This window comes from Hyperolius riggenbachi, chromosome 4 (assembly GCF_040937935.1).
Source record: "Hyperolius riggenbachi isolate aHypRig1 chromosome 4, aHypRig1.pri, whole genome shotgun sequence".
Classification (NCBI taxonomy): Eukaryota; Metazoa; Chordata; class Amphibia; order Anura; family Hyperoliidae; genus Hyperolius; species Hyperolius riggenbachi.
The window spans coordinates 395,444,796-395,733,153 of record NC_090649.1 but is presented as its reverse complement, the minus strand read 5'-3'; the positions used below and the strand labels follow the sequence as shown (position 1 = coordinate 395,733,153).

Here is a 288,358-nt window from a genome sequence, read left to right as displayed (position 1 = left end):
GCCCACTGCGTTATTTTCTGCTGACATGTTGCCCACTGCGTTATTTTCTGCTGAAATGTTGCCCACTGCGTTATTTTCTGCTGACATGTTGCCCACTGCGTTATTTTCTGCTGAAATGTTGCCCACTGCGTTATTTTCTGGTGAAAGGTTGCCCACTGCGTTATTTTCTGCTGACATGTTGCCCACATTGCGTTATTTTCTGGTGAAAGGTTGCCCACTGCGTTATTTTCTGCTGAAATGCTGCTCACATTGCATTATTTTCTGGTGAAATGCTGCCCACATTGCGTTTATTTTCTGGTGTCCGGGGGTAACTGTTGCTGCATTTATTATTTAATGGTCATAGCTGGCTATATTTGCTGCTTTAGGTTACGGCGGGTATACTAATAAATAGCATCACGCAGTTTCTGCACACCCATGATGCGAATCTTCGTTTCACTACATCATGGCAGAAACACTGATTTCGTATGCCTTGCGGTTACATCATTCTGTTAGCTCCGCCCATACAATGTCCTGGCCACGCCCATTTTCCCGGCTCCTGCCCTGTCCAAGGTTGAACCCAGAAATATCTGGTCACTGTAGGTTTGAGGGCCTGGTATTTGTCATCTCTTATGTTCTGAGGAGGGGGGGGGGGTCATTTTGTTCAAATTGGTGTGTTGGCACTTTGAGAGACGATTCTTTTGAGTTTAAGTTTGGGCACTCGGCCTCGAAAAGGTTTACCACCACTGGCTTTGGCTGTATGAAGACTGCAAAAACCCAGAAACTGAGCTGCATTATGTTGGCCAAGACCATAAGCGGTTTAACAGAACTGGGTACAATCAGAACAGGCCTCGCCATGGTCGACCACAGGTGTTGGGTGCACATGCTTAGCGTCCTATTAAGAGGCTGTATTTTGCAAATAGATGTATGTTGCAGAGGTTGAAGGGGTGGTGGTCAGCCTGTTAGTGCTCAGACCATATGCCACACACTGCATCAAATTGGTCTGCATGGATGTGGCCCTAGAAGCAAGCCTGTTCTAAAGATGATGCACAAGAAAGCCAGCAAACAGTTTGCTGAAGACAAGTGAACTAAGGACAAAGATTACTGGAACCATGTGCTGTGGTCTGATGAGGCCAAAATAAATAATTATTTGGTGAACTTAAGTTGTGGATGGCTCATGAAGGGTTAAAAAAAAACCACACTTTTTATTAACAGCATTAAAAATGCCAACAATATCTGTGGGCTTCAAATACAAAGTGCAAGATACTGTATACCCCAATAAAAGCACACAATCTAAGGACTGACCTGCAATAATCAGGTTGCCCCCACACAACAATGACCAAAGACCAAACACAGGCAGACTTGTAGCAGATTGTGGGTAGGAACACACTAGGCAGAATCGCATATGCGTTTTCCACTATGTGCTATAGAAACCGCATATGCAATTTTGCCTAGTGTTTTACTACCCTGTAGGTCTGTGGATCTAGGAGATTGCTCATTATTGTCGGGCCTGACACTAAACAGATCACGATTTGCACGGAAGCATTCACACGCTGTTTCAAGAGGGAAAAAAGCAGAGCTTGACGCATATAAAGATAGGGTGGATCTCAACGCTTGTGACTTTTATCCGGTGCGGTTGGGCAAAATTGCCTCCAGTCAGACTGAAGCAGGGCATGATCCCCGCCTGAGGAGCGAGGGAGACGCTGGACAAGCCCAGGGAAAAACTTTTATATGCGCATAAATATTGGAACATTGTAAGTGCACAACCTTTTTAATATTTTAAAATAAAAGTGGTTTTACACTATGCCAAACCTGTTTGAGTCTTAGGCCCGGTTCACATTAGCGTTCCCTGTCCGGATTCGCCGGGCCAGATCCGGACCGTATACTGTACAAACGGAACGTATGTTCCGCATAGCAATGCAAAGGCTATGCGGACGTTCACACGCGTCCGTTCCGTACAGTACGGAGCCGGACCGGATCCGGACACTTTTCCAACATGCGCTATTTTTCGGTCTGGATCATCCGGCCCACGCACCCGGACCGGAGCCTGACTGCACCATCCGGAAATAGAAACCAATGGGAAACGGAAGCACAGAACACACTGGCTACAAACACCTGACGTTCTACCCCACTTCCTATGCGTATTCTAGCGGCGATTTTGGATGGGGACACATGGGAAGTATTTTGGAGTTGAGCAGCAGTGACTTTAATGTGCTGGAGCTGTTTGGCAGTATGTCGGAGGTGGAGGTGAGGCCTAAACAGCGGAGGACCTGATTCCACAGGTGCACCTTCTGCTGACCTCCCAGACCCCAAAATTTTTATTTTTTTGTACTCTCTTTTGCCAAACGGATCCGGATCGCAGCCTGATGTACACCTGATGCAACCTGACCGGATCCGGATCAGATCCGGATCAGAACCGTACGGTTCCGATCCGGATCCGATCCGGTCAGGTCATCCGGTCCGTTTGGCAGAGAAACACAAGTGTGAACGGGGCCTTAGGACTGCTGCTGCTGGAAAAAAAGATGCTGGTGCTGCCTGTTGAGCGCTGTTTGCTGGTCTGTGCTGGGTCAGCCATAGTATTTGGTGAGAGGCTTTATTGATTGCTCGGTGGTGGTGCACTGGGTGCCAGCATACAAACCGGGGAGCACTGGTGGCATTTTATACATTTATGCTATACAGTATCACACTATTGCAGTGTCATTTTATTTTACATGCCTGGCGTCTTGAAGATCGAGAGAGGAATATACGCAAGAAATTTGTGAACTAGCAGGGCTAGAGGCGCAGTTTGCTGATCCTGATTCGGTCAGCGTATACTTGTACTATTAATGCATGAAGACTTTGAAGTATTACTACTAATATATTTAAGGACATTTATAGGCTGTCCATGTGGACGTAAGTGCTCCATAGCGAGGCTTGCAACGCCTCCATTAGGACGCTTGTGAGCTCGTTGAAACACAGGGCGGAGAGAGGCATTGGCGGTAATTAATCCCGCCGCATCTACCCGCTTAGGTGGTGCAATTAGAGCTAATTTGAATCACGAGTAACCACTGTGGTTACTTGTGATTATTCCGTGATGAGCATCCCTGCAGTTTGCTGTCTGTAAACCTTATTTCCCATTGTGGGAAATAAGTTTTTTTTTTTTGTTTTTTTTTTGTGTGCCAAGCAAGCAATATATCTCTCTGTGCATAGAACTCTCAGTATATTAACATTACGTATAGATAACCCGCCAGCACTAAAGAAAGGGTAGGACGCAAAGTTAATGTTCAGGTAGGCAAGGGTCCAATGCTAGGTACACACCATACAATTTTCTGTTACATTAGCCTGCCAGGTAGATTTTTTTTTTCCAACATGTTGGAAAAAATCTGTCAGGTAAATCTAACAGAAAATGTTATGGTGTGGCATCAATTCATCAAAGGCTGCTAGTTGCACACAAATCGGCACCACAGTTCAGATTTGAGTTACTGATATCCAATGCTGGGAATCTGGAACCAAACATATATTAGGCTAGCATCACTGCGTGTTCAGCTGACCACCAGTCCTTGCATGGGTAAAAATCAAATAATATTTATGGCAGTGTACATAAAATGACTAAAAGGGGGACTACAGAAAATGTAAACATTACATTTATTAAAAAGGCACCAGCACCCATTCTATATATAAAAACATAAAAGAATGTTATATATAAAAAACAAGAGGAACTTTGTAGCATACAAAGTAAATAGAAATCTTTTTACAAAAGCAGTTACAGAGGAGCGTCTCCCATGTGTACACAGTACAGTCTCTGGACCTGTTGCAAAATATTGTATTAAATTCTTAGTCTGTTCAGTTAAAGGATAAGCGTACTTTGCTGAAATATAGTTCAAATCTTCCCCAGATCAAGAATGAAAGCTTTATAATTTTCGCATTTCTGAGATTCAGTCATTCCTTGACTGCCTATTGTTTAGAATTAGAGATACTTAAAAACATCATATACAGCAGCGTGGTGGTTTGTCAGTTTCACTTGCCTTTCCCTCTGCCCTCCATACCGCTCCACCACTGTGTGTCTCAGCATTACTCAACTATCCACCTCAATCCCTTATCTGTGGTCAGGTATTTTCCTGTCAGTAGAAACTTCACACACACAGGCCTGATAATACAGACACTTGATCACACAAGTGCGATACGACAACACGATGGTAGAAGAGTGTAGAGTCCACAGAGAAGCAATGGAACCTTTCAGAAAATCAGCAGTGGATTAGAATGGTGTGATTTAGTGTTAATTCGGGGTTGCTTTAGCGTAATTTATAAGTACGCTTTTCCTTTAAAAAGCTCAAAATCAGTAGTTTTCAGCCTCCAATCCATCCCTGTGATGTATAAATCCATCTGCATTTGTCAATATAATAAAATAAGCAATATAGAAAATATAGAAAAGTTCATCCACCATGTAAACATTTCTGTACAGCACATCAGTTGTATCCTCACTGCATTTCTTCTTCTTCTTCCTCTTCTTCTTCTTCATCATCATCATCGTCATCATCATCTTCATTTTTAGGGCTGACCTGCAGCACTGATGCGATTTTGTTTTGTAGAAGTGCTGCCAGTTTTTTGGTAGTTTTCTTGAGAAAGGCGCTGCCTGGATGGCTGTTGTAAACATGCAGGTATAGATCCTCCTGGGACGGCCCAGTGTAGCCACATTCCTCACACACAAACAGTTTGTCCCTCCTCTGCTTGTAGGCATAGCCTTGCTGCACACCATGGATCTTCTTCAGATGGGACTCTAGAGAACAGCGCTGAGTGAAGGCCTTGTTGCAGATTTCACACTTGTAGGGGCGGATTCCTGGAAAAAAATGAAAGCATGGTAAAAATACGAGAAGTAGGTTTGATGATACAGTAGGACACAGAAAAGGGAACCATTCATTGTGATTGAGATGAGAAGTATTGCAATACAATAAGCCCCATACACCACACGATTGGCCTAAAAATCATGTCAAATGATGTGACCTATCAATAAGCCGGCCCCCCCAATGTTACATCCTAGCTCCCCACGCAGAGGGCAAGCTGGAGTGTGCTGGTGGAAGCACAGCTACCTCCTTATTCCAGTTTGCATCCTCATGTCTCCCCAGCAGCTTCTGAACACAGTATGCCTCTCCATCTCTGCTATCAGTGTAAGGCGCAGCACCACAGAGCACACCTCTCCATCTATGCTATCAGTGTAAGGCGCAGCACCACACAGCACACCTTTCCATCTCTGCTATCAGTGTTAGGATCAGCACCACACAGTACACCTCTCCATCTATGCTATCAGTGTTAGGATCAGCACCACACAGTACACCTCTCCATCTCTGCTATCAGTGTTAGGATCAGCACCACACAGTACACCTCTCCATCTCTGCTATCAGTGTTAGGAACAGTACCACACCGCACACCTCTCCATCTCTGCTATCAGTGTAAGACGCAGCACCACACAGCACACTTCTCCATCTATGCTATCAGTGTAAGGCGCAGCACCACACAGTAGAGGCCTGCAGCGGGTCAGGTACCCGCAGGTAACCCGAAATGCGGGTCGGGTGCGGGTAGCGAGTTGCGGGTAGTGAGGAGGGGAAGAAGCGCTAGAGAGAACCCCCCTCCCTCCCTCACCTGGGTCCACTCCTCCAGCTCTCTCCCCCTCCTGAATAGCGGCAGTGCTGCGGGTGGGCGGGCGATTACTCACCTTCCAACTACCTCGCTCCAAGCGTTGGAGCGCAGCGTCCTTTCGTCACAGGTCTCCGCCTTCAATGCCGCCCACTGTGCTTCCTGATTAGCGGAAGCACAGTGGGCGCCATTGAAGACTGAGACCTGTGACGACGAGGACGCAGAGTTCCAGGGCTTGTAACACGTTAGTTAGAAGGTGAGTAATCGCCCGCCCACCAGCAGCGCTGCCGCTATTCTGGAGGGGGATAGAGCTGGAGGAGAAGACCCAGGTGAGGGAGGGAGTAATCCTCCGCCCGCCATCAGCGCCACCGCTATTCTGGAGGAGGGGACCCAGGTGAAGGAGCGGTGGGGGGTGCTGGCTGCACTGGGGACATCTATGCTGGCTGCACTGGGGACATCTATGCTGGCTGCACTGGGGACAACTATGCTGGCTGCGCTGGGGCGCTGGGGACAACTATGCTGGCTGCGCTGGGGACAACTATGCTGGCTGCGCTGGGGACAACTATGCTGGCTGCGCTGGGGACAACTATGCTGGCTGCGCTGGGGACAACTATGCTGGCTGTGCTGGGGACAACTATGCTGGCTGCGCTGGGGACAACTATGCTGGCTGCGCTGGGCACAACTATGCTGGCTGCGCTGGGCACAACTATGCTGGCTGCGCTGGGCACAACTATGCTGGCTGCGCTGGGCACAACTATGCTGGCTGCGCTGGGCACAACTATGCTGGCTGCGCTGGGGACAACTATGCTGGCTGCGCTGGGGACAACTATGCTGGCTGCGCTGGGGACAACTATGCTGGCTGCGCTGGGGACAACTATGCTGGCTGCGCTGGGGGCAACTATGCTGGCTGCGCTGGGGGCAACTATGCTGGCTGCGCTGGGGGCAACTATGCTGGCTGCGCTGGGGGCAACTATGCTGGCTGCGCTGGGGGCAACTATGCTGGCTGCTCTGGGGGCAACTATGCTGGCTGCTCTGGGGGCAACTATGCTGGCTGCTCTGGGGGCAACTATGCTGGCTGCTCTGGGGGCAACTATGCTGGCTGCTCTGAGGGCAACTATGCTGGCTGCACTGAGGGCAACTACGCTGGCTGCACTGGGGGCAACTACGCTGGCTGCACTGGGGGCAACTACGCTGGCTGCACTGGGGGCAACTACGCTGGCTGCACTGGGGGCAACTACGCTGGCTGCACTGGGGGCAACTACGCTGGCTGCACTGGGGGCAACTACGCTGGCTGCACTGGGGGCAACTACGCTGGCTGCACTGGGGGCAACTACGCTGGCTGCTCTAGGGGAAACTACGCTGGCTGCACTGGGGGCAACTACGCTGGCTGCACTGGGGACAACTACGCTGGCTACACTGGGGACTACACTGGGGACAACTATGCAAATGTGCATTTTAGAAGAAAATTTTACAAAGCGGGTCGCGGCTCGGGTAGCGGGCCTGCGGGTCGGGTGCGGGTAGCGGTTCTGCGGGTGCGGGTCGGGCTGCGGGTATCAAAAAGTGGACCCGCGCAGGCCTCTACCACACAGTACACCTCTCCATCTATGCTATCTGTCTTAGGAGCAGCACCACTGGCGTAACAATAGGCCCTGCAGCCCCTGCTCATGCGGGGGGGGGGGGGGCCCGTTCAGGGCCGTTTTGTGGGGGCTGGAGGGGTGGCAGCATGAGGGGAAAGCCTTGGCCACAGTCGGCGGGGAGAGGGGAAGTTCCCCCCCTCTCCCTCACCTCGGGGCTCTCCCCTCTGTGCTCCCCTCCAGCTAGTTACAGTGTGGGCAGCGGCGGGCAGATACATACCTTCCGTGCGTTCCACAGCATACTCCTCGCTCTAGCGACTGACGTCACTTCCGGAAGTGACGTCAGCCGCTAGAGCGAGGAGTATGCGGTGGAACGCATGGAAGAAGGTATGTATCTGCCCGCTGCCCACACTGTAACTAGCTGGAGGGGAGAGCCCCAAGGTGAGGGAGAGGGGGGGGGGGGGTCGTCGCCGACTGTGGCCAAGGCTTTCCCCACAAAATGGCCACGAGCGGGCCCGAGGGAGTGGGGGGGCCCGCTCTGAAATTCTGCAGGGGGGCCCGGTGGGGCCTAGTTACGCCCCTGAGCAGCACCCCACAGTACACCTCTCCATCTCTGTTATCAGTGCTAGGAGCAGCACCACACAGTACACCTCTCCATCTCTGCTATCAGTGCTAGGAGCAGCACCACATAGTACACCTCTCCATCTAGGCTATCAGTGCTAGGAGCAGCACCACACAGTATGCCTCTCCATCTGTGCCATCAGTGTTAGGAGCAGCAGCACCACACAGTACACCTCTCCATCTATGCTTTCAGTGCTAGGAGCAGCACCGCACAGTACACCTCTCCATCTCTGCTATCAGTGCTAGGAGCAGCACCACACAGTACACCTCTCCATCTATGCCATCAGTGCTAGGAGCAGCACCACATAGTACACCTCTCCAGCTATGCTATCAGTGCTAGGAGCAGCACCACACAGTATGCCTCTCCATCTGTGCCATCAGTGTTAGGAGCAGCAGCACCACACAGTACACCTCTCCATCTCTGCTATCAGTGTTAGGATCAGCACCACACAGTACACCTCTCCAGCTCTGCTATCAGTGCTAGGAGCAGCACCACACAGTACACCTCTCCAGCTCTGCTATCAGTGCTAGGAGCAGCACCACACAGTACACCTCTCCATCTCTGCTATCAGTGTTAGGATCAGCACCACACAGTATGCCTCTCCATCTATGCTATCAGTGCTAGGAGCAGCACCACACAGTACACCTCTCCATCTCTGCTATCAGTGTTAGGAGCAGCACCACACAGTACACCTCTCCATCTATGCTATCAGTGCTAGGAGCAGCACCACACAGTACACCTCTCCATCTCTGCTATCAGTGTTAGGAACAGCTCCGCACAGTACACCCAAGTGTCGCAGCCTGAGCGTGTTGTTCACACCTCCATGTGTAAAGGGCAGCAGATAAGACAGGGCAAGGGTTGCTTTCTCTTACATTTCAGTAAGTTCTTATAGATTGATCACGTCATCCTTATACAGTCAGTCACCGTGTGCCCATTGGTAATTGTTTATTTATTATGGTTAAAGTCTATACATAGTCTCCAAGAATATTCACATACCTGCTTTCCTGTCATTTGCATGTGGTATACACATGAAGTTTAAGCTTAGATACTTATCCTCCAGAGGCTTCTCTAATCCTTCCTGAGCCAACCGCTGGTTGCCAGGACCTTCTTCTTCGTGGGCACGCTCCCGACTATGAATGAGCGCAGGCCGACTGACAATCAACACCTGTGCAGTAGCACAGAGCCATTCATGCACAAGTAGCTCCGTGCTACTAGCAGGCCATCTTGCACCTGCACAGTGCAGCCGCACTTTTACAGATGGGGGGCGTGGCCGTGCCAACCTATTTGACAAGCCATTGTCAAATAGGTTCCGAGAGTTCAAGCGCAGGAACGGCAAGTTCAGGGGTGGTGGGGGACTATCTGGACTATCCAGTAAAAATTGTATTTACAGAAGATACCTGAAGGGTTCAGAGAGGTCTTATCCTAATTTGCATGAACAAGCCTTTTCCTTCTGCCATAGCTTATAACACCACATGAAATAGATAGTGGGTGAACAAGGACACCGGGAGGAGAATGGGAAGGCTCTATAGGACCCAAAACCTTCCCTCTCCTTAGGCAAGTATTTATTTTAAATCAGCGTCAGACTCTTTATAGTATTCTCTCTTTAAAGTATTATTTAAGTATTATCCAAACAGAGGCACCAGTGTGGATTAAAATCTATTAAAGACAGTTTAAAATGGGAAGCAGTGGTGGACTTGTCTCCCCATTGAAGACTTAATGTCAGATAAGAACGAATCTTTATTGATAACTCAAAAAATCTTGCAACACGTTTTATGGGACTATAGCCCGCTTCATCAGGAAAGTAAAAAAAAGAAGTAACTGTAATAAGCTGAGCCCATGCCAAGCGCCTCTGTAGTGGAGGCCACCAGGTTTATTTTCATTTAAAAAAAAAGGGCCCTTTTCCACTAGGAAACGTGATCACATTGAAAAGCGATGCAATTGCATTTCCTGCAATTTCCACTACCACTATTGCGTTGCAATCTGTTGGGTGCACGGGGCCATTGCAGTGGATGTTCATGTTATTTCCAATGGGAGAAAAAACAAATCTCAGGCAGCACGGTGGCGTAGTGGTTAGCTCTCTCGCCTTGCAGCGCTGGGTCCCTGGTTCGAATCCCAGCCAGGGCACTATCTGCAAAGAGTTTGTATGTTCTCTCCGTGTCTGCGTGAATTTCCTCCGGGCACTCTGGTTTCCCCCCACATTCAAAAAAAACATACAGATAAGTTAATTGGCTCCTCCCCCCCCCCCCCCCCCCATAAAAAAAAAAAAATTGGCCCTAGACTACAGTACTTACACTACATAATATAGACATATGGCAATGGTAGGGATTAGATTGTGAGCTCCTTTGAGGGACAGTTAGTGACAAGACAATATACATATATACTGTACAGCGCTGCGTAATATGTCGGCGCTATATAAATACTAAATAATAATAATAATAATCTCTGGGAAAATTGCCATATCATGTGAAAAAAATAAATAAATCGCATTGCTATGCTACGGCATTGTTATTGATATGCCATTTTCCTGCGCTCCTATAAAATGCATAGAACCACAAATGCACCAAAAATCATGCAGGCCAGCGATTGCGATTCATTTAAAATGAATAGCACTGGTTGAACAGTACCGCAATTTACATGTTAATTTGCGGTGCTGTTGTGATCAGCAAAATTGGAGCAATCCAATTTTCAGATCAAATCGCACCTAGTGGAAAAGGGCCCTAACATCCTGGCATCCTGCTGATCTCTCTGGATCACACGTCTGAAACAACCTAGTCAGATATCATTCATGGTGACCATACACCGTACAATAAAAAAAATTTGATTTTTCCGTTTAGTTGACCAAAACTATCAAAACTAATGAAAGTCTAAAATCTTTTTTTCAATCAAGAAAAACAAACGACTATACTGTTTTTTTCAATAAAAATCTGATCGACATGTTGGAAAAAATGTTATATTCGATCTAACGGAATAATCGAACAACATTATCTAATAAAAAAATAAAAATGAAAAAAATTGTACCATGTATGGGCAGTATTAGAAACACCTGATCTGCAAGATCTATGGCTAAATATAGAGGCAGAGGCTCAGCAGGACTGACAGGCTAATGGTATTGATTAGGAGGAAATAAAGATGTCATATCCCTCTCAGTTCAGGTGAAGATTTACAATAGACAGAAGTAACATGAAGGAAATTAATATTTCAACCTGCAGAGGGCAGCCAAAGAACAAAAAGAAGTGCAGAGGTGCGTAGCATACCTGTGTGAGTCCTCACATGTCTCTTCAGATCAAACGTATCATTGAAGCCTTTGCCACAGAAAGTGCAGAGGTGTCTTTTCACCTGGTTATGGCATTTGAGATGACGATTGAGCATGCGCTGCAAGCGGAACGTCTTACCACAGATGTCACAGCTATAAAGCTCCTCGCCGAGTGTTCCACTGGTGACCTAGAACAATGCACATTGTCTCAGCGTTAGAGCAAATAAATACAATCCTAAAAACACACTGTGTGCTCCTGAGAGCCAACTCAGACAACCAGGCATACGTGTGTATACCGATATGAGAGTAAAGGAACTTGTATGATATATGAATGCAAGGATGGAGTCTTTTCATTTATTACAAGGCACCAAAATATTACAGAATACTGCATATTAATTCTGGCCAGACTATTAAGGTGGCCGCACACATTACAATTGTTCTGTTCAATCTTACCACAATATGAAAACAATTGGTTGTACAGACCAAACAAAAGGGTTTTGTTTTTTTTATGCAACTGAGAAATCTGATAGAATTTCCATTTTTTTTTTTCAGATTTTCAGACCAACTTCAAAAAGAATTGTATGGCGTGTAATAGGTTGTCATTTTTATTCAGTCTTCCAATGAGTCAGCACCGACTTCAGTAAAAATAGCTCTTTATTAGTTTCCAAAAAGGATTAAAAACATGATGCAGTAGCAAGCAGCGACAGCTCCACTGTTTTGGGCAATCAGCCCATCCTCAAGCTGAAAAGCTTAACATCATATATCATCATCATCATCATCATCATAGGTTGTCATTTTTATTCAGTACATATTATGAAAGAGTGTGTGAATATGTATATTTAAAAAATGGAAATAGTACCGTATGACGTGTAATAGATATGGAAAAGTGATTGTTAGGTAGAATTATAATAAATTATAATAAAATGTAACTATTGTAGTTGGTTTATTTATTGATATTAGTGAATCAATAGAAATGTGGTTTTCAGTGGTGATTGTAATACATGATTAATGATAATGGCATGAGACATATCTGATAGATGTACATAGATGTTACAATTGAAAAATGCATATTAAAAAAAAAGTGTTGATATTAAAAAAAAATATTAAAAAGTTTTGTTTGTTTTTTTACTTTTTCAGAACTTACAATAATTTTTCCCAAAATTTCTGCAATCTCTTACACATGTACACCTCGAACGAGTTCCTCTAAGCTTCCAATCAACCGAAAAATTGGATCAGATCGGTTGAATCGGAAAGGAAAAGATCTAAAAAAATAAAATAAAATTGTAATGCATGTGGCCACCTTTAACTTTGTTTTTTTCCCCCTTAACTCACTTCCGGTTTACTGTGATTGGCTCACAGTGATCAGGGGCTCAGTAGCCAATGAAAACAGCTCCTGACTGAGGGTACTGTTCTGTGCTGGCGGCGATGCGCCTGATGCAGGCCTAGGTAGCCACAAGTGCGGTGTAGTTTTAACTAGCGACAGTCCGGATACGGTTAGAGAACATCTGAAGTGAGAGGGAAATGGAGGCTGACATATGTATTTCCTTTTAAACAATGCAGATTGCCTGGCTATTCTTCTGAGCCTCTGTTTTTCTTGATGTTTTGAGATTAGTCGTTTTAGAAAAAAAAATCAGAACAACTTAACCAAGAATTATATGGCGTGTGATGGATTGTCAAATTGTATTCAGCCAGAATAAATTCATTGTTAATATTCATTACATATAAAATATTGTTTATTATTTCCAGAAACAACAAAAAGGATGGAATATTGATAGTGTGTGTGAATATGTATATTAAAAAAATAGAAATAATATGGCATGTATTGTGAAAAAAATATAAATATATATATAAAATTGAGGTAGAATTGGAATAATGTAACTGTATTGTACTTGGTTAATTTATTTAATCAATAAACCAAAATCAATGAGTGGTTGCAAGAAAAAAAAGTGTGTTAAATGAAGTTTTAAGTAGCAATGTGGTGTTCAGTGGTAACTGTAATGCCAAACAGAGAATGATGATGGCATGAGATATTGATGGATGTAGAGAATTGTAAAATGGTAAAAATTTCACAGTGGAAAAGGTAGTTTAACCACTTGACCACTACAGGCTGTGTTCCCCTTATGGATCAGAGCAATTTTCACATTCCAATGCTCCTCCCATTCGCTCGCCAATAACTTTATCACTACTTTTCACACTTAAATGATCTATACTTTTTTTTTTTCTACCACAAATTGGGATTTCTTTGGGTGGTACTTTTTTGCTTAGAATAATTTTATTCCATATGCTTTTTAGCAGGAATAATAAAAAGGAAAAAAAATTCTCAGTTTTTAGCCATTATAGTTTTAAAATAAAACATGGTACTGTAAATAAAAACATACATTTTACTTGCCCATTTGTCCCGGTTATTGCAACGTTTATAATTTTCCCCTAGTACAATTTATGGCGCCAATATTTTATTTGGAAATAAGGTGCATTTTTTTCAGTTTTGCATCCATCCCTAATTACAAGCCCATAATTAAAAAATTAACAGTGATATACCCTCTTTTTTTTCCATTTTGTTTTCGTTTATACTATATCACTAATTACAAGCCCTTTCTTATTTGCAAAAATAACTAATATACCCTCATGACTTTTTTTTAAAATGGGGGTGGGGGTTAATAACTAATGAGGGATTTATTTTTTTACTGTGTACTGTGAACAATACACAGGAAGTGTTATGCAGGTGTTTTTACTTTCATTTTCAGAATGACCACCGCATCTTACTGATGCCTGGGATCATTCATTACAGGCACTTTGATTAGCTTTGGGAACACATGTTCCCCATTCACCGATCAGTGTACTAATGGACAGCGCCAGGAACGCGCACGGGAGCACAATTGCAGCACAGCATGTATATTTGCACCTCTGGAGCTAAGATGAAGTCTCAAGGGGCATAGATATACTGCTGCCAAATGCAGAGCTTGTTAACCATCTTACAGTTTACGATTTTTTTTCCCCAAAAAATTGCATCAATCTAGAACACGTGTGTGGTACCTCAAAAAAATATGTATTCAGAACTTCCAATCAATTGAAAAAAATTGAATGCCTGGTCAAATCTAAACAAAATGAAAAACATGTGTACATGTGTGGGCACCTTTAGCCATAGGCGCTGAACAAGCATGCAGATCAGATGTTTCTGCCTAGATTAGCCTTGTTTCAGGTGTGCGATTCAGACTCTACTGCAGCCAAAGAGATCAGCAGGACTGCCAGGCAACTGGTGTTGCTTTAAAAGAAAATAAACATGGAAGCCACCATATGCCTCTCAGTTCAGATGTATTTAAAGAAGCTCATAAACTATAGAACAAACTAGTTAACAATGCAGTCCTCATTAGACATTATTTCTGCTAGGCAGTATTTTGCCTATACTCTTATTAAAGCGGTGGATGGATTTTAGTCATTTGGATGTTCTGTGAATCAAACAACTAACAAAGTAACACTTGGCTAAATCAGCTAGCAATTAAAAAGAGAAAAATGAGCTGTCACAGTGATCAAAGCTGTGAAGTGAGAGCCATATTCATGTACCAGCTACAAATGCCCTGAAGAGATGGACTAGCTGCTGTGCAACACGTTACAACAATACTTTTGTTTACATAACATTTTATCTATTCTTCACCTAAATAACAGCACCGCAACACCTCTGGCTGTTACTTCAAAACCATACCAGCTCCAGTTTTGTACAGCCTAGTATTTATATTGCCATTAACTTTGTAACTGCTTGATTCTGATCTCTGCAGTGTGAGTACAGTCCATTTATATACGGACTGGCTGCCTCTGATATAACAGGCTGTAGTGAATGGGTTATGTATCAGTGTGAATGACCCTCGGAAGCTAACTGTTGTACAATGCTGAGATTAGAGACATATGGAATGTGTGTGCACACTCCATTCCCAGCCAGCCCGGGCACCTCACCCTTAAGATGTTACTACAATAATTTGCTTTTATAAATAAGCGTGTTTAATGTCAGATGTAAATTTTTGTTGGTATTAAAAAAAAGAAAAATGAAAAACAAAAAACAACAACATAGCAAAGGCAGAGCATTACCGCAGATCATGTGAACAGGTACAGTGAAGCATACTTTTGACTGCATGCTTTACCGTATGCGACAAAACACTTTTTCGTACCTTGCGTTGCCTTCCTGTTATACGGGGACCACAACACAACGCCCCACTGTGAACGTGGCCTTACCATATGAGGTGTAGAGCAGAATGCAACAGTTTTCATGCAGTGCATTACGCTCTACTCATTGGGCTTGATTCACTAAACCGTGATAACTGATATCATGGTCACGCTAGCGAAACGTTTTTTGTGCACAATCGCAAATTTTTGCACAAAAACGGCCAGTTTTCATGCAAAAATTCGCGATTGCGCGTGAAAATTCCCGTTGCATTCGAAAATGCGAGCAAAACGCTGGCGCGACCGTGATATTAGTTATCACGGTTTAGTGAATCAAGCCCATTGTGCGTAAGACAAAGAGACTCAAAGACGAAATAAGATAATCCTCCAGCCCCATGCGCATGGATCGCTGCCACCCTCAGCTTTCTCTGTCGCCGATACCGGGTCCTGTAACGTCGGCCAGTTTTATGCATGCACAGTGCACTCCATCTCTCTGGTGCCTGCCTTACGCTTGCGCAGTATGGAGGGAGCGCACTGCGCTTGCGTCGACTGGCCGAAGTTTTGGGACCCGGTATCGGCGACAGAGAAGGCTGAGGATGCCAGTGTGGGAGCGATCCATGCGGATGGGGCTGGAGGAGGCCCCAGGTATTTATACATCTATTATCTTATTTTATCTCATAACTTGACATGATAATGAACAATACGTATGTAAAAAAAAAAAAATTACCTTAATTTTGGATCTGACTGATGATCGCTTGAGGTCCAGAGCTTGTTCCTCTGCATTCTCTTGGCTGCTGCCTTTAGCCTCAGGGGACAAGGCATCACCACACTGGTCAGTGCTGCTGTTAGGGGTGGTAGTGATGCTGCCATTACAGAGGCTAGAATCACTGCTTGCCCTCTCTGGGCTGTCAGTTATGGGGTCCCCAGCACTGCTGCTGTTACTCAAGCTGTCCTCTGTTACATACTTCAAGAAGCAATCAATACTGTCTGCAGATAAATACAGAGGAAAAAAATTAGGTGAGCAGATAAGCTGCGCAAACACACTCCATCACTGTTGTAAACCGATTGATCCCTGGCAGTTTGCAACTAACAAACGATGACGGTACACATTAGAATGCAACAACGGTTTACCAATCAGACCGTTAACAGAAGCGGTAAGCTGTGGACGCAGAAGTGCGTAACTACCCACTCGTTAGTTTTTTGAATGGAATGATCGTTTGGGGTCTTTCGATATGAACGACTAGCAACAGTTAAGGGGGCCATACACTAGCTGACCAACCAACCAATCAACCATCCAATTGGATTATTATAATCGAATTGGATGAAAATTGGTGCTGCCAAGTGCATGCCCGACCGACAAAGCGACCAATTTCAGGACAGAAATTGGCCGCAGTCGATCGCGCATGGTGGAAAATGTCAAGCCGAAATTGGTTGGTCAGGTGCGCGGCAGTACGGCATCCAAATTGCGAACGAGCGACAAGACGATAAAACCCCCGCCGCAATGTATAAATGTATGTAGTGTAGTGCATTTATACATTACCTGTCCGGTGTCAGCCTCCACCTCGCTGGGTTCTGCATACACGCCGGCGGCGCTATGTGGCTTACCGGCGAAATGGACGGATGAGCCTGGCGAGCTGCTACAGGACCGGTAATGTATAAATGCACACACTACATACATTTATACATTTTGGGGGCAGCGGCGGGTCAGACGTGGCGGCTCAGCCAATTCCCTGATGATTTCATGCTGAAATCGGACAGGAATCAGCCTGCAGTGTATGGGCATATCGACTAGAGACAAATTTATCTCTAATCAGATTCGATTAGAGATAAATTTGTCTCTTGGTCGAATCTGCCCATATTCGTTCTAATGGCACCTTTAACGTCCGAACCTCTAAATGGGCGATGGCGGTTGAGAGTGTATACGGAGCTTTAGTCAAAGTGTGCTTTTTTTTCTTCTCCAATGAAAGACAGATATGTGAAGCTGATCCCTTTTCCCCAGAAGCAACAATTACCAGAGGAAAGGAGGGGTGGAGGGGGGAGGAGGAGGCAGGTGAGGCTTTCTTTCCCTCCCATCGCCGTGTTTGAACTGAGGGTGTAGCCTCGCTGTACAAGTCTCTCATTAACAAGTCAATAGCATAAAGCAAACAGATTGGACGTGCTGTGCAGCTCAAGTGATGGCGTGGAGCTTTCCGTTAGATCAGCCTGGTGTGCAAATAGCGCCCAGATAACGCTGCCCACTAGCCGAATACCTGCCAGGGTCACCCCTTCCCTCCCTCCCGGGCACCGCTATACACAAAGCAGCAGCTCCGGGCTAAATGGGAGCCATTGTTTCCTCGGCAAACACAGGAGCAGCCAGCGCGGCACCTGCACCCCTCAGTGCACAACTCCGAGAACTTTCTGCGCCGCACTGTCACATGGCCCTTAGGGAAGAGATAGGAAACTAATGAGTTACTAAACACGACGCACATTCCAAAAAGTAATAAAATGACATTTTCTCGTTTCAGATATAATGTCCTAGGGAATAAAAGTTTTACTGTTTGATTTAGTTTTCCGCTTAGTATTTTTGTCTTCCTTATACATATTCACTATATATATATATATATATATATATATATATATATATATATATATATATATTTGCATATAGAAGAGTCAGTGAAATAATGATCCATATGCAATTCACATTTTCTCCTGGACAGTGGCCACACTAGCAAGCAAGGGAATACTCTAAATTATGTTGACAGAACTATTTCACCTACTACTTTTATTATATTTTTCAATTGCAAAGTTTTGTAAAGTTATTTAAATCATAAAAACTCAAGAGAAACGGTTACATAAGGGACAGTGCGATCACTTCACTATAGAACTGCCAAGTGTGAACTGCAAATACTCCATCCGCAAATAGTGTATATGTATATATATATATATATATATATATATATATATATATATATATATATATATATATATATATATATATATATATATATATATATATATATATATATATATATATAATTTTTTTCCCAGAGCAAATGATCTGGCATACCACTAACATGCCCATTAGTCCCCCCTCTAGCAGATGGGGCAGGCTGGGACCTGTAGTCCCCCCGGTGCTGGCAGAGGAGGGGGTGGCAGACACGTGCACTCACCTGGTATGTAGGTGTCGGCTCTCTCCTCGTCGGGCAGCTCATGCCAGCTGCGGACTATGGGTGGTGGGGTCCTCCTCTTCACCAGGAAAGCTCTGGGCATGACGATCACACGATCCAATTATAAACTCCTGGAAACTTTTTCACCTGGCAGATCCCCCCTCCTGAGCCAGGGGTCGCCCTCCGCAGTGCTTCCTTCCCCCGGGAGCCGATGCCCAGGTAGATGGGCAGAAAATAACAGACCAGGTATCTCGGATCCGCACAGCAGCCTTTACCAAAAACTTCCGAGAAAAGGTGGAATAGAGACATGTAGCAGGAACTGGCGCTGTGAGCATGCGTGCTGCAAATATAACGGTGTCAACAAGCCCTCCTTACCTGTCTGACCGGTTGGAGCAGCTCAGTCCCTGCCCTGCCTCATATAGAGCTGAGTGTTTGCAGAAGAATGCAATGTCTGAGACAAAGCCAGCCACCAATAGCCCATTCACTGGCCTGGGGCATAGGAGCTTCACCCTGCCCACCCCACTGCAGCAGCATGAAATAGCACTGAGCACCAGGTGATGGGATCAATGAATGGGGGATACACACTGCTACTGTATATACTGTATAGAACTAGTGCTGCTTCTCCTAGCTTTGTCCCAGCATGTAACTCCAGGCAGGGGAAAAAAACTTGTTTCTACAGTTTGCATTAATGTATGTATAAGTGCTAGGAAGATAGATCACTGTAATGATTTAAAGCAAACCTGCACTGAAAATTAAAAGTAAAACAAGCAAACACACATCATACTTACCACTGTGTATTCTACTCATCAATCTCTTTCTATTCTCCCTTGTCCTGTTTGTCCACTTTGATCAATGGAATTCTTCATCCTCCATTTTAAAAATAGCCACTACCCCAAAAGGGCTCAATCACATTGCGTTCCGTTTGCGTTAGCGTATGGCTATTTTTTACGCAATTTTTTTTTCGAATCCCGGCGCTTGGGTGGATAGTGCTTTTTTGTGAAAAAGCGCTTTTATAAGTGCTTTTCCCAGGCATTTTTTTAATTCACTCCCTGACGCAAGTTAGGAAGTGAACTCTTTGACCTGGAAAAGAATAAATACAATGTATTTATTCTTAAAAACGCGTTTTTCCTATACCTTCCATTGAGGTCCGGGCACCGCTTTGCCGACCGCAAAGCAGGCGCAAAGAGCTGATATGAACCTTCTCATAGAGATTCATTGCACAAGCGTTTTGGGGCGACTTTAGAAATCGCCTGCGCTTGAAAAAAGGCAGAAAACGCCTCTAATGTAAATGAGCCCTAACAGTTTCCAGGTCAACACGCTGTTAAACTGTAATATCGCCCACTATAGCAATGGGGAAACATGGACATTACCTTGTTCATCAGTTGTCCTTTCATTTATAACTGACAGCAACTGATATATAACTGAAAGAAACTGATATATTTTAGTTTTGACAAAATCTTGTCAGAAATGTAAGCAGTCGTAAGAAGAAAGTGGTGAGCTTCTGAGAGCAACTGACGGCAAGGAAAGTATGTAATATTTATTTGTAGGTACATCATGTGTTCATTTTAAATCATTTTACTCAGCTCAGGTTCACTTAAGGCTGGTTTCACAGTGGGACGTTACAGGCGCACGTTAGAGCAGCCTGTAACGCACCCCACTGCACAGCAATGAAAAATCAATGGGCCGTTCACAGTGCCCACGTTGCGTTACACAGTAACGCTGCGCCATTACACAACGTACTGCATGCAGTACTTTGTAAGCGGCAGAGCCGCGTTAGACTGCTTGGACGCCAGAGTGAGCTGCACAACGCGGCTCACTCTGACGTCCACCTAAGAGAGCACCAGGCGTTGCGTTAGGGGCACGTTATGCGACCATAACCTCCCCTAAAACGCAACGTCGTGGTGTGAAACCAGCCTTAAAGGACCACTACGGCAGAACATTTTAAAATTAACAGTAAATTACTTTTTTATCATGTCACTGTCGCAGTAGGTAGTAAAAATATGACAGATTTTAGAACGGTACATCTCCTCATGAGGGATTCTTAGGGTTTTCATTTTCAAAACTCCTTACTGAACGCCAGTTGCTCATTCCAGCTGCCAAAATGCAGTGAGTAGTCAGGCTGAGTGACATCTTTGTATAGATCATTTCCAGGGAGTGCTTTTGCAAAGAAGAAGGGTCCTTTCGCATAGTGCACGTTGCAAGCGATACCATCGCAAAACAATGGTGCAGAAAAGTCACACTGCACGTTAGACATGCAGTATGACTATACAGTGAAGCACACACTACAATGAAAGTATGCTTTACTACCACTGTGACGGTTAACATACTGTATGCTGAGCGTTACTCTGCTGGAACCAGCCGCAACTCATTTAATCTGAAAGTCCTATAGGAATATCATTGCATTGTGATTCAATAACATTGTCCATTGCAACGGAACGCAAGAGATGCAGTGTGAAAGGAGCAAAAAGGAAATACTGAGAACCCCCTATGATGAGATAGACTAATCCGAAACCTGTCAGATCTGTCAAATTAATGCTATCTACTGTAAGTGACAGTGACATGGGAAGAAAGTAATTTATAGTGCATCTTACTCCTAAAATGTACAGTATATATATATATTTAAAATGTTACAATTTTTCATGATCCTTTAAATAGAAAGGAGGATGGAAGAATGTTATGAAAATAACCGGCCTGAATGTATTGTTACAACTTTTAGGGCTAGTTCACAGTTGTCAGTTGTTTTGCAGAATAATTCTGGATGTCAACTTTCACTGCCCATTCAATTCTGCGGGCCTGTTTACAGTACTGCATTGTAACTGAACACTTTATTCTAACCTGCTTCATGCAGGCTTTATATTAAAGTCTATGTCCAGTCTCCATTACATTTCACACTCATTATAATGCGTGCATTATGCAACTGACCACTGTGGACCTTGACTCATACTCTAGCAGGTTGCTTTGATAATGTATACTTGTATGGTAGATTAAAAAAATGTACGAATTCTACTAATGCTGGAAAAACATGATGAGATTTTTCAGCAAATTTACCGTCCGATCAATTTTCCGATCATTTTTCTGATCGATTTCCATTCACTTCTATGAGAAATTGATCAGAAAAATCAGAAAATCAGATCGGACATGTCAGAAATTATCTATCCAACCATCTATCTGTCAAAATATCTCATGGTGTATTCCCAGCATAAGGTAGTTATTTGGTTGCCAAGCAAATTTATTAGTAGAATTATGGTAAAATTAACGATATTCTAATATTGATCGGTGGGTAATATGGTAGTAAATTATTGGTATTTTGTTGATATTTTACTATTGCTAAACCTATTTGCTAACCCTACTTTCATTTGAACCCTCTCTCCATCGCTGCCTAACCCTAACCGATCTCCCCCACAATGTCCACCGATATGAGCGCTGCATTCACTGCAGAAACCCCCTCTGCTGATATCTGCGCCATTTAAAGATGATATGTATCGGGGGCTGCCAGCACCCAAATCACCCCTTTGACACTGCTATAGCCAAAAATAACATTGCGTTCTGTGCAGAGCCCATTTTACTGAAGCGCTGTCAGTGCCCAAACTACCTGCTTCAACATCAGGTGATACTTTGTTCTGTACATTGCAGAATATTCCATCCTGGTGCTTTTGTGTCTCTATGTCTAGATAAACCGTTACCTCACTGAGTGGTAATTATCACATGAATACCGTTTGTATTGAGGAATGACAATGAAGTCTGAGGAGCGGACCTGTTGCTGTTGGTAATATTATCACATGGGAAGCAAGAGGTGCCATTATTGTTAATCAGGTCACCTGTGCTGTGTGTGGAGAATGTGTATTAGCATGCTGGGACAGGCACAGCAGGGGATCCTCTCTGCTATTGTCTGGAGACTGGCCCTGATCAGCTCTGTGTTTGGGGTAAGATAACACTGAATATCCCCCCAACCACCTCCAGCAGCTGGGGACAAAGGGACAGGTACAACACACAAAGCTTTTATTTTCCTCATAAAGAGGAACTTTACTGAATATAACCTAATGAGTCAAATTGTGTATTTTTTTAATATTCATTTATAAATTATTTAGTCAGTGTTTGCCAACTGAAAATTCTTTCTCCACCCTGATTTACATTCTGAAATGTATCACAGGTGGTGACAACTTTAACCCCATCAGTTGCAGCTTTGCGAAATATTTGTTGATTGTGTGTTCTGAACCAGCAGAAATAACACATGGTCTCCCAGAATACTCTGGGAAAAGAATTCTGCATTATAAACAGCCTAGGCCAGTGATCTGCAAACTTGGCTCTCCAGCTAAACTAAAAGTCCCACAATGCATTGCAGGAGTCTGACAGCCACATTCATGATTCATGAAGGCAAATGCATTGTTGGACTTGTAGTTCCTTAACAGCTGGAGAGCCAGGTTTGAAGATCACTGGCCTAGGCGTACCATCACTGGGAGGGTTGGGTTACATACTAATATAAAGCAACACATAGATACAAGTGGATATCCTGAATAATTTACTACATTCTTCTATATGTCACTGGATTTCCTCTTTAATTTCATTTGCTGAAATTAGTAAACATAGTAAAAAGATATAATACCGTATATGCCAGCGTATAAGACAACTGGGCGTATAAAACGACCCCCCAACTTTTCCAATTAAAATATAGAGTTTGGGATATACTCGCCGTATAAGACTACCCCTCTCCCAATGCACACCAAATAAAAATATAAATATAATTTAAAAAATCATATACTGGTGCTATGTATGAACAGATACAGTTTCTGTACTGTATGTGGTACCCAGTATATAACAGTATGCAGGCGACTGACTGGTTGGATTGGTAAACTCTCCCTCTCCCTAAGTGGATTGGTTAGCTATCCATATACCTGTTTATCAGAGCGGTGGGGAAGAATAGATTGGCTGTGCCCATAAAACACGCCTCTTTCACCCTTCTGGCCCACCCTTGTATCCTATTTACCTCCTTCTCTGACTCTCAGATCTCGCACATGTGCGCCTGCACCGCTTCACTAAAGTCCTCAGCAGCGAGATCTGAGAGGCGGTAACAGGATAGGGCGTATCAACTGGTATCAATGAGACCCGGCGTATAAGAAAACCCCTGACTCTTCAAAAGATTTTTAAAGAGACACTGAAGCGATAAAAAAAAAACATGATATAATGAATTGGTTGTGTACTATGAATACTTTCTAGAAGATTAGCAGTAAAGAAAATATTCTCATACTTTTATTTTCAGGTATATAGTGTTTTTTCTAACATTGCATCATTCTCTAATATGTGCAGATTACACAACACTCAGCATTCAAAATGATTCTTTCAGAGCAGTCTGTGAAGTAATGACCTCTCCTCTAGCAGAGAAAAAGTAAACAATTCACTTACAGTTGAGATAATAAAAGTCAGATAACAGCCCTCTCCACGACTAACTTAGTCGGAGAGCTTAATGGCTTGTTTGCATAGAGATAACAACTGGAGTTTCTCAACTCTTCCTGTACTGGAAACAATTAGACTGATGTATCTGATCTTAATGTTTTATTTCTTAGCTGTACTACACATACAAATCATAATATCATATTTTTTTTTTCGCTTCAGTGTCTCTTTAAGGGTTAAAAATAGTCTTAAGGCTCGTACACACGCCGTACTAAAGGCAACGACGGGTCCGTTGTCACCTCTCGCTGGGCGGGTTTTCAGCAGACAGTACAGCATGTGTACAGTCTGTCGGCAGACTGATAAGGCTGTTTCTGAACGATCCGCCCGGCGGTCATTGCCTTTAGTACGGCGTGTGTACGAGCCATTATACGCCAGAATATACAGTAAATGCTAAAATAAATGATGTTTAAAAATAAATCAGATACAATGGGCTTGATTCACTAAGACAAATAGCACGCCTTATCAAAGTTAGCAAGCCTTATCAAAGTTAACACACCTTATCAGAGTAGCATGGCAAGCGCTACGAACCCGCAGGGGCTCAGGGCAGAACGAGTGGAGCTCTCGTCATTGCCAATTAGTAGGCATAAGTTCACTATGCTACTCTGATAAGGCATGCTAACTTTGATAAGGTGTACTAACTTTGATAAGGCGTGCTATTTGTCTTAGTGAATAAAGCCTATAGTGTCTAAAATAAAATACAATGTTTCCTTAAATGATTAATTGAAAATGCCTGTTACTTTCCAGATGACCCTCTTACGTACTGAGCAGGGTGAGACCAGAGTGGAACTAATGAAGGGAATCTTGGGTCGTCATGCTCCATCAGGTGCGCAGCAGTAACGGCATGCAATAATTGTGAACAACGAATGCTATGGAAACCTCTGGCCGCGTCCCCCCCATACAGCCAGGTGCGTAAATATTGGGACATGGACACAATTCTTAAATTTTTGGCTTTATACACAACCACAATGGATTTGAAATGAAACAAACAAACATAATGTGCTTTAACTGCAGGCTGTCAGCTTTAATTTGAGGGTATTTACATCCAAATCAGGTGAACGGTGTGGGAATTACAACAGTTTGCATATGTGCCTCCCACTTGTTAAGGGAGCAAAAGTAATGGGACAGAATAATAACCATAAATCAACCTTTAATTTTTTTTAATACTTAATAATAATAATAATCGGAACATTTGTATAGCGCTTTTCTCCTGTCGGACTCAAAGCGCTCAAGAGCTGCAGCCACTGGGACGCGCTCAAGAGGCCACCCTGCAGTGTTAGGGAGTATTGCCTTGAACTCCTTACTGAATAGGTATTTGACCTAGCCAGGATTCGAACCCTGGTCTCCCATGTCAAAGGCAGAGCCCTTAACCAGTACACTATCCAGCCACTTGGTTGCAAATCCTTTGCAGTCAATTACAGCCTGAAGTCTGGAACACATAGACATCACCAGACGCTGGGTTTCATCCCTGATGATGCTCTGCCAAGCCTCTACTGCAACTGTCTTCAGTTCCTGCTTGTTCTTGGGGCATTTTCCTTTCAGTTTTATCTTCAGCAAGTGAAATGCATGCTCAATCGGATTCAGGTCAAGTGATTGACTTGGCCATTCCATAACATTCCACTTCTTTCCCTTCAAAAACTCTTTGGTTGTTTTTGCAGTATGCTTTGGGTCAGTGTTCATATGTACTGTTAAGTGCCTTCCAATGAGTTCTAAAACATTTGGCTGAATATGAGCAGATAATATTGCCCGAAACACTTCTGAATTCATCCTGCTGCTTTTGTCAGCAGCCACATCATCAATAAATACAAGATAACCACTTCCAATGGCAGCCATACATGCCCACGCAATGAAACTACCACCACCATGTTTCACTGATGAGCTGGTATGCTTAAGATCATGAGCAGTTCCTTTCCTTCTTCATACTCTTCTCTTCCCATCACTCTGGTACAAGTTGATCTTGGTCTCATCTGTCCATAGGATGTTGCTCCAGAACTGTGAAGGCTTTTTTAAATGTTGTTTGGCAAACTTTAATCTGGCCTTCCTGTTTTTGAGGCTCACCAATGGTTTACATCTTGTGGTGAACCTCCTGTATTCATTCTGGTGAAGTCTTCTCTTGATTGTTGACTTTGACACACATACACCTACCTCCTGGGAAGTGTTCTTGATCTGGCAAACTGTTGTGAAGGACGTTTTCTTCACCAGGGAAAGAATTCTTCAGTCATCCACCACAGTTGTTTTCCGTGGTCTTCCGGGTCTTTTGGTGTTGCTGAGCTCACCGATGTGTTCCTTCTTTTTAAGAATGTTCCAAACACTTGTTTTGTCCACGCCTAATGTTTTTGCTATCTCTCTGATGGGTTTGTTTAGATTTTCTCAGCCTAATGATGGCTTGCTTCACTGATAGGGCAGCTCTTTGGATCTCATCATGAGAGTTGACAGCAACAGATTACAAATGCAAATAGCACGCTTGAAATGAACTCTAGGCTTTTTATCTGTTCGTTGTAATTGTGATAATGAGGGAATAAAGCCCCATACACATGCTCAACCAAGGCACTCAGTACAAACAAGAAGACAAATGTAAGCTATAAAAAGATACGCCTTAACGTGCACACGATAATAATACACACAGCACGACAAAACGAGCGACTTCCTTAAAAGACGTGTGTTTACCATATCGTTAAAGCTCCACAGTGACGTCTCTTCACCATAGTCGATAATAATACATAATGTGTACACAAATCTAGACGATTATGCTATTAACAGTTTGCAGACGTCTTCTCACCATCTTTTCCAAAATCAATCCGACAGCCGGGATGATTCAACCTCTTCTTATCTGTCGTTTGCTGTTTCTTTTCTGTCGTTTTTCGCTCAGTCGTCCGCACGTCTACACGTGAAGACTGTCGTTCAATTTTCCCAAAACGTTTGACTTTCGCTCACTGTAAAAGACGGCGGTTGAGCGTGTGTATGGGAATTAACACACACCTGGCCATGGAACAGCTGAGAAGCCAATTGTGCCATTACTTTTGCTCCCTTAACAAGTGGGAGGCACATATGCAAACTGTTGTAATTCCTACACCGTTCACCTAATTTGGATGTAAATACCCTCAAATTAAAGCTGACAGTCTGCAGTTTAAGCACATCATGTTTGTTTCATTTTAAATCCATTGTAGTTGTATATAGAGCACATGTGTCGAACTCCAGGCCTGGAGGGCCAGATCCATGCCAGTGTTTAGGATGGACTGAGAAAGAAAGGAATGTGTTCTACCTGATGGACCACACCTTTCCTGATTCAGACCCATCAATTCATTTGAGCTGTATCAAAAATGTGTGAGGATCTCGGCCCTCGTAGGACCGGTTTGACATACCTGATTTTAGAGCCAAAAATGTTACAATTGTGTCGATGTCTCAGTATTTATAGACCTGACTGCATGTAATTGTACCTCGTTGTTGCCCCGGCATTAATACTTTACTTGCCCGGTGTCTGCACTCCTCTTCTGGATTCGTGCTCTACATGGTTGCCGCCGGTGCATTGCACCTGTGTGCTGAAATTGATTGGGAATCGGCCTGCGTTTAATGGCGGACAACAGATCTCTCTCTGATCAGATTCGATCAGAGAGAGATCTGTCTATTGGTCAATCGGCCTTCAAAATTGCTAGATGTGTGGGTACCTTAACCCTAAACTCAGCTAGAAGAGCCGGCTAATGATGCACCTGGAGTCCACAGGGTGATCAATCAGGCTCTTCTGGACTAATCAGACTGCTTGACAAGGAAAGTTTCCTATTGGTGTACATTAGGAAACTAATGTATGAAACCCTGGCATAGAGAGAGAGCTGCAGTCTTCAATAAGCTTGTTACTATATTAGCATGCGCGTAACAATAGGGGATGCAGGCCATGCGCCCACGGGGGGGCCCGGGCCCCCCTAGGGCCCACTCGTGGACGATTTGGGGGGCTGGAGGGGTCGCACCATGAGGGGAAAGCTATGGCCACACTCGGCGGGGAGGGGGGAAGGTCCCCCCCCCCTCCCTCACCTCGGGCTTTCCCCTCTGTGCTCCCCTCCAGCTTCTAGCTATAGAAATGCAGCGAGCGGAGCGGCGGGCAGCGGCAGGCAAACATACCTTTCGTGCGTTCCAGCACGGACACTTCTCGCTCTAGTGACTGACGCGACTTCCTGTATAAAACAGGAAGTTGCGTCAGTCACTAGAGCGAGAAGCGTCCGGACGCACGGAAGGTATGCTTGCTTGCCTGCCACTGCCAGCCGCTCCGCTCGCTGCATTTCTATAGCTAGAAGCTGGAGGGGAGCACAGAGGGGAAAGCCCGAGGTGAGGGAGGGGAGGGACCTTCCCCCCTCCCCGCCGAGTGTGGCCATAGCTTTCCCCTCATGGTGCGACCCCTCCAGCCCCCCAAAACAGCCACGAGCGGCCACCAGGGGGGGGGGCCCGCTCACATTTTCTGCAGGGGGGCCTGGGGGCTCTTAGTTACGCCCCTGTATATTAGGATTTTGGATGGGGTGTAGCAATAGACATAAAGGCAATAAGCAGTTGCTATGGGGCCCTGGAGCAGAGGGGGCCCAGGTGGTACTTGATGTGTTCACTATTAAGTTTCCTTTGTTTCTCCACCCTCTGACTTTGTCTTTTAAGGTACTGGTCCCCAACCCTCTCCTCAAGGCCCACCAACAATACATGTTTTGCAGAAAACCACAAACATTCACAGGTGGAATAATTAGTTTTTGCAGCAGAGCTGATTAACTACCGTAAGGGGCCAGAGACTGCTGGTACTTAAGTGGTTAACTAGCCCTCCTTGCTGAATAGTTTCAGAGGGTCTCAGCGCTAGAGTGGTGAGCACTAGAGATGGCCCGAACTATTCGCCGGCGAACGGGAACCGTCAAATTTCCATGGTTCACAATCGCGGAGAACCACAAACTTTTGCGGAAGTTCGATTCGCCCCCCATAGTGCATCATTAGGGTCAACTTTGACCCTCTACATCATAGTCAGCAGGCACATTGTAGCCAATCATGCTACACTCCCTCCTGGAGCCCCCCCCCCCCCTTATAAAAAGCAGGCAGCATCAGGCATTGGACTCACTCGTGTGCCTGCAGTAATTAGAGAAGGGAGAGCTGCTGCAGAGAGAGCTATAGGGAAAGCCTAGTTAGGCTCTTGTAGGCTTGTTAGCTTGCTCCTTGCTGATTCTTATTGCTAAAAAAGCACCCCTCAACAGCTCTTTTGAGAGCTAATGTTGTTCTTGTGATCTATTTTTTTTTTTTTGTGCGGTCCACTTGCATTATATACAGCCCTGTCAGTCAGTCGCAGCTGGCCTTTGGCACCTTAATTCCTACTGTGCCACTGCCAGGCCCAGCACATTCAGTGACTACCTGTGTGTGTGACAGGCAGCTGCACATTTGTAATCCCAATCACTGCACCTGTTCACTGTTCAGTGCACCTACCTACCTACCTACGTGAGCGCAAGCAGTGTAATATACCACCAGTCATTGCAACTGTTCACTGTACCTGTGTGTGACAGGTGCACATTTGTAATACCAATCCCTGCATACCTGTTCACTGCACCTGTGTGACCGCACACTGTTTAGTATACCAGTCTGTGAATACCTGTTAACTGCACCTGTGTGTCTGCACATTGTATTAGTCAAGTCAGTGCATACCTTTCACTTCATCCCCACCGATATGGACAAAACAGGTAGAGGCAGAGGCAGGGGCAGACCCAGAGGCAGGCCCCCCAGCAGGTCTGTTCGAGGTTGTGCTGATGTGATTTTATGCGGCCCTGGCCCACAGTACAGTGCTCAGAAGAAGGCACGTGCACTCAACTCCTAAGATTGTCAGGACTTGGTTGACTAACACAGAACACCTCATCTTCCACAGCCACCAGCGCTACTTCAAGTACCACATCTGCTACATTTGACACTTTGCAGGAGTTATTTGGTGGGGAAATCACTGATTCACAGCCATTATTGTTACAACAAGATGAAGCCGCTAAGCAAGTTACACTACCTGAGTTAGGCGACACTATGGACTTAAGGTGTGAGGAGGAGGATGATGAAGTACCTGCTGTTGGTGCAGTTTATGAGGTGTCTGAGGCAAGCGAAGCTGGGCAAGATGATTATGATGATGGGCGCAATATTATCCCCTTTACTTTTCACCATATACATGCTGCCACTTGGAGAAATCATACAAAAACATGGCCTGACATATCATTGCTATGCTCATGACACCCATCTATATTTGTCATTCAAACCTGGCATCACAGACCCTACTCCACAAATAAATTCATGCTTAGCTGAGCTTCAGGAGTGGATGAATATGAATTGGCTAAAACTTAATGCTGACAAAACTGAGGTACTTGTTATCGAGGGTCAGGGCTCAACAGCAAAGCAGCCCCAGTCTCAACCAACACCGCTAAGGATAGGGAGCTCAGACCTGAAAAACTCAGACTGTGTGCGCAGCCTGGGAGTACGGATTGATAGGAAATTAAGCTTCAAGAATCAAATCTCAGCTGTTGTGAAACATTCCTTCTTTCATCTAAGGAATATTGCAAAGATTAAACACCTAATTAATTCAGAGGATCTTCCAACCCTAGTCCATGCCTTCGTCACATCAAGGTTAGACTACTGCAACGCCCTCTACACAGGCCTGCATAAGAAAGACTTACGCCGCCTGCAATTAGTACTACAGAATGCCGCCGCAAGGCTGTTAACGAGCCAACCCCGCCATTGCCACATAACACCAATCCTGAGCTCACTCCACTGGCTACCGATAAAATGGAGAATTCTGTTTAAGATTGGCTTACTGACATTCAAATCCTTGCACAATCTGGGCCCTGGATACCTGAAGGACTTGTTGCAACTGCATCACCCCCCCCCCCCACAATCTTAGATCAAAAGGACGCAACACCATGGTCACCCCCAGAGTCCACCTCAAAACCTTTGTAGACAGAGCCTTTTGTCATGCTGCCCCTACACTTTGAAACTCCCTGCCACACCCAATCAGGACAGCTCCATCCCTGGAAGCATTTAAGTCTAAACTGAAAACCTACCTCTTTAGTCTGGCATTCATGAACATCTGACTATCTCCTCTGTAACACAACCCAGCCTGCAACCCTGTATTAATCTGAGACACAACTATGCGCTTTGAGTCCTATGGGAGAAAAGCGCTTTACAAATGTTATTGTATTGTATTGTATTGTATGACGGTGATACGGATATCACTTGGGATCCTAAGAGACAAGATGACCAAGGGGACAGTTCAGAGGGGGAATCAGAGAGGAGTAGGAGGAGACGAGTTCCTGAAAGAAGCAGGGGGAGCTCATCGTCAGAAACAGCTGTTGGCAGTGTCCGGCGCCATGTATCGCCACCTATGGACAGCCAGCCAACATGCCCTTCAACGTCAGCTGCTGACACCACCATAGTGCCAACACCCCAGGGTGGCTCAGCGGTGTGGACATTTTTTAGTGTGTATGCCAAAGATCAGAGCAATGCCATCTGTACTCTCTGCCACCAAAAATTGAGCCGTGGAAAGGCCAACACCTACGTAGGGCCAAATGCCTTACGAAGGCACATGCTGAAAAGGCACAAACTGCAATGGGAGGACCACCTGAGCAAAAGCAGCACACAAAAGCAAAGCCACCCTCCTTCTCCTCTTCCTCCTTCAGGTGCATCATCTTCTTCAGCCGCTTTCTCCCTTGCATCTTCACAATCACAGTCAACCTCTGTCACGATTGTGGAACTTTCCCCGTGCTCAGCGCACAACGCGTGCGCTGACACGGCGGAGATCCTCCACAAGCGTATAATTTGCAGGAACCCAGCAAAAGGTGCTACGCACCTGTAGAGGGAAATTCCTGTCGGCAGATGGCGCTGGGGAGTGCAGAGGAACCAATCCTCTGTACCTCCACAAGTGCCAGACAGGAATTGTACGAAACGCAGAACGCAATCGCAAGAGAGGCGATTGCGAATGAGATTGAGCAAAAGGGATAGGTTGTATGTGTGTGCGCCAATCCAGTCGCCACTCCGCGACCGCGCACACACAACAGCAGATACGAAATAGGAACGCGATAGCGAGAGGTGCGATCGCGAGACGTGACACAAGGCAGAACAGAATAGAATACGAGGGTAGCAAAGGCACAGCAAATACAATAAGGAGATATGGAAAATAACAACGCTAGCTAACCGCGAACACCGCACTCATTCGCAACAGTGCACGCGGTTATGCGCGATCTCCACGTGATAAGCACAATAGAGACAAGCACGCCTAACTAACCATAAACAGACAAACATGAAACAGGGGACGCGAGCGCTTGCTTAACGGTTACCTCACCAAGCCTGTAGCTAGCGCAGCGGACAAGACAGACACACGAAAAACAAGAACTAGGCAGGAAGGATCCACCGCTCTTCCGCCAGAGCAAGTGTGATCCAAGCAGGAACACAGATCAGAAAGATCCACAGCCGCTAACGCTAGCGGCTAGTGCGATCTCAGCAAGACAGAACGATTCGCTATCAACCGCCGCTGGTGACAGCGCAATCGCGACCGACAAGACAGAACAGAAGGATCCCCAGCGCTCGCACAAAGTAGCTAGCGCGATCCCAGGAGACAGAACAGAAGGATCCCCAGCGCTAGCACAAAGTAGCTAGCGCGATCCCAGAAGACAGAACAGAAGAGATAGCTGGTAGCAACCGCTGCACCAGCTATACTCCAAGAACATAGATCAGAACCATTTCCTGTCAACCACCATAGGGACAGGACAATGGCAAACAGGCAAGACAAGACAGAACAGGCAATACAGATAATACAACCTGACTGGGCTAGAAGGGGAGCCTAAAGCAACCCCCAGGAATTAACTATACTAGATAGCAATGGCTGACACTCCAGCAGTGTCCATCAGGAACTAAGCATGGAAGGGAAATGACCAGCAAAGCATTCTGGGAAAGATAAAGCTCTTATAGTGCCAGTCATCAAAGAAGGCAGGTAGGGGATTTGCATAACGAATGTATGCAAATTCCCCAGCAAGAGAACAGAACAGAAACTTGCAATGAAAAGACAGGTCTCTGTTCCAGAGACCTGCAGCCCACAGACTAGAGGAATGGACAAACAGCTGTCTGCCTGTGCAGCCAGCTGAGCGGATCATCACAACCTCCTCCACTCCGCCTCTCACCTTGAGCAGTTCCTTCTCCTCAGCCCACAGCAGCAGCCAGGTGTCCGTGAGGGCAATCTTTGAGCGGAAGAAGCCAATGTCTGCCAGTCACCCCCTTGCCCGGCGTCTGACAGCTGGCTTGGCGGAACTGTTATCCCGCCAGCTGTTACTATACCAGCTGGTGGACTCTGAGGCCTTCCAAAAATGTGTGGCCGTTGGGACACCGCAGTGGAAGATACCAGGCCGCAATTATTTCTCAAAAAAGGCGATACCCAAACTGTACCGTGAAGTTGAGAGGCAAGTGGTGTCATCTCTGGCACACAGCGTTGGGTCAAGGGTAGAGATGGCCCGAACGATTCGCCCGCGAATGGTTCCAGGCCAACTTCCGGGGGTTCGCGATCACGGAGAAGTTCGATTTACCCCCATAGTGCACCATTAGGGTCAACTTTGACCCTCTACATCACAGTCAGCACGCACATAGTAGCCAATCAGGCTACACTCCCTCCTGGAGCCACTCCCCCCCACCCCTTATAAAAGGCAGGCAGTGCCGGCTATTTTACTCACTCGTGTACCTGCAGTAAATAGAGAAGGGACAGCTGCTGCAGACTCTCATAGGGAAAGATTTGTTAGGCTTTTGTAGGCTTCTTAACTTGCTCCTTGCTGATTCTTATTGCTAAAATAGCACCCCACAACAGCTCTTTTGAGAGCTAATCTTGTTCTTGTGATCTATTTTATTTTCTGTGTGTCCCACTGACACTTGTGTTGCATAGACAGCCTTGATAATTCATACTGTGTGTGCCACTGCCAGGCCCAGCACATTCAGTGACTACCTGTGTGTGACAGGTGCACATTGTAATACCCATTACTGCATATACCTACCTACCTGTTGTCAAAGTGCACCCACCTACCTACGCAAGTTTGTGTCTAAGTATCCAGGTTTACAGGACGTCCTAAAGCAGTCCAGGAAGGTGTGTGGGCATTTCAGGTGGTCTTACACGGCCATGGCACGCTTTGTCGATATTCAGCGGAGAAACAACTTGCCGGTGAGACGCTTGATTTGCGATAGCCTGACTCGCTAGAATTATTTATGTCCGACCGCGTTGCTACAACAGGAGAAAGGCGTCAAACAATATCTCTACAACTACAGTCAAAGGACACAGTCTGGGGAGATGGGGATGTTCTGGCCGAAGTACTTGACACTCATGCGAAATGCCTGCAGGCTCATGCGGTGAGGAGGTGAGAAACCTGGTGAGTCGCAGTGAAGCGACTTGATCCCGTATGCTTTCTTCCTGGATCGTGCCGTGCATAGAGTGGTGGATCAAGCTGTGGAGGAGCGTGAACAGGAACAGAAGAGTTGTGGGATCAATTCTCAGCAGAAGCAGATGATTCCTCAACACCTGCGGCAGCACAGAGGGGGAGGAGGAGGAGAAGGAAGAGTCATTTGGGGAAGAGGAGTCAGATGAAGGTGTTGTTTTGGAGGAGGAGGATGAGGCGGAAGAACAACCGCAGCAGGTGTCGCAGGGGGCTTGTGCTGCTCACCTTTCCCGTGGTATTGTTCATGGCTGGGGGGAGGAGGAGAACTTAGCTGACATCACTGAGGAAGAGCAAGAGGAGATGGATAGTACGTCTACATCCAACTTTGTGCAGATGTCGTCTTTCGGCCTCTTGCACACTGCAAGTGATTCCGATTCAGATTCCGCTTTTTAATCAGTTTTTACATCCGATTCAGATTCCGGCTTGCAGTTTGCTCCCTGCACACTGCAAAACGGAATCTGAATCGGATGTAAAAACTGATTAAAAAGCGGAATCGGAATCACTTGCAGTGTGCAAGAGGCCTTCATGCTGTCCAGCCTGTTGAGGGACCCCCATATAAAAAACTCACTGGGAATGAGCTGTACTGGGTGGCAACTCTACTAGACCCTCGGTATAGGCACAAAGTGGCGGAGATGTTTCCAAATCACCAGAAGGCAGAGAGGATGCAGCACTTGCAGAACAAGCTGGCAACGAAGCTTTACTATGTATTTAAAGAGAAACTCCGACCAAGAATTGAACTTTATCCCAATCAGTAGCTGATACTCCCTTTTACATGAGAAATCTATTCCTTTTCACAAACAGACCATCAGGGGGCGCTGTATGACTGATATTGTGGTGAAACTCCTCCCACAAGAAGCTCTGAGTACCAAGGTACTTCTGGCATTTTCCTGTCTGTGAACCTTGTTACATTGTGGGAAATAGCTGTTTACAGCTGTTTCCAACTGCCAAAACAGCAAGCAGCAGCTACATTACTTGCCAGCAGTAAAAATGGCACCATGTAATAAATGTCAGAATATAAATCAGGGATTTAAAATATTTTACAATGGGCAAACACTGGCTAAATCATTTATACATAATTATTGTAAAAAATGAAGCACTTTTTTTATTACATTATTTTCACTGGAGTTCCTCTTTAAGGGTGATGTCACAGCACAATGCAATAAAGGTACCACTGCCAGTAATCCTTCTCCCATGTCCACGCAGGCAAAGACAGGACGCTCCAGCGATCTCACGGTGATGTCGGACATGTGGACATTCTTTAGTCCAATGCCTCGCCTTAGCGCTTTCGGATCCACCCTCCACCAACGCCTCGACCGGCAGGTAGCCGACTACCTGGCCTTAAGTGTGGATGTAGACACTGTGAGCAGCGATGAACCCTTGGACTACTGGGTGCGCAGGCTTGACCTGTGGCCAGAGCTGTCCCAATTTGTCATCCAACTTCTGCCTTGCCCTGCCTCAAGCGTCCAGTCAGAAAGGACCTTCAGCGCAGCTGGAGGCATTGTCACTGAGAAGAGAAGTCAAAAAAGTGTTCAGTACAACACCTTTATCAAAATGAATGAGGCATGGATCCCAGAGGGCTCCTGCCCGCCCGAAGACTAAGTCAGTCCCTGCACACAGCATCTCTGCCTGCACACTGTGTGACTGCCTGCCCCATGACTAAGTCTCTCCCAGTCCCCACACAGCATCTCTGCCTGCAGGCCTCTTGACTGCCTTCACTGCCACCACCAACAGGGTCCAGGACTCTATAATAATTTTTCTGGTGCGTGTACATGCCTGCCTATTTTTTCTGGCTGCACTGCAGCTGCAACAACAACAAAAAAGGCATGTACATGTGTCAATTCCCCTTCGTGATCGTTACCTTGCCGCGGTGAAGGAGCATGCATATCACAATGAAGCAATGACCGACAGCTATATGAGTGTCTCGGGGGGTGGCACACCAAAGATAATAAGGTCGTTGCTTCATTGTGGACAGAATAAATTCGATCAGCTGGACAGTCACTGTTGTTCTTTCATTGAGCTACCTCAGCCTGGCGACCATATGGGCTTGAAAACCGCTATCACCTGCACTCTCGCCATGGTGCGCACCAGTCCAGCACGGCCGTCACTACACAAACAGCTGTTTGCGGTGCGTTACACAGTGAGTTTGGTGTGTTAGTGTGAAGCAGTACTCTAATTACACTCCCTGATTGATGTATACACATGCAAGATGTTTTAAAGCACTTTAGGCCTGCAATTTAGCATGCAATGTGATTTCTGCCCTTAAAACGCTGCTTTGCGTCAAATCCAGATTTTTCCCCGAGACTTGGTGTCTATCCCACTCATCCATGCAAAAACTCAGATGTTAGACCCCTTGAAACATCTTTTCCATCACTTTTGTGGCCAGCATAAATGTTTCTAGTTTTCAAAGTTCGCCTCCCCATTGAAGTCTATTGCGGTTCGCAAAAGTTTGCAAGTTCGCGAATGTTTGCGGAGGTTCGCGAACCTAAAATCTGAGGTTCGGGCCATTTCTAGTGAGCACAAGGGGATGGGGAAGCCTCTGCATTAAGTATCTAAACTTTTCCCCTAAATGTTATTTCAGGTACACTTTACATTTGATGTGCTCTGCAATTAGAGATTCTGGCAGGGTATGAACAAGCCAGCTTACCTGGAAAAAACGCTAGAATGTAGTAATACAAGCTCTTAAAAATACCTCAAACTGTATGCAGGAGAACAGAACCCTAAGGCAGATGAGTCTTGTGCACCACTGCAAAGTACAATAACCAGACTAAACAGTTATGAGCACAGTACTCTGCAGTGTTATATGGAGCGTGCCAAGTTTGTGTGTTTTGGTGGTGTGATCATTGAAGCTGGCTACAGACTTTAGATAAATGTTGGGGATGCAAAGCGGAATCCCGGCCAGTCCAGTATTCTGTTTTGCTCTTCCCCGTGATCCCAGTACACGAGCGCATAGCCTTCCTATGAAGAGAGGAGGTTGGATAAGAGCAGGAGATTACTCCCTGTAGGGAATACAGTATTGATTGCAAAACAACACACCGCCAAGCATTTTACCATGGGCAGCGCAACACTGGGGTACGCTGGGGCACTGCCCCCCTATACCCTTGCTGAGTGCCCCCCTGCTCACTGCTCAGTAACATACAGTTAAAGGGGCACTATGGCGAAAAATTTTAAAATTTAAAATATGTGAAAACATATACAAATAATAAGTACATTTTTTTCCAGAGTAAAATGAGCCATAAATTACTTTTCTCCTATGTTGCTGTCACTTACAGTTGGTAGTAGAAATCTGACAGAAGCGACAGATTTTGGGCTAGTCCATCTCTTCATAGGGGATTCTCAGGGATTGATTTATTTTCAAAAGCACTTAATGAATGGCAGTTGCTCTGTCCAACTGCCAAAAAACTGTGTAGGGAGCAGGGAAACTGACCAGCATCATTGTTTAAATCCTTTTAGGCCCGGTTCACATTAGCGGTGGCTATCCGGAATCGCCGTGCCGGAGCCGCACCGCATGCGGAACGGACGAAACGGACGCACGGCATAGCAATGTAAGTCTATGCCACCGTTCACATGCGTCCGTTTCGTCCGGACCGGAGCCGGACCGGATCCGGACTCCGGCGTCCGTTCCAACATGCGCTATTTTTTGGTCCGGCTCCTCCGGCAGCCGTATCCGGGGCGGAGCCGGACTGCACCATCCGGCCAATACAAATCAATGAGAACCGGATAGCGCACAACACACTGGCTAAAAATCCGGATGTTCTACCCCACTTCCTATGAGGATTGTTGCGGCGATATTGGATCGGGGACACATGGGCAAGCATTTTGGAGTGGAGCAGCACGAGCTGGAGATGTTGGCAGCATGTTGGAGGTGGAGGTGAGTGCTAAACAGCGGAGGGCCTGATTCCACAGGTCCCCCTTCTGCTGACCTCCCAGACCCCAACATTTTTTTTGTTTTTTACGTAACTTTTGCCAAACGGATCCGGATCGCATCCTGATGAACACCTGATGCAACCTGTCCGGATCCGGATCGGATCCGGATCAGAACCGTACGGATCCGATCCGGATCCGGTCCGGATCCGGTCAGGTCATCCGGTCCGTTTGGCAGACAACCGCAAGTGTGAACGGGGCCTTAGGGAATATCTTTATAAAAAAAATAAAAGCTTTTCTGAGAATCCCCTATGAAGAGATGGACTAGTCTAAAACCTGTTACTTCTGTCAGATTTCTACTACCTACTGTAAGTGACAGCAACATAGGAGAAAAGTAATTTATGGCTCATTTTACTATGGAAAAAAAACATAATTCTTATTTGTTTGTTTGCACATATTTAAAATTTTACAATTTTTCGCCATAGTGCCCTTTTAACTGTTTCCAGGCTGCAGCAGCTTACGGTGAACAGGATAGGGTCTGTAAAAAGCTTTCCATGTTGGCTTCAATGACAGGAGAGCAGCGCGAACGGCGAGAGAGACAGGTCCGTGCGAGTGTAAAGTCTGTGAACCCTGTTTTTGTACCAAAAAAAAAGTCTCTAGGTCCTTAAAGAGGAAAACCAGAGGTGTTAAGTTCTAAAGATTTGATACTTCCTGGGGCTTCCTCCGGCCCCATAAGCTCATTTGCCGTGGTCTGCCATTCAGCTGCGATCAATCCCAGTAATTGGCTCAGTCGTGTCAGTCTGGGTCTACTGCGCAAGTGAGGGAGGTCCGCACATGCGCAGAAGACCCAGACTGGACCTAGACTGAGCCTGTTCCTGGGGCTGATCACGGCTAAACGTCAGACCGCAGGAGGGACTGGAGGAAGCCCCAGGTAAGTATCAAATCTCTAGAACTCAACATCTCTGGTACACTTTAAGAGGCCAGAGACTGCTCGTACTTAAGTGGTTAACTAGCCCTTGTTGAATAGTTTCAGAGGGTCTCAGCGCTAGAGTGGCGAGTGCAAGGGGAGCGGAGAAGCCTCTGCATTATGTATCTAACTTTTTCCCTAAATGTTATTTCAGGTACACATTACATTTGATGTGCTCTGCAATGAGAGATTCTGGCAGGGTATGCACAAGCCAGCTTACCTGGAAAAAACGCTAGAATGTAGTAATACAACCTCTTAAAAATACCTCAAACTGTTTGCAGGAGAACAGAACCCTAAGGCAGATGAGTCTTGTGCACCACTGCAAAGTACAATAACCAGACTAAACAGTTATGTGCACAGCACTCTGCAGTGTTATTACTGTACCTTCATTCCTGTGCAGTCATGTGTTTTTCGTTTGCTGGTGAACTACAAGTTTTAGGATGTTAAGGTGCGTGTGCACAAGGCTTTATTTGTGAAATCACACGATGGAGCGTGCCAGGTTTGTGTGCTGTGGTGGTGTGATCATTGAAGCTGGCTACAGACTTTAGATAAATGTTGGGGATGCAAAGCAGAATCCCGGCCAGTCCAGTATTCGGTTTTTCTGTTCCCCGTGATCCCTGTACACGAGCGCATAGCCTTTCTATGAAGAGAGGAGGTTGGATAGGAGCAGGAGATTACTCCCTGTGTAGGAAATACAGTATTAATTGAAAAAAAAACACACAGCCAAGCATCTTACCATGGGAAGCGCAAAACTGGGGCACTGCCCCACCCCTTCCTCCCCCCCCCCCCAATTCCGGTACATTTTATTCATGTTTTACTGCATGCGGTAAATTATGTGGTAATTTGTGCAGTAATTTGCATTAAGTTTACCAAAAATCACTATTCTCATGAAAATTATGGGGCATGTTAGCACATAGTTTACCGATCAGTTTAAGTCCTGCCTGTACCTGGCGGTAAAGTCAATTTGTGTGCATTTTGCAGTTTTTAGTGGAGTTCCTACTCCGGCTGTGTAATAGGAAAGAATAGTAGAAATAAAACTCCTAATATTTACTGGATTTTTTTATAGGGGATGCCTATGAATATGCTTTTAATAGGTTGCTACATATGGTAATCAAATATACCTCCCTCCCCTCCCCCCCCCCCCCCCCAGAAAAAAACATCTTTCAAAGACTATTTTAACTTATGGAAGACAATTAAAGACTAGTAAGATGAAGATTGGATAGGGTTGGCACCAGACACCGACTGACGACGGGCTCCACGTGTATGCTTTCCCAGAAATCGTGCTCACCTTATCAGCTATATATTCCACAGTGAAGAAAAGAAGGGTGATGGAGCACCGATTCTGCTATTAGGGTTTTTATTGCATCACGTAGGCATAACAGGCATACCAGAAGTACAGGGTGTAGATACCGGCCTGACAGCCGTTTCGCAGCAACTGCTGCTTTCTCAAAGGCACAATAGGTAACAGGGCCGGGCCGAGGCATAGGCTGGAGAGGCTCCAGCCTCAGGGCGCAGTGTAGGAGGGGGCGCAGAATTCATTCAGCTGTCATTCCTAATTGTGTTTGAAACAGAAAGAAATAAGAAAAGGGGATACATGGCAGTGACTGCAAGCCAGATAACTAGATATTAAGGTGTTGGGGAGGTTGTGGGCCCCGTGGCGCCTCTTAGTCTAATAGCAATCAGTGTGTGACGGCTGGGGAGGCAGGGATGGAGGGGCGCACTTTGGTGTCTCAGCCTTGGGTGCTGGAGGACCTTGTCCCGGCTCTGATAGGTAATGACCTTACCTATTGTGCCTTTGAGAAAGCAGCAGTTGCTGCGAAACGGCTGTCAGGCCGGTATCTACACCCTGTACTTCTGGTATGCCTGTTATGCCTACGTGATGCAATAAAAACCCTAATAGCAGAATCGGTGCTCCATCACCCTTCTTTTCTTCACTGTGGAACAATTAAAGACTACTATTATTTGTCACATGCTTACAGCTGAAATACCGCACTTTATGCATTTTCCGCACATTTTACCGCATGATCGGAAATGCAGAAAAAACGTTGAGTTCCTGAGCTGATCGTTAAGCTTCATATTTTTCTGAGGCACAGATCTGGAATGAAGTCAGACTTCAGTCAGGTCACCTTATCCACGGGCAAACCCAGGATTTTCAAGGGGGGATTCCTGAAAGGTCTCCCTCAGCCATGCACAATACAGTATAATAATATGGTAGGACACCCTGCTGGGTACACATAATGCAATTTCCCGTCCGACCGACCGACCAACGAAAACGGGATCGATCCGGAGCAGTTTGGACACAAATAATAATGAGGACAGCCGACATTGCTAATGAAGGGGAAAGTGAAGCATTCACACAGCAGGGCACAGGGCTGTGCTCATACCTGACACTGTTAAGTTCCCTAGAGCTGCTTCATGCTTTGTACACACGCTGCTGCACCATGCTCTGTATGCACGCTGCTGCTCCATGCTCTGTATGCACGCTGCTGCTCAATGCTCTGTACACACACTGCTGCTCCATGCTCTGTACATACACTGCTGCTCCATGCTCTGTACACACTGCTGCACTATGCTCTGTACACACACTGCTTCTCCATGATTTGTACACACACTGCTGCCTTATGCTTTGTACTAGGGCTACTGAGAGCTACTGCTCCATGCTCTGTACATACACTGCTGCTCCATGCTCTGTACACACACTGCTGCTCCATGCTCTGTACACACGCTGCTGCTCCATGCTCTGTACACACCACTGCTGCTCCATGCTCTGTACAAACGCTGCTGCTCCATGCTCTGTACACATACTGCTGCTCCATGCTCTGTACACACGCTGCTGCTCCATGCTCTGTACACACCCTGCTGTTCCATGCTCTGTACACACGCTGCTGCTCCATGCTCTGTACACACTCTGCTGCACCTTGCTCTGTACAAACGCTGCTGTTCCATGCTCTGTACACATACTGCTGCTACATGCTCTGTATACATGCTGCTCCATGCTCTGTACGCATGCTGCTGCTCCATGCTCTGTACACATACTGCTGTTCCATGCTCTGTACACACACTGCTGCTCCATTGTCTGTACACATTTTGCTGCTCCATGCTCTGTACACACCACTGCTGCTCCATGCTCTTTACACACACTGCTGCTCCATGCTCTGTACACACTCTGCTGCTCCATGCTCTGTACACACTCTGCTGCTCCATGCTCTGTACAAACGCTGCTGCTCCATGCTCTGTACACATACTGCTGCTCCATGCTCTGTATACATGCTGCTCCATGCTCTGTACACATACTGCTGCTCCATGCTCTGTACACACACTGTTGCTCCATTGTCTGTGCACATTTTGCTGCTCCATGCTCTGTACACACCACTGCTGCTCCATGCCCTGTACACACTCTGATGCTCCATGCTCTGTACACACGCTGCTGCTCCATGCTCTGTACACACTCTGCTGCACCTTGCTCTGTACAAACGCTGCTGTTCCATGCTCTGTACACACACTGCTGCTCCATTGTCTGTACACATTTTGCTGCTCCATGCTCTGTACACACTCTGCTGCTTTATGCTCTGTACACACACTGCTGCTCCATGCTCTGTACACGCTGCTGATCCATGCTCTGTACACACCACTGCTGCTACATGCTCTGTACACACCACTGCTGCTTCATGCTCTGTACACACGCTGCTGCTCCATGCTCTGTACACACTCTGCTGCTCCATGCTCTGTACAAACACTGCTGCTCCATGCTCTGTACACAAACAGCTGCTCCATGCTCTTTATACATGCTGCTGCTCCATGCTCTGTACGCATGCTGCTGTTCCATGCTCTGTACACATACTGCTGCTCCATTCTTTGTACACACGCTGCTGCTCCATGCTCTGTACACACACTGCTGCTCCATGCTCTGTATGCACACTGCTGCTCCATGCTCTGTATGCACGCTGCTGCTATTCCATGCTCTGTACACACTCTGCTGCTGCTCCATGCTCTGTACACATGCTGCTGCTCCATGCTCTGTACACACACTACTGCTCCATGCTCTGTATGCATGCTGCTGCTCCATGCTCTGTATGCACGCTGCTGCTATTTCATGCTCTGTACACACACTCTGCTGCTCCATGCTCTGTACAAACGCTGCTGCTCCATGCTCTGTACAAACGCTGCTGCTCCATGCTCTGTACACACACTGCTGCTCTATGCTCTTTATACATGCTGCTGCTCCATGCTCTGTACGCATGCTGCTGCTCCATGCTCTGTACGCATGCTGCTGCTCCATGCTCTGTACACATACTGCTGCTTCATGCTCTGTATGCACACTGCTGCTCCTTGCTCTGTACACACACTGCTGCTCTATGCTCTGTACACACACTGCTGCTCCATGCTTTGTACACACACTGCTGCTCCATGCTTTGTACTATGGCTACTGAGAGCTACTGATCCATGCTCTGTACACACACTGCTGCTCCATGCTCTGTACAAATGCTACTGCTCCATGCTCAGTACACACACTGCTGCTCCATGCTCTGTACACACGCTGCTGCTCCATGCTCTGTATACACGTTGCTGCTCCATGCTCTGTACACACACGGCTGCTCCATGCTCTGTACACACACGGCTGCTCCATGCTCTGTACTTACACTGCTGTTCCATGCTATGTACACACGCTGCTGCTTCATACTCTGTACACACGCTGCTGTTCCATGCTCTGTACACATGCTGCTGCTCCATGCTCTGTACACACCACTGCTGCTCCATGCTCTGTACACACATGGCTGCTCCATGCTCTGTACACACGCTGCTGCTCCATGCTCTGTACACACACACTGCTATTCCATGCTCTGTACACACTCTGCTGCTCCATGCTCTGTACAAACGCTGCTGCTCCATGCTCTGTACACATACTGCTGATCCATGCTCTGTATACATGCTGCTCCATACTCTGTACACACGCTGCTGCTCCATTGTCTGTAAACATTTTGCTGCTCCATGCTCTGTACACACCACTGCTGCTCCATGCCCTGTACACACTCTGCTGCTCCATGCTATGCACACACACTGCTACTCCATGCTCTGTACACACACTGCTGCTCCATGCTCTGTACACAAACTGCTGCTCCATGCTCTGTACACACACTGTTGTTCCATGCTCTGTACACACTCTGCTGCTTTATGCTCTGTACACACGCTGCTGCTCCATGCTCTGTACACACACTGCTTCTCCATGCTCTGTACACACTACTGCTGCTTCATGCTCTGTACACACCACTGCTGCTTCATGCTCTGTACACATGCTGCTGCTCCATGCTCTGTACACACACTGCTGCTCCATGCTCTTTATACATGCTGCTGTTCCATGCTCTGTACGCATGCTGTTGCTCCATGCTCTGTACACATACTGCTGCTCCATGCTCTGTACACACTCTGCTGCCCCATGCTCTGTACACACTCTGCTGCCCCATGCTCTGTACAAACACTGCTACTTCATGCTCTGTACACATACTGCTGCTCCATGCTCTGTACACACACTGTTGCTCCATTGTCTGTACACATTTTGCTGCTCCATGCTCTGTACACACCACTGCTGCTCTATGCTCTGTACACACTCTGATGCTCCATGCTCTGTACACACACTGCTGCTCCATGCTCTGTACACACACTGCTGCTCCATGCTCTGTACACACTGCTGCTCCATGCTCTGTACACACTCTGCTGCTTTATGCTCTGTACACACGCTGCTGCTCCATGCTCTGTACACACACTGCTTCTCCATGCTCTGTACACACTACTGCTGCTTCATGCTCTGTACACACCACTGCTGCTTCATGCTCTGTACACATGCTGCTGCTCCATGCTCTGTACACACACTGCTGCTCCATGCTCTTTATACATGCTGCTGTTCCATGCTCTGTACGCATGCTGTTGCTCCATGCTCTGTACACATACTGCTGCTCCATGCTCTGTACACACACTGCTGCTCCATTCTCTGTACACATGCTGCTGCTCCATGCTCTGTACACACACTGCTGCTCCATGCTCTGTATGCACGCTGCTGCTCCATGCTCTGTATGCACGCTGCTGCTCCATGCTCTGTACGCACGCTGCTCCTTGCTCTGTACACACACTGCTGCTCCATGCTCTGTACACACTGCTGCTCCATGCTCTGTACACACCACTGCTGCTTCATGCTCTGTACACACCACTGCTACTTCATGCTCTGTACACATGCTGCTGCTCCATGCTCTGTACACACTCTGCTGCTCTATGCTCTGTACAAACGCTGCTGCTCCATGCTCTGAACACACACTGCTGCTCCATGCTCTGTATGCACGCTGCTGCTCCATGCTCTGTACGCACGCTGCTGCTCCATGCTCTGTACACACGCTGCTGCACCATGCTCTGTATGCACGCTGCTGCTCCATGCTCTGTATGCACGTTGCTGCTCCTTGCTCTGTACACACACTGCTGCTCCTTGCTCTGTACACACACTGCTGCTCTATGCTCTGTACACACACTGCTTCTCCATGCTCTGTACACACACACTGCTATTCCATGCTCTGTACACACTCTGCTGCTCCATGCTCTGTACAAACGCTGCTGCTCCATGCTCTGTACACATACTGCTGATCCATGCTCTGTATACACGCTGCTCCATACTCTGTACGCATGCTGCTGCTCCATGTTTTGTACACATACTGCTGCTCCATGCTCTCTACACATACTGCTGCTCCATTGTCTGTAAACATTTTGCTGCTCCATGCTATGTACACACCACTGCTGCTTCATGCCCTGCACACACACTGCTGCTCCATGCTCTGTACACACACTGCTGCTCCATGCTCTGTACACAAACTGCTGCTCCATGCTTTGTACACACTCTGCTGCTCCATGCTCTGTACACACGCTGCTGCTCCACGCTCTGTACACACACTGCTGCTCCATGCTCTGTACACACGCTGCTGCTCCATGCTCTGTACACACTCTGCTGCTTCATGCTCTTTACAAACACTGCTGCTCCATGCTCTGAACACACACTGCTGCTCCATGCTCTGTATACATGCTGCTGCTCCATGCTCTGTACGCATGCGGCTGCTCCATGCTCTGTACACATACTGCTGCTCCATGCTCTGTACACACACTGCTGCTCCACTCTCTGTACACACACTGCTGCTCCATGCTCTGTACACATGCTACTGCTCCATGCTCTGTACACACGCTGCTGCTACAGCCAACATCAACTATTGCTGGGAAAGAAAGGGGGCAGTGCTGTTAGCTGCAGGGTGCCTGCAGAGCCCCTGATGAGTCATGTGACGAAACGCAGATGGTGTGGTTAAAGGGCTGGAAGTGCTGCAGTGCATGGAGGCAGAGGCATATCTAGAGGGGTGCAGGCATGGCTCATGCCATGGGCGCCACAGCACCATGGGCGCCATGTCTGCCACTGTGCTACGCCCCATGCCTCCCTGTCATTTAGAACTCAGATCAATTCTGTTATCTGGAAAACATGGCTACATCATTTATGTACACAGGGCTCACTGGTCTTAGTGTTAGAAAAGAGGACAGAGAGGAAATAAGAGATATTTCTAAAAAAAATAACTTCAGCAATATCCTGAGCCGAAAAAACACAGGCAACTATAACACATGGACATGAGAGAGGATGCAGTTTTTAGAGGGAAAAGGGGCTCCGACCAGGGGTGGGGGCGCAATTTCAGTGTTTGCCATAGGCTCTATATTACCCAGATACGCCCCTGATTGGGGAGAACAATGTGATTGGGCGGTGCTCTAGTGTCAGGGATCGATAAAGATTCAACATGCTGGCGTGTACATACGCTGTTTTCTTTCAAGATTCTCGGCCAAGGGGGTCTTTATCCTCTACCGTGGCTGTGTGTCTGTAGCTTAACAGTCAACAAGAAGACACCTTTTAGAAGCGAGAAGGTTGTGTTTCTCAAAGTGTGGTGTGGTACAGCTTCACCTACTGTGTATACTCCACCACCACTAGGAATCACCCTCACCTTTTGATATGGCTTCCCAGACCCATAGACTTGATAATCACAACAATGGCTTCCTGGCATAGACTGTTTTCAAAGTCCTATGGGGGACACCGCTGCCAAATATATCACCGTGTAATATTATTGGGCGAGTCACCTTTTCAGTTCATTGTGCACCCAGCACCATCAGGAACTGTGCTCACCTTGTTTGTATGCTGCCCACACCACAGACAGCTTCAACAGCATGTGTGCACAGTCCTCTTATGAATGATGGTTCCCCTCTCGGCTTCCCGTAGTTAGTCACCCCAGCAAATATCTGACCAACTGCAACTAGATAAGCTTCTATAGTGTAAAACCCTTTAATAAGATCAAGTATAAAAGTAGCGCTACTCACAAACATCAAAAGTGTTCAGGCATATAAAACAAATCCAAGGACGTCTCCTCCAATACCCCGCCCACACCAAACTGCTCCATCGTACACTGCTGTCGCTTCGCCCTCTTCATAGCAACAGATGCGTCACCAGCCTGGAGGCTATTGATCAGAGCAGGTTCATCCACCAGGCAACCTAGACAGGTGCCTTGAGCCTTGTGGCTGTCAAGGGGCCCACCAGCCACCTTCTTTGACCTCTCTCTACTTCAGATTACCAAAAAGACTACAAGGGGCCCCAAATCTACTAACTTGCCTAGAGCCCCATTACATTTTAATCCATCTCTGCTAGTGACACATCTATACAGCGTCGGCACTGCACTGTCGCCCAAGGGATCGATTACCGATCTCTGCCGAGCGACAGAAGTACCTTGGTGAGTTTGAGAATTCAAAGAGATTGTAAGTATTCGTTATTTTTAAAGCACCGACCTAGTTTTACATTTACTCTGTTTACAAGTTTACAAGCTTGAGGTGAACAAAAAGGTGATCAAAATATGAAAGAAATTTCCCGAGCTTCCTGTTCATGGTGACTCAGCCACTGGCACAAGAAGTGACGAGAAATCTCCCCAACTGGAAGCCAACCAGCACTAAGGCTTTATTTACACAGACAGTTAGCAAATGCCTGGAGTTTGCAGGTCGGTTGTCAGTGATTATGAGGAGCTTAAACCAGGCATTTGGCCACTCTCATAACCGCACCTTTGCAATATCACTATGGCCCATACACACATACAGAGTAGCCCATGAGAGGGCTGGAGGGGGTGAGGCGGGGGGGGGGGGGGGGGGGGTTGTAGCAGTCCTGTGGCAAGGTGGCAAGGACAGCAGAGCAGCATTATACATTACCTTCATGCAGAGGAGCGGAATGTCCTCTCTCCCTTGTAGCCGCTGTACACTATATGTCTATACATCTCACATGCTGCCAGGGGTGTACTGGGACTACAGCGAAGCGAGGACACGTTGATCCGCTGGATGTAGGTAACGTATCATGCTTCTCCTCTCTCTTTACCACAGGTCCTGCTCCTTTCAGCCCACTGCTCAATGGGGGAGAAATTATTGCACTGAGATCTAAGGGGGGGTGGGGGGGGAGAGATTGGGTTGTAGGAGGGGGGTTAAGCAGGGGGACCCAGCCACTGGAGTTTTGCTGGTGGCCCTGCTCAGATCGTGGTACACTCCTGCCCATACTGTACACATTAGAAGCTGGCCTGATGACCCAGATGATACAAGTCAAGATATATTAAGCACCCTCAAAAACACCACCTCTTAACTGCGTACCTGTATAAAGGCCCATAAGTTGACAAATTGGTGGTCGAAATTATCTTTGTAAATGAGACCACTTCACATTCCTTGGTTTCACGCCATAAGATTCCTGACAATGTTGGCCTTTCAGCTGTGTCACTATTGATACAGCAATAACTTGCTTATTACTTATGCTATCAAAGTGATACATATATTGTTTTACTCGGGACAATCGTCTTTCTTTAGGTAATACTGTTTTTAAGAATATTTTAATTTTATAGGCATTTTACAGGGGAAAATAGGGCATAAATGTGGGAAATATACATTTTTCATGTTTCACCCTTTAATTTTTTAATCACCCACTAATTTTTACATGACAAGTGCCACATTTAGTATATTATTTGGCTCGTTCCAATTAAATTGATACCATATATGCCATATTTCATCACTAGTTGGGCATGTAGTGTACCATTATCCCCAGCCTATGGGTCTGTAGTGATTGGATGTAATCCCTAGGATGCAGAGTTTGGGGGCCTTGGTGCTGTACATTGCTGATACATTGGGGACCTTAGTGCTGATACATTGCTAGGCAACAGTATAGGGGTGCATCTATACAGCATTGTGTCCCCGCACTGCTACACTAGCGATCGCATCTGATCGCTATGGGCAGCAGCCATTACAGATGTCCACAAATCTTAAAGGGAACTAAGAACCCTTTATTTCCCTGGAATTTCTCCTGGTTTGTAATAGCTATGGGAGCTGCCATGTTCCCCCCTTCTCCCTGTCCTTACTTACAGAAGTCACAGATGGTATCTTCACTCATTCCCTCTTGCAAAAGCTCATTGAAGAAGTTCCATTCCAAAAAGAAAATCATGTATGAAGCTGGATTGCCCACAGTGTCTCCTATGATCCTCACAGATGCTGTTTTGACTTGGAACGGAGCTGGATACTAAGGAAAAATAGAGCACTCCATAGTGTAAAATCAAGGGGGTCTTTACTGCACAACATAGAAAGCGGTGGGTGGATCCTATGTCCAGCGTGACCTCAGCATTGTTACGGTGTAATGACGCTAAACAAGGCACGCTGGATGTAGGATCCAACCACCACTCTGCCGCTGATATTCCCAGGAACAGCCCAGGAACAGGCTGGCCACAGCCTGGCTACATCTGCTGCACTGATGAGAAGGGATCCAGTCCCCACTATTGTTACATGCGATAATCAAGCTTTCATCTTGAAATTAATTTTCTATTTTGTGCAGTAAAGTACCCCTTGATTTTACATTATGGAGTGCTCTATTTTTCCTTAGTATCTTTGAAGAAGTTGTCCTAATTACCCACCCTCCTCCGTTGATAAAAAGGTATTGTTTACTTTTGCTAACGCGTGCAATAAAACAATTACTTAAAGCGGAATATAACCCTGCATTTCAACTTTGCTCTAAAACATTATTTACAGTATATTATATGCAACCAGCATTTTTTTTTTTTACTAGACCAGCATTGGAAGGGTTACACAGGGCTTTAAAGTCCCTGGAGATTTCTGCAGACGCATCCGAACTTGAGTTAGATACTTTTTGTTTACATAAATGTATCTAAGTGTTGAATGTGACTCATCTCTCTCACTGAGAAGGAGTTGGAGGACAGCCAAAGAGTGTGTAACATTTCTAAATATATACATATAACTAAATAGAATGTAACTATCTGAACGGAACTTAAAACCTCTGTGTTTAACCCTTCCAATGCTGGTCTAGTAAAAAAAAATGCTTTTTGCATATAATATGCTGTAAATAATGTTTTAGAGCAAAGTTGAAATGCAGGGTTATATTCCGCTTTAAGTCATTAGCTGCTCGAAACCTCTGCGGTCAGACTGTGCTAAACTTTAAACGTAAAAATTAAAGGTAAAATTGAAGTTTTTTTTTAATGAGACACATTGTTGGAATGCATTTTTAATGTGCTATTGAGATGCCCTGGGTGCTAAAAATAGTGCTTGGTTCATTTTAAAGTGTACCAGAGATGGCACTATACAAAGATTTTTTACCTAACCGGGGCTTCCTCCAGCCCCATAAGCATAATAAAACATTTTTTTGTGTGACACTGTCCCTTTTAACCAACTTTTTTATTTTTATCTTTTAATGAACTATTTCTGCTATTTGCTACAGCAGCAATCGTTTCCTTTTTTTTTTTTTTTTTTTTTTTCAATATGATTTTAAATGAAAACGTGTATATTATACAATAACACTCTCTAAAGTATACAATGAAACATTGGTTGCTAAATGCAAAACGTTAAACAAAGAAAATACCATATTGCAGTAGAACAACAATAACTATGTACCGTACCTCATATATATTCAAGAAGTAAAATATAATATACCTTAAATGCATGACATATCTATATTATCTAAATTGAACCTGTACTCCATTTCTCAATAAATTATCAATGTCCCATAGGGAACTAAGAATCTTCATGGTGCGTAGCGTTAAAGGTCAATTTCATATGAATTTCTACTATCCATTAAAAAGAATGTTAATATCTAACGGAATTACCTATTTACTATAGACAATAACAATATTAGTTCTGTTTCAAGTAATCTTCCTATTGAAGCATGTAGTACCAGGTTTAAGCCTATTAATGATGAATTTTTCCATTTAAATCAAAATTTGCTAGAGAATATTACTTGTTTCCCAATATATGTATACAAGATGCCAAGCTATAAATAATATATAGTAGATAAGCATTCTAACACTGATATCATACTTTTCTAGATCAATATGCAAGAGTGCAATACAGTAAAGTCCCAGTTATCTGGAACTCAACTAACCAAAAGTTTCAACCACCCAGCACAAATTGCAGGCAGTACTTACAGTGGCCAACCTCTTGGGCTTTTTGTAGGCTCTGCCGTGCTTAAATACTGGGTCCCCCGCCAAGTTAATATGCTTTCGATTATTGTATTTTAATATTTAATACAGAGTTCATGGTATGTGTATAGAGTGTATATTTAGTCTCAAGTAAACAGTAAGCTTACAGTAGAGATGGCTCGAACCTCCTATTTTTGGTTCGCAAACCTCGAACGCGAACCTCCACAAAAAGTTTGATTCGCGCAAACTTTCGAACCACAATAGACTTCATTTATTGCTGGCCACAAAAGTGATGGAAAAGATGTTTCAAGAGTTCTAACATCTGAGTTTTTGCATGGCGGAGTGGGATACACGCCAAAAGTCCCGGGGAAAAAAATCTGGATTTGACGCACAGCAGCATTTTAAGGGCAGAAATCACATTGCATGCTAAATTGGAGGCCTAAAGTGCTTTAAAACATCTTGCATGTGTATACATCAATCAGGGAGTGTAATTAGTGTACTGCTTCACACTGACAGACCAAACTCACTGTGTAACGTACCGCACACAGCTGTTTGTGTAGTGACAGCCATGCTGGACTGGTGCGCACCATGGTGAGAGTGCAGGCCGGGGCGGTTTTCCAGCCCATATGGTCGCCGGGCTGAGGTAGCTCAATGACAGAACAGAGACTGTCCAGCTGATTGAATTTGGTCTGTCCACAATGAAGCAACAACCTTATTATCTTGGGTGTGCCCCCCGAGACACTCATATAGCCATCGGTCATTTCTTCATTGTGATACGCAAGCCCCTTCACCGCGGCAAGGTAACGATCACGAAGGGAAATTGACACGTGTACATGCCTTTTGTTTTGTTGTTGCAGCTGTAGTGCAGCAAGAAAAATTAGGCAGGCATGTACACGCACCAGAAAAATTATTATAGCGGTCGCTGCTAGCAGCGGCCTTACAAATTCAGGAAACCGCCTGGAGTCCTGGACCCTGTAGGTGGTGGCGGAGAAGGCAGTCAAGCGGCCTGCAGGCAGAGATGCTGTGTGGGGAGCGACTTAGTCATGGGGCAGGCAGTCACACAGCGTGAAGGCAGAGATGCTGTGTGTGGGGACTGACTTAGTCTTCGGGCGGGCAGTTGCCCTCCGGGATCCGTGCCTCATTCATTTTGATAAAGGTGAGGTACTGAACACTTTTGTGACTTAGGCGACTTCTCTTCTCAGTGACAATGCCTCCAGCTGCGCTGAAGTTCCTTTCTGACAGGACGCTTGAGGCAGGGCAAGACGGAAGTTGGATGGCAAATTGTGACAGCTCTGGCCACAGGTCAAGCCTGCGCACCCAGTAGTCCAGGGGTTCATCGCTGCTCACAATGTCTACATCCACACTTAAGGGCAGGTAGTCGGCTACCTGCCAGTCCAGGCGTTGGTGGAGGGTGGATCCGGAAGGGCTAAGGCGAGACGTTGGACTAAAGAATGTCTGCATGTCCGACATTACCATGAGATCGCTAGAGCGTCCTGTCCTTGCCTGCGTGGACATGGGAGGAGGAGGATTACTGGCAGTGGCACCTTTATTCCATTGCGCTGTGACATCACCGTTAAAAGCACTGTAAAGCATAGTTGTCAGCTACTGATTGGGATAAAGTTCAATTCTTGGTCGGAGTTTCTCTTTAAATGCATAGTAAAGCATCGTTGCCAGCTTGTCCTGCAAGTGCTGCATCCTTTCTGCCTTCTGGTGATTTGGAAACATCTCCGCCACTTTGTGCCTATACCGAGGGTCTAATAGTGTGGCCACCCAGTACAGCTCATTCCCCTTGAGGTTTTTTATACGGGGGTTCCCTCAACAGGCTGGACAGCATGAAAGATGCCATCTGCACAAAGTGTGATTGCAACGTACTATCCATTTCCTTTTACTCTTCCTCAGTGATGTCAGGTAAGTTCTCCTCCTTCCCCCAGCCACGAACAATACCACGGGAAAGGTGAGCAGCACAAGCCACCTGCGACGCCTGCTGCAGGTTTTTTTCCGCCTCCTCCTCCAAAAAAAAACCCCCACCTTCCTCATCATCTGACTCCTCTTCCCCACACGACTCTTCCTCCTTCTCTTCCCCCCTCTGTGCTGCTGCAGGTATTGAGGAATCATCTGCTTCTGCTGAGAATTGATCCCATAACTCTTCCTCCTGTTCCTGTTCACGCTCCTCCACAGCTTTATCCACCACTCTACGCATGGCACGATCCAGGAAGAAAGCATACGGGATCAAGTCGCTTCACTGCGACTCACCAGGTTTGTCACCTCCTCAAACGGACCGCATGAGCCTGCAGGCATTTCGCATGAGTGTCAAGTACTTCGGCCAGAACATCCCCATCTCCCCAGACTGTGTCCTTTGACTGTAGTTGTAGAGATACTGTTTGACGGCTTTCTCCTGTTGTAGCAGGCAGTCGAACATAAGGAGGGTCGAATTCCAGCAAATCAGGCTATCGCAAATCAAGCGTCTCACCGGCAAGTTGTTTCTCCGCTGAATATCGGCAAAGCGTGCCATGGCCGTGTAAGACCACCTGAAATGCCAACACACCTTCCTGGACTGCTTTAGGACGTCCTGTAAACCTGGATACTTAGACACAAACTTGCGTAGGTAGGTGGGTGCACTTTGACAACAGGTAGGTAGGTATATGCAGTAATGGGTATTATGGCCCATACTCACGGGCTACAATTGTCGCCGCGACACGCAGCGCGTGTTGCGGCGACAGATCGCACGTGAGTATGCGCCGTCGCACGGGCGTGCACCCCGAACTGTCGCCCGTCGCTGATGTCACCAGGCGATTGGCGCGGTCAATCACCTGGCGGCAGTCACTGCCGCAACTCCGCCGCAACTGTCGCTAGTCCGCGTGAGTACGCGGACTAGCGACAGCAACCTCCATTGAGGTATGCGGAGCGTCCGGCGGGGGGAGGAGGAACGTCGGCGACAGCTTCCATCGCTCCGCTGGTCCCTCTTCCGCGTGTGTACGCGGAGGGACCTGGCGAGGAGCTGTCGCCGGCCTGTCGCCCACACGCTCTCGTGTGCTGGCGACAGGCCACTTTTGCAGCCCGTGAGTACGGGCCATTACAATGTTGATCCCACAACTCTTCCTCCTGTTCCTGTTCACGCTCCTCCACAGCTTTATCCACCACTCTACGCATGGCACGCTCCAGGAAGAAAGCATATGGGATTAAGTCCCTGATGGTGCCTTCACTGCGACTCACCAGGTTTTTCACCTCCTCAAACGGCTGTATGAGCCTGCAGGCATGTCGCATGAGTGTCCAGTACTTCGGCCAGAACATCCCCATCTCCCCACAGCATGTCCTTTGACAGTAGTTGTAGAGATACTGTTTGATGGCTTTCTCCTTTTGTAGCAGGTGGTTGAACATCAGGAGCGTTGAATTCAAGCAAGTCGATTGTCGCAAATCAAGCGTCTCATTGGCAATGTATTTCTCCGCTGAATATCGGCAAAGCGTGCCATGGCCGTGTAAGACCACTTGAAATGCCCACACACCTTCCTGGACTGCTTCAGGACGTCCTGTAAGCCTGGGTACTTAGATACAAATCTCTGAATTATTAGATTCAGCACATGTGCCATTCAGGGTACATGTGTCAACTTTCCCAAATTCAAAGCCGAAATGAGATTGCTGCCACTGATCCACCTGTTTGTTCAGAGCAGCCAGGAGAGCTGCTCCAGTGTGACTCTCCGCTTTGAGGCAAGACATGTCTAAGATGGCGTGACACCGTCGTACCTGGCATGCAGCATAGGCCCTGGGGAGCTGGGGCTTTGTAGCTGGAGAGGAGATTGCAGCACTAGTAGAGTTGAACTGCCATTCAGCCAAGGAGGAGGAGGACAACAGCGAAGAGGATGTAGCAGGAGGAGAGGAGGTGGCAGCAGGCCTGCCTGCAAGCCGTGGAGGTGTCACAACTAGGTCTGCTGCACAGCCACCTACTCCCTGCTTGCCAGCGGTCACCAGGTTGACCCAATGGACTGTGTAAGTAATGTGCCTGCCCTGACCGTGCTTGGTAGACCAGGGTATTGACCCAACGCTGTGTGCCAGAGACGACACCACTTGCCATTCAACTTCACGGTACAGTTTGGGTATCGCCTTTTTGAAGAAATAATTGCGGCCTGGTATCTTCCACTGCGGTGTCCCAACGGCCACACATTTTCGGAAGGCCTCAGAGTCCACCAGCTGGTATGGTAACAGCTGGCGAGATAACAGTTCCGCCAAGCCAGCTGTCAGACGCCGGGCAAGGGGGTGACTGGCAGACATTGGCTTCTTCCACTCAAAGATTTCCCTTAACGGACACCTGGCTGCTGCTGTGTGCAGAGGAGCAGGAACTGCTCAAGTTGAGAGGCAGAGTGGAGGAAGGTGGCTGTGATTTTGAAGGTGCAAGGGAGAAAGCAGCTGAAGATGATGCACCTAAAGGAGGAAGAGGAGAAGGAGGGTGGCTTTGCTTTTGTGTGCTGCTTTTCCTCAGGTGGTTTTGCCATTGCAGTTTTTGCCTTTTTTCCCATGTGCCTTCGCAAGGCAGTTGTCCCTACGCGGCTGTTGGCCTTTCCACGGCTCCATTTTTGGCGGCAGAGAGAACAGATGGCATTGCTCTGATCTAAGGCAGGCACACAAAAATTTCCACACCGCTGAGCCCAGGGGTGTGGGTACTGTGGTGGCATCAGCAGCTGATGTTGAAGGGCATATTGGCTGGCTGTCCATACGTGGCGATACATGGCGCCGGACACTGCCACCAGCTGTTTCTGATGACGAGCTCCCCCTGAGGGTGTAGCATGAGTACAGCTGTTCCAGGTTATGGATGTAGCATGAGTACAGCTGTCTCGGGATGGGTCTAATATGTGTACAGCTGTCCCAGGTGATGGGTGTAGCATGAGTACAGCTGTCTCAGGTGAGGGGTGTAGCATGAGTACAGCTGTTCCATGTGATGGGTGTAGCATGAGTACAGCTGTTCCATGTGATGGGTGTAGCATGAGTACAGCTGTTCCATGTGATGGGTGTAGCATGAGTACAGCTGTTCCAGGTTATAGGTGTAGCATGAGTACAGTTGTCTCAGGACTCAGGTGATGGATCTAGCATGAGTACAGCTGTCTCAGGTGAGGGGTGTAGCATGAGTACAGCTGTTCCATGTGATGGGTGTAGCATGAGTACAGCTGTTCCATGTGATGGGTGTAGCATGAGTACAGCTGTTCCATGTGATGGGTGTAGCATGAGTACAGCTGTTCCAGGTTATAGGTGTAGCATGAGTACAGTTGTCTCAGGACTCAGGTGATGGGTCTAGCATGAGTACAGCTGTCTCAGGAGATGAGTCTAGTATGTGTATAGGTGTCCCAAGGAAATGGGTCTAGAAAGGGTACCAATATACCATGATGTTGCACACCAGAACTCTAAATAACAACATTGACAAACTAGGGATGGAGAAGTGCATCGCCAAATTGTCCCTTCTACACCAAACAGTACACACCACTTCGCTCTAGCCAAGTGACATATTTTTAAAGCACACGTTCAACATAGTGTCGCCATAGTAATGGAGCCACAATCGTTTCAAGCACCATGGATTTTGCATGTGTACTTACCTTTTCCCTTCCTCACTCTATCCAAAATGAATTAAAAAAAAGTTTTCACAAGAAACCTTTCAAGTAAGGGAGTTTAATGGGCACAAGGAAAACTTCAAGACCGTGTATAAGGTTTTTTTTTTTAAAAAAAAATGTTATATATAGCATTTACGATGACGATTGTTCTACTTTGCTTACTGATAATATCAGTTTGAACAAAAGAATGTTTAAAGGGTGTGACTTGCATTCAGAGGAACTTGCCAGAATAGGAATGTCTCCAGATCTGATTGGCCATTTGGAGCGGACACAGATTATCCGTGCTAGAATAAAGAAATGTAGTTTTGTAAAGTACTATACATTAGTGTTTCACACACTGCTAATGTAACCTGCATCGCAGAAGACACACAGAGTCAATATTTAACAGGACGAGTCCGAGCTCTGATACTTCTATCACTTTACCTGACCTCTGAGCTCTTTTGTGATGATTCATTAGTGGAACTTACTTTTCATAGCATCTCCTATCTGCTCTGCATTTGGAGAATGCCTCTTCCGGTTTTCTTTACAATGTTTGAAGTACTGAGCTACATATTTGCTTTATGTCATATAGTACGTTGTCTTTATGTGAATAGAAATTGTATCCAGCATGTTGTGTTGGGGTTTGCGACTCCATAACTCCTGAAAAGCAGAGGCCTGAGACATGTGATTTGCATCTGAATGCATTATGTGAGGCTTCTTTCACAGTGATACATAGCGCTGAAGGATGTGTATGTTGAGATCAATGTACGCAGGTCTCCACACACAGTACAGAGCTCTATCCTCTGTGGCCAGATACTCGCGGGAATGATTCCTCATGCAAGTTTCAGAAGTACAGTACTTGCATCATCCAAAGATGAGCAGATCTGTACTGCGCATGCGTGGGTCCAGGCTTGCACATGCGCAGTATGGATGTGCCCCTCTATGGAAGCCTTTGGGGATGCGAAGGAATTGATACATCCAGGGGCACCTCTAACTATTTTCTCACTCTAGGCGAGAAAACCTGTGGCTTGAAAACCATTCTCTACTGTGGAAAGGCATAATGCAGCAGACACAATGTGAGAGCATCCCAAAACGTACATATTAGGTATTCAAGGATACTCAAGGTGACTTGTGACATGATGAGATAGACATGTATATGTACAGTGCCATGTACACAAATAACTTTGCTGTGATCCTTTTTGTCTTTCTCTGCCTGAAAGAGTTAAACATCAGGTATGCAAGTAACAGTTTCTGTCTGCATCAGACTATAGCATAAACCTCACTGATAAGGAATTACAACTATAAAACACTTTCCTAGCAGAAAATGACTTCTAAGAGCAGGAAATAGATAAAAAGGGTCAATACTTTATAGAGTGTAGCGCTGGCAAACTTTAATGAACGTGTCATTGAGCAGAGACAAAGAAACAGTAAAAACTTAAAAAGTAATGGCGCTTCATACTAATTAACCCCATTCATTAGCCTCTTCCTACACCCTCTTACAAAGTGGTTGTCCTTGAAGAGATTATGTTAATCATCTTTATCACATGATCACATACAGTGCTGGGGACACCGTGCCAGTATTAAACTTGCACTGGGGACCATGGCTCTATATAGCTTTGCTACTGGGCGAGCAGCAGGAGGAGAACCACAAACACACACCTGAAGGGGGAGAGCACATGCAGTAGCAGGAGAATGGGGACATACACATATCTTCAGCTCAAACCCACATCTATAAATTGGTTCAAAGCTGTGGACAAAGGCTTGAACAAGGACAACATTTTTTTATATTGGTATGAGGTTGATGATATTTAATGCCACAACTCTTTCTCAGCCTAGACAAATATTGCATCCACTCTGCTCCTAGCTAAAACTTGTGAACACGGAATTTACAATGCCTCTGAGAAGAGTAAACAAGGGGTCTTATCTATTAGTCATAAATCAGCTAACATCCTCTCACCCCATTAAAGGTAGCCATACACTGGTCGATTTGCCATAAGATCGACCAACAGATAGATCCCTCTCTGATCGAATCTGATCAGAGAGGGATCGTATGGCTGCCTTTACTGCAAACAGATTGTGAATCGATTTCAGCATGAAACCGATCACAATCTGTGAAGCTGTCACTGCCCCCCCCCCCCCCCCCCCGCATACATTACCTAATCTGGCCGGCGCGACTCCCCCGGACTCCGCTGTCTTCTTCTCCGCGCTGGTCTCCGGGTCCGGCTGGTGGCTTCACTAAACTTCCTGCCGGGGGAAGTTTAAACAGTAGAGGGCACTCTACGGTTTAAACTTCCTGCCAGGACAGGAAGTTCAGTGAAGCCACCAGCCGGACCCGGAGACCAGCGCGGAGAAGAAGACAGCGGAGATCGGGGGAGTCGCGCCGGCCGGATCAGGTAATGTATTGCCGCTAGTGTCGGTCGTCGGGCATTCGAACGCCGATATCAATGCACTCCCGACCCGCCGGCGATCGAGCAAAATCTTCTGCACGGACGGATCGACGGGAACGATTGATTTCGGATGGAAATCGATCATTCTGTCAGGGTTTGCACAACGATTTCACAGCCGATTCGATCACAGTGATCGAATCGGCTGTATATCGGTGGGAAAATCGGTAAGTGTATGGGCCCCTTAAGACGTTTTGTTTCATTTAACCTCTTCAGGACCACAGGCTTTATGGCTCATACACACGGGTTACAACTGTTGCCGCAACCACATGGCATGCGCTTGTTGCGGCGACAGGTCCCCCGTGTGTATAAAGCGCGCGCCACGAACCGTCGCTAGTTAGAGCTGTCGCCAGGCGATTGGCGTGGCCAATAGCCGGCAACAACTGTCGCCGCAACTGTAGCTAGTCCGCTGTGTGTAACCCACTTACCATGGACGGAGCTTCCGGCGGGGGGAGGAACTTCAGCGTCAGCTTCCGACGCATCTCTGTCCCTCTGTGCGCCGTGTGTACGGCTGCTGCACAGAGAGACCTGGCGACGAGCTGTTGCTGCTTTTTTTTGGGGGGGGGGGGGGGGGTCTCTTGCTACATTTGCGCCTCGTGTGTACGAGGCTTTACCCCCCTAAAGACCAGGCCTTTTTGTGTTAAATAGGCCACTGCAGCTTTAAGGCCAAGCTGCAGGGCCGTACGACACAGGGCACAAGTGATTCCCCCCCCCCCCTTTTCTCCCCACCAACAGAGCTCTCTGTTGGTGGGGTCTAATCGCCCCCAGGTTTGTTTGTTTTTTTTTTAAATAAATATTTATTGTATTTCTTTTGTATTAAATTTCTGTTTTTTTTAATTATTTAAATTACCATTCCTCCCCCGTCTGCCTATCACAACGGATTGCTTCTGAGTCCCCAAGGGGGACAGCCGTGTTACATGGCTGTCCCCAGTACAGCGCTGCTGTAGATCGCAGTGCTGTACATGTTAACAGTCTCCCGAGTAGCGATTGCCGCTCGGAGACTGAAGGCAGAGCAGGAGATGCGCGCGGAACCTTTGTGCGATCTCCTGCAAAACAGAGCCCCAGGACTTTACGCCGATCGGCGTTAGGCGGTCGTGGGGCTGCCGCCGCGGCCACACCCGTCGGTGTGACACGGTCGGCAACTAGTTAAGGAATCTTAATGAGATATTTATTCTTGCAAAAAATCTATGTATCCCCTTTTGATGCTGCATGAACTGTATATAGCTGTCTGTTCCAACAGCCTGTAAACAAACAGGATTAAAGTCTGAACAAGGCTGCACAGCTGAAAGCTTACTCTTATTATTCTTTTAAGTTAGCCAATAAGGTATCACCCTGATTCAAAACTTCTTGCTTTTACTGATGGCACACAATACAATACTCTACTGCTACCACACATCTGGAATCATCAAGTAAGCATCCAATTAACACAACTGGTAAACTCTGTATTGGTCTAATTAAAGTGAAAAAGCCCACAGCCATATAATTGGCAAGTCACCCGAATTATACTCACTTGCAAAATAGTGTATCCAATAGCCAAGACTTGGCCATAGCCTGCATCCAAATGATATACCTGCCCAGCAGCTAAAATACACTGGTTCTATGCTGTAGGAATCGCGAAGCACTCGCAAATTGGTAAATCACGGAAGTGCTGTGATTTCCGGGAGCGATCGTGATTTGGCTACTGTAGCCACTGATGGGTTCACTCTAGGAATGTACGAGTGAACAGCGGCGCCAAAAGAATAAAATGTCATAACATTTTTAAAAACATGGAAGTGGAAGAGCTGGACTCTTACCTACTCCAAAGGACACATCAGAATAAACGTGTAACAGAAACATTTATTTATACACTCCACGATGAGAGAGGCGCTTGGCACAGGCCTGGACTGCATTTGCTATATACTCCTATCTAACTGCCTGATGAAGCGTTGTTACCCTGCAAAATGCGTTGAAAAGAAAAATCGTGGAGTGTATAAATACATTTTTCTGTTAAACATTAACACGTTTGTTCTGTCATGTCCTTTGGAGTGTGTAAGAATCCACCACTTCCAAAAATGTTATGACATTTTATTCTTTTGGCGCCTTGGGGCACTCGTATATTGCACAAGTCCACCCCTGGTGGAGGGGCCAAAACACTTATTTTCATCCTATCTACAGAGAGCGACTTCTTAATCTTGAGTGGAAACAGGCTTAATCTTTCCACCTGCATTTCCATGGTTGCCTAAGCGGTAACCCTGGTTTGTGAGTATTACCATACTTACTCTAACATATTCCTGAGATACCAATACATATTACACTATATTGGGCTCTCGGTATCCGTGTCTTTTCTGTCTTTACAATATCACTCTAGGAATAGTTCACAAAATGACTCTACAAAGGCTCTCCCATCTTTTGTCCCTTGGAAGTCTCTTCGGGCTCACAGGAAAATCAGGATGCCAGGTAAATAGGGTTAAAGTAGGGAGGGTAAAGGAACTCAGACTTACCATCGCCACTCTCCACACTACAGCATGACTTAAAATGAACCTGAACTAAAAAAAATTATTTTAAATAAACATGATGTACCTGTAAATAAATATTTCACACTTACCTTTCTATCACTTCCTCTCAGAAGCTCACAATTTATTCTTATAACGATTTCTTCCAGTTTTGACAAGATTTTGTCAGAACGGAAATATATCAGTTGCTGTCAGTTATAACAGAAAGAACAACTGATGAGCAAGGTAATGTCCATGTTTCCCTATGACTCAAGTGGGTGATATTTCAATTTAACAGTGTGCTGACCAGAAAGCTGTTATGGGGTAATGGCCGTTTTCAAAATGGATTCCATTGATCACAGGGGACAAACAGAGGAAAAGATTGATGAGTAGACTACACAGGAGGTAAGTATGACGTGTGTATATTTATTTTGACTTTTAATTTTTAATTCAGGTTTGCAGTGTCCCAGACCAGCACCAGAAGCTTGCTTCCCATGTCTTTAGTTATAGGTCCACCACAAACATACACCATGATCTGTGCAGGATTGTTATTATTATTATTATTATACAATTTTGACCAGATCGTTTATCGATGGAGAGTGAACATTGCTTCATGTGTACAAGGCCTTTTTATGAACGATTATTTCTTTCAAACAGATAAATCTGGTAAAATCTTGAATAAAGAGCACCAGCAGTTGATGCTCACTACAGATGAAAATCAATCATATAGTCGATCGTAAAATAGTGGGTTTATTGATTGTCTGGTGGATGTGAATGATCGCATTTTATCTTATGAGTTTGTTACATTAGGCATCAGTTTTTAATCCTATTTTCCATTCTCACGTCACCCCTGCTCGGTACTTGTCACCTCATTCCTCCACCGCCACAATCCATTTGGTTCCCTGCAGGCTACTAATGCTGCTATACCAATCCTATAGCCCTATCAGAAGCATCAGGCTCCCATTGGTTTGCGAAAGACTGAACAATGAGGATTTTCATTGGTGCACTACTCAGTGTGCCAATGAGAATCCTTTCTGGGGAGGGATGATTCCCATTGGTCATTGATCTATTGCAAACCAATTGTAGCCTGATGCTTCTGGGATTGATATACCGGTATCTCTAGAGTGCAGAGAACTTAACTACTTGAAGACTGTCTCACGCCAATGGGCGTGACCGTAGCAGCAGCCCCAGGACCGCCTAACGCCAATTGGCGTCAAGTCCTGGGGCTGCAGTTTCACAGGGAACGGCCGCACACATGCGCGATCGTTCCCTGCCACTTCACGGAACGGGTTAGCAGGCTGTTTGTAAACGAAAGAGGAAAGAAATCCCCTTTGTTTACAACTGTACAGCGCTGCAGTCCCCAGCAGCGCTGTACGAGATCGGCGATCCCCGGCCTCTGAATGGCTGGGGAGCGCCGTCCTCTTATAGGCTGATGCCTATGAGAGGTGGAACAGGACGGATCGCCGTCCTGTTCCAATCCTGCTGACGGAGGGGAGGAGGGAAGGGGAGGGAGGGAGAGAGAGCCTCATAGAGGCTGGGGAAAAAATAAATAAACGGCCGCAGCGATCGGACCCCTCCGGCGGCATGTCCCCTTAGGGACAAAAAAAGGAGGTGAGTCTGATTGCTGGGCTCCATAGCTGGGCTGTGCAGGAGGCTGAAAAGCCTGCACAGCCAAGCTGAGCAAAAAATGGCCTGGTCTTTAGGGGAGGTTAGCACTGTGGTCATCAAGTGGTGAATGGATGGCAGGAGCAGCGATGGATGATCCGAATGAACGGCGGCAGGTGAGTATTTTGTGAAACGTACGTGGCAAGCAACCCAGTGAGAAAAAAAGCCTTTTTTTCTCATAGGCTAGCATTGATTCAGGCGACCTTAGTAGCCATCACCTTCGTCTGGCGGATTTGGAATTATCGCAGACTACACATACTTGCGCTCCGCTTGACGGAATGGGGCAGATGATCCATTCCAAAGGGATCCATTCCAAACGGACTTATGTGGACAGATCCTATTGCTTTGCATAAGATCTGTTTGCATCCGTTCAGATGCGTTCCATTTCATTCCACTAAACGGAACATTTTTATTGCCAGTGTGAACATGGCCTGTGTTCCCACTCCAAATGTGAATCAGCTCTATATACTTATGATCTGTTTGCTTTTTCACTTTGCAAGCAGTGAGTGAAGCATTTTTTTTTAATCACCAGACATAGGTGCTCCGATCTTCTAACGTTCACTTCTGGAGAGGTGTACAGCCAGTTACAAGTTATTTGCCACATACAGTTATCTCAGCCTCTGCTCATGTATTTGTCTGTCTGCAAACATGCCTCCAGCACTGGGTGGTAACTACTCACTAACCTGACACCTCACCTGTGTGCTACTGAAATGTGAGCAGCCACAGACATCTAGAGGCCCAGAAAACTCGCAGAGCAATAGCTACCCACGTCCAGGGTGACCTTTGGAGGCTGAGCTCTCAACCGATCATTCTTTCTCCACTTAGGAAATACTACTGATTTTCTTGTGATAATGAAGCCACTCACACAATGCAGTCATTCTTCCTGGCTCTGACTGCACATACGACCTAGATTTCTCTCTGCAAGTTATTTTACATTCCAAGGTCTTGACCTTTATCTGTGTATTTTAATACTATGTCTTGCTTTCAGCTATGTTGACCTCACCTGTGACAAAAAATGTATTGTGCCAATTACATCTGCATTTTTTCACACAGGTAAGCAGTTCTGAGAGCGGATGGACGTGCAGCCAGTGACTATCCTATAAGCATGTATGGCTGTACACAGGGCCGAGGCAGAGGCGAGAGAGGCTACAGCCTCAGAGCGCAGTGTAGGAGGGGGCGCACAACTCAGCTATCATTCCCCATTTGTGTTTGACTCAGAGAGAAATAAGAAAAGGGAATACATGGCAGTGACTGCAAGCCAGATAACCAGAGACTAAGGTGTTGGAGGCCCTGGGGCGCCTTTTAGTCTAATAGCAATCAGTGTATGACGGCTGGGGTGGGAGGGGCGCACTTTGGTGATTCAGCCTTGGGTGCTGGAGGACCTTGTCCCGACTCTGGCTATATATAGCTTTACCATATGTGTAAGTTTATGTCTATAGGGGATTGAGAGTGGAACGTTACGTGAGACAGAAAAAAAAAACCAAGACATTGCAAAGTGAGCAAAGTGAGCAGACAGCACAAACTGATTGATAGATAGATAGATAGATAGATAGATAGATAGATAGATAGATAGATAGATAGATAGATAGATAGATAGATAGATAGATAGATAGATAGTACAGAGGGAGATACTGCTTTCTTCCCAGTCGGCAACAGCCATTATTTATCTTTTTCAAAAAATGTTTATTTAAATTTTCAACATAGTACATGATAACACATGTATTAAACATATGAGCAAAAGGAGTACAAGGTATATTTACCCCCACATAAGGTGAGGGGATTGTCATAGACAATACAAATCGATACTAGCAGCACACAGGCTTCATAATCCGATATCCAACAGAAAGTAAGCCCATTACTTTTGTTGATCATCATAAGAAATATACAGTATTCAGAGCTCACCTCCTGAAATAGGTGGCCTCTACAAACAGGGCCAGGGCCGGTTTAAGCAACAATGGGGCCCCAGGGCAAAATAAACCTGGGGGGCCCCCCCCAACATATACCCTGGAACAAAAATCGGCATTAGGGGACCTTTTTTGCAGCTAGTATAGTCAGGGTGTGAAGCCCCAATCGGTCGGAGCTCCACATTCTGGCTATTCCAGCCTGCATGGGGGACAAGGGGTTAAAAAGTTTCAGGAGGGGGGACCCCACAATTTTTTTTTTAAATTCCCACACTCTAAACATAAAAAAAAAAAATTGGGAAAATAGGAAAACATGCCAGGGATCTTCATACAGCCATATTGCGGCTGTATAACGATCCCTGGCCAAAGCGCTGCGGCTGCGTATAGACCCCCTGGAAACCCCGTCAGGAAATTTATTGCGCTTTCGTTTGATGCAAGTAAAATTACACTACCGTTAGGTTTGCTACTAAAAGTGACATTTACCGCATTTAAAAGTATACTTTTTTTCCTTCAAAACTTTAAAATCGATTTTCTCAAAAACTATAAGGTCTTTTTGAAAAATTGTTTTTTCCTCTTAGTCCTAATAATCTCCTTAACATATCCTGCAAATTGCAAGGGTTTCTAGCATTTAAGGTGGATTTGCTATTAACCATTAAAGTCGGCAGGTTTTTAAATGTGTTTTTTTTTCCTTTGAAACTTTAAAATCGATTTTCTCAAAAACTATAAGGCCGATTTTGAAATTTTTTTTTTCCTCTTGTAGCCACTGGGGGCCCCTACAAGCTCTGGGGCCCTGGGGCAGCTGCCTCCTTTGCCTTAATGGTAGCGCCGGCCCTGAACAGGGCAATATATACCAAAGACACCTAACGCTCAATAACTAAAGGTGTAGAGAGATATCATACTACAAATAAGACAGTTATGCTAGGTACACATGATACGCTTTTGCATTCGATAGATGCGTTCCACATATAATTTCCGACATGTCCGATATTACTCTCGATCGTTTTACCGCTCGATTTCTCATAGAAGTGAATGGAAATTGATAAGAAAAGATAAGAGAATCGAGTGGAAAATCAAGCGGAATAACGAATCGAAAATCGTTTGAACGTAAAATTGACTGAAAAAATGCATCGGGGGTACCTAGCATAAGGCATCAATTCACCACCCATTACCGCATCCGGTAATGCTGAAAACAGCTGATTTTACTCGGCATTTAGGTAAGTGTCAATTCATCAAGGCTGTTACCGCATGGAAAGCTGAAAGTACCGAGCAGTGAGGTAAATTACCAGCTTGTGCGGTAAACACCTCAACAAATGTCAGTAAATGTCAATTCATCAAGGTTACAGCATGCGGTAAAGCCCTGGATGAATACCGGCAGTTCTCCTCTGTCAAAATCAGTGCAGGACTCACAAAACAGAAACAGAGGGGATTTCCTATGACTGACAGGAGCAGAAGCCAATAGGAACAGCCCGTCTCCTGCAAGTGATTTTGATTGGACCCGAAGCCTTCTACAACAGGTCCTGCTTTCCTGCCCCCAGGCAGTGAGCAGAGAGAGAGAGAACAAAAGACACTCCCGTGCCTCCCTTCGGCAGTTTAACCTCTTCCATTCCTGTTTGAAAATGCAGAGTAGCTAGTGGGGAAATCCCCTAAGCAGGGCATGTTTAAAGTTTCTTGGAAGTTCATCTAAGCTGTGGCAAAGACATGGGCGTTTCTAGGTTCCTGGGAGATACGGGGCGCCCCTGGACACCAAGAGGGAATGATTGTGCGGTGCGCGTAGCCAAATCAGTGGTGTAATTTAAATATATTCAATAGGCAGTATTTCACATAAATAAGCCCCTCACCTGGCTTCTGTCTTTTCTTCGGCTGGCTGGCCTGTGTGCTGTACTCAACTGGCGGTTATGCTTGGCTTCCTGGCTGGTGGTTATGCTGTGCTGGCATTGCTGGCAGTGATGTTGAGCCGGCCTGGCTTTGCTAGGTGACTTGCTGGGGGCTTTGGTGGGCTGGGCAATTTGCTGAGGGCATTTTGGGGGGGCTTTGCTGGGCTGGGGGCTTTACTAGGCTTTGCTTGGCTGTACGCTTTGCTGCGCTTGGATCAGGAGGCTAGGCTGGGGGATTTGCTTTGCTGGGGGCTGTGCTTTGCTGGACTGGGGCCCTGGGGCTTTGCTTGGCTGTAAATAGGTAGGTGCCCCTAGTATAGGTTAGATAGGTAGGTTCCCCCACTGTATGTTAGATAGGTAGGTCCCGCCAGTGTAGATTAAATAGGTAGGTTCCCCCAGTGTAGGTTAGATAGATAGATGCCCCCAGTGTAGGTTAGATAGATAGATTCACCCAGTGTAGGTTAGATAGATGCCCCCAGCATAGTTTAGATAGGAAGGTGCCCCGAGGAGACTGAGTGGGGGGTACTTCTGATAGTTCCGGGGGGTACTCGGGTTTGATGTACTTAAGCAAGAATAACAAATTTAGAGTTTTAGAAAATGATAAATCTTATTTACACAACACCAAATTAATATTTTAACTAATTAAAAGCTATTAATAGTAAATGCTTGTAAATTGTTTAGAACCAATTATTATGTAGTGCGATTAAATATATATTTGTCAAGGGGTACTTGTGATAATGTTTACTATGCTAGGGGGTACTTGGTGAGTACAGGGTTTTAAAAAGGGTACATACAAATAACATTTTGAGAAACACTGGGTTAGATAAGTAGGTTCCCCCAGTGTAGATTAGATAGGTAGGTTCCCTCAGTGTAGGTTAGATAGATATATTCCCCCAGTGTAGGTTAGACAGATAGATTCCCCCAGTGTAGGTTAGATGTATGCCCCCAGCATAGTTTAGATAGGAAGGTGCCCCAAGGAGACTGAGTAGGGGGTTGCTGGGCGGAGCGAGATAAGCGTAGTTAAAAACTCACCTTCCGATCTGTGCAGGCAGAGCCTCCAGCTTCTTCCAACTTCCTCCCCCGGCGTCCGTTGCATTAATAACAGCGCCCCCTGTGATGACATCACAGGGGGCGCTGTAACCAAGACGACGGACGCCAGGGGAGGAAGTAGGAAGACGACGGAGGCTGCATGCAGAGATCGGAAGGTGAGTTTTTAACTGCGTTTTGCCCTCTCCGCCTCTGCTCCGCCCAGTGCCCCCTCCTGCCACTCACTGTGATCCGGGGCTCCATGGCAACAGGCTCGGGGTCGGTGCCCTGGATCAAAGGCCCTAGCGACGCCCCTGCAAAGACATAAAATGTTAAGAAAGACTTAAGGTCCCTCCCTAAACACTCACCTGTTATACATTTATGCAATAAATTGAACCTTGTCCTGGAAGCTGCAAAAAAAAAATTGAAAACCACAAACACTGGATCACACAACAGTTTGTGGTTGTGATGCTGGTTCACACAACAGTTTGTGGTTTTAAATTCTTTTTTTTGCAGCTTCCAGGATCCGGGTGACAGGTGAGTGGTTAGGGAAGGACCCCTGTGGGATCGATGCCTACACGGGGTGGTCCTGCTAGTGGCATAATCTGCATACACGGCTCGTTTTATGCGCCGAATCGAGCAAGCGGCTCGTTGCCGGCGCATCCCCGCTCGTCCGCGCGGATCGATTGCCGCTCGTCCCCGCCGCCGCTTCCTTATCACCGCTCGATTCCCTGCCATTGTCCGCCGGCGGGAATCGAGCGGGCGCGGGTCGAGCGGCATGATCGGGCCAGCTGAATATTATCAGCTGGCCGGATCAGCTGGTCGATACACGGTACAGAAACGTACCGTGTATCCCCAGCATTAGCCTCCCACCTGAATGCTGCCCAAGTTATGCAATTCCTGCTAGTTTTGGTACGGCAGGCAAAGGGTGTATAACTGTGCACCTGATTGGCTAATAGGCGCCTGCTGACCAGATAAAGGTAGAAAATTGCTAGAGCTGGGAGTGAGCAATTGTAGGTGTTGCAGTCAGCATTCAGTATAAAGGCAGTGGGGGTGAATTCCCTGGTGGTGAGAATTCCGGGGCCCACCCGCACTTCCTTCTAGGTATCACATGGTGGTTTGGGGGCCCCGGCCAGTGAGAGAGTCCAGGACCTCCAGCTGTTGTGTGAACCAGTGTTGGTGGCTTTCTTTATTTTCAAAAGCACTTTGTAAATGTCTGTTGCTCCATCCAGGTACCAAAATAGTGTACAGAGAGCAGGGAGGCTGGCCAGCATCTTTATAAAGACACTCCCTGAAAAGGATCTATACAAAGACTAAAGGCCATACTGAGAATCCTTCATGAAGAGACTAGCCCAAAACCTGTCAGATTTCTATTACCTACTGCAAGTGTAGGGAATCCTTACTAATAATCACAGATGTAGGGAATCTATCCTTTGGGGGGGGGGGCAGCATGCGTGATACTCCCCCCGGACATGGCCGGTACCTGTGGGGAGTATCGTCCATGTTCTCTCACCCCCCCCCCCCTTCCCGAGGGGCAGTTGCAGCGCTCCCGGGCAATGGATGCCCTGGGGGGTGACTGCGCTGCCCCCCATTTCTTGGGGGTATGAGGAGGCCTACACGCGGCACCCCTGTTGAGATGCAATGTATTTTGCGTGGGCCAACTCCTGCAGGAATAGCAGGGAGGTAGCTTTAGATCCTGTATATTCTGGTAGGCGAATGCAATATGCAAACGCTTTGCCATTTTAATTAGTCAATAGACTTGAGGCATCCAGTATGTATGTCAAGTGATGAATGCTCAGAGCACACTTGTCTTTTTCTCCTGTGCAACATACATTTACCTGTCTTTCTTCTTGGGGGTTGTTGTGGGGGAGGGGGGGGGGTGCGGATGGGTTCCCCCAGCGGTGGCAGCATCTTGAGGGCTTGTCTGCACAGTGGCGGACACAGCCAGCAGTGGGCCCCTGTGCAAAATATCAATTGTGGGCCCCCCTGACCTGCGCCGCGTCAAAAAATGGGCGTGGCTATAACCTGCGGCAAAAAATGGGTGTGGCTATAACCTGCGGCAAAAAATGGGTGTGGATAGAACCTGCGGCACGTAGCGCCGCGGCAAAAAATGGGCGTGGCTATAACCTGCGGCAAAAAATGGGTGTGGCTATAACCTGCGGCAAAAAATGGGTGTGGATAGAACCTGCGGCACGTAGCGCCGCGGCAAAAAATGGGCGTGGCAATGACCGGATAAGGGCGGAGCTAACTGTAATTTAAAGTGATCCCGGGGTGAGAGTGATATGGAGGCTGCCATATTTATTTCCTTATGCCCAGAAAATACGTGCAATGATGTCGGCAGATATGCCCAGAAAATACGTGCAATGATGTCGGCAGATATGCCCAGAAAATACGTGCAATCATGTCGGCAGATATGCCCAGAAAATACGTGCAATCATGTCGGCAGATATGCCCAGAAAATACGTGCAATCATGTCGGCAGATATGCCCAGAAAATACGTGCAATCATGTCGGCAGATATGCCCAGAAAATACGTGCAATCATGTCGGCAGATATGCCCAGAAAATACGTGCAATCATGTCGGCAGATATGCCCAGAAAATACGTGCAATCATGTCGGCAGATATGCCCAGAAAATACGTGCAATCTTGTCGGCAGATATGCCCAGAAAATACGTGCAATCAAGTCGGCAGATATGCCCAGAAAATACGTGCAATCAAGTCGGCAGATATGCCCAGAAAATACGTGCAAGCAAGTCGGCAGATATGCCCAGAAAATACGTGCAATCGTACGTGCGATGACGGGTACATGAACTTAGCAGCAGTTAATTCAGCAGTTGACATCAACAGGGAACTTTGAGTAAAGCCCTGTCTCCTAATAAAAAATTATGCGCTATTTACTATACATATAGAAGATATTAGATAGTGAGCTCCTCTGAGCACAGTCAGTGTGACTCGTGACTATGTACTCTGTAAAACGCTGCAGAAAATGTCAGAGCTATATAAATACATAATAATATGATAAGACATTCAACTATGACTATGGTAGGAGTAGTGTGAGCTCCTCTAAAGGACAGTGAGCGACATAACGATGTACTCTGTAAAGTGCTGCAGGTGGGTGGGTGGGCTAAACGATTACCTGGTCGGGAGGGTGGGTGAGCTAAAAGATTATCTGGTCGGGAGGGTAGGTGGGTGTGTGGGCTAATAAAATTACCTGTGAGGGTGGGATGGAGGATTACCTGGGTCTGGGTGGGTGGAGGATTACCTGGGTCTGAGTGGGTGGGTGGGCTATAGGATTACCTAGGTCTGGGTGGGTGGGCTATAGAATTACCTGGGTCTGGGTGGGTGGGTGGGCTATAGAATTACCTGGGTCTGGGTGGGTGGGTGGGCTATAGAATTACCTGGGTCTGGGTGGGTGGGTGGGCTATAGGATTACCTGGGTCTGGGTGGGTGGGTGGGCTATAGGATTACCTGGGTCTGGGTGGGTGGGCTATAGGATTACCTGGGTCTGGGTGGGTGGGTGGGCTATCGGAATACCTGGGTCTGGGTGGGTGGGTGGGCTATCGGAATACCTGGGTCCTTTGGGCTATAGGAATACCTGGGTCCTTTGGGCTATAGGAATACCTGGGTCTGGGTGGGTGGGCTATAGGAATACCTGGGTCTGGGTGGGTGGGCTATAGGATTACCTGGGTGTGGGTGGGCTATAGGATTACCTGGGGGTGGGTGGGTGGGCTATAGGATTGTCTGGGTGGGTGGGTGGGCTATAGGATTACCTGGGTCTGGGTGGGTGGGCTATAGGATTACCTGGGTCTGGGTGGGTGGGCTGTAGGAATACCTGGGTCTGGGTGGTTGGGTGGGCTGTAGGATTACCTGGGGGGGCTGTAGAATTACCTGGGGGTGGGCTGTAGGATTACCGGGGGGGGGCTGTAGAATTACCTGGGGGGGCCTTTAGGATTACCTGGGGGTGGGCTGTAGGATTACCTGGGGGGCGGGCTGTAGGATTACCTGGGGGGGGGGAAGCTGTAGGATTACCTGGGGGGCGGGCTGTAGGATTACCTGGGGGGGGGGCTGTAGGATTACCTGGGGGGCGGGCTGGTCGGTCTGGGAGGGTGAAAGATAAGATTACCTGGTGGGTGGACTATTTGCCGAGGCTGGGAGGAGGGCCCGATCACTCCCTCACCTCGGCGGGCCCCCCTCCTGTTATGCGCGGCGCCGAGCGGGAGATACAGCCAGCTATTAGTCTCCGGGCTGCAGCAGACACTAGAGCACCAGCCGCCTGTCCACTCCTGTCTCCTCCTCAGCAATACCGCTCTGCACGCACTAAATCAGGAAGTAGTGCAGAGCGGTATTGCTGAGGAGGAGACAGGAGTGGACAGGCGGCTGGTGCTCTAGTGTCTGCTGCAGCCCGGAGACAATAGCTGTATCTCCCGCTAGGCGCCGAGCATAACAGGAGGGGGGCCCGCCGAGGTGAGGGAGTGATAAGAGTCGGGCCCCCCGGGGATAAAAAAAAACAAAAAAAAAAACGCCTGCAATACATAATGGGCCCCTCAAAAACGGAGCTTGAGGGGCCCCTGTGCGCTTGCACGGCCTGCACGGCCGTATGTCCGCCACTGCTGCACACATCTCTTTTTCTCCTGTGCAACATACATAAATGTACTTCTTATTTGTATGTGTTAACGATACATGTATTTTAAAAAAATTTGCGATAGTGCTCCTATAAGAATCCAATCTGAATCCTAGTTGCACAAACGATCATCAGCTGATGCGGTCGTTATTGGCCATTTTGGCTGACAATTATCACGATTCTGTGTTCCTGCTGAGGACATTTCTCTATATTTCTTTTTTAGAATATGCAAATGACATCAGCAGGAAGTAAGGGAACTTTTTTCTGGACACATGTAGCTGTACCATATTGCCGTAGGCTATATACATTTATGCAATAAATTGAACTTTTTGCTGGAAACAAAAAAAAATTGCTTTGAAAGAACATTTTTTTTAAAGCAGAACTATAAGGAAGCTGCAGCAGCAACAAGGTTCTAAATCTGAGATGTACCGGTACCATTTAAAATAACTCAGTTTGGCAAATATGACCTTTGTAGGGAATGTACAGGGTTGAGTCACCCTTTCCTGCTTCGTTCTTATTGCTTTTGACTAACGTTACAGACTTACCTCCCTGATATACTCTTTGTTTATGTGTAATGCCAACCTGCCTAGGGAAAACCCAGGATTTTCAAGGGGGGAATCCTGAAAGGTCTCTCTCAGCCATGCACAATATTATGGTAGGACATTCAGTATGACTATATTAAGGATTAGATTGTGAGCTCCTCTGAGGACCGTCAGTGAAATAACTATGTACTTTGTAATGTGCTGCAGAAGATGTCAATGCTATATAAATACATAATAATAATAATATGGGAGGACATTACAGGGCGTAACTATAAATCACTGGGCCCCCCTGCAAAACTTTGGATGGGGCCCCCCTCCCCTGCACACTGAGTAGACACAGTCTGCAAATGTGTATCTACAAACTTTGTATGATTCGTTATCAGTGGCTGAGCAGATCCAGTCATTAGAACAATTGTGCAGAGAGCAGAACATTTTTTTCTCCCCTTGCCCTTAGTTGTCAGTCTCTCAGGACAGGGCTCTCTATGGCTTCTTGGCCCCCCTGCAGCTGCACCCCTTGCAGGGTCTATTGTTACGCCCCTGCACTATGACAATGGTAGGATTATATTGTGAAGTCCTCTGAGGATATTAAGCTGCATGACTATGTACTCTGTTAGGCGCTGCGAAAGATGTCAAATAAAAAATTCTAATTGTCTAATGACTATTATGTATTTATATAGCACTATTTGTTTTTATTAGGGGGGAGAAGGGTGGGAGAGAGATGACGAGACAGAGACAGGAGAGTGGGAGAAAGCGAGAGAAGAGAGTGGGGGACGGGTAGAGAGAGGAAAGCGAGAGGCAGTAAGGGGAAGAGACATGAGTCAGTGTGTCTGTGGGGAAGAAGATAGTGGGGGAAAGAGAGAGAGGAGAGCGGAAGAATGAGAGACAGGGATGGGGGAGTGACACACACAAGACAGACTGAGGGGGGTTCTGAGCACCAGTTATCCCCCCCTAAACTTGCTTATGCTGTGCTTCTTACCTTGTTCTATTCAAGAGATGAACAGGATGTTAGGCAGTCCTATGAGGAGGAGTTCTACTGCTCAACGGAGTAAAACACTTTTATTGCCTGCCTAATAGAGCCATAACTACAGATTGGGCTGCTACCATGGTAGTAATACCTATGCTATACGCTATTACTCAGTATAGCAGAGGCTTCATGCCTTTTGTAATTTGTATAAGGATTGAAGAAAATCAAATGCGCTTGTTGGAGTGGATATGGAGTGGTCCAGTTTCAATCCACAGACAAAGAAACAAAATTGTAATTAACCACTGTAACGAGCGACAGGGATACGATCTCTGCCGGCCCCGCCGCTCAGCCCGGTCCGCCACGCACTGGCCTCTCGCTGACGCATAGCGTCTGGGCTATGCGCGCGTGCGGCCAGCGGCGAGACCTTTACGCGTCTCGGAGACGCATCAGGTGACCTACGGGTCGGCTGACGTCACGAGGAGCGCTCCTCGCTCCCGATTGGTCTGGCTGGCGGGGGAGTGCTTGGGAGTCCCCTGCCAGCATAAAGGAATTACTCAAAAACAAAAAACTTACTACTAATACAGGGGCATCCCTGTTTGCAGAATTAGTGTTAATTAATATGCTTATTAGTAGGTGCAGACACTGGCAAACTACAACAACTGCGAACAACCACCTACTCCCAAGCCAGTATATGTCGCACACTATAATTTAAAAAGATCAACAGTATAGACCACACTATAATTTGCAAAAATACAAAAATTCTTTATTGAATATATAAAAATTGGCTATTATAGAACCTTCCATAAATATGCATTGGTGAAAGTCAATCCACACGTGGGAACCGCCCCCATCACCCGTCCCAAAATCCGAGCCCCGGGTGCAGTACACATCGGTATCCCAAACGACCTCTAGCAATTCATGTGAGGTATATCTGGTCCACCTAAGTAGGTGTAAAACCCAGCAAAATATAGAAAAAACTCTCACAGAGGTCAAAAAAAAGAGGAAACCAATATGGTCATACACCCAGAGCCGCCAGGCAAACCATAACCATACCGCATGCTACTCAAATCATTCACGCATCAGGGCCCATACAGCAAACAGTAGGCAGTGAGCTGTCAGTAGCTCGCTATCTGCTGTTGTGAATACTATGTGCTAGCGCTTAGACCTTAGATAGTATCCGGTGTGCTTTGATCTGGGAGGAAACCAGGGATTTCACACAAGACTAGGATTATTGTATTATTGTATATTTGATATTCTGTGTATGACTCTGCCTATCCTCTGACCCTGCTCTTGCTTGTCGATTCTGTACTTCTGCCCATCTGACTCTGTTGCTGAACTTTGCCTAATACCTCACTACTCTCTTGCCTGTCGATTTTGTACTGTATCTGCCCGCCTGTTACTGATCCTGATCAGTCTGACCACTCTACTCTCACCAGAGGGCCCTGACTCTGGTGAGGGGCTCTGTACTGTTAGTACCCACCAGCTCCTCTGGTGAGGTATTGCTATCTGTCAATACTACTGTTGCACCAAGCACTACATTTGCTAACAGCTACCACTTCTGATTGCCTGGTATACTTGCATTATTGGTGATTCTGCAGATCACCATATAATGGTGTATATATTTGCATTATAGGCGATACTGCAGATCAACTCATAATCAGAACTCTGGTTTTGCGGACACATATCGTTACAACCACGTTGTGTTTCTGAATAACGTGTACAATAACGAGTACATTACTATAGCAATTCCTGGAAAAATATTTTATTGGCACAATAACCATACAAATATCACAACAGTTGGTCCTATAAAGGCAGTACAACCAGTTGCATGCCATTTTGTCTATAGCAATTCTATAAATTATGAAATAATGTGCACATTATAAAACTTTTTACTGCATGCATTACACAGCGCACATAACATTAGTGAAAGTATCATGTGCAGAGAGTGTACGTTACCTAGGTGCGTGTATCAAAAAAGGGCACCTGGAAAAAAGGGCGCGGGGTATAGCCGAAATTTTAAGTTTTAATGCAAAACCATATTTTTCTTTTAAGGGGTTGTAAACGAAAAGTTAGTGCTAAATAGGTTAAATAAACGGAAATGAAATGGCAAAAAACCGTCTATAACAACAAACGAATTCTGAAAAGAAACGTCAAATATCGTCTATAACAAAAACGATATTTACACTTGTATTAAGCATAGCAATGCAATGGTAGGTTTTACAGATATTTTACTGTAATCATACCAAACTGTAGGCTCACACAGATCTCTCCCTATCCCTATCCCTAACCCCTAGACCCCTCTGTGTTTAAATATATATAATTTAATAAATTGTATATATTACATATATTGTGCTGTAACTATACCTAACCTTCACACAGAGCCCTCCCTGTACCTATCCCTAACCCCTAGACCCCCCCTGGTGGTGCCTAACCCTAAGACCCCCCTGGTGGTGTCTAACCCTAAGACCCCCCTGGTGGTGCCTAACCCTAACCACCCCCCTGGTGGTGCCTAACCCTAACCACCCCCCTGGTGGTGCCTAACCCTAACCACCCTCTGATTGCATATATTATACTGTAACTATACCTAACCCTCCCTGTACCTATCCCTAACCCCTAGACCCCCTGGTAATGCCTAAACCTAACCATCCCCACCACACAAACACCCTAAACACATATAAACAATAATATATTTAATCCTTAAAATTACTTCTCTACAAATAACATGAATAAAATAATGTATATATTTGTAATAGAATAAATAGCCTTAAAATAGCCTTAAAATCACGTATACATTAATATTATAAATAGAGAAAAGTATATATAAATATATACAATACAATAGATAGCCTTACAAGTATTAGAAATCTTAAAATAACAGTAACATTAAAAGCGATATTTTAGTAACTATAATCAACGCATTATAAGTGTAAAAACAAAGTTAATACCAAAAGCGATGTATTTCTAATACAATAATGTTGAAAACGGTATTTAAGCATTATACATATGAAAACGAATTTTTAAATGATCAAAGAAGTATAAACGAAAATTTTGTTATTATACTTTTGTAAGCGAAATTTTTAAACTAAATAATAAGTAAAAACTGATATAAGCGAAATTTAAAAACGAAAAATAAGTATAACACAAAGTCAAAACGAACTTGTAAACGATATCTGTTATAAACCTTATTCTGTAAACGAAATCTTTTGTTACCACGATCCCTGTAACCGCTATTTCTCGGGCGCCCTTTTTTCCTGTCGGGAGCCGAATAGCCGATATTTTTCATTGCAGTCTATGGCGGTGCCCTTTTTGTCCACTATCCCTGTACGCCCTTTTTTACTAGCACCTACCTAGGTAACGCGTATGTCACCAGGGTACCAAGCACTTACTAACTGCACAATGCGCACTATCTGTGAATAGTACCTGTAAAATTGCCGATGTGAAGTTGGCCTAAACTAAAACCATATTGTTCCAGAACTATGGCTAGAAAGTTTTGCTTTCACCAAAACAGTGATCATTACAGTGAAATTCTGTAAGCATAACAGTACTGCTATGTGAGATATAATTAGTAAATGTGTTAACAAAGAAACAGGCCGATTCAAAAGGATGCTTTCACTCAGTGTAAAAAAGGTTTTACAGGACCCCCACCCTAAAATGGGGAATTTCAGGCACACCCCTCTCTGAATCACTCATGTAGTGGCTTAGGCAGAATTAGGACACATCCCTATCTGCTATAAAACTAATTCTACCTTTATGTTACTAATATGAAACAAGACACAGAATGGGCCCTCCCTTATCTATCCTGAAAAGATCCTGCATTTTCTATACATGTGCTGTCAGTAGAATGGGTTGTGTTTTAGTGCTTCTCTTTGCTGTTGATGAGTAAGAGCAGCTTATTTTATGACATCAAATCCATAGCCCCCTGGCACTGAAACTATTCTGCTCACAACCAGTTGCAGAATCTGGCAAGAAGATATTCTGCATATCATCTAGGCATGTACAACTACGGATTTCCAGAATGGAGTCTGAATATAAAGGTGTAGGTAATCACATAGAGCAGGGGTGTCAAACTCAATCGTGAAAGGGGCCAAAATCTAAAACGTACTCTAGGTGGCCATACACTGGCCCGATTCGCGGCTGTTTCGACAGCAGATTCGATCCTGGGATCGAATCTGCTGCCAGTCGTTCGCGGTAAACGCACCCGCCGATCCGATTTCCTCCCGAAATCGGATCGGTCCGTCGATCGCGCCGTGCGGGAAATTACCCTCGATCGCCTGCGGGTAGGGAGCGCGTCGCTAGCGGCGGCCGATTCGATCAGCTATACATTACCTGATGCTGGCTCCCGGGCATCTTCTCCGCGCTGCACCGCTCTGTTCCGGCTCCATCCCAGCGCTTCCTGTGTCACTGCAGTGACCAGGAAGTTCAAATAGAGGGCGCTCTATTTGAACTTCCCGGTCACGGAGTGACACAGGAAGCGCCGGGATGGAGCCGGAACAGAGCCGTGCAGCGCGGAGAAGATGCCCGGGAGCCAGCGTCAGGTAATGTATACCGGGGGGGGGGGGGGGGGGGAGGGGGGACAGGCAGCAGGAGTAGCTAAACAGATTGTGAATCGATTTCAGCCTGAAACCGATCACAATCTGTTTGCCGTAAAGGCAGCCATACGATCCCTCTCTGATCAGATTCGATCAGATAGGGATCTGTCAGCTGGTCGATCTAATGGCAAATCGACCAGTGTATGGCTACCTTTAGTCACAGGACAAATTGTTGATTACGATTTATTGAACAGCCTCAAGCTAAGTGGTATAACTATAGCAGCAGCGGGGGACCTGCTCCTCCCCCTTCTGCAGAGTAGTGCAGCGGAACAGTTTAATATTTACTTACTTCGCATCTCTTCTGATCATTTGACAGCCACACACTCTATGCTGCATACCTCTGGCTCCTGAGGCAGGTCACATGATCGGAAGCTGGAGGCAAGGAAGTATAGAATGTGCAGCTTTCAGGAAGCACAGAAGAGACACAGAGCTGGAGCAGGTAAATATTACACTGCTCTGCTGTGCTAATCTGCAAGGTGAGGAGAGGTTGTTGAGAGGGAGAGGTGTGTAGGTGTGTGTGTGTTTTACCAGCCACAAGGGGAGTTTGGGTTCGAGGAGGGGTCCCTGTTGTAAATTTGCTGGAGGGCCCTCTGGGTGGTTTCTGCACCCCAGCTGAAACCGACAATGTTTCAGCCAAGAGCACTGTCACAGTTGTACCCCTCGGGGTGGAAAGGCATTGTGCTGTCATTATTTCACTGTTTACAATGATGCACATTTGAAACTCTTGAGGACACAATAAAATGGCAAGGAGGGCCGCATTCGGTTTGATACCTATAACATAGAGAAAGAGACACATACTGTGTACATATTCTTTTTCTAAAGGGTAGAAACCCCAAAGCAGATTATACCACACCCTAATGCTGGATGTTACAATGTTACATAACCTACCTCACCATTTGCCAAGATAACTCCATATGAGTATCAGAGCTTAGGGCCTGTACACACTGAAAAACGCAAGCAAAATTGCAAGCGCATGCGTTTTTTAAAATCGCAAGTGCATGTAGTTTTAAAAACGCATCGTATGTGTTTTTAAAAACGCATGCGCTTTTGCCTGCGTTTTTGATGCGTTTGCGTTTTTCTTGTAATTTCTGATTGGCTAAAGAATCCCTTGTTTTTTTTCTAGTTTGCAATTCCCTGATTCCTGTTGAAATGTAGAGTCTTCTGGGATACTGACTTCTGAAAAATGCAATGGAATCGCATTCCATTGCGTTTTTTTATTCATTTTTCAAGCGCAGCAGGCACTGCAATTGCGTTTTTCTAAAAACGCATCGCACCAGTGTGTAAAGGTCATCACGATTTTCATTATTTTTCAAAAGACCTTGAGATTTTAAAAACGCATCTGTTTTTAAAAACGCAGCGCAAGCGCAGCAGTGTGTACAGGCCCTAAGTGAGTGAAGACCCTGGAAGCCATGTCTTTTCGGACAAGTTAGAATATGGCTGCAGTCCAGATGGAAAGCTTACTAATGGATACCAGCTTCAAGCAGGCTCCCAAGATTTTCAAAATGGACTTCCAGCAGGCACTGAAAATTGGAAGGAGCTGCACTGTAAGGAAGATGGAGGAAGAAACATGATGTCCAAACAAAATGGATGTTCAGAGGAAGAACAGAAAAATCATCTATGAAGTATTGTGTATAGGAAACATTACAACATTTGGTGTGGTTTATGGAATATTTTAGGGTTATGGCAAATGTCTGTGTTAATTAGCTGCAACAGGTGGTATTATATGATTGCAGACTGTCTGACAGTTACATTAATGAAGTAAAGTTCTACATCTCATTTCTAGACCCTCCAATAGACCAAGAGATGTTTGAGAAACTCCTCTCACCATATGCAATATGTAAGGTGCTAGATATAGGGGATAATGTAGGGACCAGAAAAAAAAGAGGGAAACAGAGAACTCCAGGAGTGCCAATATGGTGTAGTATTTCTGGATGTAGGAGTATAGCTATTCAAACAAATACTACCGTACTTACAAACGTGGGTTGCTAATCGGCAACCACTGTAACAAACATGGAAAATTCCGTCTCCACGCGGATCTGATGTCTTCCTTCAGGTCTGGTGGGTCACTCCCCTCCCCAAATAAAATGGATGTGTTATCACAGGGGGTACCCCTGGTAGGAGGGGGTTGGACTTTAAGTCCAAAGAAGTGGGAAGAGGTGTCCCAAAGGACAGGATGTATACAGAATAATACAAGAGTTTGAACATATATTTATAGGACACCAAAAAAAGACGCTGTGTTTTGTGGCACTCGCCCGCTTCCTCAGGTCAATATATCAGGGTCTTAGGGGATAGCAGCTCAGACTTGGAGTGCCAAGAGACTTATTTCAAATACATACTGTCATTTGCATTTTGGGCTGGGCGCTTCCTCCCACTTTGTTTATTGGAGGTTAGGATAATTTACTATCTTCCTCTTTCTTGCCCAAGCACCCCCCTGATCCCACTTCTGTCAGGCCTAGATTCCTGGTAACTAGTGCTGGGTGGAACTGCATGTTGACTAGGCCTCGCTCTGCTTGTCACCAGTTCCTATGTCTGGGCTGGGTGCCAGTACACCTGTGGCAGGGAACTAGTTTTTTTTCTTCAGTTACTCACTGTAAACACAAGAAACAAACAATTCTGCAGTGTTGAAATGTTTATTTTACAACAAATGTCCAACTTGCCTGTATGTTGGTTAACACTTACCACAAGTAGGTCTAAAGGTGAGTGCAGTACAGACACACTGCAAGGCTACAGCCATGCAATGTATTCTGTTGCTGTGGAGGGGAAGGAGGGACAACAGCACAGCACACAACAAAATGGCTTCCAGTGGGAGACATAAGAAGGATAAAATTGTGCTTGGCTGAGATCAGGGCCGGATTTACTATAAGGCACTGTAGGCACATGCCTACAGGCGCCTGATGATGGAAAGGTGGATGAATCCCCTCCCCTAGTGCCTCCCTCCATCCTTCCCTATGAAGAGTCCTCAGCAGAGCATAAATGGGAGGTTACTCACCCAGCTCTCAACATTCCACTGATGAGCTCTCCCTTCATTTGGGGGCACCACTAGCTACTTAATACTGAGGTTACCTCTGGATACCTAATGCTAAAGGACACCAGTAGTTACCTATGTCAGGCAAGGGAAGTGAGGGAGAAGTGACAGCTAGGCCAGCACACTTGCGGTGCGTTTCAGAGGGGGTTTGTAGGTTAATGGAGGGTGAAGTCTAGCGTGCCAAGACATCTGTGCCTATAGGCTCCTCCTGTGATGTAAATCTGTGCCTGGTTGAGATTATACGGCACTCTCAATTACTCAGCAACGCAACAGGGCCACTGTATACACATTCGATTCTTAGCTGAGATAGTCCCACACAGTTGCCTTAGCGTAGAACCATCTGGAGTGGGTACGGTACTGTAACTTAATGATTAAAGGGAACCACAGAGGAACGGGGGGGTGAAAAAAATGTTATACATACCTGGGGCTTCTTCCAGCCCCATAAGCCTGAATCGCTCCCACGCCGCCGTCCTCAGCTTCCTGGATCCGCCGGTACTGGGCCCGTCACTTCCGGCGGACGCGGCCAATTGTCCGCATCACAGGGGCTCCCTCCATACATGTACGCATGCGGCTGCGCAGTTAGCAGCCACATGCGTATCTGTATGGGGAGAGCACCCTGTGATGCGGAGAATTGGCCGCGTCCGCCGGCCGACTTGCGGCAATGACGGGACCCGGTGGCGGCGGATCCAGGCAGCGGAGGACGGCGGTGTGGGAGCGATCCGTGCGTATGGGGCTGGAGGAAGCCCCAGGTATGTATATTGCATCCTCTCTGGTTCCCTTTAAGTCATGCTTTAGAGGCAACTGAAAAGCTGTCATGAAACTTACATTAATACAGTGACAGAATTTATGCTCGAATTTGTACATTTGTTAATTTACGCTGGTAATTAAGTGAAAAATGAATGCAAGCTTGATGTTCAGTGTTAGTGAAGAAAAACCTAAACATCTAAGAGAAGGCGTTTAACCACTTCACAGCTCCAGTACAGTATATCTACTCCCCTGCAGACTTCATCTAACCGCCCAGGGGAGTAAATATACGTACTCCCGCTGCTACCACTGCTGAAAGCGCTCCCGCTTATTTGTGCGCTCGTTCATGTTGCCATCTGCCCGCCAGGAGATCAATGAATGAGAAAGCAATTCCTAATCATTGATCTAAGTCCCCGTAGCAATTATCGGCGCCTTTTATGAGAAGCTGCGCGATCATTCTAAAAAATAAAAGTTTCCCATCTTCAGTACACTTCCTGTAAGCATACATATTTCGCTTACAGGACATATAACAAAAAAAAGACTGAGGCCATCTTTTGGCCAAATAGTAAAACTACATCTAAAAGTACTTTTTTTAAATGCAAAGACCTGTTTTTACATTTTAAATTAACCCCTTACCTCCCACACTCCCCAATAGTTACCAACATTTATTTTTTTTGTAAAAAAATACAATGAAATAAATTTACAATTATAAAAAATGCATTAATAGTTTTCTTAGGGACTGAACTTTTTCAATATGTATGTCAAGACGGTATAATACAGTTACTTTATAAATTATGGGCTTTTTATTAATGATGGATGCAAAACTGAAAAAAAATGCATCTTTATTTCCTAATAAAATATTGGCACCAGACATTGTGATAGGGACATCATTTAAATGGTGTAATAACCGGTACAAATGGGCACATTAATTACGTGGATTTTAATTACGGTAGCATGCATTATTTAAAAATTATAATGGCCGAAAACTGAAAAATAAGGATTTTTTTCCAATTTTTTTCTTATTTTTCCATTAAAAAACATTTATAATAAAAAAATTCTTGGCATAATGTACCACCCAAAGTAAGCCTAATTAGTGATAAAAAAAAACACATTTAACACATTTCATTCTGATAAGTAGAGATAAAGTTATTGGCAAATGAATGGAAGGAGCTGAAAGGTGAAAATTGCTTGGATGCTGAAGGGGTAAAACCCCTCAGTTGTGAAGTGGTTAAGTCACTAAACTAGTTCAACACATGAGTCGCTTGGGCTTATTGCTACGCTGGTACTACCCTGAAATCTAGTACTTACAAGACACCTTACCCTAGGTCAACCTTTTCACTCACACCTAACCCTTTCCATTATAATGTATAAGTCATCCACATCTCCCCAGCTCTTCTTTCATCATCCGCTATGAGGGTGGGGGGACATGGAATACCGATGTGGACTTGGAGGTGGGGGGCTGGTGGGGTCACCACCTCCTTGTACTTGTAGGAGGAGGAGCTGCCTATCAACCAGAGGGGTGGGCGGGGCTGGTGCATGCTCTAGCGCTGCCCCACTATGCACGTGCACCCACGTAAAATGTTATTAGGTTGTACACATAGTGTTATTGGAGGAGGTCCAAAGTGTTGGACTTAGGCCAGGTTTACACTATACCGTAAAAGCAGCATATGCATAAACAGCGTGGTACGCACTTGTATCCTGAGTGGATGTGCTGGCGTCGTTCACATTGGCCACTGCATTTGCATCGCCACCCGTCTTCTGGTACTTTCACCACTTTTCTTATTGTCCGCGCCGTCTCTGCTCATCTGGCGACCAAGAAGAATGGGGCTTCCTGTTGGTTTGTAAAAACAAAAAACAAAATGTGAATTCTACCTAGCAACAGATAGGATTCTTATTGGTCCACATGAACCAATGAGATTTTCTCATTTGCAGTAGGATTCCCACTGATTCTTTGCCAATCAACAGGAAGCCCCATGCCTCCTGGTCTCTGTGACGAGTGGGGACGGGACAAGTGGGAACGGTGCCATTGAATTTCCACTGGACAGGTATGTCCAGAGGCTCCCAAATGCATCCTATTTATGGCATTCCATGCGTAAAAAATGCAGCACGTCATAACTTTTCGTTTGTGTTCTGGCGACTACTTCCTGCATTTGCGTTATATTTTACCGTGTGCACGTATCCTATTTATAACATTGAATGTCCTTTTTTATGTTTACTTGCGTTCTGGTAAAAGCCTTGTTCTTCTCTTTTCAGTGAACAAGCCTTTGCGTGCAACGCTTGGATCAGAGGGGGAACAGACGCTCTCTGTTCCCCCTGCGCCCCACTAGTCCCCCTGGAATCTGGCAATATTAACATGTCGACAGACTTTTGGGAAAGGGGCATCCCACTGCAGGCTAAGGAATGCCTGTAAAACGCCCCTTCCCTGCCTATCTGAGCCTTCAATAGGCTCTCCGCTGCCTGCTCCCCATCTCTCCCCGCCCCTTCACATCAATCAGTGCTGTGCAGAGAACAGGTGCTTCCTCTGCAGCGTCATGACCCTAAGGTCACGAAACTGAAAGTTATGGATTGCTGCAGATAGGAGCGGCGGGGAGAGAAGGTAATGAGCACTGCCTGGTCCAGCAACCCCTACAGACCAGGTATCATGTTTTTTTTTAAATTCTTAGACCCGGCTCGTGTTCTCTTTAAGATTTTACTGCATAAAATGTCAAAGGGTCATTAGCTCTGCTCTGTTTCATAGTTTAAAATACAGAGTGTAGTTTGTAAACTGCAAATATTTGAGAATGATGCAATGTTATAAAAATAAAGCTATATATAAAAATAAAAATATGAGACTCTTTTCTTTGCTACTAATGTTTCTATTCATTTTCCGTATTACACATACAATTCATTATAGCAAGTTTCTTTTCACTTCAGTGTCACTTTAAATAAAAGAAGAGGAGATCCAGGGGCCATATAGACTCATAAGGGATAGGTGGTTGTTAGGGATGATCAATGAGATGCAAATATTTCTGAGTTCATGCAGAATTATGTTAATTTTTATGCAAATATATGCAGCTTGAAAATGGACCAATCACTTTAAACCTTGGTGGGGCTTGATTGGTCCATTTTCAAGCTGCACAGGTTTGCATACAAATTTGCATGATCTTGCATGAATTGGGAAATATTTGCATCTCATTGATCATCACTAGTGGCTACGGTATATTGTTTTCTTCCTACAGAGTAAATATCTTATGTAATACCTCGGATTCAACTTTACAGCTCACCCTAAATTGTAGCCAGTAAAAAGGAGATGTGTGGGCTGATTCCATGCCCCAAAATGCCCAATTGTCAACTAAAATCTGCAAAACTAATGCTCCTTGTGTCTGCATCACAGCAAGAAAAAGGGGGCAAGGGAACCTAACATCAGCACTGAATGTGTCATAAAAGCAGAGCGAAAAAATCCTAGCTGGATGCTGCAAACATGCTCGATAAATTCCACCTATTGTATGCCAGTTATACTGTTAATGATCTGATGGAAGGTGCTCAGTAACCAGGTCACCAAGTTCTCTGCAAAGTGCATAATTTGTAAGTTCATTCATTGTTCTCTTGGGCGCTCTTTTTGTTCTGAACAGAGTAAACAACTATATATTGCTAGGTGTAAAGAGACTTGGCACTTATTTCATTTCTATTATGAAGTAAATACCTTGAAAGAGGCGTAAGAAAATGTTTATATGTACAGCACGGCAATTGCGGTAAAACACTGCATTTCATTTCAACTGAATTTTTAAATGGCCTCTTTCACAATGCACTGCTATGGAACAACTGATCAAATAAAACACATCAGTTTTTCAGCGTATAAAAGAAACCTTTCCATTGTGTCCAGAACTTTAAATTTATTTTTTACAGAATTGGGGTATAAAGTCCAAACCCCCAAACTATTTATTTACTTATTGGTTTTGAATCCAAGTCAAATGAAGGATACCCCAAAGCCTCCTCAAAAATGTTGAGCAAAATTGTCCCATTTACCAAGTTAGTCTATTTTACGTTTACTACACTTAAACTAGCAAAATATTTTAACATATGATGCTTAATATACAAAAAGCAGCAAAATATTTAGAAGGCCAGCCACAGGATGGGGTGTCTATACCTGATTGAGCTACTGACAGGAGTCTCAGAGTATAAGCCAAATGCATGGGGGATTCTGAGGGTTTTCCTTATTTTAAAAAGCACTTAGTGAATGGAAGTTGGTCCATCCAACTGCCAAAAAAGTGTGCAGAGAGCAGGGAGGCTGGCCGGCATCTTTATACAAATATTTTTGATGGAGTATCTTTATAAAGAATTCAGTGCGTGCTGAGAATCCCCTATGGAGAGATGGACTAGTCCAAAACCAGTTGGTAATGTTAGATTTCTACTACCTACTTTAAAGAGAATCTGTATTGTTAAAATCGCACAAAAGTAAACACACCAGTGCGTTAGGGGACATCTCCTATTACCCTCTGTCACAATTTCACCGCTCCCCGCCGCATTAAAAGTAGTCAAAAACTGTTTTAAAAAGTTTGTTTATAAACAAACAAAATGGCCACCAAAACAGGAAGTAGGTTGATCTACAGCATGTCCACACATAGAAAATACATTCATACACAAGCAGGCTGTATACAGCCTTACTTCTGAATCTCAAGAGATCACTTGTGTGTGTTTACCTTCTGTCCCCAGCTTCTCTCATGCACTGAACATTACAGGCTTCCTGCAGACAGCTCTGCCTATGTCGTTAATTCCTTAGTATGTGACAGACCAGCTCCTTTCACAGCCTCCAGAGGAGGATTTTTATCCAGCTCTCTTCTATCACTGATAAGATAGCAGAGAAGCTGCTGGCTTATGTAAATAAAACACACACTGGAGTGTGCATAGAGGAACAGTTCAACACTGAAGAACTTGGCAGCCTTCCAGACACAGGCCGACAAGTCTGACAGGGGAAAGATACATTGATTTATTACAGAGATGGTTATAGTAGAAAGAGCTGCAGCAAGCCAGATCACATTAGAATAGGTTTAGGAACTTGTAGGATGGTAGAAAAAACGTTGTAATTTTTGTTACAGAGTCACTTTAAGTGACAGTAACATAGGAGAAAATTAATTTACAGCTCATTTTAATCTGGATGAAACATGCTTCTTATTTGTATGTGTTTACATGTACTGTATTTAAAATTTCAGGATTTTCGCTGCAATGGTCCTTTAACGCGTTTTAACTGAAATCTTTATCACAATGCACTGCTATGGAGAAGAAGAAAAAAACGCATACCAACTGATTAAGTGAAAAAGGGGCCTAATTAAGCAATAAATACATTCCCTACCAATGTACTGTACATTTTAGTATAGTATGATTTCACTCAAAATTATAGTATAGTATGATTTCACTCAAATACAAATACTGCAATTATTATTAAAATTAAAAAACTGATATTGTGCACTGTGCTATGCAGTAACTTTCTGCCTATGAGTAATCTGCTTTATGAATGTAGATACAAGTTCAACAACCCCATTATTTTGCTTGCTGTGAAGCAATTACAATAATCAATAACTACATTTATTTATCTGTTAGAGAACATTGAACCTTGCTATCTGTTTGCTCTAATTCTTACCTCCTAGATTGCCCATAACCATCTGCCTGCTATGTCTGTTGTAAAACTCCTTTGTTTATTGCTTTGTCTGAGAACCAGTGACGGAGCAGGATTTGATTTAAAGCCTTTCTCCGAGTACAGTTCTGAACCTGGCGGCTGGAACTCCAGTAAGCAGTGCGCAAATGTCACCACCAGTGGCGTAGCTAAGGAGTTGTGGGCCCCGATGCAAGTTTTACTTGGGGCCCCCCAAGCACTCTATACATAGCAATTGATACGGCGCACCAAAACCTGCCATGGGCAACTACAGTGTCAGAGGTGCAAGAAGGGGTTGGGGAACAGTTTGTTAATTATTACCACTATTCAAAGTAGCTATAGAAGTTATTATTATGAGCACAGGACCAATAGAGAGCTAATATTTTAGTTGAGGTAGGGCCCTTCCGGGCCTCTCTGGCCCAAGGGCCCAGATGCGGTCGCAACCTCTGCAACCCCTATTGCTACGCCCATGAATGTCACCTTTATCTCAAACAACCTCACGTGACCTGAAATGCACAACAGTACGTCCTAGTCTGACGTTAGAATTACACTGCTACAGCGAGAATGGTTTGAGAATTTTACAGAGCTCCACTTGTGGGTTGCAAGTTGTAAACATGAAATATTGCTATAGAATTTTTTTTATATTTATTGATGATCACTTTAGGGACAGGTCACATATCTGCCTTCCAGTAACATATACAATGTAACTATGTCTCATTGGTAAACATTCCGTTGTGACTGCATTGCACAGATTTGCTGCATTACATTGCAACGCACCCAAATCAGTCTGAACTAAACCTTATGTTAGGTACACACGATACTTTTTTGCGTTTTACCGCTCAATTTCTCATAGAAGTGAATGGAAATTGATAAGAAAAGAGAATCGAGCGGAAAATCTAATCAAAAATCAATAGAACGAAAAAACGCATCGTATGTACCTAGCATTAGGCCCGATTCCCACGGGCGTCAGGGAGCAGTAGCGGCCGCAGCTTGTCTAGTTGATTCCAAACACAAGAGGGGGGGGGGGGGAGGTTGCACAGAACCGCCAAATGTAGCCAATCCTGGACACTTCAGTTATGCCCGGTTCACATTAGAAAATATGAGCCAAGCAGATCCGGTCTCCGCTTCACCGGATCCGGATGGCTCTGTGCACATTGGCAAACGGATTGTGAAAACTGATCTGATCGCCGATGGATTGGATTGGTTTTCACTCCGTTTGCCAGCAAAAATACATACCTAATGGCAGCAGCAGAGGCTTCTCTCTTCTTGCGCTGTGATTACACAGTGCGTCATGTGACTAGTCACATGATGCATCATCTAGTCACATGACGCGGAAGAAGACGGAAGCCTCTACCGCCGGCCTTTAGGTATGTATTTAAGGCCCGATTACCCTCGCTCACCCACCCGCCCAGCTGCTGCACCCTCTCTCACCCTCTCGCCGCTCAGGTTCACGTCGCCACATCCCCCCATCCCCCGTGGAATGGTCCGTTTCTTCACTAGAGTGAAGAAACGTTCCGTTTCCATTGCCCCAATGCGGCAGCATTTTTTGTCAGTTGTCCGGTTCAGTTGTCCGGCAGAAAGGTCCGGAAAATCAGGGCCTGCTGCATTTTTTTGGACCTGGGAGCAGAACGTATGGAACGTATCTGTACCAACGGACGCATGTGAACAGTCCAATAGGTTAACATTCTGAATCCTTTCACATTTGTTCCGTTTGTACAGTATGCGTTACGATTATGTTCCGTACAAGATGTGAACCGGGCCTTAGCATCCAGGATGAGACAATGCAATATACAGTGGCATTTACGCGAATGAAAGGCGCTTTTTGTCACCCACCAAGCATACATCTGAACAGCCCTCAGTGATCTATGATTCATTTGCTTTCAAAGGGATCCTGTAGTGGGGTGCTGTATTTATAATAGATGGTAAGCCTGCATTTTATGCATCCTTACTAGCTCAGTAACAATGCTTGTCATCTCGCTGATGAGCTCCAGTTCGGCCCTAAAGTCAGATGAAAATCCAAAAGCAGACCCACTTACCTGACCCATCCTTTCCCCATCCCATGTCACATGGTATAAACACCTATACAGAAGCCCATCTAATTCACTTGTGAGTGGGAGAAAATGTAGTGGGTACTGAGTGTATCATGGGTAGCAAGGGGCAGGTGGTGGATTTCCATACCAGTAAATCCAGCTGAATTCAGGGACCAGCCAGAGTTTAAAAAGGTTCAGACAAAGGCAGCATGTAGTGCGACTCATAATCAGAATACTGCACAGAGAACAGCCTTACCAGGGATTGTCGGAACTGCTGAATTCTGAGGGCCCGTTTCCACTAGCCACCGCACGCAGCTGCGAGACGCTCGGGGGCACTTCTGGGTCTGCGGGAACGCAGGTGAATCCCAGAAGCCGTGCCATGGGATTCGCAGCCTCCCGTGCTAAAACTGTGGGCAGTGTCGGCTGAATCGCTAGGGCAAGTAATTTGGCCGGTGGCGCCATAGTTTCCTATGGAAGAGTTTCCCCGCGCGATTTGCCTGCAGGGAAACTCTGCCCAGTGGAAACGGGCCCTAAAGCTTTTTTTTTAACAAGTTTTATTGGTATTTTCAATTTTCAATGAGAAACAAGAAAGGAAAATATAAAACATTTTTCCATAACAAGGGCTATATAGTCAAAGGTCTTTTAGGCACAGTACTAGAACTTTGAGTTGACCAAATTTAGCACGACAATTTAAAACGACTGGGAATACTTACAAAATGACCTTTAACAGTACTTAAGCAATAACCCCCCCCCCCCTCCCCTCCTCCCCTCCCCCTGTCATCCCTGGTCTACCAAAAACTAATGGAGCTTACGATATATCGAACTTACCCAGTGTACCTTGAAGATGTTCCATAATATACCACTTAGTATACGCAAAATGTTCCATCAAGCTTTTGATCTCCTGCTGAGTCGCAAGTATAAAAAGTTTCAATTTTTTGAATAAAGACTTTGTTCTTTTGTCTTTGTGGCTGATTGCATCAAGCTTGTGAAAGTGAAATAAATGGGTGAGTTCCTCCTTTACATCCCAAATTGAGGGAGGGCTAGGATATATCCATTTGTTGAAGAGCTGCTACCAATACTAAGTGGGCTAATTTCTCATGGAATCGGCAGCTGTTGAAGAGACCCTATCAGGTTCTGGAGTGGGTTTAACATAATTAAATAACAGTAACAATGGAGAAAGTTCCAACTGGATTTTACATATCTGCTTGACATATTGTATCACCTTACGCCAAAACTCTGATATCACAGAACACTCCCAAACATAGTGAAACAAGCCTGCTTCTGTAACTGAACACTTGGGGCATTTGGGGGTATAGTTATACTTAAAGGACAACCAAGGTGACGTGTGACATGATGAGATGGACTTGAATATGTACAGTGCCAAGCACACAAATGCCTATGCTGTGCTCCTTTTTTTCGTTCTATGCCTGAAAAAGTAAAAAATCAGGTATGCAAGAAAGTTTCTGTCTGGGTCGGACAGCGTTGGGCTATAGCATAACCCTCACTGATAAGTTATTGCAGCCATAAAACACTTTCCTGTTAGTAAATGGCTTCTGTGAGCAGGAAAAACATACAAAAAGTCAATAGTTCATAGATTTGAGCTCTGGCATAATTCAAGGACGGTATCATTGAGCAGAGACAATGAAACAGTAAAAACTCAAAAACTAGATTTAAATGTAAAATAAAACTGTGGGATATCTAAAAAAACCCTCAATTTTAGGAGGAGGATAGATACTATCATTTATCTCATCGGTTTATTTTCACCTCAGATGTCCTTTAATGTTCAAGGCATATTTCGCATTGTGAATAAACTGTAATTGCGACTCGTGCAAGCTCTCCCCTATTACCAACTTATGGAATACCCTATACTCTTCCAGAATCTTATTAGGAATGTCTTCACCTGCAATATGTTTAGACCACTTGGATAAGTTACCTAATGCTTTTTTAGCAACCGACAGTTGTTGGAGATCAGCCTGAATTGTAGATAGTGACATTTTGGGAACATGAGGGGCTAGAAACTTGTCTAAGCTATTTAGGGTAGCTATTTTTTTTTTTAACTGGTCACCCCTGCTCCCAACAAAGGAATGTAACTGACTATAGTATAAAAAGTGGTATCATGGAAAATAAAACTTGGTTCTTAGTTCTGAATTTGAATTAGTTCAGGGGTAAAAAAAAAAAAGTTAGACTCACCTCTATCATGGGAAGCCCGAAGATGATTCAGAGGCTCTTCACTATACTATAGAGGTATCTAACTTTTTTTTTTACTCACTTCAGGTACCCTTCAACTAACTTTGCATACACATGTGGCATTCCCCAGGCCTCTCTGAAGCCATGTACACACGGTCGTCTGAACTAGGACAATAACTAACGCCACGGCCGAGAACCGGGAGTCAGACCAGTGTGTGTACAGCAGCACAACGTACAACGTCTGCTAAAGATACAGCATAGTGGATCTTTAGCAATCCCCAATGCCCGAGCACCACACAATCGCAATGCTCCATCGCACCCCACTCACTCATCCCCCCCCTGCGCATAGCAACAGATGCATTGCAAGCCAGGAGGCTGATGATGATGCTTCTGTATAGCATCGGCAATGCTCTGTCACCAGGCAGGAATTGGGCTCTTGGGCAACAGAGATCCCCACAAGATGCGCCCCCCCTCGTCCCATGTGTACAGGGCTTAATAGTGTAGAAACTCATTAAATCTGCCTTACCCATCAACTACAATACACTCCATAGAAATTCTACAATTTTGCAGAAAGTGTGGAAATTTCAGCACTGTCTTTCTTCCCCACTATTTACTAAAGAAATGATGTACATGAATAAGATGTTATATGGAAAACAACCAAAAGTTTTCTCCTGGGTGATATTTTTACACCTTATCAATGAAATGCCTTTTAAGCCACCAGCAAGCAAGAAGAAGAATTGGGACAAGGCTGTTTCACCTACTTTTTGGTACTTTTTCAAGTGCTGAGAAGTTATTTTAAAGTGGACTTGAACTCAGAATTTCCTCTCTGCTCTACAAAATACACAACAGCATAGTAACCTTTAAAGAAAAACAATTCTTTGTTACAGTTGATACAAATCCTACAATAAATCTGCGCTGTTTCTACTTCCTGCTTCCATGGAAGCAGACATATTGTTAACACTGTGTGCTTTCAAATGAGCTTATCTGCCATCTTTGCCATGGCCGTCAGGTGACACAGAGAAGAGATCAAATTACAACCTGTGCTTAGCCACAGATTGGGGGGGGGGGGGGGGGGAATTAGACAGGCTAAACGCTCTAAATACATACAGGGTGCATTTCTCTATGTTTTCCTTCTGCCCTGTGCAAGAGTTCAGGTCCACTTTAAAGTGAATATTAAAGGAGAACTATAGCGAGAGGTATATGGAGGCAGCCATATTTCTTTCCTTTTAAGCAATACCAGTTGCCTGGCAGCCTTGCTGGTCTATTTGGCTGAAGAAGTGTCTGAATCACACCAGAAACAAGCATGCAGCTAATCTTGTCATATCTGTCAAAATTGTCAGAAACACCTGATCTGCTGTATGCTTGTTCAGGGCTTATGGCTGAAAGTATTAGAGGCAGAGGATCAGCAGGATAGCCAGGCAACTGGTATTGCTTAAATGGAAACAAATATGGCAGCCTCCATGTACCTCTCGCTACAGTTTTCCTTTAAGCAGTGTAAGACTGGGAGGTGGTAAAGCTGAGGAAATCCACTTGCTGGCCAAGCAGCAGTAACCCTGTGTTATCACTCCCAATATAAACCTGTAGAACGTCTTCACTGTGAGCAGCAACACAAGATTACTGCTGCTTGGCCAGCAAGTGGATTTCCTCAGCTTTACCACCTCCCAGTCCGACACTGATGTTAAGCAGGATTGTTTCTGTAATGATCTGCGCTGCTGTCTGCACAGGCAGACAGCTGTTTGACCGTTTTTTAGGTCTAAGTGCTGCAGGTCTCTGGAAAAGAGACCTGTCTTCACTCTGCAAGTTTCAGAGCTGCTGTTCTGGGGAGGAATTTGCATCCACTTGTCATGCAAATTGCTTAGCTGCTTCCTTTGATGGCTTGCAGTATAAATACCATTTCCTCACAGAATTCCCTGCTGGTCATGATGGTTTGTTCCTGCTAACTTACCTGGAGTCTCAGCCCTTTGCTTATTGTTTGCTATTATTGCTATCTTAGTGTAGTTAATTCTTGGGGAGTGCTCCTTGCATTCCTATTTAGTGCAGTCAGCTTGTGTATATTTGTACTGCCTATTCTGTCTTGTCTGTGCGATTGCACTGACGCCAGCGGTTGGCGATAGTGAATCGTTCTGTCTTGTACTTAGATCGCATTTGCCCTAGCGTTAGAGGCGGTGGATCTTTCTGGTCTGTATCTTGGAGTATAACCTCGGCGGCGGTTGCTGCTGGTTGCTCCTTCCGTCTGTCTTATTGTGCGGATCGCACTTGCTCTTGCGGAAGAGCAGTGGATCCTATCTGTCTTGTTCCTGTTGTCTTTTTGTCCAGAGTAAACGCTTGTTGTTGCCTGAGGTAAGGCAACCGATTAGCAAGCATTTCTGTTATTTGTTTGTTTGTGTTTCTGGGTTCAGTTGTTAGTTAGGGTTGGCGCGTTTTGTCGCTGTTGCCCTTCTCGTGCGGCGACTGCGCTTAGCGAGTGCGTTTGTTATTTTCTTTGGCATTCTGATCATTATTGTTTGCTGTGTCTTTCTTTCTACACTTATGCTCTGTCTTTACTCGGTCTTGTGTCGCTGTTAGCAATCGCCATTCTTGCGATTGCTTTCCCACTTGGTTTTTCGCTGTTGTGTGTTCACCGTCGCCAGGTGGCGACTAGATTGGTGGACAAAAATACATTCTGTCTCTGTGCTCACTCTCTTTCACTTGGGGCCTATCTTGGCCTGTATTGCTTCCCTTCGTACAATTCCTACCTGACATCTGTGGCAGTGCAGAGGCTGTATTCCCTCTGCACTCCACAGCTCCACCTGTCGGTGGGAATTCCCCTCTACAGATGCATTGCACCACAGCTGGGTTCTGTTATTCAGACATTTGTGGGGGATTTCCGCAGTGTCAGCGCACATCTTGTGCGCTGACCACGGAGATAATTCCACAATCATTACAGTTTCTAGGGCCGTACGGGCGCCCCGAGCGCTGAGGGTGGGGGGGCGCCGTGACGGAGGGGGAGCCGCAGCTGTGGGGAGGGCGGCCTGACCTGTCCCTCCTTTCCTCTCCCGGGCCGCCCTCCATGCTCCCACCTCCGCTGCAGAGTGAGTGCAGCAGGAAGCGCTGTATACAGCAACTCACCTCCCTGCGTTCGACGATCACTTGCCGCTGGTCTGCTCCTCTGCATAGACACTTATACACACTGCTTAGCAGGAAGTAGAGTGTGTATAAGCTTCTATGCAGAGGAGGAGACCAGCGGCAAGTGATCGGCGATTGGAACGCAGGGAGGTGAGTTGCTGTATACAGTGCTTCCTCCTGCGCTCTCTGCAGCGGAGGGGGGGGGGGCACAGAGGGCGGCCCCAGGGAGAAGGTGGGCCGCCCTCCCCGCGGCTGACTCCCCCCTCCATTATGGGATGGGGGGACACCTTTATATCTATCTAACCTATATTGCGGGTATTTACCTATCTAGCCTATACTGGGGCACCTACCCATCTAACCTATACTGGGGGCACCTACCTATTTAACCTATACTGAGGGCACCTACCCATCTAACCTATACTGGGGGCACCTACCTATCTAACCTACATTGCGAGCACCTACCTATCTAACCTATACTGGGGGCACCTACCTATTTAACCTATACTGGGGGAACCTACCCATCTATCCTATACTGCGGGCACCTACCTAGCTAACCTATACTGGGGGCGCCTAACTATCTAACCTATGCTGGGGGCAACTATTCTGGCTACCTATATTGGAGGCACCTACCTGGCTAACCTATACTGGGGGCAATTATACTGGGGCACCTATACCTGGCTACCTATACTGGGGGGACCTATAGCTGGCTACCTATACTGGGGCACCTATGCCTGGCTACCTATACTGGGGGGACCTATAGCTGGCTAGCCTATACTGTGAGCACCTATACCTGGCTCCACGGGAAAGGGGGGCGCAATTTTTACACCCTTGCCCTGGGTGCATTTTAGACTAGAAACTGCCTGGTGTCACCCCCGGGAGCTGCACTGCTCTGCCACCACGGGAGGCATCAAAAATCTCCGGGAGACCTAGTCCTCCTGAAGACTGGCCATTCTGTACTGCACATGCGTGAGCGGGCTGTCTCGTGTACTCACGCTTGCGCAGCACGGAGTCACCCTTCTTTGGGAGCACTGGGGCTTCCGAAGCCTCCCATGGCGGCACAGAGCAGTACTGCTCCCGGTAGTGACAGCGCTGGAAGGAGGGGAAAGTAAGAGGAGCAGGAAGGCTCTATAGGACCGAGTGCCTTCCCTCTCCATTGGTAAGTATATATTTTGTTTGTTTATTTATTTTTATGCTTAACATTAGCTTTAACAGAAGAAAAATGATTACCCAGGAGAAAACTTAGGAGAAAAAAATGAATAAGATCAGGGCCCTTTAGCTTTGTTCTTCACTAAGAATGGGATGAAAAGAACTGGAGGTGTTCTGGCATCTCCTCGTGTGCTGTACATTTCCTGCAGCCACTTTATCATGTAACCGATAACACGGATGAACAAACATTTCCCTTTATGCCAGGAGATACATATTTCCTGCATTATCAAAATTCTGAAGCATATTTATAGAGCACAAACAACCACACCTGCCTGATGAAATGTGTGGGGTAAAATAACTTAGAGCTGCCTGTAAACATTGTGTATTGGATGTGGTTGCCCTCCTCGGTTTCTGAAGGGCCCTTCATAGTACAAATTAGGGGCTGTGCATTAAACACAGGATAACTCCACTTCCTCTCAACCACCTTTATTTCTTTTTGTTTTCCCGTTAGATGCGATCGCGTTTCTTCTAAATTTGGTTACTGTGATTCTGCCGTGTTCAGGCTGCAATCCGTAAGGTGTACAGGCAATTGTGGTGCATTCACCTTTTTTACTGGGAAAAAAAGCAGCAGGAAAAATATTTAAAATTGTGGGGAAAATCGCATACGATTGCTATGTGATTCTCCTGCCTATACAAAATATAGAAACTAAATCGTACAGAAAACGCAGCAGAATGACGATTGCACTTAAGAGAACTGCATGGCTAGCAGATGGCACTTTGGGAAACATTCGCCACGGTTTCTATTGGTTAGCGTACCTAGCGTTTTGTGATCGACATGAGATCGGAATCGGATCAAAAAACGCTGGTAGCCAAAAAAGGCCCAAATACCGTATATACTTGCATATAAGCCGACTCGCATATAAGCGGACCCCCCAACGTTTACCCCAGAAAGTAGAACAAAATGATTGACTTGCATATAAGCCGAGGGTAGGAGATGCAGCGCCTCCTAACAACAGGGGTTTCGTGTTGCATTTCATATGGGGGATAATTGTATACTCTGCACCTTGTTTCTGCACCCTGCGCACAGAATTCCATCCACATAGCCTCTGTCAGAAGATGCATGTGTACAGTTAATGTGCCTGGGCTGACATATCATTTATCTTATAAAGTTATACTGCTACATAGAAAGTGAAGTGAAATTAAGCTCAAGTCAAATTTCAAATTCAGAAAAATTTACATGGGAGTAATAAGGTATTGCAAATTAAAATCTGTACAATTATATGACAGAACACATCCTAATTAAAATGAATATGAGAGGATTATGAGTAGTGATATTGCTGAATTTCTGTGACGGTAAATACTGCTTACCTGCATTGTGGGTGGCCGAAGGAGAGCGCAACAGCTAATCTGCATGCAGATGCCCGGGTTACCGTATGGCAGGAGGAGTCCGATGGAGAATGCTGCTGGAGTCATCAGAAACCTGGGGGAGAGCAGAGCTGGATGGATGGCTGGCACAATCATAGCAGAAACCCAGACTTTCCCACTTATGAACCAGAGCAATTTTTACATTTTAGCTATGCCACTATTTAATCAGCAATAACTTTATCCATACTTATGACACCTAAATGAAATATATATTGTTTTTTTCACGACAAACTAGGCTTCATTGTATGGCATTTTTTTTCTCTCAATCAACTCTGTTTTCTATGCATTTTCATTGGAAAAAGAGGAAAGAAATAGAAAAAACACAATATTTCTCAGCTTTAAAAATTCCGGGTTTAAAAATAGAAAGCACTACTGTAGATAAAAAACACAAATTTTGTACGGCTATTTCTACCTTTTAACACAAAACTCAGATTATGTTCCTGTCACAATTTATGGTGAAGATATTTGATTCTGAAATAAAGCTACAGTGTGTATTTTTCACTATGAACTGAGGAAATAAAAGTATTTTTAAAAGGTAAAAATCAGTCTTATTGGTTCAGGGAACATATATTCCCTTTCACCAATTAGTGCTGCATCAGATAGTGCCAAAGGTGTGCACAGGAACAAGCCCATTCCTGCACAGCACTGCTTCAGCTACAATACGTATATCTTCGTCTGTGTTGTTTAGATGAAGTCATAGAGGACGTAGATATACTGTAGTGGTGGATAAAGTGGTTAATATGTAAATCAGGGTGCTGTTTTTTCACAAATTGCAATTGCCTGCCTGCACAACTTTTTGTTTGATCACACTCCTTCACCCAACGGTTCACGGCACAATTGCAGCAAAATCGCTGTAGTGGAAATTGAAGGAAGCGCAGGCGCATTGCAGCATGATTTTAAATTTGATCATGCTTCCTAGTGGAAAAGGTCCCTAAACAGAAAGATCAATCATTTATTGAATCATGCTATACAGTTTATGTACTGTAATGATCCGCTCAGCTGTCTGAGGGCTGCAGGTCTCTGAAAAAGAGACCTGTCAGACTTGCTCTGTCACTGAGGAATTTGCATACACTTGTCATGCAAATTGCCTAGCCGCCTTCTTTGAAGGCTTGCAGTATAAATACCATGTTCTCCCATGATCCTTTGCTGGTCATGATGGTTTGTTACTGCTAAAACACTCCTGGAGTGTTAGCCTTGCTATTGCTCCTCCTATGCTAAAGATTATCTTAGAGAATTCCTGAGGACTGCACTAGGCGTTCCTTCTAGTGCAGTCAGGTTGTATTATTTGTATTGCCTTGTTCTCCCTCTCTGTCTCGATTGCCTTGTCGCCAGCGGCGGTTGACAGGGAATCGTTCTGTCTGTCTGGGAGTGTAGGCCAGAGCTGCGGTTGCTACTGGCTGCTCCTTCTGTCTGTCTTGCCGTGTGGATCACACTTGCTCTGGTGGAAAAGAGCAGTGGATCCTGCTAGTTCTGTTCCTGTACTCGGATCACACTTGCTCTGGTGGAAAAGAGCAGTGGATCCTGCTAGTTCTGTTTCTGTACTTGGATCACACTTGTTCTGGTGGAAAAGAGCAGTGGATCCGGCTAGCTCTGTTTCTGCACTTGGATCACACTTGCTCTGGTGGAAAAGAGCAATGGATCCTGCTAGCTCTGTTTCTCTACTTGGTTCACACTTGCTCTGGTGCAAAAGAGCAGTGGATCCTGCTAGCTCTGTTTCTGTACTAGGTTTACACTCGCTCTGGCGGAAAGAGCAGTGGATCCTTCCTGTCCTGTCCCTGAACCCGAATCGCACTCGCCCTGGCGGAAGAGCGGTGGATCTTATCTGACCTATTCCTGTTTTCCTTTCGTCTGTCTGTCTGCAGCAGACGCTTGCGGTTGTCTGAGGTAAGGCAGCCATTTAGCAAGCGTTACTGTTATTTGTTCATTTGTGTTCATTCGTTAGTCAGGGTGGCATGCTTGTCTCTGTTGTGCTTATCGTGCGGAGACCGCGCTGTAAACGCGCTTGTCGCTGTTGCGCCTAACGCGCGGCGACCGCGTTTAGGTATTGTGTTTGTTATTTCCGGTGACATTCTCATTGTATGATATGCTGTGCCTTTCGCTCTGCTCTTGTGTTTAACCTTTACTCTGTCTTGTGTCACTGTTGGCAATCGCCACTCTTGCGATTGCGTTCACACTTTGGTTTTCGCTGTTGTATGTTGACCGTCGCCGGCCGGCGACTAGATTGGTAGACATACATACATTCTGTCTCTGTGCTCTCTCCCTCAAGAGAAACTATCCTGCTCCGTTTTGCCCCATTACGTACAATCCTTATCTGGCGTCTGTGGCTGTTCCTCTGCACTCCACAGCTCCATCTGCCGGTTGGAATTCCTCTCTACGGGTGCATCCGCACCTTAGCTGGGTTCTCTTATCCAAACGTTTGTGGAGGATTTCCGAGGTGTCGGCGCGCAGGTTTGCGCTGATCACGGAGATAATTCCTGAGCTGAGCTGCTCCTGCTGCTGGAAACCCTGACATAAAAATCTGGTCAAGTGACCTAAAGCAGCTCAGCAGAAAGAGTGACCAGCAGGCTCTGTAGGGGTGGTTGCTGCTTGGCTTGCATCATTTCACTGTGTAGAGTGCAGGGTAATGGGGGCTCAAACTGAAGTAAATTGATTGCATTTGGACGGTATGTAGGACATGGTTGGTGATGGGGCTCCCAGCCAGGTACTTTAAGGTGATTTATTTGACATCAGCTAATCAAGGAAATTATACACAGATGACAACAAGCTCTGCCAATGAATTTCTGCATAGTGTAATGCTGGGAATACACGGGTCGATTCTAGCGCTCGATTCTGCGCCCGATCATTTTGCCCGCTCTATACTCTTATCTTTTTTCAATTCACTTCAATGAGAAATCGAGCGGCAAAACGATCAAATGGTGATTGGACATGTCGTAAATTATCTATCTAAGCATCAGCTCAGAATTGAGCCGTGTATTCCCAGCATTAGGGGAATATTTATGCCTGGAGTTGGGCACTAACAGAAGGGGGCATTGCCCAACTGCCACTCTCCCTCTCCATATGCATAGACCTGTGCCATAAATTGTGGCTCAGACAACCAGAATTGTGCAGGGTGCAGCACCTTGCCTTGCAGTCAGAGCAAATGGCAGTCACCTCAAAGACTGGGAGTGAGAGTCCATGTATGCAGTATACACATTTGATTCCCTTATCTGTTTTCTTTTAAAGTACCCCTGAACTAGTGCAACATCTATCACATGAAGCCCATGGTGGGTTAGATTACCATTTAAAGAGACACTGAACCGGAATTTTTTTTTATGATATAATGATTTGTATGTGTGGTACAGCTAAGAAATAAAACATTAGGAGCAGAGACATAAGTATAATGTTGTTTCCAGTATAGGAAGAGTTAAGAAACTCCAGTCGTTATCTATGCAAAAGAGCCATTGAGCTCCATGACTTTCAAAGTCGCAGAGAGCTCTGTCTTCTGAAGCTTATTATCTCAAGTGTCTGTCAATGTATTTTCTTTTTTTCTGCACAGAAAGGTTCAAAAGTTCAGTAGCCTGCTCTGTAAAATCATTTAGAATGCTGAGTAGTGTGTAAACTGTAAGGGCCCTTTTTCACCAGCGCAAACCGCTGGCGATTTTACAATCGCTACGGTTTGCTTTTTAACATAGTAATCGCGGTAGGTCATTTCCACTACCGCGATTTGTTTTTGCCGGGAACGCGAACGCGCGGCGGAGCGATATTTGCCGCGATTTTGCTATGCAGTGCATAGCATAGCAAAATCGCGGCCGCAAAACGTCGGGGAATCGCCGGTTTTGCGATTCAGCAATCGCTAGCGTTCAGCGTGAACGCTAGCGACTGCAGGTGGAAAAGGGCCCTTAACAATATAATTGAAAATAGAAATATAAGAAAATATTCTCTTTGCTACTAATGTTCTAGTAATTATCCATACTACACAACCAATTTATTATATCATGTTTTTTTTTTTTTTTTGGCTCAGTGTCTCTTCAAGAAGTAACCTGGCAGTGCTTGTTGTTGTCAGGGATCCCCCCTGTCCCCATAATTCCTGTGTCTCACAGAAGTTCCTCTGAGCAGCACAGAGTTATTCTGAAGTGTGTTGTGCAGGCGCGACTTTTCAGCTGCCCCTGTGCAGTGAAAGAAAGCGCTTGTGTACTTCATTTCTCTGTGCTCATCAGTAGAGGGAGCTTCCTTGGTTTCATATTCGAGTGGAGTATTCCTTTGACTCCGAAGACCACAAGGGCCAGGGAATGGGGGAGACCTTGATGACACCGGCACCGCCAGGATACTTCTTAACTAGGCCACTAACAATACAATTTGCTGAATGATCATTTACGAATTATTCTTCATGTGAAACGATCAGACATGATTGTTTGACACAATGAATGGACAAAAATCTCCTAACTGATCCGATTTTCTAATCAATTCTGTCAATCCTATTGGATTGGTTAGGAGATTCTTGTCTATCAGTGGTCCCAAATTATCATTTTCGTTCACTCATATAAAGACTTGTTTGTAAACAATTGTTTAGCAAATTGTACCATTGATGGTCACCTTTAAACCGTAATCTAGCTCACCATGAGTTTTGGTCATTTTTTTTAACCCGCGTTCAGAAATACTTTAAAAGGTGGCAATTTATATGGATCTTCCTTGAATGTGTTTTTTGCCTTTTCTGCCAGGTGTCACAATGGTGGAGAGTATTGCTCCCACACCCCATTTGCAGCTGAGATAAATAACATTCTTACAATGTGTCTACTGAGAAGGAATTTTACATTTTTAGCCTCCTTTCTGAGACGGAACATTAGGCTGATTGACACACCTTTTCCAAGTAGCTGTTTATACCTGCTCTGTCCTTAACCATAGGTCACAATCTAGTAAAACTATTTCACTTTAATGTACCAGCCCCTCAGGAGACCTGATAGAGATAAAACAGCATCTTACAGATCTACAGCACCCACAACTGTGTGTCAAGTTTGCATTATTTCCTTTTTGAAGAACCATTTTTCATTCTTAACTTAATTAAAGTCCAAGTTCAGGCTCATGTTTTTTAAACATGTGATAGTGTGGAATTTACATTGCATGGTTCTGTATACTGTTCATAAACCATTCTTGCATTATTATTTTTTGTATTACTTGGCTCGCTTTGCAAAAGTCTTCCTGTGCCAATAACAGGTTCTGCTTGCTTGCAAACTCAATAGCAGTCTGTGAGCCACCTAAACTCCTCCCTCATCTCTAATCACCCATATGAGGTAGTCAGGGGGAGCTGGGAGAGGGCACCAGCCACTCTTTCACTCTTAACACAGAGTTGATCACCTTACCTGCCCATCTCCTCCCCATGCTGCTAAAAGGTAAACTCTTTGTGATCAGCACCGCAGCTACATCTCTGCTCAGTGCTGGCCACAAAGAGTTAATCATTACACAGCACAGGAAGGAGGTGGGCTGAGTCTGGTGAAATGCTCTGTGCTTGAAGAAACAAAATTTACTTTACTGGCAGCAAGAGGCTACTGGATGCAGCCAGACAGGCAGTGGCATAGCTAAGCAGCTGTGGGCCCTGATGCAAGTCTTACATTGGGGCCCTCCAAACACTCTATACGTAACAATTGATAAGGCGCACCAAAACCTGCCAATGGCAACTACAGTGTCAGAGGGGGAAAAGTTTGTTAATGATTACCACTATTCAAAGTATCTATAGAAGTGATTATTATGAACACAGGACCAATAGAAAGCTAATACTGTAGTTGAGGGAGGGCCTTTCGGGGCCCCTCTGGCCCAAGGGCCCCCTGATGCGGTCGCAACCTCTGCAACCCTCATTGCTACGCCCCTGCAGACAGGTACTCTCAGAATGTTTATGTAAAGTATATATTTGTGCATTGATGGGTTTGCACTGCACTAAAAGACATTTAGTTTAGTGGAACTAAATGGAACGGATTGGCACTGATGCGAGTGGATCCTATGCAAAGCAATAGGAACCGTTTGCATTTGTCCGGTGCAATTTGTGTGTGGCATAAGAGCTTACAGCAGTGCATTTACACCGCACCATTACATGCACTTTGTTCCTTGTGTCAGATTGCACTGACAGAGAAATTGGAGTGACCCCACGTCTAGAACATCTTACCCAATCACGCCAGAAACATCTTACCCCTTAGTCACGTGCATACTGCTGGACAGGAGGAGTGTCACCTTATTTTGCATATGCATTGCACCGCAAATTTGTTTGCATTGCCATTAGCTTCAACTGTGTTCGTTACTGCGCACAGCGTGTGGCTATGCGCTGCAGCCTCTGCATTGGTTGGAGCACTTCCATTGCGTCGCACCGTAAGTACTGTTGCATGTCTCATGTCTCTGTGGCATGTCTGATACGAGCTGCAGCGGGAGAGAGTACTGTGACGCGACTCTGTAAGTTATTTTATGGGTTAAAAAAATCTGACAGGATGCATAAAATATGACAATAATGGCATTTGTAACTCCCGGCGGGGGGCCCTGATGCATGCTGGGACATTTCCTGGCATGCAACGCATGTGATCCCTGCTAGGAATTACAGATGTTGGCATAAGCTGTATTTGGCTTGACAAAATGCTGAATCCCATCCCGAATGGACTAAGGACTGAAGGAGCAGCATCCGTAAGTAATGATGTTCCTCCACCCCTCACAGCACACACCATTACAAACCTCACAAGGAGGTTTGTTTTTTTAAAAAGTAAAAAAACACAGCTGAGTCCACTTTAAATCGGAAGTGAAGATAATCTAAAAATAAAGAGTTTCACTTACCTGGGGTTCTGTTCTCCTGCCGCCAGCTACTTTAGTTTTCGCCCTCGGGCCACTGTGCTTGCGCGTCTCTGGCCATGTGTATCCTTCTTTGTATTCCAGTCCGCAATAGCGCTATTGCAGACGGGAATACGTAAAAAGGATACGCCTGGCAGCCCTTCGACTTACAAGTCAAGTAACAAAGCTAGCCAGTGGCGGGGAACGGAGGATCATTGAAGAGCGCCGTGGGACAGGACTAGGGTGACCATATTTTGATTTCCAAAAAAGGAGGACGATCACAACAGCATGTGGGCGTGGTCATGGCTGGGGCCAAATATACAAGACCTTAGCAGTGTGCTGTCCAACTTCGCGGGCATGGAGGGGTTTTTTTTTTTCCAGACCACATGGTGGAGGGCCAGCCGATTACAAAATGCAATCAGATTCGCAGAAGATTTCCCTACAAAATGCAATGAGATTGGCAGCATATTTTCCCACAAATGCAATCAGATTGGCAGCATATTTCCCCACAAATGCAATCAGATTGGCAGCATATTTCTCCACATATGCAATCAGATTGGCATCTTATTTCCCTACAAATGCAATCAGATTGGCAGCAGATTTCCCCACAAATGCAATGAGATTGGCAGCAGATTTCCCCACAAATGCAATGAGATTGGCAGCAGATTTCCCCACAAATGCTATGAGATTGGCAACACATTTCCCCACAAATGCTATGAGATTGGCAACACATTTCCCCACAAATGCAATGAGATTGGCAGCACATTTCCCTACAAATGCAATCTTATTGGCAGCACATTTCCCCACAAATGCAATCTTATTGGCAGCACATTTCTCCACAAATGACAATCTTATTGGCAGCAGATTTCCCCACAAATGCAATCTTATTGGCAACAGATTTCCGCACAAATGCAATGAGATTGGCAGCATATTCCCTACAAATGCAATGAGATTGGCAGCACATTTCCCCACAAAATGCTCTTTCCCCCATGCTGCGTGCGACTGCCTAAATATACCACTCTCGTTCTCCCCTGCGGTGCAGCTGCCACCGTTAACACACCTCAGATCGATGGTGAGCAGGAGATAGGAGTTAGCCACATCAGCCGTGCGCCAGTGAATTAAAATGCAGGAAGTGACTTCATCATCCACGTCCAGCATTTAAAGTCCACCGTACAGCTGCTATGCGCTGGTCTGGCTGGTTCCCATCTCCTGCTCACCGCTGATCTGATGTGTGTTAGCGGTGATGAAGAGCCATTTGGGAGCCGAACAAGCCGGCTCTTTGGGAACCGAGCGGCCGAGCCAGAAGAGCCGATGCTTAAAGAGACGGAATTCCCATCACTAGACTGAGTCTAGTAGACTCAGTCTAGTGATGGGAATTCTGGCTCTTTAGAAAGCATCGGCTCTTCTGGCTTGGCTGCTCGGCTCCCTTTAAAGAGCCGGCTTGTTCGGCTCCCAAATGGCTCTTCACTACCCAGACATTTCTAAAACCCACCAGGACAGGTCGGAAAAAGTGGACATGTCCGGGCAAAAGAGGACACCTGGTCACCCTAGACAGGACGCATACCTCCTAACTTTTTGAGATGAGAAAGAGGGACACTTAATCCATGCCCCTGCCACAACCCCACCACACCAGCATAGCTCCCAACTGTCCCTCTTTTGGAGGGACAGTCCCTCTTTTGGAGCCCTGTCCCTCTTTCCTCCTCATTTGTCCCTCTTTCAAGACCTTGTCCCTCTTTCTATGTAAATATATATATTTCTCTACTAAAAAATGTGTTTGATTGACTCAAAACTTTATTACCATCCTTTAAATGTACATATTACTCATTTTAAATTGTTAATATGAAGGACAATGAACCAGGATAGAAAGGACCAGTGTGGTTTGAATGATGAATCAACATATTTTTCTTATGTAATCTTCATGGTATGTGTGACAAGGGGTGTGTCAGGGGCGTGATTAGGGGTGTGGCAGAGGTGGGGGTTAAAAAGGGAAACTTCAGCCTGAACAAACATACTGTCATTAAGTTACATTAGTTATTTTAATTAGAATAGATTGGTAATATAATCTCTTACTCACCCTGTTTTAAAAGAACAGGCAAATGTTTGTGATTCATGGTGGCTGCCATCTTTGTCATGGGGCACCCATCTTTTTGGTTGAAAGGAGGTGACGGAGCAGGAGACACAGTTCCAACTGTCCTGATCACCCCTCCCAGCTGCGCACCCTAGGCTTCAAATGTCAAATTCAAAATGTAAGAAAAAAAATTGGGTACTTATCCGTTAGCCGGGCGCATCCTCTAGGTGGCGACAAAACTCCACCAGAGTTACATCTTTCCCTACTATCCATGTCGGCCTGGAGGGGGAATAGTAATTAGCGCCACCTGCCGGATGCGCCCGGCTAACGGATAAGTACCAAAAATTGCACCAAAACAGCGGAACGAGAGCAACATCATCAGAAATCCCATCATGCTTTGCACAGCATCAGGGGGAAAATGCCCGGGCAGTTTTCTTCTGTGCATCTAAAAACGAGGCTTGTATAAGAGAAACAAAGTTCTGATGCTGTGAAACTGTTAAGAAACACCAGGCCTTTTCAGTGCTGCTGAGCCGATTTTTAGTCTGGAGGTTAACTTAAGTGTCCCTCTTTATCATCTCAAAAAGTTGGGAGGTATGCACCAGTTGGGAGCTATGCAGGACGGCTGCAAGGGGCTTCCAGAGGCCCCAGGTAAGTGAAGCTCTTTATTTTTAGGTTATCTTCAGACAGTTCCACTTTAAGTCTGTTGTACAGATCTGCATTAATTTTATTGACTGGGGAAAAAAAGCTTTTTTTTCTGAAATAATGCATTTCTTCTTATCTTACTTCTTTCAATCATTATCAAAGTCAACCCCTTTTTAGAAGATAAGTAATAATGTTCAAGTAAATACATTTAATCATTCAGAAATGCATAACAGCCTTTAAAAGGGGACGTAATAAAGGGAATAGGGAATAGTAGTAACCAAGTGCTTGTTACTACTGTAATACGTAATGTAACAAGCATGCCAATAAGGTACATGGCTGCTTTTGAACCGCGCAGTGGTGACGTATTATTTTACAGCCTGCCTAACTCTCCTTACGTTGCGTTCCATCGTAGCTCCGCCTCATCCGACCCTGCAAGCAGGCATGTCTACCCGATCCAAGGTGATTCTGGGCATCACGTTGGTGCTGTCGGCGGGTACGGTGATCGGTGTTCACGTGACGCAGAACCTGGAGAGACAGGTGGGTGGTCCGGCTGCCCCATACATGCTCTGCTGATACTAATGAGCTGAGGGAAGGTCATACAGGGGGGTGTGACTGTGCTCTGCTCACGTGAAGGGACAATAAACACAGGGCCAACTCACTTACCAGCTCTGCATATATTTCCCGCAACCTGTAAGCACTCAACGCAAATCAAATATTAATATGTTCCAGGATTAGTTGCTCGTGCTGTGGAACTGTCTTGACTTTTTTTTGTTTGTGAGTGCACAGGATGTTTAAGATGTTATGTTGGTGCTGAAACTGATTAGTGACATACCTCCCAACTTTTTGAGATGAGAAAGAGGGACACTTAAGTCACACCCCTGATCACACCCCTAGTCACGCATGCTATAAAGATTTAATTGGAAAAATATGTTGTTCTGTAATTCAAACCACACTGGGCCTTTCTATCCTGGTTCATTTTTCTTCATATTAACATTTTACAATTAGTAATATATTAATTTAAAGGATGGGAATAAAGTTTAGCGTCAATCAAACACATTTTAGTAGATACATATATATTTACATAGAATGAGGGACAAAGTCCTGAAGGAGGGACAAATGAGGAGGAAAGAGGGACTGTCCCTCCAAAAGAGGGACAGTTAGGAGTTATGCAGTGATACGGGTTGTTTTGAGTACATTTGAAATCGGCGCCGAAAGACTTGGGTGCAGGATACAGCGGTATATAGCTGATCCTGCTTCTGCACAAGTCCGGGCCGATTTAATTACTATTCCCCCTCCAGGCCGACATGGATAGTGGGGGAATGAAATAATTCGGCTTCCAGCGATTGCTGGAGGCCGAATTATTATGTTTTTAAACAACTTTGGCTCCGTCTTCTGACGGAGCCGACGTTACTCACTGAGCGCTTCAATAGGAATGATTCCTATTGAAGTCTATGGAGGTGCCGGCTGCGCCCAAATCTAGCAGCGCTGAAAAGCACTGCTCCGGTTTTTTGGATCTAGATGAGTTCTGCTATGAGAAACTTTGCTGCGTTTGTAATCTGACGCTGCTAGAAGACATTTTGCAAAATTGAAGCATAGCTCTCAAATGTCCCTCTTTTGTAGGGACATTCCCTCTTTGGTAACCAAATCCCTTTGTCACTCAACCCCCTTTGGTAACCAAATCCCTTTGACACTTTTTTCCTTATTTGTCCCTTTTTCAAGACTGATGTACAGGTCTGTTTTAACTACACTCACCTAAAGGATTATTAGGAACACCATACTAATATGGAGTTTGACCCCCTTTCGCCTTCAGAGCTGCCTTAATTCTATGTGGCATTGATTCAACAAGGTACTGAAAGCATTCTTTAGAAATGTTGGCCCATATTGATAGGATAGCATCTTGCAGTTGATGGAGATTTGTGGGATGCACATCTAGGGCACGAAGCTCCCGTTCCATCACATCCCAAAGATGTCCTATTTGGTTGAGATCTGGTGACTGTGGGGGCCGGTTTAGTACAGCGAACTCATTGTCATGTTCAAGAAACCAATTTGAAATGGTTCAAGCTTTGTGACGTGGTGCATTATCCTGCTGGAGGTAGCCATCAAAGGATGGGTACATGGTGGTCATGAAGGGATGGACATGGTCACAAACAATGCTCAGGTAGCCCGTGGCATTTAAACGATGCCCAATTGGCACTAAGGGGCCTAAAGTGTGCCAAGAAAACATCTTCCACACCATTACACCACCACCAGCCTGCACAGTGTTAACATGGCATGATGGATCCATGTTCTCATTCTGTTTACGCCAAATTCTAACTCTATCGAGACTCATCAGACCAGGCAACATTTTTCCAGTCGTCAACTGTCCAATTTTGGTTAGCTCGTGCAAATTTTAGCCTCTTTTTCCTATTTGGAGCGGAGATGAGTGGTACCGGTGGGGTGTTCTGCTGTTGTAGCTCATCCGCCTCAAGGTTGTGCGTGTTGTGGCTTCACAAATGCTTTGCTGCATACCTCGGTTGTAACGAGTGGTTATTTCAGTTAATGTTGCTCTTCTATCAGCTTGAATAAGTCGGCCTATTCTCCTCTGACCTCTAGCATCAACAAGGCATTTTCGCCCACAGGACTGCTGCATACTGGATGTTTTTCCCTTTTCACACTTTTGTTTGTAAACCCTAGAAATGGTTGTGCGTGAAAATCCCAGTAACTGAGCAGAGTGTGAAATACTCAAACTGGTCCGTCTGGCATCAACAACCATGCCACGCTCAAAATTGCTTAAATCACCTTTCTTTCCCATTCTGACAATCAGTTTGGAGTTCAGGAGATTGTCTGTCTGTCTTGACCAGGACCACACCCCTAAATGCATTGAAGCAACTCCTATGCGATTGGTTGATTAGCAAACTGCATTAATGAGAAATTGAAACACAATAGGATGTCCGCAGTCCTCAGGTCTTGTTTTATGTATTATGGAGAGTCAGACCACAATAGGGGTTCATCAAGCCTCCAATGAAAATCCATGTTCATACACAAACGATCAGATCCGGACTCATCCCTTAGGCTCCCTGCACACTGCAAATCCGTTTTCCGATTTTCAATTCCGATTTTTCCTGAATATATTCAACAGAAAAACTGATCAAAAAATGCAGCATGCAGTAAAGATTAAAAATCGGAATCGGATGTAAAATTTGATTAAAAATCGGAATCGCATGCCGTGTGCAGGGAGCCTTAAGGAGGAAATCTTCAGAATTTATTTTCATATTTATGCGGTTATACAGCAAACAGAAAGCACCTCAAGTGCTTAACCATCTGAACAAACTGACAACTCACATATAGACAGACAAACATAGGCACACCCCTCCAAGGAATTGGGGTGCGGGCACAAAACTTTTCCAAAATATTAACCCTTAATGTCGAAAGGACAAACACCAGATATAAGAAACACTTTAAAATAAAGATTATCCTCATTTAGGCCGCCGGGGGCCTGCGTCCCCAGCCTGTCCATCCACCAAGCCTCACGCCTAAGCAACTCCTTTCTGAATTCTCTGCCCTCATGATGTTGGACCACCTCAAGTACCTGCCACCAAAGCTGGCTCTCATTGTGATTGCACGCTGCGAAATGTCGTGCAAGGGGATATTCCCTCTTTTTTTTTTTTTCTTCATTCTTTTCCCCTTTCTATTTTAATGATTCAGGGTGGTGTATGTTGCTCTTATGCACATTGAGCCTGGTTTTAATGTCTCTTGAGGTCTGGCCCACATAGGACAGACCGCAAGGACACTTGATTAGGTACACAACACCTCTAGAATCACATGTGGCAAAGTCTCTGATGGGAATGGGCTTAACCGATCTAATACTCTTGGGGCCCCTAATAATGCTATTGCAATGCTGACAGTTAAGACATGGGAAAGTGCCTTCTCTAGGGGTACCCAAAAATTGTTGGCGGGGTAATTTTGACCTCCCAATATCGTCCCTTACCAATTGGTCTTTGATGGACTTACCCTGTCGATAAACAAATCAAGGTAGTACTCGGCAGATCTGGGCAAGCTGGGGATCCGCCTCCACCAACGGCCAAAACTGCAGGACTCCATGCAAAATGTAGTAATGAAATTTACATCAATGTCACTATCATCATCAGCATGTACACTTGTACACTATAAGTTCTCAGTGCTTCTCTATCCATTGCTCCCACCTCTTTAGCTAGCTCCTCACATCTTCTCTGATTATAACCTCTTTTCACAAAATCTTGAGTGAGGAGTTTGGCCTGCTTCCAATATAAGGTATCATCAGATGTGATACATTTTAATCGAATATATTGACTCTTAGGGAGTCCATTAATCAATGGTTTTGGATGGCAACTGGTGGCCAATAGGAAACCATTCTTGTCTGTATTTTTACGATACAAATCCGTCTCAAAACCGTCGTCTTTCAACCTGATTTCTATGTGGAGAAAGTGAAGCGACTCCGCGCTATACTCCATTTTAAATGTAAGAGTGGGATGTTTCACAATGATTTCTTGGAAAAACTGGCAAAGCTCCTCCTCAGACCCTGTCCAACCAAAGAACGGGTCATCTATGAATCTGCAGTATCCTTGGATGCTCTGTTTGCTGCATAACCGCATAAATATGAAAATAAATTCAGAAGATTTCCTATTTAAGGGTTGAGTCCGGATCTGATCGTTAATGAGAAATTGAACAGGTGTTCCTAATAATCCTTTAGGGGAATATATATGTACAGTAGTTTTCTATAGAAAGATGTTTGACTCTAAACTTTATTCCCATCAATTAAATTGATATATTTCTTATTTTCAAATGTTAACTTAAAGAATAAACCAATGATAATAGAAAGGACTAGTGTGGTCTGAATGATAACAGTACATCTTTTGATTCTGAATTCTTTTGTGATCTGCATGGTGAGGGGTGTGGCTGGCATGGTTAGGGGAGTGTCTTAAATTATCCCTCTTTCTTACCTCAATAAGTTGGAAAGTATGAGTTTGAGAATGCATATAATTGGGTGTGAGTTTAAGCTGAGTGGTGCTGTGTGTGGCATCGGATTCATCCTCCATGCGCCTTAAAATTAACCACTTCCTAATATTCAACCTTAATTTAGGGGACCCAGCAGGAAACCTCATGGGGAGAGGAACAATTCTCCAATCACAGCACCCTCTACAGCCAGCAAGTGTTGTGATTGGCCAAATAATGTGGGCGTATTTACTACAACCTCTCTGAAACCTAGTAGTTCGAGAGAGTGCTGTCCACCCAATCATGTTAGTGGAATTTTCTTATGAGGTTTTCTGCTGGTTCCTCTAAACTATACTAGTGCCATCATAATCTCCCTTCATAATATTAGCCATATCTGAATTCTTTTTAAAATGAACCTACTTTCCTCCCCTATCCTTTTTATCTGTTTTTAGCTCCACCTAACCTTGATACTCATATTTTTTTTTCTTTGTAAATAATTTAAAGAGAACCCGAGTTGGGGCCTTAAAGTGAACCAGAGACGAAGCACCCTACTGTATTTTACCATGTATATCAGTGGGAACATTAGAGAAAACACCCTGCTCTCTGTTTCATTTTTAACTGTTCAGCTTGCTTCTAATCAGCCCAGATAACATCCCTGACTGAGCATTCAGTCTGGCTTTGCTATAATGACTTAGCTATAATGATTCCTGAGCAGAGCCACAAGGGGGCAGGTTTGGGCTTGAAAAGACACCAGAGAACACAGACTCCGCTATAAAGATTCCTAAACAAAGCCAGACTGAATGCTCAGTCTGGGATTTTATCAGGGCTGCTTAGAAGCAAGCTGAACAGTTAAAAATGAAACAGAGAGCAGGGTAGGTGTTTTCTCTAATGTTCTCACTGATATACATGGTAAAATACATACAGGTGCTTCGTCTCTGGTTCACTTTAAAAAGAAAGTATCTGGGGGTTCCTTTAGCCCCTTTTGACCTAATCACTCCCTTGCATCCTCCTCCGCTTCCTCGTTCTTCAGCAATTGGCCCTAGAAAGTCTTCTGGTCTGGGGTCAACTGCGCATGCGCATCCTGCCCTCCCATTGCCTGTAGCATTCTGCGCCGACTGGCCCCAACTGGATGACTTAACAGGCCAGTTATGGACGAACCAGGTAGTGACTGGAGGAAGCTCCAGGTATGTATATTTTATTTTTAAGGCACCATCTCAGGTACATTTTATACATTTTATTACTAAAAGAAATCCGGGGTTCCCCACGCAGGCTGTTATTGCTAAGCAGGTCAGAATAGGCTGCTGCCTCAACAGTGACTGCCCATTTGGTCCTGAACATGGTGGGGTGCTTTGAAAACATGCTTGTCTATGTTGTTGAGAAGGATATCATTCTTCACCAATCAGAATCCTTCCTGCTGAATCCCTTCATCCTCCCATGTGGTAGTAGTTACCCCCACTTCCTTCTGTCCTGGGAGTTAGAGGTGGAGGTATAGCGAGGTCTCCTTCCTCTTGTAAAGGTAGCCATACATCAGGCAACTTGGTGGCCTTCATGCTGATAACGATGTATGGGCGTGTTGTAAGACCTCTGATGGCGCATGTGTGTGTAAATAACCACTAAACGGCTGTAAGGTAATTGTGCGTAACTCGCACGGTTTCATCCTCTGCGCTCTTAATACAAGAATAAAAGAACACTATGCTTTTGGCGCTAGTGTGGTAGGGCACCCAGCAGGAAACCCTTATAGGAAAATTCTGGTAACGTGATTGGGTGGACAGCACCCTCTCGAACTGCTAGGTTTCTGATAGGTTGTAGCCAACTACACCCACACTATTCAGCCAATCACAATGCTTTGTGCTGTAAAGGGTGCTGTGATTTGAGAACTGTTCCCTATTAAGTTTCCTGCTGGGTCCCCTAAACTAGACTAGTACCATTCTTTTGCCTGTGCCTGCCAGCTTTGTCTATTGCATATATTTTACTCTAATTGGGCAGTTGCACGGTTATACTGCTGATGAATTGCCCCATCTGTGTTCATCTTCGCGTGCTGATCCATTGTCTCCTTTAGGTAATATAACCCTGAACAGACAGTCCTTGGATTTATCATATTGTGTAACCAGGCTGGGGACAATCCAGTTTCATTCCACCTTGCTGAGACAGACCTTGTGAATCTTATTAGGAAATGGTGGTGCCACCCTCCCCCTCCATGTGGTGCAGCAGAGGTGCTCCAATTCCATGACTGCATAAATACAAAACTGCTGGGATATTAAACTATTCACAGAAATGTATTTCAGCTGCACATTTATCTATTGGCCAGGCATTCTTCTTTATTTCCATTGTACATATTTCTTTAGATTAGTTCTATTGTACGTGTAAAGTTTGTATCATATTGTGGAAGGCAGTAGTTGCTGCTAACATCTGTGTATTCAAGCCTACACTGTAATAATTCCCTTCTCTCCATTTCATAAAAGCTACATGGAACTGTTAATCTTGATTATAAAGTGACCATTCCTTGTTTTTGTTTTTTAGAGACTACGGGAAGGTGTGGTTCATGACTTGGAACGTCAGAGACGGAAAGAAGAAAACTTGCGTCTTTTGGATGAACAGATTGAATTAACTAAGCAGCTAGAGTTTGAACGGGAAGAATCTGTGAAGTCAAAGATCTAACATATTATAACGTCAAACTCATGCTGGCAACAAGGACAGACTTTTTAACAAAGATCATACACTGTGACCTGTATGTAGATTTTCAGCTTGGTCCAGTTATGAATTATGATCAGGCTTGTAATAAAACTATTTAAACTATACAAGCATGTCTATAGTGTGATCTCTGCCTCATGATTTTCTTGTATAGTGAATAGCTAGACAACTGTTATTGTACATACTGAAGAGACTGTTTCAATTAACTTTAGCGTACACAGATTAGTTGTTGCCGAGTCCCGTTGTCTGCAGTGTGTAGACCATGGATACCTCAGGCTGCTTGAGTCCTGTTGATGATGACGCTACTAGGACATCTGCCTCTGAAGGCCTGGAGGAAGGGGAAGTGGAAGGGGAGACTCTTTTATTGGTGGAGTCTGAAGATCAAGCGTCTATTGATTTGTCTCACGACCAGAGTGGAGATTCCTTAAACAGTGATGTTGGTGATGAAGTGGACCCACCTTGGATGGAAGAGATGCCTTTCCATTGTGACAAATGTCAGAAGTGGATTCCAGCAAGTATGTATTGCTTGCATGCTTGTCTCTTATTTGTAGTGCTTGACAGTTGCTTGCTTGTGTTATTTTCTATACATGGTTTCTTAAAGGGCATCTAAACTGAGAGAGATATGTAGGTTGCCATATTTAACTTCTTTTAAACAATACCAGTTGCCTGGATCACACACCTGAAACAAGCATGTGGCTAATCCAGTCAGATACATCTGATCAGCTTGGTTGTTCACAGTCTATGGCAGGCCTCGGCAAACTGGGCTAGCCAAGTTTGCCTATCCCTGGTTTATGGCTAGAGGTTTTGGTGACACAGGATCAGCAAGATACGGTAGCCAATTTGCATTTTTTAAAAGGGAATACATATGACAGCTTCCATATCCCTCTCAGGCCAGAGGTCCATTATTTTTTAGTGATAGACTATATACTGTAGATGAATGCCTTGTAAATTATGTAATGCCTCTAAATTATATAGAAGACATGGGCCACAAAAGTGCTGTATGATACTTTCCATGCACATATAGTGGGTTGCAAAAGTATTCGGCCCCCTTGAAGTTTTCCACATTTTGTCACATTACTGCCACAAACGTGCATCAATTTTATTGGAATTCCACGTGAAAGACCAATACAAAGTGGTGTACACGTGAGAAGTGGAACAAAAACCGTACATGATTCCAAACATTTTTTACAAATCAATAACTGCAAAGTGGGGTGTGCGTAATTATTCGGCCCCCTGAGTCAATACTTTGTAGAACCACCTTTTGCTGCAATTACAGCTGCCAGTCTTTTAGGGTATGTCTCTACCAGCTTTGCACATCTACAGACTGAAATCCTTGCCCATTCTTCTTTGCAAAACAGCTCCAGCTCAGTCAGATTAGATGGACAGCGTTTGTGAACAGCAGTTTTCAGATCTTGCCACATATTCTCGATTGGATTTAGATCTGGACTTTGACTGGGCCATTCTAACACATAGATATGTTTTGTTTTAAACCATTCCATTGTTGCCCTGGCTTTATGTTTAGGGACATTGTCCTGCTGGAAGGTGAACCTCCGCCCCAGTCTCAAGTCTTTTGCAGTCTCCAAGAGGTTTTCTTCCAAGTTTGCCCTGTATTTGGCTCCATCCATCTTCCCATCAACTCTGACCAGCTTCCCTGTCCCTGCTGAAGAGATGCACCCCCCGAGCATGATGCTGCCACCACCATATTTGACAGTGGGGATGGTGTGTTCAGAGTGATGTGCAGTGTTAGTTTTCTGCCACACATAGCGTTTTGCATTTTGGCCAAAAACTTTCATTTTGGTCTCATCTGACCAGAGCACCTTCTTCCACATGGTTGCTTGTGGCAAACTGCAAACGGGACCTCTTATGCTTTCTGTTAACAGTGCCTTTCTTCTTGCCACTCTTCCATAAAGGCCAACTTTGTACAGTGCATGACTAATAGTTGTCCTATGGACAGAGTCTCCCACCTGAGCTGTAGATCTCTGCAGCTCGTCCAGAGTCACCATGGGCCTCTTGACTGCATTTCTGATCAGCGCTCTCCTTGTTCGGCCTGTGAGTTTAGGTGGATGGCCTTGTCTTGGTAGGTTTACAGTTGTGCCATACTCCTTCCATTTCTGAATTATCACTTGAACAGTGCTCCGTGGGATGTTCAAGGCTTTGGAAATCTTTTTGTAACCTAAGCCTGCATTACATTTCTCAATAACTTGATCCCTGACCTGTCTTGTGTGTTCTTTGGACTTCACGGTGTTGTTGCTCCCAATATTCTTAGACAACCTTTGAGGCCCTCACAGAGCAACTGTATTTGTACTGACATTAGATTACACACAGGTGCACTCTATTTAGTCATTAGCACTCATCAGGCAATGTCTATAGGCAACTGACTGCACTCAGATCAAAGGAGGCCCAATAATTATGCACACACCACTTTGCAGTTATTTATTTGTAAAAAAATGTTTGGAATCCTGTATGATTTTCGTTCCACTTCTCATGTGTACACCACTTTGTGTTGGTCTTTCATGTGGATTTCTAATAAAATTGATTCATATTTGTGGCAGTAAAATGACAAAATGTGGAAAACTTCAAGAGGGCCGAATACTTTTGCAACCCACTGTAGCTCACAGATTCTGCTTTATGTGTATGGTGGAGCCCAATAGTGATGGTCATGTCTAGGGGAACTCGTGGAGAAGCATGTGATTTGTTTGATCAGCTAATAGATTTGCTAAGCTCTGATTTGCTGTGATCACATCCTGCTTTAGCACTACTGACAAATCAGACTTGCATATCTATCACCTGACCAATGCGATCACATACTTCTCCTTGAGTTCGCCTAGACATGACCATCCCTAGAGCCCAAAGATTTATGAATCAGTTAGTATTTTCAGCATTTTTGCATAAGTATGACCTAATATAAGACCCTCGACTGTTTTTCACGCAGGTCCTAAAACTAGATAATGGAAACCCAACTGAACAAATAAGTGCTTAGCATTTTACTTTTTTGTTTGAGTAAAGTGGTCCAAACTTGTGAGTGGTGCATGTAGGCTTGCCAGCTGGGTTGAGTAAAGGCGCCCACTAATGATACAATTTTGATTGAACAATCTTACTACTTCTATGCAATATTAGGGTCTACCTAAAGTGTCCATTGAATGTATATTCATTTACAGTATTTTTTTGGATCATAAGACGCACATCTCTCCCTCCAAAAGTGTGGGGAAAAAGCTTGCATCTTATGGGCCAAATACAACAATTTTAGCCCGGCATCATGTACATTTTCGGGTGCTGTGTTAGTTCGTGTCCTCCATCTGTTCCCTGTCCTGTTTCCACTGTCCTCGGTCCCCTCCTCTTTGTCTCTCCAGGTTTCCCTATGGCATTGGTGGGCAGTGTGCAAGCTGTGGCTTACCACTGGATGCCACAGTGTGGAGATGTGAAGCGGTAATCCTCCGTAGGAAAGCTGCTGTGAAGTCCATACTCGCCGCCGAAATCTCTCTCTTCACTTCCTCATTAGTGACGTGTGAGGAAGTGAAGGGAGAGAGACTTCAGCTGCAAGCGCGGACCATCCAGCGGCTTTCCCATGGAGGAGTACTGCTTTATTTTTTTGACTCCCTAGTCTAAAACTGAACTTCTGAAGGCACTCCATTTGACCGGAGGAAGCAGTGAAACGCGTTGTCTGTTTTAAATGTGCTTGAATAAATCTGACCTGATCTAAAATCCTTTTTTTGTCTAGGTTGTTGCATCTGGAGAGGTAGGATACCTCATTTGTATAGATTTTCAGGCAGATTTACTGCCAGATAATTATTTCCAACATGTCTGATCTGATTTCTGATCGATCTTTCCAAGTGAACGGAATATCGATGGGAAATTAGATCAGACATGTTGGAAATAATGGATCTGGCAGGAAATCGGCCATAAAAATGTGTGTACCTAGTATAATACCTTAAAGGTCGCCATACATTGGTCGATATGGCCAGCAGATAGATCCCTCTCTGATCATTATCGGATTAGAGAGAGGATCTATCTGCTTGATTGCCTTCACCCACTACACACAGCTTTTCAATCGATTTCAGCATAAAATATTTAAAAAACTTTGCCTGCTGTGTTTCATTGTTTTGACCGCCTGTCATACTTGTCCACCATTAAACTGACAAATGCATGCAGCCAGTGAAGTTAAAGAGAAGTGAGAACATAAGTTCCCCCCCCCCCCCCCCCATTTATAACGTTTATTTAAACTCAGGTTTGGGCTTCTGTAATCAAATGAACAGCAATTCTACATTTAAAGGACAACTGAAATAGGAGGGATACAGAGGATGTCATTTTTATTTCCTTTTAAACAATACCAGTTGCCTGGCAGCCCTGCTGATATATTTGGATGCAGTAGTATTAGAATTACACCAGAATAATCTTGTCAGATCTGACATGGCATGCTGCAGTTTACCGCAGCCCTCATCCAAATCCTTATAACCATGCATGACACAGCTGAAGCGTTTCAATTCCGGCTTTGCAACAACACAAGTGCTGCATTCGATTTGGAAACGGACGCAGCATCCCAGTGGAAATAGGCCCTAAAGCCCCATCTACACCATATAATTTTTTTTGTCCAAATCGATTCAATCCGACATGTCCAATCAGGATTCAATTCAATTTGCCATTGCAAAACAATGGCAAATTGAATCGAATCCCGATCGGACATGTCAGATTGAATCAAATCATTGAATCGAATCGGAACAAAAAATTGTATGGTGTAGATGGGCCTTTAGACCTTTCACTGTCTGAATATTCCATCTGATAGCAAAGCAATGTGCAGAGATGAGCTCAGTCTGTGTTTCTTGTGCACATTGGCATAGTCATGAGAATAGTCCAAACTATTTGATACAGCTCACAATTCTTATATTATCGGTATGTTATTGTTATTCCAAGGGCTGTGGAGTCGGTACAGAAATCTTCTAACTCTGACTCCTCAGTTTATGAAACCTCTGACTCTGGGTACCCAAAATGGCTCCGACTCCTCGACTTCCACTCCTTAGTCTAATACTTACCATGGCTCTTGATTTTGTACACAAATAACCCGACTCCGGCTCCTCAGTTTATGAAATTTCCAACTCCAACTCCGGGTACCCAAAATTGCTCCGACTCCGAAGACTAGGTTCCCACTTGAGCCAGACCTGGAACGGCCAGCGGGAGCAGACCGTGAAGTGTCCACCTTGATGGTCCAGTTTGTGCCCAGAGCAGATGCATTTTTCAACCATAGACTTTATGGGAAATGCATCTGCACTGGGGGAAAAATCGCTGACCGCACAAAAGGGAGGTTTGCTCACCGCAATGCATCCAGCAGAGACTGACTAGTGTGAACGGACCCTATTTATAGTATTTTTACCGCACCCCACTGCCAGGCAATGAAAGTCTATGGAGACTTTCATACTTCCGCGGTACGCTGCAACGAAAGTGACATTTTCGCCACATCCCCGACGCAGGTCCAAAACTACATTAACGCTATGGTGATCTGTGTCATCCTGGAAGTCATGTTAGTCTATGACGATGTGTGGATTTTGAAAACGTTCCCGTCACGGCACGCATGCAAGGAAGTGTATTTTGACAATACACTTAAAGCGGACCCAAACCAAACATTTTTTTAATTAAAAATATTTAGTTGCACCACTCTGACACCTACAAAGATAAATAAACACTCCTTCAAGCCTATGAGCATTTCAGTGCATGCTTTTCACCCTTCTCTTTTCATAGCTAGGGTTACACTGGGGGCAGCCATTAGTAATTCCTCCATTGCCAGACACCATCTACTCCACCAGTTTGCCGGAAAAATCCCGGCAATTTGAAAGGAAGGGAGGGGTTCCTCCAATAAATGTAAAATATTGTATATTTGTCATCATGCAGCTGAAAAAAGGCTGCTATTTATTATTATACTTTAGAAAATAGATTTTATTTCTGAAATCTTGTATTTTTAATTTGGGTCCACTTTAAGCATACCCGAAGCAGGAGGTGACAGCAAGCGCGTGTCACACGCACGTCACTTCCTGCTTGTCCGGTGGCCAGACGGAACATGGCGCAATAGCCTGTTTTGGCGGTGCGTTGAGTGCGACACTGCATTGCTATCGCTGGTTTTCATTCTGAAACCAGCCTTAAGGGGTCTATACGTCTAGTGATGTATGGGCAGATTTGACTAAGAGACAGATCTCTTAGCTAATCGAATCTGATTGGAGAGATCTATTGGCTGCCCATACCAGGGCTGTGTAGTCAGATACGAGGAGTGGGAGTCGGAGCAATTTTGCGTAGTTGGAGTCGGAGATTTTATAAACTTCAGAGTCAGATGATTTTTGTACAAAATCCACAGCCTTGGTAAGTATTAGACTAATGAGTTGGAGTCAGAGCCATTTTGGGTACCCGGAGTCGGTGGTTTCATAAACGTCGGAGTCGGAAGATTTTTGTACCGACTCCACAGCCCTGGCCCATACACCAAAGGCTGACTTCCGATAGATTTCAGTATAAAATATTTGGGAATTGGCATTGTGACGCTGCTCCCGGCCATGTTCCCTCAAATGTTTTATGTGTTTGTGCATTTATACTTGTCGCTGTTCCTGAATATCTGCACTGTATTTCCACATTGGCGCCCCACGTGGCTGCTGGCGTTATAGCACGTGCCATATGCTGGTAGTCATATGGGACCCAAATGCGGAAATAAAGCGCATATACATTCGGGGGAATGGCGTGACTGGTAAAATATAAATGCATGGGCTCTGAGGGCGCGTAAAACATTTGTGGTGACAGTGGCTGGCGGCTTCTGTATCATACGCCGTTACCGCTGCACACACGATTGGCCGCGTCGGCCCGAGATTTCCTAGCATGTCCGATTTGACCAATTTCTGCTCAAAAGCAGTTGACCAATCGGCCACCAATTCGATAAATGTATGGCTGCCTTTAGGCCCGGTTCACATCTGCGTTTTGGGCCAAAACGGATCCGGTGAGCGGATCCGGTGTCCGCTTCACCGGATCCGGATGGCTCAGTCCGTGGCCCGTTCACATAGCGAAAACGGATCTGATCAATGATTGATCGGATCCGTTTTCACTCAGTAAATACATACCTAATCTTGTGCAGCAGCCGGCGGTAGAGGCTTCTTCTTATTCCGCTGTGATTACACAGCGCGTCATGTGACTAGTCACATGAGGCGTCGTGTAGTCACATGACACAGAAGACGGAAGCCTCTACCGCCGGCTGCTGCACAAGATTAGGTATGTTTTTAGCCTTTCTAGCCCACCCGCCCGGCTGCTGCACCCTCACCCTCCCATCGCTCAGGTTTGCGTCGGCACATGCCCCCATCCCCCGTGGAACGGTCCATTTCTTCACTAGTGTGAAGAACCGTTCCATTTCCCATTGCCTCCCAATGCTGCAGTATTTTTGTCCGGATCTGTTCCGCTAAGCAGAACGGTCTGGAAAATTAGGGCCTGCAGCAATTTTTAGGTCCGGGGACCGGAACATATCCATACCAACGGACTCATGTGAATGGATCCATAGGTTAACATTGGATCCTTTCACATCCGTTCCGTTTGTACAGTATACATTCCGGTTACGTTCCGGAAAAAAACGCTGATGTGAACCGGGCCTAACTGTTGGGGAGAAGCAATCAAATCACTAGTAATGTAAAAGAAATAATATAGTGCCTAGCTGAAATACAAGCATGGTTACTCCCCACACAGCTGCACAGATCTCATCCACGCCAGATGTAATCTTATGTGAAAATGACTGAATTCTATTTTCTAAATAATGGATGAAAAAACTTCAAAACCATTTCAAATTGATGCATTGGGTTTTGCATAACTTCGACTCATATCTATGTAAAATGAGAATAGGAAAAGTATAATGAAATGTCAAAAGTCCCATGACTTGAATTTGAATCACATGAATTTAATACTAGTACAGTCCTGGCCAAAAGTTTCGAGACTGTCAAAAATATTAGTTTTCACAAAGTTTGCTGCTAAACTGCTTTTAGATCTTTGTTTCAGTTTTTTATGTGATATACTGAAATATAATTATAAGTACTTCATACGCTTCAAAGGCTTTTATTGACAATTACATGAGATTTATGCTAAGAGTCAGTATTTGCAGTGTTGGTCCTTCTTTTTCAGGACCTCTGCAGTTCGACTGGGCATGCTCTCAATCAACTTCTGGGCCAAATCCTGACTGATAGCAACCCATTCTTTCATGATCACTTTGAGTTTATCAGAATTGGTTTTTGTTTGTCCACCCGCCTCTTGAGGAATGACCACAAGTTCTCAATGGGATTAAGATCTGGCGGAGTTTCCAGGCCGTTGACCCAAAATGTCAACGTTTTGGTCTCCGAGCCACTTAGTTATCTCTTTTGCCTTATGACACGGTTCTCCATCGGGCTAGAAAATGCATTGTTCTTCACCAAACTGTTGTTGGATTGTTGGAAGAAGTTGCTATTGGAGGGTGTTTTTGTACCATTCTTTATTCATGGCTGTGTTTTTTGGCAAAATTGTGAGTGAGCCCACTCCCTTGGATGAGAAACAACCCCACACATGAATGGCCTCAGGATGCTTTACTGTTGGCATGACACAGGACTGATGGTAGCGCTCACCTTTTCTTCTCCTGACAAGCCTTTTTCCAGATGCCCCAAACAATCAGAAATGGGCTTCATCGGAGAATATGACTTTGCCCCAGTCCTCAGCAGTCCACTCACCATACTTTCTGCAGAAGATTAATTTGTCCCTGGTGTTTTTTTGGGAGAGAAGTGGCTTCTTTGCTGCCCTTCTTGACACCAGGCAGTCTTCCAAAAGTCTTCGCCTCACTGTGCGTGCAGATGCGCTCACACCTGCCACCATTCATGTGTGGGGTTGCTTCTCATCCAAGGGAGTGGGCTCACTCACAATTTTGCCAAAAAACACAGCCATGAATAAAGAATGGTACCAAAACACCCTCCAACAGCAACTTCTTCCAACAATCCAGCAACAGTTTGGTGAAGAACAATGGATTTTCTAGCACGATGGAGCACCGTGTCCTAAGACAAGAGATAACTAAGTGGCTCGGGGACCAAAACGTTGAAATTTTGGGTCCATGGCCTGGAAACTCCCCAGATTTTAATCCCATGGAGAACTTGTAGTCATTCCTCAAGAGGTGGGTGGACAAACAAAAAATGATAATTCTGAGAAATAAACAAATACTAACTAATTCAGAGAAACTCAAAGAAGTGTTTATGAAAGAATGGGTTGCTATCAGTCAGGATTTGGCCCAGAAGTTGATTGAGAACATGCCCAGTCGAATTGCAGAGGTCCTGAAAATGAAAGGCCAACACTGCAATTACTGACTTTTAGCATAAATCTCATGTAATTGTCAATAAAAGCCTTTAAAACGCATGAAGTGCTTTTAATTATATTTCAGTATATCATATAAACAACTAAAACAAATATCTAAAAGCAGTTTAGCTGCAAACTTTGTGAAAACGAATATTTTTGACAGTCTCAAAACTTTTGGCCAGGACTGTATGTTAAGTATCTGTTCATCATTCTTTCCTTTTTTTTTTTTTCTTTTTTTAATTGTATTTTTTTTAATACTCATTGTAAGACTATAAGGGCCTGTTTCCACTACACGCGGATTTTGGATGCAGAAAAACTGACTGCAATGAATGTCTTTGGGCCTGTTCCCACTAAAAGCGATTTTTCTGATGCAGATTTCCCATAGACATTCATTGGAGTCAGTTCTCTGCATCCAGAATCCGCGTGTAGTGGAAATAGGCCATTAGTTGATGTGCACAGATTCCCCCCTTTTTTTAGCTACTTTAAAAAATTATTGTTGTGTTTTTGTTTTTTCAGGTCAGCTAGGAAGTGACCCACCAAGTCATCTTAAAGGTGACAACTTCTTCAAATTCACATGTAGTGACTGTTCAGATGATGGCAAAGAGCAGTTTGAGCGTTTAAGGCTTACTTGGCAGCAGGTAAGTTTGAGGTGAGGTAGCGGAATGACAGGTAGTCGGCTATTTTCCTTTGTGGGAAAAGCTACTGGTGAGGGGAGATCACCAAGTTGTAAACTTTGAGGTACGATGAGTGGCATGATGACTTTAATGTTCTCTGTGACATGGTGTAGAAATATTCTATAAATCTTTCTTACACTGTAGTACACTATGCATTTGATGTCTTTATGCCTCCACTTGGCTGCCCCATCCTTGTTTCCCTGCGTTCTTCCATCTTACCAGAGTCCTGAGAAAACCGCCATAGCTCCCATCCCCTTACCGCCTCTCTCCTCCCCCCTCCTCTGCCACATGTGCTGCCAGTCCTGGCTGCTGCTTATTGCCCCTGCAACCACTGGATGCTGCAGTGTGGCTGCTGGAAGCAGAAAGGTGCAGGATGTGATTGACAATTCAGCTGCAGTTCTGGCAGGGATTGGTTTAAGATTAACAGCAGAGCAGGCAGTGATCTTGGACTCAGTAAGGCATATAGAGACAAAGGAACAGCATGTCCCTGATTTATATAGGGCTATCATCTTTAATGGCAACTTATCTTTCCCCAACACTCTCTTCCACCATTTACCAGAATGCAGTACCACTTGGTATAAGGGTCTTTTTCTTCCTGCACCAGTTGTAGCAGGACACACCTGCTGCAGCAGCTATCAGTAAACACCTATCGCTCTTCCCCTCATTTTGCAACAGCTGCCTGCCTCTCAGTGCTTTCGCCTCCTGCAGCAGCCTGTCCCTAACACTCTACCTTACATGATCTGTTTTCCCAACAGGCACTGCACCTATCTATCACCTTCTCCCCACTACTTGCATTACTCAGTTTACTTGACACTCTATCTCCTGACTCGTTACCTTCCTTCCTTCTGTCATCATCTATCCTTCTGCTTCCTCTGAAATCCAGACATTTGCCTTTCCATCCACTCCTCAAGTATCCTTATGTGTCTCTTTTGACCCACCTCACCCTCATTTTACCCACTCCTCATCATAGCTCACTGTTTCATTTTTCCACTAATTCAAGCCTTATTTAACCTTCCCCTTCAAAATCACCTCCTTAGTTTTACCTACCCACTTAGGCAACATTATGATGTTACTATATTTATGCCCTTGTGCATTCCCCACTATGCATTTCAGAGTATATAAAAAAATGTATTTTATTTTTTCCTTATCGAATTCAGTGTACCCTCCCTGAAACCATAGGTATGATAGTGCTTACTACTACATCCTTCATGTTGTATCTCAATCCAGAATCCACTGTGTGCTGCCTCCCTATTCTCTCCATCTCCAGTATCACCTCTCCTGACCATCCACTGTATTCATCCACAGTGAGGCAGAGGTATCCATCTAGTAAGTTCATAGGCGATAGAGGTTGCAGAGGTCTCGACCGCAACAAGGCCCTTAGGCTGGAGGGGCCCCCGTAGGGCCCTTCCTCAACTGCAATATTCACTCTTTATTGGTCCTGTGCTTGTACTGATCACTTCTATAGATGCTCTGAATAGTGGCAGTCATTAAGCTGTTTCTCATCCCCTTCTTGCCCCTCTGATACTGTGGTTGTCCTTGGAAGGGTTTTTGTGCGCCGTATCAATTGTTTTCTAAAAAGTTCTTGGGGGGCGCCATGTAAAACTAGCTCCTTAGCAACACCACTGTTCATGGCTAATATTTGTCAGAGGAACAAAAGGTTCCCTGGTTCCTACAGTATAATGTAATCGCATGATGGCTCCTATAATGTAGCTTTAAAAAAAATGTAATCTTTCCCACCTCATGGTGAATAGTTTTTTTTTTTTTAGATTGATATGGCCCCACATCATACAAAAATATTTTGGTAGCATCACAGTAACTGAGCAGACACTTGTGCAACCCTATATTGTGTATTGGGAAACACTAGTGGTAAGTTAGAACATAAAATCATAATAAAGACATGTCGGTCTAAATAACAACATGTGTATATTGCAGGTGGTGATGCTAGCCATGTACAACCTGTCACTGGAAGGATCTGGCCGGCAGGGCTACTTCAGGTGGAAAGAGGACATCTGTTCATTCATTGAGAAGCACTGGATCTTCTTGCTGGGGAGCAGGTGAGGATATGGCAGTGTGAGAGATCCGGCTACTCTGCTTTCTTCCCTTCTATGCATTTTCATTCTCCTTCATTGCATTAAAGTTCTTCTCAAGGCAAAATTATTCTTATTGTTTTTCCCCTCTACTACTGTAGTTAAAAACATGGTGAAATCCCTTAATTTTTTCTTTAACATGGTCACTACAAATGAACTTAAAACTCATTTTACGGAATTAGCAGGGGATGACCTGAAACTTTCCACAGGGCTAATCACATGGCACTAGTCTAGTTTAGGAGGCCCAGCAGGAAACCCCATAGGGAACAGTTCTCCAATCACAGTACTCTCTACAGCACAAAGCGTTATGATTTGGCTGCATAGGGTGGGCATTGTTTACCACAATCTGAAACCTAGAGGTTCTAGAGGGTGCTGTCTGCCCAATTACGTTAGTACAATTTCCATATGAGGTTTCCTGCTGGGGCCCCTAATGACTACCGCCATTTGGATTAGAAAGATACTGTACTAGTGGCAATTATGAGCAATTTTTTTTTTTAATCATTGAGTACGTTGATCATGAACATTTTATTCAGCCAGGTACATGAATGCCTATGGAGTAGTTAATGTCAGCATTTTGTTTGCTATAGGGACTTTAAGATGGCCTTGGGCATGAGATAGAAGTCATTTGGTCAGCCATTTTGTGATCAGATTGGGGAAGTACTTTGACTATATATTAACAGATACTCAACAGTCCTGAAGGCTTTAATTGAACGGGCAACTCAGAAACCATCTATCCTAATAGCGGTTGCTGCATCTGAAATAAGGAACTTATTATTATTTTTTTGATGGAACTTTTTGACATCCTGAATTGCTTTTGCTATTGGCTTGCAATCTCCCAATCTTCAACTTCGAAGCAGGAGTTAATGGCATACAGGCGCTTGTTGTAATTCAGTGCCTCCATAGACCAATAGCAACTTTGCAGCTAATAAATTGTGCAGATATTACCGATATTGCATTTATCGGTATTACTCCATGTCAAATTTGAGAGAAACTATTCCACACATATGTCAGCAACTTATTTGCAAGCTGCACATTAGTAAAATATGGTGAGGCTCTGGTAGTATGCATACTGATGAAATGTTCATGCTTGTGTTTTAGGAAGAAGACATCTACGTGGTGGAGCACTGTTGCTGGATGCCTTTCTGTAGGCAGCCCCGTGTTCTTCAGATCTGGAGCTCAGGAGTTTGGAGAGCCAGGATGGTGGAAACTTGTTAACAACAAACCACCAGTCTTAAAACCAGAAGGTGAGAATTGTTTTTCTACTTCCTAGAAGTTACAAATGATGGAGACTGAGAGTATGCATGACGTTCAGATAAAGTGGAGGCAGTCCTGAACCAACAGTCAGCTTGGTAGATCACAAGCAGCCATTGACAGAGTGGCATAGGAAGATATTGGGCACGAGAGCGTGACCAGCCCTGTCTTTAGTGTGGGTCATGCAATGTCCTACACCTTATCTGATCTTCACAGGCAGCGCTAGAATGTGTCTCGTGGATACCATTACTAGCTTGTGGTAGAGAAGAAAGATCAGATGGCTCATATTAGACCATAGCGGTCCTATTTTGGTAGGGCATATGTTTTGCCACTAGAGGCCTCTCTACATCCTGTTGCCAGTTCAGTCTACTATAGCCATGTAGTGTATTTCTGTAGTGACAGCTGCAGCCCTAGTGTATTATGTTTAATGCGTTGTAGATTACTTTGCATTATCGTATTGCTTTGTTTCTTCAGTCACTGGTAAGTCTAACCTGGACCCAGTGATCACAGTGGAAGGTCTGAGAAAGAGATCTAGAGGAAACCCTGTGGAGTCTGCCATAGAGCTGAAAGAGAAGAGATCACGCACACAAGAAGCTAAGGACATCAGGAAAGCTCAAAAAGAAGCCACCAGCTTTGGTGATCGGAGCACTACCTCCACTCCTGTGAAATTTTCCAGTGGCCGGAACCGCAGGCCAGATATTGTGCTTGAGAAAGGGGAAGTGATAGACTTCTCATCTATGAGTTCCTCAGACCGCACACCCATGACCAGTCCCTCTCCTTCCCCATCACTGGATTTTTCTGCTCCTGGCACACCAGCTTCTCATTCAGCTACTCCCAGCCTGCTATCAGAGGCTGATCTAATTCCTGATGTCATGCCTCCCCAAGCATTGTTTCATGGTTAGTACTCCTGATTTGTTTGACATCAGTTTTTATGTGCGCTTGTATGCCAGCCGTGTCTCTTCTCCACACAGTGAGTATCCCCCACTGGTTATGTGTTGGCTATTTCCCTCGGTGACCACTTCTGTGGTTGTTAGCAATCTGGTGATGTAGATTAAACCCCATCTCAACCTTGGCAGCCAATTCGCTGTTAGGGTTTGCCCCTAGTAGTTGTGGTAAGTAAAGCATGCCTGAACTTCTAGAAATATATTGTTTTTAAAATCATTACTTTTCAGAGATGGCAGCAGGACAGAAGTGACTGGAAGCAGCATTGGGCACAGCCATTTCTATCTAGCTCAGTGGTCTGACTTAGTGTTCTCCCCAGTTTTTTTTTTCCAGCCTGGTGGCATGAAAAAGCTGGGTGGGGCAACGGGGGAATGCAGGGCTGGCGCAACGCTGCTTACAGCATAGGACAGGCATGGGCAAACTTGGCCCTCCAGCTGTTAAGGAACTACAAGTCCCACAATGCATTTGCCTTGCTGGAGGGCCAAGTTTGCCCATGCCTGGCATAGGAGGAGCCAAGCTGGTGACAGCCAGGTACACAAGACTAAAAGAGCCTGGGGAGAACACTGGTCCTACTCCAATTTATTATCATTATGCTTGTGTGTGCAGTGATGCTGCATTTCTTTTTTCCGTCAGTTGCTCCTAGAAAGCAAGGCCTACTTTACATCTTGCAAACACTGGGGGCAAAACCAAGGTTTTCTGTCACTTGCCTAATATTTATGAGATGAAAATGCCAGATGAGGTCACCCATCACTGCTATCCAGTCTTTGTGTACAGTATTCATTGTGTTTCCTCTACTTGCACGGAACTTTCTTTGCTGGTTCAAAATGGCTTTACTGGCAGGACTAGAGTTGTGGACTGGCCACTCACACTGTGGCAATAATTGTAGGCATGACGAATGTCTTGTTTCTTTATATTGACAGAAGATGCTCATTTGTAAACTGACCGTTTGTTAAATTTTATTTTTATTTGTGCTACTGGCAGGTAGTTGCACATAATGTTTATAATTTCTGCTGAAGATGTAGCTCAACTTTATATACCGCTTTGTGCACAAGGTGATGCTTTCTTCATTTCAGTTGTTGACCTGACATTTCATGTTGTATTTACAGATGATGAGGAGATGGATGCAGATGGTGTCATTGATCCTGGGATCGAATACATTCCTTCTCCAAATGCTTCTCACTCTACGCCGATTAGCCGAAAAAACTACAGATCAGCATTCCACGTGAAACAGGAAATAGAGAGCGAAGAGGAGAAAATGGAGCGGATAGAGGCGGAATTACACGGAGGGCCGTCCACTGAGAGAATGCGGGACAAGAGGAGACCTCAGCTAATTGAAAAGGACAGAAGTAAAGGCAGCCAGTACCATGCTATGAGCTTGTATGAGGAAAAACTGCTATTGAAACGCCTTGAGGCTTGTGCCAATGCTGTGGCTGTGACTCCAGAAGCCAGGAGACTTAGACAGAAGCTTCTAGTGCGGAAGGCTAAGCGGGAAAGGGGTCTGCCTCTATTTGACTTGGATCAAGCAGTGAATGCCGCACTGTCACTGGTTGGAGGAGTATATGGAGCTAGGGAGGGGACTGTTTCTAGACCATCAGCCTCTGGCCTACAGTACACAGGAACGGGCAAAGACACCAGGATATTGGATAGATACCAAGTAAGTGCCCTTCAGGTGTAATGTTCATTCACCCCTTTTTTCACCCCTTTTCACAGCTATATTTTTTGTTAGAACAGCATAAAGTGTTTTTTTCCTGAGCTTCAAACCCAGAACTCAAAGTCACCGATGGTGAACAGAATTCCTGGGTTCCCAGTGTGCACTAAGTGCACAAGTGCCTCTGTTCATCTCAATTAGCCCTGATAACTGACTCAATTGGGGGTCTTCTGCGCATGCGTGGACCTCCTGCGCATGCGTGGACCTCCTGCACATGCGCAGAACACTCCGACTGACACGACTGAGCCAGTTACCGGGGCTGATTGGGGATGAACGGAGGCACTCGGGAGGGCAGCGAGGGAATCTGTGCTGCTTATGGGCTTGAGGAAGCCCCGGGTAAGTATCAATTCTTTCTTTATTACCGTCTCTGGTTCACTTTAAATGCCTGAGAACTACAAGTCTACCGCAGACTGTGCCAGCATAGTGACTGACATAAGCTCCCACCCATAAAACTGGATATGGGTGAGGTGGGTGGTGAACTATGTGGAGTTAGACAATCATTAACCCTCTCTACGCCTGACACGCACATCAAGCTGGAAGACTAGCAGCATTAGCAACAACTAGATTGCAAAGTTATGTGGTTAAAGGGAATGTCCAAGCAAAATAAAAAAATGAGTTTCACTTACATGGGGCTTCTACCAGCCCCAGGCAGCCATCCTGTGCCCTCATAGTCACTCACTGCTGCTCCAGTCCCCTGCTGGCAGCTTGCCGACCTCGGAGGTCGGCGGGACACATTGCATACATTTTTACGCATTCCCGCTAGTGCAAGAACATTAACAAATACATTTTTACGCATTACTGGTTCAATGCGTAAAAATTTACGCATTGAACCAGTAACGGGTAAAAACGTATGTGTTACTGTTCCTGCACTAGCGGGAATGCGTAAAAATGTATGCAATGCGTCCCGCCGACCTCCGAGGTCGGCAAGCTGCCAGCAGGGGACTGGAGCAGCAGTGAGTGACACGAGGGCACAGGATGGCTGCCTGGGGCTGGTAGAAGCCCCAGGTAAGTGAAACTCATTTTTTTATTTTGCTTGGACATTCCCTTTAAAGAAAGGGGACATTAGCTTCTAAAATGGATTGCATGCAATAGCATTGTGAATTAGACCCTTACACCAGCGATGAGGTTTCCCTGTTTATGGTAAGGGTCCCTACTCTACCTATACCAGTCAGCAAGCAAGCAAACATTTCATGATCCTAACCTGGGATTCTGTCTGAAGAACTGTCAGGGTCAATCATTCTAGGGAGCACACGCATGCACATAAATCAGTCTGAGATTCCCCTCAGCAACAAACTGCACTACTCACACCGTCCAATAAATGGGCTGTACTAGCACTCTGGAGTTAAAGGACACAGGGAAGTGAGAGGGATATGGAGGCTGTCATATTTATTACCTTTCAAACAATGCACATTGCCTGGCTGTCCTGTTGCTCCTATTCCTCTGATACTATTAGCTTTAAAGAGACTCTGAAGTCTCATAAGATTCACGGTTTTATTTTAAAAATGTGTTTAACATCATAGCCCTACCTAAAACACCGCATCCCTGCGGCTGTAATCTCACTAAATCCACCCTAACTCCCCCCTCCCTCTCCACAACTTTTTTGGTCGTGGACTTTGCTGCTGGAGGAGGCAGAGCTATGCCCTGTAGCTCTACCTCCATGCACGTCAATCAGCCGCGTATCTCTGCCTCTCCCCGCCCCTCTCAGTGAAGGAAGACTGAGAGGGGTGGGTGGAGGCGGCGATCCGGGCTGATAGACGCGTGGAGAGGCAGAGCTGTAGCTGAAAGCTCTGCCTCTCATGGAAGTGCTGCCCGGATTGCCCGCCGGGGAGTTTGGGGGGATTTAGTGAGATTACAGCCACGGGGATGCAGCGTTTTAGGTAGGGCTATAATGTTAAACACATTTTTTAAATAAAAACATGAATTTTCTGAGACTTCAGTCTCTCTTTAAACCAGCCGCTGATTCTGGGTGAGCTGCCCTGATACATGGTCAGTCATGATTAACCCACTTGCTAGCTGGCTGTACAGACTGCTGGAAGCAAGTATTTGGCTTGCCACTTTTCTTCTATACATTCACTTATCAACTTTGATTGCTGTTAGACTTTGTTTTGTTAAATTTTGAGTTTAGTTAGGCCTTAATTCATTCTGTCTTCCCTGGCAGTGTGCTGTTCCATTCAGAAAGGGATTACGACACACCACTACAAACTTCCTTTATCGCCTTGGTGCCTCTGAGGACAAGGATGCAGATCTCAGCATAGTGAGTCCCTACACTGCTCGGATCCTGAAGCCATATATAAGGTAAGCTGCCTACACTGAATCTTAGTGTCGTCATTTCAAAGCTAAGAATAGCTGCATAAAGCTGTGTTACAGGGTCAATTAAAAATGGTCACTGAGATGCAGAAATTCTGACTTATACACTTGGAAATGGACCAGACAAAGTTGGTAGGAAGTGTATTTAACCACTTCACTCCACAGGCTGTTTTACCCTTCCTGCCAACAACGATTTTTACATTCCAGTGCTTCTCTCATTCGGCAATAACTTTATCATTGCTCATCACACCTAAATGATCTATATATCTGTGTGTTTTTTTCCGCCACAAGTAACGACTGACTTGTATTCAGTAACGACTTTATTTTCTATGCATTTTGAAGAGAAAAACAAGGGGAAAAATACACTATTAAATTTTGTCCACTATAGTTTTAGAATTAACAATGCTACAGTAGATAAAACCCCAACATTTTATTTGGCCATTTGTCCCGGGTATCGCAACATTTAAATGAAGTTCCAAATACAATGTATGGCGACAATATAGATATATTTTGGAAATAAAGGTATATTTTGTTTTATTTGGTGTTTTTGTTTTCTCACTGTAACCTATCAATAATTATAAGCCCTTATTTTCTAAAATAACAGTAATATGCCTTTAACCTTCCTGGAGGGGGTAAGCCGCACAGGTGGATTTCTCAGGCCCTGCTGTGCCGATTTGCATAATTTTTTTTTGCTACACGCAGCTAGCACTTTGCTAACTGCGTGTGCACACCGATCGCTGCCACTCCACGCCGATTCGCCGCTACCCACCGCGCCGCCGCCCCCAGACCCCTGCGCAGCCTGGCCTATTAGCGCCAGGCAGCGCTGAGGATCGTCACGACGGGGTAAGCCCTCCAGGAAATCCCGTTCTTTGAACAGGATTTCCTGATCGCAGATCGCCGGAGGCAATCGAAGCGGGTGGGGGGGGGGGGGGGGGTCCCACTGCACAGGGGCTATCATGTAGCGAGCCCTAGGCTCGCTACATGATTTAAAAAAAACAAAACTGCTGCGCTGCCCTCTGGCGGTTTTTAATAGACCGACAGGAGGGTTAACCACTTGAGGACCGCAGGCTTACATCCCCCTAGTGGCCAGGCTATTTTTTTTCCAACTTAGGCCACTGCAGCTTTAAGGCCTCGCTGCAGGGCCTTACAACTCGGCACACAAGTGATTTCCCCCCCCCCCCCCCCCCTTTTCTGCCCACCATCAGAGCTTTTTGTTGGTGGGCTCTGATTGCTGATCCTGAATTTATTTTTTAATTAGTGTTGTTTTATTTATTTTTTTCTTTAAATGAATATTACCATTTTCTATTTATATTTTTTAAAACCCCTCCCTCTCCTCCCCCCCCCCCCCCCGCCAGCCAATCCTAGCGATCGGCTCCCATAGACATCAGCCTACCACCGCCGATCACTCTCTGAGTCTCTCAACGATCATTGCTGGGAGACTGATGACGGAGATGTGCGTGCAATCTCCTGCAAGGACTTGACGCCAAATGGCGTTAGACAGTCCTGGGGCTGCAGTCGTTAGCTTTTAATATGTATGCCATTAACTACCCGAGTCCCTAACATAACTATTTATGTTTTGTTTTTTTTAAATGCTGTCACTTTGGCTTTTTTGTGTGTACTTACACGGCAGCGGAAAAATAAACTGGCGCATTAAAACGTCCTGTTAGCAGTTAAGAGAGTAAAACGGGACGTTGGTAGTGCAGGCCACATTGCAACAACTGGATAATAGGCCCAATTGCAAGCTGTGTCTAGTTTTCAACCAAAACAAAATTATTTGCATATCACTGACCATATCTGTTAAAGGAAACATCCAAGGACGAAAAAAAAAAACAAAATCCACTTACCTGGGGCTTCCTCCAGCCCCTGGCTGCCATCCTGTGCCCTCGCCGCAGCTCAAGTGGCTCCTGGTGTCCTCCGCTGCAAAAGCCGACCTCGCCAGGTCGGCTTCCTGTGCGCTCCACGGCGCGGGTCACGTGGTCCGGCTGACGTCATCAGGTCTGTACTGCGCAGGTGCAGTAGGTCTGTACTGCACAGGCGCAGTAGGTCTGTACTGCGCAAGCGCAGTAGTTCTGCGCCTGCGTAGTACAGACCTAATGACGTCAGCTGGACCATGTGACCCGCGAGTGGAGTGCACAGGAAGCCGGCCAGGAAGCCAACCTGGCGAGGTCGGCTTCTGCAGCGCAGGACACCGGGAGCCACTTGAGCTGCAGCGTGTGCACGGGACGGCAGCCAGGGCTGGGGGAAGCCCCAGGTAAGTGGATTTTGTTTTCTTTTGTGCTCGGACTTTCCCTTTAAAGGTCAACTGAAGCAAGAGTGTATACAATGAACAGAGGCGCCAAAAGTATAAGATTAGATTAAATGAGCTTAAAAACCAACTTAAATGGCAAAATTGAAGGAGGAAGTGGTGGTCTTACCTCCCTCAAGCAGACACGACGACGACTGCGATTCAGACAGTCAAACACATCTATTAGGAACTCCAAAAAGAAATGCAATGCGTTTCGCAGGTTCAACCCCGCTTCATCAGGCAATATAGGGAGGAGTATCAAACAATCTGCACAAGGATTCAAATTAAGAGGCGCTTCCTCCTTCAATTTTGCCATTTAAGTTGGTTTTTAAGATCATTTAATCTAATTTTATACTTTTGGCGCCTCTGTTCATTGTATACAATTTTGAGTCCACCCTTGGTGGAGGGTTGCTGCCCTTTCTTCCTGTCTACAGAGAGCGACTTCTTAATCCTGAGTGGGGTCAGGACAATCTCCCCACCTGCCTTTACAGTGGTTGCCTACTGGTGACCCTGACTTGTGTTGTGAGTATTTAGCAATACAAACTTATTGCCACCTTGTCCAGTACGAATTACACTATTGGGGCTCTTGGTGTTCCCTGTTTTTAACTGAAGCAAGAGGGATATGAAGGCTGCTATATTTATTTCATTTTAAGCAATACTAGTTGCCTGACATCCTGCTGATGCTCTGCCTTTAATATGTTTAGCCACAGACCCTGAACAAGCATGCAGCAGATCAGGTGTTTCTGACATTGTCAGATCTGCCAAGATTATCTACATGCTTTTTTTTCTGCTGTGATTCAGACACTGCTGTAGCCAAAGAGATCAGCAGGACTGCCAGGCAACTAGTATTGTTTAAAAGGAAATAAATATGGCAGCTTCCATATTCTTCTTATTGCAGTTGTCCTTTAAAGCAAACATGAAGTGGAGAAACTCACTTTAATGTTGTATCCTTACTTGGAGAGAAGGCTCTGGATAGTATGAAGCCTTCCCGCTCCTTTTTCCGGTTGGGCTGGTCGCACTTTCACTTATGCAGTTCTAGGTGACATTGTCACACCTTGGTCCCTATTCAATTCACTTTTTCTCCTAAGTTTTTTTTTTTTTTTTTTATCTGGGAAACAATTACTCATATTCTGCTTGAAATAAATTTTCAGCACTCTGCAAATGAAGAAGTAGGTAAAAAAGTACTGACAAAAATATTCTTGCTTGCTGGTGGCTTAAAAGGTATTTTATTAACAAAGTGTCAAAATATCATCACCTAGGAGAGAAAAAATAATAATAAAATATCATCTAGGTCCTAGGAGAAAACTCATAATTGCATATGGGCCCTTGTCAATAAAATGCCTTTTTTTAAGCCGCTAGCAAGCTAATACTAATTTTGATGGTGCTTTTTCACCTATGTTTGGTTCTTCAATTGCAAACTGCTGAATAGTTATTTTAAAGAGAAGATGAAATAGGATCTCCTAGGAGAAAATTCAGGAGAAAATGTGAGTTGAACTATTGATGATCTTTTTATTTATTCTCAGCCCGCAGAAATGTTTCACTACCATACTACAGTTTTATGGCTTGTAATTAGTTATAGGGGAGTGTTACGCTACAGTGTGACTCAAGTCTGACTGAAAAGAAAATGTCATTGGCTTGCCTGAATTCTTTGCCCTTCCTGAAAGGAACACAGCTTAATTCTGTGTAGTATGTGGCCCGTACACACAGGTTTATCTCCAGGGCCGGATTTGTACTTTTTACCGGCCTAGGCCTGCTTTCATCAGCTACACTGACGCGCTTAGATTTTTTTTCTCCATGGACAAGTACTTAATTTTACTGGGCATGCCAATAACAGATACAGCCACGCTTACGCACTGAATAAACCTATTTGACCAGAAAGTTATACAGTACTGAATCGGTGGGGTATAGGTAGATATGCGAAGCCTCTAGACTAGCCAGAGGTTCCCTACTACTAAGGTAAGTATCCATTATTTTTTACATTTCAGGATTGCTAGGTCGGCGCTGTGTGTGTGAAAGGAAGCAGGCTGTTAAAACTGTTGGAGGTCAACTAGAGCTTTATAAATGCAAAGGGGCATTTAAAATTGAGGGTTCAGATGTCAACTCAAGTAAGGAATTGGGGGGGGGGGCTGTGGGTGGAGAGGAGCAATAACTGAAGAAGTGGTTGGGGCAAGAAGAGATCAGTGAGGTTGGGGTGAGGAAAGAAAAGATAAATGGGGGCAGTCAGATCTGAGGTAAGGTAAGAAATAGAAATCGGGAATATCGAGGACCAGCGTTTCCATAGCAGCACACTGAAAACCGCTCCCTGCATGCCCCCCCTCCCCCCCCCCATAGAGACGCTACAGATGCTAGCATGCCAATACCCCTCCACAGAGGCACCACAGCCCTGAGGATGCTCCTCCCCTTCCAGAGGCACTGCAGTTTCCAGTATCCTTCTCCATCTCCATATAGCACTGGGTTGACCCCCCAGGGCCCCACAGCTGGCTGTCGGGTCCCCCATTGTGAACAGTGGTTCCCTGAGGCCCCTGTAGAGTATTTGCAGTGGAGCATCTGTGAGGGTAAAGCACAGAGGAACAATCCGGGCAGGTAAGTGTGCACTGCTGTTAATACTCTGTAGAAGCTCTTGGGGGGGAGGGGGCACTAATCACTTTGGGGAAGACCAGGGGGGTTTGTCAGCCAGCCCTAGGGGACAATCCAATACTACATAATACTACATAGAGGAGGAGGGCATGCTTGAAACTGTAGTGCCTCTATAGAGCGTGGTGGGCTTGCTGGGAGCTATGTTGCCAATAAAGAGGGGGAGGAACATGCTGGGAGCAGTAGTACCTCTATGGTGGTGGGGGGTTTCTTGCTGGGAGCTATGTAGTGCCTTTATGGAGGGGTATGTTGAGAGCAGTGGTGCCTCTATGCAGTGGAGGAACATGCTGAGAGCTGTGGTGTCTCTACAGAGGGGGCTGTTGCAAGGATCTGTGGAGAGCTCTGTATTTACGTGCATGGAGAGCTCTGTATCTGGCTGCTCCCTAAGGGTCTTTGTTAGTCCCAGCAGCATAACAGAGCTCCATGCACGTTGCAGATGCTGTTGCTTTCTTCTTCCTGAGTTCCCCTCACCTGATTGGCTACTTTCTTTCTTTCCTCCGGACTCCTCCGTAGCCACCCGTTGGCTGTCTACACACACAGCACACAAGTACATGCATGGAGAGCTCTGTATCTGGCTGCTCCCTAAGGGTCTTTGTTAGTCCCAGCAGCATAACAGAGCTCCATGCACGTTGCAGAATGCTGTTGCTTCCTTCTTCCTGAGTTCCCCTCACCTGATTGGCTACTTTCTTCCTTTCCTCCGGACTCCTCCGTAGCCACCCGTTGGCTGCCTACACACACAGCACACAAGTACATGCATGGAGAGCTCTGTATCTGGCTACTCCCTAAGGGTCTTTGTTAGTCCCAGCAGCATAACAGAGCTCCATGCATGTTGCAGATGCTGTTGCTTCCTTCTTCCTGAGTTCCCCTCACCTGATTGGCTACTTTCTACCCATAAATCCGGCCCTGTTTATCTCCTTGTGTTTTATGTCAGATCTGGTATCCTTTAACTTGATTTTGGACAAATTTTTCCTAAAGGACTTTTGGCCATCATTTAAAAGTTACTGGTTTACACCACTGCGGTGTGAAGCAGCATTCCATAAAATCTTAGTGGCTACATTTCCCAGTGGTGCCACTCAGAGCCACATTTGGTGAAAGTGTCAAAGCCTGCATTTCCATGCACAGCAGCATATGTCACTAAAGGGGCCCATACACTGGTCGATTTCAGCGATTGATCGATCGATTGATTCTATAGAATCGATTGATCAGAAATAGATTCTAGCAAATTCACCATTCCATCAATTTGCGGCTGATTTCGATCGATTTTGATGGATTTGATCTATCTGACAGGATGGAAAATCTAGGTTGTTCTGCTGCTGGCAGCAGATTGATGGCCCATGGAGTTGCATTGGATCTAATGGTCCAATAATGCATTTAGATCGATTTCCAATAGATTTAATTGTGAAATCTTTTGGAAATCTGTTCCTAGTGTGGGGCACACATCAGATTCCTGTCAGATTGGACTTGACAGGCATCTGCCAGAAATCTATCTGATGGTCGAATCTGCTGCAAATCTATAAGTGTATGGCCACCTTTAGTCAGTTCACTGCAGTATGAATAGGCCCTCAGGGCCTGAGCCCATACACTATAAGCACATTTATTACCCTGATTGGGCAAGATACCAGGCATAATGTGCATTACTGAGATGCAAAAATAGCTATCGAGCTTAATGGAAGCAGGTTTATATGGAAGACATTACTGTAATATGCTAGAACATCACTTTATATGAACATAAGGTCAGGTGTTTGACAAGTACTGTACTTTGTGCTGCCTCACAAGCTTGCTTATGACTGATTAAAGATAAGGATGTGTAAACACACACCCACAGACCTCACATGAACGCTACCCCAATGTGGCTAATTTCACACATACAGCATACCTCCAACATTATGAGATAACTTGTGAGGGACTTGTAAGCCACACCCCTACCACACCTCTTACCACGCCCCAGCACAACCCTAGTCCTGCATACCATAAAGATTTCATAAGAAAAATATGTTGTTTTATCATTCAAATCACACTGGTCCTTCCTATCCTGGTTTATTTTCCTTCATATTAACATTTGAAATGAAATATGTCAATTTTAAAGGATGGGAATAAAGTTTAGTCAATTAACACATTTTTCAGTAGAAAAATACATCTAGTTACACAGATCTGTACATCAGTCCTGAAAGAGGGATAAATGAGGAAGAAAGAGGGACAGAGGGACTGGGTTCCCGGACCAGGTTAGTTCTAGCCGTGTGAGCTACCTCCAAGAACTACCAGTTGTGGTTATCCTAGCTGCGGTTTTATACTGTGCGATACGCCTGGAGGCTGCAACTTCCTTGGAGAGGGGAGGAACTAGGCCTACTTCCCACTGTTAATGTGCAATCGCATGCCATCTGCGTCGATGTGCTGGTGATCCCAACGTGTATAGTGTAAACAAGGCCTAACAACGCAGTTGTGAAGTAGTGAGGGTGTCTTGACAGCCTAGAGAAAAATTACAGGAAACAAAACGGGAGCCCAGTAGTGAAATATGTTTGAGTACAGTATTTGTAATGAAAGAGGAAATCGATGCTCTACTCAAAAAGGCGGGTTGCAGACAGGGCAACCAACCAAAGAAAGCAGGTGGAGACAATCAACCCGACGCTACTCGGGGTGGTCCGAATGGACCTGGATGCGGTCGCTTTCCTAGATAAGTGACAGGTTTCCACTGTGCTGGGGACCACTGGTGGTCTGTCTCAACCCCACCTACAGACTCTGTTGGGGGATGTTTAAGAAGCACAATATGGGGAAAGAGGCGCCCTGGTGTATGTATAAAACTATTTAAAAACTGAATAAAATGGAAAAAGGTTGAGGTGGCTTACCTCAGTGATGAAAACTTTTGTATAAACAAAAAGTCTTTGTTTATACAAACGTTTTCGTCATTGAGGTAAGCCGCCTTTACCTTTCTCCATTTTATTCTGTCTTTAACCATTTATGCCGCACGGACGTGAGCTTCACGTCTGCAGCGGCAGCTGCTAGAGCGCAGGGACGCGCTAGTCACGTCCCTGCAGTTTTGGGGTTTGCAGGCGATCGTGTGGGCAGATGCCCGCGATCGCGCTGTTTCTGCTAGCAGGGGCGATTGGCTGCAGGGGACAAAAGTCCCTGTGCCAATCCGAGCATGTCCGCCGAGAATAAACACTGTTTTTCCCGCCGTGGTTTCCGTCGCCAGATCATTAAATTTATGAATGGGTCCAATGTTCCCATTCATAATCTCTCCGCCGACACTGTGATCGCAGGTTTCCAATAAACCTGCGTCACTTCCTTAGTTACAATGTAACACATTGTATCACTAATAGGATTTTTGCTCAGTGGGGGCATCTTGTGGCCAAATAATAAAATACACCTACTGACTTAGTGGATCCAAGGTGAACTGTTGCATAATTGTGTTCCTTTCCTATTGTTTATAGGGCATTCCTCAAGCCAAATATTTTTTGTTTTTGTTTTAATACTCTACTTCCCTATAAACTAAATAAACCACGCCCACAGGTTTTCAGAGAGCCTTGGCAGTAGCAAGGGCTCATGAGAGCTCAGTCTGGGCAGGAGGAGGGGGAGGTATTACTAGCCAGAGATTTCAGAGGCAGAGGGGAGGAGGGGATTAGGTTTTTTTTGCTCAAGATACAGATAAGCCTGCCTCTGTGTAATGTTTACAAACAACATGGCTGCTGTCATTGTATCACAGGAAGAAATAATCATTTTCTATTAAAGCTGTTTGCAGCTAGATTTGCTGTGTAAACTATCTAAACTTTAGATAAGATATATAGACAAGTTACTTGTTATAGTTAGTTTTTCATCTCGGATCCGCTTTAAGGGGAAAAATATTATGACAAGAGGGCATATAATTATTAAATAATTGGCTAAAAATTAGTGATGGATGTAAAACTGAAACAATGCACCTTTATTTACAAATAAAATATTGTCATTGTACTAGAGATATAATTTTAATGTTGCAATAACCGGGCCAAATGGCCAAATAAAATGTGTGTTTTTTTATTATGGTAACATGAATTATTTTAAAACTATAATGGCTGAAAACTGAAAAATGAATTTTTTCAATTTTTTTTCTAATTATTCCCATTATAATGCATTTAGCATAAAATAATTCTTAGCATAATGTACCACCCAAAGAAAGCCCAATTGGTGGGGGAAAAAACAAGGTATAGATCATTTTGTTGTGATGAGTAGCGATAAAGTTATTGGGGAATGAATGGGAAGAGCGCTGACAGATGAAAATTCCTCTCGTCCAAAAGGTGAAAAATACCCGCAGGCTGAAATGGTTAAATAGTTTTATACATACACCAGGGCGCCTTTTTCCCCATATTGTAACAACGCAGTTGTTTCTGTTCATATAAAGTGATGATATACCATATTATGGTGTGTCTTCCATATAAACCTGCTTTCATTAACCTTCATAGCTATTTTTGAGTCTCAGTAATGCACATTATGTCTGGTATCTTTCCCAACCAGGGCAATAAAGCATGCTTATGGCGTACGTTCTGCTGTATACACTTCCTTTCCTGGTGTAACACGTGTGTTTATTGCAGCTTCGTTGTGTCTGTATAAAGGAACGGTTATGTGTTTTATGGTTGTGGTCTCCTCATCCAGTGTTTCCTGTCTTGTGCTAGTTTGTATGTCTGCCTGCCAAATATAACTTTGCAATTTGTTAAATACTGCCTACTCATTTTCAGACTTTTTTTTTTCCTTCTTTTTCAAGACCTTTACCTTTCACTCCAGTTTACAGTTTCATATCTTAAATATTTTATGATACATATACAAAATCCTATATAATAATCTCCCTATTGCTGTGTTATCAGAAGTCATCTTCTAATAGTGTAATCATCCTTCTTTAGGGGTATTACGTATTTATGTTTACAGATTTATAAATGTTTTAGGTGCTTTTAATTGGAGATACCAGCACTAACTGCATCCTTTCAATGTAGGCTGTTCACAACAGAAAAAGACAGATAGGTCCTCTTGCATTTTATGCCAGCTGAGACATTCATTCTGATTGGCCTTGGTCCAAAATCTAGCATGTGTGTAGAGCTGCTCCACGTTTGTTCAGATGTGTAGAACAGAAACCAGTGCATTGTATTGTGTGTATACCCCTTGCTGTAGGGTGCTGCTCACTTGTTTGCTGCCTTAGGTCCCTCTTCCGCTCTCCATTACACAGCACACACTGATTGTGTGTGTGTGTGTGTGTGTGTGTGTGTGCCTGTGTGTGTGCCTGTGTGTGTTGTGCCTGTGTGTTGTGCCTGTGTGTGTGTCTGTGTGTGTGCCTGTGTGTGTGTGCCTGTGTGTGTGCCTGTGCGTGTGTGTATGCGTGTGTGTGTGTGTGTGCGTGCGTGCGCAACATAAATATACACACGTCATACTTACCTCCCACCATACTTCTGCTCAATATCTTTCACCTCTCCTGCGTCCTGTTTGTCCCCTGTGGTCAATGGAATTCTCCGTTCTCCATTTTGTAAATCTGTAAAAGCTTTTGGGTCAGCACACTGCTAAACTCTGTCATCCACTTGAGCCATAGAGAAACATGGACATTACTTTGTTCATGAGTTGTCCTTTCAGTTATAACTGACAGCAACTGATATATAACTGACAGCAACTGATATATTTCAGTTCTGACAAAATCTTGTCAGAAATAAAATAAATAATTTGTTAGAAGAAAGTAGGGGGCGTCTGAGAGGAACTGATGGCGAAGTGAGTATGGTAAGTATGTGATACTCTTCAGCAGCTTCATCGTGTGCTTATTTCAAACTAGACCTAAGGCCCGTTAACATAACAGGCGCTAGGCCTCCTTCACAACCCCTCTCCCCTCCCGCCACTGTCACCACCGACGCATGTCAGCGTGCATGCACACGCACAGCCCGCGTGCGCATCACGCATGCACATGCCCGCCCCCCGGCGCCCTCATCCTGTCCCAATGGCCGGCAAGAGCACGGACACAAGAGGAGGACACAGGGACACTGGTTTTATTAGGTAGGATAATTTTACTCGGTTCAGGTTCACTGTAAGGATATGTGTGCAGTGTGTAGAATATCAAGTCCCTGCTGTTCTGGGGAACTCGGCTGCTAATTTTCCTGTATATATTCACACTTAATAATGCGTTCTCAGGAAACTGAGCTCTGAATCATATTACTGGACTTTGCATGTACCTGTTACTTTGTATCGTGGTATTGAATAACCATGAGTGTATGTATATATGTGTGTATGTATCTTATTCATGACACAACGGATGTTTCGGTCCATAGGAAACAAGTATCTTGTTTATCAGAGCAGCTATACAGAAGATCTGGCACTGGACCAGCCACACGTACATATAAAAAGGACCCTGCAGTAATTTAGGCGCTGGTAAAATTACTGATATACTACTAAAGTCAGTGGCTAAATTTGTTAGTAAAATATGCGTAATTTCAACAGATATTTTATTAACACCAAACCCTGTTCACACACGTGCCCTCCCTTTACCGATGCCTAACCCTAACTATTCCCCCACCACTGCAAAATCCGTCAATATTTAACACTACGATGCCAAACCCTAACCGTGCTGTTACCGCGCCTGATGTCCTGCACCTAAATTACTTAGTTGGCCCCGACAATCAGGGCTGTGGAGTCAGAGTCGAGGAGTCGGAGCTATGTTTGGGTACTGGAGTAGGATGGTTTTTGTACCGACTCCACAGCCGTGCCGACAATAGCCACAATTTAGTGCCCTCTGGCGCCCAAAGTCACTATTGCACCTGATGTCTGGCGACCAAAACGCTTCACAGAAAAAAGAGGTCCCAGAGCTCAACTGTGTAGTAGGGTTTCAACACCAGGGAGTCAACCAGTCTGCACCTGGATCCAACAAGGTGCACATAAATCAGACCAGCAAGGAAGGAAGACTGGGCCTCCACCTGGATTTATGCAGTTATAGCAGAAAACTTTTTATTCCATAGCAGCAAAAAGCACACAACGTTTTGGCACTAGGCCTTTGTCAAGTGGAATGGAATAAAAAGTTTTCTGCTATAACTGCATAAATCCAGGTGGAGACCCAGTCTTCCTTTCTTGCTGACCAAAATTCTTCACCAGTGCTGGCTGATGTCAAGGGTCGATAATAGCTGCAAATTCGCTCTTACCATCAGTAATCCGGAACCCCAAATTACCTGATGGGAGGCGACATATAAGGTCTATGTGGCGCCCATCTTACCAGGCAGCTGCTGGCAACCAAATTACCTGCTTCAAGCTGCCCAGAGTCAATATAGTGATATTTTGATCCTTACCATCTTTTCCCTATCCATCGCACTCATAGTGTTATGGCTCATAAACGCACCCAGCTACTGTTTCCCAAAACGATCATCGGTGATTATTCCAGGATGCAGGTTCACAAACGACCACTGCTCAGACATGCTGCTCAGCCGCAGCAGTCTGTGTTCTGTTTTATGGAGAGTGGAGGGGGGGGGGGATAAACGGGCTGCAGTTGTGTGGGTGGCACCGAACAATAGCTGTTCTATATGACAGGCGTTTAGTGATCCTGTGCAGTTCACTGATGCTATATTTCCACCAAAGACGATCATCTTGGGAGATGAAAATCTAGCATCTGTATTAACTTAAAGTTTCACCAAAACTCTAAAAGTCGCACTCTACATAGTGAAATGTAGCCTGTAAGATTTTTTTGGAACCCTGCTTCACACCGCATTGGTGTAAACCAGTAATTTTTAAATGATAGGCAAAAAACTGGGCTAATTTTTATCAGATTTACTGCAAGTTTTGGTAAAATTAAGGGCCTGTTCACACTATATGCGTTCCTAGCCGTTTTCAGGGAACGCGTACTGGTACCAAAAACGCATAGAAACGGCTCCTAATGCTTTTGAATGGGCTAGTTCACATGTATGCGTATGAGACGCATACGTTTCTCATCCGCATTGCTGCACGCAGTTCTGTGCGATACGCATAGAAACGGACGCAATGAAAGTCTATGGACGCGTATCAAAAACGCATACTATTGCGTTTTTAGCGTCAGTTTTCCTCTGCGGTTCCCATAATTCTTTTTTTTTCCCTGGGTCACGTGTTTGTGCAAAACGCAATAGAAAACGCATTCAAACGCAAGAAAAACGCATGCGTTTTTCAACTTGCGTTTCTTTGAATTTATACGCGTTCTACAAACGCAGCAAGTATGAACAGGCCCTAAGATTTTTATTATTATTTTAAAAGAGATATTTAAAGATTTTATCCTGTGTAATTCCCCCTTATCTGTGACTAATCACAACTGTAATTTAATCTCTCAGCTGTGTCAGCTGGCTGCCTCGGAAGAGCAGCTAGTGAACACCGGATGTTAACCCATGTCTGCTTCCATTAAGGCAGGAAGTAGAAACACTGAAGATGAATTGCAGGATTTGTATCAGCTGTAACAAAATATGGCTTTCTTTAAAGGTTAATTTGCTGTTGTGTATCTTTTAGAGCAGAGAGGAGTTCTGAGTTCAGGTCCGCTTGAAGTAACCATGAACGGTGGATTTCTGTTTTAAGACTTTATGAAGAATGCACATTACTGTTCTTCCTGAATCCTCCATATATATACCCACTCGGGCAACATACAAAGCTTCCTATACATTGATGAGCACTTGTGTTTGTATTGCAGGCGTGACTATGAGACCAGGCCCTGCAGGCTGCAGCTGCTGGCTGAGATCCGGGCACATGCACATCAGAGTGACCCTTCCTGGGAAGCAGAGCCAGACTCTCCCATAGACTATTGCTATGTGCGTCCGGGCCACATCCCCACCATAAACGCCGTGTGCCAGGAATTCTTCTGGCCAGGTAAGGATTATAGTTTAGTAGATCTATTTTGACGCTTTTGCAACACACCAAAATGACTTGCATATTTCTTTCACTATAATAAAGCATTATGTGATGGCTCAACGTTGACATTTAACACATTGACACATTACACATAATAAACCAGCAGCCGTTAATGTTTCTGCTTATCGGTGACCTAACTCTTGTAAACATCCACTCTCCCATTCCAGAGCTGGAGAGCTCATTGTAACAGCTGCAGTTATTGATCAACAAGAATACTTGTAACGTACAAATCTCCCCAGACACAGCATTCTAAATGTAAGGCGGTAAGACTACCTGGGGGAAATAGACAATACAACTAATGTAAACCTCATTCTAAAGGTGGCCGTACATAGAGCGATTTGGCAGCAGATCAACCAAGAGAGACAGATCTCTCTCTGATCGATGGAGTCTGATCAAAGAGAAACCTGTTGGCTGCCCATACATACACTGCAGGCCTATTTACAATTGATTTCAGCAAGTCTTTCAGGAATCGACCTCCTGATGCCACCCCCTGCCACATCCTCCCAAATGTTATATGTGCCCCCCCCTCCCCCCCCGCCCCAGGTGCATTTTACCTGTCCGGTGTACTTCAGCTTTGGCGCCTCACGAGGCTGCCAGTGCTACAGCTGATTAGATCTCCAAGTGTGACAGCACCAGTGGAACTCGACGTGCAGCGATCAACCCTGCAGTATACAGGGTATTATGTCAAATAGGATGGCAGGATCCGCGCCGTCTAAAATCCAATGATTTGTTAGAACATATTAAAATTTAAAACAGGCAACAATGAGTGCGAGCCGGGTCACCATGACGCACGGCGTTTCAGAATTTAGCTCTTTCCTCAGATAGCTCTGGCACACACTCTCAGTGCTACAGCTGATGTCAAGATAGGACCTTCCCAGTTGTGTACATTTTTGGGATTTTTTTTTCCTCGATAGCTATAGAAGATTCATCAGATTTCTTAATTTTTCTTAAAATTCTTTATTCTAATTTTAGGAATTAAATGGATGTGTATGGACTACAGATAGTCCCCTGAATTATAAACACACCTGGCTTGCGTTAAAAAAAAGAAAAAAAGAGTTCAAAGAAAAAACGATTTTTAAACTGGTAAAATTATATTTTGCTGCTGTACACTGAGGGCACAGAGTGACAGAGGTTACACAGTAGGGAGCAGCAATGACACAGAGGGGGACACTGGAGGCACAGGGGGGCCATAGAGGAGATACAGGGGACAGAGATGGCACAGTGTTTTGACTTAAGAATGGATTCAGGTTAAGAAGGAACCTACAGTCCCTATTTTGTTCCTTAACCGGGGACTACCTGTATGTATTTCAGTTTGACATCCGTGCAATGGCCTGACACCTTGTTATATTTGCAGGCATTGATGTGTCCGAGTGTCTTCAGTATCCAGATTTCAGCGTGGTCGTTCTGTACAAGAAGGTCATCATTGCCTTTGGCTTCATGGTACCGGATGTGAAATATAACGAGGCTTACATTTCATTTCTGTTCGTCCATCCCGAATGGAGGCGAGCTGGCATTGCAACATTTATGATCTACCATCTCATTCAGGTAACCAGCTGTGATTTGTTTCATATAAATATAGTGTGGTCCATTGTTATAAGGTTATAGGGATAACCTTGAAATATACGCCCTGGCAGCGATAACCTTGAAATATACGCCCTGGCAGCGATAACCTTGAAATATACGCCCTGGCAGGGATAACCTTGAAATATACGCCCTGGCAGCGATAACCTTGAAATATACGCCCTGGCAGCGATAACCTTGAAATATACGCCCTGGCAGGGATAACCTTGAAATATATGCCCTGGCAGCGATAACCTTGAAATATACGCCCTGGCAGGGATAACCTTGAAATATACGCCCTGGCAGGGATAACCTTGAAATATATGCCCTGGCAGGGATAACCTTGAAATGTACGCACTGGCAGCTATAACCTCTGCCAATCGGGGTATATATTTCAATCTGCGTGGTGCACAAACTTTGTTGATGCCAGGATAACGCAAAGTTATTTACGGTAATTTAGTGCTCTTTGTGTTTGCCGCTCTGGAAACACTGCAGTCAGCTGTTTTTTGGTTTATTTACTCTAACTCTAGCAAAGGTTTCCATAGGTAGCGTTTTCCACAAATCAGAAATTCCTGTGTGGATGACCCCAAATTTGCCAATTAGCTCATGTTACCCAAAAATATATAGTGGTTTGTTAGTGGCAGGAGAATGTGAGCTGAAGCTTTACGAATTAAGGCCCATACACACGTCGGATTTTTGCGAACGACCCGTCATTTGAACGTTCCGTCGTTCGCACGTCAAATCCGGCGTGTGTACAGACTATCGTTCGGGTGATAAGACTGGTTTTCAGCGATCCGCCCGGCGGTGTATGGGCCTTAAGTCTCCAGCAGATGTGTCTCATCGGGGTGAAGGCTCGCACAAATGGGACACATTTAGAGATGATCAGTAAAATGCTACTTTTTCAAGTTGTTGCAAACTGCAAGCCTTATGGATATTTTGCCAGACAAAGTCCGCAGCTACTGCATTCGATTGCATGATGCAATTTGCAACACATTTGCAATAAACTCAGAAAAGAGCCATCAAATTGATCTCCTCGAATTACAGTATGTTATGTGTAGAGTTTACCTGCGCCCAGAAGTCTGTGCTGTACCGACCACATCCCACTCATTCCAGTCTACTTGTGCCCTGGTAGCCCATGTATGCTGCGGGGTAACTGTGCAAGGCATGGTTACTGCATCACATCCACCAAGCCTTATGTCTGACAGATGGCAAAATGTAAATGTCACATCCCACCTAATCAGAGTCCCTGTAGGGGGGAAGGGTCTTTCATGATGCAGCAAGTCTTGAGGTGGAACTGACATGGTGCCTCATACACGGGCTAGATGAAGTTTCAGCAGAGGCAGCCAAATCTAATGTGTGTACAGCGACCCCAATGCCTTGGCCAGCAATCAGCTTGACAGATTGCTTCTGCCAAAAGCATTGTTCTCCCGAATTGCCCTGATATCTCTCTCCCTGTTATGCTAGGTACACACAATACAATTTTCTGTTACATTTACCTGGCAGATTGATTCTTTCTAACATGCTCGATCTTAATTACAATCAATTTTACAATCGATTTCCATTCACTTTTATGGAAATCGATCGGAAAATCAATCTGAATTAAGATCGGACATGTTGGAAAATATCGATCTGGCAGGTAAATCTAACAGAAAATTGTATCGTGTGTACCTAGCATTAGAAACCACGACAATTGGTGTTAAAGATATTCAGAGTTGTCCTCTCATTGCCTTATTGGTTGATGTGTGGGGAATGGCATGGAGTGGGCTAGGCAGTGACGTTTCTTATCATAAAGCTGCAGAAATCTTTTTTTTTTTTTTTTTTTTTTTTGACAAATTCACAGCCTGCATTGGACAGGTGGCTGTTTTACTTTTGAAAATTCTTTTTAAACTGAGAAAACAGAGGTGATTATTTCGCCCAATACAATAACTGTGTCAATTATGAGAAAGAGTAGTAACAGATTCGGTTTTCCACTTTACTTCGCCTTAATTTTTCCATCTCACAATGTACTTTTCGCTAACTTTTTTTCCTGGCAGACTTGCATGGGGAAGGACGTCACTCTACACGTTTCTGCAAACAATCCGGCAATGCTGCTGTACCAGAAATTTGGATTCAAGACAGAAGAGTACATCCTTGATTTCTACGACAAGTACTACCCCATAGACAGCAAGGAGTGTAAGCACGCCTTCTTCCTGCGTCTGAGAAGGTGATGACACTGGGCTTCGTCTCCACATGAACTGGCCTGGAGCCTCTTTTTTTTATGTCACATGATCATCCAGAAGATGCTGGGGGAATCTTGGTTAATGGCTTTCTGTCAACACGAGGACACTGTAATATGTTTGTGAAAGTACTTTTCCATTGTGGCCATTTGTTTTGCATCAAGGTAAATCATTTTGGTGGGATGGTGGTACCTATTCTGGTAGAAGTGATCTTACTGCTCACAATCCGTGAATGAATTGCTTAATAGAAGCTCCAGGCGAAAGGTCACCTTGCTTTAGCAGAAACCTTTTTATAACATTTCATCACTACACAAGCCGCTTTGCTACTGAATTTTGTGGCGTATCACCCTTCAAAGTCAGACTGCAACTGCTATAATGTTCTTATGCTGGTAAGAATAGTAAGTCTTCAGGAAACCATGGTAGCAGTGCACAGGACTTCCCAGAATTCTGGTCAGTGAAACTTACCGGTACTTCCTAATCATTCTTCTCCTCAATGCATGGCAGTACAACTGCGGAGAGTCTCTACACAGAAGCTCAGAATCTGGAGGGAACAGACTAAATCCTCATTCCCAACTTGCCTGTCCTCTTGAGAAAGCTGCAGGAAGTTGCCTCTCGGAATCTCCTTTACAAATGACAAATTTTTTTAGTTGTTTTGTAGCTTGAAAAAAATTTATTTGTCTTATTCATGCAGTGTCCTAGATCGGAGGCTCATTTTGGAATACCACTTTGCAGGTTTTAACTCTTAAAACTAATACTTGAGGAGATCACCAGTCCTGAATAGATCGAGAGTGACACCGTATTAATGTGAACCTGAAATTAATTAATATTGTACAATGAAAAATGGATATCTCAGTAGAGGGAAGCCTCAGGATCATCCAGAGGCTTCCCAGATTAACCTCGAGGCAAGCGATCCAGCGATGGGTCCCTCTAAGCCAGGGATGTCAAACCGGTCCTTCGAGGGCTGAGGACACAACTCAAATGAATTGATGGGTCTGAATCAGGATAGATGTGGTCCATCAGATAGAACACATTCCTCTCTTTCTTAGTCCATCCTAAACACTGGCATGCATCTGGCCCTCCAGGCCTGGAGTTCCACACCTGTGCTCTAACCTTATCTGCTTGTCAGATATGCTCTCATGGCTGCACTTCCGGCCATGTACGAGTGTGACAGTACTGCACATGTGCAAGTGCGTTCCGTGCATGCCCAGTAACATGAAGCCACCTGTGCATGGCTTTGTTCTTCATGCATGAACGGTTTTGTTCTACTGGTCCTGCATGGACAGTACTGGTGCATGCACAACATGGTCACGCTCGTACATGGACAGGAGCGCAGCCATAAAGAAGAGTATCCCGGGCAGCAGTAGTGGCCTTGAGGATGATATGGGAAGCCAGAGGCTTCCTGCCACTTAGGTATTTTTTTTTTTACTTTTGTTTCCTCATGAGTTTGAATTCAAGTAAATCTGAAGCGACCGTAAAATAAAAAAGTCAGATACTTTCCTATGTAGACGGGGGCTCTGGATCTGGTTTGGAGTCACTATGTTTACTGTTTTTGCTATTATACAAGCTGCAGTTCAAGCAAATAAAATGAAGACGTGGAATCATGCTATTGCCAGACTGTTTATCATCAGCGTTTTGCATTTGTTACCAGGCATATTATCAGTGTGTGACTCTGTATGTGATTAGAATTACTGATACCATCAGATGTAGACAAATCCAAATGTCATTAATGTGTACAAATGTGTGTGTCCAGAGTTAATGCCCCCTTTTTAAGGGTAGAACAAAAGTCCCATTCTTTAATGCCTGGTACACACCATAGAAAATCAATCAGAAAAAAATGATCGGAAAACAGATCGGACGTGTCAGAAATTATCGATTTGATCCGTCTGTCTGACGGGAAATTGCATGATGTGTACTAGGCTTGAAACCGACAACTAACAGCTTCATTTATTTCATTGTTAGGCTGCAGTCAATCATTTTTTGTGTAGGTGTCCTAACTCTGGCCCTGTAACATGCATAGTGCAGACATGCAAACATTCATTTCATCAAACCTATCTAGGGAGCACACATCTTGACGTGCAAAGGGTTACTCATTTTTGCTATTTTTCTGGCCACACCCTCTTTAGCACCTCCCTTTCCTTAAATTACTTATTTAAATGTCCTAACTAGAGGTGATGTGCCTGGATTTATGTGTTTTTTTCTTGTTACGGACCCTTGTGGCCAGGGTTTTAATCTAGTGCACTCCCTACTTCTCCTGTTTGTGTTTTTTGTCAGCATGCACGCAGCTTATGCTGGTGTATGTGCATGGTTCACATGGATACATTACGTTAGCTCCCTTGTGCGATTGGTAAGATGCACTATCTGTCCCAGGAGAGGACGTCAGGATGTGTGCTCCTAATTCCTAGATAGGTTTGATGCAATGAATGTCTGCACGATGCATGTTACAGTGCCAGAGTTAGGACACCTACGTTTACTTCTGCGCAGTGTAGGTGACTAAGCAAAAGAATGCATTCCTTTGTGAGCTAAGACCCCGGCTTTTAATTTAGCTGTAGGGATAACAGTGGTGCCTGGATGAGTGAATCTGTGAATGCATTTGTTTGAACATTTGCATGCGAGCGTGCAAAGGGTTACTAATTTTTGCTATTTTTCTGGCCACACACCCTTTAACACCTCCCTTTCCTTAACCACTTGCCGACCGCACGCTTATACCGTGCGTCGGCAAAGTGGCAGCTGCAGGACCAGCGACGCAGTACTGCGTCGCCAGCTGCAGGCTGATTAATCAGGAAGCAGCCGCTCGCGAGCGGCTGCTTCCTGTCAATTCACGGCGGGGGGCTCCGTGAATAGCCTGCGGGCCGCCGATGGCGGCTCGCAGGCTAAATGTAAACACAAGCGGAAATAATCCGCTTTGTTTACATTGTACGGCGCTGCTGCGCAGCAGCGCCGTAAGGCAGATCGGCGATCCCCGTCCCAGGGGACGTCCTGTCACTGGCTGCACAGGACGGATAGCGTCCTGTGCAGCCCCGATCACCGGGGATGAGCAGGTAGGAGAGGGAAGGGGGAATTTCGCCGCGGAGGGGGGCTTTGAGGTGTCCCCCCCCCCCCCCCGCAACTAGCCTGCCCACCACAGCGATCAGACCCCCCCTGCACACCATCCCCATAGGGGGGAAAAAAGGGGGGCGATCTGATCGCTCTGCATGAAACCTGATCTGTGCTGGGGGCTGCAGAGCCCACCCAGCACAGATCACAAAAAAGAGCGCTGGTCCTTAAGGGGGGGTAAATGGTGGGTCCTCAAGTGGTTAAATTACTTATTTAAATGTCTTAACTAGAGGCGATGTGCCTGGATATGTGTATTTTGTTTGTTTTTTTTACTCATTTTTTGTGTTCATTGTCATGAAACAGTCTGACACCTGTGGGTCTGGTCACACTGTGCCATGTGTTGCATTTTAGTATGTCTGCAGAACAGACATGCGCCATTTCATATAACAAATGACATCTGCAAATACGCAGGCAGCAGTGCACTGGCAGAAGAGGAGATGGTGAGGACAGACCGCTATATATAACAATCTGTTCTGCACTATGTGCAGCGTTATATTGCAGCACGGTGCCCATAGTGTGAAAGGACTCCAAGGGATTGTAGTGAGTGCTGATATGTTCTTTTTTTAATACAAATTTTCTACTGATGTGGAAGGCTAATAAAACTGCATTTGGCCAATCGGATTTCATTGTTCTTGTGTTTTTTTGTACTGTTCTGCTTGCTAATATCCATTCATTTTTCAGTCATTTGTTCCTAAATCGATATGAAAGGGTTTATGAATGAGTCAGAGAGGTTTGTTACAGACGTTAGAAAGTGCAGGTGACACAGGCTTTAACGAGGCCGAATCATTATTGAATCTGATGAAAATTGGTGCTGCCAAGAGCATGCCCGATTAATAATTCGACCAATTTCAGTCCAATCAAACATTGCTGGAAAATCTCAGGCTGCCATTGGGTGCCCGGCGATAATGGCGTGCGACAATAGCGAACGTGACTGAAACCCCAGGCTGCTGTTCCCCCTAATGCTTTCTGTCCCGCTTGGTGCCTTTGCAGCTATCCTTTACCTGTCCTCCGCACACACTGAGTGACCTTGTCCTATTTCCCAATTCGGGCCCCACGTGACTAACTGCATATAGCATGTGGGGCATGTCTGTGACTTCACACACTTGCCCCACATGTTATAGTGCCAGCAACCACGTGGGGACACAAATGCCGAAGTACAATGAGGACACTCAGCACGGACAGGTAAAGGTATAACTGCACGGGCACCAGGGGGACAGCGGCCAGGGAACTGGCCTGTGGTTTATGGCGGCCAACAGGTTCGTTCAGAGAGATCTGTCTCTTGGTCGATCGACTGCCACAATCGCTAGATGTATGGCCATCTTTATACTTTCAGCCATAGACCCTGGACCAGCATGTCAACCAGGTGTTTCTGACTAGCTGCATGCATGTTTCAGGTGTGTGATTCAGACACTAATGCAGCCAAAGTGATCAGGATCCCTGGTGACTGGTATTATTTAAAAGGAAATAAATATGGCAGCCTCCATATCCCTCTCGCCTCTGATGGGCATTCGCTTCCACCCTAAGAGGCAAAGGATTAGGAGGACATCCACCCTCTGCTCATTATGTGGCCACAGAGCAACCAGTTGACACACAAAAAAAATAGAAACCAGCCTTTAGTGGTACAATGGTTTAAAAAAAAAAGTGTATTGCAACAATTTAGCTCTGTGATCCACAATACGTTATTCCTGTTTTACAAAAGGTGAATTACACACGTTTATTAACCTTTTGACGACCAGCTAATGCCGATTGGCGTAAACTGGTCGTCTGCGGGTTTCCATGGAAATTTCCATGTCCGTTCATGGAGGCTGTCTCCGTGAACAGCCGGAGAGCCGCCGATCGCGGCTCGCCGGCGAAATGTAAACACGCGGGGAAGAAATTCCCGCTGTTTATATCATACGCCACTGCTGCGCAGCAGCGCCGTAAGGCAGATCAGCGATCCCCAGCCTCTGATTGGCCGGGGATCGCCGTCATTTGATAGGCTGAAGCCTATCCAACAATGCGCAGGACGGAAATCCATCCTGCGCAGCTCAGAGAGGGAGGGAGACGGAGCGCCGAAAACGCTGCAGAGGGGGGCTTTGAAGAGCCCCCCCGCAAAGCGCAGAGAGCCGGCGGCGATCAGACCCCCCCAGCAGGACATCCCCCTAGTGGGGAAAAAAGGGGGTAAGTCTGATCGCCCTGGCATAATCCTGATCTGTGCTGCGGGCTGTAGAGCCTACGCAGCACAGATCAGACCAAAATCCACTGGTCGGCAAGGGGTTAAAAGTGCAGCCTTCGATTTAGTTTTAGAAGTGACTTGAAGCAAAGCGGAGATGGAAATAACCTGTTCCATGGAATGAGTAGGAAGGGGTTTTGTAGAGGAAATTGGGTGTAATGACAGTCACAGACCTTTGCATTAACAAGAAGATAAAGATGTATTCATTTCACAGGATCAATCACTGAAGGTCTGTGCTGCAACCAGCCCTATACTGACCTTCTGATCAGGAGGAAATGACTGGACATGGCTCAGTGCTTACAAGCTACAATTATTCTTATTTACCAAAAACCTATTCAGCATACTCATTACTTTCTGGAAATAATAGGAAACCATTTAAATTGAAACCAAACTGTTTTAGTTAGATGTAAAAATGAAATCAAAATCATAAAATGTTCTATTTTTGTAATATGAAGTCAAAACTTGTTAATATTGAATAGAAGGTGGAGAGTTGGAACATGACTAGGTTTATATTTCTTTGGGATTTCCAATAACTTCCTGTAGTGTCACAAATGCCTAAAGTACCCAGAGAGCTCAGGGTGACCCAGAAGCACTAGGAAAGTATAAGGGGCCAAAAGAGACTGAAAAGCCACCTTTGAATATAATTTTGCCTTCCTAAAACAGAAGATATTTGCAATAATTCAGATTTAAAGTGTACGGGCGTAATTAGAAATCACTAGTACCCCCCCCCCCCCCCCCCCCCCCCCGCGAAACCCCCTCCACTTTCTGCACAGGTAAACAACTGAGAGCCAGTGTTATTCAGTTGGCTAGTGCACACTTGAATGTGTTTTCCCCATGCAGATAAAAACACAGCAGTAAAGCACTGCACGCATTTTTCTATATCAATTACATTAGCTTCTGTGATAGAACATGCAAGTTTTCACACATTCAGACACACATGGTGTACAGAAAATTGAGACGAATGTGCTTCCAGCCTCAGCTTATTACACTCATCTCTGTGGGAGATGGGCGCTGTACACAAGAGCCTGCTACACACTGAATAGGGACTGTCTACAAAACTTTGTATGATTCCTTATCGGTGGCTGAGCAGATGCAGTCATTAGAACAACTGTGCAGAGAGCTGAAAGCATTTTCTCTGTGTGTCCTTAGTTGTCAGTCTCTCAGGACAGGGAGAAGAAACAACTCCCCCCACGGGGCCCCTGCAGCTTCTGGGCCCCCCTACGGCTGTATCCCTTGCAGGGTCTATTGTTACGCACCTGGTATCTGGGCCAAAAGGGGAATACTTACCTAGGATGAGGGACACCTCTGGATCTGGTAGATGCTTCCCACTGAGTCCTACGGTTCCAGTTGCCGCTAGTGGCTCCCCAAAATTTTCTGACAATAGCTTGTCAGAAATCTGATCACGGCCACACTCCTCTTCAAGCCCGAGCATGACCGTACTGTGCCTGCACAGTAAGCTGGAGCCGGTTCTTTGCGACTGCGCAGGCACAGCTGTGACTGTGCTTATGCTTAAAGAGCATTGTCCAGATCTTCGGGGTCCCAGCCAGTGGCAGCAGGAGCAAGGAAGACCTGGGAAGCCTCTATAGCAGGGATGTCTAACAGTCCCCAAGAGCTGAGATTCCTAACACATTTTTTGCACAGCTCAAAACAATTGATAGGACTAAAACAGGAGGTGCTTAATTAAGCAGAACACATTCCATTTCTCTGTCCATTCTAAACACTGGCATGGATATGGTCCTTGAGGACTGGAGTCCTCAAGTGGATATCCCTGCTCTATAGGATCCGGCGGCTTCCCTTTTCTTAGGCAAGTCTTAACTTTTTTGACCTGAGTTTTGACTTTGGTTCACTTTAAAGGGCAACTGAAGCAAGAGGGATAAGGAGGCTGACATATGTATTTCCTTTTTAACAACGCACATTGCCTGGCTGTCTCGCTGATCCTCTGCCTCTAATACTTTTAGCCATAGACTAAACAAGAATGGAGCAGATCTGATGTTTCTGACATTATTGTCAGATCTGACAAGAATAGCTGCATGCTTGTTTCTGGTGTGATTCAGACATTTCAGAAGCCAAATAGATCAGCAGGGCTTCGGGCAATGTGTATTGTTTAAAAGGAAATAACTATGGCAGCCTCCATATTCTTCCCACTTCAGTTACCCTTTAAGAAAGAAACTGTATTTTCTCACGATGCATCCCTCCTGAATATGCAGATCATCCCTTTATGCCATAGGCTTGCTATACACCAGCGGTTCTGTATGTGTGCCTTGTTTTCAGGGACAGAGATGACTTGCATATTCAGGAGTGATGCATCATGCATTCTGTTTTAAGAAGGAAAAATTATAAAATACAAAAAGTTATAGCATCCTCTTAAACACAGCAATTAAATACTCTGTATCAAGTGTTACATCTCTCTAATAAAACATGGCAACCCCCATCCTTCATCCAATGACGGCTGCAGTTTCACTTAGGATTTGCATTTCCATTTAAAATCAAGGCTAATGATTTCCATGCCAGGAATGTTTGTGGGATCATTTTATTCCTTTCCGGTACAGTGATGACAAACCCGAAGAACATCTATGTGCTCAGAAGACATCCAGGCTGATGTTCTTGGGTTTGGTGAGTTTGTCCAGCATGCCTTGTCCCAGCTTGGATGCGAAGAGGGAGGAGATTTGTTCATTACCACCCTTTAGAGCGAGATCATACGCTGTCATCCCTTTATCATTCTTCTTCTTTATACTTGCATTACATCTGAGCAAAAGGAAGCAGAGTGCACCATCAGATAACTGCATTATCAGCATACAATACACTTCACAATGATTAATATTCCACAGGTGTAAAACAGTATGCTAAATGCAAGTTCTGTTTTCTGATAGATGGACAAGGGTATCTCGTCCTCTTCTGCTGGATGAAGGGTCATGGCAGGGGTACTATTGGCATCTGATTTAAAGTGGACCTGAACTCTTGCACAGGACAGTAGGAAAACCTAGAGAAATGCACCCTGTATGTATTTAGAGAATTTAGTCTGTTTAATTCCCCCTCATTTGTGTAAAAATTGGGGAGTGGAGAAGCACTCAGTAAAAGGAGTGTATTTGTGCAGCTGGACGTTACTATCTGGCTTTGTTTATATTTATGCCTATTGTCATGGCAGCCGGGGGAAGGACTTAGCATGCTGTTGTTAGCATCAGATGCACCCGGATTGGCGCACAGACAGCCTTAGCTTCTATTGGCTGTTTGTATATCATGTGGTGCTTCTCCGCCCTCACCTGACGTCATGACCGGCACTTTCCGCTTTCCCAATGCGGATATACAGATTCTCTCCCCATGCTGCAGTGGGAGATGCCTGATTGGCTTACTATATGGTAGGTGTTTCTTTTGACCTAGTTCCCCATCAGGTCCTCCTCTGCTCTGTGTGATATGATTGGCTAATGCCTTTTTCATTCGATTGGTTGATATGATCAATTGTGACTATATAAGCAGGTGTAATGTTTGATTGCATTTAGGCTGAGTGGCTTGAGAAAGAGCTATCGAAACAGCAGGCCGTCGCCGCCAAAGCCTATTTTTTTTGACTACTATGTCATTTTAATGGCATTTCAATAAAGAGCTTACTTTTATTCTGTGGTGCCAGCCCTTTTTGTATGCCCCTCATTTGTGTCTAATCACAAGTAATAATTTGATCTCTCCCCTTTGTCAGCTGACTGCCATGGCAGATGAGCTCATTTTAAAGCACAGGATGTTTTCAATATGTCTGCGTCCATGAATCAGGAAGTAGAAACAGTTCAGATTTATATTAGGATTTTTATCAGGTCAGCTTTAAGAATCAGGAAACTATAGACCTGTTGGATGTGTGCAGAATGACTGAAGGCATTCTAAAACATACCTATGAAACTGCCGCCGGGAGATTTGGGCACAGGGTAAAGCCATTAAAAGGCTCACCCTGCTCCTGCACAAGTCTTGGCAGTATTAATTACAATTCTTCCTCCACGCCGCCATGGATAGTGGGGGAAAGACATAATTCGTCTGTCAGCTATTGCTGGGTGCCAAATGACATTGTTTTTATAGGAATTTGTGCTCCGTCTTGACAGCGCCCAAATCATTCACTGTACGCCACTATAGCTGTAATTCCTATTACAACCTATGGTGGCGCCGGCTGCGCCCAGATCTCCTGTGCTGATTTTACAGTGCTCAATCCTGTTTTGCAACCAGTTTCTGATCGCTAACAAATTGCAAAAAAACAAGTCAACATGCAAAACAGTGGATCATCTTCTAGTGTATGCATTACCTAGTAATGTTGCCATGTTTGCATATGATACTTTGGCCTCAATTCACTAAGCTTATCTCCTGTCTTTAATAACGTTTCTAGAGTTATCACCATGGTGATGAGGCATGTGGTAATCGGGAAACATTTTACCTCAGGCAAACCTAAAGTTAACTCTTCTGTCTTTAAGTTAACTCTTCAATCCTTAAAATAACTGCAGAATTCTAAAGTTAAAGACAGGCTGTTAATTAACTGTGTGTGAAAATAACTACAGAGGAGGTAACTTAAGTAATGACGAGATAAGATAACACTCTCACTGTGTAGTGGCAAGTTTTCTCTTGCCTTATTATCTCCAGCATGATCTTAGTGAATTGAGGCAATTGGTGGTTGTCTGGTATGTCTCACCTTAATTACATATGTACTTTCTGCCCAGTCAGTTGGGCACAGGGTGAGCTCAATGAAAGTCCGGGCAGTGTTAAATACTATTCCCCCCCCCCCCCCCCCCGAGTCATAGAAACTCGGAGGGAGAAGAAATTTGGCAATCCCACTGCACCTCTATAGACGTATTAACATTACTTCTATGGCGGCGCCCAGGTCAGGCGCAGCAATGAGTACACACCCAAATGTACTGCTTCGCTTTCCTGAGCAAAGAACACCAGGCAAGCCCCCCTACTGCACCCTGTGATACGACATTGGACCCATCTGACAACTCAGACAGAGTCAGAAGTTTCAGGTGAACTTAACCATGTTGGTTTGCCTTTAGGACAACTGAAGTGAGAAGACTATGGAGGCTAACATATTTATTTACTTTTAAACAACACCAGTGTACAGACAGCCCTGCTGTTCTATTTGGCTGCAGAAGTGTCTGAATAACACCAGAAACAAGCATGCAGCTAATGTCGTCAGATCTGACAATAATGTCAGAAACACCTGATCTGCATATGCTTGTTCAGGGTCTCTGTGGCTAAAAGTATTAGAGGCAGAGGATCAGCAGCACAGCCAGGCAACTGGTATTGTTTAAAAGGATATAAGTATGGCAGTCTCCATATCCGTGTCGCTTTAGTTGTCCTTTTAAACGTTCTTACAAATGTGGCACATCTACATGTAAATACTGTTGTATTAATAAGATCTGTAAATCTGTTACTTCTTTTGTCTAATGAGAGGACCCGTTCCTATTAAAGGACCTCTGCCATGAAAATATTAGTAGCAGTAGGGTATTGTACCGTGTTAGCCATCAGTAAAAGCAAGAAGTTTTAAATCAGGATGATACCATTTATTGGCTAACTACAAATGAATAAGAATAAACAAGCTTTCGGCCTTGCAGCCTTCGTCAGGTTTACATTTAGTTAGGTTAGTTTGCAAGCTGGTGGTACAGACAGCTTATATACATGCAACATCAAAAGGGAAAACGGATATTTTTTTCAAGCATAAATACGTCATTAAGATGCCTTAATACAAACAGACCATCTAAATGGGGTAAGATAAGGATCCTTGTTTACTCCATTGCTCACAGACCTGGTATTAGGATTGACCCAGAGGTATCGTAAATTCTTAGTTCACAAGTTCAGCTAGAGTGGCTGAGACAGTTCATATATCATCATATATCATCAGATTGATGATATATGAACTGTCTCAGCCACTCTAGCTGAACTTGTGAACTAAGAATTTACGATACCTCTGGGTCAATCCTAATACCAGGTCTGTGAGCAATGGAGTAAATAAGGATCCTTATCTTACCCCATTTAGATGGTCTGTTTGTATTAAGGCATCTTAATGACGTATTTATGCTTGAAAAAAATATCTGTTTTCCCTTTTGATGTTGCATGTATATAAGCTGTCTGTACCACCAGCTTGCAAACTAACAGGATGTAAACCTGACGAAGGCTGCAAGGCCGAAAGCTTGTTTATTCTTATTCATTTGTAGTTAGCCAATAAATGGTATCATCCTGATTTAAAACTTCATGAAAATATTAAAATTTAAAATACATGTAAACTTATACACATAAGAAGGATGTTTTTTCCAGAGTAAAATGAGCCATAAATTACTTTTCTCCTATCTTGCTTTCACTTACAGTAAGTAGTAGAAATCTGACATTACCAATTTTGGTCTAGCCCATCTTCTTATGGGGGTTTTATTTTCAAAAGCACTTAGTGAATGGCAGTTGCTCCGTCCAACTTCCAAAAAAGTGTGCAGGGAGGCTGGCCAGCATCTTTGTATAAATCTTTTTCAGGGAATGTCTTTATAAAGAATAAAGGCCATGCTGAGAATCCCTCATGAAAAGATGGACTAACCCAAAACCTTTTGGTAATGGCAGATTTCAACTACCTGCTGTAAGTGACCACAACATAGGAGAGAAGTAATTTATGGCTCATTTTACTCTGTAGGAAATGTACTTCTTATTTGTATGTGAATTAAATGTTAAGATTTTCACGACAGATCCTCTTTAAAGGGGAACTGAAGAGAGAGGTATATGGAGGCTGCCATGTTTATTTCCTTTTAATCAATACCAGTTGCCTGGCAGCCCTGCTGATCCTCTGCCTCTAATACTATTAGTCATAGCCCCTGAACAAGCATGCAGCAGATCAGGTGTTAGATCTGACAAGACTAGCTGCATGCTTGTTTCTGGTGTTATTCAGATACTACTGCAGAGATAGACCAGCAGGGCTGCCAGGCAACTTGTATTGATTAAAAGGTAATAAATATGGCAGCCTCCGTATACCTCTTACTTCAGTTCCCCTTTAAGCAGTATTTTAACTGCCACACAGATATGTAATCTATCTGACATAAATTATTATTGACCCAGGAAGCATATTGGATTGTCCAATTGGAGACACGTACGCCTTTTGGATTGAATGCGAGATGGGACCTTAGTCTTCCCACCTAAGGTCTATGATTCTGACCCCCTATGCTGGTATTTCAGTTATTTACTTCTCTTTTTGTTTATTCTGTGCTAATACACACTTTTTTTCTTCATGTGTTTTTGTTTATATCACTCATGCCAGTGGGTTGTTCTTTTATGTACAGACATCCCCTTCGGGTGTGTCTATGATCTCTTTGGAGGTGAGTGTGTGGTATCAATGCTATTTGTGTCACACCTCACACCATGTCCCTGTGCTATGAGTAGGGACAATCGTGCATCTGAAACAGGTTGGAAGGTGGTGCCTGGATTATAACCTTTTATCAATAAAATATTTTTCATGGTACTGGACACTGGGTGGTTGGAGAGTAGTAGATGTGTTGTGGATGTGTTGTGGAAGGGCATTCCACAGGAGCAGTGAAGCACGTGCGAAATCTTGCACACGTGAATGTAAGGAGGTAATTTTAGAGGAGGACAAGAGTAAGTTATGTGCAGATCTGAGATTGTGGTTGGGTTGGTAACGAAATGAGTGAGGCAATGTACAGGGGAGAGAGATTGTGGAGAGCTTTACAGTATAGGTTAGGGTTAAGAGTTTGAACTGGATCCTCTGGTGAATTGGTAGCCAATAAAGAGCTTACAGAGAGGGGCACCAGACGTGGAGCGAGAAGAACGATGAATGAGATGAGCTGCTGAGTTCAGCACAGATTGGAGTGATGCCAGCCTGTTAGTTGGTAGTCCACAAAGTAGTATATTACAATAGTCTAGACAAGATATTATAAGGGCATGTATTAAAATTTTAGTTGTGTCCTGAGTAGGAAAAGGTTTCATAGTGCACTGTAGAGTAATGACTCCTAATAGTGCTGCTCCTCCACACAAACCAATCACCAAGCAAGGGGACTTTTCTCATCTTTTCTGTATCTGAATACAGATCTTTTTATGATCACTGAACAGATAACACACCTGATGATTAATTAAATACGCTACTAAATGCTGTGATTTGCTAACCCCTAATTCTGGCACTAATTACCGTAGTAGAATTATTTTCCATCACTAAAAATAAAACGCCCATTATAGAAAGCTGCAGTTAATTTTCCTACTGCTTATCCACAATATAAAGTGTGAGATCTAGGTCACACTCGGCGCTTGCCCCGCGATCACGTTCATTCCGCGATTGCGGTTCGGCAGCAAAATCTTGCGATTTCAGCGTGATTTACGCTTGTGATTCACGTCAATAGAATGAGAATAACAGCGCAATCACCCCAAAGACGCTGCATGCAGTGCATTTGCGATTGATCGAAATCACAAACGCTGCAGTGTGAATCTATCCATAGGGATACATTAGTAGCAGCGCTTTGCTGATTGCCGGCGATCAGCAAAGCTCTGAAAAAGCGCTAAGTGTGTACCAGCCCCTATATTTATCCATACAACTCTGAATCCAAGAAATGTACGCAGTGTTCTGATTATCCTTACCCAAGTAAAACCTCAGCGCTTTTCTTCCCCTCCATGCCAAGCTGTACAGCCTCATGCAGAGCGGTGTTATTCTGCCTAGGAGACAACAGGAAGCGCAATCATTTTATCAGACATTTGACATCAACAAACTGTTGCTTATGGCAAAGACATTAATGCTCTTTTGCAGGATTGAATTCTGGGTTGGAATCCCACAATGGATGCTATGTGGGCTGTGGGGGACTTGTTAAAGACCTTGGAAAGTTAAATAACTAAATGTTTTAAAGACAATACACATGTTCAGCCAGGTACATCTGCATATAGAGTTTCAACTGGCTAGATGCTAGACTATTAGCGTACCTATGGTGGAATGGACTACCTAAGCATCTGGGTATCTCCTTCACTTTATTCAAACAAAAGTCATTGCTCTGTAAAACTGCCCATCAATTATACAATCTTGCTTGTTCAATCTTACTAAATCTATGTAGTAAAACAGTAAACAGGATTAGGATAAACAGGACGCATGTGGCAGTGGTCCGCCGACTGACCCGTCGGCAGAAACGAAACTAAAGGTGGACATACACTTATAGATTTGCAGCAGATTCGACCATCAGATAGATTTCTGTCAGATGCCTGTCAGGTTGAATCTGACAGGAATCTATCTGATGCGTGCCACACACTAGGAACAGATTTCTAATAGATTTCAGAATTAAATCTATTGGAAATCGATCAAAATGCATTATTGGACCATTAGATCCAATGCGACTTTTTGGGCCATTGATCTGCTGCCAGTAGCAGATCGACCTAGATTTTCCATCCTGTCAGATAGATCAAATCAATTGAAATCGGACGCAAATCGATTGATAGATATGATAGAATCAATTTCTGATCGATTGCATAGAATTCCACAGAATTGACTGATCGATCAATGGCTAAGATCGACCAGTGTATGGGCCCCTTAAGCTGCGGTGGGGGACCGGGGAATCGTTGAGGAGCGGCGCGGGACAGGACGGCTTCAAGGGGCTTGTAGAAGCCAGGTAAGTGAAACTCTTTTTCTTGCCTTTGCTTTAGGTTCCCTTTAGGCTACTTGCACACCAAGACGTTGCGTTAGGTGCCACGTTAAGGTCGCATAACGTGCACCTAACGCGACGCCTGGTGCTCTTCTATGTGGACGTCAGAGTGAGCCACGTTGAGCAGCTCACTCTGGCGTTTGTGATGCCGTGATGCGTACTCTTGTGCGCATGCGGCATCACGTGGTCCCGCCGGCCAATCACCGCACAGAGCGGCCGCTCCAGGAAGTAAACACTGCACGTCACAACGTGCAGTGAATATTAATTAGCCATGTGCCTGGCCGCTCTCCGCTCCACCCCAACATGACTGCGCATGTGCAAACAGTCTAACTCTAACGCCGTAGCATGCTGCACTCTCTTAAGAACGTGCAGCGTTACATGTAACGCAACGTGGGCTGTGTGAACAGCCCACTTGTGTTACATTGCTGTGCGTTGGGGGAGCGTTACGTCCCTGTGTGTAAGCAGCCTTAAGGATGATGACACATCTTCTAGAACCTAGGTTCTCAACGTGCGGTACGCGTACCCCAGGGGGTACTTCTGATGGTTCCAGGGGGTACTCGGGCTTTATATACTTAACCAAGAATAACAAATTTAGAGTTGTAGAAAATGATAAATCCTATTTAAACAACACCAAATTAGTGTTTTAGCTATTTAAAAGCAATAGTAAAGGCTTGGAAATAGTTTAGAACCAATCATCATGTACTATGATTACATATATATTTGTCAAGGGGTACTTGTGATAATGTTTACTATGCTAAGGGGTACTTGGTGAGTACAGATTTTTAAAAGGGGTACATACCAATAAAATGTTGAGAAACACTGAACACAAGATTTTATGTAGTAAATGGCATGTACAGAAAAGGAGAAACAATGTTTGATGTACGTACGGTCCAGACTGCTGGTCTATATCAGCTCCTTTTTGTACTAGGACTGGTACAACCTGGTGATGCCCATTGAGAACTGCTACTGTTAGTACAGGGCGGTCTTCATTGTTACAGCAGTTGGGGTCTGCTCCCTGCAAACCAATAAAACATACAATCCAATCAGCAAAACACAAAGCATGAACTGCAAAACAAGAGCTTGGAGCACTCCTCACCTCCTTGTCACAACCCTGTGCAAGGATCAGTCCACTGGGACACCTAGTGGGCAATCAATCTCAAAAGAAAATCTGTATGAGCAGCACCAGAAGATTCTTTTCAAAAGGTGCTTCACTTCATTTTCAACATTCAGAATCTCAAATTCCACAAATACAGTCAAACCTTGGCTTGAGAATAACTTGATTTAAGAGCGCTTTGCAATACAAAAATGTTTGTAAAATTTTGACTTGATATACAAGTAATGTCTTGATATACAAAAAACTAAACAAACAGTATACATGCGTCACATCACAACTGAGCTGATAGTTCTTCTCCCTTCGGTGCTGCAGGAGTGTACTTAATTGTACTTAATCTGAGTGTAGAGGGCGCAGTCTCTGAGGAAGCGGGTCGTGCCCGCGATACATGCGTAAGGCTGTTCAGGTCAGCTGCGGCAGTGGTAGCCTGGCGGGGAAGCAGGTAATTAGCGGTTGTTGGCTATACACGCACTATTCAATGCTCGGTTCCTGTGGTGTCCATGTAGCATTACATGCTAACGGTGTAAAGGGGTTTCACTTGGAGACACTTTCTAGGCTTTCGGGAATTGCAGGATCATATTGGTACTCCGCATTTTTGCACCCTGTGTTTTGCACATATATATTATTTGTATGCATAATTGTTGGACTCAGGGCCGGATTTACCATAAGGCATCTAGGCACGTGCCTACAGGCGCCTGATGATAGAAAGGCGGCTCACTTTGCTCCTCAAGTGCCTTCCTCCCTACATTCCTATGCAACTTAATACTAAGGGTACCTCTGGCTACCTAATATTAAGGGGCACCTGTAACTACCTTTGACTAGCAAGGGAAGTAAGGGAGAAATGACAGCTGGGACAGCCAGCCCACTTGCGGTGCGGTTTGGCAAGGTTTGGAAGGCTCATGTAGGGTGACGTCTAATGTGCCAGGACATCATCTGTGCCTATAGGCTCCTGTGACGTAAATCCAGGCCTGGTTGGACTTTTTTGACGTTGTATTGTGGCCGATGATTGGTTTATATGAATTTAGCACACAGCACTTTATTGTATTTAACCACATTGTTGTGGCTTATATTGTAGATGCGTTGTTATTGTACATTTTTTTGCATTTAGATTGCCTGCTATATGTTGCTCTATATTTATAATCTTGATAATTATCCCCAGACTTTTGGCCGGCTCCCACCGCCATTCTTTTTGTCTTTTGTGTAACCCTATGCAGTCCACCCTGATTTTAACTCCGTTCTCATGTTATGTGATTGTCTTGTGTCATTTTTGTATGTGATATTTTTAACCACTATTGGTTGTGTATAATAAAGATTATTCAACTATATTATAGCCTACTGGTGCATTGTGAGATCATTTTTCTTTTTGCTGCATATATTGTGTAGTGTATGTATTATAATAAAGCCCAATCTACACGATACGATTCTTTGTACGATTCAATTACGATTCTATTTACGATTCTATTATATCCGACATGTCCGATCGGGATTCGATTCGATTCAGCTCGATTTGCAATTGCAAAACAATGGCAAATCGAATTGCATGGAATCGAATTCCGATCGGACATGCCGGATTTAATCGAATCGTAAATAGAATCGTACTTGAATCGTACAAAGAATTGTATCGTGTAGATTGGGCTTAAGGCCAATTTAGGGGAAGCTAATTAACCAATCTGTATGTTTTGGGGATCTGGGAGGAAACTGAAGTGCCTGAGGGAAACCCACACAGACACGTGGAGCACATACAAACTCCATGCAGATAGTTCTCAGGCTGGGATTCGAACCGTGCTGTGAAATACCAACAAGAATACAAGCCGTGGGTTTGGCATCTCATTTCTAGTTAGATAAATGTGGAACTGAGTCCCTAAATTGGGTCATTACAGAGTGTAGAACAGAAAATCTTCCTTGAATATACCTCATCCAAAAGCTCCTCCACAGCAGCGATCTTCCCTTCACCTTTTGGTCCAACTTCCTTGAAAAGCTTGCGATCCTCAAGCTGCAACCAAATCGTAAAACACACTCAGTAAAACGTATTAGCACAATTATTAATCCTGCCCATTTGCTGAATCAGAGAGAGGATAGTTAGTGCAAATGTCCCAGCCGCTATCAGATGGCTAAAGAGCCACATACGGCTCTAGAGCCAGAGATTCTGACCCCTGAACTGGTGCAAATGCACTGGTGGGAATGGCATCAATGAGTTCCAATGGAGAACTGCGTTCACTTGTGGCCCTCTGCAGATCCGCAATTGCATGTGATTGCGGAAGATGGATGGATACATTTTACCCAGTGAGAAAGAGCCCTTAATTGGAACTAGCTCATTATTATACATCACACCTGGGCATTTTCCTGGCTGCAAAAAAATATCCCTGGCCCAAACACTAAGGGCCTGTTTCCACTAGTGCAGTGCGATTTCTTTGCGGAAAATGCATAAACCAATTTGCATGTGGATGCAAATTTGTATGCGTTTGTATTTTAATTTTCATGCGTTTTCGTGTATCTTTGTAAGTACAGGTAGTCCCTGGTTAACGAACGAGATAGGGACTGTACTTTCGTTCTTAACCTGAATCTGTTCTTAAGTCGGAACACTGTGCCATATCTGTCCGATGTACCTCCTCTGTGCCCCCCCCCCTGTGCCTTCAGTGTCCCCCTCTGTGTCACATCTGCCCTCTGTACCTGTTTATACAAGTTTAAAAGCCATTCTCTCTTTGCTTTTTTAAAATCAATTTTCTCAAAAACTACAAGTCCAATTTGAATTTTTTTTTTTACTTGTTCCCATGGTAACAGAGAAACCATGCCGTTCATATTGGCGGGTCGTTCGTAAGTCGGGCGTTCGTAAGTCGGGAACTACCTGTATGCGAATTTAACCATATCAGTGCATGTGTGCTTTTACATTGATTTTACACAAATGTATGCAAATTCGCATAGCAAAAACGCATGCGAATTTCCTATTAACTACATTACATGCGAATCGTACACTAGCCTTGCAGTGTGCGAATTCTGATGGCTCTGCTGTGCAGATTTTTCCTGCACAGTAAAACGCTCAGTTTTCCTGACAAGTGGAAATAGGCCCATTGACTTTTATTGGCTATGTGAATCTGCATGCAGAAAATGCATGCAGATTCGCTCTAGTGGAAACGGGCCCTAAAGATCATAAGCTCTGGTGGCTGGATAGTGTACTGGTTAAGGGCTCTGCCTTCGACATGGGAGACCAGGGTTTGAATCCTGGCTAGGTCAAGTACCTATCAGTAAGGAGTTCAAGGCAAGACTCTTTAACACTGCAGGGTGGCCTCTTGAGCGCGTCCCAGTGGCTGCAGTTCTTGAGCGCTTTGAGTCCGAAAGGAGAAAAGCGCTATACAAATGTTCAGATTATTATTATTATTATTATTAGCCAACATTTCCCACTTGCCCTAATCAAGGAGTGTAACCACACTGCCCCTACAGGACGAGTGCAGCCTGCATTTTCCCCATACCCAACAGTAGCCATCATTGCCTTTACTCTCCCACACTGTATATTCTGAGTAGTGTATAATCAGTCACCAATTCATTGCCATTATGGTCCTCTGCTGCCAATGATGCAATTCGGTTTTGACTAGCAGAGCGGAGAATATTTGGTGGGATACTTGGTGACAGCAGAGAGCACCCAGGCAATATTGAGTTGGTAATTATACACTATTCTGTTTCCTGAATAGAGTCTGCATTGGGGGCAAGTAGTCGGCAGTAGAGGTGGGTGGCGGCAACCTAAGCAGGTGCCTGGGTCCTGAAGAGAGCCTGGTTGACTCTAGCCCTCATTTATAACCATAAAAAGCAAGATGGCCATCATAGAGGGACAAAGTTGCTATGTTGCCTAAGTCCCCATTTCCCCATCCATCCATCCCCATGTCCTCATTTCCTCAAGTCCATCTCTGGGCAAAGTGAGCTGGTGCTTCAGCAACCGAGATGCCTCTAAAATGATCCCTACCATGCTAGTGGCATATCCAGACCAAATCTTATGTCTATGGCTAGGTTAAATCTTGGTGTACATAATACCATTTACACTGATATGGAATACATACAGGAAGTCTGTCTTCTTTCTGTATTGGCTTTCTATTCCTTTTCTTCTTGGATCTGTTGTGTTTGGAGTTATTGCTCCTGGCGCTCAGCCCGTCCTCACTTGCTGCAGGGGGGACAGAAGTGTTAATGCAGCTGCAATACAGGGAAGGACTCAGTATAAAGTACAAAGATAAACAGAGGTCTCCAAGAATCTATTTCAGCTTCCTGTAATGTTAGGATTCCATTGGAAACTATAAACCACATATAGCAGGATTTTGTACACCTTTACCGCTCAGAAGAAACGGATTCAGAACAATGGTCGTGTCAATATTTGTTCTGAGACACAATACCATTCAAAGGATATAACTCACTACACACATTGTTGAAAAGGTAAAAGTTCATGCGCTTGTTGTGTAGTGTGCTAAAGGTTTTATCCTATTTCTCCAGTTTACACAATGTATAAGCTTAAAGGACAACTAAAGAGAGGATAATATGGAGGCTGCCATATTTATTTCCTTTTAAACAATACCAGTTGCCTGGCAGCCCTGCTGATCTATTTTTCTGCAGTAGAGTCTGAATAACACCAGAAATAAGCATGCAGCTAATCCTGTCAGATCTGACAATAATGTCTGAAACATCTTATCTGCATATGCTTGTTCAGGGTCTATACCAGGCAACTGGTATTGCTTAAAAGGAAATAAATATGGCAGCCTCCATATCCCTCTGGGGTCCACATTCCCCTGGAGGAACAATCACACCTGTCAGAGGTACCTCAGGAGCTGTGAATAGTATGAGAGATGTTGCAACACAAGGGTCACATGGTGAACTGATGAAGTGTCCTTCAGACCCCACACAAGTGCAGTCTCATTAGTAATTGCTATCCCCAAAGGCCCTAATACCCCAGTACCTGCTTACACCCATAATTACCCACAGGTACAGAAGGCCTAGAACTTGCAGTAGCCAGCTTCCAGTTTATTAATTTACTGCATTTCTGCTTCCTCCAGCTGTGCTGGATTCTGTACTGTAGATGGTCGTGAGTCTCTCCATTCAAATGAACACAGAGGCCATTTACCATCTGTAGTACACAGACTGGATATATTGCAGCACATATGGTAAAATGCAGCTGTAAAGGCCCATACCCACTACGCAATCTTTCTGCCAATTTTTCTGACAACCGGTGATTGTTTGAGCAACGAGCGATTGTTTCCGTTATCTTATGACGTGGGTGCAGTTGCGCGATAACGCGAATGCCATTTAGAGACGCACAGTGACAACGGCTGTCACGGCGGATGGGATCTTTAAGATTCCCGACATCTCAGTGCAATGTACCGCCATCACTTGACTTCCCGTTCGCGCCCGTCATGTACCATCGTGTGTACCCGCCAGACGATGGATCGTGGAATGCTGGTCATCAGGGGAACATCGCTGGACCCCTTTTCCTCTGTCGGGTGGTGAATATTTAGCTTAAGACTTACCCACACTGGACTGGGTGTCGCCATGGTCGCCTCGGCCTTCTGTCACGCTGCTCAGGAAGTGATTGGTGGACAGTTTCACCGGCTTTTAAAAAAATTAATAGTTAGTGTTAGAGGACCACTTTTGTGAACTTAAAAAACGCTCAAAATACTATTGAGGAAAACGCCAGAAATATTTGTAGTGTGAACAAAGCCTAACAGATGCTAAACATCGTCTGTTCCAAGGCTGTTCCCCACATGTAGTATGGTAAGTATGGTAGTATGGTAAGTGGTAAACTGATAACAGACAGGAATTTAGCTCTCTGACTGGATGGCTACTCTCTGACTGAAAAAAAAGATGCTGCTTTACATAATGCCTTTAGAAAATTAACCTTAAATTTGCAATAGTGGTTCTTTAAATTCCAATGAATAGTTAAAGAGAATCTGTAACGTCAAAACGTCCCCTGGGGGGTACTCACCTCCGGTAGGGGAAGCCTCAGGATCCTAATGAGGCTTCCCACGCCGTCCTCTGTCCCTCAGGGGTCTCGCTGCAGCCCTCCGTACAGCGGTGACGTCAATATTTACCTTCCCGGCTCCTGCGCAGGCGCTCTGACGGCTGTCGGCTCCAAAGTAGGCGGAAATACCCGATCGCCGTTGGGTCTGCTCTACTGCGCAGGCGCAAGTCTCCGGTGCCTGTGTAGTAGAGCGGATCCGACTGAGATCGGGTATTTCCGTCTACTTCGGAGCCGAAAGCCACAACAGCGCCCACGCTGGAGCCAGCAAAGGTAAATATTGAATTGACAGTCGGGTCTGTCGCCGGCTGTTCGGAGGGCTGCAGCGAGACCCCCGTGGGACAGAGGATGGCGTGGGAAGCCTCATTAGGATCCCGAGGCTTCCCCCACCCGAGGTGAGTACCCCCCAGGGGATGTTTTTGATGTTACAGTGTCTCTTTAAGCCATAGCTCCCAACTGTCCCTCTTTTGGAGGGACAGTCCCTCTTTGGGAACGCAATCTCTTTCTTTCTTATTTGTCCCTCATTTAAGACTGATTACAGATTTATGTAAATATATGTATTTTTCTACTGAAATATGTGTTTACCTGACTCTAAAGTTTCAATTAAATAGATCTATTTCTTGTTTTCAAATCTTAAACAGGAAGAAAAGCGAATGATGATAGAAATTTACCAGTGTGGTCTGAATGATAAAACTACATCTTTTGCTTCCTTCTTCTTTGTGATATGCATGGTAAGGGGTGTGGTGGGGGCGTGGTTAGAGGTGTGACAGAGGCATGTCTTAAAGTGTCCCTCTTTCTTATCTCAAAAAGTTGGGAGGTTTGGTTAAGCATCAAATCCACTATATTTATGTTACATTTTCAAGCCATAGGCACCACAGATACACACGCCTGACCAAACCAGTACAAAATGGTAATTTGTGTCAATTTTGTTAGTGAATCAACCCCAATATTTTCTCATGATGTTGATCTTACATATGTAGATTAACCTTTTATGTAATGTCCATGGCAACTACAGTCCAGGATGTCTGGTATCTACATATTTCTACAACAGGATTTTACTTTGGTCAGTCCTGGTAAGCCTAGGGAAGTAGATGTACTATAATATTTATAAGCTAAGCATATGCATGCAGAGAGTGGCATGGGTGCATTCTGATTCAGCTCTTCAGGATCAGACGGCAAGAGTCACTCACCTGTATGCTCCTTCCCAGAAACCAGAGGCAAGCTATTACACCTGAGATGCGTGGTATTGATTGATGTCATCCAGCTGGGACTCGGTACATGTGATAGAGGAGGCCGGCATCAGTACAAGCCACAGGATCGTCACAGGGACCGAGAGAGGTGGGAGAATACTTACCAGCATCACTTTCTGCTGCTGATCTCTGCAAAGGGAGGTGGGAGGGACCACTAGACTCTCAGTGAAAGCTATAAGGAGAGGGTAGGACCACCAGACTTCCAAGGAAAGCTATAAGGGAAGAGGGATGGACATCTACCAGGGAAAGTTATAAGGAGGCAGGAGGAACCACTGCACTAATAGGTAAGGGGGGTGGAGAAGCCCAGATTATAAAGAAAAGGTATTACTATATACTGAATCGTTACTCTTTGAATCTTTTAGAAGCTAGTAAACAGAATTATTGTAATTCAAATATGTCAACCATGTTTTAAATAATTTAAGCACATGTATATACAGGTATTAGCATGATAACAGTTCATAGCACGGCCATTACTGATCTGTTTCTGAGGACTGCAATGCAGGACTTTGCCTAGATGCCCTGAGCCCAGAACAACTCTGCTTCACAGTGAAAAAATGACACTCACCTTGTCTGTGACCAAAACATAATTTAGCCTTAAACTGACTTCATAACCATCTTCATGCACTGTGGCTGAAATGATCTGTAATAAAAAAAATGTAGCAGTAGGTTTACAATTAATTCTCTAGAGAGAGACTGATTTATGTGTACAGATGTGTTTCCTCTGTATAAAGGTTAAAGAGGAACTCCAGCCTAAACAAACATACTGTCATTAAGTTACATTAGTTATGTTAATTAAAATAGATAGGTAATATAATCTCTTACCCACACTGTTTTAAAAGAACAAGCAAATGTTTGATTTCATGATGGCAGCCATCTTTTTGGTTGAAAGGAGGTGGCAGGGAGCATGAGACACAGTTTCAACTGTCCTGTGACCTGAGCACCTCTCCCAGTTGCTAGGCAACGTGAATAACAACATAGGAAATCCCATCATGCTCTGCACAGCTCAGAGAAAAAAAAGTCTGGGCTTTTTTTCTTTGATGGGTGGAGCTTAGCTAAAAATGCAGCTAAAAATGATGCTTTGGTAAGAAAAACAAAGTTCTGATGCTGTGAAACACCAAACCTTTTCAGTTCTGCTGAGTAGATTTTTAGTCCAGAGGTTCACTTTAAGAACCAGAATAGCCTAGTTCACACTACAAGAGCTTTTTAAGTACTAGTATTTTTAAAAGCTCTTGCTAATGCAATGCTATGGGGGAATTTTACAAAATCGCATTGCGCCAGTGTGAACACTCACATAGAATAACATTAGCAAGAGCTTTTAGAATCACAAGCGCTCAGAAAAACTCTTGTAGTGTGAACACCCTGAAACTCTAAACCATGGGGTGTTTGCTTGCAGGCTGAATGGTGTAGGGACCAATGCTAATGAGGGAACATTATTGTGCTGAATTGTCCTAGTACAAAATATACAGCAGTTCATTTTAGAAACTCCGTTTTGGCAGCCTAATTACTTTTATTACTATCAGAGTTCCAGTTTGTTGGGAACATGTATTTTTAAGTGCAGAAGGCTAAAGATTATTTGCATGTAAATTGACCACATCCCCCAGCATTGACTTTCAATTATTTAAATCCCAGCAGGAGGTGCATAGCTGCCCATGTTTGTGTATTTTAATTAAAAAAAAAAAAAAACACTACAAAACTTAATGTGGATGCGACGTAGCTGTGATCACACAACCCCATATTCAAAAACCTCGCAACAACCCTGACTATGAATTGATATGACCTATGGAAAAGTTGCTAATCCTAACAATTAGAAGAGATTTTTGATTTAATCGGGTCCAGGTATGTATACCATGTATTATTAAAGCTCTCTACCCACGTCAGTCCGCGGTCGTCGGGAAAGGAGCAATCCCCTATGGTTAACGATGAGCGAACAACATCGGCACACATTTGAATTCAGCAACAGCAGAATGATCCGCTGATCAGATTGGTGGTGGAAGCGTGAAAATGAGGACCCGGAAGTGTGATATTCAGCACATGTGAGTTTTTTGAATGGATAGATTATTTGCTATCAATCAGAACGAATGACTAACATCGTTTATAGTCCAAACCAATACACCAGGATAGATCAGTCTACATTGATTAAGATTGATTATTGACGACTCGTCCATTTTCCACAACCAAAGTCTGCCATTGTTTGGTGTCATTCGATAAAGCATCGCTGGCTGGTTCCAAATCTGGCCACAGATCCTCGGTAAGCCAATTCGGGGAGGAATCGCAAAGACTCCTGAAGAAGCCGGAAGAGCCGGCGAAATCGATTGAGGACGCAGTCCTCCGCCATTGGCACGCTGGGTCCACTTCTCCTTGCCGCTCTCATGCATCTCCAGCTCTCCTCTCCTCAGTACCATCTCCCCTTGCTTGCCTGAGCAGCCAACACTCACCACCAACCATCTGGATCCAGCCCTTTCAGGATACAGTAAGAGCCCTACGGGCTTAGACACTGCTTTCTACTGCACCATGACAGCCTGGCTATACAGCGATATATGTGCTGCTTCTGCATGAACTTCATGTCTTGATGTGATCATTTGCTGTGCTTCACTGACATAGGCTGGACTGCTGATTCATGTGCCTTTTAAATGTCTGTCTGCTGACTGCATACATGTGCTTACTGCATACTTGTGCTTATTGCAACTAAATGGCGGTCTATCAAGATTCAAGTCTGACTTTTATGACATGATCTGCTCGACATATGCTGTATTACATTCTTTGAGCCATTGCCTCTGCTCAAACATATCATATTGGCTGTCTTTTACATCCTGCTTGCCATGTGGACATTCACTGTGGTGAGTCGCAAGTATTAGGGGAGATGAAGATGTTTCTTGCTCTGATGGGCTGATGTAATATCTGGACCTTTCTGAATCCACAATCTGCCTGCAGGCAGTGCATGAAAAAGTATCTCAGCGTAATTCTGGATCGGCTCTGTAGATTTGAGTCAATTGTGAATTTGCAAAAAACAACCTATATCTCACGATCAAGTTTTGACCTTAACTGCGCAGTTATACAATTGGTTCAGTACAACATACATGTTGGAGCAATCACTGGGAGATTTTTGGGGGGGATCTGGGTGATTGGGGGGAGCGGGTGGGTTTATGTGGATGGAGGCCTCTGGCGGGAGTTGTCTCATGTTGTATGTTTTAATATTTTTGATAAGCAATGAAGTTTTGTAATTTTTCTTTGAATTGCAGTTGTTTGTACTCAATCAGGTCACACCCCTCCGTTACTCTATCTCACAGTTTATTTCGACTATTAATAAATGTTGCACTTTCTGCTTATGATCTGGGGGCTGCCCCTTTTGCTGGCTGGGGGTAAACACACCTACTTTCCAGGTAAAGCCAGCCCCAAAACTCAGATCCTCCTAGTCTCCAAAATTCCATCAACTAAAGATCTTCACCCACGTGCTCCAGGAGACTCTGATATCAATGTCTGCATTTGAACTGGACTTTATTTCTTTCAATATCCCCACAAGGACTGCTACTGTAAGCTAAGTAAACCTCACCATTATTACCCTTTTATTTTAAGCTTTGTGTTTATATGTTAATTGGTGTAGGTAAATGTGTGTAATGCATTTTTGTTATTAAAACGTTTAAAAAATTGTTTTAACGATTATGACCTGTTCCTGAACATACACAATCATACTTACTTCTCAGAAAACGTTACCTTGTGTTCTATAGTATCTTAAATTTACAACCCGTATGCTTGAATCGGGCACAGATAGACAGATCTGGCGCCGATCCCTGCATACTGCTAAGGGTTAAATCAGTGTACTCAGTTTGTTAAAATATATTTACAGTCATGCGCTGACTCGCATGTGGTGGCAAGCATTTGAATTGTATTTGTGTGGTGAATCCTTTGGAGTCAGGACACTCCTCTTGCCTAGTCGGTTCATAGATTGCGAATCCACATATGGGCATCTATGCGTAAAAGCGACAGCAAGACCAAGTTTCTGACTCTGAGCGATTGACCCAATCAAGGATCGGCGCTTGCGGTTCTTGACAACTTGGAGAGCTCTTGTGAGGCCTTGGTGTAATGAAGCCTATTGTATTTCTCTCAGTCAATCTTTTCTTCTTGCAGGAAGTTCTCTGGGTATTGTTATATTTCATACTGACAGGTTAATATGAAGGACAAATTCTTCTCTTTGATTGCAGCAAGCTGAAGTCCTGCTTTGGAAGCGTCTTTCCACACAGAGCACAATAGAAGACATGAAGCCAACCTGTATTCCTTTGGCACAGGTACAGCATCAATAAATCCTCGTGACAGCATCATGCTACTTGTTTGCTCTGAGCAGCTTATTCTGCAGACACTGTTTGCATGAGTTTAGCTAAAAGTACAAATATGTAACTTCCATACAGCTGAGTAAACATCTTCCTTATACCAATCCCTTGTCAATTATCTATTGCAAGATACAATGCTGCGTATTCATAACTGTTGTTAAAGTTGCTGTGCGCAGTCAGGGCCGGGCCGAGGCATAGGCTGGAGAGGCTCCAGCCTCAGGGCGCAGTGTAGGAGGGGGCGCAGAATTCATTCAGCTGTCATTCCTAATTGTGTTTGAAGCAGAAAGAAATAAGAAAAGGGGATACATGGCAGTGACTGCAAGCCATATAACTAGATATTAAGGTGTTGGGGAGGTTGTGGGCCCGGTGGCGCCTCTTATTCTAATAGCAATCAGTGTGTGACAGCTGGGGTGGCAGGGATGGAGGGGCACACTTTGGTGTCTCAGCCTTGGGTGCTGGAGGACCTTGTCCCGGCTCTGTGCGCAGTGAGTGCACAGCAATTTTACCGTTACTTACACTGAGCAGGTAGTAGGTGTTACGCTAACTACGCAACCAGCGCTACCTACTCAGTGTACGTAACAGTAAAATTACTGGGCAGCCTCTGCGCATGGCAACTTATTATTTATTTATTGTATTTATAAAGTGCCAATATATTACGCAGCGCTGGACACAGACAATGTTTAGGGGTGACATACAGCAAAATGACAATACGTGAATACAAGAAAGACCAGATCATGCAGCACAGTATGAGTGCAAGGTAATGCTTAGTCACTGGAGGGGAGCATGGAGATTAAGCAAGTTAGGTTCACTCAGATGCATAGCATGGGTTCACAGCAATGGAGGCGCATGATCAGGTAGGTACAAAAGGAGGAGGACCCTGCCCAAAGGCTTACAATCTAGAGGGAGAGGTAAGGACACGAAAGGTAGGGGACCAGAGTTCAGCTGTGGGTTTAGAGCACTTGTGAGGGGTAGTAGGCCAGAGTGAAAAGGTGAGTTTTGAGGGCCTTCTTGAAGATGTTGAAGGAGGGGGCTGCCCTAATGGGTGGAGGTAGGGAGTTCCATAGTGTTGGAGCAGCTCTTGAGAAGTCCTGGAGGCGTGCAAGTTATTGACTACACCCCAATAAGAATTCATTAAATAGGGATTCCAGGGAAAGTTAAAACTTACTACAATTAATGTATCAAGGAAAAAGGTTGAGGTAGTTTTAAATGGACATTTTGTGTGCTGCTACATTACATTGTATTCTGGCTTTGAGCACTGACTATACTAGCTGTTAACTTACTAAGGGCTCTTTCACATTAGGAGCTGATCCGCTCCAAGGATACGGTAAGCGGGGAAACATGAAAATCGATTGACTTTCTTATTACCTCTCAAATTAGACAAAGCGCTCCAGAGCGTTACAGTGTAATGCTTCCGGGAGCTTTTAATCGTACGACGCAGGCTGTTCCCCGTTGGGTGAATTAGAACTAGCGCCACTGATATGAACCGTAACTTTCCGACGTCACACCCTGATTCATGACGAGTGCGCGAAATCGGATTTGTGCACGCGTTAGCTCATGTGAAAGAGTTCTTAAGACTAGACCAGGGATTCCCTACCAGGGTTCCTGTGTGAGAAGCCTTCAGAGGTTATGTGTCATGTTGACACTTGCAGGACAAAATAGTCCTATTTCCACCATTGTGAAGGGACACAAGTGTCCAGCTTCTCCTGGCATGACGCGTTACATGATCCTGATCCTGCTCCTCCCAACACAGAACTTGTTCCAATTTAAGGTTTTTAGAACTTTGATGTCCTAAAAGTGAATCAGAGGTGAAAATAAACTGAAGAGAAAAACAACTGTATACACCATATTCCTTTACTTCTAAAAATTAACTTTTTTTAGATATCCCAAGATTTTATTTTATGTTTAAATACTCAATAAGTAGATTAAATGTTTTATTGTCTCTGTTACACAAAACACTGTGTCCCAGAAATAAAATATATGAACTATGGACCTTTTTATCCATTTCCTGCACTCAAAAGCTGTTCTTTGTCAGGAAAGAGTTGTATGGCTGTAATGCCTTATCAGTGAGGGTTATGCAATAGTTTAACTAGGTTCTGACTGGAGTGTTAAAGGGGAACTAAGGTGAGAAGAATATGAAGGCTGCTATATTTATTTCCTCTTAAACAATACACATTGCCTGCCAGCCCTGCTGATCTATCTGGCTGCTGAAGTGTCTGAATCACACCAGAAGCAAGCATACAGCTAATCCTATCAGATCTGACAATAATGTCAGAAACACCAGATCTGTTCCATGCGTGTTCAGGGTCTATGGATAAAAGGATTAGAGGCAGAGGATCAGCAGGACAGACAGGCAATGTGTATTGTTAAAAATGAAATAAATATGTCGGCCTCCATATCCCTCTTGCTTCAGTTGCCTCTTTCAGGCAGAAAAAGACAGAAAGGAACACAGCCTAGTTATTTGTATGATTGGCACTGTACATACAAATGCCTCTCTTATCATGTCACCTTGGGTTGGATGGTTTACCATCTACACAGCACAGAGCAGCATTTCAGTAACAGGTCATACTTACTCTGCCCATCCGGGGTTTTCCAATCAAAGCCTTGAATTCCGAGTCATTCTGTGTGTAGCAGCGCAGGTGAGCACAGATATGATCAAGCTGCTGTCTCCAATAGCCTGAAACAATACATTTATACTGTAAGATAGCAGAAAGCCTGACACACTATCCAGAGTGTGTCCACAGGCTACAAGCAGCAATTCTGCTTCATAATAGTAATGATGCTGTGCAATAGCTTCAGATAAGTGATGCAAATATAAATACTAGCTACAATCTCTGTTAGCATGTACAGGTATATGCTGTATACAGAAATATGTTAAAGGGCAATTGCATGTTTGTATTAAAAATGTTATTAACAAGAATTAGTGGAGCACATATTATTTGGAAATGTAATGCTACTAAATTTAGTTCACAGTCACCTAAGAATTTCCAGTACAGACACTAAGCTAAAAGGGCATTATTTGTATCAATGGTAAGAGTACTTTTGTAATTAGAGTACAGACAATCCAGAAATTGACACCTTTCTACATGAGGCACAAAGCAGGAGCTGTTAATCATTTTAAATACTGTATATGTATACTAATCAATTGACTAGCAGCAAATTTCAACCAATCGTGTAAAAAATTGTCCTGCGATTGGTCATGTTGTGCAGTTGGTGGTGCATTATTTTGGACGTGTGTATGAGCCTTGAGGGATTTCAATAAGCCCACTGTATGCATTAGCCAGAGAAGGGAAACTCATTTGCTCCTATCTCAGTGAGAGTGTATAGTAACAAAAAGCATGGCTATCATTACTAGGCACCCCTCTTACATACATACATACATACAACTTAGATTGTAACATTTTATTTCATACCACCTTTATATTACCCGACATGTCTCACCTCGGCCTGGACTGACTGCTGTGACAAGAGGTTTGCGATCACTCATCTTCTCCTTTGTCTCCTTCTCAGAAATTATCTCCAACTCTTTCTTCTCCATGAGCTTGCTAGATGGGTAGAACAAGCCTACAGTCTGCGTGCCTTTGTCTGTTCTCTCTATATCCAGTCTAGGCTGCGGTAATGAGACTGACAGTGGTTGCCAGGAAGTCCGACCATCTAGACCCTGGAATAGAAAATTCATGATTTAAACACTAAGGTTCCATTGGGGGAAGCAGGACATTTGGGCACACTCTATTTTATTGGGCAATTCTCCACTTCTTTCTCAATCTCCCTCATGTACTGATATTAACATGGATGCTTATGGGATGGTCAAACAACCACAGCACCCAATATTTTTTGTTTTCTGCTGCGCTTAAGGTTAGGCAGTATTGGGGGGTAGGCATCGGTAAGGGGGAATCGATCATGGCTAGGCCTCGGTAGGGTTAGGCATTATTTGGGGGAAATCACTTAAAGTAAGGCATTGTTGCTTCTTCCCCAATTATGAAAAAAATGATGGAAAACTCAGAAAAAAATAACTTTTTTTCAAGTAATTGAAAATTTACCACACACACACCATACAATTTTGATAAAAAATTATCAGAAAAATTCAACACTCCCGATCTATTTTTATCAAATAAAAAAAAGGGAAATTTCATCAGATTTCTCGAACGAATGAAAAAAAAAAGCTTTAGATTTTTTGGGACGAACGATCGTATTTTTCGAATTGGTGTAAAATTGGATCTTTTAATTGTATGGCATGTGGCCACTTTAAAGGTCCGTACACATGCTCAACAAAACTGCCTGATTGTCATATGACTTTAGTCCGTTTTAGACTTTTGGACAACAATCAGGCGTGTGTACGGGTGCAAACGACTTGACGAGCGACTAATAACAGGCGTTGCGCCAGATCCAACTGTCAGATCTATAGTATGTTGTCCTACGGTTGTCTGATATTGTGCAGTTGGTCCGTGTGTACAAGTCATTTGAACGACTGTTAAACGACTTGTACTTGTTTTCAATGTATAGTCCATGGTGCTGCTATCATGCGCAGTATGCAAATGAGTTGGTCATTTATCCGTCCAGACTGTGGACTTACAGGTCGTGCGGTATGTCAGGTCATGCGGTTCGTCGCGTCAAACTGGTGGTCGTTTTCACATTGTGCGCTTGTTGAACGTGTGTATGTAGCTTAAGTCTTTGGACATTTGACAGATCTTATTAACTAGGGTCAGTGAGGTGCAAGTCATTTTGGATGTATAGCAGATGAGTGTGATTTCCACAGCCGACAGTCTGTCTAGAAACCTTACCATGCTGGGACTAGCTGCAGTTTGTTTTGGGGTGGCATATGGGAGTGCCCATTTTGTATTAAATTTTGTCCAGTAAAGTTGATAATTTGTCTTTGAGACACTTGTGGTGTATTCATGGTTATGTTCTCACCACAAGTAGTGCTCCCTTAATTGGTGCCATTCATGTGGGCAAACCACTCCTGTGCATATATGGCCAATATCAGAAACATATGACTGGCCAATAAGGGTCCTTTCGTTCTGTGCATGTTGTGTTAGCCATGCAGTGTGACTATACAGTGAAGCATACAGTATAAATGCAAAAATGCACATGGCAGAAAATTGATGCTTTTCTTTATGGACACGTGTGACCCCAGCCTTAGAAAGCAGGCAAGAAAATTATGCAGATACAGATACAGTATGAAATAAAGAAAGAAAGGGGAAGTACAGAAATCAGCTTACCCCAGATAGTGTCAGGTGTTCCCCACTGCTTAGCATCCTGCTCTGCTGGGCTGAGAATCGACCTGGAGGCTCCAGGTAAACCCCGCAGGTGGCACAGAATTGGGCATAGGGATGGTTGCTGGCACTGCACTTAGAGCAGGTCAAATAACTCACAGAGGGTCCTGGCTGAAAGCAAACATTATTTTTACATATTCTCAAATAAAAGAAGTTGGAATAGTTACATAAAATTGTCCATGATGCTGCATTGCCATAGTTACCTTTGCCCCACACCAGTCACAGAAACGAGCATCTGCCAAATTTACGCGACCACACTTAGAACAAGACTGCATCTTACCAAGCTGGTTGGGTAATGGCGGAGCCGAATCTCCGCTATAAATTGGCTGGGAAACAATATTACATAGTGGTCAGGATCATAATAGGAGCACAACAAGCCACAGCCTGACTAAAGGATAGGACAGGAAAAAACACAAGGACACCGGGAGCCATATATATGGCGTAGTATGTCAAGACAAGTGGATGGAAGTAACTTGCAGAATGGGTATACTCACAAGGCTGAGTTGCTAAGAGAAGCATCACTAAATGTGCATGAGAGGGAGTACCATCCCCTCTCGGCCTTTGGGGTAGTTCGCTACTACAGAAAAAAATTACTAGGAGAAGGAATCCAGTAGCGAGTATCCCTTGGCAAAGGAATGGGTCATGAGGTGCAGTAGATAGGAGGCGCTAATTGTAAAACAAGAGGTATAATTATGTCCTACCTTCAAAAAGGACTCACTTCAAACTTCCAAACTTCCAAACAGAAAGTACTTTATTTCAGCATTAGACAACGCGTTTCACTGCTACAAGCGGCTTCCTCAGGTCAACAGCAGTGCAGTATTCTAGCAAGTGTCTAACTCGGGCACCTGAGATCCACTGCAACACACAGTCTGGCTACAACAGAATGATTGGGCCAACTGATAATATTTGACCATACAGGCAGCAAATTCAGTGTTGGTTTTCTTGTCTGATAAAAAAAAAGATCAATGTATTTATAAGATCCATTAGGTTGAACATTTTATCAGATGGGATGCAATAAAAGAATGTACTCCGCAGAAACAGCAGCCTTCTCAGGGGAATTCAGCCCTATTCATTCATTCATAGCTTTTGTGTGTGCAAGCATTCCAGATTTTAGGTACACTTCACTGGCAGCTCTTGCCAATCGCAGCGATTACTGGCGATAGGCAAAGTGAAATGCCAGTTGATTCCTATAGGGGAGGTCCCACTAGCAGGAATCACAAAAACTACCATTGCGCCTGTGTGTCTGGAGGCAACCCCTCTAACAATAAATGAGCAAGTTGCTTTTACATCCATTTGCCTTGAGGAGGAGCTAAAAGAGTGTCACTCAGCAGTTTGTCTAATCTAATCTTAAAACAGCAAAACTTAAAATTAAGCCCTGTAACTCCACCTAGTGGCAGCAATGTATTAACATGAAATATTCATATGTAATGTTTCATAACTACCTGAATAATTAACTTTTAGTAAAAAAAATTAGCACTAAAAAAAAAGTCAGCGTTTCATCCAACTTTAACAGAAGATTGGTTTCCTCTAATCTTGTCAATGATATCACATGACTAGAGATAGTAACATACAATGGAAGCAGCTTGGTGAGACAGGGAGGGGCAGACAATATGTATATGTATATTGTTTTGCATGTGTTCTCTTCGCAGGCTAAGGACACAGCTTCACTTTCTGCTTCTTTCCTTTAGATTTCCTATGCTTCTGTAACAGTATCACTCACAGACTGCAGATCCAGACATGTCAGTATAATGATTATCTGCGTACACAGAGAAAGCAGAACAAGCTGTACCGTTTGAGTCTGAGGCAGCCTGGCCTCGCAGGTCACACAATGCTTTAAATTGATGGGATTTCCAGTTCCACAGGAGCGGCAGATGGTTTTATCCTGCAATCATTTTCAATATTTGAATCATTTGAATATACGGTACTTAAATATAGGGCAACACCATACAATACAATAACTACACAAACATTTACACAGGCAAAAGGTAATGGGCACTTCACAAACAAAACTATGCAAACCGGGGCAAGGAAATTTGGGCGCACTATGCGCCACCATAGCCGGTAATGTGAATTACGATTATAAGGGCATTCAGACAGTAATGTGGGCACCATCAAAAGACGGAGCCCAAATAACTTTAAAAACCGTAATTCGGCCACCAGCAATAGCTTGGGTCGAATTACGTCTTACCCCGAGTCCATGGCGGCCTGGAGGGGGAATAGTAATTACAGGCGCCAGAACTTATGCAGGAGCAGGGTGAGCAGTTTTTTGGCTTCACCCTGCACCCAAATTTCCCGGTGCCATTTTTGAATGGATGCCTTCACAAATAAACTCCAATTTGTACTTCTCTACAGTACCTGGTGCTCCAGTTTTCCAGTGTCATAAGAAGAGGGTGAGATGAAAAGGTTCTTGTCAGTGAAATTCAATAAACCAATTTTAGAAAATTGAAATGCCGCTTAAAGCCCAATTCTTAGAAAAATATTTTAGATTTCGTGTCCTACTAGGAAGTAGGTAAATCTCTTCAATAGGACAGAAAGTACTGCTGTGACAATAATAACTGTAGTGCTGTGCATAAGGCAAAGGCTGCTGCGCTGGAGTTCCAAATTATACACAAACTGCTGTCAGGAGATCCCTCTTCCCTTCTGAATGTGATCCTCTGTTAGCTCACATCAGGAAGACAAAATCAGATAAACAGGGACTCTCTCAGTTTCAGAAAATCTCAAAACTGAGAGCGGGCAATACCGGTGTGCTGTACTTTGGTCAAGTGCATAAGTACCACTGGAGTGGGATGCGGCGACAGGCAGTGGGTCTTAAAGGAATTAGGACCCACAGAAGTGAGTGCTATTTCTCTGTTTTATTGTACTTATTAAAGAGACTCCGTAACAAAAATTGCATCCTGTTTTTTATCATCCTACAAGTTCCAAAAGCTATTCTAATGTGTTCTGGCTTACTGCAGCACTTTCTACTATGACAGTCTCTGTAATAAATCAATGTATCGCTCTCTTGTCAGACTTGTCAGGCCTGTGTCTGGAAGGCTGCCAAGTTCTTCAGTGTTGTGGTTCTGCTATGAACTCCCCCTTCCAGGCCCCTCTATGCACACTGCCTGTGTATTATTTAGGATTAGAGCAGCTTCTCTCTTATCTTTTACAAGCTGGATAAATCGTCCTCTGAGCTGGCTGGGCTTTCACATACTGAGGAATTACATACAGGCAGAGCTGTCTGCACTCTGCAGGAAGAAACAGCCTGACACTTCAGTGGAAGATAGCTGCAGGGGGAAAGAAACACACAAATGATCTCTTGAGATTCAAAAGGAAGGCTGTATACAGCCTGCTTGTGCATGGATGTATTTTCTATGTGTGGACATACTGTACATCAACCTACTTCCTGTTTTGGTGGCCATTTTGTTTGTTTATAAACAAACTTTTTAAAACAGTTTTTAACCACTTTTAATGCGGCGGGGAGCGGCGAAATTGTGACAGAGGGTTATAGGAGATGTCCCCTAACGCACTGGTATGTTTACTTTTGTGTGATTTTAACAATACAGATTCTCTTTAAAGCTGGATTGAGATTTTCTGAAACTGAGAGTCCCTGTTTATCTGATTTTGTCTCCCTGATGTGAGCTAACAGAGGATCACATTCAGAAGGGAAGAGGGATCTCCTGACAGCAGTTTGTGTATAATATAACTCCAGCGCAGCATCCTTTGCATCCGCTGAGTGGATCGTTCAGAAACAGCCTTATCAGTCTGCAGATAGACTGTACACACGCACTACTGTCGGGAGAACGCCCGCCCAGTGGGAGGGTCTGACGGACCCGTCGTTCTCTGTAGTAGTGCGTGTGTACGCACCTTAAGACAGCATGACAGGCAAGTGGACACTGTATTGATTGGACGCACCTTATTGCATTTGCATTCAATCCCACCGGCTGTTACTGACCTAATGTGTTTACAAGAGCACAATACTGTATATCTCAGCAGGACCTTCAACTGGCATTATTGTATGTGCAGCATACTTGATATAGCTGCATTTAATACATCCATATAGACACAGCAGTACTTTATACCCTGTTGGTTATTTATTACAAGTTTCTCCTCACAACCTCTGCAGCTGCCACAAATAGGAAAGAGAGGCATAATCATGTGACCAGGATCCTAGTGCTTTCAAAAATTAATTTTACAATATGAGGAAATAAATTAAAGTGTCTAATTTACAGTTCTATGTCAGTATTAGTAGATCAGGTTATATAAACGTATTCTATTTACTGCTAATAGATCACTGAAAATGATTCTCTGCTCTGTCCAAATACTTAAAACATATTGGCTAGAGTTCCACTTTAAGAAAATCACAGTAAAGGAAAACAAGAATTACTAACCAGTGTTATGGCACATTTTTTTAATTTGTGATTGGTTTCTATAGAGACAATAGCACCTCTCCTATTATTAGTATTTTTTCTCAGTGTATGAACACAGGTATGGCTATGGAAGACACAAAATACTGAAGTTGACTTACTTTAAGGTGAATACTAGCTTGTGGCTGCATCTGGGCAAGCAAGGGAGCTTCGCACACAATACAGGAAGGGGTGTTCATAGGGACCATTGTTCTGCATTCCACGCACAACCCCATCTGTGAATCAACACATATCGTCCATTATTCAGAAATCAATGCAGTGAGAGAATTCTGCAAAACAGTAACAATCAGCTTTACCCATCATCGGGCTCAATTCACAAAGCATTGCCACATGAGGTAAAGCAGAAAACAACTCATTTTACTCCACATTTTGTCAAATGTCAATTCACAAAGGCTGTTAACACACAGAAAACTAAAATTACTGACTAGTGAGGTAAATAAACTTGTGAGGTAAATGCCTCATAAATGTCAATTTACAAAGATAATTAAGGATTATTTTGCAATTGTTTTATAAATTGATAGCTTAGAAAAACTGCATTAAAATATATGTCTGTGGTCAGAATTACTTCTGTGTTTCTTTTTACCCTAATATGGTGTTTACAGTATATACAGTGGGATGCAAAACTTTAAAGAGAATTTGTACTCTAAAATTCTTACAATAAAAAGCATACCATTCTATTCAATATGTTCTCCTGGGCCCCTCTGTGCTGTTTCTGCCACTCCCTGCTGCAATACTGGCTTGTAATTGCCAGTTTTAGGCAGTGTTTACAAACAAAAGACATGGCATGTGATAGGCTTAGAGGAGCTCAGTCTGTGACTCACACAGAGCCTGCAAGGGGGGGGGGGGGGTGGAGAGGGTGTGTATAGCTTCTGCCTATAACAAGCAGAACAGCACATTCTTGCCTGAGTGCCTGAGCCCGACAAAGCCATCAGTGGAAAGAAGATTAGATTATATAACAAAGATAATACAGCCACTGTGCAACTAGGAAAGGCTGCAGTAAGACAGACCACATTAGAACAGGTATAGGAACTTATAGGATAGAAGAAATAAGGCTGAACATTTTGTTACAGAGTCTCTTTAAGCAACCTTGTTAGTCGTCATGATTTTCTTGTATAAATCGTTGGTTGTTACGATAAAAAATGTCAGTTAAATATATCATATAGAAGACACACACAGTGATATTTGAGAAGTAAAATGAAGTTTATTGGATTTACAGAAAGTGTGCAATAATTGTTTAAATTAAATTAGGCAGGTGCATGAATTTTGGCACTGTTGTCATTTTATTGATTCTAAAACCTTTAAAACTAATTATTGGAACTCAAATTGGCTTGGTAAGCTCAGTGACCCCTAACATACATACACAGGTGAATCCAATTATGAGAAGGAGTATTTAAGGGGGTCAGTTGTATGTTTTACTCCTCTTTTAATTTTCTCTGAAGAGTAGCAACATGGGAGTCTCAAAACCACTTTCAAATGACCTGAAGACAAAGATTGTTCACCATCATGGTTTAGAGGAAGGACACAGAAAGCGGTCTCAGAGATTTAAGCTGTCTGTTTCCACAGTGAGGAACATATTGAGGAAATGGAAGACCACAGGCTCAGTTCAAGTTAAGGCTCGGAGTGGCAGACCAAGAAAAAGTTCGGATAAACCGAAGCGACAAATGGTGAGAACAGTCAGAGTCAACCCACAGACCAGCACCAAAGACCTACAACATCATCTTGCTGCAGATGGAGTCACTGTGCATCATTCAATAATTTGGCGCACTTTACACAAGGAGATGCTGTATGCGAGAGTGATTCAGAGGAAGCCTTTTCTCTGCCCACAGCACAAACAGAGCTGCTTGAGCACATTTGGACAAGCCAGCTTCATTTTGGAATAAGGTGCTGTGGACTGATGAAACTAAAATTGAGTTATTTTGGCATAACAAGAGGCAGTATGCATGGAGGAAAATGAAAACAACATTCCAAGCAAAACACCTGCTACCTACAGTAAAGTATGGTGGTGGTTCCATCATGCTGTGGGGCTGTGTGGCCAGTGCAGGGACTGGGAATCTTGTCAAAGTTGAGGGACGCATGGATTCCACTCAGTATCAGCAGATTCTGGAGACCAATGTCCAGAAATCAGTGACAAAGCTGAATCTGCGCCGGGGCTTGATATTTCAACAAGACAACGACCCTAAACACTGCTCAAAATCCACTAAGGCATACATGCAGAGGAACAAGTATGTTCTGGAATGGCCATCTCAGTCCCCAGACCTGAATATAATTGAAAATCTGTGGTGTGAGTTAAACAGAGCTGTCCATGCTTGGAAGCCATCAAACCTGAATGAACTAGAGAGATTTTGTAAAGAGAAATGGTCCTTCAACTTGTATCCACACTCTCATTGGAACCTATTGGAAGTGTTTAGAGGCTGTAATTTCTGCAAAAGGAGGATCTACTAAATATTGATTTCATTTCTTTTTTGTGGTGCCCAAATTTATGCACCTGCCTAATTTGTTTAAACAATTATTGCACACTTTCTAAAAATCTAATAAACTTCATTTCACTTCTCAAATATCACTGTGTGTCTCCTATATTATATATTTAACTGACATTTTTTATCGTAACAACCAACAATTTATACAGGAAAATCATGACGATTAACAAGGTTGCCCAAACTTTCACACCCCACTGTATAATACACTTCACAACAGAATAATGTTTCCAATGGGATTCTAAAGCAAACCTCTTGAGGCCGGTTTTACACTTGATGTGTGCGTTTGCAGTGCGGTGCGGTGCTCCTGTAGCACCAACTACATCGCACAGCAAAAATCAGCCTTCATATGACCCTGTGCCACAGTGTGCCGATAAGGTCATATGCATAGTGCCCCCCCTCCTTGGTTCTGGGGTCGGGACCCGCCGTGCACAATTGCTGCATCGCCCATTGACTTGCATTGCTGCATAATCCATGTGGTAGGCACATATCATGTGATAACGAGCTGCAGACTTTGCCTCAGATCAGATGCTTCTGGTGCATCGCTTGGCATTAACTGTGCAAGGTTCATTGACTTTTATTGACTCACTGCACCTTGCGGTAAGAAAGGGGAACACAACGCAGGTTTTCAGTGCTAGTGTGAAAGGGGCCTGAATCTTGTCTAGTATATATTTGTTTGGTGCTACAGTCTTCTACCTGCGTAGGCACCGTCTATTGCATGGTTTCCACTCCTGTGACTATCTCACCCTCAGTGTGTGGGGCTATGGTAATGTGTATTTTATAGGTGTACATTTACATGAGCTAAGTTGTTACTGCCTGCTGCAAGACATTAATTTTCTAACACTGATAAAGTATTCTATTCAGATTCAGTACTGTGGCATAGCGGATAGAACTCTTGTCTTGCAGAGCTTCTTAATGGGGCATCCAGCAGCCAGACGGAGTGGAGGCGGGATGCAAAAAGCAGCCCGGAGAGATCTGAAGAGCCTATAGATCATCCAGGTGACTATGGTTCAGTGCCCCACCTCCTCCCCAGGTTTACTTTAAGCGAAGCATTTAAAGAGACACTGAAGCCCCCCAAAAATTATGATATAACGATTTGTATGTGTAGTACAGCTAAGAAATAAAACATTAGGAGCAAAGACATAAGTCTAATATTGTTTCCAGTACACCAAGAGTTAAGAAACTCCAGTTGTTATCTATGCAAAAGAGCCATTGAGCTCCACCACTTTCAAAGTAGCAGAGAGCTCTGTCTTCTGAAGCTTGTTATCTCAACTGTCAGTCACAGTATTGTATTTTCTTCAGCAGAGGACAGGTCAATAGTTCACAAGACTGCTCTGAAAAATCATTTAGAATGCTGAGTAGTATGTAAACTGCAAATATTAGAGAATGATGCAATGTTATAGACAGGCTCGGACTGAGCCGGCAGGAGCTCAGGATTCTTCCCGGTAGGCCCCCTTAATTACAGGGCCCTGAGCACTGTAGGTGGGGTCACAGGCACATCGCAGGAAGAAGGAGCAGCAAGGAGGGGGGCAGTCTCCCCCCCTCACCTGGGGGCCCTACCTTCCATGCCGCCTGTCCCCAAATCCCTTCTGTGACAGACCTCAGATCGCGGTGACAGCAAAGTGACAGGCCGTGCACGGCGCACGCTATCTGCACTGAACATATTCCAAATGTGGAATACTGACGTCACTTCCGCATTTGGAATACATTGAGCGCAGATAGGGTGTGCGGCCTGTGACTCTGCTGTCACCGTGATCTGCACTCCCCTGCACTGCACCCTGCCCCAGGACCCTGTCCCTGCACTGCACCCTGCCCCAGCACCCTGTCCCTGCACCCTGCCCCAGCACCCTGACCCTGCACTGCACCCTGTCCCTGCACTGCACCCTGTCCCTGGCACCCTGCCCCAGCACCCTGTCCCTGCCCCAGCACCCTTTCCCTGCACCCTGCCCCCGCACCCTGTCCCTGCACTGTACCTTGCCCCAACACCCTGTCCATGCACCCTACCCTGTCCTAGCACCCTGTACCTGCACCCTGTCCCTGCCCAAGCACCCTGTCCCTGTACCCTGCCCCAGCACCCTGTCCCTGCACCCTGCCCCTGCACTGCACCCGTTCCCTGCACCCTGCCCCAGCACTGCACCCTGTCCGTGCCCCAGCACTGCACCCTGCCCCAGCACCCTGTCCCTGCACCCTGCCACAGGCACAACTGCCTTAACCAGCATCCTGTCCCTGCACCCATCCTGCACCTCGCCCTAACCTGCACCCCATCCCTGCACCCATCCAGCACACTGCACTAACCAGCACCCAGCAAGCACCATGCACCCAGCCAGCAAATGGGGGTCCACTATGGCTACCTAATATCTAGGGGCACATTTTTCTACCTAATACTGATATCTAATATAGTTATCTAATTCTTTTATTTGGTGAACATGGCTGTTTAATTGATGTATCCAGGGTGGACTTGGCTGCTAAATTGTTTTATCTTGAGGCATCTGTATATGTAATTTGTTTATTGTGAGGCACCTGGCTACTTAATTATTTTATCTGGTTGACTGTTACAACTTTATTTTTATTGGGCAGCATGTGACTACTTGATGAATTATCTGATGGCGTGAGACTGCTTGATCAATTATTTGATGGCATGCAACAACTTGATGAATTATCTGATGGCATGAAAATGCTTGATGAATTATCTGATGGCATGAGACTACTTGATGAATTATCTGATGGCATGCGACGACTTGATGAATTATCTGATGGCATGAAACTGCTTGATGAATTATCTGATGGCATGAGACTGCTTGATGAATTATCTAAATGGCATGTGACTACTTGATGAATTATCTGATGGCATGAGACTGCTTGATGAATTATCTGATGGCATGAGACTGCTTGATGAATTATCTGATGGCATGAGACTACTTGATGAATTATCTGATGGCATGAGACTGCTTGATGAATTATCTGATGGCATGAGACTACTTGATGAATTATCTGATGGCATGTGACTACTTGCTGAATTATCTGATGGCATGAGACTGCTTGATGAATTATCTGATGGCATGCGACGACTTGATGAATTATCTGGTGGCATGAAACTGCTTGATGAATTATCTGATGGCATGAGACGACTTGATGAATTATCTGATGGCATGAAACTGCTTGATGAATTATCTGATGGCATGAGACTACTTGATGAATTACCTGATGGCATGAGACTACTTGATGAATTATCTGATGGCATGCGACGACTTGATGAATTATCTGATGGCATGAGACTACTTGATGAATTATCTGATGGCATGAGACTGCTTGATGAATTATCTGATGGCATGAGACTACTTGATGAATTATCTGATGGCATAAGACTGCTTGATGAATTATCTGATGGCATGCGATGACTTGATGAATTATCTGATGGCATGAAACTGCTTGATGAATTATCTGATGGCATGAGACGACTTGATGAATTATCTGATGGCATGCTACTTAATTTATGTATACAGGGCCCATTTGGATACTGAATTAATTTTTTTTTTGACGCGCCTGGCTATTTATTTTGTTCATTGTAGGCAACATGCTAATTAATTATTTTATCTGGAGCTGTGTGACTACTTAATATTTTTATTTAGCGGCATTTGACTACTTCATGAATTATCATGAGGCATGTAACTACTTGATTATTTTATCTAAAGATTATCTGGTCAGACCCACTCTCTGTCAATAGCACTGCTACTTATTTTGTGTATGCTGCGCGCATGTGTCCGTCTCCCTGTTATGGACTGCCCTCAGAAGTGCTCACAATCTATTACCTTCCATAATCTAATGACTCCTAACAACGGATGTATTTATATAGTGCAAAATTTCTGTAGTACATGCGCAAGTGAGCTCATAATGGTGGGGGGTGATTCCGTGACGTGTGTGTGTGCGTGTGTGTCGGGGGGGGGGGGGGGGGGGGCAGGCTGAAACTTTCCTGTTGGGCCCTTAGTGTCCCAGTCTGACCCTGGTTATAGAAAAAACACTATATAACTGAAAATAAGAATATGAGAATATTTTCTTTGCTACTAATGTTCTAGTAATTATCCATACTACACAACCAATTCATTATATCATAATTTTTTTTTCGTGTCAGTGTCTCTTTAACTATGTCAATTCTAACCTGAGCACCCTCTGGTGGTGGCAAGCGACGCCCAGGCACTGGAGGAACAGGGGTGCCACATTCCTGGCAGAAGCGAGCGAATGGGTCAGATGGTCGAGGAGCTAAGCACTGAGCACACCTGGAATTTACAAGACATAAATAATAATTATACAATAATAATAATCACAAGACAGAACTCAGATTATTAAAGGGAAATGAAAGCCACAAGAATATGGTTGGCACCATGAGTGAGATATTGATCTGAAAAACCTCCAGGCACAAGAATGTCTTCCCCCAGATGGAAGAACTGTTTAATGCAGAGTAGTACTAATCCATCCAGCACAAACAGCAATGCTGGAACTGCAAGAACATGAAAGCATGATCGGCTAATTACGTTTACGCAAGATTTTGCGTACATTTTTGCAATTATGCCTATACAAGTAGTCCCCGACTTACGAACGCCCGACTTACGCCCGCAAAAATTATGCAAAAAATGACGGAAAGTTACAAATCATTACAATTACATACAAATTGAATTAAGATTTCCCCCCAAATGTTGCATTGCGATTACGATGCGTAATTGCGAATTACAATGTGCAATTACGCCTAGGCATAATTTCTGTTCATCACTAAAAGCATTACAGTGCAGAGTTGTAAACTTGGAAAAAAACACTTCTCATCACGTTTCTCATTCTTTTAGCTCCTATGCTGTCTTTGATTTGCAATATCTATACTGTCTGTCTAGGTCTATTAAGCAATTACCAATTTTAAATCCTTGTACTGTAGGTGTAAACATATTTGGCCAAATAATAATGATTCTGATTACTCACTTACTTTCTTTAAAAATACCACTTGCCTGGCTGTTGAGGTAATTCTATGCTTTTCATTCTTTCTGAGTCACATGAGAAGTCAGATCTGGTGTTTTGACGATTCGGTCTGCAGGCTAACTTCAAGTGAACTCAGAAACTATAGAAACCAAATGATCAACGTGACAGCCAGGCAACTGCCATTTTTAAAAAGGGGATAGCATGACGACAGTCATATTCACCTCCTGTCACTCTCGCATCCAGGACTTCTCACGAGTGTCACCTCTCCTGTGGAACTCTCTACCACAGCCTATCCGTCATGCTCCAAACCTGGGAATTTTCAAACGTACCCTCAAGACACACCTTTTCAGACACTACTTAACTAGAAAAAGGAGCCAATCTAGGTCAGAAACCATATATAGAAAAGTTATAGGTACTTCACACGTATATATAGTGCAAAAAATATAAATCCATTTTATTTAATCAGCAAATCCAAATAAAACACAATAAAAACAAATAAAATCTCCCAATTAAACCAAGGGTCCTGGAGGTCAGGAGAGAGGGGCGCCTAACGCGGTCGCAGCTATCTGGCTGCTTCAGAAGGATGCCTCCTATTTTCTTGCGTATAGATACCAATTGATGTTTTCTTTATATGTTAAGGATAGTAGTTACACTCTACCTCACTGAATTTTTGTTGTTGGCATTCTGGTATGACTAATTTTTTCTGCACCTTTTTGCACATTTATGGCGATAGAATAGATTTTTTTTCATATATTTTTTATCATTTATGATACTACAATTAATGTTTGGGCTGAGTTACCAAGAACCCTTGGTTTAATTGGGAGATTTTATTTGTTTTTATTGTGTTTTATTTGGATTTACTGATTAAATAAAATGTATTTATATTTTTTGCACTATATATACACGTGTGAAGTATCTATTACTTTTCTATATATGGTTTCTGACCTAGATTGGCTCCTTTTTCTAGTTAAGTAGTGTTTGATTATTAGCCAATTGGATCAATACTTTGCTAATATATTTATATAAGCCCTAACGGTCTAAATCGCCTTTCTCAGAGTATTTTAACACCTTTTCAGACAAGCTTATAATTTTCTATAGCTAGAATTTAAAGCTCACTGCCTCACTCAGCGCTATGGAATATGTTGGCACTCAATAAATAAAAAATACAAAAATAATAATAATAAAGATAATATGCCTCTCTTTGCATGGTTCCTTTCAAGTGTAAGCCTGACAAAAAAAATCATTCCTCTCTAGATCAGCCTTTCTCAACCTTTTTACGCTGGAGGAACCTTGCTAATACTTTCGGGGTCTCAAGGACCCCCTGCATTTATTTTGCAGGTGGCATGGTCTTTAAAAGCTGACGTGTCCGTTTTGCTCTATCACAATGCCCTTCATTATAATGTCTCATTATTCTAGTTCTTTTTATTAATGTGCTCATTACTATTCTGACCACCAATTTAGTGCTTCTTTTGACAGTACCCCCTATAATAGTGTTCTCTCTATCATACTTCCCCCAACATCAACAATGGGGGAAAATGCCAAGGAACCACTGTAGAGTACTCAAGGAACCCTGGTTGAGAAAGCCTGGATTAGATCTAAGTACTGTATATTGAAAAGATTTTAACAAGCTGTGTTACACTGACATGCCTAAAGATAGGAAGATGCTGGAAATTTTGCTTCCTAATACATACAGACTTCTGGGTAAGCCTGGAGCCAAAGGCGCAAACAGAGAGATGACACTTCTGGGAAGTCAAAAATATGAATACTTTTACTATCCCCAGTAAGTTTAGTGTAGTTTGTCATATATTTTACCTGTTTTCGACAGCTTAAATGGAAAGTCAGTTTACCTGAGACCTGGCAGGCCCTTGAAATCAAACATCTGATTTCAGACTTGCCTGTGGTTCACCCTACAAGACCAATGTATGGCTAAGGCCAGGTATCACATGACAGGAGTAGGCATAGTAGGACTTCTATACCAGGAAGCCACACTGTCTTTGGGGAGAAGAGAGCCCTGATTGAGGAAAGCATTGTGCTAAGGCTACACACAATGCTTTTCTCTTCAAAACTAATTTACACGCACCAAACTGCTTTTTCATATATTTTTGCCTTTTTTTTTTTAAACAATTAATTTTTATTGCATAAAAGATGATTTACAGATAGAGACATTGAATTAGTTATTTAAAGAATATAACTAAATGCATAGGAATATATAAAACTAGCATTGCCAATACATCTATCTCACTAGTAGTACAGGTAATTCCACAGTACTGGTAATCTACTATTTCTGTTACTATATAGTATGCAGAGACAAACAGTTATCTCTAACTGCTACAAGATATATTCTGGAGCATATAAGGTAGTGTTGGGCGAACATCTAGATGTTCGGGTTCGGGCCGAACAGGCCGAACATGGCCGCGATGTTCGGGTGTTCGACCCGAACTTCGAACATAATGGAAGTCAATGGGGACCCGAACTTTCGTGCTTTGTAAAGCTTCCTTACATGCTACATACCCCAAATTAGCAGGGTATGTGCACCTTGGGAGTGGGTACAAGAGGAAAAAAAATATTTGAAAAAGAGCTTATAGTTTTTGAGAAAATTGATTGTAAAGTTTCAAAGGAAAAACTGTCTTTTAAATGTGGAAAATGTCATGTTTCTTTGCACAGGTAACATGCTTTTTGTCGCCATGCAGTCATAAATGTAATACAGAGAAGAGGTTCCAGGAAAAGGGACCGGTAACGGTAACCCAGCAGCAGCAGCACACGTGATGGAACAGGAGCAGGCGCAGGAGGAGAAGGCCATGCTTTTTGAGACACAACAACCCAGGCCTTGCATGAGGACAAGAAGCGTGCGGATAGCATGCTTTTTACCGCCATGCAGTCATAAATGTAATAAAGATAAGAGGTTCAATAAACAGGGACCGGGCGTCAACGCTAACCCAGCAGCAGCAGACGTGATGGAACAGGAGGAGGCGCAGGAGGAGAAGGCCACGCTTTCAGGTGCAACTCAGGCCTTGCATGAGGACAAAAAAATGTGTGCGCAAAGCAATGCAATGAGTAGTTTTCAGGACACAATGGGCTATTCGGAGGAGCTATTCCCACCCCCACAATCTTCTACCTGTGAAAGGTCAATGGAACAGCCACAAATGTTGTGCCCGGATTCACAACCTTTTTCTGTGGAAAATGCACCTCGCACTGAAATGCAAGGCGAGGCCGAGGATGAACATGACGTCAACAACTCAACATGACGCAAAATTGGGGCGGAACAGAAAGCTGCTTTCAATGTTTTGAAGGCCTTAATTGCCTCCGGTGGCCAGTTAGATGCATCATTCATCACACCCAAATCCCAGAGCAATGTGTGCAGGAATTTGAATCTCAGGAGGTGTACCGAGATCATCTGGACAAGTGACCAAGTGACAAAGTGACTAGTGACAAAGTGACAAAATGACAAAGTGACAAAATGACAAAGTGACAAAATGACAAAGTGACAAGTGACAAAATGACAAAGTGACAAGTGACAAAGTGAGAAGTGACAAGTGACAAAATGACAAAGTGACAAGTGACAAAATGACAAAGTGACAAAGTGACAAGTGACAAGTGACAAAGTGACAAGTGACAAAGTGACAAGTGACAAAGTGACCAGTGACAAAGTGACAACTGACAAAGTAACAAAATGACAAAGTGACCAGTGACAAAGTGACAACTGAGAGGTTGTTCTGGGGAGCTCCACTGCACTCAGTCGCATATGAGGAGAGGTCTCGTCGGGACTGCTGATCCTCCTCAGCTTGCTCAAAGCCTTGAGGGTTCCTGAAGATCCTCTGCTTGGAGTTCGCCGGGGTTCAGCTTGGTGTCGGGGTCGGCGGCGTCCTCCTCACTCCAACGTGGCAGATCTTCTGTTGAAGGAAAAAAAAAAAAACATTGTTAAAAGTCCAGTACCGCTTCTGAAGGACTCACCAAGAGATGCAGGAGCGCTTCAATCTAGCGCACCATCGCTCGCTGGGTGATGTCCCTGCCTACGCGCTGGAATTCTACGCTGCACATGCTAGCACGCTTTTGCGCAGTGCCGAGGCGCATTCCAGCAGCTAGTAGCTACCAAGCTTCTGTGGATCTGATTGGGCCACCATGTTGGATCTCTGCCAAGTCCTCCAAAATTTTGAGCAATCCACGTTGCGTGACTGAGCAGTGACAACTCTACAGTCAGCATTACAATACCACTGCTGTGTTTACTGAAGAAATCAATGTTGAAGATGGAAACCGCTGGCATGATGCAAGTGGGGGATTCTGAAGATGAAAACGATCAGCGTGATGATACCAACATCAGGCAACCTGCCTCAGGAAACGCTGGTCCCAGCTATGACAAAGAACAGGACGAGGAACAGCTGGAGTTGGAGCAGGAATTGGATGCCCCCACTGCCGAGGGACAGAGCGGTGCACGTTGGACTTCCACAATTTAGCGGGAAAGGACAGCAGAAGAGGAAGAAAGTGATGCTGGTGACGAATATGGTGCATCACAACAATCACAACGCTTACAAGAACATGAAGATAGAAGAGTCTGGCAGGACTCTCTGGCACACATGGCTCAATTCATGCTAGACTGCATTGAAAGCGGCCCGCACATTATTCACTATTCATTATTATTCATTATTCTGGAATCTGGACAACACCAATTACTGGGTTTATACCCAGTTTATACAAACACAATGTTAAAAAACTGATTGAAGAAAGTGTCAGACAGGTCAAAAATGGAACAATTCCAGCAGGCCCTTGAGGATGGAGACTTTAGAGAGGAGATTGACATCCTCCTCCTTCTCTAGCCAGTTGTACGCCGACAGACTGACTTCAGCAAACCCAGGAGGACCAGGAGGGCAGCAAATAACACAAGCTGCTGCTAGTGCCCAAAAGGGAATGGTATTGGCAGTGTCCTTGGAGTGGGAACATTTTCTGACACCCATGCAGCAGCCCACAGAACAGCAATCGGGCAGTTCCACGTCCTCCAACACCAATCGCCTAGAGAAGATGGTCAAGGTCCAGGACTACATGTCAGATGGCGTAGCTGTGTTGAACAATCCATCTGCAGACAGACGGTGAGTGTGACAGGCAGCACAGAAGGACCATGGCAACTCACTCATAGTACCACAGTTTGATAGTGCTGCCCAAAAAATTATATGGATCCGTGGACCCGGGCACTGCGGGCAGTACTGGGAAGTGGGAACGCAGATTTTAGTACCTAAACACACGATACAACATGTTTTCCGGGGTCGGACTCTGAGGCACATACAGATGGTCCCGATCATCATCCTCATCATACAACTCTTCTCCTGAGTCTGACCCACCCACCACCTCTGCCACCCCAACATCCCCAGACACAGACCCCTCATCGTCCTCAACATTAACTTGGGATGCTGGCCTGAGCCCGACCTCCTCCTCCACATCAGGCCCCATCATCTCCTCAATGGCAGCCCTCATTAATCGTTCTGGCGACGGACCGATGGACACAACATTCTCCTCCGGAGAGGGCTGCTGCTGACCACTGGCTGCTGTAGTGGATGTTATAGCTTGCGTGGGGCGTTGGCTGTTGCTGTTGTTGGGAGTGCTGCTCACAGCGGAGGTCTCTGAGGAACTCATGGTGAGCTCATATAGTGGTTGGCGGTGAGTGGAGTATTACTGATCCCAGCAATATACACACTGACTGGCAGAGTACGCAATGCTATATAGTCTGGCTGAGCGGTGTACACAGAGTGGCAGTACACACAATGCTATATAGTCTGGCTGAGCCGTGTACACAGAGTGGCAGTACACACAATGCTATATAGTCTGGCTGAGCGGTGTACACAGAGTGGCAGTACACACAATGCTATATAGTCTGGCTGAGCCGTGTACACAGAGTGGCAGTAAACACAATGCTATATATAGCGTGGCTGAGCGAGGTGCACAGTGGCAGTACACACAATGCTATATTAGTCAGGCTAAGCCGTGTACACAGAGTGTCAGAAAACACAATGCTATATATAGCGTGGCTGAGCGAGGTGCACAGTGGCAGTACACACAATGCTATATTAGTCAGGCTAAGCCGTGTACACAGAGTGTCAGAAAACACAATGCTATATATAGCGTGGCTGAGCGAGGTGCACAGTGGCAGTACACACAATGCTATATTAGTCAGGCTAAGCCGTGTACACAGAGTGTCAGAAAACACAATGCTATATATATAGCGGGGCTGAGCGAGGTGCACAGTGGCAGTACACACAATGCTATATATAGCGTGGCTGAGCGAGGTGCACAGTGGCAGTACACACAATGCTATATATAGCGTGGCTGAGTGAGGTGCACAGTGGCAGTACACACAATGCTATATATAGCGTGGCTGAGCGAGGTGCACAGTGGCAGTACACACAATGCTATATTAGTCAGGCTAAGCCGTGTACACAGAGTGTCAGAAAACACAATGCTATATATATAGCGTGGCTGAGCGAGGTGCACAGTGGCAGTACACACAATGCTATATATAGCGTGGCTGAGCGAGGTGCACAGTGGCAGTACACACAATGCTATATATAGCGTGGCTGAGCGAGGTGCACAGTGGCAGTAAACACAATGCTATATTAGTCAGGCTAAGCCGTGTACACAGAGTGTCAGAAAACACAATGCTATATATATAGCGTGGCTGAGCGAGGTACACAGTGGCAGTAAACAATGCTATATATAGTGTGGCTGAGCGAGCGGTGTACTACTGTTCCCAGCAGCGACACACAATGACTGGGGGGGACCCTGGCTAGCGTGGCTGGAGAGCGAACTACCCTGCCTGCCTACCCAAAGCTAAACCCACAGACAAATGGCGGAGATATGACGTGGTTCGGGTATTTATTTACCCGAACCACGTGACCGTTCGGCCAATCAGAGCGCGTTCGGGCCCGAACCACGTGACCCGTTCGGCCAATCACAGCGCTAGCCGAACGTTCGGGGAACGTTCGGCCATGCGCTCTTAGTTCGGCCATGTGGCCGAACGGTTTGGCCGAGCACCGTCAGGTGTTCGGCCGAACTCGAACATCACCCGAACAGGGTGATGTTCTGCAGAACCCGAACAGTGGCGAACACTGTTCGCCCAACACTAATATAAGGGTTTCAAGAAACTATAAAAGACAATAGGTCTAACTTTAGTATATATGTTTGCCTTCTTAAAGGAGAACTGTAGTGAGAGGTATATGGAGGCTGCCATATTTATTTCCTTTTAAGCAATACCAGTTGCCTGGCTATTCAGCTAATCCTCTGCCTCTAATACTTTCAGCCATAGGCCCTGAACAAGCATGCAGCAGATCAGGTGTTTCTGACAAATTTAGACAGATATGACAAGATTAGCTGCATGCTGGTTTCTGGTGTGATTCAGACACTTCTTTAGGCAAATGGACCATCAGGGCTGCCAGGCAACTGGTATTGCTTAAAAGGAAATAAATATGGCAGCCTCCATATCCCTCTCACTACAGTTCTCCTTTAAAAGAGAAGGTATTTGCAGTTATTTGACTTAAAGTGAGCCCTGAAAGTCAGGATCACATCCAGAACAGCAGCTGTATAGTAAGCCTATAGCCAGGCCCGGATTTACCTCACAGGAGGCTAGAGGCACAGATGTCCTGGCACCTTAGACTCCACCCTCCATGAACCTACAAACCCCCACTGAACCGCATCGCAAGAAGCTGTCACTTCTCCCTTACTTCCCTTGCCCATCATAGGCAGCTACAGGTGTCCCTTAGTATTAGGTAGTCAGAAGGACCCTCAGTGCCCTTACTGAAGGGAGATCTTGTCAGTAGAATGCAGAGAGCTAGGTGAGTAGCTTCTCATTTACACTCTTATCAGGACTCTGCATAGGGAGGAAGGAAGGGAGGTGCACGGGGAGAGGTGTGAGCTGCCTTTCTATCATCAGGCGTCTGTAGGCACATGCCTACAATGCCTTATGGTAAATCCAGCCCTGCCTATAGCTTATATATTTTACAGAGCTATATCAACCCAACATACAGACAGCCTGTTTCAGACATTCTATTTCTCATCAGTGCATTGCATGGATTGATACGGCTCTATGGGATAGGGCTTTAGACCAGTACTACAGTTGACCCAGGACTGGGAGCGTATAACTGCCTGTTACTGACCTTCAGCCACAACAAGCTATAAATAACAATGACACTTTTTCTTCCCTTCAAAATGTCTGAAAGAGAAACTGCCAAAGCCATCAAAGTAAAGAATGTAAAAACATTATATTTTACTTTCCGAGGAAAATAAAAGCTGTTTTGAAATACAAATGTGTCATTTACAGCTGAACTTCGGGCACATTTTTACTTTCAGTAGCAGCTGTGGCTTGTGTCATGCAAAGAACAGTTCTGCCCCCAGGATAATTAGGGCAATGTGTAGAATGTAGACCCGCAATGATTGCCTGTGCTGCTCCTGTCAGCCCTGAGGCTTTCTTCACACCAGGTCCGCAGCTCTGCATGTCTGACAGAATGTGCAGCAGACAAAATGGATGGGCCAGCAATCATTTTCTAAGGACCGGTACACATCAATCCATTTCTTCCATGTCTGTTTTGTCCCTTGCATTTCAACGATGGGCAATCCTGACAAATACGATTTTATTGGATAATGCATGACAGTATATGTGAAAATATATTTTAAATACTGTTGTCAAAAGAGTTTTATTTGTGTCCACCCAGTCCTATGTTTAAAATACCTATAAAGATATCCCAGCCACAGTCACACAGCACAACTAGCAGCTTGACCTTACTTTTGTTCACTAGATGGCAGGGGCGTTACTAGGATCCTAAGAGATCCAGGGCACTCCACACGAAAAATGGGTACAGCTACACACCAGAATTTTGGGCGTGACCATGGATGGAGCTAAATTTATATGATCTTAACAGTGGTCTAAGTAGGCCTGTCCAGCAAAATGTTGGATGAAGCCCCCTCTCTATTAATTAAAAAAAAACAAAAAAAATGCAACATATCACATAAATAGGCATTGTCACTTAAACATAACTGGGCAGAGTTACCTGGCTTCTGTGCTGGTTGGTCTAGCTTTCTGCTGGGCGGGCTGCCTTCTGCCAGGTTGTCAGGCAGTCCCCTCACTATAGCATTCCCTGACCTTCTAGTGGACCCCCTCCCATGGGACCCTTATTGAGGAACCTCAATTCCCAGCATGCCCCATAGAAGAACCACAGCTCCCTGCATGCCCCCATAAAGGAAACACAGCACCCAGCATGGAACCACAGCATTTAGTATCCCCCCATAGAGGCACCACAGAACCAAACCCAGCATACCCCCCATTGAGGCACCACAGCTTAGCATGCCCAAAAAGCTCACCATGCTCCTGCAAAAGTCCCGACAGTGTTAATTACTATTCCCCCTCCAGGCCACCATGGACTCTAGGAAAAAAACATAATTCGGCTTCCAGCTACTTCTGGTGGCCGAATCACACAGTTTTTATAATAATTTGGGCGTGGCCAAATTACTGTCCGAGCGCGATTTAGCCGTAATTCACATTACGGCTTATGACGGCGCAAGGTGCACCCAAATTTTCAGAGCCCTTTTTGCCTGCGTTGATCTTTCAGAGCAGGTGTGTCCACACTAGTAATGTCGCGAACCTCCGATTTTCGGTTTGCGAACCCTGTTCACGAACCTCCCCGGAAAGTTCGGTTCGCGAAAAAGTTCACGAACCGCAATAGACTTCAATGGGGATGCGAACTTCAAAATTTACAAAAATTTCTACTGGCTAAAAAAATGATAGAAAACATGTTTCATGGGTTCTAATACCTGGAGCTCCCTCCTCCCTCCACCCTCCTCCCTCGGTTCAATCGAACCCAGGTCTCAGGGTATGGTAGGTAACTAACATATCCATTATACCACCAACACTTCTAGCTGAAGCTAGCCTAGCATGTACAATTTATGCTCAATTCAAAAGAAAAATAACATTTATATCACGCTTTTCTCGGTTTGCGAACCCTGTTCGCGAACCTCCACGGAAAGTTCGGTTCGCGAAAAAGTTCACGAACCGCAATAGACTTCAATGGGGATGCGAACTTCAAAATTTACAAAAATTTCTACTGGCTAAAAAAATGATAGAAAACATGTTTAATGGGTTCTAATACCTGGAGCTCCCTCCTCCCTCCACCCTCCTCCCTCGGTTCAAGCGAACCCAGGTCTCAGGGTATGGTAGGTAACTAACATATCCATTATACCACCAACACTTCTAGCTGAAGCTAGCTGAAGCTAGCCTAGCATGTACAATTTATGCTCAATTCAAAAGAAAAATAACATTTATATCACGCTTTTCTCCTGGCAGACTCAAAGCACCAGAGCTGCAGCCACTAGGGCACACTCTATAGGCAGTAGCAGTGTTAGGAAGACTTGCCTAAGGTCTCCTACTGAATAGGTGCTGGCTTACTGAGCAGACAGAGCCGAGATTCGAACCCTGGTCTCCTGTGTCAGAGGCAGAGCCCTTAACCATTACACAATCCAGCCACTGCTTAAGGATATGTAGCCAGGCATGGCCTTGTCACCACCAACACTACATGCTGAAGCCAGCCTAGCATGTACCATTTTATGCTCAATCCATTTATGCGCAAAAATACAATTCCGCGGAAAGCGGTGACCATCCCTACTAGAGAGAGAGAGAGAGAGAGAGAGAGATGAATCTACCTGGCTATCTGGGGTTCTCTTTGGACAACTGTTGAACACGAAAGGCAAGGCCATGCTACATATCCTTAAGCAGTGGCTGGATGGTGCTAGATATCACTAAGCAGTGGCTGGAAGGTGTAATGGTTAAGGGCTCTGCCTCTGACACAGGAGACCAGGGTTCAAATCTCGACTCTGTCTGTTGAGTAAGCCAGCACCTATTCAGTAGGAGACCTTAGGCAAGTCTTCCTAACACTGCTACTGCCTATAGAGTGTGCCCTAGTGGCTGCAGCTCTGGTGCTTTGAGTCTGCCAGGAGAAAAGTGTGATATAAATGTTATTTGTCTTGTCTTGTCTAGTCTTGTCTAATTTTTCTCTAGTGTTGGTGGTATAATGGATATGTTAGTTACCTACCATGCACTGAGACCTGGGTTCAATTCCCAGCCACGGTATGTAAGCTGGCTTTTGAAATAATGTAATTCCCTGGCAGATGAGACCCTCCTCCCTCCGGGAGGAGGGAATAGGTAGAAGGGGTGGAGGGAAGCACCTGTCCCTTAACTAATTAGTGTAGGCAGACAAGTGAGTCAAATGGTATAAGGACCTTGCTTGGAGGAGAGGAGAGAAGAGGAGAGGGGGGCGGGCCTCCAGCAGTGTGTTTGGCAATAATGTGCCTGCTGACTGTGATGTAGAGGGTCAAAGTTTTGCTCAATAGAGCATTATGGGGCGAATCGAACTTCTGCAAAAGTTCGCCTGCTGCAGGCGAACGCGAACTACCAAAGTTCGCCTGGAACCGTTCGCCGGCGAACAGTTCGCTACATCTCTAGTCCACACATGTTATGGGTGTGAGGATTATGATGGTCACACTTGGTTTATAACACTTGTAAGATAGGCCCTCCAGGCTGTGAGGGTCACCAGGGGTTGGCAAGGGAAAGGGTGTGAAGATTTGTGGGGTCCCGTCAGTAAAACTGCTGAACAGTGGCGACCATATCCTTTCCATGAAAACTCCCAGGTTGAATGTGGCTATCCAACATTAATGGTATATTTTGTTTATGTAATGCAGTGACTTTACCCTGAAATACCACTACATATTCATGGACAATGGGAATAAACACATCACACATACACCTCTACTACTAGTACAACTAAATATGATGAAGCAGTCAACTCAATTAATTCTCTGAGTGACCTACCTCCTTATAATAACATGTAACTGCTAACAGAAGCAATTGAGTAAAAGAAAAAATGACAGTTATGAGAAGACAGGAATAATAAGATGGAATCATTGATTCTATACAGTAACTAGATTCATACTGGATAGAACATTCATAGCTTATCTTGGTGATATCCACATTGTTCACACTGAGCTACACAAACATGGAAGCATGACAGAAGACTTACTTAAGGAAATCCGTCTCCCTTTGGATTCTCATACTCTGTGTACTTGTCAGACTCTTCCTAATTGCTGGTTCTGTTGTCCCATTCACCTACATAGTACAAGGAATAAATTACCGGTAATATTTCTACCCCATATAGGCATTTGTAAAGGGGCACTATAGCGAATTAGGCATTTTTTAATTGCTAGATAGAGAGATGAGGAAGGTAGTAACAACAAAGCACTGTTCTTACCACATCTGTGTAGGAAGATAAATTATACACAAAGACAACTGTTACTATTGATGTCCCCCACAAGTGAATGAGCTGATCGGCATCTCCGTCACTCACTGCACAAGCCCATTGATTATATAAGTAATGTGACAGCACCTCTTACTGATGAAGCACCACTCACATTAGGCGCGAAATAGGTGTCGACCCCCACAGTTGCCTGTACCCCTGTCCCAACTTATGGATGTGTTGCCTGGATTTGTGAATAAAGAGTTTGAGGTGGATGTGCGTCTCCGCTCCTCCTCTCCTTTCTACATTGCTGCTGTAACTGGGTAGGCAGCACTGCACTGTACTTGGTCTGTGCCTGTGCACCTCTCCTTTAATGTGACAGCTCTGCTTGTTATAATTTTTGTTGTTTGTTGTAATCATTCCTTTTTTTCCATACTTGTTCCACATACTTGTTTGATTTTATCTAGCAAATAAAAAATGCTTATTCGCTATAGTGCTTCTTTAAAGAGGAATTGTAGGGAAAATAACATAATGAATAAAATTGCTTAATTTTTTTCAAAATGAATTTATAGATTATTTAGTCAGTGTTTGAGCTTTATAAAACCTTTACTCTCCTTGATTTACATTCTGAAATGTATCAATGGTTAGGACATCTTTAGTTCTGCAAGGTAATCTGTACAGAATGTTCCTTAGGGCTGGAACCCACTAGAGCAATTTTTTGCGCATTTAGGGAGCAATTCAAAACGCTAGCGATTTCCCTAAACGCTCAGCTAATGTCAATGGATGGGCCAAATTCCACTGGCAAGATTGCGATTAGCAAAATCGTGAATGCAGAACATGCAACATTTTTGAGCATTAGTGTTTTGCGTTAGTGTTAGCATTTCTGCAATGTAAAGTATATAAACTCTGGCATAATCACTCATGAATCGCTATACAGATCGATTTTGCTAGCGTTTTTAAATGACTGCACACTGTAAAAAAAAATAAATTAATTGAAAGGACCAATCAGAATGAAATCGCTACACAATCGCTGGCAAAACGCATGCACTTTTTAAAATAGCTACCAAAATGTCCAGAAAATGCTCATGAAATTGCTTACAAAACGCTCATTAATGCTAGCTTGCGATTAGCGATAGCACTTTGTAGTGGGTTCCAGGCCTTACTGAGAGTTCTATGTGCAGAGGGCGATACTGCTTGTTTGGTAGCTGGAAAAAGTTATTATTTCCCACAATGCATCAAAGTTCACAGACTGGGCCCATGGTCAGAACATCACATTGTGGGAGGGGTTTCACCAGTTCAATCCTGGGTTTAAGTTCCTCTTTAAGCAATTATTCAAAAAAGTACGGTTTTAATGTAATTCACATGGGTGATATACTTTGATAATTACCCCCATAAAGTCTTGTGGTGAAAGCTCTGTGGATATTAATGTATATTGAGATGTAGGGCTGGGTTATATATACATTAATGTCTATAGTTATTATTCTTGTCATCTACTATTACGATATATAGTAGTGCATATTCACTATTTCCCACTTTCACATAAAACAATGCATTGCTCAGCGACATAAACAGCAGATGGATAGTTTGGTTTTGCTACAGTTTGAGATGATACAATATTTCAAAAGGCTTGGGGGAAATAATATACAACTGCAGGGGTCCAAACACAAGTCTTTATGTGGAGACATTTGGGTATTTAAAGAATACCTGTTGAATCAATCTAACACAACCAAAAGTAGAGCTACACATCAATGTAAGATTCAATTGAGCTAAACAACATATTGAACACACTTAAGAAAAGGAGCCCAATCAACAAGGCCATCAATTATCAAAAAATGATGAAAATCGTCTCAATATATCAAAATGTCGTTTATTGAAGACTGAATAACACATCACAATGAATAAAAAACAGATAATTAAAACCCCTGTCTAAATCCGAAGGTAATCGGAAATCCTAGTAGCAGCATCAAGTAAAAAGTGCCTAGTGCTAACTGTGAATATAATGCGGTCCTGTTACAATGCAATCATGGAATAAAGTGCAGAGTGCTGAAAGTGCAAAATTGCAAAAAACAAAAATAAAAAAATAGCAAAAAGATCCACAATAGTGAATTAAGACACTGAACCTATGTGTAAATCAATGGTATATATAAACAGTGGATATAAACAGTGCACAACCATAAACAATGTGATGCCATAAATGCAATAGGGGTCCTGTGCGTGAAGTGCCCAGAATATAGACAATTGTAAGTGCTTACCAAGAGCTAAGCTGCATCCGAGGAGACTGGGGGATATCGCCTTGCGCGTTCGCAGCGAAGCCGCTCGCTGCGAACGCGCAAGGCGATATCCCCCAGTCTCCTCGGATGCAGCTTAGCTCTTGGTAAGCACTTACAATTGTCTATATTCTGGGCACTTCACGCACAGGACCCCTATTGCATTTATGGCATCACATTGTTTATGGTTGTGCACTGTTTATATCCACTGTTTATATATACCATTGATTTACACATAGGTTCAGTGTCTTAATTCACTATTGTGGATCTTTTTGCTATTTTTTGATTTTTGTTTTTTGCAATTTTGCACTTTCAGCACTCTGCACTTTATTCCATGATTGCATTGTAACAGGTCCGCATTATATTCACAGTTAGCACTAGGCACTTTTTACTTGATGCTGCTACTAGGATTTCCGATTACCTTCGGATTTAGACAGGGGTTTTAATTATCTGTTTTTTATTCATTGTGATGTGTTATTCAGTCTTCAATAAACGACATTTTGATATATTGAGACGATTTTCAGCATTTTTTGATAATTGATGGCCTTGTTGATTGGGCTCCTTTTCTTAAGTGTGTTCTACCTGTTGAATCAAAACATTTTTTTTTAATAAAATGTATGCACTGAATCAACCTGCTTTGTTACTGGCTGCCACAGGCAACACTCCCTTATACCCCTGGGGTTTTGAACAAAAAGTACCTGGACCTCTATATTTCGGGAAACCAAAATACTTTGGCTTTATAGTTGTCCTTTAGGGCTCTTTCACACTTAGACGTTATGGTCGCACAACTTGCTCCTAACGCAACGCATGTGGGTTTTGAAGTTGGACGTTGTTTTAAAGTATGTTATGTGTATCGCGGTGCGCCGTTTTCGTCACATACTGATGGAACAAAAACGGCACATGCGCCACATTTAAAAAAAAAAAACATTACTGAGCATGTACAAACAGTTCAACGCAGCTAATAACGCTTCTAACGCACAGCATGCAGCACTTTCTAAATATTGCTACACGTTACACACAACGCAACGTGAGCACTGTAAATGTCACACACACTTTGTGTTGCTGTGCGTTAGTCTGCGTTATTACTTTTTCTAACGTGCGACTTTAACGTCGCACTGTGAAAGCAGCCTTAGCCTGGATGCGGTTTTGTGAGACAATGTGTAACGTAGGACAACACAGCATATGCTGCACTGTACCTGAGGTGTCAGGGTCTGAGGGGAGGACAATGGATCCTCTGACTGAATGGGCTTCCCCAGGCGGGTGTTCATAAAGCGTGGACCGGTTAAAGACCTGTGGCTGGGTCTCCCATCTAAATCGTATTCTTAACACAAAAACATACATAACATTAGTAAAAGTTTTATTCATACATTACACAACAAATCACTATTACCTTATATACGTAAAAGCCTAATTTTTCAGCACAAAAAATTTGCTGAAAAGTTACCCCCCTCAGCTTATATGTGAGTTCGTGGAGCAGAATGGATGGTGGAGCAGGTTTTGTTGCTAGCAGCGTAGGGATCGTGCACTAGTGATTCTGCTCTTGCCAGCTGGCTCCCTGCTGTGTATGTGCCCCCCATCCCCTGCAACCTGGTGTGCAGGCAGAGCGCTCTGCTCAAGACTACCTGTGTCCCCTTGCTTGTGGAGTGGAGCGTGCAAGCAATGTGTCAGTTCAATGATCAGGGATTCTTCCTGTGTGATAATTGCTGTGTCTCATATCTGTGACACCATCTAGTGGCATCTTGAGATACAGATGTATTGTCTTTGGGGTTCATCTGGCTATGGGGAGGGGGGCTGACTTGTACAGGGGGCACATCTGGCTACTGTGGAGGGGGCTATACTGGGGAGGGGGCTTATACGTAAATCAATTACATCTTCCTGGTTTCTGAGGGAAGAGTGGGTACCTCGGCTTATATGCAAGTCGGCTTATATGCACTCGCTGAGCGTTTATGGTATAGATAAAAATATGTTTGAGAACAACTGAACTTATTAATTGACTGTTTGATAGGATGACTTCTATGTGAAACAGCTCTTTAAGGTAACCTCAAAACCATCTGGTTAAAGATTATTAAATTGTATCCTACAGGAGGTTAGGAACACATACAAGCAAACTGCAATCACTCGCAGGGATTGGGACTAGATCCTTCAAACGACAGTCTGGGGACAGCTCTCCTCAGCCGAGATCCATCTAATGGCTTGTGTACAAAGCCTTAGTGTATTGAACTCATAATACCATGTAACACTTCTCCCAACAAGTATAGTATACACTTACATAGAATGATCCTTGGTTGATTTAAAGCAGATCATAAGTGTTTATAAGCAAACTAGGGCTGAATTTTTTAAAAAAGTGCCCATTAATTAGTGCCAAAAGTTTGCACACACATCATCTGAGTCATATCAGAATATAGAAAAGATTGCTGAAAGTTAGAGGAATACACTTTGAGCTACTGCAGTGAAGTGCAGCACCCCCAGCAAGAACATCTTTAATAAATCTAGAGCAACCTTAATTTAATAAAAATAAATCTTTCCTGTGTGCACATGACTGACGTTGCATGGTCAGCACATTTATAACGTTTCAGTGCCTAACTTATTTTATGTTATAATATTTCTTTAAAGGAGGCAGGATAGTAGCCCACCACCCTTGGATGGTCTGATGGAGCTGCTCTCTCAGGGTTTGAAAACCATTGCTCTCATTTCTGTTGGTGATAAGATCCCACAGGGCAGTGATGTGATATTTCAGTTGGGGGATCACGCTCCCACCTATAGCCTTGGGGAGCCTTCATCTATCCACAAGGCAATTCAATGGTTACCAAGTCACAGTGTTGTCATAGACTACATGTGGCATTCCCCTGATTTAGGAAGAGCCAGGTTTTAACACCCCACAATCAGATAGCACCACTGCCTCTATTGGGAACAACTTATTTGGTCATATATCTAGTGATGATGGGCAAATTCGACCAAGAGACAGATTTCTCTCTGATCAAATCTGGAGAGAGATCTGTCGACTGCCCATACAACGCAGGCCAATGCCCAATTGATTTCAGCATGTAATTTCAAATCGCAATTTGCTACTCACCCAGAGCCAAGACAATAAATGGCCAGTCATGTGTCCTTTGCTGTGTTAGACTAGGTCTATCACATATGAGCACCAGTATTTGTTCACAAATGTTGAATTTCCACTTGCTGTGACTGGTTTCATAACCTATTAATTACAAATCAGGGTCTTTTCAATTGATCAATTTTGCCATGGGCAGACTGAGCTGCTTTAACTGAGTTATTTGATGGGTGTGTAGATTCAGTTCATATGAAATATGAAGCAAATTCGTACTTTGTGTGAAATGATTTAGCCATTCTATAGAATGCCTAGATTTACGTATTACTTTGCCTGTAACATATTCATTAGGTCCAGTAGTTTATGCCAGTGCCTAGCAGTCTGTTATACCAGTAAGTTACCTTTATAAATCTCTGTTGTATCATTCCAGGCTAAGGGTCTTTGTGACATGCCATCTTTCTTTTTAGGCTTTAAAGGGGAAGAGACATTGACAGAGTCCTAAAAGAAAAGATCATAAAAATCACTATTCTGTACAGGAACACACTGATTATACCTGTTTTATGTCTCTCCTATTCCTGGTACAGTGCAGAAGGAGAGTGCAATGGCGTACAATGATTATTTCTGCATAGGTATCATCCAGGGAAACGTATAGACAGTGTTGGATTGGGAGGTGGAAAAACTGAGGAAAGCCACCTGCTGGCCAAGTAGCAGAAACCCTGTGTTATCACTCCCAATAGAAACCTGCAGCAAGTCTTCATTGTGAGCAGCAACACCTCATTACTGCTGCTTAGCCAGCAAGTGGATTTCCTCTCCCAGCAAGCAGTCCGACACTGCGTATACGCTTTCACCAATGGCACACTGAGAAAATCAGTTGACCTTTTTTCTACAGCTAACTCCTCTATTAGTGGTCTCGTTTCTTTCTGTACTCTGGTGAAAAGCACTACTTGTAACTGGTAGACAGGGTGATTTACATAGAAGCAAGGGAGGAACGTGGCAAGATGGCTAAATGAGGCATGCAGCGCTGAGCTAGGGGCACACACTAGGTTTTCATTGCCTGAAACAATCATTCATGATTGTTACAGGTGACAACCTACCTGTGTATGGTTGTCCTCCGATATCTTCAGCAATCCACCAAGAAGAATAATACATAGCCTCCTGCTATATGTAGTTTCCACTGTGCTTGCCCACCTCCTTCTCAATACAACTAGATGGGCTGCCTGGCACAGGCATACCTATATGTACGCCGCTGGAGAGCTGGGCGCAGGGTGAGCCGAATTATTGCTCGCCCTCCTGCCACTCACATCCCTGGCGGCGTAAAATACTATTCACCCTCCGAGTCGTCGCAACTCAGAGGGAGATGTAAGCCCTGAATAACCCTTACGCGCCCTGCACAGTATAACATTACTGCTATGGGCCACCTAGTTTTGGCGCTTGGCACTGAGCCCCGTGCGCTGAAACCACCTGCTTTGTGGCAAAGAGCCGAGCACCCCAAATGTACACACACACACTGACTAATAGAGGTAGAGGTCGGCACCAGACACAATAGCTAGCAGGATAGCTTCAGATTTTCCCAATCCGGATGTGCTCTTGCAGAAGGTTTATCGGTAAAGAAGATAGGTCATAGGCGCAGCACCAACTTAATGCACTTTGGGTTTATTAGATTATAGCAAAAGGCATACAAGCATTGGGGGTACAAACACCGACCTTACCGCCATTTCGTGGGGCTCCCGCTTTCACAGAGGCCAACAGGTGTCGGACACACAAAAGAGGTAATTGTGGGCAACATTTATCTGGGAGATGTACTGTACATAACAGTTTTAGTATGGAAGACGCACACAAAATAACATAATTTTCACTAAGTCTCACATGAAAATCAAATTGTTACTATGCTGGAAACGAGCACTGCTGCAAATTCAGTTGGACCATTTTATGATTACTGGTTAAAAGTGCATAAGAAAAAACACCAGAAACATCATCCCAGTTTAACTATTTTTATATGGCCTATGTGGTTGCATTATGTTTATGGAATCAGCCCCAACCAGACATTCGACATTCTCCAGAAAGAAGGGCTGACCGAATATGTACAATCAGTATTCTGATTATCCATGAGATCATCTTAAAAGGTTAATGTTTTGATTCTCTCTTTTTTTCGTTGTAGGCATAGTTATTTATTTATTGTATTTATAAAGCGCCAACATATTATGCAGCGCTGGACATTAGTGAAAGTTACAGACAATATTTAGTGGTGACATACAGCAATACGACAATACAGGAAAACAAGAAAAACCAGGTAAGAGCACAGCATAAGTACAAGCTAATGCTTAGTCAGTCACTGGATGGAAGCATGGGGATTAGGCAAATCGAGTTTACTCAAATGCATAGCATGGGTGCACAGTAATGGAGGTGCGTGATCAGGTAGGACACAAAAGGAGGATGCCCCTGCTCAAAGGCTTACAATCTAGAGGGAGAGGTAGGGACACAAAAGGTAGGGGACCAGAGTTCATCTGCGGGTCTAGAGTGGGGGGGGGGGGTAGGCCATAGTGAAAAGGCGAGTTTTGAGGGCCTTCTTGAAGATGTTGGAGGGGGCTGCCCTAATGGGTGGTGGTAGGTAGTTTCATAGTGTTGGAGAAGCTCTTGAGAAGTCCTGGAGGCGTGCATGGGACTGGGTGATGCGGGGGGGGGGGGGGGTGCGGTCAGGCGAAGTTCATTGGAGAAGCAGAGTGAGCGGTTAGGTGTGTACCTCTGAGTAATATTGGAAATGTAGGTTGGACAGGTTTTGTTGACTGATTTGTAGGTCAGACACAGTATCTTGAATCTGATTCTGGACTGGGTAGGAAGCCAGTGAAAGGAATTCACAGAGGGAAGCCGCCGTGGTGAAGCGATGGAAGTAGTGGATAATTCTGGCTGCCGCATTCACAATGGACTGCAGCGGGGCAATTTGGGTCATAGGGAGACCAGACAGAAGGGCATTGCAGTAGTCAAGGCGGGAAATGATGAGGGCATGGATAAGGAGTTTGGTGGTGGCAGAGGTCAGGAAAGGACAGATCTTGCAGATGTTAAGGAGGTGGAAGTTGCGGGACTTTGTGAGGTTTTGGATGTGGGGAGTGAAGGAGAGTGCAGAGTCCAGGGTGACACCCAGATAGCAGGCTTGAGAGGTAGGACGATTGATAGTGTGCTTAACAGTGATATGCACATCCGGGAGGTTCAGGGATGGCCAGGGTGGGAAGATCATAAATTCCATTTTGTTCAGATTTAGTTTCAGGAACCTAGCGGACATCCAGGAGGAGATGACTGATAGGCAGGAGGAGATAAACACGATTGTTTGGCAAGCCATTCAGGTGGTTCTGCAGAGTGGTTGAGACAGAGGCTTAAAAGAGAGGACAGACTATGCTTAACATGTATGAAGAGAGGCAGGGTAGTTGCTAGGACCCTAAGAGATCCAGGGCACTTTTGGGTACCTCAGCCGAAAAATGGGTGTTGCCAGGCCATAATGTGGGTGTGGTTGTGGGTGGAGCTAAATTTACATGAACTTAACAGCGATCTAAGTAGGTCCTCCCAGCAAAATGTTGGATAAAGTCCTCTCTCCATTAATACAAAAAATAAAATAAAATGCAGCCTATCACATAAATAGGCAGTGTCACGTAAACATAACTAGGCAGAGTTACCTGGCTTCTGTACTGGCTAGTTTGGCTTTCAAATGTGTGTTCTGGCCTGCCGCCAGGTTGTCTGGCAGTCCCCCCATAGCATTCCCTGACCTTTTAGTGGACCCCCATCCCATGCTTCCATGGGCCTCCCATTGAGGCACCACAACTCCCATCATGCCCCCATAGTAGAACTACAGCTCCCTGTATGCCCACATAAAGGCATCACAGCACCCAGCATGGCACCGTAGCACCTAGTAGGCGCACATAGATGCCCTGTGTGGTGCCATGCTGGGTGCAGTGGTGCCTCTATTGGTCATGTTGGGTGTTGTGGTGGAGAAGGGAAAGAAGCCCGGAAGAGGAGAAGTCAGCAGAATCCGGAGACCAAGCAGCCGGAGGTGAGTATTGCTGCCCACTGCCTGAATAGATTTGGGGCTAGCAATGCCCCTGTAGAGAGGTGATGTTGTTGTGTGTTAAAGAGGCAGCATGGTGACTCTATGGCAATATATCTAATATTTTACAGTTTGTTGCCTAATTCCTACTCTTTATTGGTATACTCATCAAAGTGTGGGACGTTTTAAACCTCACTATGATCTCCCACCTGCCTAGCCGTGAGACCCCATGAAAACAGGTCGAGCATATGACATTATCTTCCTTCAGTTTACACCATACTCTGTTCTTTATTGTATGGTCATAGAATATGAGTATGTAATAGGCAGAACACAAGTTATACTGTTTGCTTATAAATGTATACTGGATGCTACTGTAATTATTAAGGTAGCTTCAATGCCAACTGAATGTTATGTTGATTGATTGTTATCTTTATTATAACAAAAAATTCAATAAAAATTGAAGTTAAAAAATGGCGCACTGTAGTGACATTTAGTAGAATGTAGTAAGTTATTCTGCTACATCCAATCACAGGAAGCAGCCACAGTCTATATGGCTCCAGCATAACAACTGCTTAACAACATTTATTCTGCTACATCCAATCACAGGAAGCAGCCACAGTCTACATGGCTCCAGCATAACCACTGCTCAGCATCATCATTTATTCTGCTACATCCAATCACAGGAAGCAGCCACAGTCTATATGGTTCCAGCATAACCACTGCTCAGCATCATCATTTATTCTGCTACATCCAATCACAGGAAGCAGCCACAGTCTATATGGCTCCAGCATAACCACTGCTCAGCATCATCATTTATTCTGCTACATCCAATCACAGGAAGCAGCCACAGTCTATATGGCTCCAGCATAACCACTGCTCATCAACATTTATTCTGCTACATCCAATAACAGGAAGCAGCCACAGTCTATATGGCTCCAGCATAACCACTGCTCATCAACATTTATTCTGCTACATCCAATAACAGGAAGCAGCCACAGTCTACATGGCTCCAGCATAACCACTGCTCAGTATCATTTATTCTGCTACATCCAATCACAGGAAGCAGCCACAGTCTATATGGCTCCAGCATAACCACTGCTCAGCATCATTTATTCTGCTACATCCAATCACAGGAAGCAGCCACAGTCTACATGGCTCCAGCATAACCACTGCTCAGTATCATTTATTCTGCTACATCCAATCACAGGAAGCAGCCACAGTCTATATGGCTCCAGCATAACCACTGCTCAGCATCATTTATTCTGCTACATCCAATCACAGGAAGCAGCCACAGTCTACATGGCTCCAGCATAACCACTGCTCAGTATCATTTATTCTGCTACATCCAATCACAGGAAGCAGCCACAGTCTATATGGCTCCAGCATAACCACTGCTCAGCATCATTTATTCTGCTACATCCAATCACAGGAAGCAGCCACAGTCTATATGGCTCCAGCATAACCACTGCTCAGCATCATTTATTCTGCTACATCCAATCACAGGAAGCAGCCACAGTCTATATGGCTCCAGCATAGCCACTGCTCAGCATCATTTATTCTGCTACATCCAATCACAGGAAGCAGCCACAGTCTATATGGCTCCAGCATAACCACTGCTCAGCATCATTTATTCTGCTACATCCAATAACAGGAAGCAGCCACAGTCTATATGGCTCCAGCATAACCACTGCTCAGCATCATTTATTCTGCTACATCCAATCACAGGAAGCAGCCACAGTCTATATGGCTCCAGCATAACCACTGCTCAGTATCATTTATTCTGCTACATCCAATAACAGGAAGCAGCCACAGTCTATATGGCCCCAGCATAACCACTGCTCAGCATCATTTATTCTGCTAAATCATAGAACAGGAAGCACCCACAGTCTATATGGCTCCAGCCACTGCTCAACATCATTTATTCTGCTACATCCCATAACAGGAAGCAGCCACAGTCTATATGGTTCCAGCATAGCCACTGCTCAACATCATCATTTATTCTGCTACATCCCATAACAGGAAGCAGCCACAGTCTATATGGCTCCAGCATAACCACTGCTCAGCATCATTTATTCTGCTAAATCATAGAACAGGAAGGAGCAACAGTCTATATGGCTCCAGCCACTGCTCAGCATCATTTATTCTGCTACATCCCATAACAGGAAGCACCCACAGTCTATATGGCTGCAGCCACTGCTCAGCATCATTTATTCTGCTAAATCATAGAACAGGAAGGAGCAACAGTCTATATGGCTCCAGCCACTGCTCAGCATCATTTATTCTGCTACATCCCATAACAGGAAGCACCCACAGTCTATATGGCTCCAGCCACTGCTCAGCATCATTTATTCTGCTAAATCATAGAACAGGAAGGAGCAACAGTCTATATGGCTCCAGCCACTGCTCAGCATCATTTATTCTGCTACATCCCATAACAGGAAACAACCACAGTCTATATGGCTCCAACATAACCTCTGCTCAGCATCATTTTCGTCATACCAGCGCACACACTAAATTTTAATTTGTGAAGTTGACCTCCCTTCCAGCCTTACCCTTCCATAAAACAGAACTGCAACGAGCACCAAGTCTGTACAACGGTCGTGCTGAAAGATGTCAACCAAAACACATAATGACATGATGATGGGACAAGTCTTTATTGTTTACCTGCTTGGAAAGCTCTCTCAGAAAGTTTTCATCGTTGTCTTCATCTGATGTGTTGACTTCCAGGGGGACATATTCCACAGTAAACACCTTTGTGACAATACCACTCTCTCTGCCATCTCTATAGGTAAAATGTATGCCCATCAGTACACATAACAATGCCAGGGTGAATTAATAATATTCATTACTTATCTGTAATACACACAGTTAATTTTCTTTGCTAAGACAAACAGCATAAAAAGTTTTTAGTTTCCAAAGGTTTTATAAAAGTATTTTAACACTACAAACTTGTATGTGTTCATTCAAGACCTTAAAACAACTATAACTAATAGGAATATGGGCCTGATGCACTAACTAGTGGTAATATTGCTGTGCGGAGACAGCGTACGGTAATATTACCGGTACTAATACAGCAGTGAACAGCAAGTTACGCTATTAGTACGACCCGCAGTGCTTGAGTAATGCGAGCGTTGCTACGGTAGTGCACATACTGTAGTAACACATGCGGTACTCGAGTATAGCAGGTTGCGCTAATATTGTATCACGTGATACACAGTTGTGGTAGTACCGGTAATATTTCCATACGCTGTCTCTGCATGGCAATAAAACCCCTAGTTAGTGTATCAAGCCCTATATACGGTATCTTATATCTTACTAGTTGCAGTAATAGACAGTATCTCACATCATAAAGTTACCATCTAACATTAAGCATCAAAAACTACAAATAGTTGGTGTTCTCCCAGTAATTCCTGAGACCCACTGGTGGCACTTTGCGATGGATTGAAAAGCATCGTCTATTTCGTTTCCCAGAGCAATTTGGCTCTGCAGCCATTAACGCGATTGTTCCAGGATCTCTCTGAAAATGCTGCAAACAGTGGTTTGGGATTGCTCCATTACGGCAGTGCTACAAATGGGACCAATGCCATATAAATCCATTGATATAGCGATTTGCAGATCGCCCGCAAACGGCAAGTGCTGCAAAAGCACTCCTAGTGGGTCCTGCGCCTTAAGCTTGCAGAGCAGACTGGATGCTTCATGCTCCCTATTTTATCTATGGGGTCCACAGAAGTGTGGCATAGCATGCATTACCATAACAACGTGAGCGTTACCCCGTTAACATGCGTGGTGGTTGAACAACCATGCAGTGTTGGTGGTACTTGACCACAGAGTTGGGAAGCCCTGGTCTAGATAATGCAAAGGCTCCCCCTGTCCCCCTCACCTCCATTGATCCAGCACTGGGACCCGCTCCCGTCTGTTAACAAGCACGGCCACACTGTGCAGGAGGAAGATTGCCTTACGTCTGCACAGTAGAACAGAGCTGGTAGGGCTCAACAGAAAAAGCATAGCCTGAGTGTCTCCGTGTTATTGCGCATGGGCAAGGTGTCCTGCGCCTGCGTACCCCAGAACTTCCAGGGGGTGCAGATTTCATATTTCTAACTACTAGGAGTTGTTGCATCTTATACTGTATAGCAGCTGTTTGCACTGCTGTACTAATTTTGTGGTTTACCACTGGTAGGCCTGGAACTCACTAGCAGCATCTTCTAAGCGCTTATAGTTTGCTAAGCTCTTGCTAATGCAATGCTGTGGGGGATTTTTAGAAAATCACATCCCTCAAGTGCACACACACACATAGCATTACATTAGCAAGAGCTTTTCAAATCACAAGCACTTAGAAAAGCACTGCTGCTGTGTACGTGATGTACTTACCAGTATCATACCTGTCACTGAAGTTAAACTTAAACTTCAAACTGACTCCAGGAAGAATTTTTATTTTAATTTTATATAGTGTAGCAAGGAAATGGTGTCCCTATGTGCTAGAAATCCCCCTTCTTGTTGTCCAAACAGGTGTGGGTAGATCTCTCTAACAATGACACCAAATAAAACATTCTTTTGTAGAGTGGGAAAAAGTTACTACCCACATCAAGAGTTTACTGCAGTTCCTTGTTTCCTTCAATTGCCAGCTTCACAGGCAGGGACAGTTAAGGGGACCCAGGGTGAACTTAAAGGAGTTCTTTCGCGAAAAAAGTAGGCAGTTAAAAAATGTGACAGATGACAGGTTTTGGGCCAGTCCATCTTTTTAAGGGGGATTCTCAGGGCTTTCTTTGTTTTCAACAGCATTTCCTGAACAACAGTTGCAAAATTTAGATGACATAATAGTGTGCAAGTGATTAGGGAGGCCGGCTGGTATCTTGCTATTTTGGCAGTTAAACTGTTGTTCAGGAAATGCTGTTGAAAACAAAGAAAGCCCTGAGAATCCCCCTTAAAAAGATGGACTGGCCCAAAACCTGTCATCTGTCACATTTTTTAACTGCCTACTTTTTTCGCGAAAGAATCCCTTTAAGCTGGGAGCCCTCCTCCCTAGAGGAAAGTCAGCCCCCCGGCTGCTCCCCAGGGGCCCTGTATATGTAGCTCCATACTAATCACTCACCTGTCCCGATGCTGCTCCACCCGTGCCGTCTTCAGCTACTCTGCTTCTTCTCCATCTGGAACGTGTTATGTGAAAATAACACACGCCGGGTCACACAGAAGAGGAAGGCAGTGTGGCTGAAGACAGCGCGGACAGAGCAGCTCCAAGACAGTTAAGTGATTAGTATGGCGCTACATGTACAGAGGCCCAGGGGAGCAGTGGGGTGAGACCAATTGGTGGGGTCCTGTGGCACGGGGATCCAGCAGCGGTCGGGGGCCCTGGGGCAATTGTCCACTTTGCCTGAATCACAGCACCAGCCCTGTCCACAGGTTCTTGTTAAAGGACCCCTTAGGTAAGAAGTATATGGAGGCTGCCATATTGAATTCCTTTTAAACAATGCAAATTGCCTGGCTGTCCTGCTGATCCTCCGCCTCCAATTTTTTAGCCATAGACCCTGAACAAGCATGCAGATGAGAGGTTTGACTGCAGTTTGTCTGGATTTGCCGCATGATTGTTTTAGATGGATGATTTAGACACTACTGATGCATGAAAGAGCAGTAGGATGTCAAGCAACTGGTTTTGTTGAAAAGGAAACAAAACATGTCTGCCTCCATCTCCCTCTGACAGGGAACACACTTAGCAGAATAGCATGCATTGCTAAGTGTGTTCCCTACCTCTCACTTCAGGTGTCCTTTAAAGCATGGGGGTCCAGAGAGGTGACAAGGAGGTGACATATTATTTTGCCTTGTAGTGGATCTTTAAATTGTAATTTTGTTCTAAGGAGTATCTCCCAGCTGCCTTGGACAAAGGCTTTCCTACCTGTAAATGTTAGCTGAAGGGTGACTTAATGGGGTAGTTCTGTAAAGCAATAAATCAGGCTTTGTTTTTATTTTCTAAAGAGAGTCAGATAACATCAGCAGTTGGACCGATTGGTGTTGGATATGGACGGTTAGATATGGACCGTGGCTATAGAAGGTTGTGATGGTGGGGAATGAGAGAACTATAGCGGCTGCGCAATGCAGGCCTTCTCCTACACAGAAGGGAGTGTGGCTATGAGAGCTCTTGTTTGGGCTCTTTTTCACAAGCAGTTGAAAAGACTGTCAAACTCTCTCAACTGCTTGCTGCTGCCTGGCAAGTGGCAACTGCTCGCTGCTGCCTGGCAAGTGGCAACTGCTTGCTGTTGCTTGGTAACTGCTCACTGAGCGTTGCACCTGTTGACAAGAGCCCTAACTGTGATGGAAAAGTATGAAAATGTCCCAAGTATTTTGCATCCTTTTTCCAGAAGTGTCCATAACACACTGATATGTTCCTTTTTGAAATTTTCCTATGACTCACAAGACATTTATAATTAATACGATTAATACGAACTCCCAACATGCATCACTTCTGCAAGTGACAACCAGCATCAGTAAAAACTTTGCAAAACCTATAAGAGCCCCATAATTTATCTACACTTAAACCTCTAGTTCACTCCAGGTTTAAAATGCTTAGTGCCTCTTTTCCACGGACAGTTGATAGACAGTGAAAAGCCTCTCAAACTCTCACAACTGCTTACTGCTGCCTGGTAACTGCTCACTGCTGCCTAGTAACTGCTTGCTGAGCACACAGTTCAACTGTCCTTGGAAAAGAGGCCTTAGATTACTACAGTATAGCTCTATGGGTAGGATATGGGAAATGTGTACGTTAAAAAGGGGCGCTGGGAAAAAAAGGGCGCGGGGTTTTAAACGATAAACATGGATAACGTTTAAAAATATATTGTACTATATTTCGTTTAAAAATAATGTTTTATAAAGTTATAAATCATTAAATAATGTGCATGAAATCGGCAATTGTGAAAACGTTAATCTTCCGTTTAAAAAGTTAAATGTATAATAACGTTTAAAAAAAAAAAAGTAAGTAACCCTCCCTGTACCTACCCCTAACCCCTAGACCCCCGTATTGGTGCCTAAACCTAAGACCCCCCTGGTGGTGCCTAAACCTAAGACTCCCCTGATAGTGCCTAAACCTAAGACCCCCCTGGTGGTGCCTAAACCTAAGACCCCCCTGGTGGTGCCTAAACCTAAGACCCTCCTTAGTGATCACTGTATTGTGTGTAGAATAATGTTTTAGAAACAGTAAGGGATAAAATATATTACAATTTACATTACGTACTGATCGCTTTATTATGTGAATAATAATGTTTTACAAACAGTAAGGGATAGCATTTAAAATAATGTTTTATTGAATAGGAAACGTAAATCATCACAAGCAGTTATAAAATTAAAAATCTTCAGGCGCCATTGGAAAACGTTATTATTCTCGGGCGCCCTTTTTTCCTGTTCGGCGCCCAGTAAACAATATTTATTATGGGAGTGAATGGCGGCGCCCGATTTGTCCACTAGCCACCTGCGCCCTTTTTTACTGTTTCCATGGGAAATAGGAGTTTTAAAACTCAGTAATGATCTTGATCCAGTTCACTGCTGCCATCTACTGTCATTAGTGTTTAACAGCAGAACTACACTAAAACAGTTTGCAGCACATCTTATTTTTATAGATTTTTTAGAAAAAGAATTTGCAGAATAAACATAATATAGTTTTAACCTCCCTGGCATTATGATTATTTCCAGATTTAGGGTCTAAAATTGCATTTTTTTCACAAGCTTTTAGATCCTAAAAACAAAAAAATAAAAACATCACAGAGAGATCTGCAGCATCTCCTGCATAAGGCCTCTTTTTCACGGACACTTGAACTGTGTGCTCAGCAAGCAGTTACCAGGCAGCAGCAAGCAGTTCTGAGAGTTTGAGAGGCATTTCACTGCCTATCAACTGTCTGTGGAAAAGAGGCCTAAAACTCCCTCAGGCACAGGATTACCACTCTGGCCTGACTCGGGATTACTGCTAAGGAGGTTAATAATTTTATTAATTGCTTTGGGATTTAGGCCTCTTTTCCACAGACTGTTGAGCTGTGTGCTCGGCAATCAGTTACCAGGGAGCAGTTACCAGGCAGCAACAAGCAGTTACCAGGCAGCAGTGAGTAGTTGTGTGAGTTTGAGAGGCATTTCACTGCCTATCAACAGTTCGTGGAAAAGAGGCCTTAGGGAATCTGCTTGGCAGATCCTGTCGGACCATCATCAGTACTTCATGAGTTAATCTTCTGTGCACTGCTAGTCTTAAAGGATACCACAACTGACATGTGGCATAATGAGATAGACATGGGTATGTACAGTGCCTAGCACACAAATAACTATGCTGTGTTCCTTTTTTTCTTTCTCTGCCTGAAAGAGGTAAATATCAGGTATGTAAGTGGCTGACTCAGTCGTGACTCAGACAGGAAGTGACTACAGTGTGATCTTCACTGATAAGAAATTCCAACTATAAAACACTTTCCTAGAAGAAAATGGCTTCTGAGGCCTGGTGCACACCAAAAACCGCTAGCAGATCCGCAAAACGCTAGCGTTTTTCTGAACGCTTTGTCTGTTTTTTTAGCTGCGTTTTGCTAGCGTTTTGCGTTTTGCGGTGGCGTTTAGCATGCGTTTTTCTAGCGTTTTGCGTTTTGCGTTTTTTAAGGAAAAAGGTAGAAAGAATTGAACCAAAGGCTAAAAATTAGATATATTGATGACATGTGGATCAAATGAAGGAATTAAAGTGCAAGTACCAATATAAAAAGGGAGTGGTCCTTCACAGCATTGTGGGTTAGTTGAGGAGAGGTGACATAGTGCTTGAGAGTGAGTTGTTTTTGTGGAGAGAGAAAATGTATCCTGATTTGCTATTACTAATATGTGTAGCAGCATATATGAGACGCAGGCCAAGGACACGGAGATACTGGGTGCATCCCATACTGCAACAGCGGCGCAGGAAGGGTCAATTTTGGACACTCTATCGTGACTTGAGGCAGCATCCAGACAAGTTCTTTGGCTACACCAGAATGTCTGTGGGCAGGTAAGAGTTGTTTTGTTTGTTCTGTACCATTTGGCATTCTTGTTATTTAAATAATGAATGTTGCAGTCATTGCTGAGCCTTATTTAACACTCTGTTGGACTCCAATGTACAAACCAACACACTCAGCAATCATGTATATGCATTAAAAGACTAAGATTACCATTATGCTTGTTCCTGGTGTGTTATGCATACACTGCCTAACACCTATTGCTTTTTTGGACTACCCAGTAACTACTATAGTATATAAGCATACATCATTTTTGAACAATAACCTAAGGTAATAACCCCACGTAACACACATTTATACCTATACCAATATCATGCACCTATGAACAGCAGAAACTCAGTAAAGACACTTGTTGTGGCCAGCGACATTATTTTATTTGTTTTTGGTAGTGGTTGCCCAAATAATTCTTTAGGCCATGTTGTCATGAAGGTATTTTTGCAAACATAGAATGTATATGTTCAAAAAAGAATGCTTTTATATCACAAACATCATCAACAAATTACATATACATCTGTATTTTTGACAGTTTTGATTGTCTACTGTCCAAATTGAAGGATGCCCTTCAAAGACAAGATACTAATTATCGCCGTGCAATCACTCCAACGGAGCGTCTCCTCATAACTTTGAGGTATGTGAAACTAACTTTAAAATATTAACATAAAATATAACGATTTACACTACCTATAAGGCACACTTCCTACTCATGTTGTGCAAGATAATCAGACATGCTTCCAGTGTCATGAATGAAAGCTTGTGTAGCTGATTCTGAAGTAGTTTGTGGCTGGGTCTGAGCTGATAAATCAGTGTACACCGGAGTGTCTGATCTTTGATACCTATTAGCTTGCTCAAAACGCATAGGTCCTGTCATAGGATAATGTGGCTGCTGCCCATATGGCCGGGTTGCCATATGCATAGGTGGGTAACTAGGTGGGTCATACATACGGTGACTCTGGTAAGATGGTTGTGGGTATGAATGATACTGAGGAGTGGCATGAGGCATGTGTTGTTGAGTGACATAGTTGGAGCTATTTTCTTCTGCCTGGCTCTGAGTTTGCAAAAATTTGCCCAGGGTCTCAGATATGGCATGTCTGGCTGCCCATTGCTTATCTGGTGGCACTTTCTGTAACAATGGCACTAAACTTAGCAGATACTGGGTGCATGGCTCTTTTAATTGTTTGATTTCCTCCTCTCGCTTCTCCATATGATCCACAGCCTTTTCAATAGAAGTAATGAGCTTGTGATCATATTCAGCCCTGCTCATACCTCTTGCTATTCTCCTGCCTTGGGTTGATGCCCTCACACCTCTACTAGATCTGTGAGTTGTGCGTGGCCTAGTAGTTAGTGTACTGGGTTGTGTTTGATCAGCAGTTGTTGAGTCACTCTCATCCAGTGTAGCTGTGTCACCATCCTGTGGAGTTAAATCATCCACTTCCAGATCACTGCTAGTGTTGTGGCCTGCATCTATTTCCGCCTCCTCAGGATCAGGATCAGGTGGCAGGCTATCTTCAGTTCTAATGTAAAGAAGAAGAGAAGAATTGAGTACTGGTATAGAGGCCAGTGATGTAAAATAGAAAATGTCATTGATGTACATGTGTAACTGTACAACAATCATAGTTGCCTTTCTCTCCTGCAGAAATGTTGTGAGTATTACTTTAAGGCACAGCCCCTGAGTCATCATGCAGATCACATGTTTGTAGTGAAGTATTAATGTATAATCTACACATGCTTGTTCGTGGTGTGTGATTCAGACACTACTGCAGCCAAATAGATCCACATGAGTGTAAGGCAACTGGTATTTGTCCACAAAATCCTACCAGATTCCTGACAGATAATCGCACTATAAATAGCTTAGTAAACAATCATATTAAGCAAAGGCCTACTGTAAAATGACCTGCAGTGAATCACATTGAGTCTATCACACTCCTGCAATGCATTGTGTGACTTGTATTTATATTACAGCTGTAGCGGATACTTTTTTCAGAAGTGTAATAGGTGTACATTTGCGCCATACTTACTCAGCCGACTCATGATGTTTTCTCATAAATTCCAGAATCCCACAGAATTTATATCTTGTTCTTTGGGAACTGCCACACCCACTTTTAGATTCTTGATATTGTTTCTCCAGCTCCTTTTTATAACTGTCTCGCACAGACTTCCATCTTTTGCGCAGGAGACCAACTTCGAACAAAAAACAAATAAACATTTCTGTATTACTTTTCAGATTTCTGGCAACAGGACATTCATATGCAGCTCTGCATTATCAGTTCCTGATGGGAAGATCTACTATCCGCTACCTGGTTTTGGACACATGCAAACTGATTTGGAAAACACTGCAGCCCGAATTTATGCCACCTCCTGATCTACCTATGTGGGAGGCTAATATTCAGCATTTCTGGGAAAAGCATCAATTCCCTAACTGCCTAGGAGCAGTGGATGGGAAACATGTCCGTATTGTTATGCCTGCAGCCACTGGCAGTGTGTATTACAATTATAAAAAATATTTCTCTCTTGTGCTCATGGCTGTGGTGGATCCGAATTTAAAATTTATATATGTGGATGTGGGTGCTTACGGCAGTTCACATGATTCTGCTGTTTTCCAACACAGCAGATTTGGCTTGAAACTCCTAACTGGCCAAATGACCTTACCAGCACCACGACCCTGGCCTGACAGACAACACCCACCTTACCCATGTGTGTTTGTGGCTGATGAGGCATTTGCTCTATCCGAGCATGTGATGCGGCCTTATGCCCAAAGAGATATGTCTCTGAAAAAAAAGTGTTTAATCAGCGCCTTACCAAAGCCAGGCAAGTGGTGGAATGTGCTTTTGGCATACTTTCTAACAAATGGCGCATTTTTCATACTGCCCTAAAAATGAAACCACAGTATGCTATTGCAGTTGTGAAGGCCACATGTGTTTTACACAATTATGTAAGAACATTAGATGGCATGCACACAGAGGAGGAGGAGATTCCACCCTGTGCTCTTCAAAATGTTGCCCCTTCTACCTTACGTGGGCCTATTTCTGCCATTCAAATGCGAGATAAACTCGCAGATTACTTTGTGCCATAACCGATAAGTATGTAAATATTACAGGTTGACATTTAATTTGATTACATTATGATCTTTACTTTACTATTAAAAAATAGGTCAACCTCTTTGTATGTGTTAATCTATGATCATGTTCTTTACTGTAATATCACAACCGCATGCAGAATACATGTGCATACATAGACACACATGTACGTGCTGTTCCGATTGAGAGATGCCTATACAGAGACACAGACTGCAAGAGAGACATGTGGTAATGACACTTAGGATTAGCTAATTAACCTTTCAGGGGAGGGGTCTTCACATATTGTCAGCACAGTGCCAAAAGAGTCAACCTAAAAGAGTTAACAACACATGTTTAACAAATACACTCACCTTTTGCTTCTTGAGTCTTTGGTGACAATTTTTCCCATTTTTCACCCAGGAACTCATGGGCAATGTTTCTCCAGATGTCATGCAGCCTTTGATGATCTTTGTGTCCAGGCAATGTCTTGTCATACAGCTCTGGACTATTCTGTATTTTAATTATTAAATTTTCTGTGGTAAACCACGTGCCAGACATCTTGCACAAACCTTCTCTGCAATCCCTCATGCAAAGCAGAACAACAGGAAGTACACTTTGACCTGGAAGAGCAGATTCTGACAAAAAACGCATCTGCATCCGCTTCCAAAAACGCTATACCAAGCGGTTTGACAGGCGGTTTGCGTTTTTCCTATACTTAACATTGAGGCAGAAACGCATCCGCAATCCAAAATCTGCTGCAGCCCGGGAGTATGCGTTTCTGCAAAACGCCTACCGCTCTGGTGTGCACCACCCCATTGAAATGCATTACCCTAGCAGATCCGCACCCGCAAGCAGATCGCAAACCGCAGCGGAAACGCTCCGGTGTGCACTAGGCCTGAGAGCAAGAAAGAGATAAAAAAGGGGGAAATTCTTATCAGTGAGGGTCACACTGTAGTCACTTCCTGTCTGAGTCAGGACTGAGTCAGACACTTACATACCTGATATTTACCTCTTTCAGGCAGAGAAAGAAAAAAAGAAACACAGCATAGTTATTTGTGTGCTAGGCACTGTACATACCCATGCCTATCTCATTATGCCACATGTCAGTTGTGGTATCCTTTAAGGCCTCTTTTCCATGGATAGTTGATAGGCAGTGAAATGCCTCTCAAACTCCCACAACTGCTCACTGCTGCCTGGTAACTGCTTGTTGCTGCCTTGTAACTGCTCACTGCTGCCTGGTAACTGCTTGCTGAACACACAGCTCAAAAGTCTGTGGAAAAGAGGCCTTAAAGTGACCCAGAGATTAATAAAAAGCCTTTTTTGTACTTACCCGGGGCTTCCTCCAGCCCCACAAGCATGGATGCGTCCCTCACCGTCCTCCTCATCGCCGCCGTTCAGCCGCAATCTACGACATGTAAGTGCCTGTGTGACGTCAGCAGCGGGCCTACTGGCATGTGCGGACCTTCTGTGCAAGCACAGAAGGCCCTGGCTGACGTCACTCAGTCAGACTAAGCCCAAACTGAGCCGTCTGCCGGGGTTTGATTGCGGCTAAACAGAGGACTCAGGGCGGACCGCGGGAGGCACGTGTGCGGAAGGCGAGGGACGCATCCATGCTTATGGGGCTGGAAGAAGCCCTGGGTAAGTAAAAAACAGGCTTTTTATTCATATCTGGTTCTCTATAGCTACCTTGGCCTCCTGGACATACTAGCTACGCCCAGGAGGCCATGTGCGCGTCCGCGCGCTCCCGTGGCCGATCGCGCGCGCGTGCACGCGTGCTCCCAGCCGCGGTTCGGTATCCTGGCAATCAGTAAATCGGGCTATGGTGCCCGATCACTGATTCCTCTCCCCCGCAGAAAAAGCGACAGCTTCTCTCAGAAGCTTCGCTTTTTCTGGCTGTTGCTTCCCCCATGCGTCTCTCTAAGCGCAGGTTACGCTTAGAGTGACGTCATGTAAACAAACTCATGGCCGCCATCTTGTGGCCAAAAAGTAAAACTACAACTAAAAGTAAAAAAAATAAAACTCAACACACATTTACACTCTAAGACTACTGTTTACATCCCACCCTCCCAAAAAAATACCCAAATAAAATGTTTAATATAAAAAAATAAAAAAAACATTAAAATAAAAAAACAAAAAAACATGTAAATATTTACCTAAGGGTGTAAACTTTTTAAATATAAATGTAAAGATGAAATATTTCTATATTTTTTTTTTATTTTAAACTTGTAAATAGTGATAGATGCAAAACAGAAAAAATGCACCTTTATTTCCAAATAATATATTGTCGCCATACATTATGATAGGGACATAATTTTTACGGGGTTATAACCGGGACATATGGGCAAATACAATACATGAGTTTTAATTATGGAGGCATGTATTATTTTAAAACTATAATTGGCCGAAAACTGAGAAAAAATGAATTTTTTTCCGTTTTTTTCTTATTCTTCCTGTTAAAATTCATTTACAGTAAAGTGGCTCTTAGCAAAATGTACCACCCAAAGAAAGCCTAATTGGTGGCGGAAAAAAACAAGATATAGATCAGTTCATTGTGATAAGTAGTGATAAAGTTATAGGCTAATGAATGGGAGGTGAAAATTGCTCGGATGCATAAAGTGAAAATGACTGAAGGCTGAAGTGGTTAAACATGCTTTAACTGACTTGTATTTAACGTGTACCTGTGAGAAAAAATAAATAAATGAATGGTAAATTACTTAACCCAGTAAAGAAAAGCTTCTGGATAATCCAGAGGCTTCCCCATCCTCCTTGACAGCACCGAGTGAGCAATGGAACCCTCCAAACATATTGGACCAGTGCTTGTCAAATCTGCTCATGTGGTCGCACTGCATTCTGTGTACGAGTGTGGCTGCACTGCGCAGACACGAGTACGGCCCGCGCCTGCGCAGTAGCATGGAGCTGCTAGTGCACGGCTTTTTCCTGCACGACTGCGCAGTTCGATCACGCTTGTTCACGGAAGGGAAGGCAGATGCAAAGAAGATGAGGGTACCAACAAGCAACAGTGGGGTGAATGAGGATTGGAGAAGTCTCTGGATCCTCTACTGAAGTTTCTACTGAGGTAAGTATCACTTTTTTACTTTTTCTGGCACAGGTTTGCATTTTGGGCACCACTTACGCCCGCTATTTATTGGGCACCCAAATTTCACACAATATTTATAAAGGTGCCTACGGCAGTGCCCATATTTCTGCCGCTAGCGGGCGCCCAAGTTTCCTGCTTCCCATCCAGGATCATTGGGGTGCCAATGTGCCTATGGCAATTGTACCGAGCCAAACTGATATATTTTATCATTGCTATCTCTGTCCCCATTGGAGACATTTTACCTCACGTCTTGTCCCTTGGTCCGCCATGGCATTTTGTGGTTTTTAAAAGAAAACTGTTAATCTCAGGGCCAAGAAATGAGGGACAGCAATACAACTTGTCAAGGATTCTGACCTCACTCTACGCAATGTGTTATTTGCTACTGTTTCTGTCACTCTCCAGATGAGTTCTCCACTTCCTGTCTGGACAGGAAGTCGTGTAAATTCTCACAAATTGGGACACAGGGCAGCAATGAAAAGCAAAAATAGGTTGTAACACAATACTAGGATGTCCAGTAGGAAATTACAATTTTTTTAGTAAACAAAATTTAAGTCTGATAATTAACAGATGACTGGAAAACATAACATTACACAGTGCTGACTTACCTACTTACAGCAACAGACTTAACTGTTATTTTACCATCAGGCAATGTAAAGGGGCCTCGATATTTTAAGGCTGTATTTTCTAGGTGTCCAACCTTCTTATACAATTCTGGCTTGCTTCCATCAAGTGTATAAAATATAGACACATCTGGAGAATCTACAATGTCAATCACACAATATCATATGTGGTTAATTTCATCCTTTTTTTTAGGAAACCCAAGGTGAAAATAAATTGATGAGATAAACAATTGTATCTATCCTTCTACTCCTAAAAATTACTTTTTTTTAGAATCCCCGAGTTTTCTTTTCTTTTTAAAAATTAGGCTTAAGAAATTGTCTCAAATGACAGATACAGTCTTTCAGTGTCCCAGAAGCTAAAATATATGAACGATTGACCCTTTTTAACTATCCTCTGCGCGCAGAAGCTGTTCTCTTCCAGACAAGAGTTTTATGGCTGTAATTTGTAATCCGTGAGGGTAACTCTGCTGTATAGTCCGACTGGGTCCCTACTGGAGAGAAACTGTCACTTGCGTATCTGAATGAGTAACCCCTTTCGGCAGAAAAAAAAGGAAATTAATATGGTGTACTTTAATTATTTGTGTGCTTGGCACTGCACATACACATGTCTATCTCATCATGTCACATGACACCTCGGGAACACTGTGAGACTAACAGAATACAAAACAAACATTACTCACTATGAACTGAAAACATGAGCTGACTTCACATTTTGACATTTAAAACAAAAATCTGCCTTAAAACAGAAGGTATTTGTGATTATTCAGGCTGGAGTGAGCATAGAAGATCTCCCACAATGCATCATTACTGAACAACAGCACAGCGGTGTAGTGGTTAGCGCTCTCGCCTTGCAGCGCTGGGTCCCCGGTACGGATCCCAGCCAGGTCAACATCTGCAAGGAGTTTGTATGTTCTACCTGTGTCTGCTTGGGTTTTCTTAGGGTACTCCGGTTTCCTCCCACATCCCAAAAACATACAGATAACTTAATTTGCTTCCCCCTAAATTGGCCCTAGACCAGTGATGGCTAACCTTGGCCCTCCAGCTGTGACAAAACTACAAATGCCATCATGCCTCCGCCTCCCAGAGTTATGCTTAGAGCTGTCAGAGTACTGCAATGCCTCATGGGACTTGTAGTTCCACCACAGCTTGAGTACCAAGGTTAGACATAACTGCCCTAGACTATGATACATGCACTATACAATACATACATAGACATATGACTATGGTGGGGATTAGATTGTGAGCCTCTCTGAAGGACAGTTAGTGATGAGACAATATATACTCTGTACAGTGCTGTGTAATATGTTGGCACTATATAACTATAATTGTAGTTGCTAGCTGCTAGTGAGATTTAGATTCTAGTGGCTGGTACGTGGGGATCAGTAGATTCTAGTCGCAGGCTGGTGGTAATAATACAACAACAACAACAAAACATTTGTAAAGCTCTTTTCTCCTGTAGGACCCACACCACATAAGCTTGTCTCAGATCAGTACATAGTGATGTGAACAGGGGGAAAAGTTATGTGATCATAAATGCCAGACACAACAGGTGGATTTTCAGTTTTGATTTAAATGTGTCCAGAGTTGGAGCTGTGTTGATTACGTTTGGCAAGGCATTCCACAGAGCAGGGGCAGCATGACAGAAAGCTCTGGCTCCAAGGGATTTTAGTTTATCTCTGGGGGTGGTAAAGTTATTGGTTCCTTTTGATCTGAGGCTGTGGGAGGTGTGACACAGTTGCAACAGATCATTCAGGTATCCTGGGCCTAGGTCGGGATTTGAATGTTAGCATGCCAATTTTGAAAAGGATTCTCCCTTTTATGGGTAGGCAGTGTAGTGAGCAAAGCATTGGTGTTATGTGGCAATGCTGGGGTTGGCTTGTTAACAGTCTTACAGCAACATTCTGTACAAGCCACAGGCTGTGTAGGTCTTTATTTTGAAGGCTTGCATAGAGGGCATAGCAATATTCCTGCCGTGATGTGATGAAGGCGTGAACTAACAAACAAACAAACACAGAACATTTATATCGCGCTTTTCTCCTGGCGGACTCAAAGCGCCAGAGCTACAGCCACTAGGACGCGCTCTATAGGCAGTAGCAATGTTAGGGAGTCTTGCCCAAGGTCTCCTACTGAATAGGTGCTGGTCTCCTGTGTCAGAGGCAGAGCCCTTAACCATTACACTTTCCAACTACGGTTGGAAGACCCTTTGAAGGAATGAGGTGCTTATTTTTTGCAATATTCCTCGACTTAATCAGTTGGTGTGCATTAGTGTGCGTTAGTACGCGTTTTTTCCATAGCAGTGAATTGTGAAAAAGATTTCAGTTAAAACACGTTAAGTGTGAAAGGTGCCATAGGAAAACATGGGCATTACTTTGAAAATCAGTTTTCTTTCAGTTATAACTGAGAGCAACTGATTGAGTGTAAACGGGGCCTAAGGTGAAAGAAGATGTTTCATCACAGCTGAGATTTGATTCCTGACGTTTAATTCCCCATCAATCAGTAAACTTTGTTTGTGGGCTGCTCAGGGTGCATGTGAGCTGCTGAGGGTACATGTGGGCTACTCAGGGCACATGTGGGCTACTCAGGGCACATGTGGGCTGCTCAGGGCGCATGTGGGCTGCTCAGGGCGCATGTGGGCTGCTCAGGGCACATGTGCGCTGCTTAGGGTACATGTGGGTTGCTCAGGGCACATGTGGGCTGCTCAGAGCACAAGTAGGCTGCTCCGGGCGCATGTGGGCTGCTCAGGGCGCGTGTGGGCTGCTCAGGGCGCATGTGGGCTGCTCAGGGCACATGTGGGCTGCTCAGGGCACATGTGGGCTGCTCAGGGCACATGTGGGCTGCTCAGGGCACATGTGGGCTGCTCAGAGCACATGTGGGCTGCTCAGGGCACATGTGGGCTGCTCAGGGCACATGTGGGCTGCTCAGGGCACATGTGGGCTGCTCAGGGTACATGTGGGTGCTCAGGGTGCATTTTGCATTTTGGGTGCTCAGAGGGGCATGTGGGTTGCTCAGAGTGCATGTGAGTGTAGCAAAGGAGGGGCAGTACTTCTTACTTCTCCACGGAGCAGCACGGAGTTGGATGTCATACTGACAGTCAGCCCCCTGCCCCCTTCAGTCAGAGATTGTAGCCTTTTTAGGATGAAAGCAAAAGGCAAGAAGGAGGTAAGACAAAAGAGTGGTGGGAGGGGCAACATTTCAACACATGCGTTTGACACAGCTAGGTAGGCAGGAGGATGCGGGATGCCGAGTTGGCTTGCAAGAGGCTGGCCTGGCTGTCTGTTTGCTGAACTCCTGTCTCCCGCAAATTAAAGGGGACAAACTATGGGGGACGGAGCTCATTACTGGAGCTCTCAGCAGTGTGCCCTTCCTCATCATTGCGCTCCATACACAGGCCTGAAAAGACTGTGCTTAGAAATGGCCCTGAGAATGGTGACGAAGCAGCCGAGAACATTGCACAAGTATACTCTAAGGCTCAGTTCAGTGGCAACGCATCCATGAAAACGGATCCGATCGTGCCGGTCGATTGGATCCGTTTTTACTCCGTTTGCCTCCCGCTGCTTCCGTTCTGTTAACCCGTCCCCCACTCCCAAAGTGAATTTTGCTGGATAGAACGGTCCTTTTCTTCACTGGAGAAACATTCCGTTTTCTCATTGCACCCAATAATGTGCTTCAACATCTGTTTCCATTCCGCTGGGCTCAGTGGTCCGGAAAAATTGGTGCAGGAGCAAACTTGCGATCCATTCAGTGGATCGTACGAAACGGTCCAACAGACGAATGTGAACGGATCCATAGGTTTACATTGGATCCATTTGCATCCGTTCCAATCTGGCAACTGACCGTTTTTAAACACCAGTATGAACCGGGCCAAAGTTAAAAATGTGACTTCTGTGACCTTGGAGCTGCACTATACTTGAAACTAGCCAGAATTCAGCAAACATACATATTTATCTGACAAAATATATTATCTGAATGTCAACTAAAACAAATACATAATACGGTGGTAGGTAGGTGAAAGTCTTCACTCTATCATACCTGATTTTATTTCAATTGGTGTGTTGGTATCCACCTCATATTTCCCTTTACCAGGAAGAGGGACACGCAGTGGTATAATCTGCGGAACACATATGGAGCCAGCCGTCATCCTTCCTGTGTGTGAAGAGAAGCATTTTTACAATCATAGAAAAAAAGAATGGGCACAAGAGGATATTATTCCTTCAGTCAAGTAGTAAGTTAATATACAGGCAAAGATCTTTAAACATTTACATACTGATGCATAAACAAAGTAGAGGTCAACAAGCAGTTGCCTACCTTATTTCTCTCCAGAGAATAAGACTTCAAAGCACTCTTTCAGGAGCGTAGCAATAGCCAGAGCAATTTGATGGGGCCCTAGAGCCTAGGTTCTCAACATGTGGTACGCGTACCCCAGGGGGTACTTCTGATGATTCCAGGGGGTACTTTGGCTTGATATACTTAACCAAGAATAACAAATTTAGAGTTTTAGAAAATTATAAATCTTATTTAAACAACACCAATTTAGTGTTTTAGCTATTAAAAGCAATAGTAAATGCTTGGGAATTGTTTAGAACCAATTATCATGTACTACGATTAAATATATATTTGTCAAGGGGTACTTGTGATAACGTTTACTATGCTAGGGGGTACTTGGTGAGTACAGGGGTTTAAAAGGGGTACATACCAATAAAATGTTGAGAAACACTGCCCTAGAGCATAGGGGGCGCAAGTGGTAATTGGTGTGTTAACTATTAATTTTTCTGTTCTTTCTTCACCCTCTGACTTTACCTTGTGCCGATAGACTATTTGCAGTGTAACTTGCATAGGAATGCATATTGCCCAGTCAATTCATATGCTATTGGGTAGGGACAGGTGGCATTGCCCAAGAGTGCCTTAGTCTGAGGGCCCCATCAAAATTCTTCTTTGGGGCCCCATAATCCCTAGCTATACCTCTGCAGTCTTTAGCCAAAATGTAACACCTTTGCTGGTAAAAAAAGAAGCAAGCCATTCCACAGCCGGAGCGCGCAATAAGTATGTTTAGATGCTAGAGCAGGGCCGGATTTCTGGCAAGGCCACCTAGGCCATGGCCTAGGGCACCAGAAATTTAGGGGCGGCTCAGTGAGGGGCAGTAAAGCTGTTCTATGGAGCCATCCCTATCTACAAGGACAGCTTTAACCTTTGAACTATTTGTCCTGTACTTTTGTCATCCCTGCAAGCCCTGTAAGCTCTGTCCTGCAGGTACACATCAGCCTAACTCTCATGGTGACACAATGGGTTCATCATTAAAGAGATGGTAAACATAACATATCTATACGCATATTACTAAACTAGTTATTGTCTGTGACATCCAATGATGGAGAGTAAGGAGAATTGTCATTGGGTCACACAGAGATAACAACCATACAGACGGTATAGTTGGCCTTGGGCGGTAAAAAGTACAAATCCGGCCCTGTGCTAGAGACATTAACCACTTAAGGACCGGGCTATGTTCTTCTAATCTGTGCTGAGTGGGCTCTTCAGCTCTTCAGTGTTTGAGACAGGGCGACCAGACTTCCTCCCTTTCTTCCCCACTAGGGGGATGTCCTGCTGGGGGGTCTGATCGCCGCTGCTCACTTTCGCCTAGCGGGGGGGAGCTCCTCAAAGCCCCCCTCCGCAGCGATTTTCCGCCTCCCTCTGTTACCCTCCCTCCCCTCCTCCCCCTGGGCGGGATAGGACGGCGATCCATCCAGCGCCGCCTCTGATAGGCTTCAGCCTATCAGATGCCAGCGATCCCCGGCCAATCAGAGGCCGGGGATCGCCGATCTGCTTTACAGCACTGCTGCGCAGCAGCGCCGTATGATGTAAACACAGGGGATTTCTTCCCCGCGTGTTTACATTTAGCCTGCGAGCCGCGATCAGAGGCTCGCAGGCTGTTCACGGAGACATCTTCCGTGAACTGACATGGAAAGTCCATGGGAAACCACATATGACCTGCCGCCGCCTATCAGCGTTAGGCGGTCGTTATGTGTGAGGTATAGACTAATAATTGAACTCTGTCTCTGCAACGCTACTGTAAAATCGTGTGTTTGCAAATTTGCACAACTCTGTAAATAAAACAACAGTAAGGGTCCATTCACACGTATTGCAATGAATGCATGCAATTTTCTACATTCACGATTCTGCATTTGTGTTGTTTTATATTATCTTTAGAACAAAATTTCATATGCATTTATTTACATACAAATTACATCTAAATAAGTTCCACATCACATGCGATCTTTCAAGCAAAAACACAATATTTTTGTATGTCACCATTGACTTGGTGGAATTGACAAAGAAACACAAATTGCACGCGGTACACAAAAATACGCGTACTTGACGATTTTTAAAAGCAGAAAAATAGTGAAAGCAAATTCACATATGAATATGCATACACATAAAATGTGATGCCATTGACATACAGTACGTTACATGTGCGGTAATTACATTTTGTGGAAAATCGTGTATCGCACACAAATTTTATCATGTCTTCCTAGGTGTTGCAGACTGCCTTAAAGGGGCTAAAATCACAGCTAAATTTTTTTTTAAACTGGGGTGTGGGTCGTGTTTCTGCTGAACAATACATGGTTGCAGATATCTGTGTGTATAGGCGAGGGTTAACATCTTGTTAACATTGCTTGTAGTGACAGTTGGCTAATGGCCCGTACTCACGGGCAGCAAATGTTGCCTGTCGCCAGCACACGTGAGCGTGTGGGCGACAGGCCGGCGACAGCTCCTCGCCAGGTCCCTCCGCGTACACACGCGGAAGAGGGACCAGCGGCGAGGCGGAAGCTGTCGCAGACGTTCCTCCTCCCTCCGCCGGAAGCTCCATATACTTTAATGGAGGTTGCTGTCGCTAGTCCGCGTACTCACGCGGACTAGCGACAGTTGCGGCGGAGGTGCGGCGGCGACTGTCGCCATGCGATTGAAACTTTCAATCGCATGGCGACATGAGCGACGGGCGACAGTTCGGGGTGCGCGCACGTGCAACGGCCCATACTCACGGGCGACCTGTCGCTGCAACACGCGCGCGCCGCGTGTTGAGGCGACAAAAGTCCCTCGTGAGTATGGGCCATAAGTCTAAAGGTGGCCACTAACGAACTTTTCTAGCGAAAAATCGTTCGAGCGATCAGAAATTCTAATCGGAAGTGAAATATTGTAATAAATCGTTCACTAAACCATCAATGAACCAATCTTTACTTCCTATCTATCACAACCAACAAGAAAATCCAAATTTTGGTTCAACGAAAATTCATTCGGGCGACATTTTTTTTCACTCGTTCATAATCGATTCTGTCCACCAATGAAGATTATTTACAACCAATCCGATCAGAATTTCTGATTGCTCGAATGATTTTTCGCTAGAAATTGGACCGTTAATGGCTACCTTTAGACTTATGTCCTAAATGCTGGAAAACGTATGTACTGTCCTGAGTTAGGCTGAGAGGGTTATAGCCAGTTTCCATTGTAGCCGGTGTACACCCCTGCAGCTGTGATGCAAGATCGCATCCGCATCCCTCTAGCTATGCTATGCATACCATAATGATTCATATTCTGTATTTTTGCTGCATGCCATCTGATGTTATCCATGGCAGTGCATTGATTTCAATTGGCTGCGTTTTCCCGTCCAAATTCGCATGCCGGGAAACGCAGTGAATCGCCCCTAGTGGAAACCAGCTCTTAGGCCTGGTGCACACCAGAGGAGTTTTTCTGAGCGTTTTGAGTTTTTAAATCTGCTGCTAATGTTATCCTATGTGTCTGTGCACACTGGAGCAATGAGGTTTTGTAAAAAACCCCATAGCATTACATTGGGAAGAGCTTTTGAAACCCCTAAAAGCTCTTCCCAATGTAATGCTATGGGGTTTTTTACAAAACCTCATTCCTCCAGTGTGCACAGACACATAGGATAACATTAGCAGCAGATTTAAAAACTCAAAACGCTCAGAAAAACTCCTCTGGTGTGCACCAGGCCTTACTGTCAAAATAGTTTTTTATATTAATCAATCTAAATAGTTGAGACATAACGCAATTATATACGCCTTGTTATTTAATTTTTTTTTATTAAATTCTTTATGGCTTTTAAATCCATAGAAGTATATGAAACTCCAGCAGCAGCCACACTTCATACAATGGCTTTGTTCTAAACTTCAGGATACAGACATGACAGGAGAAATAGTCTTACAAGTTCATGACACAGGAGACCTGGGTTCAAATCTCCACTCTTCCTATTTCAGTATGGCCCAGTGCACACCAAAACCGCGAGCAGATCCGCAATACGCTAGCGGTTTTGGGAGCTGATTTCAGAGCGATTCTAGGTATGTTTAGAGAGGTTTTCTAAACATACCTAGCGGTTTTGGGTGCGTTTTTGTGTAGCAGATTACACATATTGTTACAGTAAAAGCTGTTACTGAACAGCTACTGTAACAAAAATGCCTGGCAAACCGCTCTGAAGTAGCGTTTTTCAGAGCGGTTTGCGTTTTTCCTATACTTTACATTGAGGACGAAACACTTCCGAAATCCGCAAACGCGCAGCAGGAGGCGCGTTTGCGGCTTGGCAAAAACCGCAAACCGCCGGTGTGCACCATCCCATTGCAATACATTAGACAAGCGTTTTTATAGGCGGATGCGGCCGGCGGATCGCTCCAAAAACCGCTCGGTGTGCACTGGGCCTAAGTCAGCACTTATTCAATAAGGAGTTCCTGGGCGAGACTCACTAACACTGCTACTGCCTACTGAGTGCACTCTAGTGGCTGCCCCTTGCAAGTGCTTTCAGTCTGACTGGAGAAAAGCGCTATACAAATACGGTGATTATTATTAAAGTTGTTTGTAACTTTCTGCTTTATTCCAGTATGACATTTTATGAGGGGTGTCAACCCTAGAATCCACCTTTGATCAGTCTATGAATAACTTGAGTGTCCAATTGTGATCAGCACCTATGTATTCCAAACGAAGCGGAGTGCCAAGACCAGTCGTCCTTCAGTATCTCTCAGACGGCATTCAGTACTCTTCCAAAAAGGGTCAGCACCTCCAGTATTAATAGCTCTTTAAAACATAGCTCTTTATTCGGAAATCATTAAAAAATAGTGATAAGAGTGAGTGGCTGCATCCCAGCGACAGCTCGCTGTTTCAGGTCAAAGTGCCTTTCTTCAGGCTGGACAACCCCACACTAAAAACATCACCAACACACACCTCCTTAAGGGCCCTTTTCCACTCCGCGCCCCATAGCAACGCAAGGAAACTGCAACCAATTCACGTCAATGGAGAAGTTTCCATTGACGCTAATTTACCTACGCGATCTGCCGCGATGCGACGCGGGGAAATTATGGATAGCATAATGCAGTCTTCCGCAGCACGCATCTGAGTCCAGATAGCCGCCGACAGGAAGCCGCATCCGGTTGTACCGAAGACAACCAGAAGTACTTGCGGAGGAATGCAAGGCGATGCAGCGATTACCTCGCATCCTAAACGCCAGTGGAAACGGGCCCTAAATACAGAGCCCTACCTCTCTGGACCAATCAGAAGAGATCGCCCACACGGAACTGATGGAAGACTGCATGAAAGTCTTCCATCAATGATGTTCTAATGAATAACTTGAGAACATGCCCACTTCTGGCATCCTGTAAGTTGTTGAAATAGTAAACTGTGTTTTATTGCCCCCCCCTTCCTTTCTCCTAGTCATTTGAAGGCTAGAATTTGAGGTTATTGATCCTAGAGTGCCAGTATGGCGGGTTTGTCTGTAGTCAGTACATGGATGAGACCTGGGTGTATCATATGTCATTGCTGGTATTATAATGTGTGCAGGGGCTGTGTGAAGGATTACAGTATATTCTTGCAACGCCACCAAAATTCAGAGTGCTGTTTGTTATTACTGTTCAATAATTGATCCAATAAATTCTTAATTACCGTATTTAGTGGCATGTTTTACCTATTTATTTTATATGAAACATAAACATGAAAATGTATGGTTTAGGTCATCCCTTTTCTCTGTGACCTCTTTAAATGAGGGATGTGTGCAATAAACATTATACTGTGTATTAATTTTAGGTAGGTTAATGTTGAGTGTTTATTTATGTTTCTAAGCCCCTCTGGATAAAATGATAACTCCTGCGTACACAAAGCATTATGTGCAGTGAAATGACGACAATCAGGGCTTAACTTTAACGCATACTGTACATACTCACATTCCGCCACACCCTAGAAGCAGTTGTATGATTATCACAGGTATGTAAATATTAGGACTGCTTTGTCTATGTAGTAGCTTAATGTCAGGTACTGCAGCCAGCCAAGCAATAAATTAGAAAATCAAGCAGAAATACAATCAGGTTAAGAAATCGGTCCAGCACATAGCTAAATCATAGTAATCTAAGGGCTCGTTTCCACTATCGCGAATCTGCATGCGTCCAACGCATGCAGATCCGCACATGTAATACAAGTGGATGGGCCTGTTTCCACTGTAGCATTGTTGAGGTGCGTTTTTTTCAGCGTGAAAAAAACGCACAAAAGAGCCAACGATTTCGCCTGCGTCGGGAATCCGTGCGAATCGCCGCTAATGTATTTAATAGTAAAAACGCATGCGTTTGTTACATGCGTTTTTACCCGCGATTTCGCGTGCGATTTCGCACCTTTTTCAATTTTATTTAGCCCTGGCAGTGTCATGGTTAATTTCGCATGGCACCCTGCCATGCGAAATCGCATGCGAAATCGCGGGTAAAAACGCATGTGGAAACGCATCCGCATGCGTTTTTACAAGCGTCGGAATGCGGCCAAAATCGCGTCGCAACAGTGGAAACAAGCCCTAAAGCAGAACTATAGCAGAAGGCAGTCCAATGTATAACAAATCCTCTGTTGTAACAATCAGCTATCTTTAAAAAAAATGACACCATTTTGTAGATATTGGCACCCATTCAATTAACTTTTTTTCCTAAAGGCTCTCATACACGCTCAACAAGTCTTTTAAATGCACAATTATCAAAGAACTTTTGTTGTTGAAACAAACAAAAAAAAGTTGTTTGCTATTGTTCAACCAACTAATAAGACGCAACTCAAGGCAATCAAACAGTTGAGGTGCGTACACATGTCGGATTTTTCCAAACGACTGGTCGTTTGGACGTCTGAACGACCGGTCGTTTGGATGTCAAATCGGGCGTGTGTACAAACGGTCGTTCAGCTCGTCGTTCAGACGTTCAAACGACCGGTCGTTTGGCAAATCCTATATAGCTGATCATTAGGGAGCATTGCTCATGCGAAAGCCTGACTGATGCTCCCATGTCCCGGGCGATGAGGAACAAGGTTTAGCACTGTGATGCTGTCCTACAGCACCACGGCGCACCTGCCGCACATCTGCAGACATCTTCCGCCGCTGCATACGGGGAAGACCCCAGAGCTCCCCGTCGGGCCGTCCGCACATCACCATAGCCCACCGCAGATGCGCCGTCACCCATTAGTAATTTACCTCCTGTGATAAATAGTGTGTTTGTGTGTCCCAGATTTCGTTCTCCTGCACTGCCCTTTTTATCCGCTTCAGAATTTTGTATTCCTCCCGAGACAGGTGCTCAGGCGAGCAAAGCAATTCATACCAGCTTCAATGGCTGTTTCCATTGCGAGGGTTGATAAACTGGGAAATAAAAGGTTTATCAGTCCAGCCTGGGTTAGCCTAATCTGAGAGAGCACACAAGCTGTGAGCTAGGCTGCAGAACGTATTGTGATATGTGCTGCTAAGTTGTTTTTGGTTAAGGATAAATGTTAGGTTTGTTCTGTGTAGAGAGGATTTTTTCAGCATTTAAGTTTAGTTAGTAACCAATCCTGTAGCAAGGTTTTTGTTTATATATTGTTTCCTGTTCTCTTTAAACAGTGAAAATACTGTATAACAAATTTGTACAGTACAAACAAAGCTTGGTACTGGTGAACCACACAGACTGTTTATCCAAACTTGCTTGCGCTCTGTCTGACCCAGAAGGCAAAATAACCTGCTACCTATTCCATGTGTTACAGTTTACACACCCATCCCTGTACCATCATTCAGTTGTGTTTAGGATGAAAGGACTGCTAATGGTGCCCACACATGGTACAATTTTTTTCATCCAATCTTACCATTTCTATGTAATATAAGAGAACTGCCTAAATTATCTTTTCAGTGTATTCACTTAATTTACCCCTATACTACATAGAAATGGTAAGATTGGATGAAAAAAATTGTACCATGTATGGACATAATAAGGAAGATGTAATCAAACTGTAATTGGTGGTAGGGCATAATATCAAACAAATCAGGTATAAGTGATTAAAATGAATCCTCTATTAAAAATTAGGTTAAAAATGTCTTACAAAATGTATTAAAATGGGTCCCTGTTAGCTAAAACTAAAATAATCATGGCCACAAGAATACACACTTTCCCATTTTCTAAAAACATACTGGTAGGACTGGTTGCCTTCAAAACGGGCCATAGATTATGGTAGGAATGTAGGACTATGACTATGGTAGGGATCATTGTACTGTGTGAAACACTGCAAAAAATTTTAGCATTGTATAAAGGTAAAAGAAAAATATATAGTCAATAGTCAGAATATCCATATACGCGGCTACATATTCAGGTCAGGACAAGCCTCTAGTAGGGACAGCACATCATGCATCAGGTGTGTTCACCTCTTGGCCAGCTGCACAGTCACTCGCTGTCAGTCTTTGGGCTCTGCTCTTTCACACTAGAGGCAGCAGTAGAAAAGGCCAAAACGCTGCCTTTGGCTGCCAGCGTTTTGGTGCGTGTTGAAGGTGTTTTAACGTCAATACATGATTATAAATGAAATGAGAAACGCCGCGGTCAGCCCTAAAAAAGCGCCGGGGAGCTTAAAAACGCAATGCTCAAAAACGCTGCGTTAAGTGTGAAAGGTAAAATGAAAGTCTATGAACTTTCATTTTACCATGGAAAACGCCAACTATGACAGTGGCGGTAAAATGCCGAAAAAGGCCTCTAGTGTGAAAGAGCCCTTAGGGAGGAGGAGCAAGGCTATTAGGGCACAATGGCAGAGGTTCAGGAACAATGCCACCGACCTCACTGCCGGTACCATTGACAGGGCAGAACAGCTGGAGCTGTGGTGTTCTTCCATGCAACAGATTAGAGAATAAATACATACATCAACATAAGCTGGAGGTCACCAGCAGGCTCTGCTAATAACAAACTAATCTATTCATAGAACAATGTGACACTGACATGCCAGAGACCTTGAAGGAAATTCCTTGAATTCTAGTTCCTGATTCCGTGTTTGTGCACTACAGTTACCTCTGTCCTATGATTGAGAAATCTGCAGTGCTGATACATGTCTTCTCACTCTGCTAACATCTGGGTGTCTGTAAAGGGAATCCCCACAGAGATTTCTATTTGTAAACTCTGCAGAGAGGTGTAGAGTGACAGTGTGCTGCTACTGCAATCCTCAAGTGAGCATCTCTGGACTGGGGATACAGAGAGCAGTAGTGCTGTAATACAAATGATCCCACTCATCTTATCCCAGTGCAGGATTCCAGTCATCCGGAAATATTCTTGTAACATGGATTTATGCTCACTTTGATTACTTACTTATTTGACAAGTAAGCTTAGTATCTCTTTACATATACAGTATATTATCATGATCATCCACCAGGCAACCTAGGCAGGTGCTTGGGACCTAGTGGGTGTCAAGGGGTCCACCTGACACCTTCTTTAAACCTCTCGGTTTACCAAACAGACCACAAGGGGGCCCCAAATCGACTACCTTGCCTAGATCTTCATTACATCTTAATACATTTCTGCCATCCTGGACTTCTGTCCTCTTCTACCCCCTCTGGAAGCAGCAATGCTAAGTGTCCAAAAGTGCCCTTCCACACTGCATGTGCTTTGATCTAATATTCAAAGTGAATGCGGTTTGCTGATTGCAAGGGCACTGTGATAACATACCCTAGATACTCCACTATTAGTCTAGAAATGTAGGTCTGAATCACTAAATAAAAGTATAGGGGTCGACCTGTGCTCAAGTCGGACCTACATTTCTGACTCATAGTTGAGGGGTGGGGGGGGGGGGGCACCTCTCTCTCAACCTTTGCAGAGGGAGCCACAGCGGCCAGCATGCTTTATAATCTCCCTCCCACCATCACCTTTTGCTTGGAAAAGTACTACTTTGTATAGCTTACTTTTGATATGAGATGGTTTTTTTGAGGCATCCATTTGCCTGTGAGACGCTGACATTCTTACCAACCAATAGGTACAACACTGAGCACACTGAGTAATGTGTGTATTATTAGTGATATTCCCATTTGCACCAATTGATTCCAGGTGGTAAATGACACTTTCTCGATAAAGGAAATGCCAAGGAAACACAGATATAAAAGTCCTGGCCACAACAATTAACAAGGAAAGGACAAGAGGAAAGACACTGGGCCGCAGTAGGGGGAGTGGATAATGGCTGCAGATAAGGGCCTGAAGGGGTGGCTGCAATACTTTATGCTCCCCAAGTGCAGCTGTTAATTCCTCCTGGTCTAGAAGTACAGCCATTAACTTTGTTGGGTAGACTTATACTTGAGTCAATAGAAAAATGCAACCTGAGAGTGTCCAATATTGTAATCGACTTACACACGAGATTGACTTATTCTTGAGGATATACACAGTAGTAATTGTGGTGCCCTGTATTGTTTTTTTAACCCAAATAGAGATGGCCAGAGCAGTTCGCCCGAGAACTTATTCGCGCAAACTTCGGTGGTTCGCGTTCGCGGTGAACCACGAACTTTATGGCGGTTCGACCTGCCCCCTATACTACATCATTAGGGTCAACTTTGACCCTATACATCACAGTATTCCTACTGTGCCACTGCCAGGCCCAGCACATTCAGTGACTACCTGTGTGTGTGACAGCTGTACATTTGTAATACCCATCACTGCATATAACTACCTGTTGTTCACAGTGCACCCACCTACCTACGTGAGTGCACGCAGTGTCACTGTACCTGTTCGGTACCTGTGTGTGTGTGACAGGCGCACATTTGTAATACCCATCACTGCATATACCTACCTGTTGTTCAGTGCACCCACCTACCTATGTGAGTGCACGCAGTGTCACTGTACCTGTTTGGTACCTGTGTGTGTGTGACAGGTGCGCATTTGTAATACCCATCACTGCATATACCTACCTGTTGTTCACAGTGCACCCACCTACCTACGTGAGCGCATGCAGTGTCACTGTACCTGTTCGGTACCTGTGTGTGTGTGTGACAGGTGCGCATTAGTAATACTCATCACTGCATATACCTACTTGTTGTTCACAGTGCACCCACCTACCTACGTGAGCGCACGCAGTGTCACTGTACCTGTTCTGCACGTGTGTGTGTGTGTGTGTGTGTGTGTGTGTGTGTGTGTGTGTGTGTGTGTGTGTGTGTGTGTGTGTGTGTGTGTGTGTGTGTGTGTGTGTGTGTGTGACAGGTGCACATTTGTAATACTCATCACTGCATACACCTACCTGTTGTTCAGTGCACCCTCCTACCTACGTGAGTGCACGCAGTGTCACTGCACCTCTTCACGGTACCTGTGTGTGTGACAGCTGCAAATTTGTAATACCAGTCATTGCATAATTGTTCACAGTACCTGTGTGTCCGTGCATACCCGTTAACTGCACCTGTGTGACAGCTGCACATTGTATTGTAATACCAGTCACTGCATACCTTTCACTGCACCTGTGTGACTGCACATTGTATTAGTCAAGTCATTGCATACCTTTCACTTCATCCCCCCTGATCTGGACAAAACAGGTAGAGGCAGAGGCAGGGGCTGACCCAGAGGCAGGCCACCCGACAGGTCTGTTCGAGGTTGTGATTTTTTTTTTTTTTTGTGTGTGTGTGAAACTACAGTTACCCTTTTACTAAAACTACATTTTTTTTTTATTTATTTTTTTTTACAAAACTTTTTTTCCACTAAAGTTTTGTTAAATGAATTCAAAAAAACTGAAGGTGTTTCTAGTATATATAATTCTGATGCACAGAACATAATAAATCTATTGGTATCTGGTCAAATAGTGTGGGGATCTCTAAGGCTTTTTTTCCCCCCCTCCTGGCGCTCCACTACGTGCTACAATTTTGTACAAAGAGCTTTTGTAAGCGCTTTTGCAGAGCGATTCCCTTTTTTCACTTCCTGAAGTCAGTGAAAGTGAACTCTTTCACCCAGAAATGAATAAATATACAATGTATTTATTCATAAAAGCGTGAATGCAATCGCCGGATAAATCGATTTGTGGGCGTTTTGTGCTTTTCCTATACCTTCCATTGTAGCAAAATCACCCTGAAAATGGTACATGCAGAGCTTTGCTGAGCGGAAAGCCGACGAAACACACTATGAACTGTCCCATAAGGATTCATTGCACTAGTGATTGCACTAATGAGCTAAAAAAAAAAATGCAAAACGCCCTAGGTGTGAACAAGCCCTAAAGGTGCGTACACACATGCGACTATAGTCGTTTGTAACGATCGTTCCCCGATCTTTACCAACAACGATCGTTACAAAAAACAAACCACCGACTATTAAGGCAAACGACGAACGAGCCAAATCGCTACAAAAGAAAGTTCTGTCTCGGCGGATTTTTCCCAACGACGATCGTTTGCAAAAGTAGTACATCGTTGCAAACGGTCGTTCGTACTAGGCTTGACATGCGCATTTCACTATTTCTCCCTGAAACTTCTCATTTTTATGCGCAGGCGCAATAGTTGCTTTACGTGATGTAACGTTCGTTCTAACGATCAGATCGTTACACACATTTAAAAACTAACTTTACTCAGGTCGTTCTTTCATCAATTAAAAGCTCGTTCGTCGTTGTCGCATGTGTGTACGTAGCATAAGTGTCACACAGCTCTATTTAGCTTGATGCTTGCCTGATCAGGCATTGCGACACACATGGCAGTTACATGGTATAATAACAGCAGTAAACTGTTTCTTATAACCAACACCTTCCACAAATCAGCTCATGCTATGATTGTGGGTATGTTGGGGAGGTTAGAAAATAATCCGAAATCATTTTCAGCTGAGTGGCACTTTTGTGGAAAGAGCCTGCAAAAACTTACATCTTAGACAAGTAACCACCATAGTTGCAAGACATTGGTGCTGACGAGAGCACTTAGGAAAAAATTATCTCTACAGGTAAATATATCAGAGCTAGTCTAGTTGAGGTGACCCACTGGGAAACTGCCGTTCCAATTGCTGCTCCCTGCAATAAATCACAGAAAACTTCTGCTAAAATCAAAGTGCTGAACAAGTACATACACACATAGGGCTTGATTCACAAAGCCGTGCAAACTGTTTAGCACGGGTGTGCTAAACAGTTAGCATGGGAAGTGCCGTTCGCGGAATTTTGCGCGCGCAAAGTGCCACGATTCGCGCAATCGTGGACTTTTGCCGGCAAATTGCGTGCGCAAAAGTCTGCGATTACTTAAATCGCGGCACTTTGCGCGCGCAAAAGTCCGTAAACGGCACTTCACGTGCTAACTGTTTAGCACACCCGTGCTAAACAGTTTGCACGGCTTTGTGAATCAAGCCCATAGACCACTAAATTAGTACATTCAAAAACTGCACACCAGGACATGCTTTGGGCATGGTGCTCGCTTTGTCTGCCATCTCTGCTTGCACAACTTTACTAAACCTATTCGGTAGGTTGCATGGATAAGGTTTACTAATTACATATTTCAGAGTGCAAATTAGTGGTCTATTTATGTATGCACTTGTTGTGCTTTTGGTTGGGTTCATATATGACATTGCATGAAAAAGTAACGTTTTAGGATGTTGCGTTTGCGATTTTCTTTTGCATTTTTACTACGTTTTTGGTGCGTTTTGGCAAGTGATTCCAACCCCCCCTCTTTTCTCCCCACCAACAGAGCTCTCTGTTAGTGGGGTCTGATCGCCCCCCATGTTTGTTTGTTTATTTGTTCGTTTGTGTGTTTTTTTAATAAGTGTTTTTTTGTTTTTTTACTACTGTAACCCCTCCTCCCTCCCCCCAATCCCCATGATCAGCTGTCATAGGCTTCAGCCTATGGCAGCCGATCACCTTTGTGTCTCAGGAGGGGACAGCCATGTCACACGGTACACAGGACAGTACAGTACACCAAGCAGGAGATGCGTGCGCACTCTGCGCGCGATCTCCTGCAAAACAGAGCCCCAGGACGGCGTTAGGCGGTCCCGGGCTGCCACTGCGGCCACGCCCATCGGCGTGACGCGGTCGGCTAGTAGTTAATCAAAAACACATTAAACAATGCATGCAAAACGCTATGCATATGCTTTGCCATAGACTTTCATTATGTGCGTTTTGGCAGCCATCCTGCATAACATGCACACTAGCAACGTTTGCGAAATGCATACTGTACAAATGCAGTGCAAAGCAGCTTCTTCTGCTTCCCATAGACTAACATTGCTGCATAAAATGCAGCGTTTCACGCTATGTTAGCATTTCTGCTATGTGTGCACCCAGCCTTTTAGCAGAGGCGAGTTTGCTGCTATTTATTACAGGGAGTGGAAGTTGTCTGTGAGGTTTCCCAGTGGGTCACTCAGAGAGAGATAAAGATGTATTGGGGCCCTAGGCAATGTAGTATATTTAGCCCCCCCCCCCCCCCATTGTGGTCTTTTTGGTAAGCTGAAGTGGAGAGAGGTCAGAGAAGGTAGCTGGGGGCCCCTCTGAAACCCACTAGGCCCCAGGCACCTGTCTAGGTTTCCTGCTGGATGGTGATGGTCCTGCTCTGGGGCCACATCAACTACACTAGCTCCAATATATCTCCCATCACACATACAAGACAATACGGCCTTCAGTGTTGCCGAGCAGAGCTAAAACTCAGTAAATTCATTTTACTAGAAACTGTGTTGTTTTGTTTCTAGCCAACAACTGTATTTATATAAGAACCTGTGCAAAATATGCTATCACAATGGCCATGACTCCTAGATTACCACCTAAAGCACACATGGGACATAAAACCAGTGTGTAGGTTATTTGAGCAACTTGTGCTACATAAACAGCTTGAGAATTGGTAAACTTGTACCATTTAGTGAATATGCCCCACAGTTGAATTTAACTCTTTTTTGTGTGTCTTCAGGTTTACTATAAATAAGGACATGGGAAAAACAGGTACTGATGGGACTGCAATTTCTCAAATCATATTTCAATTAATAGAAAGCAATACAAATAAATTGCAATAGCAGATATTATTTCAGTGTTGGAGATCTATTATTATTCAATGTATTATGAAGTTCTACAGTAAACTGTAAGCTCTACGGGCAAGTGAATGAATGACTCAATATGCAGCTACTGTAGTTATTACAGTTTACCCCTCCATCAACCTCCTCCCGTCTAGGAATGTGCACATGGGCTCATACCCCCTATTACCTGGATGAGGGGTGACTCTGCTGACAGTGGTTCCTCAGTGCTCTGTTCCCTCCAGGCTGCCGTTACTATAGACGCTTTCCCCGGTAACACCTACAGCTTCTCAGCAACCAGCACCGTGAATGGCAACCCCCTATCACCTAGCAACCAAAGATGCAGGAACATTACTCCGCCCATGCCTCGTCACTCCAATCTGCAAGTCGACCAAAATGATGTCACTCCGAGTCGCCTGAGCACTAGAACAGCGGCCATGTTTTATGATGGCAATAATCATTAGTCTTGTGACAAAGCAAAGCCTGAAATGTACATTGTTCTCAAAAGTGGTACTTATACTTCAAAAGCTATATTCTTATAGAATAAAATTAAATGGAACGCGTTTAAAGAGGGGTTTCTTGTGCCCTGACGCAAGATGTCCGCTTGACATTCACATGTGGAGAGGCGCATGCGCAGTTGTGTAAGGTCTGGCAAAGTACTAGGGAGAAGTGTGTTGTGCAGACACGGGGCTACTTCCAGGCTGGGAGATGTCTGAGGTGAAAGTAAAGCAGGAGGGCGGGGAGGCAGCAGAAATAGAGAACAGGTGAGTGACTGCAACTTACATATCGTTCACACGCGATGTTGATGGTTATGCTGAAATTTTGGAACACTTCTGTGACCTCCTCTATTCACGGAGGGTCTGTTGTTAAAAAGCGTATGTAAATTTGTTTCTACCTTCTCCCTCTGCTAAAGACAAAAATAAGCAAAAATAAATATTTTCTAAAACTTAAAAAAAAAAATCTTTGTTGTATGTTGGTGTCCTAAAGGTGGCCACTAATGAGCCAATATTTTTCATCCAATTTTACCATTTCTATGTAATTTAAGGTAACGGCCTGAAGTATCCATTCGGTATACTCACTCAATTTACCCCCATACTACGTAGATTTGGTAAGATTGGATGGATAAGATTGAATCATTAGTGGCCACCATAATATATGCCCCTAAATCACAATTGCATGATCAAGAAACAATCCTCTCCATCTATAAGCTGCCACAGGTGATCTCAGACCATGTCTATAGTACATATCATGCAATTATTTGAACGAGTGCTCAGATTGATATTCAGATCTGACATCGATCAGATATTGTTGAAAGTTACCATACACAAATGGGATTTTTCAAAATTCAGTTCAGATTTCCGTTCATTATTTTTCAATTGGATATCAATCAAAAATTTTAAAGGGAATACACACTGAACGTAAATAATCTTTCAATAAATATTTATTTCAATAAATATTCTCCAGCATGTCTGATCTGCTTCAAATCGAGAAGGATTCTGAGTTTGGTATCGGTTGCTAGCAATCAGTGAGCTGTATATTTTTGTGCTCAGTCCAATCATTTTCTTGATCGGGAGTAGGATCTGAAGTGAAAATTTCATGGTGTGTACCAGGCATTAGCACTACTAACCTGGGCTGAGATTGGATTAAGAATGTAATGGGGTCCTAGGCGAGGTAGTGGATTTCGGGTCTCCTTGTGGTCCTCTGGGTAAGCTGAAGTGGAGAGCGGTCAGAGAAGATGGCAAGTGGGCCCCTTGTCACCCACTAGGCCCCTAACACCTGCCTAGGTTGCCTGGTGGATGATCCTTTTCTGAACCTGGGGCACAATATAGGGCAGCCTTTCTCAACCTATTTACCCTGGAGGAACCCCTTTGAAAGTAGGCATAGCTGTATGTCAATACCCCCTATTACATTGCCACTCATTATACTGTCTCCTTATCCTAGTGCTTTTTATTAATGTGCTCATTATTATTCTGGCCCCCAATTTAGTGCTTCTTTTTACAGTACCACCTATTATAATGTTCTCTATTATATTTCCCCCACGATGGGGGGAAAATGCCAAGGAACCCCTGCAGAGTACTCAAGGAACCCTGGTTGAGAAAGCCTGATGTAGGGCGTCCATCAAGGCTGGAAATCTGGCTCGAGATATAAAGGGGATCTGGGCAGCTTGGACATACTAGAAAACTATAGTAAATTATGGGGAGCATGGGCAAGATTCACTACACACTTTTTACAAACTAAATATGTTGTACATGGCACTGACCCTGCTGGCCACACCTACTTTGTGATCACCCAGTGATGTCCGTTCTGGACACTGATTATGAAGTTTGTATGTTTTTATAAGTACATAAAAAAACAAGCTGGCTGTAATCATGTTTGAGAAAATCTTCGAAATTGGTAATGTTTTTTTACAGATTTATGTTTTTATTGTATTTAAGGATTATAGAGCTGTGTCAACAGTTTCCCCATGGAATCACAGACCAAGTTATCCAGAATGAGATGCCACACATTGAAGCAAAGCAGAGGGCAATGGCAATCAACCGTCTGCTGTCAGTGGTAAGTTGTAAAGTGAACCAAGGAGCATTTTTAGCTCCCAGGGCATCTTAATAGCACATTAAAGGACAACTGTAACAAGAGTGTTATGGTGGAGGCCATATTTTTTTCCTATTAAGCAATGCCAGTTGCCTGGCTATGCTGCTGATCCTCTGCGTCTGATACTTTTAGCCATAGACCCTAAACAAGAATATGCAGATCAGGTGTTTCTGATATTATTGTCAGATCTGAAAAGATTAGCTTCATGCTTGTTTCTGGTTTGATTCAGACACTACTGCAGCCAAATAGATCAGCAGGGCTGATAAATATGGCAGCCTCTATATACCTCTCACTTCAGTTGTCCTTTAAAAAGTCAAGGCTACCTATACTGGGGGCACCTATAGACCTGGCTAACCTATACTGGGGGCACCTATACCTTTCTAACCTATACTTGAGGAACCTAGACCTGGCTAACCTATACTGGGGGGTACCTATAAACGTGGCTACCTATACTGGGAGCACCTGCAGACTAGGCTACCTATATTGTGGGCACCTATACTGGGCGACTTATAGACCTGGCTACCTATACTGGGAGCTACCAATACTGTAGATATGTATACACTGCCTGACCTGCCATTCTAATTTCTGTTTTTTTTTTTTGGGGGGGGGGTCCAAAGTTTTGTGAGGAGGCCCCATCCAAAGTTTTGCGGGGGGGGGGGGGGGGGGCGGTTGGGGAGCGGTTGTGATTTCTAGTTACGCCCCTGCCCTAAACGGTTTTAAAAACTGTGAAATTAAGCAATGGTGGGCTAGATTACCTTCTACTGAATTTACTGCCGCTGCTCGTTGTTGTCAGCCCCCCCATACCTGTTTCTCTTCTTCTTTGACGTGACCTTTAGTCGAAGAAGCTGTTGTAGCCTTGTGCGATTATGAACTGCACAGGTGCATTTCTGAATCACTTCAGCATCTGCACATCTCGGAGGAACTTCTGGGCAGCTGCGTAGGAACGGGGACAGGGAGGGACAGAGAATGGGGGGACACACCAACGACAATAAGCAATACCAGGACATTCAGCAAAAGGTAATCTAGGCCACTATGGGTTTTATTTCACAGGTTTAAGACAGTTCAGGGGCACTTTAATAGTTCTGAGAAATGCTGCATGCCGCATGTTTGCGATTTTAACCAAATCACAATGCTGCTGTAGGAACACCCTCATAGGGTCACATTAACAAAAATCTTTTCAAATCACTGGTGATAACAAAAGTGCTCATAAGCGCTTGCAGTGTGAACCAGCCCTCAAAGTTCAGCTTTAACAGGAATACAAAAAGGCATCCAGGTGAACTGGTGTCACATTCCACTGATGAATGGGTGCATCCAATGTTACAATTATTAATTTATATGACTTGTTAAAACTGATTTAAATTGCAAACATATTTTATATAAATGTCTATTTCCATGTAGGCAGTAAGCATTTCTGAAATGTCTTCATGGTGCTTAGATTAGCCACTGAGTGATCTGTTGTTGTACTTAACATTTTCTTTTGTTTTCTTCTAATTGTAGGGTCAGCTGGATCTCCTGAGAAGTGGGGCAGGCCTTTTGTACAGGCTGAAAGATGCACAGGCTGCTGGGTGAGACACAGTGGCCAATATTCATAATCAGTGACTTGTGCACATCACAGATTTTACAATTATACATTTACTGGGAATCTGGACAATATAAACTGAGCACATAATTGAAAACTAAATTAGATGCGATCTTCAGTATAAACTATGTTAGTACTTTCACTAGTTTTACCTGTTGAGCTTCCTGAAGTGAATAACTACTAATTGTGTTAAAGTGACACTGAAGTGAAAAAAAAACAAAACCTTATGATATAATGAATTGTATGTGTAGTACGGATAATTAATAGAACATTAGTAGCAAAGAAAATAGTCTCCTATTTTTATTTTCAGTTATATAGCATATTTGCAGTTTACAAACCACACTCTGCTTTTTAAACTATAAAACAGGTCAGAGCTAATGACCCTTTGAACTTTGCTGCAATAAAACCTTTTCTGAATATGTGCTTCACTTTTTCTTTGATGTATAAGCGTTTTAGAAAACAGCGCTGTAGCACTGTAGAAGCTCTTTTGCACAGATAAGTAAAGTTTCTTAAAGCGGGATTGTCACCATAAAAATCAAGTTTCAGCAGCAGCTGGTCTGAGTGTAATAAGTGATAAAGATGCTAATCCTGCATTCAAAACTTTCAAAACTTTTTCTGCTGTTATGGATTAGAGTTATCACATACTTTAGGAGCACTGGCCCTTTAATAGTCGGTGCCAAACAGTTGAATGCTGGGGGTTCTTTTTATCTATAATATATTCCTCCTCTTCCATTTATGCCCAGCTTATCTGAAACACGATCCTTTGCTCACTTGTGTTTACAAGCAAGGCTCAGGTGACTCAGCGATTGGAGGAGAAAAGAAAAAAGAAGTTAAGGGTAGAAATGACATCAGGATTTAGCCTCAAACTTTGGTCAAAAGACATGGTTCCCACCAGGAACAGAATTCTCTTCATTTACTATATAAAATTCACTGAAATCAAAAAGTGGACAGTACAATACATGTGTTATGTGAGTAGATCAAGTATTTATCTACTTATATATGTGGTTTTTCCCTGGCGTAGTATGGCTAACCCTACTGCTTTAACTCTTCCTGTACTGGACACCATATGAGACTCTTTTCTTTGCTACTAATATTCTATTTCATAGCTGTACTACACATACAATTCATTATCTTTATAAGTTTTTTTTTTTCACTTCAGATTCCATTTAAAGGGCCATAATGGATGCTTGGTAAGTGCAATGAGCATTTTAATGTTGTATTGAAAAGAAACGACCTAGAGGATCCTTTCTATTGTTTTTACAGTAAAATAAAAGGATCTGACAACCAGGAAAAGTTGGTTTACCAGATCATTGAGGATGCAGGCAATAAAGGTATGTTGATATTACTGGTGTTTTCTGTACATGTTTCTATCTATCTTTGCCTATTAATGAATGTGTATATTAAGTAGATATTGCACAATGAGCAGCATGGCATACTCACATATGGTATGTGAATAAGTAAATATGCAGATGTACACTAATGAATATCCAATGACTTGACCAGTTCCTATGAGCTTGCTGCTTTGCACTGGGTGAAAGCTTCTTTGAGGCAGAGAGTTCTGCTCTGATGACAAATGCTACCACAGTATACCGCAATGTTTTTCTAGGTTCCAGCTGGAAAAATCACATGACCCTGATGACCAATCAGGAAGTACGGTAGTAGAATATTCCACCAATCATCGAAAACAGTGACTGCTATTGGTGGCTCCCTATGTTGAAGAAACTTGCATGTACTCCTGATTCAAATCTTCTCTACTCCGTCTCCTTTATTGACTTAAAGCACACCTGAAGGGAGAGGGTTATGGAGGCTGCCATGTTTATCTTCTTTTAAGCAATGCAGATTGCCTGAGTGTTCTGCTGATCCTCTGCTTTAAAGTGTACCTGAGGTGGTACACTGTGCCTTATTTATACTTACCTGGGGCTTCCTCCAGCCCCATGAGGAAGGTGGGCTCCCTCGCCATCCTCTTCGGCTCCTCCGATCTGGCACTATGTCTCCTGGTAATCTGGTCAGTCACCACCAGTCGTGGGCTTCTGAGTATGCTTGGCTGCATGTGTCCCAGTCGCGGGAGCGTTCTGCACAGTAGTAGGGACACGCGCGCAGCTGAGCCGCGCATACACAGAGGAGCGCGCCCGTAATACCAGGAGGCATAGCGCAAGAACGGAGGGACCGAAGAGGATGTCTTTATGGGGCTGGAAGAAGCCCCAGGTAAGTATAAGTTGGCCCTATTGTAACATCTCTGGTTCCCTTTAAAGATGCCCTGATCAGAGAGAGATCTGTTGGCTGCCCAATCGATTTTAAGCATGAAATATCTCAGGAATCAGCGCCCTGCCGCTGTCTGCCTGAATGTTAATTAATTTCTTCAGCAACTATATGTGGAATAAGGACTTTCATTGTGTGCTGTGCAAGAGTTCGGGTCCGCTTTAAGTGACCATTCTTCACTTATTCCTAGCAAGCAGGCTTTACAAAATGTAATTTATTTTTGATAAAGGAGACACCCTTACCCCAGAATGCTTGGATGCATACACAGTCCCAGCTTATAGGCTCTTTTGCCTGGGCTAATGCCACATCTGAAGAACTGCTAGAAAATGTTTAAAGCTTAGTGCTTTCATTTTTAATACATTTTAATAGAGGTTTATTACATTCAATATTTTTGAAACGCTTATCTATTACAGATATCAGCCGGGGCATGTTCATGTTCAGTTTGTTCACACTACAAGTGTTGCATGGGCAATTAGCCTTGTACAATGCAGCAATATCTACTGTATACCCATTATAACACATTTCTGTTTGCTTCATTTTTGATGCCTATGTGCATTGGCAACCCACCCTTTTCGAAGCAGTAAATTTGGTCACTGGAGGCTGGAGTATTGTGGGTGCTGCGCATAGCTGCCAATGTTAATAGCTGTTATTAGCGGCTATAACAAGGCACCTATGGCGGCACAGATGAGGCTAGGCATCGGCGGGGGGTGGTGTTCCTTAGGGTTAGGCATCGAGAGGGAGGTCTTGTGTGAGAGTAAGGTTAGGCTAGGCGATAGTAAACTATTGTTTAACATTACCAATATTCTTTCGGGATTACTCATTCATATTAGCATACTGGTAATTTACCAATAGTCTACTTGTGGCTATCTCTGGCGCTCAAATTCCCAAGGCGCCCATTTTAAAGGTATGCATTCTGGTATGCTTGTTGCATTGTAAACAGGCTTTTCAGACATTCCTGATGTGGAAGAATAAACATACATATATCCAGGCACATCGCCTCTAGTTAGGACATTAAATAAATTATTAGGGAAAGGGAGGTGCTGAAGGGGGTGTGGCTAGAAAACAGCAAAAATCTATTAACCCTTCGCACACTCACATGCAAATGTTCAAACAATTGCATTCACAGGTTCACTCATCCAGGCACAACTGTTATCCCTACAGCTAAATTAAAAGCCAGGGTTTTAGTTCACAGAAGAATGCATTCTTATGCTTAATCACCTATACTGCGCAGAAGTACCCAGGTAAACATAGGTGTCCTAACTCTGGCCCTGTAACATGCATAGTGCAGACATGCAAACACATTAATTGCATCAAACCTATCAATGGATTAGGAGCACACATCCTAACTTCCTCTCCTGGGAAAGACAGTGCATCTTACCAATCGCACAAGGGAGCTAATGTTATGTGTCCATGTGCACAATGCGCATACACCAGCATAAGCTGTCTGCATGCTGACAAACATACAGGGGAAGGGGGAGTGCACCGAATTGGACCTGTGAATGCAATTGTTTGAACATTTGCATGTGAGTGTGCGAAGGGTTAATAGATTTTTGCTGTTTTCTAGCCACACCCCCTTCAGCACCTCCCTTTCCCTAATAATTTATGTAATGTCCTAACTAGAGGCGATGTGCCTGGATATATGTATGTTTATTCTTATCATTGACCCCTGTGGCTAGGGTCCAATTCGGTGCACTCCCCCTTCCCCTGTATGTTTGTCAGCATGCAGACAGCTTATGCTGGTGTATGCGCATTGTGCACATGGACACATAACATTAGCTCCCTTGTGCGATTGGTAAGATGCACTGTCTTTCCCAGGAGAGGAAGTTAGGATGTGTGCTCCTAATCCATTGATAGGTTTGATGCAATTAATGTGTTTGCATGTCTGCACTATGCATGTTACAGGGCCAGAGTTAGGACACCTATGTTTACCTGGGTACTTCTGCGCAGTATAGGTGATTAAGCATAAGAATGCATTCTTCTGTGAACTAAAACCCTGGCTTTTAATTTAGCTGTAGGGATAACAGTTGTGCCTGGATGAGTGAACCTGTGAATGCAATTGTTTGAACATTTGCATGTGAGTGTGCGAAGGGTTAATGGATTTTTGCTGATGTGGAAGAAGCCTGCAGGTCTGGACTTCTGACTTCACTATGTTCTGGGATAGTGACAGTAGTGGGATAGTAGCATATACCGTATGATGGGAATTACATTTACGGCACCTATGAAGCTTGTAAAAAAAAAAGCTAGCGCAGCGCCCATATTACTGTGAAAGTTACAAGATAAGAGTTTCTGGCATCAAGACACTGTTGCTGAGTGTGGAGTTGCAATGCCATGTCTGCTGCAGTAAGCCCTTGTATTTTTGATGTGACATTGTGTGTTTTTTCTGAAGGAATATGGAGCAGAGACATCCGATACAAAAGTAATCTTCCTCTTACGGAGATCAATAAGATTCTGAAGAATATGGAAAGCAAGAAGCTCATTAAAGCAGTCAAGTCTGTAGCGGTAAGCTTATTATTACTTTACTTATACTGTATGAAATAAAGCATGAAAGTCAAATATGCTGGAATAGATGTAACCTATCTGTATGGAGTATACAGGAAGGGAAGAGAGAGAGAGAGAGAGAGAGAGAGAGAGAGAGAGCGCGCCTAATACAGCTTGATAAAAGTATCTTCCGAAAAAGTGCCTGTCGCTGTTAATTGCCACCTCTCTGTTTTCAATTGCAATAATGAGCATATAAGTACTAACGAAGTGCTGCTGGATGTCTTCCCTGCTTGTCTTGAACCCTGTTGGTTAAAGGGGTCTTATCCACATAGCACACATCCGTCCCCGTTTGGGTGCTTGTCCACCTTGCTTCTTACCCCTTAACAAGCAAACTGCACCTGCCCCAAGTTCTCAACTTCAATTGCCCACACTAATCCCGGTCAGAGTGTTCGCTATCAAAAAAGTCCAGCCAGATTCATACATAAATGATGAATGACAGCGCTCCTCTTCTATGGCTCTTTCAATGTCTGCAAAAAGTAAACATACTCCACATAGTGCATTACTGTATTAAACACATATGTCCACTCTCCCCCCATGAAAAAGTGCAGCACACGTGATCAAAACCAGTGTGAAAACATAAATACGGAACTCCGGTATCATTAACCGCTCACCGGATCGTTTCCACCCCACATCCAGGTGGATCTAGCGTTTTATGGTCAACCAATGACTAGGCACCAGACTGTTCTGTCTCAAGCAATAAAAGTTTTTAATCCAGATTCCATGTAAAAACATAAGCAGTAAAAATATTTATAGCGTAACTTGATAAAAAAAAACTGGTATGCAACCTGCGCTATGTCCACCTTGCTTGACTATGGAGTATACAGGCATAGCCTTTCATAAAAGTATCTATGGTACGTTTCCAAACCACTATCAGTATGGAATTCTCTCCTACCTGAAAAAAAAATTTACACACTGCACTTACAGGTTAGATAATGTACAGGTTTTTTAGGGGTTGTGAAGTTTATATTGTATATCTACATTTCTGAAGTGCTTCAGAGCGATGTTAAATCCATGTTTTGAATGAAATTCTATGGGTATATTTAATAGTGTGTCTTCTTATTCAAGGCTTCAAAGAAGAAAGTTTACATGCTGTATAACGTGCAGCCAGACCGCTCGGTGACAGGAGGGGCGTGGTACAGTGACCAGGACTTTGAGTCGGAATTCGTAGAAGTATTAAACCAACAGTGTTTTAAATTTCTACAGACAAAGGTAACTGATGACTAGACTTCTTAATTACGCTTATTTGGAATGGAAGTCAGAAGAAATCAACAGTTGCACACCTGAGGCTGGCCATCCACTGTTAGATTTGTGGTAGATGGGGTACACAATTGACATCACTCAATATTTGAGTGATAATGTTTATCTGGTTTACCACTTTGAACCATAAATATATGGGTCGGTATGCCACCATCATCCACTATGCACCAGGCGATTTTGTGCCACTTCCCTGATTTTCCCACCCACCCACTCTTTAGTGTTCCTGAGGGTACATATGCACATTTTAATTTTGATTGGCCAATTCTAGCACTTCCACGTAGTATGAGAGCTTACTTACACAATCTGTTCAGAGTGTTCAGAATCTGGATGGAGACGGATGCTGTTCCTTTAAAAACCCCAAAAGTCTTTGGACTGTTTTGTATATACCTGTTACATAGTATTCAAAATCTGTTGGCCCTCATACTACACGAAAGTGGTAAAATTGTCCAATCATTGTCCAATCAAAATGTGTGAGCGCATCCTAATTCATGTAAGAAATTCTTTTTTTCTAATAAATCTATCATCTAATCTAGTTTTGTATGGGTACCAGTAACTTTAACCACTTAACAACCAGCCAAAGCTTATCGGTGGCAGCTGGTCGCACCTGGGTTTCCATTGAAACGGCCGCTCCGTTTCCTGTCAGTTCACGGCGGGGGGTCCGTGAACAGCCTGTGAACCTCCGATCGCGGCTCGCAGGCTAAATGTAAACACCCGGGGATGTAATCTCCGGTGTTTACATGTTACGGCACTGCTGTCACAGCAGCACCGTAAAGGAGCTCGGCGATCCCTGGCCTCGGATTGGCCGGGGATCGCCGCCATCCGATAGGCTGAAGTCTATCTGAGGCGGTACAGGACGGATCGCTGTCCTGTACCACCTATATGGAGAAGGGGAGGGAGGGGGGGAATATCGCTGTGGAGGGGGGCTTTGAGGCGCCCCCCCCTCCCGCTAGTCACAACGAGCCGGCGGTGATCAGACCCCCCCCCCCAACAGGACATCCCCCTAGTGGGAAAAAAAAGGGGGGGGGGGGGGGGGAGTCTGATCACCCTGCCTGCCACCTGATCTGTGCTGGGGGCTGAAGAGCCCACGCAGCACAGATCATAGAACAATCTGCCGGTCCTTAAGTGGTTTAATTCCCTGGCTGCATGCTAGTTGCAGGTGTGTGATTCACATTACTGAAGCTAAAGCTAAGCCTGCCAGTATTTAAAGCAAATCTCCAAGATTATTAATACAATTAATTAATACAATTATAATAAACGCCTTGCCTTTTTCTTTTCATTTTTAGTTTTGAATTTTTGTATGTGTTCATGTTTTTGTTTTTTAAAAAATGCATTTACTTTTAAATCTAATTTTTTTTTTTTTTTTTTTTAAGAGAAAAATACATTATCAACCCTATCAGATCTAATTTTTTACAAAAAGGTTTTGACTTTCCATGGGAAAGCATTGTATGCGAATCATGTTTGATTTTTCCATAGGAAGGCATTGTGCGCGATTCACGTACAATACAGGGGAAAAGGAATTTCTGTGTGATTTTAAAACGCACATAAAATTGCATTGGCAAACACACCCCAATGTTTGTGCGGCTCATGGAGTACGTTGTATGGAATTTCAAATAGTTGTGCTCTCTCCCTAATTGTGCCCATAAATGGTACAATTTTTTTCATCCAATCTTACCATTTCTATGTAATACAAGGAAACTGCCTAAATTATCCTTTCAGTATATTCACTTAACTACTTGCCGACTGTTCCAAACCAATTGGCGTAAGCAGTGCGGCAGCCCTAGGGCATTTTATTTAAAAATATATAAATATTCATTAAAAAAAAACCTTGGGGAAATGATCAGACCCCACTAACAGAGAGCTCTGTTAGTGGGGAGAAAAAGGGGGGGAAATCACTTGTGTGCTTAGTTGTGCGGCCCTGCAGCTTGGCCTTAAAGCTGCAGTGGACAATTTCATGAAAAAGGGATAACACTGCGGTCCTCAAGTGGTTAATTTGCCCTTATACTACATAGGAATGGTAAGATTCGATGAAAAAAATTGTACCATGTATGGGCACCATAAGGCTGAGTTACATTACAGCGATTGCTGGCAGTTTTCCCGCACACAAATTTGGATGCAATATTACAACACATTGAAATTGGTTGGCTACATCTGAATTCGCATGTGGGGAAAGAAAACAGACGGTGGACAGCCTTTTTTCCGCATCACGCATGCAAATCACCATAGCCGTGCAAAGGGATTCTGATGCGTTCTTGCATCAACACAAGTGGCGGCATGCAGCATGCTGGCACAAGTGGAAACATAGACTTAATATAGTAGTCTGCTCTGTTATGGGTTGCATTTTTGAAAGTAGTTGAGAAACTATTCATCACACTTGTTTACTATGCAGCACTGCCTAAAATGGTTTTCTATAAGTAGAGCACTAATTTAGTGTGCATAATGGCTTCCTTTCTCGTGTTTTACAGGCAGAAGCAGCAAGGGACACTAAGCAAAGCCCAATGATCCAGAGAAACAGTTCCTTTGCTTCATCCCATGAAGTCTGGAAATACATCTGTGAACTTGGCATTAGCAAGGTAACTAAACTACTGCCGATAGGTGTTGTAGCATTTATAGTCAGTGTGGACTTTTTAGGTGTGAATGGGTTTAAAAGGCTACCTTTAGTGACGTGTAACAGGATAAGATAAACATGTGAATGTACAGTCCCAATCCTACATAGAATTAGGTGGTGGTTTATTTTCCTCAATGTAAGGGTTAAGTATTTAGATATGTAAATGACACACTTGGACTTGAGTGGGGCCATAGTGTACTTCTCAGTGGTAACTAATTACTTGCCTTAAAATGCTTATATGCCAGAGAGTGCAGAGAACAGATAAAAAGGGTCAAGACGACACTAAATATTGGGTATTCCAGGGAAGTCCTATTTGGAATTAGGACTATAGACACAATTGTTCATCTCATCGGTTTTTCACTTCAGGTTTGCTTTAAAATGTGTTGACTGGTCATATTTGATATTTATTGGTGCATTTACTGCTGCATTTAAGTTATATTTTAGGGTTGTACAGAAAAGGGGCTTTGTAGGATGATGTAAAGCACAGGTGTCAAACTCCAGGCCCACAGGCCAAGTGCGGCTCTCCTTGCCATTTTATGTGGCCATTCAGTGCTTCAAATGTGCATCACTGTATGCAGCAAAAGAACAACAATACACTGCCTTCCCATCCAGAGGATGGCCATGTTTTTGGTTGAAACCTTGTCTGTTTGAGCCTGTGTGCAGCAACAACCCATGGGGCCCCCTCCTTGGATCCGAATTTCCCAACCCCCTCCCCTGTATGGCTGGTAAAACACACACACACACCTTTCCCCACATAGCGGAGTAGCAGAGCAGTGTAATATTTACCATCTCCAGCGCTGCGTTGTGTCTCTTCTGTTTTTCTCGCCAGCTGCACGCTCTATACTTCCATACCTCCAGCTTCCCGTCACATGACATGCATTCAGAGCCAAAGGTATGCAGCACAGAGCATGTGTCTGTCAGGACGATTAGCTGAGAACTGCAGCAGGTAATATTAAACTACTCCACTGTGCTTTTCTGCTGAATGAGGAGCAGCTGGGATCCAGGCCCCACCCCCAGGGGCACTATAGTTACGCCACTTTATTTGCCAGCTAATTTGCATATTTGAGAAACCATAGTTGCTCACTTAAAGCTGAATTATCGCAACTACCTTCTGTCTTAAAGAAGGGAAACTGCACCAACCATTCCTAGAAAAGGGTGTTGGACTACATACCACACAGACATTCCCAACAGACTGAAAGCACTTGAAGTTTTCTAAGTTAGTTCAGTCTCCCTTTAGAGAAGGTAACATGGAGTCCAGAACTTGATATTCTTTATTCTCTGTCTATGGCTACCTCTTTTCCATTACATCAAGCTGTCAGCACAACTTACATGGAACAGAATAAGGGAAGCTTCTGTGTATTCATGGTAGCACAGGAACATGATTCAGTCATGCTGAAGAGGAATTGTATGTACACCGTATGTATGCTTTTTTTTTTTTTTTTTTTTATAGAAATAACTGTAATCCTTTTTTCTTCCTAAGGTTGAATTGTCCATGGAAGACATAGAAACTATTCTGAACACTCTGATTTATGATGGGAAGGTAGAAATGACCATAATTGCAGCTAAAGAAGGGACAGTGGGCAGTGTGGATGGACAAATGAAGCTTTTCAGAGGGGTGAACCCAATAATACAGCCAGCTGGATTAGTGCGAACACCATGTGGCCTCTGTCCGGTAAGTTGGCTTGTCTGACCATTAAAGAGAACCCGAGGCGGGGTTGTGACAATGCAATCCACATACAGAGGCTGGGTCTGCCTATACTGCCCAGCCTCTGTTGCTATTTTAAGCCCCCCCCTTCCCCCCCCCCCCCCCCCCGCGCTCTGCTATCCCCCATAAATCACAGCCGCGCTGCCGACACGGTGTGTCATAGCGGGCTGTGTTTATCTCTGTACTGCTGTTAGTCTGCCGCTCCCCCTGCCTCCTGCATAGCTCCGGTCCCTGCCCGCGTCCCTTCCCTCTCTGCTGATTGGAGGGAAGGGACACGGGTGGGAACGGAGCTATGAAGGAGGCGGGGGGAGCACGCAGAGTGATAGTACAGATGTAAACACAGGCCGCACAGCACGACTGTGATTTATGGGGGATTGCAGAGCGCAGGAGAACTTAGGGGGATTGAAATGGCAACAGAGGCTGTGCAGTATAGGCAGACCCAGCCTCTGTACGTGGATTGCATTGTCAGAACCCCACCTCGGGTTCTCTTTAAAATACCGACATGTCAATGCCATTGTTGCCTTTAAGGTGGCCATAGATCTAGCGATGATGGGAAGATTCGACCAAGAGACAAATCTCTCTCTGATTAAAGAGAGTTCTGTCAGCTGCCCATATACCGCAGGCCGATTCATTTCAGCACGAAATCTTGCGGGAATCAGCCTTGTGACTTCTCCTCACCCCTGACGCTGTCCCCCCCTAGTGTAAAATGAGCTCTGGGCATGAATACTTTACTTGTCGTGTCCACTGCTGGCTCTGTCTCCGCACTGCCATACATGCACCCCACGTGGTTGTAGGCGTAACGTTGGCGCACGTGAGAAGCAATTGGAAACCCTCCTCCCATAACAAGTGTGGCCAACAACACTCCTCTCACTGACTCACCCTACTTAAAAACCCAAACTGCCCACGCCACCATTCCCTCTCCTTCCCATAAAGGTGGCCACACACGATACAATAAAATGATCCGATTTTACTTCAATTTGATAAATATGATCGGATCTCCTGAAAAAATCCTACGCTTTTTTTTTTCCTTTTCATTCGACTGAATGGATTTTCCATTTTTTTCGATTTGTTTTTTTATTGATCCGTAATGCTGGAAATTTTTCTTAAATTTTTCTAAACATTGTATGGAGTGTGTTAGATTGCCACATTATTAATATACACACCCTAGCAATTTTCTCAGTTTCCAATAATTGTTATCATAATTGGGGAAAAATGTAACATGGATGTGGTACATTGGTCATATTTTTGAAATGTTACAAGCAATCAGAAAAATTGATTGCAATTCTTAAATTAAACAGATATTTAAAAATTGTATGGTGTGGCCACCTTTACAGCTGTGGCAATCATTCTCCCTCCTGTGACAAAAAAATTTGTAGAAAAATCCTCAGAATTAGGGTTTGAATACCTTATGAATCAGTGAGCTATAACAGGTGTATAGTTTAGGTTTTCTGACTTATCTGGCTGTATGCTTGTCCCAAGTCAGACTCAGAAGCCACTGAATCCAAAAAAAAACAGTTTTAAAAGCCCGGCAACTGACATTTTGAAATAGAATAAAGATGTTGCCCTCCATATTCCTCTTACTTCAGCTTTCCTTTAAGAACATTTGTTCGCTCTATTAATCTTTAAGAACTATTTTATACATCGGTTAAGGTTTGCATTTTTTTTTTTTTTTATCCCAACAGGTGTTTGATGACTGCCACGAAGGAGGCGACATCTCTCCGTCTACCTGTGTCTATATGTCGGAGTGGCTGGAGTTCTGATGGAACCAGGATGGATATCTGTCGGGCTTTAAAAACTGCACTAAAATTATTTATTTTACATGTTTACAATTTTTAGTAACTGTCACATTTTTGGATATATGTGAATCTGTTCTGTTAAAGCAAAATGGAACTCTCATAATAAAAGCAGAACAAAGAGCTTTATTAACTGCTGCTTCAAATCCCTCCGGTCTGGTTGCTGCATAATAATCTGTTATCCTCAGCATAAGGGATGAAGAGGCATCGGCAGCCCTGGTCCTTCCCTATGTAGCCACACCTCTGCATTGGTGCAGTGGCTTGGAGGGCGGAGTCTGCCTTTCACTACTCAGAAGTGCTAGAGACAGTTGGGATCCACCAGGTCTTACAAAGCAGCAAGCAGGCAGAAGTAAATGCTGAAGCTAACACAACCTTGCTTATGAGAGTTCAGATCGGCTGTAAATCTGGGTCCAAGCCAAAATGGCAAGAAAAGGTTTTATTTAAATCATTATTAACCAACTATGTCATGGATCCATGCACATGAAACTGAAATGTTTAATAACAACCTCAGTTGTTGATTACCGAGTTTTTTCTTCTCCGCTATCCTGCAGCTCACTGAAGCCTGTTTGCCCGTACTTAAAGGACAACTGAAGTGAGAGGAATATGGAGGCTGCCATATTTATTTCCTATGCAGTCCCAGTTCTGTGGCTATGCTGTTAATCCTCTGCCTCTAATGCTGAGTACACACAATACGTTTTTCCACTTGATTTTCCATCCGTTCGGTTTTTACGCCCGATTCTCTTATCTTCCGCTTGTTCTTATCTTTTTCCATTCACTTCTATGAGAAATGGACCCAAAAAACAATCGGAAGTTATATCGGGCAGGTTCTAAAAATTAGCTATCTAATCCATCTGTCGAGCGGAGAAACGTATGGTGTATTTCCAGCATATTACTTTTAGTCATAGACCCTGAACAAGCATGCAGCAGATCAGCAGCAAAATAGAGCAGCATTGCTGCCAGGCAACTGGTATTGTTTAAAAGGAAATAAATATTGCAGCCTCCATATTCTTCTCACTTCAGTTGTCCTTTGTGATCCCTCCTCATCCCCTCCCTACTAATGCGTCACACTGTCTTCTCTCCACCTAGACAGCATGAGTCATCAAAAGGTTGGGTGTGAGGAGTGACCATATGGATGTTGGCAAGTTCAGCTGTGACTTGACTATGTAGAAATCCATTTGAGCTGTAGGATTTTTATGTGCCTGAAGAAAAAAAGTTGTTCAGGGTATGAAACACCATTTCTATAATGAAAGGATCCCTGAACTTAGAGGGATAAGATGGCTGCCATATTTATTTCATTTTATACAATACCAGTTGCCTTCCATGCTGCTGAGCTCTTTGGCTCCAGTAGGGTTTGAATCACACACCTGAAACAAGCATGCAGCTAATCTAGTCAGTCTTCAGTCAGAAGCGTGATCCGCATGCTTGTTCAGGGTCTATGGCAAAAGTACAAGAGGTAGAGTATTAGCAGGACAGACAGGCAAATTACATTGTTTAAAGGGAGATAAATATGGCAACTTCCATATCCCTCTCAGTTCAGGTGTCCTTTAAACACATCTATTTAATAGTATAACAGTGGTTTCATATACATAGGTCCAATGGAAGATCACTTCACGCTGCTGTGTTGTGGGTACAAATAATAAACTCAGTTTTGAACCACCACTTTAAAAAGTATTTCATTGTTAAAGAAATGCTAAATAAATGATAATCATACCCTGTGGTTACATGTGTGTCCTTTTATTGTCCAAGTATATAAGTGCTTTCTAGAATTACAGCATTGATGGATGGAAACCCTTCTAGCATTAAAATGTGTTAACAGTAACTTGGAAGAGTCAGATGCATGAAGTGACATGAGGAGATACATGTGTATACATAGTACCAATTCTCCTTTTCTTTCCCCTCACTGTAAGAGTTAATCTCACAGGGCTATGAATCAAGCCTGCAGCATAATTCTCTCTGATAACTAATGGGAGCTTATACTGTATAACCTGAGTGGCTATGAAAACACTCCTGGTAGCAGGGAACTGCTAAGACATTCAGTGTCTTCATTTTTCCAGCGTTATCTTCAAATTGTGTTGCTACAATATTACCAAATGTTGCAAAACATTTGGCTGCCGGTAAGGTACCCTTTACATTCAGCCTCTTTATTGTATAGTTTTTGGAACTGTGAGGACATCAGACAGGATGTTCCAAGGAAATGTTTGTCCTATTCTAGCAGTCATTTTCACAGTAATGATATGCAAATGAAACCGTTGGCTCCTTTATGGCTGTAATATCACTGTATCTGTAACCATTACATCACTTTGCAAAAACTCTTGGAGACCAACATTCTACCAAGATTCATTTCCATCAGAGCTTATACTTCTGCTATATATTCCTGTTACAATGGGATCATTCAAAAGTTGGACAGCTACTTACAAACCTTAGATTTTCCTGAGCGACCTTTGTAGGCCAGAATGGATCTGGAACCCCACGGCACCTAATAACAACAAAGGAGTTAAAGTGGTAATACAGCTAGCTATTTTGTGGCCTGATCTACCATCTGATTTGATAATTTTTGTCGAAACGTATAAAAATCTGTGAACTTAACATGGCCATTAGCTTGATGATTCCATCGATTTCAGGCCGAAATTGGTTAAAGGCATCGATTGGACATGCTGGAAAATCTTGGTCCAAAGTGCTCAACTGACCTATGTGACTGTAGTGTCGCGCTCAACATTCAACAGTGTTTCATGTTTATAAAGTTTAAAGTTCATCAGTCTTTTTTCATCCACTTATCCAAAAGCTGTTCTTCCTTACATAAAAAGCAATCAATTGCGCTCACCAGATCCTGTAGCTGATTGATTATAGTCAGCAATAATCGCATGTACTATTGCTCCTGGTCTTCCAGTCTCCAATGGTTCAAATACTCGAAAGTAAACAGAGAGAGGCAAACATAGCGTAATCTTGTTATACTTAGATCACCGTGGTTCCACTCCCCACTATGCCAAATACACCTCAAACACACCGTGCTGTGAACTCTCCCGTGCATGATAAAAGCTATGTTATCTGCTCACCAGAAGCTTTGGCTGATCACAAGGAACCAGCAATCACGTTTTGTACAACCATTCATACGAAAGGATCCAGCCGGCACCATCCAGTGTATATAATGCTCTTTTATTTTATTAAATGGCCGTCATATAAATAGCGACGTTTCGGAGCAGTGTGCCCCTTTATCAAGCCATGACAGCCTCAAAGTGCAATGAGTAACAAACATCTTATATAATACATCATTAATTTCAAATTAGCGAATCATAAAGCCCCAAAGTTCAAGGAGCCACTCGTATTCCGCCTAATCAGATGCGGACCTGATCGGAGACTTATTCTAAATATAGTGAGCCAATGGACATAGAGCACTCACCAGCGTCATGTCCACGACGGCGTACACACCAAAATAACTCAGCCCCCTCCCGACGTCAGGAGGATGTATCCACCCATCGGTGAGCGGACCTGATGGGGAACGCCGACAGAGCGAGGCAGGATGCAACGTCACAACGTTGCCAGGGAGACGGAGTGGAAGCACAAGACGTGCTTCCAAAGTGGCAAGATGTAAACATTGCCTACGCAAGCCGATCACGTGGGACCCGCCCACCAATCAGCTTGCCTTCCGTCTCCCTGCATAGCTAAACGGCGATGGCCGTATTGCTATGGTGATGTAAACAGGGGCTGGAGGTGTGTAAAGCCGTGATGGCACAACGCTAGTGGCTGCGAGCCTCATGCTATTAGTAATTGATCAACATATAAACATTCAAGTCACAGTCGTGGTCAGAGACATATGCTATTGGGAACATAGTAAGCAATATATCTGAGAAAAAAATATAAGGAGAAATCAAAATAAAGTAAATATGAAAGGAAAGATAAAGGCAGAGAAAAACATATATTAGATAAACGGTGTCAGATCATATTCTCTGTTCAAACCACGTGGTTCAACAGTATCAAGGGTACGTATCCAGTACGCCTCGCGGAGCAACAGCTGTCTTTGTCTATCTCCACCACGTTTTAACAACGGTACGCTGTCAATAATCTGACAGCGTAATTGGCTAACGTTATGATTATTTCTAACAAAATGACAGGCAACTGGTTGCTCAACAAGGCGCTCACGGATTGCATGTTTATGAGCAGATAATCTGGTTTTAAATTTCTGTGTCGTCTCTCCCACATATAGTAAGCCACATGGGCACTTAAGAATATAAACAACGTATCTAGAATCACAGTTGTAAACATCCTTAATATTGAACCTTCTGCCCGATCTAGGATGCATAAAGACATCGCTCCTAATGACCGAGCTGCAGTGCACACAGTTCAGGCAAGGGTACATGCCTTTCCGAGACCCCTCAGGGGGCCGTACCAACGTCCTCATATCAGCATGAGTCAGCTTGTCCCTAAGTGTAGGGGCCCGTTTATAAGAAAAAAGTGGAGGTTGGTGGAACTCAGGGATATGAGGAAAGGACCGGGCAAGAGCAGACCAATGTTTTTTAATTATACTGGCAATATTATTGCTATAAACATTAAATTGTGTCACAAAAGGTATGCGGTTGCCCGTCCCACCTCTCACTCCCCGGGTGGTACGTGTTGCCAAACTCCGTGCCTCTGCAACCAGGCCAGCAGGATAATGTCTGTCCAGAAATTTTTGTGTTATCTCATTGAATCTATGCTCTCGTCTGATCTCATCACCCACTATACGGCCCACCCTTTGAAATTGGGACTTGGGGATCGATTTGATTGTATTTTTAGGGTGGAAACTGTCAAAGGACAAAATAGCATTCTTGTCCGTGGGCTTGACATACAAATCAGTACTAAGGCTATCTCCAGTGCGCATAACCATGGTATCTAAAAAGTTAATTTGACACATATCACAGTGGGAGGTAAGTCTAATTGCTTTACACTGACTATGTAGCTCCCCCACAAATTGATCTAGGGTCCAACGTGGCCCCGCCCACACGCAAAACACATCAATGTATCTGAGCCAACATTTGGCATATTTCTTAAAGAAATCATTATTATAAACAAAAGTCTCTTCATAATCATTCATGAATATGTTTGCGTAGGACGGGGCCACATTGGACCCCATCGCTGTTCCTTGTACCTGTAGAAAAAAATGGTTATTGAACACAAAATAGTTGCAGGTGAGTACAATCGTTAATAGATCAATAATGAACCTGATCTGTCTATCATCAAAATCCGAAGCAATAAATAACGCATGTCGGACCGCCTCCACACCCCCATCATGAGGGATGGAGGTGTAGAGGCTCTCCACATCAAGCGTCACTAACAGACTATCCCCAGGTATATCATCTAAGTTGGAAATGTACTCTAGGAACATAGACGTGTCCCTAAGATATGACTTCTGTGCCGCAACAAATGGTCTCAAGAGGAAGTCCAAATACTTAGCAATGGGGGATAGAATCGAATCTATGCCAGCCACAATGGGTCGGCCAGGTGGATGTTGTAGCCTTTTGTGGATCTTGGGGCAGAGATATAAACATGGAGTTTTGGGATATTCCATCCGGAGGAATTTAGCAAGTTTGTCATCAATGATGAATTGCTCAACTGCTTGATCCAAAACGGCATCCATTTTCCGTTTGATATCTGTGATAGGATCACCTGATAAACGGGTGTAGGTAGTTTCATCATTAAGTTGTCTGGCTGCCTCATTAAGATAGTCCAAAGTATCCATGACTACTACTGCACCCCCTTTGTCCGCGGGCTTTATGGTTATAGAATTGTTGTCAGACAGTTCTTTCAATGCTCTCCGTTCATCTGGTGTGAGGTTATGTCGAATCCTAAGACCCATATGGTTAGATCGCAGTAATTCATCTATCTCTTTTTGTACTGTAGTTGCGAAAACGTCAATCACCTGACATGATGGAGGACTGAAGCGACTAGGAAGTCTGAGAGAGGTATCCCCCAATCGTAGCATACTTGGATCGTCCTGTTGAGAACCAGCAGCCGAGGCCACAAATCTAGGTTGAGAGAAATAGTGTTTCAGCCTAAGACGTCTAAAAAAGCGCTGAAGTTCTATGTCAAGATTCAAAGGGTCGGGCCAATGCGTAGGAGCAAAAGAAAGTCCCTTGTTTAATAGCATATGTTGTGACTCAGATAGTACATAAGAGGAAATGTTAACAACTAAGTTGTGGACGGGCCTTGTTTCTGTCTGGGCCGCTGACGCAGCCTGTCCCTTATGCCGCCTGTGTCTGCCCCCCCTCCTTGTTCGTCCTGACTGGACTGGTTGTCTGTAGAATCTTCGGGAGTGCTGACCGGAAGAAAATCCGAGGAGCCTCCGAGGTTGGGGTCAGTTGGTGGCGTGCTAGGTTTTGGTTTGCCTTTAGGATTACGTGATGGACGTGGTTTAGGTAAACGTTTGTATGGTTGTTGCCAGACGTACACGTACCCTGTGGTATAGTCTGCCTCGTCCCTCTGGAATTTCTGGCGTTTGACAGTCTCTATTTGAGTTTGTACTGTTAGACAATACTTAGAGAAATCATCTTCATATTTAAGCCATTGTTCATCCGTGAATATGTTCTGTAATTTAGATTTTAATTCGACCGAGGCCCCGCCCTACCGGTTTCGTCATCAATGACTCATCAGGGGCATCATTGATGACGAAACCGGTAGGGCAGGGCCTCGGTCGTGGTGCGAGAGACGCGGAAAGTACCTGCAGCGGCTATTAGGACGTCCGAGGATTCACTAAATGCGCAATTTTATCTTATGGAATGTGAGTGCACTTTGTATTTCTACTTTTAACTGATTAAACGTTATTACGCTATGGCAATGTTTGCTCTGAGTTTTTGAAGGGACAAGGAGCTGGATGTGCCTATGAACGGTTGTACAAAACGTGATTGCTGGTTCCTTGTGATCAGCCAAAGCTTCTGGTGAGCAGATAACATAGCTTTTATCATACACGGGAGAGTTCACAGCACGGTGTGTTTGAGGTGTATTTGGCATAGTGGGGAGTGGAACCACGGTGATCTAAGTATAACAAGATTACGCTATGTTTGCCTCTCTCTGTTTACTTCCGAGTATTTGAACCATTGGAGACTGGAAGACCAGGAGGAATAGGAATAGTACATGCGATTATTGCTGACTATAATCAATCAGCTACAAGATCTGGTGAGCGCAATTGATTGCTTTTTATGTAAGGAAGAACAGCTTTTGGATAAGTGGATGAAAAAAGACTGATGAACTTTAAACTTTATAAACATGAAACACTGTTGAATGTTGAGCGCGACACTACTGTCTGACAAATATATTCTGTAGGGTGGTGATACCAACCCATAGTGTGGCAAACCTTTTGTATAGTGTGTTAATTATTGAATTGGTTGGATTGTTGTTGAGAAAAGAGGAGCGCATATACCGCTTAAAATCATCTGACCTATGTGACTGACCCCTGGCTGCTGTACCCTAAGGGTAAAATGAACCCTCCCCCCATTTTACATTTGGGGGGCAGGTCAGCAATGGCGCTAGGCCAATCTATCTAGCGCCGGTAAAGAGCGCTAGCAAGCGCCTGACTGATTCAGGAAAGAAGACAATGGGCCCATTCTTACCAAAAACGCAAACGCGTCGCCTGCACCATTTTCCGATGATTTCCCGGCGATCGCGTTTCAGTGCTATAAAAGCGCTAAACGCAATGGGAGAAATTGCTTTTTTTTCCTGTGTGAAATCAAGAAAAAAATCACCCCTGCAAAGCGCCGGCAAAAATCCCCTGCGTTTTCCAAACGCAAGTGTAAATGGGCCCTTAAAGAGGCACTTAAATCAGTTAAAAAAAAATTGTTTTACTCACCTGGGGCTTCCCTCAGCCCCCTGCAGCCGATCGGTGCCCTCGCCGTGTCTCTCTGATCCTCCCGTCCCCACCGGCGACCACTTCCGGTTTTGCCGACAGGCATGGGAACGCGAGTGATTCTTCGTGTTCCCAGCCAAAATATCGCCCCCTATGCTGCTATTGCGGCCAGGAGGCCGCAGTAGCAAGAAGTGGTCGCCAGCGGGTACGGGAGGATCAGAGAGACACGGCGAGGGCACCGATCGGCTGCAGGAGGCTGAGGGAATCCCCAGGTGAGTAAAACTTTTTTTTTTAAATGACTTAAGGTTCACTTTAAGGTGCTTTCCAGGGTCTCCATTTGAAATAAATAAAGAAAATACTGAAAGTCTCCCATAGGGGGGATGGACTAGTCCAAATCCTGTCAGATTTCTACTGTGACAGCAATGTAGGAAAAAAATAAATGTATTAGTGCATTGTTCAACTAATACACACATATTTTTAATTTTACACATTTTCGCAACAGTTGTCAACTGCTTTCACTGGGGACACCGTAGTTCCTGATAAATGTCAATGGTAAAGACAAGAAACCACATAACAGCTTAGACTTGCTGTAATTTTATCAAAATATTTCTATACAGTAAATAAAAAAGCCTGAGTTTTTGAAACATTATTTCACACAAGGTGCATTTTAGTAGCTGAATTTGTACTCCAGGGAAAACCACGGTGGTTGGAATGACGTTTATTCAGAATCTGGAATAAGTTTCTTTACTGCATTCAGCAGGTCATAGAATTCTGTGTTCTGGAAGTGGCCTCGGTCAGTGTATTTGTGCAGGTCTGCCCCCAGGCTGTCGGCCACTTCTTGCTGTTCACTCCATGGCAGGAAGGGGTCATCTGTGGATGCAAACTGAATGATGTGGCGACAGTTGGCCTTTATTTTCTCCCACTGCCAAGGACGGTTAAAATATCCTAGATGTTTGTAAAATAAAAAGATGATCTGTTACATAATAATGTATACCCAGACAGACTACATAACAACAATATTTCTATAGACTAAATCAGTGGTTCCCAACCTTTTTGAAGTTGTGGCACATCACATATGTATAATAGAAAAATACTAATAATAACCACAAAATGGATGGAAGTACACTTAAAATGAGGCCTAGAATCTGAATGGGACGGTTAGGCCCCCTCCCCTTATTTGGAATGACCGTACAGCACTGACACTTTGCACTGCATGTTTTAACTGTGGTTTGACCCCCCCCCCCCCCCTAAAATTTGCAGTAGAGCGGCCCGACAGCGATCGGCTATTTCCACCTATCTCCAAGCGGAGAGCAGATACTGCGCTGGCGCCGGGAAAGTAAATATTTACATCCCCGCTGTTCAGAAGGGCCAGAGCGAGACTGCCGTGGGACACAGGACGACGGGGGAAGCTGCATTAGGATCTGGAAGCTTCCCTCATAAAAGGAAAAACCACCCACAACTACGCCCCAAAAATAAAAACACAAAGAATGGTAAGTGCGAAGCAGCTGGGCCTTTAAAGTTGCTGACAGGCTTCCCTGCAGACTATATTAAAAGGCAGGTGCTGCTTGGCAATGAGCACTCAGGCCTGGGACCCACTACACATTGCAAAGCGCTATTGCAATCACTGGTGATTTATGGTAGCACTTTGCAAGCAATTTTGGGAGAGATTTTCCTGCTCCTATACAATACATTAGAATGGAAACGCTCCCAAAATGCTGTATGTCCTGTGATTGCAATTTGTCTAATCACAATCGCTCTAGTGGAATCTGTCTTATCCATTTACATTGGCAGAGCGTTTAGGGAAATCGCTAGAGATTTAAAGCAATCCCTAAACTCAAAAAAACGCTGTAGTGGGTTCCAGCCCTGACTATTCTTTGTATTTTTGGGGAGTAGTTGTGGGAGGTTTCTCAGGTAGCGAGGGCACTTACTGCTCACCCCCGTTTGGAAACACTTTGCACGTGCTAAACACATAACTGCATTATTATGTGAAACCAATGTCTCTTTCTAGGACAGATGAGATTATGTAATCGGTTCAGCCCTTGTTAGATCTGGTACTGCAGGTGCACTTGCTTTGCCTTTAAATTTGCTGACGGTCTTCCCTGCAGACACAAGTGCTGCTTGGCATTTACAACTTAACATTTTTGTGCTAATTTTTACTTGGAGTAGTTGTAGGTGGTTTTCTCAGGTGGTGAGAGCACTTAAAGCACTGCCCATGTTCCTTCCCCCCTTTGCAGGCAGTGGTCCCAGTTGGTGTAAGTGCTTGGGACCCCGCCTGTACTGCCTACCCCCGTTTGGAAACAGTGGTTAGGAGGGCGTATTAAGACAGCCAACACACTTCGCTCCTGCTAAACACATAATTGCATTATTATGTGCAAAGGATGTCTCTTTCTAGCACAGAGGAGATAGTGTAATCTGTTTAGCCCTTGTTAGATCTGGTACTGCAGATGCACTTGTTTTGCCTTTAAATTTGATGACTGTCTTCCCTGCAGACCTAGGTGCTGCTTGTCAACGAGAACTCGCCATCCTTGTGTGGTTTTTACTTGGAGTAGACGTGGGTGGTTTTCCCAGGTGGTGAGGGCACTTGGGGCGCTGCCAATGCTGCCCCCCCCCCCTTGGAGTGGAGTTTGTTAGCATTGGTCCCAGGCAGTGTGTACACTTGGGACTCTGCCTGTACTGCTCACCCCCGGTTGTATGTAAGCAGGTTTCCTTTGTTAGGGCTCAAACCCACTAGCAGCCTTTTCCAATCGCTAGTGATTTGAAAAAGCTCTTGCTAATGCAATGCTATGGGGAATTTTTATAAAATCCCATCGCTCAAGTGGGATCAAACCCACAGCATTACATTAGCAAGAGTTTTTCAAATCACAAAGCGCTCAGAAAAGCGCTCCTAGTGGGTTCTGGGCCTCACATTGGTTTAGGAGCTGGCATAGTATAAGTGGTAGTGTAACTTACCACTCTCTTGTTCATTTTCATCTCCCAAATCAGAGGTGTAAGCTGCCACAAGAACAATCGCATAAACTGGGTGTCTTTCAGCAAACCTACAAGAGATTGACAAAAGTTAATAGGCTTTTGTAATAAACTCCATGTGGATCCAAACAACTGTAAAAACATGATAAAAATAATACTGCTGAAGGCGGAACCATTCCCTCTGTGCTGCCAGTGCTAAAAAGAAAAAAAAAAAAGCATCTGTCTGCCCAGTGGAAGATTCTAGTTTATGATGTGCTTCTGGGTAGTGGAAGCACAGACACGCACCTCAATCATTGACACTACTTTTACACTGGGACGTTTCATTGCTCTGTACTAGAATTACAACAATTCATGTGCACCTTCTCTGACTAACATTGTGCATGGCACTGCAACAGCGGAATCTGTTGCATCACATAGCAACTGATGAGATGTGAACCATTTTTAGACTTTGAATCACACCATGTAACAGTGTGCAAAACAGTGTCGGTTACAACAAAACGCATTAGTGTGAAGGTACCCTAACAGACTCCCTCAGCAGAGGAGGGTCTTTCTTCAAAGCTGACACCACAACCCTTACATAAAACTACCCATATATTGAGAGGTGCTCAATGCTAGGCTATTATTGGATTCTGTCACTGTCATTTGGCTTCTTGAAGTCAGTTGTGTATGCTCACGAAACACATTGCCCTAGTGCTAATAAACATATTTAAAGAGAAACTCCGACCAAGAATTGAACTTTATTCCAATCAGTAGCTGATACCCCCTTTTACATGAGAAATCTATTTCTTTTCACAAACCGACCATCAGTGGGCGCTGTATGACTGATATTGTGGTGAAACCCCTCCCACAAGAAACTCTGAGGACCGTCGTACTCCTGGCAGTTTCACCATGTAATAAATGTCAGAATGTAAATCAGGGATTTAAAAGATTTTACAATGGGCAAACACTGACTAAATTATGAATGCATTATTATTGTAAAAATGAAGCACTTTTTTTATTACATTATTTTCACTGGAGTTCCTCTTTAACCTTATATCCAGTGTCATCCTTGAGGTAAGCCATCTCTTAATTTCAATTTTAAGGATTTTAATATATATTTTTTCCCTGGGTTGACTTTTGTACATAGAATTGACATAGTTTTCCTTTTTGTCTTGCTTTAAAGGAGAACTGTAGTGAGAGGTATATGGAAGCTGCCATATTTATTTCCTTTTAAGCAATACCAGTTGCCTGGCTATTCAGCTAATCCTCTGCCTCTAATACTTTCAGCCATAGGCCCTGAACAAGCATGCAGCAGATCAGGTGTTTCTGACAAATTTAGACAGATATGACAAGATTAGCTGCATGCTTGTTTCTGGTGTGATTCAGACACTTCTTTAGGCAAATAGACCATCAGGGCTGCCAGGCAACTGGTATTGCTTAAAAGGAAATAAATATGGCAGCCTCCATATCCCTCTCACTACAGTTCTCCTTTAAGTTCCCATTTAAAATGAGCCGTGGGTGAAGCAGTGACGTTACCCTTACCTCATTGCAGCAGCTGCCCCAGAGCTGTGTCCAATGATTATCGTCCTGCTGTCACACTGCAGTTCTGATTCCATGAATGGAAGCCATATTGATTCATGTGCTGTAACTAGATAAAAGAATGAGACGGATTTACTAAAGCCATTGTTCTGAAGATCCTGAGTGACAATATCACAAATGATCTTGCAAACACATACTGGATTTCCTATGCTCCGTACACACGATAGACCATGGTCGTTGGAAATAAACGATAACAGATAAGTTGGCTGAGAATCATTAAAAAGAAAAAAAAAAAAAAGTATCCCGACAACGGTAAAAGACAGTTATCATAAATGTAGACTGAGCCATCTTGGTGGATCGGTTCAGTTAATTGCTATTAGTCGTTTTTCCCAACAATAAACAATTGATCCATTCAAAGTACTTACGTGTGGGAAATTTCGCACTTTCAGGTCTTTATTTTCACACTTCCGCTAATGATCCGATCAGCAGAGAATTGTTGTGCCATTGAATTCACATGTGAGGACATTGTTTGCTTGTCTCCAAATGCCAGGGGTCACTCGTTTTCCCACAACCGCGGTCTAGCGTGGGTACAGATCTAAGAAATTGTTTACTGATTCTGTGGCTAACTACAGAGCTGCAAAAAACATCATTCCTGTCAAAAGTTATCTAGAAGGCAGTCGCCAACCAGCTAGAAGCCAGGCTTACAGATAACAACATATCTTCCTCCTTTCAGTCAAGATTCAGGAAAAGACACAGCAGTAAAATGGCACTAGTCCAGGTACTGAATGATCTACTTACAGCAAGAGACAAGGGCGAGTGTTCAATTCTGATTCTTCTTGATTTGTCTGTAGCTTTTGATTATGTGGATCGTGGAATATTAATCCAGCGAATGAAAAAAAAAATACTGTGGCCTAAGGGGTGCTGCTCTTAGGTGATTTCAGTTCTTCCTGTCTGGCAGGACACAGCAAGTGTGCCTGGGTATCCACTACTATAATCCAGTGTCACTTGCTTATGGAGTCCCACATGGTTCTGTGCTATCACCAGGACTATTTTCAGTCTACATGCTCCCAGTGGGCAAAATATTCCAGAGCTTTGGCCTAGGATACCATTCTTATGCAGACAACACACATGTCCCACTGACACTGATGTCCCATCAGCATCCATCAATGCCTGTCAAGAGGAATTACAAAACTGGATAAGCACTGGCTGGCCTAGGCTGAACTCTGAAAAAACAGAGGTGTTGGTGGTAGGCGGTCCATACATGATGGCTAAAGTCCTTCAAACTGGTAATTGGTGGAAGATGCTGTGCTGTATTAAAAGACTGTGTAAAACCTGGGAGTGATCCTGGATGGAAAGCTAACACTCAGGCAGCAGGTATAAGCTGTCCTCAAATCCTCATTCTTCCATCTGAGAAATATAGTGTGAATTAAACAACCTATTCAAGCTGAAGACTTACCTACTCTAGTTCATGCATTTGTATCATCCCGCCTGGACTACTGCAATGCCCTAGTCCCAAGTACATAGCTGATCTATTGGAACTATATGCCCCTCCGTCAGAGGCGTATCTACAGACATGCAGGCGTGGCTAATGCCCTGGGCGCCGCCTCCTTCCAGCTACTAGGGGGGCGCAGTTCCCTCTCCCTCCTCCCTGTGCTGTGAATCAATGCTCCCTTCAGCCCTTAACTCACGCTGTGTAAATAAAGAGGGCAGGGCACGGAGCATTACAGCTTCCCTCCCCTTCAGCTGAGCTGTATCTGTGTGTGACGATAGTACCTCAGGTCCTGCAGCCATCACCTCTGCCTGAGCACGGAAGATCAGTGATGGCTGCTCAGGGCTTCTAGGCTGTGGAATGCTGCAGCTCAGTATTGCCCTCTCTCTCTCTCTCTCCTCAGCTGCTGGGGACAGTCACATTCCAGCAGTCGTTTCCCCACCACAAGAACACAGTAAGTCAGTGACAGGCAAATCAGCATCTCTCCCCCTCCATAGCTGCTAATCGCCTGGCTGGTCTTCCTGCTTCTCTGAACAGACCTAGCCGGTGGATTACAGAGTGGCTGCAGGAAGGGGAGAGATGCAGTTCTGCTGGTCACTGACTGAACTTTTGTGCTACACGTGGTGGGGAAATGAGAACTGGAACACTGTGAGTACCCAGCCCAGCCAGATACTGCCACCTGCCAGCCCTTTCCACCCACCCCAGCCAGATACTGCCACCCATCCACCCCAGGCAGCCAGATTCTGCCATCCATCCATCCACCCCAGGCAGCCAGATTCTGCCATCCATCCATCCACCCCAGGCAGCCAGATTCTGTCATCCATCCATCCATCCACCCCAGCCAGATTCTGCCATCCATCCACCCCAGGCAGCCAGATTCTGCCATCCATCCATCCACCCCAGCCAGATTCTGCCATCCATCCATCCATCCACCCACCCCAGGCAGCCAGATTCTGTCATCCATCCATCCACCCCAGCCAGATTCTGCCATCCATCCACCCCAGGCAGCCAGATTCTGTCATCCATCCATCCATCCATCCATCCACCCCAGCCAGATTCTGCCATCCATCCACCCCAGGCAGCCAGATTCTGCCATCCATCCATCCATCCATCCACCACAGCCAGATTCTGCCATCCATCCATCCCAGGCAGCCAGATTCTGCCATCCATCCACCCACCCCAGCCAGATTCTGCCATCCATCCATCCCAGCCAGAAACTGCCATCCATCCACCCCAGCCAGATTCTGCCATCCATCCATCCCAGCCAGATACTGCCATCCATCCACCCCAGCATACAGCCAGATGCTGCTATCACCCAAAACCCACCCACCCCAGCCAGATGCTGCTACCCCACCAACCCCAGCAAGCAGCCAGATACTGCCACCGACCCCAGCCGGATTCTGCCACCCACTCACCCCGCCACGCAGCCAGATGCTATCATCATCCAAAACCCACCCCAGCCAGATGCTGCTACCCCACCAACCTCAGCAAGCAGCCAGATGCTGCCACCCACCCACCCCAGCAAGCAGCCAGATGCTGCCACCCATCCCAGCCAGATGCTGCCACCCACCCCAACAAGCAGCCAGATGCTGAAAGTCAGATGCTGCCACCCACCCACCCCAATCAGATGCTACCACCTCCAGACCCCAACCAGCAGCCAGATGCTGTCACCCACCCAACCAAATACACCCTCATACCACAGCTCGTTGCTGCCCCCCACCCACCTCAGCATGCAGCCAGACCATTTATTTAATTTTGAGGCACATGGCTACTTAAATCTAAAATATAGGGGACCATGGCTACTCAATTTATGTTACAGGAACACTTTAAACTAGTATTGGGGGGGGGGGGGAGGGGGGCGCAAATTTAGTGTTTGCCATAGGCGCCATATTACTCAGATACGCCTCTGCCCTCCGTGCACCCTCCACTCTGCATGTAAGACAAATTTCGTTATTCCCAGTATCCACTTAAAAATATTGGTGCACAGGCCTTTCCCTATGCAGCCCCTAATGTTTGGAACTCGCTTCCACAATCAGTGCTAGAGGCCCCTTCTCTGGACAGCTTTGAGAAAAGGCTAAAAACCCACCTCTTTTCCCGAGCCTTTGAGACTGCAGAATGTAGGGTCACAGCACTCTGAGCTGTGCTATAAAATACTGTTAATATTATCATTAAAAAGCGTGGCGCTATTCTCGTTTAGAGGACCCTGCAGGAAACCTCATAGGGAAATTCTGCTAACATGATTGGGTGGACAGCACCCTCTCGAACTGCTAGGTTTCACATAGTAAACTACACCCACATTATTCAGCTAATCACCATGCTTTGTGCCATAGAGGGTCCTGTGATTGTAGAACTGTTCCCTATGAGGATTCCTGTTGGATCCTCTAAACTAGACTTGTTCCAAGAGTCTTAGTTCACCCTCCCAGATTTTTCATTATTAATAAAGGTAAACAAGGGACAATGCCATTACACAAGTAACAGATTGTGTCTTTCAGAGAAATTCCCTTTGAAAAAGACAGCATTGTGTCCCGAAGAACCCTCTAGAAACCAAAGGTCTACTAGCAGCAGAAAGTGTGTTCTCCAGCTAGTAAACAGCTCCCAGTCTTCAGCCCCTCCCAGTGCTGCTGAAATTCACTCTTTGTGGCCAGCAAAGCAGCTCAGCACATTCCTATCATTAGGAGTCTGAGCTGGAGCTGCAGGGAGTTAAAATCTTGGTAGAGATACTGTAAGAGGTAGGTGATCTGTGCTCACAACATCTGCATCATTGCAGGTCCTCTCTAATTGTATTGTAAGGGAGCAAAATAAAAATTAAAAAAAAAAAAAAAAACAACTACTAAGAATGACACAGTCGGCTTCATTTTTGACAGAATCCTCCAGCCGATTATAAACACCAGGGCCCATATGCAATTCACCTTTTCTCCTAAGTTTTCTCCAAGTTGATATTTCCACACCTTGTCATAAAATCCATTTTAAGCTACCAGCAAGCAAGAAAATTCTCAAAATAATTTTGATTGTACTTTTTCTTTACTTGTTGGTACTTTTTCGATTACAAAATGCTGAAAAAGTTATTTTAAAATGAATTTGAAAAATTATCTCCTAGGAGAAAACTCAAGTGAAAAAGTTAATTGCATATGGTCCCAGGTAGCTTCCCCTAGCGATGGCCCATGGATCACAACTGCATTGGAGGAAGTTCCAAAAGCAAGTGCTTCTTCACAAGTGCTTTCTTTCATTGCACAGGCGCAGTAGGAAACCCATGCCTGCACACTTCAGACCACCTCATGGGCTTCATTTAATACATTGTACCGTGGTTTAGGAGTACTTTGGAAAAAAAAAACAGTTACTTATGTGGATTATGGATGGTCAATAAAATGCAATTAATTCTGAGTTGATGCAGGGTTATACAAATGTATGCAGCTTGAAAACAGACCAACGAATTCCCACCTCAGCTGGATTTGACTGGTCTATTTTCAAGCAGCATATATTTGCATACAAAGTTTGCATTATCCTGCATCAGCTCTGAAATCTTTGCATCTCACTGACCATCCATATTTTGGATTACTGGCTGAATGGAAACTAGTTCATCTGCGAATTTGGCGTAAATAACATGAAAGCATAGCTACATCCTGCCTTGCGTGAACTTCTCCATCTCTTTATGACCACAATGTACCAGCAGAATAATGCACCATATCACAAAGCTCATCTCACACTGGTTTCTTGAACATGACAGTGAGTTTACTGTAGTCCAATGGCCTCCACAGATAGCAGATCACAATCCAACAGTGTAACTAGGGATGTGGTGGACCAGGAGATTCGGATGATGGATGTACAGTGTGATGCTATCTTGGCAATAGTGAGGAATATGCCCAACAGCAGATCTGAAGGCAAAATGGGATATAACCAGATACTAGCAAGGTGTACTCAATAAAGTGGCCAGTTAGGATATATGTAGTGCTCCGGATTCAAGGCCTCACTATGTCAAATGACAAATCACTACAAACATACAGTACAGGAATGGACAGAAGCAATGGGAAGAACTGAGCACAACTGTGGACATTTTAGAGATCTTGGAATTCTATAGAAAAAGGAACATGAAGTGGGAGGAATATGCAGGCTGACATATTTATTTCTTTTTAAACAATCCCAGTTTCCTGGCTGTCCAGCTGATCCTCTGCCTCTAATACTTTTACCCGTAGACCCTAAACAAGCATATCACAGGTTTGCAAAAAAATTCTGACAAGATTAGCTGCATGCTTGTTTCAGGTGTGTGATACAGACACTACTGCAGCCAAAGAGATCAGCAGGACTATCAGGCAACTGGTATTGTTTAAAAGGAAATAAATATGGCAGCCTCCTCTCCCTCTCCCTTTAACATATAAAGCAGCAGTAGCATGAAGATGGGGAATGCTCCTGGACAGATTATCTGTGCCAGGAGTGCAGCTTCTGAGTGCTTTGTGAAAGCTTGACATTTGCTTATGTAATATATTTATATGGGCAGCATGGTGGCATAGTGGTTAGTGCTCTGGCCTTGCAGCGCTGGGTCCCTGGTTTGAATCCCAGCCAGGGCACTATCTGCAAGGAGTTTGTATATTCTCCCCGTGTCTGCATGGGTTTCCTCCGGGCACTCCGATTTCCTCCCACATCCCAAAAACATACAGATAAGTACATTGGCTTCCCCCTAAATTGGCCCTAGACTGTGATACATACACTACTCGATATAGACATATTACAATGGTAGGGATTAGATTGTGAGCTCCTAGAGAGGGACAGTTAATGACAAGATTATATATATATATATATATATATATATATATATATATATATATATATATATATATATATATTATATACTGTACAGCGCTGCGTAAGATGTTGGTGCTATATAAATACTTAATAATATTACTTACATGGATCAGGCATGTTTTTAACCAAACATTTGAAATTTGGTATCTGCAAAAACAAGAACAGTGAAAATATCACAAATGTCAGAGAATGCAGTGAAGTGTAGCATGACTGCAGATGTTAGGGAACAGTTAGTAGTGTGCATAAGGAAAAATATTCATCTAATCCTACCTTGTCCAGCTTCTTTTTTGTCCATCCGTACCAGATACAGGATTCAACATTCCCTCCTCCATTTCCAGGGACAATGACGGCTTTCAGAGGACCATGCGCTGACAAGCTTTCAGACATTATTAAAATATACACACACACACAGCATGCACAGGAAGTCATGGCTCAAGCAAGTTGCATCATGGGAAATGCATCATGGGAAATGTAGTTCCTTGTATAAATTACATTTTTAAACAAATCTATAGGCTGACAATTCAATCTGAGGTCATTTTCTTGCGCCAAAAAAGCTGGATTACTGTGGGCAGAACCAGAAATCAGCTCACAGGACTTGTTCACACTAGGAGTGCTTTTCTTTTTGAAAAGCGCTGGCGATTTCTAAAAGTGCTTGAAAAGAGCTTGCCTTGAGCAATGTTTCTCAA

The 288,358-nt window shown here is 44.3% G+C and overlaps 7 protein-coding genes and 2 long non-coding RNA genes across 11 annotated transcripts; 4 read left to right on the top strand and 5 right to left on the bottom strand.

Annotated features, from left to right (window-relative positions):
• Positions 1-3,590: 3,590 nt before the first annotated feature.
• OVOL2 (ovo like zinc finger 2) lies at positions 3,591-18,671 on the bottom strand. Its single transcript, XM_068279583.1, has 4 exons — positions 18,340-18,671; positions 15,915-16,174; positions 11,037-11,223; positions 3,591-4,792 (listed from the first exon to the last, which is right to left on the bottom strand). Exons 1-4 carry the CDS (start codon positions 18,437-18,439, stop codon positions 4,434-4,436), a joined length of 906 nt encoding a protein of 301 aa, XP_068135684.1. The 5' UTR covers positions 18,440-18,671; the 3' UTR covers positions 3,591-4,433.
• An 89,745-nt stretch (positions 18,672-108,416) lies between these two features.
• PET117 (PET117 cytochrome c oxidase chaperone) lies at positions 108,417-115,756 on the top strand. Its single transcript, XM_068232230.1, has 2 exons — positions 108,417-108,542; positions 115,476-115,756. Exons 1-2 carry the CDS (start codon positions 108,447-108,449, stop codon positions 115,611-115,613), a joined length of 234 nt encoding a protein of 77 aa, XP_068088331.1. The 5' UTR covers positions 108,417-108,446; the 3' UTR covers positions 115,614-115,756.
• Positions 115,757-115,841: 85 nt separating this feature from the next.
• On the top strand, positions 115,842-155,188 carry KAT14 (lysine acetyltransferase 14). 2 transcript variants are annotated; one of them, XM_068232227.1, is made up of 10 exons: positions 115,842-116,161; positions 125,478-125,599; positions 127,568-127,689; positions 128,821-128,966; positions 129,448-129,870; positions 131,022-131,569; positions 133,782-133,918; positions 147,481-147,656; positions 149,053-149,243; positions 151,292-155,188. In XM_068232227.1, exons 1-10 carry the CDS (start codon positions 115,909-115,911, stop codon positions 151,463-151,465), a joined length of 2,292 nt encoding a protein of 763 aa, XP_068088328.1. In that variant the 5' UTR covers positions 115,842-115,908; the 3' UTR covers positions 151,466-155,188. The 2 variants fall into 2 exon arrangements, with proteins under 2 accessions (XP_068088328.1, XP_068088329.1); XM_068232228.1 differs by lacking the exon at positions 129,448-129,870.
• Positions 155,189-159,293: 4,105 nt separating this feature from the next.
• On the bottom strand, positions 159,294-253,127 carry DZANK1 (double zinc ribbon and ankyrin repeat domains 1). 2 transcript variants are annotated; one of them, XM_068232224.1, is made up of 21 exons: positions 252,957-253,126; positions 237,588-237,701; positions 233,544-233,697; positions 220,460-220,577; positions 214,164-214,260; positions 211,910-212,034; positions 208,234-208,319; positions 195,384-195,501; positions 188,855-188,968; positions 186,140-186,232; positions 184,554-184,676; positions 184,297-184,461; positions 182,519-182,738; positions 181,651-181,754; positions 175,321-175,395; positions 173,018-173,099; positions 171,566-171,666; positions 169,429-169,509; positions 167,293-167,420; positions 165,360-165,434; positions 159,294-159,524 (listed from the first exon to the last, which is right to left on the bottom strand). In XM_068232224.1, exons 2-21 carry the CDS (start codon positions 237,694-237,696, stop codon positions 159,359-159,361), a joined length of 2,334 nt encoding a protein of 777 aa, XP_068088325.1. In that variant the 5' UTR covers positions 237,697-237,701; positions 252,957-253,126; the 3' UTR covers positions 159,294-159,358. The 2 variants fall into 2 exon arrangements, with proteins under 2 accessions (XP_068088325.1, XP_068088326.1); XM_068232225.1 differs by lacking the exon at positions 184,554-184,676 and having other exon boundaries at positions 252,957-253,127.
• On the top strand, positions 226,501-230,717 carry LOC137504165 (uncharacterized). The gene is made up of 3 exons (XR_011019439.1): positions 226,501-226,781; positions 227,315-227,416; positions 229,010-230,717. It is a non-coding gene; the product is annotated as an uncharacterized lncRNA (long non-coding RNA).
• LOC137504164 (uncharacterized) lies at positions 226,578-230,720 on the bottom strand. The gene is made up of 3 exons (XM_068232223.1): positions 230,213-230,720; positions 228,804-228,966; positions 226,578-228,299 (listed from the first exon to the last, which is right to left on the bottom strand). The coding sequence occupies exons 1-3, from the start codon at positions 230,496-230,498 to the stop codon at positions 227,486-227,488; spliced, it is 1,263 nt and encodes a 420-aa protein (XP_068088324.1). The 5' UTR covers positions 230,499-230,720; the 3' UTR covers positions 226,578-227,485.
• POLR3F (RNA polymerase III subunit F) lies at positions 253,105-270,812 on the top strand. The gene is made up of 9 exons (XM_068232226.1): positions 253,105-253,530; positions 255,202-255,319; positions 256,853-256,920; positions 258,198-258,265; positions 261,580-261,692; positions 262,797-262,940; positions 265,451-265,558; positions 267,074-267,265; positions 268,981-270,812. Exons 1-9 carry the CDS (start codon positions 253,475-253,477, stop codon positions 269,056-269,058), a joined length of 945 nt encoding a protein of 314 aa, XP_068088327.1. The 5' UTR covers positions 253,105-253,474; the 3' UTR covers positions 269,059-270,812.
• On the bottom strand, positions 270,809-276,798 carry LOC137504169 (uncharacterized). Its single transcript, XR_011019440.1, has 2 exons — positions 276,513-276,798; positions 270,809-271,778 (listed from the first exon to the last, which is right to left on the bottom strand). It is a non-coding gene; the product is annotated as an uncharacterized lncRNA (long non-coding RNA).
• A 686-nt stretch (positions 276,799-277,484) lies between these two features.
• Positions 277,485-288,111, bottom strand: RBBP9 (RB binding protein 9, serine hydrolase). The gene is made up of 5 exons (XM_068279582.1): positions 287,943-288,111; positions 287,777-287,819; positions 281,390-281,495; positions 279,854-279,939; positions 277,485-277,849 (listed from the first exon to the last, which is right to left on the bottom strand). The coding sequence occupies exons 1-5, from the start codon at positions 288,099-288,101 to the stop codon at positions 277,623-277,625; spliced, it is 621 nt and encodes a 206-aa protein (XP_068135683.1). The 5' UTR covers positions 288,102-288,111; the 3' UTR covers positions 277,485-277,622.
• Positions 288,112-288,358: the final 247 nt, after the last annotated feature.

Coding starts and splice junctions, on each gene's coding strand:
- POLR3F (XM_068232226.1), top strand. CDS start 253,475: ATGTCTGAGGTGAAAGTAAAGCAGGAGGGCGGGGAGGCAGCAGAAATA. Junction 265,559..267,073: donor GTGAACTTGGCATTAGCAAG/GTAACTAAACTA, acceptor TTTCTTCCTAAG/GTTGAATTGTCCATGGAAGA. Junction 267,266..268,980: donor CACCATGTGGCCTCTGTCCG/GTAAGTTGGCTT, acceptor TTATCCCAACAG/GTGTTTGATGACTGCCACGA.
- KAT14 (XM_068232227.1), top strand. CDS start 115,909: ATGGATACCTCAGGCTGCTTGAGTCCTGTTGATGATGACGCTACTAGG. Junction 147,657..149,052: donor CCAGGAATTCTTCTGGCCAG/GTAAGGATTATA, acceptor TTATATTTGCAG/GCATTGATGTGTCCGAGTGT. Junction 149,244..151,291: donor TGATCTACCATCTCATTCAG/GTAACCAGCTGT, acceptor TTTTCCTGGCAG/ACTTGCATGGGGAAGGACGT.
- DZANK1 (XM_068232224.1), bottom strand. CDS start 237,696: ATGACGGCTGGCTCCATATGTGTTCCGCAGATTATACCACTGCGTGTC. Junction 214,261..220,459: donor TGAGAGAGCTTTCCAAGCAG/GTAAACAATAAA, acceptor CTTTTCTTTTAG/GACTCTGTCAATGTCTCTTC. Junction 208,320..211,909: donor CTCAGACCCTGACACCTCAG/GTACAGTGCAGC, acceptor TGTACTATGTAG/GTGAATGGGACAACAGAACC.
- RBBP9 (XM_068279582.1), bottom strand. CDS start 288,101: ATGACTTCCTGTGCATGCTGTGTGTGTGTGTATATTTTAATAATGTCT. Junction 287,820..287,942: donor CAAAAAAGAAGCTGGACAAG/GTAGGATTAGAT, acceptor TTGTTTTTGCAG/ATACCAAATTTCAAATGTTT. Junction 277,850..279,853: donor TGAAAATGAACAAGAGAGTG/GTAAGTTACACT, acceptor ACAAACATCTAG/GATATTTTAACCGTCCTTGG.
- PET117 (XM_068232230.1), top strand. CDS start 108,447: ATGTCTACCCGATCCAAGGTGATTCTGGGCATCACGTTGGTGCTGTCG. Junction 108,543..115,475: donor CGCAGAACCTGGAGAGACAG/GTGGGTGGTCCG, acceptor TTTGTTTTTTAG/AGACTACGGGAAGGTGTGGT.
- LOC137504164 (XM_068232223.1), bottom strand. CDS start 230,498: ATGCAGATGCGTTTTTTGTCAGAATCTGCTCTTCCAGGTCAAAGTGTA. Junction 228,967..230,212: donor AAAGACTCAAGAAGCAAAAG/GTGAGTGTATTT, acceptor TTTTGTTCGAAG/TTGGTCTCCTGCGCAAAAGA. Junction 228,300..228,803: donor AAACATCATGAGTCGGCTGA/GTAAGTATGGCG, acceptor TCTTTACATTAG/AACTGAAGATAGCCTGCCAC.
- OVOL2 (XM_068279583.1), bottom strand. CDS start 18,439: ATGCCCAGAGCTTTCCTGGTGAAGAGGAGGACCCCACCACCCATAGTC. Junction 16,175..18,339: donor AGCCGACACCTACATACCAG/GTGAGTGCACGT, acceptor ATTTATCTGCAG/ACAGTATTGATTGCTTCTTG. Junction 4,793..11,036: donor ACATGTGAGGACTCACACAG/GTATGCTACGCA, acceptor ATTTTTTTCCAG/GAATCCGCCCCTACAAGTGT.